This window comes from Oryctolagus cuniculus, chromosome 2 (assembly GCF_964237555.1).
Source record: "Oryctolagus cuniculus chromosome 2, mOryCun1.1, whole genome shotgun sequence".
In the NCBI taxonomy this organism is placed as follows: Eukaryota; Metazoa; Chordata; class Mammalia; order Lagomorpha; family Leporidae; genus Oryctolagus; species Oryctolagus cuniculus.
The window spans coordinates 140748847-140987231 of NC_091433.1; the positions used below are offsets into that span (position 1 = coordinate 140748847).

Genomic DNA, 238385 nt, shown 5'->3' on the forward strand with positions numbered 1-238385 from the left:
CCTGTAATGACTTTGAGGATACTTTTGATATTTGAAATTTTTTAATTTCTCAAAAAATTTTTGGTTTAGCTATAGATGTATATGCTTAATTCTGATTTACTGGGTAATTTAGCAGCAAACAATAAGAGTGAAAACTAGTGATTTTCAGTTGTCCTCCCAAAGAGAAGGACAACAAGATTTTAATGTCTACTAGCCTCCTCAAACCAGCACCCTAACAACCAAGCACACAGTTAACTTGTTAAACTTCCAGGTGCAAAACTAGGTGTGGCATTTGAGCTACAAAGAATGGCACAGGCTGTGGTTACTGTAGTAACCACTTCTCTCCCAGGACTGACTGAAGACAACAGGGACTTGCTGGGTCTTGCCCTTACAGCAACAGTTTTGTGCTGGTTGCCCAAAAGGGCTGCAAGTTAATTCTCCACGGTGAGGAGATCTCTCCAGCTCTTTGGGGACCTTCAGAACTAAATTCCCTTAGCTTTTTATTCAACTGTTCCCCTGCGAACAGAGAGAGGAAAGGGAATTGTTTATTACAACTTTTGCATTATCATCCCCACTTGCTTAAATGGTATCCATAACCACTAACAAGGAGAAAGTCAGCTTTTCTCATCCATTTCAGCATAAAGATTGGGTGGGCTTGATAACTCTCCCACCAGATGCTCCTGGTCCCAAGTCATCTGGTTATTTATTTACTTGTTAACTTCCTGATACTGTGGGGCCAAACATTTTTCTCTAAATTCTCTCAGACTGTATCGAAGTGATGGTATACTAGTCAGTAAGTAGCTGTCTCTATGGTTTAAGTGGGTTATCCATTAAATCACTTTTCTTTCAGTCAAAGTGGATCAGAGGAAAGGCACCTTCTGGGTCAATGTGATTGGCATATACCCAGAGAGTCCAGAGTCACCTCTAGCCACACCTAGGCCAGCCAATCCGGGCCAGCCCCAGGGTTCTGGAAAGAATGAAATGTTACATGGCTGGCCTGCTTTCTCATACTACTCTTAGGCTGATATGGGTTGACAGTAAATATAAACCCAATGAGCAAAGTTAGTTTTGCAGAGAGCAACAACCTTCACTCCCTTTAAGTCTTCCATAATATAATTCTGCTTTGAGGGAAAGAGCAGGAAGACATTATTATTATTTTTAAAGACACCTTATTTCCTTTGGCAATCTGCTTTAGGAACATGAACTTGAATCTCATGGGCTAACAAGAAAATGGTTCTTTTTTTCAATGTCTTTTTTTTTTTAATTTACTCCCATATACTTGAAAGGCAAGAGTGATGGGTGGAGAAAGGAGAGAGAGAAAGAGAAAGAGGGAGAGAGAGAAAGAGATGGGGGAGGGAGAGCTAGAAAGAGAGAGAGAGAGAGAGAGAGAGAGAGAGATCTTCCCTTGGCTAGTTCACTCCCTAAATGCCTGCAAACAGCAAGGGTGAACCAGGTTGAAGGCAGGAGCCAGAGAACTCCATTTGGGTCTCTCACGTGGGTGGCAGAGGCCTGAGCACTTGGGCCATCATCTGCTGCCTCCTAGGACGCATTAGCAGGAAGTTGGATAGGAAGTGGAGTTGCTGGGATACAGAAAAGGCAGTGTGATGTGGGATGCTGGTTTTGCAAGCAGCAGTTTAACTTGTTGCGCTACACCTGCCCCACATGTTTTTTAAAATAATCTCCCCACTTTCTCTTCTCTAGTGATCCCAGATCCAGGAGGCAGGTAAAAGACCCCTTAAAGAGCAAGAGACATCACCTGCCTTCCCAATCAAGCCAGAAAGGCCCCACAGCTCTGATACGGATGCTACAAAAACTGTTCCTGGCTTCAACCCCCCAGAGAGAGATGGTGAGCCTTGGGGTTTGTTCAGCTGCACAGTCCCACATCTGGTAGCAGCTTTAAGTTCTGGTGCTCTGGCTATATTTAGCTCTGATTGTCTTCCATGGGAACACAACTGCTTAGTCTTCCTTTCCTCAGCTCTCCATTTACAACAGATTGTCACCAAGAACCTGAGCTGGCTATCACTAAGGTGGGTAACTAGCCATCAAGAGAAAAAAGCCCTCTTCCATAAAACCTCTGACCTCACCTCTTCTTGGACATGTATGTGTTGCCTTCCCAGCTCCAAATCCAAATACACTGTTTTTACTTTCATTTATTTGGTTTCTCCACCCTAGGGCAGAATACTCCTCTATCCTTCTCAAAGTTGCCTGATTTTTTGCTTAAAACCTTTCATCTCCAGGTTCCTTTGACCTTTCTCTTTGCTGAAATTCTCAAAGCAACTATTGTTTACATCACTCAATTCAGCTTATCAACAGCTTCACGGTTACTGCTTTCAGCTTCCTAAGGAGACAGTTCCTGGCAGTAGTAATGATGGTGACAGTGATACCAGTGGCAAACCATGAGTATGTGCTCTGTGTCAGCTACCACTCCATGTGTGGAAACATGTTAGTTCATCTTACTCCCCTTAATATGCCTACCTTGGAAGGTACAATTGGATTATCACCACATTTTTAAAAAATATTTATTTTATTTATTTGAAAGACAGAGTTACAGAGAGAGGCAGAGACAGAGACAGAGGTCTTCCATCCACTGGTTCATTTCCCAGATGGCCGCAATGGCTGGAGCAGTGCTGATCCAAAGCCAGGAGCCAGGAGCCTCCTCCAGGTCTCCCACATGGACGCAGGGGCCCAAGGACTTGGGCCATCTTCTACTGCTATCCCAAGCGATAGCAGAGAGCCAGATCGGAAGAGGAGCAGCCAGGACTAGAACTGGCATCCATATGGGATGCCGGCATTTCAGGCCAGGGCTTTAACCCACTGCGCCACAGCACCGGCCCCTATTTTTATTTTTTTAACAAATGGAGAAAAGGAAGCATAGAAGTGGCCAAAGTTATACAACCAGTAAGTGAAAGAGCAAAGACCTGTCTCAGCTATTTAGCCCTTAGGTCTCTAAAAGATACCTTTCACACTATTTCCTAAATTCCATTTACTCCACAGTAACTAAGCCTGTGAATCAGGTTTTTCATTCCCAATTTTTTTTTTAATATTTTATTTTATTTTATTTATTTTTTTGACAGGCAGAGTGGACAGTGAGAGAGAGAGACAGAGAGAAAGGTCTTCCTTTGCCGTTGGTTCACCCTCCAATGGCCGCTGCGGCCGGCGTGCTGCGGCCGGCGCACCGCGCTGATCCGATGGCAGGAGCCAGGAGCCAGGTGCTTTTCCTGGTCTCCCATGGGGTGCAGGGCCCAAGCACCTGGGCCATCCTCCACTGCACTCCCTGGCCACAGCAGAGGGCTGGCCTGGAAGAGGGGCAACCGGGACAGAAACCGGCGCCCCGACCGGGACTAGAACCCGGTGTGCCGGCGCCGCTAGGCGGAGGATTAGCCTAGTGAGCCGCGGCGCCGGCCTTCATTCCCAATTTTTAAAAAAGAGGCCGGTGCTGTGGCTCACTAGGCTAATCCTCCGCCTGCGGTGCCGGCACCCCAGGTTCTAGTCCCGGTTGAGGCACCAGATTCTGTCCCGGTTGCTCTTCTTCTAGTCCAGCTCTCTGCTGTGGCCTGGGAAGGCAGTGGAGGATGGCCCAAGTGCTTGGGCCCTGCACCCGCATGGGAGACCGGGGGAAGCACCTGGCTCCTGCCTTCGTATTGGCACAGCGTACTGGCCACAGCGCGCCGGCCATAGCGGCCATTTGGGGGGTGAACCAATGGAAGGAAGACCTTTCTCTCTGTCTCTCTCTCTCTCACTAACTCTGTCAAAAAAAAAAAAGAAAAAGAAAAAGAAAAGATTTATTCATTTATTTAAAAGTCAGAGTTACAAAGGCAGGAGGGAGAGACAGAGAGAAAATCTTCCATCCGTTGGTTCATTCCCCAGATGGCAGCAATGGCTGGGGTGAGCCAGGCCAAAGCCAGGAACTAGGAGCTTCCTCTAGATCTCTCACGTGAGTGTAAGGGGCCCAAGCATTTGGGCCACCTTCCACTGCTTTTCCCAGGCCAATTAGCAGGGAGCTGGATTGTAAGCAGAGCAGCCAGGACACAAACCAGTGCCCATATGGATGACAGCATTGCAGGTGGCAGCTTTACCTGCCATGGCACAACACCAGCCCCTATCATCCCTATTTTCAGATGAGAAAACTAAATATGTTGAGATCAAGAACCCCATGCAGAGCTGTGATTCAAATGTAGGTCTATCTGGCTCTAACGTTTTCTTTGCCCACATTAACTGGAAACCATAGGTTCAATCAACACTCAACCAGCACCTCTCTGATAATCATTCAACTCAACGCACATTTGTAGAAAGGATTTTGTAAGTAGAGTGTGTGTGACAGGGTGGAGATACAAAGATGTGAAGATAAGGTCCTCGCCCTTAAGGAGTTGACAGAGTGGGAGAGACAAGACAGATGTGCAGATCAGGAGGTAATAATGGAGGTACTGTGATGGCAGTTCTGGAAGTTCAGCAGGCACAAAGACAGATGAAGTTCTCAATGTGCTGGGGTTCCTGGGACTGTCACATAGGGAAGCAGACCCAGAATTCTTTTCACCATTTGTAAAACTTTGTTTTCTTTTTATTTCTTTTTTTATTTTCTTTTTATTTATTTTCATTTTATTTGAAAGCTAGAGACACAGAGATCTAGGCCAGGCCAAAGCCAGGAGCATGGAACTCAACTTATGTCTCCCACATGGGCAGCAGGGACCCAAGTACTTCAGCCATCACCTGCTGACTCTCAGGGTACAAGCTGGAAGCTATGTCAAAAGTGGAAGAGTCAGGACTCCAACTGGCACTCCAGTATGGGCAGTGACTTTACCATAGCACCAAATGCTCACCTTTTAATAAGAAAAAAAGAAGAAGGAAAAAAAAAAGGCTTTGATAAAAACAGATTTTGTGATAAGCTCCACTGTCCAGAAACTAACAGCACCCTAAGTACTCTGGTTCATTAGGTTTTTGCCATAAGCCATCATCCTCTCCAAATTTATTATGAAATGCTGTTATTCTATAGGTTACCACAAAATCTGGGAAATGGGGTGAGGACAGTCACAAATTTCTTGTAGGAAACTGTTGAACTACTGACACTGAATAAAAAATTTTCTGTGTGAATGTGTGTGCATGTGTGTGTGTTTTCCCCTGGGGAGGAAAATTCATGGCTTTCCTTGATTCTTAATGATCTAAAGTGCCATGCAAAAGTTATGAATCACTAAAATGATGTTATACCTGTATATATAGCAATAGATCCTTAAATATACCTATACATAAATATATATACACGCACACAAGAACACATGTTTTTATACACACAGAAAGTATGCCTAACAACCACTTCTGGGTTGAATTTTCTTTAAGTAGAAAGAAAAGGAGATTCACTTTCTGCTCCAAACAATTCTGTGCTGACTGAAAAATTAAGTAATTAGGGGAAGGCATTTGGTATAATAGTCATGTTGCTTGGGATGTCTGCATTCCATATAGGAGTGCCTGGGTTCAAGTCCTGGCTCTGACTCTTGAATTTGGCTTCCTGCTCATGCATACCCTGCAAGGCAGCAGGTGATGGCTTAAGTAGTTGGGAACTTGCCACCCATTTGAGAGCCCAAATTGTGTTTCTACCTTCTGGCTTTGGCCTGGCCTAGCCCCAGCTCTTGTGAGCATTTGAGGGTGAACAAGCAGATGGGAGTGAGATCTCTCTCTCTGTATCTCTGCCTTTCAATAAATAACCATTTAAAAATAAATTTTAAAAGTTAATTAGTAATTTGTAATGTATATGTATTGCTTTTATAATAAAAAATGATCTCTGTTTTTATTGTACTATGTGTAGACCATGTTGAGAAGACCATCATAGTGAGGAGTAAATATTCTACAGAATTCACAACAGATATTGTTACAATTAACTAATGGCTGTGCTTAGGAAGCTTGGTTGAGGCCAATCTGGGTACTGTGGGTAGTCAGGAAGTCCTATGTGGCAACAGACTCATTCATCTAACACACTGCACCCAGAGATTGCTGGCATTGCATAGAAAGTGAGGCCAAGGTCATCACAACAGAAAGAGGTTCTACAAAGAGCAACAACAGCCCAGACCCAGAGACAGATCTAACACAGACGCAGGATGCAGGTGACCCTCTCTGTAGGAACTGTCATCATCTAAACACAATGAGCACAAAAAAAAAAAAAAAAAAAAATTATTCTTTTGAAGGACCTGGTAAGCAGAACATAGAAATGGAAGACAGCAGTCCCATTATTTCTTCTTGACCATGGCCTTGTATAAGTCATTTGGCCTGTCTGTCCAGATGTTCCTCATTTTTGAAAAGATACTAAAATAGCTTCTACCAAAACCTATATACAAATCAGCCGTTCTAAGATCTTTGCCAATTCTTAGCCATAGTTCTTAAAGCAGACAGAATATAAATCATATAAAACCCTCAAATTTATGCTTATTTCCTAATAGTATAATAACAGCAGTAAAGGAAAGTATTTATTTCAATTTTTCATCCTTGAATTCCTTTAAACTAACAATTTAATCTTACTTTACTTGATCAATCAAATCCATATTCCCCACCCCCTCCTGAATTCTGTCAACCAACAGAACTTGAAACTCTCACACCAGCAGAAAACACAAAACTAGCCAAAAGCAGTTAAGAGAGGGGTAGAAAAGGGCCTGATTACAGTCCTTGGTGAATAGTGATGTGAATATGCAAATTTTTATCTGCTGTGGTATAACTTCAGTATATTATTCTGATAACTGAAGTAAGTACTGAACTTGCAAATCATGTCAGTTGGCACTGTTATCTCACAGGAAGCAGGTCCAGGCGGGTTCCTGTGCAACAAAGGCTAGCTCAGTGTTGCATATAGTTGTGATGCTGTAAGACACAATTACAGCCATCCCACAGAACGGAAAATTGGCTGCACTTAGATAAAAATTCCTATTTTTGAAGTGTTGAGGTTAAAAACTACATAATCTACAACTAGATTTAAGTTTAAGCTATTTATATTCTATTTGGGCTCTCTGCTCTGCTGGCTAAATCTCCATCTAAAATATTTTAAAACCCTGACTATAAAGTTGGAGAGCTAAGAATTTTAAGATAGCAACTGTCCCACAAATTCTATTCTTTGTAGCACCCTGTTCTTTTAGGAAGAATTCCAGTCATTTCTGTTTGATCCTGGAAGGATTTCTTCTATTCTCCTGTCTCTCTCACTGGTCTAGAACTGTAATATGCACATCAGTAACATCTTTTCTAACATCTGTTTAACTTTCTATTTTCCTTTAATTTCTATTTCTATTGTTTTCCAAATTTTTACCCAGGTCTAAAAAGAGAACTTCAATAACGACGTGATACCATGCCAAGTATTTAAGGTTTCAGATACGCAGTGTCATCCTTTGTTTCTCACTGCTTTCTTGTATTTCGGGGAGAATGGTTACAATAAATTTTAAAAACGCTGCAAATATTTTTGAATTGTCATTAAATTAAGACTAGGGAAAGAGAGTGACAGAGGAAGAGAGTGAAATTTGACTTTTGCTGATGAAGGTGATGAGAACGAGAGCCTCCAATAAAAGTCAAACACGAAAATAAGGCCAAATCCTTTGCTCCCTATCAACATGAAACTACCCAAGTCTGGAGTTAACTTTTTAACTTTATTCTGAGAGCTAACTTTTGTTTCAGCTGCACTGATTCTAAACAGACTAAAGTTAGAATGTTATTGCTCAAGCAGTGATCACTGCTACAGGCCCAGTTCAGGCTGAGGATTATTTTTCTTTTGGCCCCTATTTCCTGAATTCAAAGTAGTTTAAACTTAGGATCACACAGACATAAAAACGAGCGGCGTCTCTGGGATCCTTGTGCTAGTTTTCTCCTCTGATCCTTTCTCCACGTTTCCATTATCACCAAGGAGATGCTCTGGTTTAATGCAAGTCTTCCTGATAAAAGTTTACCCAAACAACTCAGTCCTAGGAGATATCAAAGGGGGTGGTGGTGGTGTTAATATCCAATTGGGCAAGAAGGGGAGCGATTTACTCTCATATTTCCTCAAGGGGATACAAACTGATATAACCTTATTAGAGAACAACGTGGCAATGATTATCAAAGCCTTAAGAACACTGTATTCTACTTTCAGGAATTTATTCAAGCAAAGTCACCTTTTCTCTTAGTTCCAGCTTCTTTCTTTCATTTTATTTAAAAGGAAAAAAGAAACAGATGGAGAGAGCTCTCCCATCTACTAGTTTACTCCCTAAAAGTCTGTAACAGCCAGGGCCAGGCCAGGACAAAGTCTGGAGCCTGGAACTCAGTCCAAGTCTCTCATGTGGGTGGCAGGGACCCAAGTACTTGGACCATCAGCTGCTGCCTCCCAGAGTGCACGTTAGCAGGAAGCTGGATTGGAAGCACAGTAACCAAGGCTTAAACCATGCTCTCCAACAAGCAATACAGGTGTCCCAAGCAGCAACACATCACATGCTGCATGTAGCATGTCACATGTCGTGTGTAACACATGTCAGTCAGCCTCTAGCTTTATCGCTGGATGTTATATTGATGGCTCATTTAACGGTTCTTTCAGTATTTTTACAATGGAATATAATAAACATATTTGTGTGGTAATCAAAACTAAAAAATCTTCAGTAAACATTAAACATATCCTGTCCTAAACAACTTTCATTCAAAAGTGTTAAATGTGAGGGACCACCTTTAACAATTAGGTTTTGTTTTGTTTTATAATTATTAAAAAACTCAGTACATATTAACAGTTGTTTTTCTAACATCTAGTGTTTGGAGATAAAATAAACAAGCCCATGCCCATTTTTGTGGCTGATACTTTCATGGGATGAGACAGAGATTCAGACCACAACGATGAGTGGTCCTGGGCTGTTCCTTCATGCTTCCACAGATCTAGAAGGCATAGATGCTCCTTCCAAGGACCGCTAGAATACCATTATGTGATGAGATATTCTTTTCCTGCATGTTACAGCAAAAGACACTATCTAAATTCTCCTGAATCACTGGGAACAGAAAGCAAGTTTCAATTTATTTTATTATTATTTTTTTTTTGTCAAACCATATGCCTTTTCTGAATCTATTTACAGCACTCTTTCAAACACATCTTTCAAGATCTTCTCTAAAGGGTCCACAGGGACTACATACAAAACCTTCTGGTCATTGTTTGCTAACTGCTGGGATGGTCTTAATCGAAGAAGAGCCAATATTTTCAGCTTGGGTTTTTGGAAAAGGTACTAAAATGTCTCCAAACTGACTTAAGAGAAACTGCTTAACAGAAGAGGAATTATTTCTGCTCTGCAATAAACTCATTAGGACTGACATAAGCTGTAACCACAGACTAAGAGAACCACATATTTTGAACACATTAGATCCCAAAGGCCACTGAAGTTTTGAAATACTGTCAGTGTCAGATGACAAAACCTGTTCAACTAAGACTCCAGCCTCAATATACTGTTTGACAATCTCCTCCCCTGTGAATATTCTTAGTATTTGGTAATTTCTCTATAAGGATTTCATTTTTATTACATTAGTTTTCCTGGAAAAGTTTTATTTGATGATTCAGGTAAAATTTTCTGAGGTAAAAGACTTCCTATCACCCCAGTAGACATTTTTCCCTCTAAGCAATCCTGACATGAGGCAAGTGAGTGAAGACATCCTTCTGTTAGGAGGCCAGTTTAGTTCGAGGTGCCACAAAAGTCAAAGTGTTTCTGTAGTTCAAACCAAACCAGACTTATCTTACCTCCCCGATTCAGGCAGAACTAATCCAAATGCTCAAACCAGGTCCAGAAGCACCTTGGGTTTTACTAGGGTCAGGTAAATCTCTTCTAATTTGGGAAGGGTCCAGTAAGCCTCAACTAAGGACAAATGGCACCTTGGTGAGTCCTGTATTTGCATGACTAAAATGGGGTTTTCTTCCTTTTCCAATTCTTGATTTGTTACACATAATACTAAAATCCTTTTCGCCAACAAAGCTTGATAAAAATGGTTTCCAAAGTTGACTCCACCTGCCCTAGTCCTATTGAATCCAAGTCTTTGGGGATAGGACCCTGAAAGCCTGCTGCCTTGTTTCTTTTCTTTTTTAAATCTCAATACTTTTACAAGTGCCCCTTATGGTCTGTACACATGCTGAAGTATGAGAATTTCTGCACTAGAACAATTCAAAGAGTCAATGAGGGGCAAGGGCCAGCGCTGTGGCATAGAAGGCTAAGCCTCCACCTACAGTACCGGTGTCCTATAGGGCTGCCAGTTTGAATCCCAGCTGCTCCACTTCCGATCCAGCTCCCTGCTACTGCACCTGGGAGGGCAGTAGAAGATGGCCCAAGTTCTTAGACCCCTGCACCCACACGGGAGACCCAGAAGAAGTTCCTGGATCTTGGCTTCAGCTTGGCTCAACTCTGGCCATTGCAACCACTTGTGGAGCGAACCAGCAGATGGAAGATTCTCGTTCCTTTTCTCTCTGTATCTCTGCCTTTCAAATAAGTGAATCTTTAAGAACAACAACAAAAGAGTGAATGAAAAGGACAAAAGAAATCCCAAGAGGAAGAGACTGGCAAGATTTGAATTTGAAAATTTAATACCATTGGGGAAACAATATTTTTAAAAAAAGTCAGAGAGGAGGAATCACGAACACCTTTCCTTCAAAAACTCCAACTCCTTCCTGTGTCATCTGCAGTTACGCTGGCTGCATCAGTGCGCTGATACTTTCTTCTACCTCTGACAGCTTCTTCAGGATTTGGTTGACCTTCACCTCATCAAATTCCAAACACAGAAATTCAGATTCCTGGAAAACATAAAAGGATGTTTTAGAGGGCACCCCTGAGGCATCCTGTCATGATCAAGTTCCAAAGGCTCAGGGTCCCAACTCAGCAAGCCTAGTTCAGACCTTTAATACCTAAGTGATATTTCACCCAGCAAAGCAAATACACACAATGCCTTAAACAAAACTGCTTTTTTTTTTTTTGATAATGTTCTATAAATGGTACAAGTATACATATGTCAGGTGCTCTCACTATGAGGCATGTGAGAAGCTGTTCCTGTCTGTTGTCTCATTTGACCCTATGATGACTTTTAAGTCAAGGAGTTAAGTACTGCTGTTTTATGGATGACAACCATGGGGCCCAGAAAGATTAAACTGTATCTAAAAAATAGAAAAAAACAGAGTCAGCTTGTGTTTGGCAGACTCCAAAGTCCATATCGTCTCTACAGCATCCTGTAGTATAATAATAAAAGAAGGATTCTGATTGGCTCTGAGATAGCCTCGGCATTGAGATAACTCAGAAGCAGTGGTTATGCCAAGAAGCTGTAACAAGTTGCTTGGGAACTATCAGATAATTGAAAGATAACCAGATCTTGAAACTGCAACAAACATTTTCTGGGGTTTTTCCAGTTGCTGCCAGCCCACCCTCCTTCCAGCACCCTCAAACACATTCCCTTTATTCACTGTTAGGACTGGTCAATCAATCCTAGGTTAGGTAGATACTGAAGAATAAGGTCTTTGAAGTACAGTGGTAGAAATTTCATGTTCATTGACTAGTAGGACGTGTTTTAAGAGATAAGGGCAAATTGTATATATCCAAGAGTGACTACATTCAAGATCCATAAAAACAAAATCAAGCAATTTTTTTAAAAAGATTTATTTATTTGAAAGAGAGAGGTCTTCCATCCACTGGTTTACTCTCCAAATGACCACAATGGCCAGAGATGAGCCAATCTGAAGCCAGGAGCCAAAAATTTCTTCTAGGTCTCCCATGCAGTGCAGGGACCCCAGGGTTTGGGCCATCCTCTGCTGCTTTCCCAGGACATAGCAGAGAACTGGATCAAAAGTGGAGTACCCAGGACTCGAACCGTCACCCAAATGGGATGCTAGTGCTATAGGCTGAGGCTTTAACCTGCTGTGCTACAGTGCCAGCCCCAAAATCAAGCAATTTGAAAGCAGTGTGAATCTTGAGATCATATAACCTAGTTGTCTTTTTTTCCAGGTAATGAAATTACATATCTAGCCATGTTAAATGACATGCCTAATATCCCTCTATTGATGGCAGATTCATCAGCTGTTTTCCTCTCTAAATATTGAAGGGAATCAGACTATGTCACTCCGAAACATTCTACTTTGGCATATGGATTATTTTGAGTTGAAGGCAATTGAGAACCAACAGATGGAGAAAGAAGTCTTCTTGCAGTATCCCTTATATGACTTAGAAGCAGAAAATTCTGGTAAATAAGGACAGTTATAAATCTCTTCTCTGGGGGAGTTTTCTAGCCATGAAAAATATGAAAAGTTGGCAACAAGAGGAGCCTACACAAATAAACCTTGTTAAAATAACCCTTATTTGCCATTTGTTTCCCCATATACTTACTTCGTTTGTCCTTAGAAGCCCAACCCCTTTATACACTGACTAGTCTCTGGGCCATAATTTATCCCTCTTTGTTAAAATGGCATATAATATTCCAAGGCTAACTGCCTCTTTGGGTCTTTACTTTTTGTTGTTGTTGTTGAAACTCCTGTGCATGTAATGTTAAAGACATCAACATGAATAAAATTCATTAACTTTTTCTTGTTTGTTTACACTTAATTTATAGGCATCACAGACATAACCTAAGATGGTAAAGGAAAACTTTTTCTTGCTCAACTATACCAGGGAATTTCCCACTCTCATCCCCAAGCGACCAGTAAAGAAAGATCAATAAGCATCTTCAGAAGGAAGGAGCCATTCTGCTATCACCTAAAAGGAATTTATTTTGAAAAAGTATCTTTGTTGTTGCTAAGCTGATTTACTAAGTCTATAATGAATGCACTGGACGTCCTAGGAGAAATCGGGGCAGAGAGAAAGGGGCCTCTCAGACAAAAGGCTTCCAAATGGAGGAAGGCAGATTCTTTTGCTGCTTAAAGGAACTCTGTCCTCAAACAACTGTTTAGAAACTTAAATTTTCATTGAGCCCAAAGTGATGGCCCAAGTACTTGAGATCCTGCCATCCATATGGGAGATCTGGATGGAGTTCTGGGTCCTGATCTCAGCATGGCCCACCCCTAGCTATTGCAGGCATTCAGGGAATGAACCACTAGACCCCCCCCCCCAAAAAAAAAAAGTCTCTCGATCTCTCTCCCCTCTCTGTCACTCTGCCTATCAAATAAATTGGTTTTTTTTTTTTAAAGGACACATCTCAGATCAGAAAGTTTCTTGTTCTCCATTCCATTTTATCTAGATCTTTAGCTTGACTTTAAAATATTTTTTAATGTCCTTGAGCCTGGGCAAGTACATAGTTTTGTTTTTTTTTTTTTTTTTTTTTTTTTTAATAAAGGTTTTATTTATTTACTTAAAAGGCAGAGTTACAGAAAGAGACGCAGAGAGGGAGAGCATCCATCACCTGGGTCACTCTCCAAATGGCCACAATGCCCAGAGCTGACTAAAGCTGAAGGCAGAAGCCTGGAGCTCCATTTGGGTCTCTTAAGTGGGTGGCAGGGGCCCAGGTACTTGGGCCATCTTCTGCTGCTTTCTCAGGCATATAGGTAGGGAGCTGGATCAGAAGCAAAGCAACTGGGACTCCAAGTGGTGCTCACATGAGATGCTAGCATCACAGACTACAGTTTAACCACTGCACCACAACATCAACCCCAAGTGCACATGTCTTTTCAAAAGAAACATGGAGACTGGCACTGTGGTGCTGGCATCCCATATGGGCATCAGATTGTGCCCCAGCTGCTCCTCTTCCAATGCAACTCTCTGCTTATGGCCTGGGAAAGCAGTGGAGGATGGCCCAAATGCTTGGGCCCCTGCATCTGTGTGGGAGACCCAGAAGAAGCTCCTGGCTCCTGGCTTTGGATTGGCCCAGCTCTAGCAGTTGCGGCCATTTGGGGAGTGAACCAGCGGATGGAAGACCTTTCTCTCTATCTCTTCCTCTATTTGTAGCTCTACTTCTCAAATAAATAAAATCTTTAAAAAAATGAAATAAGGTTTACTTGCACAAGATAGAACAGTATTGAGATCATTAATGCCCTTGAAGTGGTTTTTGTAGGTGTGAAACAAATTGTGAGAATCTGAATTCGTTCCTCTTATTATAATGTTGAAATTAAGTCTATTTAATTTATTAAGTCATGTTTATTCCCTGATTTTATATACTTGTATCTATCCATAAACACTGTGATATTTGAAAAAAAATTTTTTAACAGTTGGCCTTGGAAACAATGGTCTAGAAACTAATAATTACCAACCTAAAGGGACTTTTTAAAAGTCCATGGAAGGGGCTGGCACTGTGACACAGCAGGTTAAAGCCCCAGCCTGAAGTGCCAACATCCCATATGGGCACCAGTTCAAGTCCCAGCTGTTCCACTTCTGATCCATCTCTCTGCTGTGTCCTGGGAAAGCAGCAGAAGATGGCCTAAGTCTTTGGACCCCTGCACCCACATGGGACACCTGGAAGAAGCTCCTGGTTCTGATGGATCAGCTCAGCTCCGCCGTTGCAGTCAATTGGAGAGTGAACCAGCGGATGGAAAACCTCTCTCTCTGTCTCTACCTCTCTCTGTAACTCTTTCAAATAAATAAAAATAAATTTTTTTAAAGAAAATAGAACTAAAAGATCAGTTTCTTTTGGTGCAAAAAACTGAAATGCATGTATCTGAGGAGGCTTTAAAAAGTTCATAAGAATGTATATTATGAAAAAACTACATGAATTTCAGGATTTTTTTCACTAAGATATTTATTTTGTGACTTGGCTGCTGCTCTTCCAATCCAGCTCTCTGCTATGGCCTGGGAAATAAGTAGAAGATGGCCCAAATGCTTGGGCCCCTATACTCATATGGGAGAACCGGAATATGCTCCTGGCTTCAGTCTGGCCCAGCCCTGGCTACTGCAGCCATTTGGGGAGTGAACCAGCAGACAGAAGACCTCTCTGTCTGTTCCTCTCTTTTGTCTGTAACTCTGCCTCTCAAATAAATAAATAAATCTTTAAAAAAAAAATCTGAAAACACTTGATATATTTTTTCAGTCATTTTCTTTATCTGGGCCTAACTTGTACTTTATGATCATAGGGAGTATAGCAGCATATGAAATTCAAGGGGTTAAATAACCACACCAAAATAAATAGAAAGCAAAGGCAAAATATTCAAAATTTTAACTTTTTAAGTGCAAACACTAGTCATGAAATCCTAGATAACCTTGAGAGGCTACTCTCTCCAAACCAAAAATAAACTAAGCCAGCTTTAACACTTCCAGAAGAGGCTATACTCCTAAGGAACTCCTGTATACCCCTAAGGAAGCTTCTACTTGTCAAGCCTAAATCTTTAATGCTTAAGCTCATTTTCTGGGGAGTTAGAGAGTATAACTGATTATTAGTCTATACAAAAATGAAGGCTGTTATTAAGTACTTGTTTGGTTTTTATCTATACACTAAATGACCTCTGTGTGTATCATGTCCACTAAATGACCTCCTTATCTAGGCCAATGAGCACACCCAAGTAATTTCAGTAAAATCATACTACAGTGACAAAATGCTAAAAATAGATAATAATAAAAAGATTTATGACTTATTAGACACTTAAATGAGGATGGCATTTTGTCTAGTGGTTAAGATGCCACTTGAGATGCCTGAGTCCCATATGGATGTGCCTAGCATTGAGTCCCAGCTCTGCTCCCAATTCCAGTTTCCTGCTGATGTGCATCCTGGTGAGTCAGCAGGTGACAGCTCAAGAAGTTGGCACCTGTCACCCACAAGGGAAACACAGATTGTGTTCCTGGCTCCTGGTTTCAGCCTGGCCCAGCCATGGATGTTGTGGGCATTTGGGACGTGAACCAGCATATGGGAGATCTGTCTCTCTTTCAAATAAATAAAAATCTAAAAACTTAAGTGTAAACATTTAGAGCAAATTCAACAAAAAACAAAACTCCTATAATCTATTTTCTATTCAATTAATATTTCCCATGCAAAATTTTCACAAATCTTGATCACCCAATTTACTGATTTAATATTTAGCATTATGATATAAACTCGGTAAATTCTAATGTGTTGTGGTTTCTTATTAAGTAATAAAATTGGAGGATAAAGAGAAAGAATGGCAAAGGTTGCCATACGATCCAGCTAACAAATAGATTGAAGAAGGCCACACAAAGCTAGCCAGGTTTTCCTAAGGCTTATTCCCCAATTTTTCTTTAGGTTTCATTTGTTGACACAAAGATACCTTTATGGAGCACAAACTTGGGCCATAATACTTATCTTCCATCTGGACTGTCCTTTCATAAACTCAAAAGAATTCTATAACCTGCAACTATGTATAATTCTGTGATTTCTAAGAGTATAAAGTAAAAAGTTAAAGTAAAAATTAAGAGTGGGAATAAGAGAGGGAGGAGGAGGAAGGGTAGGTGTGTGAACAAGAGGGAGGTAGAATTAGGGTGGGATGTATCACTATGTTCCCAAATCTGTACATATGAAATACATGAAACTGGTATAGTTTAAATAAAATTTAAAAAAAGTATCAAATGTTTGAGGAGATAGATATGTTTTCTCTGATTGACATTATGTAGTACACACATGTATGGAAACATCACACAGTACCCCATAAATATGTACAATTTTTATATGTCAGTTAAAATGATATAAAGCAAAAGTTCACAAAAATACATATGATGAAAAACTATGCAAGGATTTCAAAACTCTTTGCATTAAGATAAACTCATCTTTAAATTAAAAAAAAAAAAAAGGAAAGGGACAGGACATGAGGCAGAATTCAAAAACAACAATGGGTTCTTGGAACTGCAACTGTATAATAAAATATCCGAACATTGTCTGCCAGAGAAAGTCAGAACTTAAACCTGTGTTCACCACTGCCACACATCCAACGGCTTTCTCAGAACAATCACTGTTACTGCTCCCCAGCGCCTCGGAAGCCTGTGAATTCCAGAAACTGCCTCTCTGCAGCAAAGGATGCTCAAGCTCCTTCCTAGGAACTATTTATCCAAAGTTAAAATTTTACAGTTCCCTGAAAACCGTGGTGATTACTGACCGTTTGTTTTTCAGATCCATATCCTAGGAAGCTATACTCTAAGGGTTGTGTCACTCTGCTGTTCTCTGGCTTACAGCTGGGTTCAGGCAAGGGAAGAGAGAGGTAATGATGTTTATTTCCCAACTCCTCTGCTGTGGCTTCCAATATCTTTGACGTAGAAGTATCATTCATTTCCTATTTACTGACCCCAAATACTGCCTCTTCTGGTTCACATAAGCAAGAATAAAACTGAGTCTCCTCAGACTACCAAAGTATATAACAACAAAGCACAAACTTCAAAGATGAGCAAAGATTTTCATCAAGTCTAAATTGGTAAGAAGGCTGCTTCCAAGTGATAAGTAACAGAATGAGCCAGAACCAATATAGAAGTCCTCCCTCCCTTCCTTTACATATGGGGAATATGTTCCAAGACCCCTAGTGGATGACTGAGACCACAGACAGGAGAACCCTATATAGGTATACTATGCTTTTTCCTATACATACATACACAATTTAATGTTTTTTACATATTAACTAACCACTTCTCATGCAGTATGGCTACCACTTTTGCAGTCTGAGGTGAGAGAAAACTAGCACATATTTCCTTTTGCCTCTTCACAATTTCGTGGACAGAAGATTCCTTCTTATAGTAGATCTCAGATACCTCAGTACATGATTTTTTTGTATTAAGTTGAGAACTTTCACCTTTTCACTTTTTTTTTGGACAGGCAGAGTTAGTGAGAGAGAGACAGAGAGAAAGGTCCTTCCTCCTGGTCTACCACGCGGGTGCAGGACCCAAGGACTTGGACCATCCTCCACTGCACTCCTGGGCCACAGCAGAGAGCTGGAATGGAAGAGGGGCAACTGGGACAGAATCTGGCGCCCCAACCGGGACTAGAACCCGGGGTGCTGGCGCCACAGGCGGAGGATTAGCCTAGTGAGCCGCAGCTCCGGCCCACCTTTTCATTTAAAAAGAGCATTTTAGGACTTCATTTTGGCAGATCTGAATTGTCAGCACTATTATGCTGCACTTTGGGGCCATCTTTTTTAAAAGATTTTATTTATTTATTTGAAAGTCAGAGTTACACAGGTCTCCCACCTATGTGTAAGGGCCCAAGTATTTGGGCCAACCTCCACTGCTTTCCCAGACACATCAACAGAGACCTGGATCAGAAGTGGAGTATCCAGGACTAGAACCAGCGCCCATATGGGATGCCAACATCACCGGCCACAGTGCCAGCCCCTCCATTTAATACTTTCTGACTGAAGATGATAATTGGTAACTGAAACTATGGAAAGCAAGACTATGGATAAGAAGAAACAACTGCATTTGATTTTTTAAAAAATTATCATTTGATATTGAAATCTTGTAGGGTAGTACTTTGAAAAAAAAGGGAAGGAGAGAGGGAGGGAAGGAAGAAAAGGAAGAAGAGGAAGACTACCACCAATAACAACAGAATATAAGATTTCATGAGGAATTTGCATCAAAAGTCCTTGATACCAGAAACATGGCCTCATCTCTACAACCTACATGATTTATGAACTGTTTTGTTTATCTTTCAATACAGGCTTTTTGTTTTTACCAATAAATATCACTACCAATGATCCTTACTCAGGCCATTAAAGAATATGCTAAGGACATGAAAGTATGTCTATTGGTCATTTGTACATCATGCTTTGAAAAATGTTCATATCCTTTGTATATTCTTTATATAGTAGATGTGGGACTTGTTAGCAATTGTATTTGAAATGAAGATGATTCTGGATAAAAATGGCCTGGTTATGTCTTTAAAACAAATACTCCTAGCCGGCGCCGTGGCTCACTAGGCTAATCCTCTGCCTTGCGGCGCCGGCACACCGGGTGCTAGTCCCGGTCGGGGCGCCGGATTCTGTCCCGGTTGCCCCTCTTCCAGGCCAGCTCTCTGCTGTGGCCAGAGAGTGCAGTGGAGGATGGCCCAAGTGCTTGGGCCCTGCACCCCATGGGAGACCAGGATAAGTACCTGACTCCTGCCATCGGATCAGCGAGGTACACCGGCCGCAGCGCGCCAGCCACGGCAGCCATTGGAGGGTGAACCAACGGCAAAGGAAGACCTTTCTCTCTGTCTCTCTCACTGTCCACTCTGCCTGTAAAAACAAAACAAAACAAAACAAAACAACAACACAAATACTCCCAGGAGAGGTAATACCTAAGTCATTAACATCTTTCTATTACTTAAAAATTAAGAGTCTTATTTTTTCCCAAAAATATGAATCCAAGTTGTTTGCCTTAAAAGTATAGGGGTTGAGAATTAACAGAGGCCTACATTTGTGGCATAGCAGGTTAACCAGTTTCCTACAGCACTGGTATCCCGTGTAGGTGCCGGTTTGAGTCCCTGTTGCTCCTCACTAATGTGACTGGGAAAGCAGCAGAGGACGGCCCAAGTGCTTTGGGCACCTGTCACCCATGTGGGAGACTTGCTAAAGCTCCTGGATCCTAGCTTTGACCTGGCCCAGCCCAGGAGCACTGCTGCCATTTGGGGGGGAGGGGAGGGGAGGGGAGGGGAGGGGAGGGGAGGAGGAGGAGGAGGAGGAGGAGGAGGAGGAGGAGGAGGAGTAACTGGGAGTGGAGGGTGAATAAGTAGAGCACAAAACATAAAAGAACCAGGAAAGTACCAAAGGCAAATCCCTCTTCTGACTCTGCAACTCCTATCAGACACACGCACAGAAAAGCAGGCGAAACAGCTTCAGTTTCTCAGGTGCTCTCATTCATACACTCCATACCCTTTTTTTTTTTTTTTAACTAGGCAAAGAAATTTATTAACCTTTGTTTCAAATTTTATTCCCAGGCTTCTTCAGCTTAATTAGCTGCAAAGAACAAATCGTGTATAAGCAAAAACTGAAAACAGCTGCACTGTCCAAGGGGCTTGAGCTTAAAAATATTAGAGATCTAGATTTTATCAGATCATAAACAAAATAATTTTTAAAAGCAGTCATAATACAAAATAGCAGCTTCCAGTAACTTCTTCAAGTTTTATTTTCTTCAGAAGTTGACTCCATTCAGTTCACCTCATTCTTAGAATCCTTATCAAAATTCTCCATAAGATCGGAACTTCATTGTCATCGTCTTCTCCAGTAGCAAGTGGTGCTTTTGCATTCTCAGATTACTTGGGCAGAGCTTCAGCCAACCTCCTCAAACTAGTCAGGCTGTCTGCACCAAGCTGGTTCAAGATGCTGGGGAGCATTCCTGTCAGCTGCTTTGTCTCAGTGTGGTCTGCAACGGCGAAAGTGTTTGCCACCAGAGAAGCCTGAACTTTAGGGTCGTTAGAGTGGATCACTGTTCCTTGGTTTGTAAACATATTCACCTCTTCAATACCAGAGATATTGTTTGCCCCTAATTTCTTTAAGGGGAACTGAAGTTTTTTATCATCTGCTGTTGCTGTTCTATGAAGCACCTCTTTCTGCAAGCAGTTCCTTTCTCACCAGTGTGCACTTCTGTCTGCAGTTCTTCCTGGTTCATGATAGTTTCTGTCATCTTGTCCAAGTGGAAACGGGGCCGTGGGGGGGACTAGGGGTGGTGCTCGGGGGTTCCGAAATACATCTTAAAATATATGTATAAAAATGTAATTTAACAAAAAAAAAAAAAAAGGAAATTCATTTGTCACAGTTCTAGAGGCTAGAAGGCCAAGATGAAGCTGTCAGCAGGTTTCAATCCTGCAGAGCCCTCCCTTTGGCTCCATTGCCTTCTCACATAGCCTTTTCTCCATGTCCAAGTAACTATGATTCGGGCTCTAGTCTAACAGCTTCACTGTTAACTCAATCACCACTTCACTTTTTTTAAAAATCAGATTTATTTATTTACTTGAAAGGCAGTTGTAGGGGTAGGGGAAGGTTGAGATCTATCCACTGGTTCATTCCTCAAATGGCCGCTGGGACAAACTGACAGCAGGAGCCAGGAACTCCATCTGGGTCTCCCACTTGGATGGCAAGGGATCAAGCACCTGAGCTATCTTCTGCTGCTTTCCCAAGCATATTAGCAGGGAGTTGAATTGGAATTGGAGTGGCCAGATCTCCAATCAGTGCTCTTACGGGATGCCAGTATCACAGGTTGAGGCTTAACCTGCTGAGGCTTAATCTGCTGCCTCACAGAATCACTACTTTAATGACCTTATCTCAAAAAGGGTTACATCTGAGGGGACAGGTGTTGGAAACTCAATATATGAATTTTGGGGGTAAATAATTCAGTCAATAACAATCTCCAATGCTTAGAAAGCCCTAAGTTTAGCAGGCATCCAGTTTGCATGGTTGATGATGATTTCATTCTTATTAACTCTTGCTCATATTGTACAAATAAAGAATTTCTAGCAATCAATACAGAAATAAGAAAAACATACTATACACAAAAGCCATCTGCTGTCTACCAGCTCCATTTGGCAGAAGCCATATCTTGCTTTGTCTGCACTGAACTTGATTCTGAAATGTCATTTAAACTGTGGGGCTGCCAGGATAAAAATGGTCAGGCAGGGGATTAGAAATCAATCCATGCATCTACAACCAACTTATCTTTGACAAAGGAGCTAAAAATCAATCCCAAGAGCAAGGACAGTCTCTTCAACAATTGGTGCTGGGAAAACTGGATCTCCTTATGCAGCAGTGTGAAACTAGACCCCTACCTTACACCTTACACAAAAATCCACTCAAAATGGATCAAGGATCTAAATCCATGACCCAATACCACCAAATTATTAGAGAATATTGGGGAAATTCTGCAAGACGTTGGCATAGGCAAAGACTTCTTGGAAAAAACCCCCAAGTACAGGCAATCAAAGCTAAAACTGACAAATGAGATTACATAAAATTGAGAAACTTCTGCAGAGCAAAAGAAACACTCAGCAAAGTGAAGAGGAAATCAACAGAATGGTAGAAATTATTTGCAAACTATGAATTATTGCAAACTATGATAAAGGATTAATGTCCATAACTATAAGAGCTCAAGAAACTCAATGACAAAACAATCCAGTTAAGAAATGAGCAAAGGACCTGGACAGACATTTTTCAAAAGAAGAAATCCAAAAGGCCAACAGACACATGAAAAAATTCTCAGGATCACTAGCCATCAGGGAAATGAAAATCAAAACCACAATGAGGTTTCACTTTACCCCAGTTAGAAAGGCTCTTGTATAGAAATCAACGAACAATGAACACTGGCAAGGATGTGGGAGAAAAGGTACCCTAATTCACTGTTGGTGGAAATATAAACTGGTACAGCCACTGTGGAAGACAGTATGGAGATACCTCAGAAATCTGAATATAGACCCACCATATGACTCAGCCATCTCACTCCTGGGATACCCAAATGAAATAAAATCAGCATATGAAAGAGTGATCTTTCTCCCCATATTTATTGCAGCTCAATTCACAATGGCTAATGGAATCAACCCAGAGTTGTCCAACAACTGAAGACTGGATAAAAAATTACAGCATATATACACTATGGAATACTAAATAGTGGTAAAAAAATATAAATGAAATCCTGTCACTTGCAACAAAATGGATGCAACTGGAAAACATTATACTTAGTGAAATAAGCCAGTCCCCAAAAGACAAATACCATGTTTTCCCTGATCAATGGTAACTAACAGAGTACCTAAAAGGTAATCTATAGGAGTGAAATTGACATTTTGAGGGTTATTTACAGCCCTTGTCTCAACTGTTAAGGAGCAGTGTTTTTTTCCTCATACTATATATATTGAACTCTTTACTTAGTGTAGGGTTAATCCTATGAGTAAAAAATTAACTGAAAATAGATCTTTGTAAAAATTAAGAATGGGAATAAGAGAGGGAGGAGGAAGAAGGGTGGGAACATGGGTGGGAGGGAAGGCAGGGTAGAAAGCATCACTATGTCCCTGAATCTATATATAGGAAATACATGAAACTTGTATAACTTGAATAAGATTTTTAAAAATTAAAAAAGAATGTCTCTCCTAATCCTCACCTCTAAATCCTACTGAATGCCTTGCCAGCCATATTGCTTCCCAAAGCCTAACCTTGAGGACTGACTCAGGATCTGGCACACTATTCAGTGAGCCAATAATGTGGGGAAGAGGGAAGAAGAAAGATTAATAGCAGCTACATGAGGTTAGTCATCGGCCTCTCAAACAGCTTACTGCCTCATTTTGGAGGTGGTGTGTAGGAAGGCAAGAAGATAGAAAGTTACATCTTTATTATCTGTGGTTGAATTCAAACATTACTTGGGTTGTTGAGGCCTTTATTCAAATGTTAATAATCATCCCGTACATTAACATGCAGTCCTTTATAGGTTAGAAAGCCCTTTCACATGCATGATCTCATTTAATGCTTAGAATACTCTTGGGAATTAGGAAGACACCAAGTCAGAAGATAAGGTACTCTGAACTGTAAAAGTGACAGAATTTGCCCATCTGACATAAAGCGGATCTTTTTAGCCATACCCAGCAGACTTTGTCACATAATGCGATAGATCTCATGGGCTTTTGCTATACTTCTGAGCACATTTATGGATGAAAAGAAAGGGCTCATTAAACTTAAAATTGCCCACAGATCTAGAAATTAGTTTAAAAGTTCAGTGCTTAGCAGAAAACAAAGCAGACAATCAGGTCCTGACTAATGAAGAAATACTCTTTCTTGGTCATCATTCATGAAGTAGACTTTGGAAGTGGTGGAGAAAATATAAAGTGTGTGTACTGGGGACAGAAAATGCAGGGATCCTCTCTAGGTCCTCTGCAAAAATGAAATGCCTACAGAACTAAAGAACAATCAGCACAGAAGATACAAATAACAGTACTTTATACTTTGTGTCTCTGTGTGGGTGCAAACTGTTGAAATTTTTACTTAGTATACACTAAATTTATCTTCTGTATATAAAGATAATTGAAAATGAATCTTGATGAAGAATGAGATGGGTGAGGGAGTGGGAGATGGGATGGCTGCGGGTGGGAGGGAGGTTATGGGGGGAAGAGCCGCTATAATCCCAAAGTTGTACTTTGGAAATTTAAATTTATTAAATAAAAGTTTAAAGAAAAAAAAGAGAACATTGTGGGGAAGTTCTGACAAATCTGAAGATATTTTTAATTTCATGAGAGATAGAAGTAACACTTAAAATAATAAGTAATGATAACACAATGGCTAACACTGAGCACACACAAAATGCCATGCATCATACTAATCCTGTACATGTAGTATTTCATGTTGGTGAAAATAATTTTATCCAGTTTTAGAGATGAGGAAAATAAGGCAAAATGGTAAGTAACTTGTTTGAAGCAACCCAGTAGTAAGTGGCAGAGGCAGTTTCAAACCCAACGTCTCTCTGGCTTCAAAACTAAAACACTTAACCATTTCACAATCTTGACTCATATTCATAAGTAAGTACCATCAATAGTAGTCATTAAGTATCCACATGTGAAATTTATATTCTATCATTTAGTTAACTTCAAGAAAGACTCCAAGGAAGGCCAGGAGCTGCTAGCATGATACTTAAAGTCAATATAAAATTGCCTCTAAAAATCATGTCAAGGGTAGTCAATGAGTACATCCTAACTGCATTTGGAAGATTTCTGGCATGAACATAATAGTGTAATGGACAGCAGCACAGCTGGGTCAATACAAACTCCGCAGAGAAGATAATGGACAAACATCCTGGGGTGGCCTCTTTATTCCAGGAGACAGGGAGGATTCACTATATTCAGCTACTTGTTACCATCAGCAACACAGAATCTTTCTGTTTCTGTGGGGCAATGTGTGGAGCTCTGTGAATGAAATTCCTTCTCCCATCATCCTAAGTCAGAGTCAGGAAAACCAAAATATCTGCTTAAAACTGGGGTTCATGGGCCAGCATTGTGGCATAGTGGGTAAAGCTGCCACCTGCAATGCCAGCATCCCATAGGGCACCAGTTTGAGTCCTGGCTGCTCCACTTCTCATCCAGCTCTCTGCTATGGCCTGGGAAAGCAGTAGAAGATGGCCCAAGTCCTTGGGCCCCTGCACCCATGTAGGAGACCTAGAGGAAGCTCCTAGCTCCTGGCTTTGGATGGACACAGCTCCGGCCATTGTGGCCAATTGGGGAGTGAACCAGTGAATGGGGGATCTCTCTCTCTTTCTCTCTCTCTCTCTCTCTCTCTGCCTCTCCTTCCCTCTCTGTGTAAATCTTTCAAATAAGTAAGTAAATAAATAAATAAAATCCTAAAAAAAAATCTGGGGTTCTTTCCATCTACAATCAGGAGGAATTTCTAGTCCTGGCTGTTGTAGGCATTTCAGGAGTAAACCAGCAGATGTAACATCTTTCTCTGTCTCTCAAATAATGAGTGAAAAAAATGAAACAAAATTATCCAAAACAACTGGCTATTTTTGTAGAAAAATGAGATACGTCTGCAATGGAGGTATGAGAAAAAACATCTTGGGGACGGTGCCAACATCTTGGCTAATTCTCCGCCTGCGACACCGGCACCCATATGGCACAGCTCTCTGCTGTGGCCCGGGAAGGCAGTGGAGGATGGCCCAGGTCCTTGGGCCCCTGCACCTGCACGGGAGACCAGGAAGAAGCACCTGCCTCCTGACTTCGGATCGGCACAGCGCCAGCCGTAGTGGCCATTTGGGTAGTGAACCAACGGAGAGAAGACCTTTCTCTCCATCTCTCTCACTGTCTATAACTCTACCTGTCAAATAAGTTTAATAAAATAAAGAAAAAACATCTTGACTATATGATTTCTATATTCCTCTGTGAAATTACAGTCTCTAGTCACCCTGTCAATTTGGTTGGCAAGTTCTTTGACAATGGAGCAAACTTGAACACAAATATGGACTTTGGACTCCTGGCTGATATCTCAGTTGGGTTTTGCTGGTTTCTGAAGAATTTTAGCCATATTTATAAATATGAGACATTTAAAATACTTTTGTCATATATATTCATACAAAAATACAAATATGACTCTCCTAAACTCTTCACCCAGATTAACCAATTATTTCTATTTTACTACATTTGCTCTGTCATTCTCTCCCTTAAACACAAGAATAAGGACTCTATGTCATGCCCTTTATTCCTATGTACTTTACCGTATATTTCCTAAAGACAAAAATATTCTCTTACATAGACACTCCTTTTTTTTTTTTTTATTTGACAGGTAAAGTTATAGATAGTGAGAAAGACAGAGAGAAAGATCTTTCCTCCATTGGTTCACTCCCTAAATGGCCACCACGGCCAGCACTGCGCTGATCCGAAGCCAAGAGCCTGGTCTCCCACGCGGATACAGGCGCCCAAGCACTTGGGCCATCCTCCACTGCCCTCCCGGGCCACAGCAGAGAGCTGGACTGGAAGAGGAAAACCAGGACTAGAACCCGGCACCCATTTGGGATGCTGGCACCACAGGCAGAGGATTAACCAAGTGAGCGACGGCGCCAGCCAACCACTCTTAACACTTATATAAATTACTGTGTAATCCAGTCTATATCCAAATTTTATCAAATGCCCCAGTCATGTCCTGTACAACTTTTTTTTCTTCTCCAGAATCAAATCAATGATCATACATTGCACTTAGTCAGCATTACTGTTTTTTTTTTTTTTTTTTTTTTTTTTTTGTCAGGCAGAGTGGACAGTGAGAGAGAGAGACAGAGAGAGAAAGGTCTTCCTTTTGCCGTTGGTTCACCCTCCAATGGCCGCCGCTGCAGCCGGCGCACCGCGCTGATCCGATGGCAGGAGCCAGGAGCCAGGTGCTTTTCCTGGTCTCCCATGGGGTGCAGGGCCCAAGCACCTGGGCCATCCTCCACTGCACTCCCTGGCCATAGCAGAGAGCTGGCCTGGAAGAGGGGCAACCGGGACAGAATCCGGCGCCCTGACCGGGACTAGAACCCGGTGTGCCGGCGCCGCAAGGTGGAGGATTAGCCTATTGAGCCACGGCGCCGGCCCAGCATTACTGTTTTTACTCCTGTTATTATTCCCACATGGAGAGTCATCACTACTTCCAAATTTTACGTATCTTTCAAGGCCTGAAATCAGCAGCAGCATCCCACTTCCTGGGTGTTCCTAATGGCTGTTCCCAATATTCTGCTGCTGCCTGTAAGAGCCTAAGAAATACATGTCCATTAGCCAGAGGAAGAATATCAGAAGTCCACAGTCCAGTGTGTTCCTTCACCAAGGTCTGCCTGTGACATTGGCCAGTGCAGCAGAGAGAGAAGAATATAATTAGGCACTGAATGCAAACAAGACTCCAGGCTGGAGCTGCCAAGAACGTGAACCTGATTAGAGGACTACTAATGCACATTCTGACTAAAAGCAGGGGTCAAGAGCGCAGGTGTAAACTCTGTCCTTCCTATCTACTCATCTCTTAAGAAAGAAGAAGAGAATAATCAAATTAAGAAATAATTGTAATATTCAATAATAACACTGAAAATCAGGAAGTTCTACTTCATTTCCATAATTCCCTTGCCCTTAGCAAGAAGGCTGGGAGTTGGTATGAGGAGCATTTCCAATCTGTTGCTTTGATATGATAATCTCATATTCTCCAGCTCTGGAAAAAAAACATAAAACTATTTCTTTTTATGTTAAATCAATCCTTTATGTCGGATATTAGAGCAAAACAGGGGTTGGCGCTGTGGCACAGTGGGTTAAAGCCCTGGCCTCAAAACTGCATCCCATATGGGTGCTGGTTCGAGTCCTGGCTGTTCCACTTCTAATCCACCTCTCTGCTATTGCCTGGGAAAGCAGTGCAAGATAGCCCAAGTGCTTGGAACCCTGCACCCGCGTGGGACACCCAGAAGAAGCTCCTGGCTCCTGGTTTCAGATCAGCTCAGCTCCAGCCGTTGCAGCCATCTGAGGAGTCAACCAGTGGATGGAAGACCTCTCTCTCTCTGGCTATACCTCTTTCTATAACTCTGTCTTTCAAATAAATAAAATAAATCTTTAAAAAAAAAAGAACAAAACAAAGCTTAGCTGATTGCTGCTGCATCAATTCTTCCAAGTATAGAAGTACAAACCCACTTTGAGATTTGTAATAAAATTTAGTTTGGATTTTTTTATGACATTAATTCAAAAAGTCTATCATTTTTGTATTCCCCTCTGCCAATTAGGACTTCAAATGAAAGTCAAATGCGTTTTAGGGGTAAAAAATGAAACAAACAAGGAAACCCCTGATTCACTCATTTCAAGCTGTGAGGATCAGTCTCTAGCAAAGCTAGTAAAATATTATATCCTCATCACTGGGCTATAATGAGGATTTACATCTGCAATCAGAAAAGAGAAAAAATTCTAATGCAAAGCCTTTATTTTATCTTCATCAACAAAGAGTAAATTCACTGCAACATTAACATTAAAACAGAACTTCCAATAATTTTGCCACTTAGAGGGTAGGGGCACTACCCTAAACATGAATTTGCCTGAGAAATGCAGTAAAATAAACAGTTTTTAAAATGTGAATTCTTAGGGCCAAAGTTGTGATAGATCAGGTTTAGCTGCTGACTGCGACACCAGCATCCTATATGGGCACAGGTTCAAGTTCCAGTTGCTCCACTTCCAATCCAGCTCCCTGCTAATACACCTGGGAAAGCAGCAGAAGATGGCCCAAGTGCTTTATTTCATGCCACCCATGTGGGAGACCTGGCTGGTGTTCCAGGCTCCTGGATTTGACCTGGCCTACTCCTGGTAGTTGCGGCCAATTGGGGAGAGAACCAGAGGATGGAAGGTATCTAATTCTGCCTTTCAAATACATAAAACGAATCTTGAAACAGAGTGACATTCTTCTCAACTCACTCCACTGTGTTGGCTGCAGAAAATGCTAGCCCAAAGTAGGGTGCTTTGAAACGCTGGACTTAGGAAGAAGTCTCAGAATCTCTCTGACCCTCGCCTCTACTCCCCTCCTCACCAGGTCTGGATCCTCTTTCTCTCCTGAAGCATGGGAAGGGTCTGAAGTTCCTCTACTTACCCAAAGACTGGGTCCACCAGATTACCTTGTAGAAAGAAGGACACCACGTAGAGAGCCCAAGCAAGCTCTGTCCCAGGCTATTACTCTCTGTTCTTTGGGCCTATTTATTTCCCCTAAAAGTCATTTGCTCTTCATCTGAAGTTGCCTATAGCTCCCCAGTTCCTCTGTCCTATGAAGAGGGTACATAGGTGTAAACCACCTGACCCTTTCTTGAGTTTTCATAGCTGTGTGACTCCCATCAGTTTGCATGCTACTAAATCTGCTCGCCTTTTCTCCAGTTAATCTATCCACTGTTAGTTTGTCTCAGCAGACTTGATTACCAAACCTTCAGAGGATGAAGAAGTTTCCTTAGCCCCTATTACTACTATATCACTCATGAGATCTTGGAATTATATGTAAAAGTTCCTTATATTTGAAGTATTTTGAAAGTTAGGATTAGAAAAGCATTTGCATAGAAATTTTGCCACTTTATACCCAACTTCCCTTTCTTTCTACAGAAAATCAGGGAGTGAATTATCTCCATCATTATCCAGGAAACTCAAAGCAGTATTGTGGCAGGGCGGGGTGGGGTGGGGTGGGGGGGAATGGAATCATTGGTTTGAGAGTTGAAATTACTTGGATTTAGAGCTGGCTTAACTATTATTAGTTGTATTAGCTTGGGAAAAAATTTAACTTTCTTGCTTTTTAAATCTAAAAAATGAAAAAATACTGGCTATTTTATAGAACTGTTATAAAGACTAAGATAGCTGATGTATTAGCACCCAACATTGTATGCGATGTGAAACAGGCTCTCAATAAACGTAAGTCTTTCCATCCAGTCACACCTGTCTCATAATACTTTATAAGTATTTCTACTAAAAACTTAAACTACCAGGTCTCTTTTCTTTAAAACAAGCACTTGGCTTTTAATAGTAACAAACAGTCATGTGAAAGAGTCACTGGGACAGCCAACACTGTCCCAGAAAACAAAAAAGTTCTCACAATGTAGAACAGCACCAACTGCTTCAGGCTATGACAAGCCCCAGTGAATCCCTCCCTGCATGTTTTTACAGTGTTACTTTACATCCTGAGAACATAGGGCCCTTCCAAGAGTCTTTCTCCCTGCACACCATTTGCTCTTTTCCTTTCTTAATACAGATCTTTATTCAACAAGACCACCCAATGGATTCAAACATTAGGAATCAGATAAGGACAGGTTCAACTATTAAAAAAACTGGCAACATCTCAGGACTAAATAGTAAGCTCTTCTTAACCTTTAGAATAGGAATTTTTTGCATCCTGTTCTCAGAAACAGCAGATTGCCTTTGTACTGATTCAAACGTGTCTATGTATTTCCCTTACCTACATTAGCAAAGAACTCCTACGATACAGAGGACTTCTTATTTAAGTCCAAAATCTCAGAAGTTGACTACAGCTTAATCAAATAGTACTTCTCAATCTTTCCCACTTTAAAAGTACTTTCAAAAGTTTCTGGAAAATGGAATTAAAAGATAAGTTTTTGTGTAAAAAACTGAAATCTGTGAAATTTTTTTATAATATGCATTTCTCATGAACTCTATGTATGGATTTCAAAAGTTTCACACCAAAATAAATTTATCTTTTAATTCCATTTTCTAGAACTTTTAAAAATACCTTCATAGATCTTTATACAGGGCACTCTTGGAATGGTCTGAGTGAAACAGATTTAAAAACACTGATGACTGGCCGGCGCCACGGCTCACTAGGCTAATCCTCCGCCTTGCGGCACCGGCACACCGGGTTCTAGTCCTGGTCGGGGTGCCGGATTCTGTCCAGTTGCCCCTCTTCCAGTCCAGCTCTCTGCTGTGGCCAGGGAGTGCAGTGGAGGATGGCCCAAGTCCTTGGGCCCTGCACCCCATGGGAGACCAGGATAAGTACCTGGCTCCTGCCATCGGATCAGTGCGGTGCGCCAGCCGCAGTGCGCCAGCTGCAGCGGCCATTAGAGGGTGAACCAACAGCAAAGGAAGACCTTTCTCTCTGTCTCTCTCTCTCTCACTGTCCACTCTGCCTGTCAAAAAAAATAATAAAAATAAAAAAGAAAATACTGATGACTACTGATAGGGCCCAGGATATAGCACTCCAAAAAGAAGGCTGTAGGAGACCAGAATATGCTACCGTAAAATTTCCCTCTATGGCATAAGGCTCCTTCTGAGAAACTACAGACATAGAAGTCCTGAAAGGTTAATCTTCCTATGAGAAATTCACATCTTTTGGGGCCGGCCTTGTGTGTAATGGGTAAAGCCACTGCCCGTAACACTGGCATTCCCCACAGGTACCAATTTGTGTCCCAACTGCTCCACTTCCAATTCAACTCCTGCTAGTGGCCTAGGAAAAGCATGATTCAAGTCCTTGGGCCCCTGCTACCCACATGGGAGACCTGGAGGAAGCTCCTGGCTCCAGGCTTTGGCCTGGCCCAGCCCTGGCCATTGTGCCTATCTAGGAGGTGAACCAGCTGATGGAAGATCTCTTTCTGTGTCTCTCCCTCTCTCTCTGTAGCTCTGTCTTTCAAATAAATAAGTATTTAAGAGAGAGAGAAATTCACATCTATAAAGAAAATCTCCATTTATAATGGCTTCTCCTTCTCTGTACCAGGAAACGGATGATGAGCAATCATGAGCCACTCTTATTCAACAGAGGAGGCATGGACTTAAACATGCGTAATAAACCTTACCTTTGTTACACGGTGCTCTCCGTCCCCTCATCTAATCAGGGATTTTGCCCTTATCCTTCTCTGTTGCAGAGAATGATGGTATTTAAGCTAAAATTTAAACTACCCTTGAGATCTACTCTAGAGATTTAATCATCTCTCTAGGTTATCTCCCAAGTATACAGGAGGTATATGTGTAAACTTGTTTTTCTCTTTTTTGTCTTTTATTAGAAGGGTATAATAAGAATTCAAGAAGAATGGAGAAGAAAATTATTTTTCTTCCCTCTACATCACAAAGGGTTCAAGTGAAAGTGGCATTGAGAGAAAAGGTATACAAAGATAAACTTTGCCATCTAATACAGACTTTAGCATATGAACCTAAATGTTTCAATGGTAAATAGCTCAGGGTCAGTGTTCACACTGATCACTACACTCCTGTCAGACCTAAAGGAGAAACTGGACATCAGAAAAGCAGCAGATATTGTGACTTGCGCAGGTAGCTTTCAATTTAAGAATCATAAAACTTTTAAGTTAGTAAATTAGGTATAAAATACTGAATGTCTTATACTTGACAGGTACAGTTCCAGACACTGTGGATTCTGTTTTAAATAACACAGTCATTGCCCTTAAAGAGATCCCATTTTAATGGGGCAGGAGTGGGGAGACAAAACAACTCAAAGGCAGTTTTAGTAGACATGTAGACCAAAACTTGAAGTCATGAGAAAACTGTTACCTATTTCCCAATAGTTTATTCAAGAAGGTAGAGACCGAATTAATTAGACAGAGGTTGACCCAGTTACAAAATTCAATTCTCAGATTATTGTCTACTTACTACGGTTAGCGTCACTGCCTGTGTCCTGCTTGGGTCCTCTGATAATATACAAAAGCAGGATGACATCACTCATAGGGAGATAAAGAAGATCCAATCAGTATAAAATTACAGAGCATAAGATTAGAAGTCAAAAGATCTAGGCTCTACTTCCAATTCTATCACTTAATATTCGTGGGAACTTAGGTTATTCACTTGAATGCTCAGAGGCTAACTTACTCCATCAATTCAATCTCAGTTCACAGGATTTTTAGGAAGTTTTAATAAGGCAATAACATACTTGAAAATACCGGAGGGGGCCAGCACTGTGGCACGGCGGGTTAATAGCCCCAGCCTGAAGCAATGGTTCTAGTCCCAGCTGATCCAGCTCTCTGCTATTGAACTGGGAAAGCAGAAGATGGCCCAGGTTTTTGGGCCCCTGCACCCACATGGGACACCTAGAAGCAGCTCCTGGATCCTGACTTTGGATTAGCTCAGCTCCAGCTAGTGTGGCCATTTGGGAGGTGAGCCAGCAGATGGAAGACCTCTCTCTCTCTCTCTCTCTCTGTAATTCTGTATTCAAATAAAATATAAAAATTCATCTAAATAAAAAACAGAAAATACTTGAAAAATTTAAAAACACTAATCAAATACTATCTATAATTGAGTAACTATAACATTTATAGGAATACTCATATGAGAACCAAAGACAAGAGGAACTACACTGCAGACCAAACAGAAACCCTGCTTCTGTATACTGATTATTTTGAAATCTCCTCTGTTCTTATGCCCCAAAGGCTCACCCTTTGGAGGTCCCAAAAAGTGAAGTTAGAGCACAGTGAGCTCTTTTTAGCGATTAGCCTTTTCCCTGCCCCAACTGAGCTATAACCAGAAAATCACTTTCTGAAAGGTATTCCATTTTCTGGTACACTTTCCCATGATAAATGTTCTTTCTTTGTGAGTTATTCTTGTGATTACTTTCAATTAGGAGTTAGGAAGTAAGTATGAAATCACCCCTGCCCCCTTTAGCTGTTAAGAAAATGATCATCAAGCACCTTGATAATCTCTCTCCTTGGAAGACTGTACCTTGGTTTTCCTAAATATCTGTATAGCCACCATTTTAAATTCAGTTATCTACAAGAAAAGAGGGCCAACCTGACAAATAGATGGCTGGGACAACATGGGAAGTGTGAAGAATGGTGAGACCAAAGGGATGAGTACAACTACCATCTAAAGAGATATAATTGGGGCAGGTGTTTGGTGCAATAGTTAAAATGTCACTTGGATTCCTGCATCCCATATTGGAGTGCCTGGGTTTGAGTCCTGGCACTGCTCCCAGTTCTAACTTCCTGCTAATGTGCACGCTGGGAGGCAGCAGGCAATGTTTTAAGAACCTGGGTTCCTGCCATGCAGGTGGGAAAGCAGACGGAGTTCCTAACTCCCAACTCCTGCCTGGTCCAGCATCAGCTGTTGCAAGCATTTGAGGAGTGAACCAGCAATTGAAGATCTTTCTCTCTCCACTTTTAAAATGATTTTTTTAATTAGAAAAGGCACTGAATTCTCAGAGTTATGGTTTTTATTAAGTTTTAAAGTCTACAGAAAATAGAGAAGCATTATGAGGAAGTGGATGATTGTACAGTATTTCACATTTAAAGATTTATTTATTTATTTATTTGAAAGACAGAGTTATACAGCAGAGGAGAGGCAGAGAGAGAGAGAGAGAGAGAGGTCTTCCATCCGATGGCCCACTCCCCAACTAGCCGCAACGGCCAGAACTGCGCCAATACAAGCCAGGAGCCAGGAGCTTCCTTCGGGTCCCTCACATGGGTGCAGGGACCCAAGCATTTGGGCCATCCTCCACTGCCATCCCAGGCCATAGCAGAGAGCTGGATCAGAAGTAGAGTGGCCAGGTCTCGAACCAGCGACCATATGGGATGCCTACGCCTCAGGCCAGGACGTTAACCCGCTGCACCACAGCGCCGGCCCCAGTATTTCACTTTTTTTACAAGAAAGATTTATTTTATTTGAAAGGCACAGTTACAGAGAGAGAAAAAGAGACAGAAGGAGATCCTCCATCCACTGGTTCATTCTCCAGATGGCCCTAATGGCCAGAGCTGGGCTGATCTAAAGCCAGGAGCCAGGAGCTTCTTCTGGGTCTCCCACATGGTGCAGGGCCCAAGCACTTGGACCATCTTCTGCTGCTTTCCCAGGCCATTAGCAGGAATCTAGATTGGAAGTGGAGTAGCTGGGACTCAAACCGACACCCATATGGGATGCTGGTGCCACAGGCGGAGGCCTAGCCACAGCGCTGGCCCCAGTATTTCACATCTTGTCAAGGATTATATGTTAACCATTCTTTTCTTTTTTTTTTTTTTTTTTTTTTTTTTGACAGGCAGAGTGGACAGTGAGAGAGAGAGACAGAGAGACAGAGAGAACAGTCTTCCTTTGCCATTAGTTCACCCGCCAATGGCCGTTGCGGCCAGCGCGCTGCGGCTGGTGCTCCGCGCTGATCCGAAGCCAGGAGCCAGGTGCTTATCCTGGTCTCCCATGGGGTGCAGGGCCCAAGGACTTGGGCCATCCTCCACTGCACTCCCTGGCCACAGCAGAGAGCTGGCCTGGAAGAGGGGCAACTGGACAGAATCCAGCGCCCGGACCGGGACTAGAACCCGGTGTGCCGGTGCCGCAAGGCGGAGGATTAGCCTAGTGAGCCGTGGCACCGGCCTTATATGTTAACCATTCTTACCATTTTTTTCAAAGTAGAAGATAAGGCTGAATATTGACCCATGAAAATGAGTCAACTCTACTGGCAAGGTGGTGGTAAAGGCTTTCAAAGAAAAAATTAAATGATCTCTGAAGGACTATTTCTTTCTGATCAATAAAAACATTTAGAATTAAAACGTCAAGAAAAGGATTCTGATTCTGGACAGTTTGGCAGACTGTCAGGTTCATCACCAGGCAGTGCTCTCATCAAGACTTGCCTGCCAGCTGCCAAGAAACTGGATGTGGAACACTGGCTTCACAAAAATCTTCAACCAGGCACAAAAACCCCAGAACACAGCGTCATCCATATTGGCCATGTAGAGCTAGGCATACAGCAATTCATGTTTCAACCTCAGAGCCATTTTCATTTTTAAAAGATTTATTTATTTATTTGCATTTTATTTCAAAGGCAGAAAGATATCTTCAATTTGCTGGTTCACTCCCCAAATACTCCCAACAGCCAGGACTGGTCAGGCCAAAGCCAGGAGCCTGGATATTAATCTATATCTCCTATGTGGTTGCAGGGAGCCAAATACTTGCTGCTACCAGGTTACCTGATCTGTACACAGACACTCTGATATGGTTTGTGGCATCCCAACTGCTGTGCCAAACAATCACCCCCATTTTCATTTTCTTTTGCAACAAATGATTTTGTGGTTTCGGCCCAGTTGATTCTCCTAGAAGAATTCCTGAAGACAAATGGTTGGGAGAGAATAGAGCTAGTGACTTTAGCCATAAACTGCAAAATCAAAATACAAAGTTAGGTGAACTATGCTCTTCTAGAGAAAATATCCTGGAGTCAAAACAGCCCATATACACACTGCTAAAGAACATAAACTTTGGCTGGCGCCATGGCTCAATAGGCTAATCCTTCGCCTGCGACACCGGCACACCGGGTTCTAGTCCAGGTCGGGGCACCGGATTCTGTCCCGGTTGCTCCTCTTCCAGTACAGCTCTCTGCTGTGGCCCGGAAGTGCAGTGAAGGATGGCCCAAGTGCTTGGGCCCTGCACCCCATGGGAGACCAGGAGAAGCACCTACAGGGCTCCTGGCTTCAGATCAGCGCGGTGCGCCGGCTGCAGCAACCACTGAGGGGTGAACCAATGGAAAAGGAAGACCTTTCTCTCTCTCTCACTGTCCACTCTGTCAAAAAAAAAAAAAAAAAAAAATTCAATTGTAGAAAACCCAGGTAGTGTCTGGTAGGTACTAAGAGTTAAGAGAATGGGTTGGTCTGAGAAAACAAATTCCACATATTTGATATCAGAGGTGTTGTGAATAAAAATATCCCACAGGATTCATTCAAGAGTCAAGTGGTCAAGCATACACTTCAGGAAGCAGTATGAGGACTACAGAGGTAAACTATAGAAAACAGAAGATGACCTGATCTAGTGCAATAGCTGGATGGATGGGTAAACACTGTGGACATACAGCACTACAATCTCTCAACAGACTAGAGAAAACAGGCAGAAAAGTAATGAAAACCACATATTTTCTATTTGAATTATGAGCATGATGGTGATAACATTAACTGAAACAGGAAATACTGAGCCAGAAGTCCCTGCACTGAACTTATGCAGCACTGTTTACCACAGAGTTAAGAAATATGCTTCTGGGGCAGGTGCTGTGGTTTGGATGGCAACCCATAGGGGCACTGGTTTGAATCCCGGCTGCTCCACTTCCGATCCAGCTCTCCGCTAATGCACCTGGGAAAGCAGCAGAAGATGGCCCAAGTCCTTGGGCTCCTGCACCTATGTGGGAGACCCGGAAGAAGTTCCATGGATCCTGGCTTTGGCATGGCCCAGCCCCAGCCGCTGAGGCCATTTGGGGAGTGAATCAGCAGATGGAAGATCTCTCTTTCTCTCCCTCCATCTCTCTCTGTAACTCTGCCTTTGAAATAAATCGATAAATCTTTAAAAATAAAAAAAAAGAAATGTGGATCTCTGTCTATGAGGAAAAGGAGAGCTAAAGATATAGACATGGAAGCAAATCATAAGGTACTGAGAATGAAGACAGCAGTGGTAGATGGAGGAGATGATTTTCAAGTGAAAGCACAAACAGAAGGAAGCTGAGGCTCCAAGTGTACTGACAGAACAAGCAGGAAAGTCAAGAACGGCATCACGAAGGAAACAGAACACGACAAAAGAAAGCAAAAGAGTAAAGAGCAATGTCAAAGAAGTCAAGGGAGAAAAGAGGTCAGAGTACTAGATATGACAGGCAGAAAAAAAAAAAAAAAAAAACCAAGAAATAAGATGACGAAGTTGAACCTGGCCGTTAAAAAGCTATTGGTTTCTGCCAGAACAGTTTAAGAAAAAAGTGGAAGAAGTTGGTTATCATAAAGATTCAAGATCCTATTTTTATACAAGCATGCCAAGTACAGGTTTTTAGAATGGGAGCTGTTACCCGCCCTCCAATTGCATTCAGCTTTTTCTTTGATGGCTTTAGGAGTACCACAGCCCTGATAGGACTCTATTTCCAAATCATTAAACTTTGGGACACTTGAACAAAAATTAAGAAGCTTAGAAAGACTAATAACTCACATCATTCTTTGATAATTTTGTTGTTAACTTAAAAATATATTTTGCTATTTAAGGAACATTATTTAGCAATTGTTCCAAAATTTTACCTGCAGAAATGCCCTTTCATCTAGAAGTTAACAAAACAAATAATCTATATCCAACACAGGTTCTGGCTGCTAAGTATACTCTCTAGATCTGGGGAACAATTAAGAGTAAAGTGTTGGGCCTGGTGTAGTGGCACAGTGGGTTAAGCTACCACCTGTGATGCTGGCATCCCATACAGGAGCACAAAGAAGTAGGCCGGCGCCGCGGCTCACTAGGCTAATCCTCCGTCTGCGGCGCCGGCACACTGGGTTCTAGTCCCAGTTGCTCCTCTTCCAGTCCAGCTCTCTGTTGTGGCCCGGGAGTGCAGTGGAGGATGGCCCAAGTGCTTGGGTCCCTGCACCCGCATGGGAGACCAGGAAGAAGCATCTGGCCCCTGGCTTCAGATGGGTGCAGCGTGCCAGCCGTTGCGGCCATTTGGGGGGTTGAACCAACAGAAGGAAGACCTCTCTCTCTCTCTCTCTCTAACTCTGCCTGTCAAAAAAAAAAAAAAAAAAAGAAGAAGAAGAAGAAGAAGAAGTAGAACCCTGTCTGCTCTATTTCCACCCAGCTCCCTGCTAACGCACCTGGGGAAGCAATAGAAGATGGCCCAAGTTCTTGGGCCCCACCACTGACATGGGAGACCCAAATGAAGTTCCTGGTGAACCAGAGAAGATTGAGCTCTTTCTCTCTCTGTCATTCAAGCAATTTTTTTTAAACTAACAATTCTGCCTGGTAGGCAGATTGCAAAGAAATCCCCATTTAAAATATAAAAATGTCTTCAAATGGGATTTTTTAAAAAAATCTCTGATCAGTGACTTCTCAAAATAGAAAAAGAAGGACTGACTTGTTAACTAGTCATCTCTGTTTAAAATTCACTATTTGCTTCCTTTGTAATAGTCACTCTAATAAGTATACTTAATAAAGTAAATTTGAATTTAGTTTTATTACAAATTGAAATTGGGTAATGTCTTTTCACTGTCTTAAACCAGACTAAATAGCTACCACTAAGCAGCACTCAAACAACATGATACTGAATTTGCCTAATGACAATTACTCTTAACAAAAAATAAATACAAAATTACTCTTATTTTCCAAAGATACAAAGAATCTTACTTCTTTCTCTCAGTAAACAGATGTTCCTTAACTTTCTGGCTTTGGATCTGTCTCTAGGCAAAGGTAAACCAACACACTGTTATGACAAAGTAATTTACTTTCAGATTAATTAATTAGATCCTGATGTATCTACTGACCACAGTTCCTGTATTTCCAGCTATATGTCAGATATTGTCATAAGGCCATCCTCCTAGTGTTTTAAATCAAACAAGTCTAAAGAAATGGACTCTAGTACCATATACTCCTGGGTTGAGATTCTAATTCTATCACTATATTCATATTAGCTGTGACACAATGGGTTGATTACTTAAAATACTATGAACCTGTTTCCTCCCTGTAAAATATAGTTACAGTACCCTCAGCAAAGGTTTGTTAGGATGTTTAAACAAAATAATCCATATTAAGACCTCAGCACAGTGTCTGGCAATTGAGGTGTCTCAAGTGGCATCTTAACCATTGCACGACACACCTGCCACTATTTTGGGATGTTTTCTGTGTGCCAAGTACCAGGGTTGGAGTCCAGGCTCTGTTTCCAATTCAGCTCCTTGCTAATGCACACCAAAGGAGGTAGCAGGTGATGGCTCAAGCACTTGAGACTGTTCCAGACATGTAAGATCTGGATGGAGTTCTGGGCCCCTTGGGCCTGGTCGAGCCCTAGCTGTTGTGGGTATTTGGGGATGGAATCAGTAGATGAAGATCTTTCTCTGCTTTTGTTTCTCTCTCACTCTGCCTCTCCAATAAATAAAAAGGCACTGTGCAACAGTGGATTAAGTTGCCAGTTGAGAAGCCAGTATCCCATATCAGAGTGCCTGGGATTGAGTTCTACTTCTTCTGATCCTGCTTCCTGCTAATGCACCTGGCAGACAGCAAATGATGGTACAAGTACTTGAATCCCTACCACCTATGAAGGAGATCTGGATGAAGTTCCAGGCTCGTGACTTGGGTCTGGCCCAGCCCTGGTCGTTGTGCTTATATGAGGAGTGAACCATCAGACCAAAGGTATCTCCCTCATACACACACATACACATACACACACACACACACACACACAGAGATTTCATACCCCCATATATATACATATTTATATATCTGCCTTTAAATAAATAAAAATATAGAACTTAAAAAAACAAGGGCCGGCGGCTGTGATGTAGTGGGTAAAGCCACTGCCTACAGTGACAGCATCCCATATGGGCGCTGGTTCGAGTCCTGGCTGTTCTACTTCCGATCCAGCTCTCTGCTATGGCTTGGGAAAGCAGAAGATGGCACATGTCCTTGGGACCCTGCACCCACGTGGGAGACCTGGAAGAAGCTCTTGGCTCCTGACTCCTGGCTTCGGATCAGCGCAGCTCCCGCCATTGCGGCCTTTTGGTGAGTGAACCAGCAGATGGAAGATCTCTCTCTCACTTTCTGTCTCTCCTTCTCTCTCTGTGTAACTCTTTCAAATTAATAAATAAATCTTTAAAAAAATACTAGTTATCTTTTTTCCCAAACTAGCTTGCTACCCATGTCCCCTATGTCTCCAACAAACTTCATCTTTCCAGTCATCAATAAATGCCCTTGGCTCCCTCTGACATGTTCCTTTTCTTTGTGACTAACATCCAGTAAGTTGTTACATCTTTCAGTTCTACCCAGAGAAATCCAACTGAATGCAATGAATACTTGAGGAGCACCCACTCTGTTCAACAGGCACTGTGCTCAAGTAGATAAGGGATAGAAAGAAAGAATAAGACATACAGTTCGTCTTTAAGAAGGCCACAGTGTATTATCCCCAAATGCTAAAATCATTACAAATAGTCTGTTGTTTTCTCTCCAAAGCCATAACCACATCTTACTTTAGGTCTTTACCTTCCACCAGTTGGATCACTGCATTCATCTCCTACAGGGGCTACCACTGGTAGTTTCTTTTAACTCCAATATATACAAATTACTCACTGTAAAGAGATAAGCTCTCCAAAACATAGCTAAATTATCTCTCTTTTTCACTTAATAATCTTTTTTTAAAAGATTTATTTTATTTATTTGAAAGTCAGAGTTACGGAGAGGTAGAGACAGAGAGAAAGGTCTTCTATCTGCTGGTTCACTCCCCAGATGGCTGGAGCTGCGCTGATCTGAAGCCAGGATCCAGGAGCTTCTTCCGGGTCTCCCACATGGGTGCAGGAGACCAATGACTTGGGCCGTCTTCTACTGCTTTCCCAGACCATAGCAGAGAGCTGGATCAGAAGTGGAGCAGCTGGGACTAGAACCAGCGCCCACATGGGATGCCGGCGCTTCTGGCCAGGGCTTTAACCTGCTGCACCACAGCGCCAGCCCCCACTTAATAATCTTTTATATTGCCTTTTTGATCGAGTCCAACTGAAGTTTTAAGTAAAAAGTCTTAAGTATTTTTTTGAAAGGCAGATAGACAGAGACAGACAGATATCATCTGTTCGCTGATCACTCCACAAATGCCTGCAGCAGCCAGACCTGGACCAAGCTGAAGCCAGAAGCCCAGAATCTAATCCTAGTTTTCCAGGTGGGTGGCAGGGACCCAATAACTTGAGCCATCACCTGCTGTCTCCCGGGGTGTATATTAACAGGATGCTGGAATCAGGAGCAGAGCCAGGACTCAAGCCTAGACATTTGGATTTGGGATGTGGTCACCCCAAGCAGCATCCTAACTGCTGTACTAAAAGCTCACCCTCCAACCAGCTTCTTAAAATTTTTTTAATCTAGTTATTTGAAAGACAGAGTTAGAAAGAGAGTCAGAGAGACCTTCCATCTGCTGGTTCACTTCCCAAATGGCTGAAGCCAGGACCTAGGAACTCCATTTGGGTCTCCCACATGGGTGGCAGAGGCCCAAGCAATTGGGCCATCTTCTGCTGCCTTCCCAGGTACATCAGCAGGGAGCTGGATCAAAAGTGGAACAGCCAGGACTCAAACTGGTGCTCATATGGGTAGTAGGTGTCACAAATGGCAGCTTAACCCACTGGGTCATAAAGCTAGCCCCCACCACCTAACCTCTGAACTTAAAATATCTAGCCTTTCCACCTGACTCTGCCAAATTACCTCACTCTTATTCCCTTCAAATACCCTTGAACTAGTCAACAAACTACTTGCTTCTCTTGATAAGCACCCCTATGTTCTATTTCCTCTCCCAGCTTTCAATAACCTTTCAGCTTGAAATGGCCTCTCTTCTATCACTGTTATCTTGGATCTACCCATCCTTGAAAAAGATACTTGAAAGGATACCTTGAAAGGCTTGAGCCAAAGACATTCTCTTCTACGTTCCTCTCTCGGATGTCAACCCCACCCTCTCTTGCCTCATTTTGGTCCCTTCTCAGTACTTTATCTGTCCACACTCCTGGCAATTATCCTTTCCTAAACAAAGACTATAGTTTGAAACAACACAGCTCTTTTCCTCCATAAGTGTCTGATTCACAATAATCTATACAGTATTTTGAATACAGTAAGTATTCACTGATCAGTTGATGAAAGGATAAGAGCTTGTACCGCAGTCAGGCAGAGTCAGGGAGAATGTGAAAAGTCAAACTCATTGTATAGTTTCCAGAGGGAAAAGGATATTACAACTGCAGGCCCTTTTCCTTTCCTTTTGTTGTGGTCTCTCCCCATAGAATTCAGAGGAAATGTCCTAGGGAACTTAGAGTTAGAAAGCTCTCATACTGGGGTAGTCCAGCAACTCAGCTGGAAAATATCTTTCTCTAGAGCTTCTAAATCATTATAATTCCATGAGACAACATATGGGCCATACAATCAGCTATCAATAAATGTATCACTTAATTTTGATTTCAATTCACATTTGTGCTACTACACTTAGCAAAAAGTTGTGCTAGACACTTAAGCACATGTTGTTAGTTTCTTATTCTTAGAATGAGCTGAGAGCCAGAAGTCTGGGGCCAGCTAAGCAAAAGAATGAGATTGGGGCCAGTGTTATGACATAGTGGGTTTAAGCTTCCATGGTTGATGCTGGTATCCCATATGAGTGCAGGCTCAAGTACCAGCTGCTCCACTTCTGATCCAGCTCTCTGCTAATATGCCTGGGAATGCAGCAGAGGATGGCCCAAGTCTTTGGACCCTTGCCACCCAGGTGAGAGACCCGGATGGAGTTCCAGGTTCCTGGCTTCAATCTGGCCTATTGTTAACCATTGAGAACATTTGGGGGAGTGAACCAGTGAATGGGAGGGATCTCTTTCTCTGACTCTTTCTCTCTGTGTAACTCTCTGACTTACAAATAAATAAATCTTTTTTAAAAATTAAAAGAATGAATTCTGCATTTTAGTTCTTCCATGTATTATGAGTCCTTAGGAAATTCACTCACCCAGTTTCATAAGGACAAAACGGAAACTCCAATGTTTGTCTCATAATTATACCCAGAATTAAATAAGAGAACATAAGTAACTCTAGCCAGAGATGGACACACTATAGATGAGCAGTTTTGTTTTGTTTTGCTCAAACATTCCTTAAAGATCAAGCTATGGGATGGGAGTGAGAAAGAGTAAAGATTCTGATAAATCAGAGTAACTTCTATTCCACTTCAGCCAAGTACTGCTACACAGGAACACAGACTTATAGATATTTTTTTTTTTAAATTTTTAAGAGAAGTCTAAAAGTTAGCATTGAACCAGTTCATTTTTAAAAAACACTGACAGGTAAATCAACTGTTTTAAAAGTGTAAGCACCAAATAAAACATCTGCTAGCTAAAACCTGTTGTCATCAGTTTGCAGTTTTGGTGGTCTTTTTTTTTTTTTTTTAAAGATTTATTTATTTGAAAGGTAGAATTAGAGAAAGAGACAGAGAGATCCTCCCTCTGCTGGTTCAGTCCCTAAATAACTAAAACGGCGGGAGTTGTGTCAGACCAAAGCCAGGAGTCAGGTGCTTCATCCAAGTCTCCAAAGTGGGTGGCAGGGGCCCAGATACTTGGGCCATCTTTCACTGCTTTTCCAGGTATATTAGCAGGGAACTGGATCTGAAGTGGAGGCGCCAACACTCAAACCTGCACTCATCCAGGATCCCAGCACTGCAGGCAGTGGCTTACCCCACTGAGCCACAACACCAGCCCTGTAATTTGTCTTAATGACCATGAGAGAAGGGAGAAGCAACAAATATAATTCCTTTGCTGGAAGCTTCAAAGATGTGGTAAGAGTAGAAAGTAATGTTTAGTTATGGTTTCAATGCTGGGTTCTTAATTTCCCCTGCATGGAAAAAGTGATGACAAGGTAAATTAGATACCATTCTTCAGAGAAAATAACAAATACAAAAACAAAGGCCTTGAATACTGGTTAAACTTCTGAATTCAGGGTATTAGATGATATAGACCTTGATTGGTCTTCCCCAATTTCCTGGTTGGGAAAAATTTAAACCTTTGGATTTTCCCAAGTGACAGGAGTGTCTTTATTATTCATGCTGGGCTCTGATAGTTTACACCAAGAAGTAACTCATTGTGAGTCCCTAGAGAGCCTATGTTAATGATATGGGAACAGGCCAAACTAGAAAGACCAACTGTGTGATTGAAAGACTGGAGCTCTGAACCACTTAGTATCAGCTTAATATCTGCAGACAGAAGGAATGATGGAGACTGAGTTTAATCATGTGGCTAGTGATTCCATCAATCATGTCTATGTTCTGATTCTAATGAAAACTCTGGACCCAGTGATTCAATGGAGCATCTGGCTGGAGAATACACAGATGTGGTGGGAAGGTGATGTGCCCTGATTCAAAGGGGAGAAGGAATGCATGCTCTGATTTAGGAACTCTCCTAGAATTAGCCCTATGTGCTTCACTTGGCTGATCCTAGTTTATATACTTTATAACCAAATGTTCATTCATCTCTTTGAAAGGCAGGGTGAAAGAGAGAGAGTGAAAGAGAGTGTGAGCGAGCAATTGTTCTTCCATCCAGTGGTTCACTCTTCAAATGTCCGCAATAGCAGCTAGGACTGAGCCAGGTTGAAGCCAGGATCCCAGAATTCCATCTGTGCCTTCCACTTGAGTGGCAGAACCCAAGTACTTGAACTGTTATCTGCTGCCTTCCAGGATGCATTAGCAGGAAGCTGGATAAGAAGTGGAAGAGCTGCACTGGCTTAACTTTCTGTGCTGCATTACCCACCACTGTCTATAATTAAACTGTAATTCTAAGTGTAAGTGCTTCCCTGAGTTTTCTGAGTTATTTTAGCTAATTATCAAACTTAAGGGCAGTTGTGGAAATTCTTTAGATTCATAGCCAGTTGAATTTTTATTATAATTGCCAGTGGCCCAGACTCTAAAATTTTTAGCAGATGTCTGATGTGATGACCGTCTAGTTGAAAACAGTGCCTTTAACTTGTGGCGTCTGCACCACCTTAGAATGGTTAGCATCAGCACTGAAATACTGCAGTACTGCAAGAGCATTTCCTCTAAGTGTAAGATTTAACACTATTAACACATTTTGATAGATCTAAATCGTTGATGCCAGAAAGAATTCCAGTCTCAGGAACAACCCAGAGCCAACAATTTAGCTTACAGGCAAAATTCAACAGCTTGTATCTCAGCCACAAGTGATTATGTTAGCAAAGCAAGTGCCAAATGTTACACTGAAAAGACAAAGTCAACTTGGTAATTATCTCTTTCTTAAAGCAAAAAAACAGAAAACTAACATTTATTCCCCTGAAAACTTCTTGTCACAAGCCTGCCAACCAGAAATACAACCAGTGAAAGTTTGTTCTTCAGTACCCAGCTTTATGTATTCTTACTTATTTTCACTCAACTTTAAGTGTGTGCCCTCCACAACATCCCTATCAACTCCTTCCCCTTCAACTGGCCTCGGACCTTGAGTTTCTATTTATAACATTATCTTAGTTGTTTTCTCAAGCCAAATAAAGTACCTAGCCTTAAGCAATGAGAATTTCTCCTTCTGTTGCATTGTTTCCTATCAGATTGTTAACTTATTTTTGGCTGTCTCACTGAGGATCTTCATATCTCCCATATCTGCTTCTGTTATAGTTTTATGGAGTCCTAAAACACACAGAGTTAATTCCATATTAAAACTTGATGTGGGGCCGTCGCTGTGGTGCAGTAGGTTAATTCTCTGCCTGTGGTGCTGGCATCCCATATGGATGCCGGTTCTAGTCCCGGCTGCTCCTCTTCCAATCCACAGCTCTCTGCTATGGCCTGGGAAAGCAATGGAAGATGGTCCAAGTCCTTGGGCCCCTGCACTCGTGTGGAAGACCCAGAAGAAGCTCCTGGCTCCTGGCTTCAGATTGGCACAGCTTTGGCCGTTGGGGCCATCTGGGGAGTGAACCAGCAGATGGAAGACCTCTCTCTCTGTCTCTTACCTCTCTCTGTAACTCTTTCAAATAAATAAAATAAATCTTAAAAAAAAAAAAACTTGATGTCAGCTCCAGAAAAAGTACAAAAGTCGGAATATAAAATAGCTACCTTTTGTTACATAAACCAGTTTTCCTAAATCCTAACTATTATTTATGATTCTAGACAAAACTACATGAAACTGTATTTGACTGCAGTATTCCTATTCTCCAAAAAGGTCTTCAGTATCTTTTCACTAAGCTTAAGAATACAACACCACTGTCTTTGAAGTCTCTGCATCCTCTTTTCCAACTGCTTTTTCCAATATTACCTTTTGAGGTAACCACTATCTTTGAAGTAACATTGGCAGGCACTTTCATTTATTTATTTGAGGCAGAGGAGAGAAAGAGAGGGAAAGGAGAAGAGAGAGAGAACGCGAGAACTATTATCCACTGATTGACACCTCAATGCCCCAAACAGCCAGGGCCAGCCTGGGTTGAAGTGGAAGTCAGGTACACAATTCATTTCCCTCAAGGATGGCAGCTGCTGCCTCTCGTTGTCTACATTCGCAGGAACCTGAAGTCAGAAGCCAAAGCTGGAGCCAGAAGTCGGAGCTGTGAATCTTTGCATTTTATTACCACTGAGTCAAATTCTCTTTTTGTTCAATCATACTTCTACATAACTGTTCATGTTTCACTAATCTAAGCACAAAAATACTGTTTTCCTGGGTCATTGGGTCTTCATTTCTTTCTTTTTTTTTTTTTAAGGTTTATTTATTATCAACAACAGGAGTCACTGTGCACATGCTCCACATGCAGGATTCTGTCCTTAATGAGCTGTATTATGAGAATTAACAGTAAAACTTGTCCTCAAACAGTACTTTATACTTTGTGTGTGGCAGTGGGTGCAAACTGTTGAAATCTTTACTTAGTATAGAGTTGATCTTCTGTATACGAAGATAATTAAAAATGAATCTTAATGAAGAATAGGATAGGAGAGGGAGTAGGAGGTGGGATGGGAGTGGGAGTGGGAGGGTGGGTACGGGGAAGAAGTGCTATATTCCAAAAGCTGTACCTATGAAATTTATATTTATTAAATAAAAGCTTTCTTTAAAAAAAAAAAAAAGATGTATTTGTTTATTTGAAAGGCAGACTTACAGACAGACGGGGAGAGACAGAAGTTTTCCCTCTGCTGGTTCACTCCCCAGACTGCTGCAACAACCGGGGCTTGGCCAGACCAAAGCCAGGATCCTGAAATTCCATCCAGGTCTCCCACATAAGTGCAGGGGCACAAAGACTTAGGTCGTCTGCTGTCATTAGCAGGGAGCTAGATGAGAAGTGGAGCAGCCTCAAACTGGCACCCCAGTGAGATGGCAGCATCACAGGCAGTGGCTTAATCCACTGTACCACAAAGCCAGCCTGGGCTATTCTGTTCTGAAGGCTTCCATGCCATATAAAATTTGTATTTAATAAATTTGTGTGATTTTTCTCTTGTTAATCTGTCTTTTGTTTTATTGGGGTGTTAGCGCTGAAATTTGCAATCACATTTTCTCCCCTACAATCCTAATCAGACAATTTCCATAGGTCTTGAGAAAAATAATACTTAACAATAAAGGAACATGAAAGTCAAGTGACAGAACAGACAAGAAAATGCTACAAATGAGTTACACAAATACAAAGCTTATTCTGATTTTTCACTTAAGAAACTAATTTTAAGAACTCACGACAACTAGGTTCCAACCTTTTCTCCACATGTGATATTCAAACTTGAACTTGGGATTTTGGCAATAACTCACTAAATCTGTAGATTTGATCTTGATTTGCATCCCTGATCAGTCATTATAGAAGTGAAGCAGCTGTAGTCAAATTTCCCCTCACTGTCACCTGGGAGTTGAGTATTTTCATAATCACTTTCAGGCAGATATCCTGCCCTCTTCTCCTCAATCTACAGTATGGGTATTTTAAGTGCTAAAAAGAACACCTTATGACTTACAGCACAGTAATGATAAAAAGGAGGTGGGTATCTACAGGTCATTTCAGGAAATAACTGTGAGATTAGAAATGATAAATAATTCAAGAATACAATTGTCCTCTCCAATTTTACTGTTCAAAAGAAACAAAGATGAATACTCTTAGTCAATTCAAATTAAGGCTAAGTAACAGCAGTTTCATTGCCTATACTGCCAACTGGGTGGGAAATTCTGATATACTACCAGGGTTGCAAATGGAAAGACCCAACCACCACATCTGGGTCTGTCACACACTCCTTCCATTGTGACTATTTCTCATTCTTATTTTGCTCCTTTCACTTTCTTTCATGGCTTTTAAAATTCTAGTTTAATAATTAAACTGCACAACAGAATTCAAGTCATCATAAAGAACCTTCCAGTTGAATGGTTCTTTCTCTTCTAAATTACACAGAAACATGTAGGTTAATTTTTCCCTTAAGGCACAACCTATCAAAAGTTTCACCAAAATGCTTTCAATAAAAACAAATGAATAATTATAATAAACAATATATTGTTTTCACGTAAATAATACTCCCAAAAAAAGCATTTGAAATAAAAATCAAATTCCCAGTTTAAAGTCGGTCACAAAATTTCACTACTGTGCTTTTCTGGGTCACAATGGCCTGGAGTTATAATTAGTTTTGATTCACTCATTTTGAATCTCTGCATCCAATTGACAGAATGTCAAACTTCATTATACAGTTGCCAGGTAAAAACAGCATACATATTTACAATGAAAAACACAGCCACAAAAGAGTGACTGTGTTCCTTTGGATTACACATTTACATCTACTCATGCAGAATAATTTTAGTCATATCATCTGAGTACAAGTAGCTGGAGTCTGATTTCTGAGAAAATGGTAGACAAGATATCCTTAAAAAAATACCTCTTAAAAGACATTGAGAAATATGGGACAAATATAACATCCTTTTAAATACATGACTAGGCTCAAAAAAAGCATGGATGGGGTTGGCACTGTGGCATAGCGGTGAAGACGCCGCCTGCAGAGCCAGCATCCCATATGGGTGCCGGTTCATGTCCTGGCTGCTCCACTTCTGATCCAACTCTCTGCTGTGGCCTGGGAAAGCAGTAGAAGATGGCCAAGTCCCAAGCCTGGAGGAAGCTCCTGGCTTTGGATTGGTGCAGCTCTGGCTGTTGCGGCCTTCAGGAGAATGAATCAGAGAATGGAGGATCTCTCTCTCTCTCTCTCTCTCTCTGCCTCTCCTCTCTCTGTGTAACTCTTTGAAGTAAATAAACAAATCTTTATTTAAAAAAAAAGCATGGATGGGATAACCAAAAGCAAAGGAGGAGCTGAAAAGTCAGTGGATTTTTTTTTTAAGATTTATTTATTTTATTTGAAAGAGTTACAGAGAGAGAGAGAGAGAGAGAGAGAGGTCTTCCATCCGATGGTTCACTTCCCAAATGGCTGCAAAGGCCGGAGCTGCGCTGATCCGAAGCCAGGAGCCAGGAGCTTCCTCTGAGTCTCCCACGTGGGTGCAGGGGCCCAAGGACTTGGGCCATCTTCCACTGCTTTCCCGGGCCATAGCAGAGAGCTGGACAGGAAGTGAAGCAGCCATGTCTCGAACTGGTGCCCATATGGGATGCCGGCGCTTCAGGCCAGGGCGTTAACCTACTGCAACACAGCGCCGGCCCCAGTGGATTTTATTTTTAAATTTAAAATATGGGGGCCGGCGCCATGGTACAGTAGGTTAATCCTCCACCTGCGGCGCCGGCATCCCATATGGGCGCCAGTTTGAGTCCCGGCTGCTCCACTTCCAATCAGCTCTTTGCTATGGCCTGGGAAAGCAGTGGAAGATGGCCCAAGTCCTTGAGTCCCTGTACCCATGTGGGAGACCCGGAAGAAGTACCTGGCTCCTGGCTTCAGATTGGCACAGCTCCAGCTGTTGCAGCCATGAACCAGTGGATGGAAGACCCCTCTCCCTGTTTCTCCCTCTCATTGTCTGTAACTCTACCTCTCAAATAAATAAAACTCTAAAAAAATTTTTAAATATGTATTTGAGAGGCAGACACACACACACACACACACACGTACACCCAGGTACACCCAAAGAGAAAGTGCTTCTATTCACTAGTTCACCTCACAGTTGTCCACAATAGCTGGCCCTGAGCCATGTGGAAGCCAGAAGCTGAGAACTCACACAGGTTTCTCATGATCCACGTAACATTGTGCTTTAAATCTTAAAAGACAGCACTGAGAAACAAATCTCCATAAGTCTAACACATTTCTGCCAATTTTTTGGGAAGCACTGACTGCCTTTTTTTTCTAAAACACCTTTTCAATAATCTTAGTATGGTGAACAGCTTCAGAAGGCAGAGAAAGTGTCACCACCTGGAGCAGAGGTCAGGCCTGTTACTATCAGTATAAATAATGTCTGCCCAGGGCTCAGAGTTCCTCTCTTGTAATAGACCCAACTGCATGTGCAGATGTCACCAGGACCTCTTGTATCACCCGGTAGAAATGAGTCTCAGGCAAATGGCACTAATGCTAATACTCTGGCTATTGCTACAGCCATCAATTAAATCCAGGAATCTCACTATTTCTACCAGTGTTCATAAAACCACAGGACGGGGCCAGCACTGTGGTGTAGTAGGTTAATCCTCCACCTGCAGTGCCAGCATCCCATATGGGCACCAGTTCAAGTCCCAGCTGCTCCACTTCCAATCCAGCTCTCTTCTATGGCCTGGGAAAGCAGCAGAAGATGGCCCAACTCCTTGGGCCCCTGCACCCACATGGGAGACTGGGAAGAAGAACCTGGCACAGCTCTGGCTGTTGTGGCCATCTGGGGAGTGAATCAACGTAAGGAAGACCTTTCTCTCTCTCTCCCTCTCACTGTTTGAAACTCTCTCAAAATAAATAAATAAAAATCTTTTTAAAAAAATAAAACCACAGGAGATTAACTTGCCAGCTTGTAAGTAGGATAAAATCTCAGACCCTTCAAAGTTCTTGAAAGATAAGAACCGCAACAATCCATTTTCATTTGTAATTGGCATGGCACTGCAAATGTATCAGGAAACACTGTTTTGAGGGCACTAACTTTTCACAACCCAATGTTGTCACCACAGTAAACAATTTATTCAAAGGTCTGTGCTTTTCTGCTTTAAGAGAGTCTTCAGTGGTCTTCCAACTCATTATGAATCACCAGAGCTCTTCAGCAGGGCCTACTCTACAACCATCAATTCATCACAAAAATTTCTAGGACTTAAACTCCTCAACCTTTATTTTCTTTGACTCTTTTGAAGCCAATGTTTCTACAATGTTAGATGCAACATACCTCCATATTTGAAACATCCTTTTGAGTGGAAAAAAAATACAATGAAAGCAAAGTGTAAAGAATCACATAAATGGGGGCCGCCACTATGGCACGGCGGGTTAATGCCCTGGCCTGAAGGCCACCTAGCACCGCCGGCACACTGGGTTCTAGTCCCGGTCGAGGTGCCGGATTCTGTCCCGGTTGCCCCTCTTCCAGGCCAGCTCTCTGCTGTGGCTCAGGAGTGCAGTGGAGGATGGCCCAAGTGCTTGGGCCCTGCACCCGCATGGGAGACCAGGAAAAGCACCTGGCTCCTGGCTCCTGCACCGGCTGCGGCGGCCACTGGAGGGTGAACCAACAGCAAAAGGAAGACCTTTCTCTCTGTCTCTCTCACTGTCCACTCTGCCTGTCAAAATAATAATAATAATAATAAAAGAACTCGCTCGTGCTCACTCTTTCTCTGCCTTTGCCTCTTTGTAATCCTGTCTTTCAAATAAATAAATACATTTAAAGAAAAAAAAGTAGATCAGCACAAGTGCATGCTTGCTGCTGGGAAGACAACTGGAAGTGCAGATTCCAATTAGAGTAAATTTATTATCCAGGGATGGTCCAGGTGTGATGTGTTTAAGGGCTTCATCTTGACTCAACAGCAGCTGGTTAAACAGGTGTGCCTTTATGGTTTGTTGCTGTCTTAGAAGCTGAGTACAGTTGGTGGACAATACATTATTTTACTAGTAGGTGGTGCTGAGATGACAGTACAAGTAGCAGATGTGTTACAAGTTACCCTGCTGGAACAATGCTGGAAGACCTTAACAAGTCTCATAAATTCATAGTCTTCACTGGACAAAAAAATTTAAAAACTGCAATACTTTTTCTGCTAATCTTAAATGAGAATCAAGTAATTTAGTTCTAAAAACTGAATTATATAAATTTTACTGATATTAATAGTACCCAAATGTGTTGGAAAGATGAGAATAAGTACCTAACACACTGTTCTACTTAAATTCTTTTGAATTTCATATACAAGTTCTTGTTGTTGTTAGAGAGCTAGAAAGAGAGAGACAGTATGCCTATCCACTGGGTCATGTCCCAAATGACCACAATAGCTGAGGACAGCCAGGTGGAAGCTGGGAGCTAAGAATTCAATCCAGGTCTTGCACATGGGTGGCAAGAACCCAATTATTTGAGCCATCATCTGCTATTTCCTAGGGTCTGCACTGGTAGCAATCAGGAACTCGAATCAAGAATTGAACCAAGCACTTTGGTGTCAGACACGGGTATCTTAACTGGCAGGCCAAACGCTTGCCTCTACAAGTTACTTTTATAGTGCTGAAATTGCACAAAAGTGTTCCACAGATATGAAATATATCCTTCAATTTGGCTTTAATTATTTATTTTTTTCTTTAAAGATTTATTTACCTATGTGAAAGTCAGAGTTACACAAACAGAGGAGAGGCAGAGAGAGAGAGGTCTTCCATCCGCTGGTTCACTCCCTCATTGGCTACAATGGTTGGAGCTGCACCAATTCAAAGCCACGAGCCAGGAGCTTCTTCCAGGTCTCCCATGCGGGTGCAGGAACCCAAGGACTTGGGCCATCTTCTACTGCTTTCCCAGGCCAAAGCAGAGAGCTGGATCGGAGGTGGGTCTCGAACTGGCACTCTTTTGGGATGCTGGCACTTCAGCCAAAGTGCCAGCCCCCACCTTTAATTATTTCTAAAAGAGCTGCAATTTAATAAAAGACACTAAATTCTTGTATTAAAAGGCCTTAAGTGGATAAAAATTAAAATGAGGGATAGGGAGGGGCTGGCATTGTGGCGTAACAGGTTAAGCTGCAATTTGAGGCACCCACATGTCCTGGTTACTCCACTTCCAAACCAGTTTCCAACTAATGTGCCTGGGAAGCAGCAGAATGATGGCTCAAGAAGTTGGGCCCTGCCACCCATGTAGAAGACCTAGTGGAGTTTCGGGCTCCTGCAGCCATTTGGGGAGTCAATCTCTGTCACTCTGTCCTTCAAATAAATAAAACTTATTTTTTAAAGTAAAAGTGAAACATTTAGCCTTATGGAAATGCATATGCAAAAATATGCCAACTGTAACACTTCATGCACAAAAAAGCCCTCTTCACTGGAGTAAAGTGTGTTGACATCAGTTTGATGTCCTTGGACACATCCACTATTTCTTGGGATTTGGTCAAATGTGTTTTCAGATGTCCAGTTGAACTGCATTATGGTCAATTCAACTATTTCAGTATCTGAAATCCTACTGCTGAGATTGGTCAATTCCACAGGAACTCAATGAGGCCATCTGGACAATTCAGAAAAAGGAATTGGCCCTCTTTATTCCTTCTTCTCAGTCTCAACTTTAGACTTAGCTCGTTGGCCTCAAAAATTCACACTGTGTGCCGGCGCTGTGGTGTAATGGGTTAAGACTCCGCCTGCGGCACCAGCATCCCATAGGCGCTGGTTCCAGTCCCAGCTGCTCCCCTTCTGATCCAGCTCTCTGCTAATGGCCTGGGAAAGCAGTAGAAGATGGCCCAAGTCCTTGGGCCCCTGCACCCATATGGGAGACCCGGAAGAAGCTCCTGGATCCTGGCTTCGGATCGGTGCAGCCGTTGCAGCCATTTGGCGAGAGAACCAGCAGATGGAAGACCTTTCTCTCTGTCTCCACCTCTGCCTCTGCCTTGCTCTCTCTGTAACTATTCCATCAAATAAATAAAAATTTTTAAAAAAGCATGCTAACTAAAAGTTGAGAATTAATATTGTTTTCTATAATTCACCAGGAAAGCAAGAGAGAAGCATCACCTCATTTTTTTCATCACACAAAATTCTATTAATAAAAATTTGATAATGGAGGGGGATTTGGCAAATTAACCACTGAGGATGTTCACATCCCATATTGGGAAGGCCTGACTTGAGTTCCAGGTCCTCTACTTTCAATCCAGCTTCCTGTTAATGTGTTCTGGGAGGCAGAGGCAATGGCTCGAATATGTGGGTCCCTAACACCCATGTGGGAGACCCAGATTGAGTTCCAGACTCATGGCTTCAGCCTGGCCCAAGCTGGACTGTTATGGGCATTTGGAGGGTGAACCAGTGGATGGAAGATCTCTGTCTCTCTGCTTTTGATTAAAATGAAAATAAATAGCACTTAAAAATTTGATACCAATAATTAATAAAGACAAATACCTCCTGAAATGTGGCAGTACATTATTTTTTATTAGCTGATCTAGGTCTTCATTTCCTTTCCAATGACCATAACTTTTTAAGGTTCTATATTCTATTTCTATGAGTAGTAGCCTGCCTTAAATGTCCTGCGTTATTCAGGACACTTTAAATAACATTTTATTTCTCTCATTATTCTCCCTGTAACTTCTTCCATATCCATCTTCTTTACATGATTTTGTGACTCACATTTTAATACTCTGCTATATTCAAAGGTGAGAAAGGCATTCTAAGGATGTGAAGTAGGCACCAGAATCATGAAAGGTATTGAAAATGGTTCTTTTTTATCAGCCTAGGTTTTATACCCAAAACTATTTGATGACAGGAAGGATCTTCCATAAGCATAACTAACAATTAGCTATCCTTTCTACCCAAATGATAAAGAAACTGCAGTGACTAGTAAGAAAATAAACTCTAGAGTGATATATGGAAATTCAAGAGAAGAGAAAATACGCAGACACATTGCTCATGTCAGTTCTATTTTTCCTCCTAATCTTAATCTACAAGTACCTTCATCAAAGTTCATGAACAGGGGCCGGTGCTATGGCGCAGTAAGTTAATCCTCCGCCTGTGGCGCTGGCATCCCATATGGGCGCCGGTTCTAGTCCCGGCTGCTCCTCTTCCAATGCAGCTCTCTGCTGTGCCCTGGGAAAGCAGTAGAAGATGGCCCAAGTCCTTGGGCCCCTGCACACATACGGGAGACCAGGAAGAAGCACCTGGCTCCTGGCTTCAGATTGGCGCAGCTCTGGCCACTGCAGCCATCTGGGGAGTGAACCAACGGAAGGAAGACCTTTCTCTCTGTCTCTCCCTCTCACTGTCTGTAACTTACCTGTCAAATAAAATAAACAAAATATTTTTTTAAAAAAGTTCATGAGCAGGCAGACAGAGTTAAACCATTTGGGGGGCCAGTGTCATGGTGTAGCGAGTAAAGCTGCTACCTATGATGCCAGCATCCAAAATGGGTGCCAGTTCAAGACCTGGCTGCTCCACTTCCTATTCAGCTCCCTGATAATGGCCTGAGAAAGCAGCAGAAGATGGCCCAAGTCCTTGGTCCCTGGCACCCACGTAGGAGACCTGGACGAAGTTCCTGGCTCCTGGGTTTGGCCTGGCTGAACCTGGTCATTGCCGCCATCTGAGGAGTGAACCAGCGGATGGAAGATCTCTTTCTCTCTCTTTCTGTAACTCTGCCTTGCAGGTCAGGTCAGGTCAGGGGAGGGGAGAAGAAGGGAGGAAGGAAAACAAAGAAGGAAGGAAGAAGGGAAGAAAGGGAGAGAAACCATTTGGGATATCTGTAACCCATGTTGGAGTGCCTAGGTTCAAGTTCTGGTTCTGTTCTTGGTTTCAACTTCCTGCTAATGTATACCTGGGAGGCAGGAGCTAATGGCTCAAGGACCTGGATCCCTACCAGCCATAAGTGAGATCCAGTCTGAGTTCCCAGCTCCCATTTTCAGCCTGGGCAGCCTCAACTGTTGCATCTGGGGAATGAACAGTAGATGAGAGACCTCTGGCTCTGCCTTTCAAATGAATACATTTTTCTTAAAAAGTTCTTATCAATAATATCCTAAAGACACTATGCTAAAATTGACATAAAATTGTGTTTGTTTTTTTGCTCAATTATAGTGGATGGAATAGCAACATGGCAAGTATTTTTGGGCCACCATTTGTTCCTCAATATCCTTTTTTCTGCAGTAATAAACTGGACATGCAGCCACTCAAAATAAAAAATGTTCCTCCCTCCCCTACAGCTAGATACAGCCATGTGACTAAGTTGGAATCAATAGGTTGTAATTCGAAGAATTATTTTGTTAGCTTCAAGGGATCCTCTTTAACAGATAGCAGATATGTACTTTACGCTTGTCTCTTTTTTGACCCTTCCTGTAACCCAGTGCCTGAAATGTGGATATAATAACCCCTTGGGCCTTGTGGACAAGGATCATATCCAAAGGGCAATGGAGAGATCTGACAGAAAAGTCTGGGACTCTGAAGACTATGTGGAACCAAGCCTATCTTGGGACTTTGATGTAAGACAAACTTCTTTTTAAAAATTCATTTATTTATTTGAAAGGCAGAGAGACAATCACACACAGAAAGAGATCTTCCATCTGCTAGTTTACTCACCAAATGCATGCATCAGTTGGGGCTGGACCAGGCCAGAGCCAGAAGCCTGGAACTCAATTTGGGTCTCTCACATGGGTGGCAGGGACCCAAGTACTTAAGCCTACCTTCTATATTTTTGAGGTTTTAATTTAGACCTCTACTATTTGCAGCTAAAGTTAATCCCAACTGATATAACAGATAAATGAAAACAAAATAATTTAGACTCCTTTTGAGTTGTAGAGTCATTGTACTGAAGCTGACTGAATGAAAGATGATACATCCCCCCTTGAGAAAGGAGATCAGGAACTGCTTGACACTATTCCACCATTATAACATAGTAGATCTGCAGAATTGTTTGTATAAAAAGTGAACTCATCTGAATGAATGAGCTAAGTCTTTGGCATATTCACAGAATATTATCAGTTGCTATAAAGCCTAATCACCTTGATAGCTTGACAGAGTACGTGAGCTTACTAAACCATTAGTAAGCTTCACTGAACATAAGGTTCTTAAAACCTTTGGACCATTTATAGTGTGGCTTTCAATCAACTTCAGGAAGCCCAAATGGAACCAATTACCATACAACCACAGGAGATTTAAAAATCCATTCCCTGAAAGAGTCACACCTAAGAAAATCCATAAAAAAATAATTCACAACAGCGTTAACAGGGCTGACTATCCAAGGAGATAGATTATGAAACCACATTTGAAATTTGTCAATTTAAAGAAACTATCAAAAGTCTTGAAAGATTAAAAAGTTGTAAAAAATGAAGACCAAAGATGAGCAGACAAAAGTTTAAGTCACTGACTTTTTAGATTGACAATTAAGATGCACATATTAAAAATAAACCAGAGGCCAGCGCTGTGGTGTAGCGGGTAAAGCCGCTGCCTGCAGTGCCAGCATCCCATATGGCCGCCGGTTCAAGTCCCTGCTGTTCCACTTTCTATCCAGTTCTCTGCTATGGCCTGGGAAAGCAGTATAGGATGGCCCAAGTCCTTGGGCCCCTGCACCCACATGGGAGACCTGGAAGAAGCTCCTGGCTCCTGGCTTCTGGCTTTGGATCGGCACAGCTCTGGCTGCTGAGGTCAATTGGGGAGTGAACCAGCAGATGGAAGACCTCTCTCTCTCTCTCTCTCTCTCTCTCTCTCTCTCTGCCTCTCCTTCTCTCTGTGTGTAACTCTGACTTTCAAATAACTAAATAAATAAATATCCAAACAAACAAACCAAAAAAACCCACCATAATGTAATTGTTTGCCAGTCTAGAAGCCTATCATGAAAGATAGTGAGCCTATCTAAAGTAAACAAATACTAGGATAATGAGCTACACCAAAAGCATAGAGCAAAGAGTAATTACTTCTAAAAATCTGTAAATTTCTTTACAATCATCTCATTAGAGGGTATTTATGAACTATTCATATGAGTAAAAGAAAATTAAGATTCTTGATAACACATATTTAACCCATACACAAACTTGGAGCAACTGCACATATCAAGGTGTACTTGCATATTTGTCCCACATTTGTCATTGAGCTGCTGATTATGAGGAAGAAAAGGGATTTCTTTAAAAAAAAATCAATTTCAATAGAATTGCCATATTCCTGACTAGAACAAATTTCAGAACATCAACCGTGCATCTTTAAGGAGAACCAAAATCAAATTTAATCATTTTAGTTTTTTCTCAGTAATGAGAAGTATATATATATATATATAAACATATATATATATATATATATATATATATATATATATTGACAGGCAGAGTGGACAGTGAGAGAGAGAGAGAGAGAGAGAAAGGTCTTCCTTTTGTCGTTGGTTCACCCTCCAATGGCCGTCACGGCTGGCGCGCTGTGGCCGGTGCACTGCGCTGATCCGAAGGCAGGAGCCAGGTGCTTCTCCTGGTCTCCCATGCGGGTGCAGGGCCCAAGCACTTGGGCCATCCTCCACCGCCTTCCCGGGCCACAGAAGAGAGCTGGCCTGGAAGAGGGGCAACCGGGAAAGAATCCGGCGCCCCGACTGGGACCAGAACCTGGTGTGCCGGCGCTGCTAGGTGGAGGATTAGCCTATTGAACCATGGCGCCGGCCTGAGAAGTATATTTTTAATTGCTATATGACATAAGCCAGCTTACAAAATGAAATCTCTAGCGCAAACCATGTGTTCCTTGATCGCCTTTAGCACGTCTTTTCCTAAGTGACAAATTCTCTCCTGAAATGAACCACTCAAGGCGAAACAACCAGACATACTAGCAGAGCAGACAAACAAGGGGAAACAAAAAGGGCAGTTTTTCCTTCTGTTTTTTTTTTTTTTCCCAACAAAAGCAACTACAAAATTGCATAATGTAGGGCCAGCACTGTGGTGTAGGAGGTAAAGCTGCAGCCTACAGTGCCAGCATCCTATATGGGCACCAGTTTGAGCCCCAGCTGCCTCACTTCTGATCCAGCTCTCTGCTAATGGCCTGGGAAAGCAGTGGGAGATTTCTGGATGGCTCAAGTATTAAGGCCCCTGTGACCCATGTGGGAGACACAGAGTTCTGAGCTCCTGGCTTCAGCCTGGCACAGCCCTGGCTATTGTGGGAATTTAGGATGTGAACCAGCAGATGCAAGATCTGCACTCCGTCCCTCCATCCCTCCCTCCTTCCTTGTCATTCTGCCTTCATGTAGATGAAAATAAACAAATAATCATTAACAATAAAAAAAAACCATACCACAATATTTTGGAAAAAAAAAAACAGCAGAGTTCTAAACTTCAAACTCTGGCCACCACCCTCTATTACATTAACCATATCCACTGAAATGGACCAAAAGCAGATTATAGGTATGGCAGAGAAACTTTTATAAGTCTGAAATCCACTAATGAGGAAACACTAGAACCACAAAGTGGTATGATATTGAAGTAATGCAATACCAAATAAGCCCTGCCTCTACCTTGCCAAGGCCTATTCAACAACTTTGGCTTTTCAGTTACTTTAAAATACTATCCTAGGCAGGGTTTCTTCTCACTATCACTACTGATATTTTCAGTTGGATGGTTTGTTTTTGTTGTGAAACTGTCTTGTCTGTTATGCGATATTTAGCAGCATCCCTAGATTCCAGGTACTAAATACCAGTTGCATATACCCAACTGAAACAACCAAAGATGTTTCCAGACAATGCTGAATTTCCTATGAGGGCAACTGCTACCAAGGCTCCATGAAAACACACATTTAAAAGGAAAACAATCAACAGAAAGGGATCCTGGAGGAGGGCATTTGGTACACTGGTTAAGACTCTACTTCGGATACCCACATCCCATATTGGAGTGCCTAGTTTGGTTCCATCTGCTATTGCGAAGGCAGCAGATCATGCCTCAGGTACATGCCACCCATATGGGAGACGGAGATTGAGTTCCTGGCTTCAGCCTAGCCCAGCCCCAGCTGTTGCAAGCATCTGGGGAGTAAACTTGCAAATGGAAGATATCTCTGTCTCTGCCTTTCAAATAACATGAAAGAAAGAGAGCACTTTGGCCTCACAGTCAGCCCTTGGGGCATTCAGATCTGGCTAAAAAGCCCATGAGAGTTTCACAGGCATGGAAGGCCAAGACACTGTGGCAAAAACAAACAAACAAACAAAAAAAAAAAAAAAAAAAAAAAAACACCAACCACCTAAATGGAAGATCTCTGTGAGTGAGATTCCAGTGGAAAGAAAGGGCCATCAAGGAGGTACCTTTCTCTGAAGGGAGGAGAGAACTTCCACTTTGACTAGGGCCTTGTCTAAATAAGATCTGAGTTGGCGAGCTCAGGAGGCTTCCATAACCTTGGCAGCTCATGACAGGAGCCTCGGATGATTACTGAAGTCTTAGATAAGAGTGTCAGTTGTTAGATCAACAATGGGAGTCACTGTGCACCTGCTCCCCATGTAGGACCTCTGTCTTTAATCTTTTGTACTATGCAAATTAACAGTAAAACTACTACTCAAACAGTGCTCTATACTTTGTGTTTCTGTGTGGGTGCAGTCTGTTGAGATCTTTACTTGGTATGTACTGGGTTGATCTTCTGTATATATAGATAATTAAAAGTGAATCATGATGAGGAATGGGATGGGAGAGGGAGTGGGAGATGGGATGGTTGTGGGTGGGAGGGAGGTTATGGGGGGAAAAGTCACTATGGTTCAAAAGTTGTACTTTGGAAATTTATATTTATTAAATAAAAGTTTAAAAAAAAGAAAGAAAAAAAGGGAAGAAAGTGGATGGGGGAAGGATAGAAAAGAAAAAGTCCTGCCAATATAGGTCAATGATCTCAGTATTTTCCAAAAACACATATCGTTAAGTATAAATGAATTTACAAATTACACACACACATCTGTGGGATTTCTTTTGAATGTTTCATGGCAGCTATGTGTTTTTTTTTCTGGTAACTGTATGCTCAGAAGTTTCTGGTATATATTAAGTATTTGGCAAATTTTCAGATTAGTTAAATTAAGTAAAACATACAGATATCACAGTTATTATTGAACAGTTAATGATTATTCAATTTTCCTGCTAAAACAACATTTCTACATGTGTTCATGTCTTAAAGATATTCTTCTCACAGGAAGGAAGGAAGGAAGATAGATCCTACTAATTAAATCATACCTAAAAATTATTAGGAATAAGGCCAGCACTGCAGCATAGAGTTAAGCTGCCACCTGCAACACCGGCATCCCATATGGGTGCTGGTTCAAGTTCTAACTATTCCACTTTCTTTCTAGCTCCCTGTTAAAACACCTGAGAAAGCAGCAGAAAATGGCCCAAGTACTTGGTCCCTGCCACCCATTTGGGAGACCAGGATGAAGCTTCCAGCTTCTGATTCCAGGTTTTGACCTGGCCCAGCCTCAGGCTGTTGTGGCCTTTGGGGAGTGAACCAGAAGATGGAAGATAAACTCCACCCTTTCAACTCCATTCCAGAACTCTGCTCTTCAAATAAAATAAATCTTTTTAAAAATTTATTGGGAAGACATTTTATGTGACCAGTAACAACTCTATCCAAACCAATTATGACTCTTGGAACATCAGTATAGTAAAAGAGAGAAAGAACAACGCCATGAAAATTCACATAAGCAAGCAAGCAAACCCCAATAGGAATCTGATGAGGACCTAGCAGCTCAGGAGACTATTCAGAGAAGAAACAAGAAATGTTAGGCGTAGGCTTCTCTCTATCTGGTTTCTCTCTCTTCACTTGGCTTACTCTTTAGAATTCACCTCAAGGCCTCACGCTTTAAGAAGTATTGTCCAGGGGCCTGCACTGCGGCACAGCAGGTTAAGTTACCATCTGCAACCAGCATTCCATATGGGCACCAGTACCCCGAATCCTGGCTGCTTCACTTTCCAATCCACTTCCCCACTAAAGCACCTAGGTAAACAGCAGAGGATGGCCCAACTCCTTGGGCCCTTGCCATCCACATAGGAAACCTGGATAGAATTCCTACTTTGTAAATCATGAATTGGAGACAAAGAAAAAAAGAAATCCATCACTTCTTTTATCAAGACTTCTATCTTCTAAATTTGAATTGAATAAGTTATCAAGATTCATTGCAAGGGGGCTGACATTATGGTATAGCAGGTAAAGTCACTGCCTGTGACACCAGCATCCCTTATGGGTTCCGGTTCCTATCCTGGCTGCTCCACTTCCATTTCAGTTCCCTAATGGCCTGGGAAAAGCAGTGGAAGATGTCCTGAGTGTTTAGGCCCCTGCCATCTATGTGGGAGACTTGGATGAAGCCCCTCATTCCTGGCTTCGACCTGGCTCAGCCCTGGTCATTGCAGCCACCTGTAAATAAATCAGTGGATGGAAGATCCCCCCCCACCCCGTGTGTGTGTGTGTGTGTGTGTGTGTGTGTGTGTCAACTCTTTCAAATAAATAAATTTTTTTAAAAAGGAAATTAAAAGATATATTGTAAGGAAAATCAAGTACATTCAAAGGATTGAGACAACATTAGTAGGTATAAGGATTCATAAGCTGTTCTCTTTAACTTTTTTTTTAAGATTTATTTATTTATTTATTTGAAAGATAAAGTTCCAGAGTTCCAGAGTTCCAGAGAGAGAGAGAGAGAGATCGCCCATCTGCTAGTACACTCCCCAGATGGCTGCAATGGCCAGAGCCGGCCTAATATGAAACCAGGAATCAGAAGATCCTTCCAGGTCTCCCATGTAGGTGCAGGGGCCCAAGCACTTGGGCCATCTTTCTCTGCTTTCCCATGCACATTAACAGGGAGCTGGATTGGAAGTGGAGCAGCTGGGACTTGAACAAGCACCCAAATGGGATGCTGGCACTGCAGACAATGGCTTTAACCAGTATGCCACAGAGCCGGCCCTTTGTTCAACTTCTTAACTGAATGTGTCATGGTGAATTATACCTTACTCTTAATTCTCAGGCAGAAAGAGGTAGCATATAATGAATACAACAAAGGACAACAGATCACATATCTGTTATGTTGCTCCAGATAAATTCTACCCTATTTTTCCGTCCAAGTTAAGTCACCATTTTATGAACACTGTTTCTGATTAGCCTGATTTCCCCTGACTTTGAGTTGCCTATTGCTTCTGTCCACAGTCCTTCTGACTGTGGGTAAAGTCACTGCCTGTGACACCAGCACAGGAAGTCCACTTCCAATCCAGCTCCCTGTTAATGTGCATGGGAAAGCAGAGAAAGATGGCCCAAGTGCTTGGGCCCCTGCACCTACATGGGAGACCTGGAAGGATCTTCTGATTCCTGGTTTCATATTAGGCCGGCTCTGGCCATTGCAGCCATCTGGGGAGTGAACTAGCAGATGGGAGATATCTCTCTCTCTCTCTCCCTCTCTCTGGAACTCTAGAACTTTGTCTTTCAAATAAATAAATAAATAAATCTTAAAAAAAAAGTTAAAGAGAAGAGCTTATGAATCCTTATACCTAATATTGTTGTCTCAAAATTTATAAAATTTATTAATTTATTAATCAAAAACTGCAGATATAAGTACCTATCTTATCTTCGGCCAGCCCAAGTTCTTTACATTCTATATTATTTATTGTATAAAGCTAGTCACATTTTTAATATAAATTTTATATATTTATTTTTATTTATTATTTGAAAGAAAGATATACATACTCACAGAAATCTTCCATTTACTGTTTCATTCCTCCAAATGCCCACAACAGCCAGGGGGTGGACCAGGACAGTCAAAGGCCCAAGACTCAATCTGAGTTTCCCACATAGGTGGCAGGAACCTAAGTCCTCAATATATCCATCACCTATTGCCTTCCAGGGTACATATGAGCAGGAAGCTAGAAATGGGAATGGAGACAGTTCTTGAACTCCAATATGGGATGTGGGTATCACAAGCAGCATCTTAACTGCTGCACCAAACATCTTGCCCCCAGACACATTTTCTAACAATTGTTGAAGTAAAGCTAAAATAGAATGGAGTTACACAGCAGCAGCCAATGTGACACTCACATTCCATATCAGAGTGTCTGGGTTTGAGTTCCAGCTCCACTTTCAATTTCAGCTTCCTGGTAATGTGCAGCCTGGGGATGGCAGGTGACAACTCAAGTACTGGGATTCCTGCCACCCAAATGGGAGACTTGAATTGAGTTCACAGCTCCTACCTTCGGCCTACCCCATCCCTGGCAGTTTTAGGTATTTGAAGAGTGAGCCAGTGAATGGAAGAATTTGTCTTTGTCTCTCTGCCTTTCAAATAAAAGAAAATAAATTAAAAGTAAATAAATAGGAACCGGCGCTGTGGCGCAGCAAGTTAAAGCCCTGGCCTGAAGCACTGGCATCCCATATGGGAACTGGTTCTAGTTCCGGCTGCTCCTCTTCTGATTCAGCTCTCTGCTACGGCCTGGGAAAGCAGTAGAAGACGGCCCAAGTCCTTGGGCCCCTGCACCCACGTGGGAGACCCGGAAGAAGCTCCTGGCTCCTAGCTTCGGATCTGCGCAGCTCCAGCCGTTGCGGCCATCTGGGGAGTGAGCCAGAGATGGAAGACCTCTCTCTGTTTCTACCTCTCTCTGTAATTCTGTCTTTCAAATAAACAAAATAAATATTTTTTAAAAAGTAAACAAATAAATAAAAGTTGTCTTCAAAACTTTTTTTAAATTAAGTTGGTGCTGGCACTGTGACACAATGTGTTAAGCTACCACTTGCAATGCCAGCAATGTATATCAAAGTGCCAGTTGGGGTCTGGCTACTCCACTTCCCATCCAGCTCTCTGTAACATTCCTACAAACACGCGGAAGATGGCCCAAGTACTTGGACCCCTGCCACCCACACGGTGAGACCTGGATGGAATTCCAGGTTCCTAGCTTTGGCCTTGCTCAGCCCTGGCTGTTGTGGCTATTTAGGGAGTTAACCAGGGGATAGAAGATCTCCGTGTCTGCCTTTTCCTCTCTCTCTGTCACCCTGTCTTTAAAATAAATAACTGAATAGCTAAATCTTTTAAAAAAATGAAGTTATATGACTTACCAAGGACTCAATTTCTTGGTAAGTTATTAATAAAAATGGTACTAATAATCTCATTTTCCGATGTCTTTATCACAATCAAATTAACATGAACATGATGACAGAAATCCTCTAATGATTTATACAGAAGAAAATAGGCGATTCTTATGGTTAGGAGCCTGCACCTTAGAGATCTTATGTATAAATGATCAGAAACTCATTCTCACCTATTTCATTGGTAGGTGATAGAAGAAGGAATGGAACCTCGGTTTCTATATCCTGCTGTGCTACTTCCTTTTAGTTCTGACACTGCTAGTTCACAGTGTTTGGTTTCTCTTTCACAGGGGAAAAAAAAGTAAAAACGAAACAGAATAATCTCCATCTTTAAATCTATTTTTGCAATAACGCCAGAAAGACAAATAAAACACTTATAAAATCAGAAAGCACTATGGAGGAAAAGCACTATGCAAGCAAACATGCTAAAGAGCTAGTTTTACATTTATAAATTCTGTGCCTAATTTCCAATTTAAAATTGTAGTTTAAAAAAACAGAGGTTAACACAAAAATCAGTAACGAGGTTTAACGCAACAAAGAGAAATAAACAAAAAACAAAAGAAAGAGATTAATCAGGAAGTAGTTCAGAAGGTTATTGAATGTAAGATAAAGACCTCTCATTCAAAATGTAACCTAATGTTACAAAGACTAGCTGAACAAAATGAAGGTTTGTTACAAAAACCACAAATTCAAGTCAATCTTCAAGTTAACTAATTTTGGTTACTCATAATGAAGGAAAATAATAACCAAATGGATTAAAATTTGCTGCCAAAGTTCGTAAAGGTGCTGGAACTTAATTAGTAGTATATTTAACATAAATAAGAGGAAAGCCAAAGGGCAAAACCAACACCTGGTGAGTATCAGTAGGGAGACCATAAAAGCAGCAAAGAACAAAACTTAATTAGATCAGGATCATGATTTTTCTTTAAGTAAAATGGTTGAATTCCACTCCCTGCTGAGAAACAAAAATATACTACAAATGACATAACAAATATTCCTCAGTGCCACAAAGAGCGGCACATTATTATCATGAACAATAACACTAACTATAAAGCAACTATTTGTAGGGGCATAAAGGTGTGAGAACTTTCCTCACTCATCCTAAGGGTAAAGGCTGACATTCTTAACAGGCAGATTAACAAGAAATTAGTAACACAAACTAATCGAAGTTTTACACAACAAAGTTTCACATGACATACATCCCCGGAGATGCAGGGGAAACTGTTTTTATGATCAGGTTAGTTGAAGAATGGATGGTCATGTAAAAATGTGATTGGACAAAAGGGTATAATCTAATGTAACAGACTGGGGAGAAGCCAAATAGGCCTGTTCATTCAGACTCTTCTAGGCCTCTGTAGCATTCCTTCCACAAGGCACAGTGCAGGACCTCTCTTCAAAGAGGGTCTTCAAAGGAAAAACAAAAAGGAAGTGACCTTTCTATGTTTTATGACTTGCTTTGGGAGCAAGGTCTTCAAGTTTCTATGACCCACCTTGGGTAAAAGGAATTACGGTTTCTACGATTTGCTTCAGGGAAAGAAAGCAGGCAAGAAACAGGAGGACTGGAGACAGTGTGCAAGACATTTGTTGTGAGGCCTTCCCAATTTTCTTCAAAGTACTTGGCAACCCCATTGCCATACTTTGAGGTATCATGTTCTGAGTTCTGACAGACAATTCATGTAATTTTTGTACTCCTTCTCATCTCTCAGGTTCTATCCACACAAAAAAGAACATATACTCTGTGCTAGTTACTATGGTGAAAACCTATATGTCCACAATCCCTTTTATAGATAAAACAAATGCTCTGACAAAGCCCCTAAATTGACATGAGCATCAAAAAACAAAAACGAAAGTCAACAAAAAAAAGCTCCTGACAATCTAATCAAAAATAAGAAGAAAAATAAAATACAAAAAGAAAAAAAAATTCAGAAACAAATGGCTTAATGCTCTCATGGCTATCAAAAAAACAAAAAACAAATTACCATCCATCTTGTACATTTATATAGGATCCTCAGAATACCTGTCATCATATTCATGATTAATGTCCTTCCTCCATCTACTCAAAGTAGTTATCAAAAATTTAGAGAAGACTGATTTGTTTAGGGGACTAACAATAAATTAGGCAAATCTTTATCAAGAATTTCTAGCCTCTCAAATTGTACGACCATTCATTTGCCCATTAATGCAATAAGCTTCCATTTGGTATAACCGTGATTCCAAAAGAATAAGAGCCGGCACCGCGGCTCACTAGGCTAATCCTCCGCCTTGCGGCGCCGGCACACCGGGTTCCAGTCCTGGTCGGGGCGCCAGATTCTGTCCCAGTTGCCCCTCTTCCAGGCCAGCTCTCTGCTGTGGCCTGGGAGTGCAGTGGAGGATGGCCCAAGTGCTTGGGCCCTGCACCCCATGGGAGACCAGGAGAAAGCACCTGGCCCCTGCCTTCGGATCAGCGCGGTGCGCTGGCCGCAGCGCCCTGGCCACAGCGGCCATTGGAGGGTGAACCAATGGCAAAGGAAGACCTTTCTCTCTCTCTCTCTCACTCTCACTGTCTACTCTGCCTGGCAAAAAAAAAAAAAAAAAAAAAGTATGTGTAATACTTATATATCTGTATGAAAAGCTTTTTCTAAATAAGTTTTATTATGTTTTTCAGACTGGTTGATTGATTTGAAAGGCATAGAGATCCTTTATCTGCTGATTCCCTCCCCAAATGGCCAAGCTGAAGCCATCCAGGTTTCCAATATGGGTGGCAGGAACTCAAGTACTCAAGCCATCATCTACTGCTTCCCAGGAGTATTAGTAGGAAACTGGAGCAAAAATAAGGTAGCTGGGATTCCAACAGGTACTCCAAAATGAGAAACAGGCATCCCATATGGCAGCACAATGCCCACCCCACTGCCAAATTTTTTTAATGATATAAAATTTTTAAAAGATTTTTATTTCTTTGAGAGGTAGAGTTACAGACACAGAGACAGAAAGACATAGAGAAAGGTCTTCCATTCACTGGTTTACTTCCCAAACGGCTGCAACAGCCAGAGCTGGGCTGATCTGAAGCCAGGAGCCAGGAGCTTCTTCCAGGTTTTTCATGTGGTGTAAGGGGGCCCCAAGCCCTTAGGCCACCTTCCACTGCTTTCCCAGGCCATAATCAGACAGCTGGATTGGAAGTGGAGCAGCCAGGACTCAAACCAGCGCCCATATGGGATGCCGGCACTGCAGGCAGAAGCTTAGCCTACTATGCAACAGTGCCAGCCCCAGTGGCATACTTTTTTTTTTTTTTTTTACAAAGGAATACGGAGAGCATTATTCCTACTTTCATGGCCCTTAAATTCTGATGAGATGATACTAAATAATTAACTACAAATGTAACAAGCATTACAAAAAGTAAAAAAGTCAAGAAAAAAAATCTCCATAATCAAAGGACATTTGAGGGTGATGAAGGATAAAAATGAACTTGTTATGTTTCCCAGGAAAAGCACTTAACGTTTCCTCCTTTGCTGTTCACATCAAGAATAAATAAATAGTACTTTCACCTTCTTACATTGTTTGCCATACTCATTTCAAGTATTTCAAACCTTAAAACACCTTGAATTTAATAGCTATGTATGTGCAGGCAAGAAAACTATGTAAGTATGGATCTCTGTTGCCAAGCACTTGGCTAGTAGATTTAATTAGATCTAACATACAAAAATAAAGTTCAAGTTAATTCACATTAGAAACTAGGATGGAGCAAATAGGGACACATTTTCTGCATGTGGGATACTATTAAATGAAAATAAAAAAAATTAAAACCTTCCTTCCTCCTTCATGAGATGAAAAAATTCCAAACAGACTGGGTTCTAAACACACACACACAAAACATGTGTGTACACATATACATGTATATATGTATGTATGCATATAAAAAACTAAAGGGAGGGTAGCTAACAAAGAAATATGAAATAAGGCAGTGAACTCAAGTCTGATATTTTATTTTAAAAGATTTGCTTATTTGAAAGAGTTACTGGGGCCGGCACTATGGCGTAGCATGCAGTGCTGGCATGCCATATAGGAGGAGCCAGTTCGAGTCCTGGCTGCTCCACTTCCAATCCAGCTCTCTGCTAATGGCCTGGGAAAGCAGTAGAAGATGGTCTAAGCCCTTGGGCCCCTGCACCTGCGTGGGAGACCTGGAAAGAAGCTCCTGGCTCCTGGCTTCAGATTAGTGTAGTTCCGGCCATTGCAGCCAATTGGGGAGTGAACCAGTGGATAGAAGACCTCTCTCTTTCTCTCTCTGTGTGGAAGGAAGAAAGGAAGGAAGGAAGGAAGGAAGGAAGGAAGGAAGGAAGGAAGGAAGGAAGGAAGGAAGGAAGGAAGGAAGGAAGGAAGGAAGGAAGGGAGGGGAGGGGAGGGGAGGGGAGGGGAGGGGAGGGGAGGGGAGGAGAGGAGAGGAGAGGAGAGGAGAGAAGAGAAAAGAAAAGAAAAGAAAAGAAAAGAAAAGAAAAGAAAAGAAAAGAAAAGAAAAGAAAAGAAAAGAAAAGAAAAGAAAAGAAAAGAAAAGAAAAGAAAAGAAAAGGAAGGGTGGGTGGGTTACAGACAGAGAGAAAGAGAGAAACAGAGAGAGGTCTTCCATCTGCTGGTTCACTCCCCAAATGGTCCCAACAGCCGGAGCTGGGTCTACCTGAATACAGGAGCCAGGAGCTTTTTCCAGGTCTCCCATGTGGGTGCAGGGGCCCAAGCACCTGTGCCATCCTCCACTGCTTTTCCAAGCTACTAGCAGGAAGCTTGATTGGAAGTGGAGCAGCCAGGATTCCTACTAGCAGCCATATGGCATGCTGGCATTGCAGGCAGGGCTTTACCTTCTGGTATTCTAATACCACCCAGCCATTAGTAAACAGAGGCATACTCAGTGAACAGTAACTGCTATCCTTGTTTAATCTCCAATGGGCCAAGAAACAAACTGTTCCCTTTGCCAGAAGCTATACAGAGTATCACCAGCTTAGCTGGTATTTCCAAAGGTTCTGACTCACAATCTCAAAACGATGACAGGGCTTGACATCTTTGAATAAAACAAGGTGTGGTTAGTGGATGAAAAGATTATACACTCAGTGTTCCTTAGTCCTAAGTAAGAGGATACTTGACAGTCTTCTGAATGCCTAATTTTCACAGAAAACAGCATTGTTTGGCCTTAAAGACAAAACGGTTATTTCAATTTCTTCGAAGTATCTTTGGAAAGGCTTTTTTTTTGCCTGATAAACAGTGACACCATTATCTCAGTGTCAGCATACAAAATGCATAAAAACAGCTCTGTAATTACTCAACCTCTTTTATTAATAAAATTGGCAAAAGAAAGCACAAATCAACTTTATAAATGTAATCTATCAAAGAAAACTATAAGTATTTTTCACTATAAACAAATTAGAGATCCAGAATTTTTAATCTAGAGACTAGAAAGAGATTCATTTAAAATAAACTAAAGCCATGAATAAACACAGCTTCAGGCTGAAGCACAGCCTATGTTAGATGATGGCTCCTGATGACTAAATGTAATACTGTTTCTCTACGTGAGTAATGGATATCTGGAGAAAAAACAAAGTTTCTTGTGTCATGGACCAAAAATATCTTCATAATATCTTGGAAGTAGGGAATACAGCAGAGTGAAGAGGAAATGGTGATCAGTAGTTGAGGAAAATTCTTGCCCTAAAGAAAAAACACAAGGGGCCAGCGCTATGGCCTAGTGGGTGGGGCTGCTGCCTGCAGCACCGGCATCCCAGATGGGTGCTGGTTGGAGTCTCAGCTGCTCCACTTTAGATCCAGCTCTCTGCTATGGGAAAGTAGTAAAAGATGGTCCAAGTGCTTGGGCCCCTGCACTCATGTGGGAGAAATGGAAGAAGCTCCTAGCTTCAGATCGGCCCAGCTCCAGACATTGGAGTCATTTGGAGAGTGAACTAGCGCATGGAAGATTCTCTCTCTCTCTCTCTCTCTCTCTGCCTCTCTGTAATTCTGCCTTTCAAATAAACTTAAAAAAAAAAAAAAAAGAGAGATTTGAAGTGCTAAATATATGCACATTGTGTTAAACCAAAACTTTTAAGACCAAAAGACTCTGGGCCGGCGCCGCGGCTCACTAGGCTAATCCTCCTCCTTTCGGCGCCGGCACACCGGGTTCTAGTCCCGGTCAGGGCAACGGATTCTGTCCTGGTTGCCCCTCTTCCAGGCCAGCTCTCTGCTGTGGCCAGGGAGTGCAGTGGAGGATTGCCCAAGTCCTTGGGCCCTGCACCCCATGGGAGATCAGGATAAGTACCTGGCTCCTGCCATCGGATCAGCATGGTGCGCCGGCTCCAGCACGCCGGCTGCGGCAGCCATTGGAGGGTGAACCAACGGCAAAAGGAAGACCTTTCTCAATGTCTCTCTCTCTCACTGTCCACTCTGCCTGTCAAAAAAAGAAAAAAAAAAAAACACAAAAGACTCTGAAATAAAAGATTTAATGAATCACTACAAATGTTAACCATAAAGTACTGGTATTGGGACAAATTTCCACAGCCCCAAGCAGCAGAGTTAGGTAACAGTTGGAAACATAAGCCTAAGTATTTTATAATGAAAATCTGGGGAAGGCAAGCACAAGCTGTTTATACTGAACCTACAATGGCTACTGATAAGAGTTGCAGGATACCTGACAGGAAAGGCAGGCTTTGAGATAGGGAGGCAATCCACAAGAAGCAAGTGTGGACTCTGGATTGGTTGGGGTTGGAAGCAGGATGCAACGGCACCCAGGGGGCCTGGGATAAGATCTGAGTCAATGTTTTAACACACATCTAAGACATGAAATAAGGACAAGCACTGTGGCACAGCAGGCTAAGTTGCTGCCTACACCACCAGCATACTCTCTGAGTACCGATCAAGTCCCTTCTGCTCCACTTCCAATCCAGTTCCCTACTAGTGAGTCTGAGAAAGCAATGGATGATGACCCAAGTACCTGGGCACCTGCCACTCCTGGGAGACCAGGATGGAGTTCTAGCCTCCTGGCTTCGGCCTGGCCTGTCACAGCCATTGGGGGAGTGAAGCAGTGGATAGAGGATCTCTCTTTCTCTCTCTGTAACTCTCAAATAGATAAAATAAACTCAAATAAATAAAATAAACCTTTAAAAGAATGTAAAACAGTCATTTATTCTTTTCTGCTGGTAGCTTTTTAATAATTAAACTCCCTCTATCTTTCCTCATTTCCATCCCCTAGCCTATTACAATTAAATGTAGGATATCTCAGAATTTTTTTCTTATCAACTGTAAAAGACATCCATTTTACCAACTAATCATAGCAAATAAAGTCTCAATTTATCTTTTTTAAACTCAACATGAAAAGATTCCATATTAATTTACCACTGTTAACTGAATAAGAAAAAGCCCTATCATCTATACTAAGCAACCATCCTATCTTGATAATTACAGATGATATACATGCTCTGGCTCTCTCTCAACATTAGAGAGAGAGAAGTGAGACCTCCTCATCCACCAGATGTCAATGTCAGTAACAACTTAATTGCCTGAGTTTTTCAGTTGAGTTTTCAATTTTAACCTAATAAATAACTTTTTTTTTTTTTTTTTTTTGACAGCCAGAGTGGACAGTGAGAGAGAGAGAAACAGAGAGAAAGGTCTTCCTTTTGCCGTTGGTTTACCATCCAATGGCCGCTGCGGCCGGTGCACTGCGGCCGGCGCATCGCGCTGATCCGAAGCCAGGAGCCAGGTGCTTATCCTGGTCTCCCATGCGGGTACAGGGCCCAAGCACTTGGGCAATCCTCCACTACCTTCCCAGGCCATAGCAGAGGGCTGGCCTGGAAGAGGGGCAACTGGGACAGAATCCGGCGCCCCAACCAGGACTAGAACCTGGTGTGCTGGCACTGCAGGCGGAGGATTAGCCTAGTGAGCCGGGGTGCCGGCTAATAACATATTAAAATAAGAGTGGAGGGCATGCTGTGAAGACTCCTAGAGAAAGCATTAAACGAGAGGTGCCATATTTTACTTGAAAAACACATCGGTATACAAAATGACAATTCGTTTAGGCATACAGTGAATGCCTACTCCACTGTGCCCCAGACCCCGTGCTGCAGAGGTCTGTAGGTAGTAGCTATGGCCACCAAGCAGTCCAACAGAAATTTCTGTCTAAACCAAAGACTGAAATCATATCCCAAGCTTCCTGCAAGTGTCAACGGAGGAGTCAAGGGCATTAAATATGTGGAACAACATCTGACACCGAAGAAGTACTCAGTAACGGTTTGGATGTTTTGAAAAAAAAAAAAAAAAAAGATGACGAGCATGAAGCACGTCATTTGGGCCTCGTGCTAACAGCCTCACGTATCACTTGGTTTTCTTGTGTAGTATATGTCTAAACTAAAGCTTTTAACAGTCTAGCATTCAAAAACACAGGATGCACTTTTTACAAGACTGTTTCTGCTTACAAAGAGCAAAGGTGCTCCTGGTATGTATTACATTCACTGAGAAAACTTGATTGGTGATCCATGAAACACATGCATGTAGACTAGCTATCATAATGCAACGGCTATGTATTTTATACTCCAACAACTTCCTGGTCAAGTGGACATGACCTGATTATAAAATGATAAGTTCAGTCCTGGTCATCTGAAAATATTCAGAAAATACTGGAGAATTTGTTAGCTATTACTGACAAGTTACACCAAAAGGTTGTAATGTAGAGAAGAGTTGGAAAATGTGAGAATTTTACATATGGTAGCTTGATGGAGTGAGCAAAAGTAGCCAGTCCAAAGAAGGAGGACAGTGGAGCAAGTGTACAGAGAGAAACTGCAAGTGACCTTCTAAAAGGGAAGGAATGGAGGAGACAGAAAAACAGAGGACCAAAGAGTCTGAGTCCAGAAGCAATCCTGGGGCTACCCAGGCTTAGACCCAGTCCACATGCTCCTCTTATTATCCTCTATTCTTTGACGTAATTTGAGTGTGACAATTAATAGAAACCAAATCAAAACACAGTCTCCTACCTGAAATTTCCACACCAACAGGCTGAATTTCTAAATTCAGTCTCTTCTGATACACTATCTACCTTTGGTTTTCATCACAAATGCAGAGAACAAAGCAGGCAGTCACACTCCTTTATGGGTTTCACCTCCCATAATGTGTTGTGTAATACATCCACCAGCTAAAGCCTAGGATGCAAACTTATTTGTAGTAATGTGACAGTAAAGCAATTCAAACAATACTTCAATTCTTACTGCTAAGGCATTTCTGTTGTAAAACTCCAAATAAAACCTGGACTTGCTTTCCTGAAGTGCAGCAAGCCAATCACTGACACCAGGGTAGTGAAGAAAGCAGACTCCTACTTTGTAATGAGCAGAGCAAGGAGTCAGGCAGCTGCTGCTCAATTCCCAGACTCCCTAAGAGACTGAGGGTGGCGAATCTTGTTAACACTGGGGTTGAGCAGTATGTGAACGGCTCGTACACAGGTCTTTGGTTGGTCCACTGTAGTCCTGGCCTTCCTCTGATATGTCAGTGATAGCAGATCTGTGTGTTCTTCTGAAAATGCTGTGATGGCAAAGCGAGCTTTGGTCTGTCTGGCATCTACAGGTACTTTCATCAGGGCCTGCGGTTCCTGTCAAGTGTCTCAAAATGGAGTCTAGTGCTAGGATGTTCACAACAGAGGTGGTCACTGAATTCTGAGTCTTGTGATCTGGTGTCTCGTGGGGCTGGCCTGACCCATATACCACTCCCTTAATTTAGTGAGTTCATCTTTAATAAGGAGTTTTCTCATAATCATCAGAGTTGTGACAGAGGAAATTAAACCTAAGAGAGAGATGCTAAGGGCCAGAAAAAGGTATTGAGGAAAAGGACTTGGTTTCCTTTTTTTTTTTTTTTTTTGGAAAAGCGGAGAGAAAGAGAGACAGAAACAGAGAAAACTCAGCTGCTGATTCACTCCCCAAATGTCAAAGCCAGGAGCCAGGAACTCAATCTAGGTTCCTCACATGGGTAGAAGGAACCAATTACTTGATCCCTCACTGCTGCCTCCCAGGGTGCATATTAGCAGAAGATGGAGTCAGGAGCTGGAGCCAGTGTCAATCCACACATTCTAAGGTAGGATGTGGACAACTTAAGTGCCTGTCTTCCCTCCTTTTTAAGAAATAGCTTTGGGGCGTCATGGTGTAGTAGGTAAGGCCACAGCCTGCAGTGCTGGCATCCCATATGGGAGCAGGTTCAAGATCCGGCTACTCCACTTCCAGTCCAGCTCTCTGATATGGCCTAGGAAAGTAGTGGAAGATGGCCCAAGTGATTGGGCCCCTGCAGTCACCTGAGAGACCCCGAAGAAGTTCCTGGCTCCTGGCTTGGGCCTGGCCCAGCCCCAGCCTTTGCAGCTATTTGGGAAGTGAACCAGTGGGCAGGTGATCTGTGTGTGTGTGCATGTGCGTATGTGTGTGTGTCTCCCTCTCCATGCCTGTCTTTTAAATGCATAAAACAAAATTCTTTAAAAAAAAAAGTACTTATGCATTTATGCCCTGTCTTTTTTTTTTTTTTAAGATTTGTTTATTTATTTGAAAGAGTTACACAGAGAAAGAAGGAAAGACAGAGAAACAGAGAGAGAGAGAGAGAGGTCTTCCATCCACTGCTTCACTCCCCAATTAGCCCCAACAGCCGGAGCTGTGCCGACCCAAAGCCAAGAGCCAAGAGCTTCTTCTGGGTCTCCCCAACTGCAGGGGCCCAAGGACTTGGGCCATCTTCTACTGCTTTCCCAGGCCATTGCAGAGAGCTGGATGGGAAGTGGAGCAGCCAGGACTCAAACCGGTGCCCATATGAGATGTCAGCACTGCAGGTGGCGGCTTTACCCACCACATCACAGCACTGGCCCTGATGCCCTGACTTACAGAAAGTAACCCAATAGAAAGCAGGGGCCAGCGCTGAGGCATAGCAGGTAAAGCCACTGCCTGCAGTGCCAGCATCCCATATGAGATTAACATTAATAACTAAAAACCAAACACAATAATTATAACAATATGTGAAAACAGTAAAACTTATTTAAAGTTTATGCATGTCTACTTCTGGAATTTTCCATTTAATACTTTCAGACCTCAGTTGATCAAAGGAAACTGAAACAGCAGAAAGTGAAACCTTGGATGGAGGGCTAAGGTGGCTACTGTAATACTGCTTTTGAATTATAAAAGATACAAAATTTGTTTAGATAAAGTATTAAAAATAAATTTTGGCAAGTAATTTTTGCTAAATGATTACAAAATATTAAAGTATATTAAGACAGGAAATTAAGCTCTTCCTCCTTCGTTCACCCCGCAAAAGTTCAGAAAACTTGCCACCTCTTTTCTCTCAGAAAACCACTTACTTTCCTTTTACACTGGAAAAAATAAGGCTGTACTATAGACCTACACAGAACCTTAAAGACAGAGTGATCATGCTGAAAACCGTTCCTGTGAGAAACTACCACACAAAACCACAATCACTGGAGTCATCTTGGCAGCAGCACTCCCCAGGTTGGTGGTTAGTTCCTGAATATTCTTAAAAAAAAAAAAAAAAAAAAAAGAGAGACAGAGAAAGATTTATTTTACTTATTTGGAAGGCAGAGAGAGAGAGAAAGGTTTTCCATCCACTGCTTCATTCTCCAAATGGCTGCAACAGCTGGGATGAACCAGGCCAAAGCCAGGAGCCAGGAGCTTCTTCTAAGTTTCCCACACAGGTACAGGGGCCCAACCACTTGGGCCATCTTCTGTTGCTTTCCCAGGCACATTAGCATGGAGCTGGATGGGAGATGGAGCATCGGGGATTTAAACAGGTGCCCATATAGGATGTTGTAGCTACAGGTGGTGGCTTAACCTGCTATGTCACAGTGCCGGCCCTGTAGCTCCTGAACATTCTAAAGGGTCATTGAGCCTCTATTCTAGAGTGAAGAGGATTATATACTGTTTAATGCCTAAAACAGGGTGACATGGACTACCAAATTAGGAACTTGTTTGCTGTTACTCCCTATTTTTAGATTAAGGCTTAGGAACTCAAAGACACTGTTGCCCTTTTCTGTCATAAGCTTGTGCTAATGATTTAAAAGTCTCTAAAATATACACTCAAAGCCCAAATTCAACATAGTTTTAAAGGAGGTGTTCCGTGTTGCCTTTAACCTCACATGAAATGTATGACAAAAAATTCAAGTGCAAATAGAAATTCTGTGTAGAATATGATACTAAAAATAACAGTCATTCTTAGTGGAATAATTATCCATGCTCTTCTAAAGATTTGCAATAATAGTTAACTCTTTAAATTATATAGCAATGGTAAACACTAGAACTATGGCCTTATTAAATCTTATAGCTCTTGATTTTTATGGTAGACAGAAAAGAGTCATGTTAAGAAAGAAAGTTGCAGTACAGAAGGTTAAGCCACCACTTGCAGTGCCTGCATCCCTTATCAGAGTGCTGGTTCAAGTCCCAGATACTCCACTTTGGATTCAGCTTCCTGCTAATGAGCCTGGGAGGCAGAAGAAGATGGTCCAAGTAGTTGATTCCTTGCCTCCCACATGGGATTTCTTGATGGAGTTCCCAGCTCCTGGCTTTGACCTGACTGTTGTGGGCATTTGGAATGAATCAGTGGATGAGAGATCTCTGTCTATTTCAAATGTAATTAAACAGAGATTTTTGAAAAGTTTTTTTTAATCATAGGTTTCTGTTTCAAGATAATCTTTGGAAATAATGAATTTTTAAAAACCATTATCATATGTTAAATATGACAGGCATCATGATACATTTATATATATCTTCTATATACATTTATATATATAACATACATCATCTTTCATCTTTAGCACAGTCCTTCAAAGGCTAATTATGTAGTAACTTGGCCAATAATTCATTACATCTTTTGTGTATTTTATTTTGGCATTTTCTCTATATAATCGCAAGTATATTTAAAAATTTTGGATTATCATTGTGAATGAACTAAAATGTCATTCATGGTTTTATGTTATGTGTATTTTACCAAAACAGTTTACAGTATAATACATATGCAAATCTGTATCTTATTTATCCTTCACAAATATTATTTAATGGGACCAGTGCTGTGGCATAATAAGCTAAGCCTCCACCTGTGGCACCAGCATCCCACATGGGCACCAGTTCAAGTCCCAGCTGTTCCTCTTCTGATTCAACTCTCTGCTGTGGCCTGGGAAAGCAGTAGAAGATGGCCCAGTGCTTGGGCCCCTGAACCCATGTGGGAGACTCGGAAGAAGCTCCTGGCTCCGGAACAGCCCAACTCCAGCCATTGTGGCCATTTGGAGAGTGAGCCAGCTGATGAACGACCTTTCTCTCTGTCTGTCTGTCTGTCTCTCTAAACTACCTCTCAAATGAATAATGTGGGGGGGGAGGGGGAGAGAAAGGCACTGCCATCTGCTGGTTCACTTCTCAAACAGCTACAAAGGTGGCGGATTGGGTAGAGGCTAAAGTTGGGAACTCAGAACAGCAGCCTGAATTTAGGTAGCCCATGGGAGCAGCAGGAACTCAGTTACTTGAATCATCATTGCTGGCTTTCTATCAGCAGGAAACCTGAGTCTGGAGTCAAATCTGGGTATATAACCCAGGAACTCCAATATGGGACACAGGCATCTTAACTGCTAGGCTAAATGCCTTTCCCTCAAAGAGATTTTCAGTAGCTTCTGTCTAATTACATAAGCTCAAATAAGATTTACAGGACACTCATAGGCTTTTATTATTTATTGGAGAGGCTGAGAGGGGGAAAGGGGACATGGACACAGAGAAAGAGAAAGAGAGAGAGAGGGCCGGCGCGGAGGCTCACTAGGTTAATCCTCCGCCTGCGACATCGGCACTCCGGGTTCTAGTCCCAGTAGGGGTGCTGGTTCTGTCCCGGTTGCTCCTCTTCCAGGCCAGCTCTCTGCTGTGGCCAGGGAGTGCAGTGGAGGATGGACCAAGTGCTTGGGCCCTGCACCCCATGGGAGACCAGGAGAAGCACCTGGCTGCTGGATTCGGATCAGCGCGGTGCACTGGCCACAGCGCACTGGCTGCAGCAGCCATTGGGGGGTGAACCAATGGAAAAGGAAGACCTTTCTCTCTGTCTCTCTCTCATTGTCCACTCTGCCTGTCAAAAGAAAAAAAAAGAGAGAGAGAGAGAGAGAGAGGGAGGAGAGGGGGAGGAGAAGGAGGAGGAGGAGAGAGAGGGGGGAGGGAACAGAGTTCTCCCTATCTGCTGGTTTACTTCCCAAACACCCACAACAGGCAGGGCTGGGCAAGAGCTGGAGCCAGGCAGGAGCTGGGAACACAATACAGCAGGGTGGCATGAACCCAATTACTTGATTCATCATTGCTGCCTCCCAAGGTCTACACTGGCAGAAAACTGGAATCAGAGGCCAGAGCTGAGAAACAAACCAGACACTCAGATATGGGTGCCTTAACTGTTTGGCTAAACACCTGGTACCAGAGACTCACTGTTTGAAAAAAATTACATTGGTAGAAATACCATTTGGACTGAAATGAACAGAAAAATACAAAATTAAAAGAGGTCCCTGGACTCCCAAACTTGTGTAGGCATGAACCAGGTAAAGCAAACTACACAGCTGGGAACATAGCCTACTTTTTATAGAAAAGGAAGTGTGACTCAGAATGCAAAACCAAAAGCTCTAATAGCAGAATAAAAAGCCATATAGAATTATTACCAGGCCTTGAGTTCTAATTAAGGAACTACTAACCACTACCCAGAAGAATTTCATAACTGATATGAAGTAAAGACACCTTTATGCCAACACTTTGCCTCTTTTTGAATAAGGATGCCGAAAGTGGTTATCTCATGCCTACCCACCCACTGTATTTTAAATGGGGGGGGGGGGCAGATTCTTCATTTTCACAAGTCTTCAGATAAAAGGTAAGGCAGTTAAAGCAATTAAGAAACTACATCTAAGGAGCCTCATCTACAGCTGGACCTGATTCAGATGACAACATCCTGGAATGAAAGGTGATTCTGTAAGGGAAAGGCTCTTAGAGATGCTGAGTGTAATTTGTATGTGAAATAAATGTAAATAATTTTTGCCTACAGAGCATACTGTGGTGGCTGAAAATATGTTCACAAATTCTCTGACATTTCCTTCCAAAGGGACAGCCTAACTCCCCTTCTCCTAAGTGAAAGCTGGATTTGGTGATTTGTTTCTACAATCAAAAAGCAACTTCCACAGAACAGAGTAGGAAGAGGGGAAACAATAACTTTACAGTGGAGGAATCAAGTAAATAGTACCTTAATCAAATGATACAAGTTAACGTCAACGGTGAACTTGTGTGGACTGCATCTATCCCCTAACATGGTGGGACAGAAAGGGCACTTCATCACTGTTGTATTATTTCCCCAAGCCTATGACTAGATCTGAATGCACTCCCCCAAATCCATGTGCTGGAAACCTGAACTTTAGTGTAACAGCATTGGAAAGTGGAGCCTTTTGGGAGGGTTTAGGTCATGAGGGCTCTACCCTCATGAATGGATTAATGCTGTTTATAAAAAGGGCTTCTGGGGGCAGGTGCTGTGGCGTAGCAGGTAAAGCTGCCACTTGCAGTGCCAGTATTCCATATAGGCTCTGGTTCGAGTCCCAGCTGCTCCACTTCCGATCCAACTCTCTGATATGGCCTGGGAAAGCAGTAGAAGATGGCCCAAATCCTTGGGCCCCTGCACCCATGTGGGAGACCTGGAAGAAGCTCCTAGCTCCTGGCTTAGGATTGGTGAAGCTCTGGCCATTGCAGCCAAATGGGGAGTGAAGCAGTGGATGGAAGACATCTCTCTCTCTCTCTCTCTCTCTCTCTCTCTCTCTCTTTCTCTCTCTCTCTCTTCCTCTCTTTCTCTCTGTGTGTAACTCTGACTTTGAAATAAATAAATAAATCTTTAACCAAAAAAAAAAGGGGGGGGGGCTTCCGGGAATGGGCTTACTCTCTTCTGCCCTTCTACCGTGTAAGGACAGTCCCTTTTTACTTGTCTACTTTCTGCCATGTGAAGATACAGTATTCCCACCCTCTGGGTGACACAGCATTCAAGGAGGCAAAGACTGGAGCTTTACTAGACACCAAACCTACTGGTATCTTGATCTTGGACTTAAAATTTCTAGAACTGTGAGAAAATAAATTTCTGTTGTTTATAGATTACCTAGTCTCAGTTATGATGTTACAGCAGCACAAAACAGATTAAGCCACACAAAAGCTAGGCTAATCACAACAAAAACAGTAAACAGTTATTACAGGATATCTGGCTAGTACTCTTTAACTGTCAAGATCATTTCACAATGCTGTAAACCAAAACATCAAGTTGAACATCTCCTATATATATGTAATTTTTATTTGTTGAATAAAGCTAAAAAAACAAACCACTGTCAATTGCATAACAAAACATGGAAAGACTGAGATCAGAGAACATAAGGGAAACATGACAAATAAATACAAATAACATCATTTAGTTAATGCAATTAATTTAGTTTACTTAGCAACTTAATAGTTCTTCAGATTGGATCCTAAAATAGAGAATATATATGGAAAAAACCAAGAAGTATAAATAAAATCTGGAATTTAGTTAGTAAAAATAGTACCAATGTTCATTTCTTTTTAAAAAGTTATGTATGCATGTATGTATTTTAAAGGCACATTGGAAGAGGGAGAGAGAAAGAGAAAATGTGATCATCCAACTGTTGGTTCACTTCCCAAATGGCTTCGACAGCCTGGGCTAGACCAGGCCAAAACCAGGAGCCAGAAACCCCATCCAGGTCTCCCATGTGGGTGGCAGGGGCCTGAGCACTTGGATTGTCATCCACTGACTTCCCAAGTACATTAAGAAGTTGGCTTGGAAGCAGAGAAACCAGGACTTGAACCAGCACCTTGAGATGGGATGCTGTTGACACAAGTAGCAACTTAACTGGCTGTGCCCCAATGCTGCCCCTCTCTCTTTCATTTTTAGGATTTATTTATTTACAATGTTAGTTTTTTTATTTTGACAGATGTTTCTTGGTAATTTTAAGATGGGAAAATTGGATAAGAAACTCATTGTACTATCCTTGCAACTTCTATGTAAATCTAAAATGTTTAAAAATTCCAAGGGCCTCATCTATTCCACATGGTATCAGTTGCAATCTGAGATACTTAACTTATCCTTGGTCAAAAGGCAGAGCAAATACTAAATATGTAAATTACACTGATTCCTGTAAACAGTGACTTTTCCACTAGTAGCCATGTGAAATAAGAATTCACCCCTTGTCTATACACATATGTTGGAAAGACAGAGCAAGCACCTGAAAAGATGAGCCTGGGCCTGCTAGCCATTATCTGATCTCCATATAAAGTCAACTCATTTAAAGAATGAACAGTTGGCCAGCGCCGCAGCTCACTTGGCTAATCCACTGCCCGCGGCGCCAGCACCCTGGGTTCTTGTCCCAGTTGCTCCTCTTCCAGTCCAGCTCTCTGCTGTGGCCCAGGAGTGCAGTGGAGGATGGCCCAGGTCCTTGGGCCCTGCACCCACATGGGAGACCAGGAGGAAGCACCTGGCTCCTGGCTTCAGATCAGCGCAGCACAACAGCCGTAGCAGCCACTTGGGGGTTGAACCAATAGAAAAGGAAGACCTTTTTCTCTGTCTCTCTCTCTCTCTCTCTGTCTAACTTTGCCCTCAAAAAAAAAAAAAAAAAAAAAAAGAAAAAGAAAAAGAATGAACAGTGCCAGACACACAAACAGGTATCTGAAGCCAGGAACTACATTTGGGCTTCCTCAATGTGTAACCCACTGATTTCTTTTTTTGCTTAATTAAGTGAGTCTGACACTAATGTAAGTGTTTTTGTCATTTGCTTTTTAAATCTAAGGTGTATTAAATGTTAAAGGAAGTTTCAAAATATCATAGGAACTCAAGTTATCAGATTCAACTGACATACTGGACAGGAATTCATAGCAAAGGTATTCAGTAATACAGGTATCAAAGAAGGGAGAGAATCTTAGCAAGCAGAACTGGGGATGGACAAAGAATATCCTAAGTAGGGGGCCAGCATTCTGACATAGTGGGTAAAGCCACTGATTGAGATGCCAGCAACCCATATGGGCTCTGGTTCGTGGCCCAGCTGCTCCACTTCCAACCCAGCTCCCTGCTAATGGCCTAGGAAAGTAGCAGAAGATGGCCCAAGTGCTTGGGTCCCTGCTACCCCTGTGGTAGACCTGGAAGGAGCTCCTTGCTTCAGCCTAGCCCCAGTGCTGGCTGCTGTGGTCATCCAGGGAGTGAACCAACCAATAGAAGAACTCTTTCACTCTTTCTGCCTCTCCCTCTAACTCTGATTTTTCAAATAAATAAATAACTATTGAAAAAAAAATCCTAAGTAGCAATAAGAAAGAATATGTAGGGAAAATACAATCTAACATCGTTAAATAGTACAATATAAACTGATAATGGATCTCAAAAGCCCTAAATGTTACTGTTACAAGACTAGACTGATTCCTCTAGGCTAAGGGGGAAGAACATCTTGTCCCCAAAAGGCCCACAAAGTCATCTGCTCTTGCCCTGCCAAGGCAATGACAGGCATGACTCAAAACTCATTAAATCTGGAGCTGACACTGTGATATAGAGTAAAGCTGCTGCCTGCAACGCCAGCATCCCACATAGGTGCCGGTTTGTCTTCCAGCTGCTCTACTCCCTGCTCATAGCCTGGGAAAAGCAGCAAAGATGGCCCAAGTGCTTGGGCCCCTGCCACTCATGTGGGAGACCTGGAAGAAGCTCTTGGCTCTGGCCTTTCCCAGCCCTAGCCATTGCGACTATCTGGGGAATGAACCACTAGATGGAAGATCTCTCTAATTCTGACTTTCAAATAAATAAGTAGTTTTTAAAAAATCTCAATAAATCTATAGCAGATACTTTTCAAGCTGATAATTCTGAATGGCTTTGCGAATGATGTTATAAATATCCAAATGGTTCTTGACTAATAATAAAAAAAAAAGTTCCCACCTCTGCTCTAGACTAAGGAAGGGTATGGGCAGTATTATAGAAAAGACAGATAAAACACATTTTTGTGATCAATATTGTATGTCACCACTTAACTATGCAGTCATTAATTTTATCATCATAATGCAGTTCAGGCTTTTTCTTATATATACAAGACTACCACTAGTAAACGACATTAGAATTCAGATGTACTTCTTCTATTACTGATTTCTAATCTACTAAGATTAATAACCCAGGCAACAAAAAGCAAATTTAGGAGTGGGTATTTAGCCTAGTAATTAAGATACCAGTTAAGACACTGGCATCCCATATGAGAGTACCTGAGTTCCATACCTGGCTCTAGGTCCAGATCCCAACTTTCTATTAATGCAGATCTTGAAGGCAGAAGTGACAGCTCAAGTATCACTGGGTTCCTACAGTCCATGTGGAAGAACTGGCTACAGTCTCTGGATACTGACTTCAATCCAACCCAATTCCAGACGTTGCTGGTATCTGAAGAGTGAACAAATGGATGGGATCTCTCTCTCTCTCTCTCTCTCTCTCTCTCTCTCTCTCACACACACACACACACACACACACACAAAAATCTTAAGCAAGTTTAGGAGTGAGAGTTTGATAAAACAGTTAAGCTACACTTGAGATGCCTTCATCCCATGCGTTCAAGTCCTGGCTCCATTCTCCATTCCAGCTTCCTGCTAATGCATGCCCTGGGAGGCAGCAGGTGATAGCTCAAGCACTTGGGACCCTGCCACCCATGTGGACTGAGGTCCAGCTACAGTTGTTGCAGACATTTGGAGAGTGAGCTAGCAGATGAGAGATCTCTCTAAATAAAAAAATTTAAAAATAAATAAATGAAAGACATGAAAAAACTTTTTTTCAAACCACAGTTAGTTTATCTGGCAGTTAATCTGAGCTGGTTCCTAGTAACTCTGCCTTTCAAATCAATCTTCCATCAACTGGTTCAAGCTCCAGATGGTTGCAATGGCCAGAGCTGGGCAAGTCTGAAGCCAAGAACCAGGAGCCAGGAGCTTCATCTGGGTCTCCCAGTGGGTACAGGAGCTCAAGCATTTGGGCCATTTTCCATTGCCTTCCCAGGTGCATCAGCAGAGAGCTGGATTGGAAGTAGAGCAGCTGGAATTGGAACTGACACCCATGTGGGATGCCAGCACTACAGGTGGTAGCTTACCCACTAGGCCACAGTGCAGGAGAATATTTTTCCTGAAAGAGAGAGAGAGAAAGAAGGAGGGACAGAGAGAGGGGGGGCGGGATGTGCACGTGAGAGAACACCCATCACTGGATCATTCCCCAGATACCCACAACAGTCAGGCCTAGGCCAGACTGAAGCCAGGGGCCTGGAACTCCATCCAGATCTCCCATGGGGGTGGCAGGGACCCAATCCCAGGGTTCACATTAGCAGGAAGCTGGCTTTGGGAAAAGAGCTGGGATTTAGACACAGGCACTCTGATATGAGATGTGCGCACCCCAAGTGCAGCTTTACTGCTACCCTAAAAGACTGCCTCTGAGTTCTTTTAATCAACTACACAGAGAACTATCTACTAAGTTCAGAAATATGGGGGTGGGCATTACAATGCAGCAAGTTAAGCCACCACCTGGGACACCACATCCCATATTGGAGTGCCTGGTTTGAATCCCAGCTGCTCTGTGCTTTCAACCCAGCTTCCTGCTAATGCTCCCAGCTCCTGACTTCAGGTGAGGTCTAGCCTTGCTGATAGAGGAATTTGTACAGTAAACTAGTGGATGTAAGATCAATCTCAATTTATCTCTCTCCTCTCTCCCTCCCTCCCTCTCTGAAACTCTGCCTTTCAAAGAAATAAATTTTTTTTTAAAGTTCAGAAACATGGGGCCAGCGCTGTGGCACAGTGGGTTAAAGCCCCAGCTGGCAGTGCTGGCATCCCATATGGGCACTAGTTCAAGTCCTGGCTGTTCCACTTCTGATCCAGCTTCCTGCTAATGTGCTTGGGAAAGCAATGGAGGATGACCCAAGTCCTTAGGCCCCTCACCCACGTGGAAGACCCAGAAGAAGCTCCTGGATCCTGGCTTTGGATAGGCTCAGCTCTGGCCATTGCGACCATTTGGGGAGTGAACCAGCAGACAGAAAACCAACCAACCAACCTTCCTCCCTCCCTCCCTCCCTCTAATTCTTTCAAATAAATAAAATAAATCTTTAAAAAAAAGAAAAGTTCAGAAACAGGAAAAAGCCTAAAACTTGTCAGCTTTTAAGTTTAAAAGTTCTGCATGTATCATTTTTTTAAATTCATGCAAAAGTTTTTAAGTTTATTTTTTATTTATTTGAAAGGCAGAGTTTCAGAGAGAGAAATCTTGCTTAAGTTTTTTTTTTCTTTGTTCAAACTTTATTTATTTACTTGAAAGGTAGAGTTACAGAGAAAGAGAGACAGACAGAGATAGTCCATCCACTGGTTCAGTCTGCCAACTGGTAGCAAAGCCAGGAGCAAGGAGCTTCTTCAGGTCTCCCATGTGGAGACAGGTGCCCAAGGATTTTGGCCATTCTCAGCTGCTTTCCCATGCACATTAGCAAGGAACTGGCTGGGAAGTAGAGTAGCCAGGTCTTGAGCTGGCACCCATGTGGGATGCCTGCACCATTGGCAGAAGCTTAACCTGCTGTGCCTTAATGCTGGTACTCATACAAATGTTTTAAGAATGATCTGACACCATGCAGAAAACTAACTCAAAACAGATCAAAGACTTAAACCTAAGAGCTAAAACTAAAAATTCCTGGGTGAAAACATAGAGGAAAAGTTTTATGATGCTGTATTTGGCAATTATTTCTTGGATATGAGAGCAAATGGGAAGGCAGTAAAAGGAAACACAGATAAAATGAATGACATCAAAATTTAAAAATTTTGCACATCAAAGAATATTACCTAGAGTGTTAAAAGGCAAGTCACAGGATGAAAAAAAAAATCTGCATGTCTGATACAAATTATAATCCGATAAAAGATTGAGATCCAGAGTAAACAAAGAACTTTTACAACTCCAAAACAATTCTAACAGAAAACAAACTGATTTCCAAATGGGGGACCTGGCATTGTAGTAAGGTCAAGCAAGTTAGTTACCACCTGTAACACCAGCATCCTATATGAGCATCAGTTTGCTTCCCAGTTGTTCTGCTTCTGATCCAGCTTCCTGCTAATGCCCCTGAGAAGGCAGAGAAAGATGGCCTAAGTGCTTGGGATTCTGCCACCCCATAGGGGACTTGCATGGAATTCTAGGCTCCTGGCATTGGCCTGGTCTAGGCCTCACCATTACGGCCATTTCAGGGGAGTAAACCAGCAGATGAATGACCTTTCTCTTTCTCTCCTTTCTTTGCCACTCTGCCTTTCAAATAAATATATAAATCTTAAAATCAATAAGTAAATAAAAATGGGGAAGACATTGAATACACATTTCTCTAAAGAAGATACATAAATAGTCAATAAGCACATTAAAAGCTGTTCAATATCCCTAATTACTAAGGAAGTTAACTCAGAACTACAATTAGAAACCACTTTACATCCATTAGGATGGCAGCTACCAAAAATAAAAATACAAAAATAAGTATTAGTGAGTATCTGCAGGAATTGGAACCCCCATGCACTGTTGCAGAGAACATAAAATGGTGTTAACTTGTTACAGCTACTGTGGAAAGCAGTTTGGCAACTCTTCAAAAAGTTCAAAAGCATTACCATATGATCTATCAAGTCTACTCCTAGGCATACACCCCAAAGAATTAAAAGCCTTCAAATAGATATCTGTGAACATTCATGTTCACAGCAGCATTATTCACAACAGTTAAAAGGTGGAAACACCCAAATGTGCACCAACAGATGAAGAGCTAAACAAAATGTCTGAGGACACAATGGAATGCTATTCAGCCATTAAATGAATGAAATTCTGACACATGCTATAATAAGAATAAACTGTAAAGACACTCTGCTAAGTAAAATAAGCCAGACAAAAAGAACAAGTATTGTATGGCTCTATTTATATTTATATGATGTACCTAGAATATGCATGTGCATAGAGACAGAAAGTAAAATACAGACTACCAAAAGCTCAAGAGAAGTAAAATAAAGTTATTAATGAAAAGGTACTGGATTACTTTGGGATAACAAAAAGTTGTGGAAATGGACAGGCAGTGATGGTTATACAACATTGTGAATATACATACTACTATTGGATTGTACATTTTTAAATGGCTAACACAGTATAATTTATGTTATGTATATTTTGCCACAGTTTTTAAAAATGTGCTAAAAATAGACATGGATCAGAGACCTTCTACATTTATCTTAGCAGTGGAGCAGCAGCACACATGGAATAATGCCCATACTCAACCACCCAGTACACAAAAACTAGACGAATACAAGCAGTTTCAACATTCCTGGGCAGGATACACTGTAACCCTGACTTTGGGACAAAAGAACTTCATTCAAAAACTGACTCCAAGTCTTCTTCAGGCTTAGCTTCCTGGCTTCCTCTCAAGCGCATCTGTCCACAAGAACAGCAACAGACTGGCTGACTGGCAACAGTATGAAAGAAGCCCCACACCACGGGCTGCAGCTAACAGGCTAGCAGAGGCTGAGGTTTCAGCAGTGCCAAAGTTCTGTTCTCACAGGGTCAGTGAGTCTGCTAAAGCATGCATCTCTCGTCCTCATCTTCTTTGAATCATTTTATTGAAGTTTAATATACATACAGAAAAGGGTACATCAAATGAAACAAAGAAATTTTAAAGCCTGTTAGGTAAAATTTAAGTCCAGTATACTCAAATTCATCTCTTCATAAATTGGGAATTTAAAAATAAAAATATTTCCACACAAACAACATTCTTAGCTGCCAAATGTTAATTTCTTTTCCCCAAGTGGAAGAAGTGATTATAGCTATCAAAAAACATAAGTTGGGGTTGACGTTTGGCACAGTGGTTAAGACACCACTTGAGAACCTAGCTGGGAACTAACAGGTGATGACTACAATAGTTTGGTTCCTGCCACTCTTGTGAGAGTCCTGAATTAAGTTTTCAGTTCTTGGCTTCAGCTGGGCCCAGCTATGGCTGTTTACTGGCATTTGTAGAAGTGAACCAGCAGATGGGAGATCTCTCTTGCCAGTCTGCATCTTTCTCTTTCAAATAAGATAAATAATTGTTTTAAATTTTAAGTTGTAAATTAAATGGTCAATTTATCAAGAACACTGTCAAACAATGACCAACTTTTACTTACAAATTCATGCAAGAAAAAACTTGGAGCTATTTACCATTCATCACTTTCCTTCATCCCTACATCCCATCCAAGTCATCTGAAAGCAGCCCATCTACATTCAAAACATCTTCTATCTGCTCACTTCTTTCCATTTTCATTGCTAAATTATCTCCATCTACCTTGTTAATATTATCTCACCCAGACCAATGCAGCAGCCTCCTCCTGGCTCTATGTTTTTCCCAAAACAGTGACTTTTTTATTAGTTATAATACTAAGTTAAAAAAAAAAAAAAAAAAAAAAAACCTCCTGGGGGCCGGCACCATGGCTCACTTGGTTAATCCTCCACCTGTGGTGCCAGCATCCCATATGGGCGCCGGTTCAAGTCCCGGTTGCTCCTCTTCCAGTCCAGCTCTCTGCTGTGGCCCAGGAAGGCAGTGGAGGAGGCCCAAGTGCTTGGGCGCCGGCACCTGCGTGGGAGACCAGGAAGAAGCACCTGGCTCCTGGCTTCGGATCCGCGTAGCTCTGGCCATAGCGGCCATTTTGGGTGGGTGAACCAACAGAAGGAAGACCTTTCTCTCTGTCTCTGTCTCTCTCACTGTCTAACTCTGTCAAATAAATAAAAACAAAACAAAAACTCCTGACATTTTGGAAAATATTACAATTTAAGAAAAAATAATAGAATTGTCATGAATGAGGAACACAAACGGAAATGTCAGAAATCCATGTAACCCCATTTCTACTCTTTCTTGAAGTAAAACATTAATACTGGCTCCATTAACTTCTGAAAACCTAATCTTGCTAAAAGAATGAAGTAGGAAGTTTTTTTCATTTAAACCTTGAGATCTTATTTTACCTCATTACTTTAGATGCTTGGAATCAAGAGATCTGGTTTTGTTTTTTTTTTTTTTCTTTTTTTGGACAGGCAGAGTTAGACAGTGAGAGAGTGAGAGTGAGAGAGAGAGAGAGAGGGAGAGGTCTTCCTTTTTCTGTTGGTTCACCCCTCAAGTGACTGCTACGGCCGGCGTGCTGTGCTGATTCGAAGCCAGGAGCCAGGTGCTTCCTCCTGGAAGAGATCTGTTTTTAAAGAAGTAATTCCAGAGGTAGGCACTGTGGTGTAGCAAGTCAAGTGGCTGCCTGTAACACCAGCATCCCATAAAAGCACAGGTTCAAGTCCCATCTGCTCCATTTTCAGTCCTGCTCCCTGCTTACGCACCTGAGAAAGCAACAGAAGATGATCCAAGCACTTGGGTCCCTGCCACCCACAAAGGAGACCTGGATGGAGTTCCAGGCTCCTAACTTTGACCTGGCCGAGCCCTGGACATTATGATCATTTGGGTAGTGAACCAGCAGAAGGACGATCTCTCTCTGTAACTCAGCGTTTCCAAAAACTAAATCTCTAAAAAAGTATAATAATTCCAACATTAATGATTCCCTCCCACCCCTGGAACTCAATATCTTAGATTCCCTCTTGACTATATTAAGGTTCTTCAAAAAGTTTATGGAAAAATAGAATTAAAACTATAAGGTTATTTTGATGCAAAAAGAAAAATCTGAGGGTAGATGTCTGACACAGCAGTTAAGATGCTGCTTAGGATGCCTACATTCCATGTAGGAGTGCCTAGGTTCAAGCCCCAACTCCATTCCCAATCCCAGCTTCCTGCTAATGTACACCCTGGGAGGCAGCAGATGATTGCTCAGGTACTTGGGTCCCTGCTACCCATGTGGGAGACCATATGGACTTGGCTCCTGGCTTCAGCTTGGTCCAGCCCTGGCTGTTATAGGCATCTGGGGAGACCAGGGGGAGGCACCTGGCTCCTGGCTTCAGATTGGTGCAGCACGCCAGCCGTAGCAGCCATTTAGGGGGTGAACCAATGGAAGGAAGACCTTTCTTGTCTCTAACTCTGCCTGTCAAAAAAAAAAAAAAAAAAAGAGTAGATGGAAGATCTCTCTGTCATTGTCTTTCTCTCTGCCTGCCTTTCAAATAAAATGAAAAATAAATAATTATAAAAGTTTTTAAATGCATGCATAGTTTTTCCATACCATGTATTTTCTACATAGTATGGAAAAAAAATCTTCAGACCAAAAAAAAATTTTATACAAAATTAAAGCATATTTTAAAAAAAATTTACTTCTTTATTTGAAAGGCCTTCCACCCACTGGTTCACTCCAAAATGTCCACAACAGATGTGGCTGGACCATGTTGAAGCCAGCAAGGGAACTCCATCTGGGTCACCCACGTGGATGGCAGAGTCCCAACTACTTGAATTATCATGACTGCCTCCCATGGTGCACATCAGTAGGAAACTGGGATGCAGAGTTGAATGAGGACATAACCCAAGCACTCGATGTGGGCATCCCAAGTGGTGCCTAAATCAATGAGTCAAAAGCCCACATCAAAGAGGGTGATTTTTAAAAACAGAATTCAAGGAAGTAAAGAAGCTAACTATGAAGTTTTCTGGGAGAAGACCAATCCAGAAAAAGGGAACAGTAGATACACACAGGTCCTGAAGGAAACAGCATTCCTGGTATATTCTTGTAGTCAGCAAGGAAGGCAGTGGGTGTAGACAGAGGAGAAAAAGGGAGAGAGCTAGTACTCTGATGGCAGTAGCAAGTTATGGGATCAAGACAGGAAGCCATGAATACCTTATCTGATATATGTTAACAGCATCAATCTGAAGGCTGTGTTGAGAACAAGTTAAAGAGCAAAAACAGATCAGCTAGGAGGATGTTGTCATACTCTAGGAGAGAATTGATGGCTCTCTCTACAGACTAGACTAGTGGGTGGTGGTGAAAAGTGGTGAGATTTTAGATATACTTTAAAAGAGACCCAGCAAGGTTTGATGATGGACAGGATGTGGGTGTTAGAAAGAGAAAGAGGATGTAAACAAGAAGAATAGAGTTGCCACTAATTGAGATGAGGAAAAAAAAAATCCAGGAGGAACAGGTTTGGGAGATAAATGAAGAACTCAGTCTGGGACATATTAAAATTTTGAGACCTTTTACACATTTAAATGAATTCTGAAGTATGTCATAAATATATATATATCTGTAATTTAGGGGTGATATCCAGTTTGGAGATATAAATTTGGGAGTCATTAGCATATGTATAGTATTTAAATCCATGGAACATGATGAGATCACCTAGGAAGTGAGAAGCAGAAAAGGAAAAGAAACCAAGGACTGAGCCCAGAAGCAATCCAACATTTAGAGTGAGGAAATGAGAAGAAACCAATGAGATTTTAAAAGAAGAAAAAGAAAGGATGGGCCTAAAGCTAGGATGAAAATCAGGCAATGATGTGTCCTTAAAAACAAGTATTTCAAAGAGAATTCACCAGCACTGTGGCGTAACAGGTAAAGCCGCCGCCTGCAATGCCAGCATCCCCGATGGACACCACTTCGTGTCCTGGCTCTCCACTTCTAATCCAGCTCTCTGCCATGGCCTGGGAAAGCAGTAGAAGATGGCCCAAGTCCTTGGGTCCCTGCACCCACGTGGGAGACCTGGAAGAATCTCCTGGCTCCTGGCTTCATATCAGCGCAGCTCTGGCTGTTGCAGCCATTTGGGGAGTGAACCAGGGGACTGATGGAAGACCTCTCTCTCTGCCTCTCCTTCTCTCTCTCTGTAACTCTTTCAAATAAATAGATATATCTTAAAAAAAAAAAAAAGAATTCAATGTCAAATGTTCTGAATCAAGTAACTGAAATCTTAAAGGCTATTTTTAAGATCAAAAATAGACATACGGACTTTATGTAAATTTCTATTTTTAATCGTTTTTAAAATATTTTCTATATTTGAGAAGCAGACAGTATGCACCCTCATCTGTTGGTTCACTTCCCAAATGCCTGCAATGGCAAAGGCTAGACTGGGGCCACAGCCTGGAATGTAATGCAGGTGCCCTATGTGGGTGACAGGAAACCAATTATTTAAACCATCTTCACTGCTCCCTGGGTCTCCATTAGCAGATCACTAGAGTAAGGAGCCAGAGCTGAAAACTGAAACCATACACTGCAATGTGGGATGCAGGCATGTTATCTACTAAACCAAATGTCTACTATCTAGACAAATTTTTAAACAAAGACTTGACTAAGAAAAACAAGCATTATATTAATAGAACAGTCTAATCCTCAACACATTCGAAACATTAAATGCCACCTATTATTACACAATTCTTACATAAACCATACCCCCCAAAAAAAGTCTACTGTCCAATTGGCAAGCTATCAACTACTGAATAATTCTGATTTTGTTTCAATTCTTTCAAAACCAGATGATGACTCAAAATTTACATTTTTCTTTAGCTAGCTATTAACTGTTCTCTAACATATAACCACTCACTGTAATGAGTAAAATTAACATTTTCCTCTAGCATTTTTTTGTAAAATACTCCCTTCTGTACAAGGTATTTTTGGTAATAACTAATTCAGAAGTAATTATAATTTAAATAAGTTCTATATGAACACAATAAAATTACAATGGCTTTCTAAGGAATGAAATTTCCCATGCTTTTCCTTTTCATTGTTGTTACAGACTTCAAGCAATGTCTGCTTTAATTTATACCTTGAACTGTAAGTTTAGAATCACAACTTTAGAACATAAACTATTAAGAAACACTTCATAAGAGCTACAGCAGAGTCGACTCATTTGCAATGTAAGTTTAAATGAATCCCATGTTCTAAGCCTGACATGAAACATAACATGGAAAAAAAAACATGGAAAATCCCTTTATATACTATTTTTTAAGATTTATTTATTTATTGGAAAGGCAAAGAGAGTGAGCAAAAGAAACAGAGAGAAAAAGAGACCTTCTATGTGTTGGTTCACTCCTCAAATAGCCACAACATTCAGGGCTGGGTGAGGCCAAAGACAGAAGCCAGGAACTCCATCTTCCTTCCTCTTTCATCCAGGATCAGAAGAGGGACAGCCACGTCTCAAACCAGCGCCCATATGGGATGCCGGCACTTCAGGCCAGGGCTTTAACCCACTGCACAACAGCGCTGGCCTCCCCTCCATCCCTGTTTTTAAAAATACATTCTAAACTGACTTAAGTATCCTCAGCTGTTAAATTTCATCAATTCCTACTGACAAAGGGAGGCCAAATGTCTATTAGAAGATTAGTTTCATACATTTCTTTGGAAGCTTTCCTCTATTAATTATGTCACTAGAAATAAAAATCAATCTTAAATATATGAATAATCATGGACCAACTTGTATTGCTTGTACTGAAGCTTATATAACCAAGGCAGACATCTAAGTCACCCTCAGTAGCTACACGAAGTAAGGCAACAAGATCTCAAAATGGTGACTGAGTGTTGATAAAAATAAGATGGCATTTTATTTACTCTACTTCCAACCCTTACAAATCTCTCCATATATTCATACATGCACACATACACAAATATAAATGTGTGTATATGTGTATGTATGGGTGTACGTGCACTCTTGTCTTTGCACAGGGTTGTATCACTTTTCAGACTTGTGAAACTACAGTGGTACATAACCGAAATCATATAAACTGATGATTTTCCCTTTTTTATTTTTGTTTTTGTTTTTGTTTTTGTTTTTGTTTTTGACAGGCAGAGTGGACAGTGAGAGAGAAAGAGAGAGAGAGAAAGGTCTTCCTCTTCCATTGGTTCACCCCCCAATGGCCGCTGTGGCCAGTACGCTGCAGCAGGCGCACCATGCTGATCCGAAGGCAGGAGCCAGGTACTTATCCTGGTCTCCCATGGGGTGCAGGGCCCAAGCACTTGGGCCATCTTCCACTGCCTTCCAGGGCCACAGCAGAGAGCTGGACTGGAAGAGGAGCAACCGGGACAGGATCTGGCGCCCCAACCGGGACTAGAACCCAGGGTGCCGGCGCCGCAGGAGGAGGACTGGCCTATTGAGCTGCAGCACTGTATAAACTGATGATTTTGTTAAAAATTTATTTATTTATGGGGCTGGCACTGTGGCACAGCAGGTAAAGCCGCCGCCTACAGTACCGGCATCCCATATGGGCACCAGTTCCAGTCCCAGATGCTCCACTCGATCCAGCAGCAGAGAAAGGGACCTTCTATGTGTTGGTTCACTCCGCAAATGGCCACAACATTCAGGGCTGGGCAAGGTCAAAGCCAAAAGCCAGGAACTCCATACAAAGCTCCTACATGGGGGTAAGGCACCCAATTACTTGGACCATCATCTGCTGCTTTCCCAAGCAGATTAGCAAGAAGCTTGATTAGAAGCAGAGAAACAGAGACTCAAACCAGTGCTTTGATATTGAAGCTGTGGCTTAATCCCACTGTACCACAATGCCAGCCCGTTCCTTATTTTTTTTTTTTTTTTTAAGATTTATTTATTTGAGCCGGCGCCGCGGCTCACTAGGCTAATCCTCCGCCTAGCGGCGCCGGCACACCGGGTTCTAGTCCTGGTCGGGGCGCCAGATTCTGTCCCGGTTGCCCCTCTTCCAGGCCAGCCCTCTGCTGTGGCCAGGGAGTGCAGTGGAGGATGGCCCAGGTGCTTGGGCCCTGCACCCCATGGGAGACCAGGAAAAGCACCTGGCTCCTAGCTCCTGCCATCGGATCAGCACGGTGCGCCGGCCGCAGCGTGCCGGCCGCAGCGGCCATTGGAGGGTGAACCAACGGCAAAGGAAGACCTTTCTCTCTGTTTCTCTCTCTCACTGTCCACTCTGCCTGTCCAAAAAAAAAAAAAAAAAAGATTTATTTATTTGAAAGACAGAGTTACAGAGACATTACAGAGTTACAGGTTTCTTTTTCTCTCTGCTAATGACCTAGGACAGCAGTAGAAGACAGCCAAAGTCCTTGGGCCCCTGCACCCGCATGGGAGACCAGGAAGAAGCTCCAGGCTCCTGGCTTCAGATTGGCACAGCTCTGGCTGTTGTGGCCAACTGGGGGAGTGAACCAGAGGATGGAAGACCTCTCTCTCTTTCTCTCTCTGTCTCTCCTCTCTCTGTGTAACTCTTTCAAGAAAGTAAATAAATCTTAAAAAAAAAAAAAATTATTTGAAAGGCAGAGCTACAGAGAGGCAGAGGCAGAAAGAGACATCTTTCATCCACTGATTCATTCCTCAAATGGCTTCAACGGCTGAAGTTGGGCTAATCCGAAGCCAGGAGCCAGGAGCTTCAGCAGGTCTCCCACATGGGTACAGGGACCCAAGCACTTGGGCCATCTTCTACTGCTTTCCCAGGCCACAGCAGAGAGCTGAATTGGAAGTGGAGCAGCCAGAACTCAAACTACCCACTAAGCCAAAGGGCCAGCCCCAAACTGATGATTTTTAATCATGGGTTTTTAGCAGTTTCATACTCCTTACTTATGAATCAGAATTTCACAAGGTAAGTGTACTTTCTTTCAGAAATAATTTTGGAAATTAAGAATAAATTAATACTCCCCCTCTAAGATTAGATGTTTATCTATGCTTCCAATAAACTGCTGGGGCTTTTCATGCAGAGCCCAACCTGTCCTGATTCTATGAAACAGAGACTACGTTTAGTACATATCCCTCTCACTTAACTGCTTCCAAATGACAGATTGAGCTGGTCGGAGTGAAAAAAATCAGATCAGAACAGGTAAATCTAGCTTCCTCTCTAGGTCTGCTGAAAACCCAGCCCAAAATTACAAGAGTGCCCGTTACACTCAAAGTCAGTCTAGAAAAAAACATTAATATGCCACTTTTTTAAAAGGAAATTAAAAAGAGAGCTGTATATTTCAGAATCTCTACAAGAAGTGCATCTCAAAATGTATAAGCAAGAACAATTCAGGCTGGCGCCGCAGCTCAATAGGCTAATCCTCCGCCTGTGGTGCCAGCACCCCGGGTTCTAGTCCCGGTCAGGTTGCCGGATTCTGTCCCGGTCGCCCCTCTTCTAGGCCAGCTCTCTGCTATGGCCCAGGAGTGCAGTGGAGGATGGCCCAAGTCCTTGGGCCCTGCACCTGCATGGGAGACCAGGAGAAGCACCTGGCTCCTGGCTTTGGATCAGTGCAATGCGCCGGCCGCAGAGGCCATTGGAGGGTGAATCAACAGCAAAGGAAGATCCTTTCTCTCTGTCTCTCTCTCTCTCTCTCACTGTCCACTCTGCCTGTCCAAAAAAAAAAAAAAAAATTGAGAGGAAGAAATGAGGAGTAACATTACAAAAATGGCTTAGCTCTGTAGTTGAAACTAAACGTTTCCTCAAAAAATGTCCTTTCAGTTTCAGAGAAATAGATATTAAACCCCACCATCATCAAAAGAAATAGACAAACCATCAACCACCCAATACATTTATAAAGTAGCATAACTTAGCGTTAAGGGGCCAGCATCATGGAATAGCACGTAAAGGTACCACATGTGACACTGGCATTCCATATGGGTACCACTTCATATCCCGGTTGCTCCATTTCCAGTCTAGCTCCCTGCTACTGTCCTGAGAAAGCAGCGGAAGATGGTCCAATTGTTTGGGCAACTGCCACCCATGTGGGAGAGCCAGATGAAGCTCATGATTCCTGGCTTCAGCCTGGCTCAGTCCTGGATATTGCAGCCACTTGGGGAGTGAACCAGCAGATGAAAGCACATGCGTGCTTGCTTTCTTTCTGTTAATGCTGACTTTCAAATAAATAAATAAATCTCTTAAGAAATTTAAGCTTAAAAACAAAGGTAACCGGGGCACAGTAGGTTAATCTTCCACCTGAAGTACTGTCATCCCATATGGGCACCAGTTCTAGTTCCGGGTGCTCCTCTTCCCATCCAGCTCTCTGCTATGGCCTGGGAAAGTAGTAGAAGATGCTCCAAGTGCTTGAGCCCCTGCACCCACCTGGAAGACCTGCAAGAAGCTCCTGGCTCCTGGCTTTGGAATGGCTCAACTCCGGCCGTCGGGGCCATTTGGGGAGTGAACCAGTGGAAGAAAGACTTTTCTCTTAGTCTCTCCTTCTCACTATCTGTAACTCTACCTCTCAAGTAAATAAATAAAATATTTTTATTAAAAAAAAAAAAGTAACCATAAACAGGGGCAAGCGCTGGGTTGGGCCTCCACCTACAGTCCCACATGGGCACTAGTTAGTGTCCTGGCTGCTCCTCTTCCAATCCAGCTCTCTCTCTGCTTGAGGCCTGGTAGAGAGGTAGAAGATGGCCCAAGTGCTTGGGCCCCTGTATCCGTGTGGGAGACTTGGAAGAGGCTCTTGGCTCCTGGCTTTGTATTGCCTCAGCTCTGGACATTGCAGGAATTGGGGAGTAAACCAGAGGATGGGAGACCCCTCTGTCTCTGTCTCCGTCTGTCTGTAACTCTGCCTCTCAAAGAAATAAAAAGAAAAAAAAAGTAACCATAAAGAAATTCCAGAAAAGATATAAATTAGCCATCCCTGGGGCCAACACTGTGGCACAGCGGGTAAGGCCATTACTGCCTGCAGTGTCGGCATCCCATATGAGTGCCAGTTCAAGTCCAGGTTGCTTCATTTCCGATCTAGTCTCTGCTGTGGCCTGGGAAAGCAGTGGAAGATGGCCCAAGTCCTTGGGCCCCTGCACCCATGTGGGAAGACCCAGAGGAAGCTCCTAGTTCGTGGCTTCAGATCAGCACAGCCCCAGCCATTGCAGCCAACTGGGGAGTGAACAAGCGAATGGAAGACCTCTCTCTCTCTCTCTCTGCCTCTCTTCTCTCTCTCTGGGTAACTCTTTCAAATAAATAAATAAGTATTTTTTTTTAAATTAGCATCCCTCCCACACCCCATTAGTATTTAAGAAAATACTCTTGGGGCTGGCACTGTGGCGCAGTAGGTTAATCCTCCGCCTGTAGCACCAGCATCCCATATGGGCACCGGTTCTAGTCCTGGCTGCTCCTCTTCCAATCCAGCTCTCTGCTGTGGCCTGGGAAAGCAGTAGAGAATGGTCCAAGTCCCTGGGGCCCTGCACCCACATGGGAGACCAGGAAGAAGCACCTGGCTCCTGACTTCGGATCAGCGCAACTCCAACCATAGCAGCCATTATGGGAGTGAACCAATGGAAGAAAGACCTTTCTCTCTGTCTCTCTCTCTCACTGTCTTTAATTCTACCTGTCAAATAAATAAATAAAATCTTTTAAAAAATATTCTTGTGATAATCTCTACAGAAGTTCCTGAAAAGGAAAACACAACAATGGTAAGAAATAAGCAAAACATCAAATTTTTCTAAAAACATGCCAGACTCCAATAGTCCTCAGGACTTCAGTCCCTCACTCAGTGATTTACAGACAAATGTGACAAGATCTCAGTCACACAAGTAAAGCACTTGATGCTCATCTTTTGGACATGAAATATCCACTTTGGGGCTGGTGCTGTGGCATAGTGGGTAAGGCTGCTGCCTGCAGTGCCGATGCCCCATATGGGCGCTGGTTTGAGTCCCAGCTGCTTCACAGCTCTCTGCTATGGCCTGGGAAAGCAGTGGAGGATGGCCCAAGTCCTTGGGCCCCTGTACCCGCATGGGAGACCCGGAAGAAGCTCCTGGCTCCTGGTTTCACAAAGGCGGAGCTCTGGTCATTGTGGCCTTCTGGGGAGTGAACCAGCAGATGAAGGATCTCTCTCTCTCTTTCTCTGCCTCTCTGTAACTCTGCCCTTCAAATAAATCAAGAAAGAAAGAAGGAAAGAAAGGAAACGAAACAAAACATTCACTTCAAGGCTTTCTGGATACTTTTACAACTGAATCATGTTTTATTCTTGGAAAAATTTTATTTCTGTTGAAGAAAAATACTCACTACAAGTAAAGTAATTGGGTTTGGTAGTGCATACTCATTTTTCTCTAGCTCTATGGTTTTCCATAAACATAATACTTTAGTTACTTATCTATTGTCTCCCTCATATCTCAGAAAGTTATCATATATTAAAAACTCAGAATGAAAAAAAAAAGTATGCACCTGGCCACTGATTTTAAAATGCACTTTTTAGACCAAATAAGAATAACAAGTTGAGCAAGAGAAAGAAATTCAAAGAAGGAGAAGGGGGGGCCAGCGCTGTGGCGTAGCGGGTAAAGCTGCCACCTGCAGTACCAGCATCCCATACAGGCGCCGGTTCAAATCCCAGCTGCTCCACTTCAAATCCAGCTCTCTGCTATGGCCTGGGAAAGCGGTAGAAGATGGCCCAAGTCCTTGGGCCCCTGCACCTGTGTGGGAGATCTGGCAGAAACTCCTGGCTCCTGGCTTCGGACAGGCACAGCTCTGGCCGTTGCAGCCAATTGCGGAGTGAGCCAGTGGATGGAAGACCTCTCTCTCTGTGTAACTCTGACTTTCAAATAAATAAATAAATCTTAAAAAAAAAAAAAAAATAGGGAGAAGGGAAAAACAAAAATACCACCACTAGTTCCTAGGTAAATAATGCCCAAATTCCTCACAAATTATGCTAAGTAGAATATGCCTACATATACAGACAGGATTCTCACCGTAAAAATCTGATAACAAGCACTATTAAAACATCAAATCAGATTATTTTGCTTACTCTTAATGTGGCAGTTTTCAAATGTGGATGAATACTGTGGTCATCCGTAATAGCCTTAAAAAATAGTGATGTCTATGTCCCATCCCCACAGATTCTTATGTAATTGGGGTGTGGCCTGAATATCAAAAATAGTTCCACAAGTAATTCTAATGTATGACCATGGCTAAAAACCACTACTTTAAAATGACATATATTGAAGACATTAACCTAGCTACTTTGGAGTATATACACAGACATTTACAAATATAACATACACAGGGGCCGGCACTGTGGCACAGCAGGTTAACCCTCTGCCAGTGGTGCCGGTATCCTATATGGGTGCCAGTTTGAGTCCCAGCTGCTCCTCTGCTGATCCAGCTCTCTGCTATGGCCTTGGAAAAGCAGTAGATGACCCAAGTACTAGGGCACCTGTACCCATATGGGAGACCTGGAAGAAGCTCCTGGCTCCTGGATTTGGATCAGCCCAGCTCTGGTCATTGTGGCCATTTGGGGAGTGAACCAGTGGATGGAAGACCTTTCTCTTTGTCTCTCCCTATGTCTGTAATTCTACTTCTCAAATAAATAAATAAAATTAAAAATATATATATAAAACACACACACACAGAGACTAGTTTTTTTTTTTTTTTTTTTTTAAATCTGACCATTCCTCGTGTATACAACTTCTTGATATCCCAGGATCATAAATTTTCCCACACACTCATCCAATGTCAGCAGTTTGAAAGTAACTTTGACTTCAATGCCTTCAGGTACTCTAAAAGTTGGCAACTTGGTGTTGTATTTCATAAATAACACTCAAAAGCTGACAGAAGTACTAAGGATCCATATCTCACAAAAACATGTCCTATAGATTTGGACTTTATATTTTGCTGTCAGTCTAGGTATTATTATTATTATGTTTACCTTTTTCTTTGCAGCTTTGTTTGGTTTAACAATGTTTGTATTATAAAAGATTTTGCAGGTTAAAGTGAAATTTCAATGTTCAATTGTCACTGACCCATTTTTTTTTTACTAGTTTTAAGTTCAAGTAATATACAGTAAGTTGCACACACTTAGAGTACAATTCTGTTAAGTTTTAATGTATTTATCACCACAATTAACACAAACATTTTTATCAACCTTAAAGAGTAAGTGTTGTGGTGCAGCACATTAGGCCACTGCTTGTGACACCCACATCCCATACTGGAATGACAGTTTGAGTTCTGGCTACTCTGTGATTCTGATCCAGCTTCCTGGTAATGTGCCTAGAAGGCAGTGGATGATGGCCCAAGTACTTGGGTTCCTGCCACCAATATGGGAGACCCAACCTGAGTTCTTGGCTCCTGACTTTGGCCTGGCCTAGCCCTGGTTGTTGCAGGCATTTGGGGCAGATGGAATATACTCTCTCTCTTTCTCCAAACCCTCCCACCCCACCCACACTCTCTGTCACTCTACCTTTCAAATAAAATAAGTAAATCTAAAAACAAAGTCTTCATGCATTTCTCATAATCTAATCCATCCCTCCTCCAATTCTTATTCCCAGGCAATCACTGATCTGCCTTCTGTCACTACAGATTAGCTTGAATTTCCTAGAATTTTGTATGAATAAAATAATATATTATATATTTTTGGTATGGCTTATTTAATTCAGCACATTATTTTGATTTCCAAACATATGGTCATATGTAAAAGTTGTTTTCTTTCCATTGTTGAGTGGTACAGGGTGAACAGTCTCAATCGGAAAATTAAAACTCTGAAATGCTCCCAAATCCCATTCTGATGCTCAACCAGCAAAGTCTATACAAATATTTCAAAGTCTGAAAAACTCTGAAATCTGAACATTTTTGGTTCCAAGCACTTTGAATAAAGGATATTCAACCTGAACTCTTATCCTTTTGATTACCATACTGTATAACCAGCATGTTTTTGTGGCACAGAATTTTTTTTTTTTTTTTTTTTTGAAAAATCAGTTTGGTGATTCCCATTTTAGTTCTCACTTCACTTAGCTACATATGAAGTAGGTCACTTACATATCTCTGATACCCTCTCTAGAAACTGAAGATACAACATCTCCCCTATGTAATTTACCTATGTAAAAAAAAGACAATTGCTTAAGGACTCTGTCTTCTAAGACCTATTGATTCTACTGAGATAGGTAAACCTTCCAGGAACACAGATAGGCCCATCTGTTTACATACTGCCTGCAGCTGCTCTTGCACTACAACAGGCCTCTGAGCACACAGACTGGGTGAGTGTCAGGGGCCAGCGTTGTGGTGCAGTGGGTTAAGCTGCTGCCTGCCACTTCAGTAGCCCTTACTGGAGTGCAGGTTCAGGTTCCAGCTATTCCATTTCCAATTCAGCTTCCTGCTAATGCACTTGGGAAGACAGTAGAAGGTGGCTCAACTACTTGGGCCCCTGTCGTCCATATGGGAGACTAGGTTTCAGTTCCTGACTCATAGTTTCAGCCTGGCCCAGAACTTGATGTTGCAGCCATTTGGGGAGTAAACCAACGGATGGAAGATTTCTCTCTCTACTGTGTCTTTCAAATTAATAAATAAATTCTTAAAAAAAAAAAAAAGGATCAAACTGAGAAGTAGTTGTGAACTCTAGGGAAAAGATGGCATACTGAGTCTTTAGGAATATTACATTAATTAAGATATACTGCCTCCTATTCCTGACTATGAAGACAACTAGAAAAGATCATTTCATTCTGTGTTGTTTTATCTGAATTCATAGTCCATATTACTATTATAGCATTGCAGATTTTAACCAAATGTCAAGGATTCTGAGATCTAACCAAAACACAGTAGTGGCTAACTTCTGTGCAACCCCCTTATTGAACCACAGGTGCCAGGGTCCTGAGGCTAGTTTTTAGGCTCTGTCCACAACTGGGAATATCCATATTTTCAGGTCATTCTACCTGTGAAAAGGAATTCTAGAATAGAAGGTCTTTTCCTATGATTCTTATGATACAAAGACTGCCACATAAAATTCATCTATATGAGCCAATATGTAAGGGAAAATAAGTTTACAGACAGAACTTAAAGTTGAAATTACCTGTCCACTTTTTCCTAATTCCAGCTCTATTATAGCAACAGGAGCATGTATTTGAGTTGAGTGCCTTGACTGAGACTTGCCATCAACTCTCCAGCTCAGGCCCCGAAGCCCATTGTCCCAGCGGCTCTGGTTCACGAGGCTCTCGCGGATTTTTGTCTTGTGGCTCTTCCAGAACTTGGAAATGACAGCAGCTTGCTCAGAAGTGATCCCACCTTGCTTTTTGGTTTGAGCAGTCAAGAATGCCTCCAGCTGGTTGAAATCCATGTCTGCAGATGCAATAGACTACAAAGACAATAGAAAAAGCATTACTTTTATTTTGATAAATGATACCTTCATACCCACAGATCACATTTTCAGTGATTCTTAACCACTGAATATACTTTTTTATATACTTTCTTTTTCTAAAGATTTGTTTATTTATTTGAAAGGCAGAGCTACAGAGAGGCAGAAGCAGAGAGAGAAAGAAAGAGAGATCTTCCATCTGCTGGTTTATTCTCCCCATGGTCGCAATAGCCAGAGGTGGGCCAAGCCAGGAGCTTCTCCCAGGTCTCCCACATGGGATCAGGGGCCCAAGCACTTGGGCCATCTTATACTGCCTTCTCAGGCCATAGCAGAGAGCCAGATCAAAAGTGGAGCAGCCAGGACTCAAACCGGCGTCCACATGAGATGCTGGCACTCCAGGAGGTGGCTCTACCCACTAAGCCACAGTGCCAGCCCACTGAATATACTTTTAAAAAGGATCATCAAGCAACAGTAGTAAGTACAAAAACTCTCTCTACAAATACTAAAAACCAGAAAAGCTACTGTAAAAACTCCATGTCAGGGCCGGCACCATGGCTCACTAGGCTAATCCTCCGCCTTGCGGCGCCGGCACACCGGGTTCTAGTCCTGGTCGGGCGCTGGATTCTGTCCCGGTTGTGCCTCTTCCAGGCCAGCTCTCTGCTGTGGCCCAGGAGTGCAGTGGAGGATGGCCCAAGTACTTGGGAGACCAGGAGAAGCACCTGGCTCCTGCCTTCGGATCAGCACAGTGTGCCGGCCCCAGTGTGCCGGCCGCGGCGGCCATTGAGGGGTGAACCAATGGAAAAGGAAGACCTTTCTCTCTCTCTCTCTCTCACTGTCCACTCTGCCTGTCAAAAAAAAAAAAACCACCTCCATGTCAAGAGCAGGCACTTAGCCCAATAGTTAAAAAGCCTACATCTCACATCAGAGTGCCTGGGTTTTATTACCAGCTCTGGGTCCTAAATCCAGCCTCCTACTAACACAGATCACAGGAAGCAGCAGTCATGTTTCAAGTAATTGGGTTCCTGCTGCCTACATGGGAGGTCAAGATTGCATTCCTGGGTCCTTGCTCCAGATCAACTATTAAGGACAAGTGGGAAGTGAACTAGCAGATGGGAATGCGCTCTCTCTCAAATGAATTTACATTGCTTGAATTCTATATCAACAACTAAATGGGGCCAGCACTGTGGCATACCAGGTAAAAATGTTGCCTGCATTGCCAGCATCCCATATGGGCACCAGTTCAAGTCCCAGCTGCTCCACTTCCAGTCCAGCTCTCTATTGTGCCCTGGGAAAGCAGTGGAAGATGGCCCAAATTCTTGGGCCCCTGCACCCTCATGGGAGACCTGCAAGAATCTCCTGGCTCCTGGCTTCAGATCGGCGCAATCCGGCCATTGCGGCCATCTGGGGAGTGAACCAGCAGATGGAAGACCTCTCTCTGCCTCTCCTTCTGTTTCTGTGCAACTCTTTCAATTAAATAAATAAATAAATCTTTAAAACAAGCAAACAAACAAAAACAACTAAATGTACTCACTTCCACTGTGGAGAAATAAAATGAAAATTTTTAAAATAAGACAAAAGAATAAAATTAATTGGTCATCTAAGGAAATCTTACATAATTTCATAATGCCTCTGATTAGTTGTCATGAATACATAAAGCTGACTTTTAAAAAAATATCTTCTCAGAGCTGGCATTATGATGTAGTGGGTAAAGCCTCCACATGCAATGCCAGCAGGATCCCAAATGGGTACCAGTTCAACACCTGGCTGCTCCACTCCAGATCAAGTTCCCAGCTAATGTGTCTGGGAAAGCAGTGGAAGATGGTTCAAGTACTTGGGCCCCTGCACACATGTAGAAGACATGGAAGAAGTTCTGGCCCAGCCTAGTATTCATAGCCATTTGGAAGTGAACCAGCAGATCTCTCTCTGACTTTCCAGTAAGCTAATAAATCTTTAAAACTAAGTAAAAATTTTAAAATCTTCTCACTAGTTTTATTTTTTTTTAAGGTTTACTTATTTATTTGAAAGAGTTACAGAGACAGAGACCTTCTATCTGCTGGTTCACTCACTAAAGCCTGCAACAACCAGGGCTGGGCTAGGACAAAGCCAGGAGCCTGGAACTAAATCCAGTCTCCCATGTAGAAGGCAGGGGCCCAAGCACTCAGGCTGACTTCTGCTGCTTTCCCAGACATATTAGCAGGGAGATGGAACAAAGTGGAGCACCTAGGATTCAAACCAGTTCCCATATGAACCACAGTGCTGGCCCTGAGAAGTAGACTCTTTATCACTACCCCCAAAAAAATCTCAACTGGTACACTGTGCCAACAGTGAATACAGAGATGCCATCACCTAAAGATCAGCTACAATGCTTTCATCGTTGACCTGCAGAGACTGGTGAGACATCAAACAAGGATATGAAAAGTATCAACACAAACGTGTCTTTAACTCTACCTTTCAAATAAATAAAAATCAATGTTTAAAAACAAAATTAAAAAGGAAAATGTCTTCATTTAAAAAAATAGAAGAGCCGGCGCCACGGCTCACTAGGCTAATCCTCTGCCTTGCGGTGCCAGCACACCGGGTTCTAGTCCCAGTCGGGGCGCCAGATTCTATCCCGGTTGTCCCTCTTCCAGGCCAGCTCTCTGCTGTGGCCCGGGAGTGCAGTGGAGGATGGCCCAAGTGCTTGGGCCCTGCACCCCATGGGAGACCAGGATAAGTACCTGGCTCCTGCCATCGGATCAGCACGGTGCGCCGGCCGCAGCGGGCCACCTGCAGTGGCCATTGGAGGGTGAACCAACAGCAAAGGAAGACCTTTCTCTCTGTCTCTCTCTCTCTCTCACTGTCCACTCTGCCTGTCAAAAAAGAAAGAAAGAAAGAAAGAAAGAAAGAAAGAAAGAGAGAGAGAGAGAGAGAGAGAGAGAGAGAGAGAGAAAGAAAGAAAGAAAGAAAGAAAGAAAGAAAGAAAGAAAGAAAGAAAGAAAGAAAGAAAGAAAGAAAACTGTCATTAAAGTATCCTTATTAAATGGGAGCTCAGCCAGAATAGTCTAGTTTATAGCCATATACGCAGAAAGCCCAAAGATAGGCAACTCTTACATACCAAACACAAATGTCAATCATCACCATCATGGACACAAATCCAGTAAATACTCCCAAGCTTTAGGGATAAAAATCCTAAACCAGGAAGAAAGGGTGCACAAGCCTTGACTGGCCCATCTCCCCTGGTCTAAGAACATGTATTGATAAATTTTCTTTTCATAGTCAATCATTATTTTTTTACCCCAAAAGAAACCTCTTATTTTAATACAAATTTCGTAAGTACAACTTTAGGAATATAGTGATTCTTTCCACCATAAGCCCCCACCCATCCTTACTCCTAACCCATCTCCTCCTCCCTCACCCATTCCCAATCCCATTCTCCATTAAGATTAATTTTCAATTAACTTTATACACAGAAGACCAACTCTATACTAAGTAAAGATTAAACAATCGCATACACACACACACACACACACAACTGCTTGAGAGGCTGGCGCTGTGGCATAACAGGTAAAGTTGCCACCTGCAGTCCCAGCATCCCATATGGGCGCCCATTAGAGTCCCGGCTGCTCCACTTCCTTCCAGCTCTCTGCTATGGCCAGGGAAAGCAGTACAAGATAGCCCAAGTCCTTGGGCCTTTGGGCCCCTGATCCCCTGACCCCCATGGGAGACCCGGAAGAAGGTCCTGGCTCCTGGCTTCGGATAGGCTCAACTCTGGCAGTTGCAGTCAATTGGGGAGTGAACCAGTGGATGGAATACCTCTCATTCTCTGCCTCTCCTTCTCTCTGTGTGTGTTAACTTTGATTTTCAAATAAATAAATAAATCTTAAAAAAAAAAAACAAAAACTGGAGCCAGCACTGTGGCGTAGCGGGTGAAGCGGCCACCGCCTGCAGTGCTGGCATCCCATATGGGCATCGGTTCGCATCCCAGATGCTTCAGTTTTGATCCAGCTCTCTGCTATGGCTTGGGAAAGCAGTAGAAAATGGCCCGAGTCCTTGGGCCTTGAGCCCATGTGGGAAGACCCAGAGGAAGCTCCTGGCTCCTGGCTTCAGATAGGCACAGCTCTGGCCATTGCGGCCAATTGGAGAGTGAACCAGCAGATGGAGGACCTCTCTCTCTCTCTCTCTCTGTCTCTCTCTCTCCCTCCCTCCCTCCCCTTCTCTTTCTGTGTAACTCTTTCAAATAAATAAATAAATCTTTTTTAAAAAAAAACTGTTTGAGAACAAGTTTTACAGTTAATTCTCATAATAGAACTCATTGACAGAGGTCCTGCATGGGAAGTAAGTGCACAGTGATTCCTGTTGTTAATTTAACAATTAACACTCATATATGATGTCAGTGATCACCTGAGGATCTTGACATGCACAGCCTAGGCTATGGAAGCCACTTGGATCCAGAAACTCCGTCACTATTTAGACAAGGCCATAAGGAAAGTGGAAGTTCTCTCCTTCCTCCAGAGAAAAGTACCTCCTTCTTTGACCACTTCTTTGCACTGGGGTCTCACCCACTGAGGTCCACCATGTAGGACATTTTTTGCCACAATGTCTTGGCTTTCCATGCCTGAAATGCTCTTGTGGGCTTTTCAGCCAGACCAGAATGCTTTAAGGGCTGAATCTGAGGTCAAAGTGATATTTAAAGCGACTGTCATTCTGTGAGTCTGCTGTATGGACTGTTCCAATGTTGGAACATTCTCTCCTTTTTTTTTTTTTTTAAGATTTATTTATTTATTTGAAAGTCAGAGTTACACAAAGAGAGGAGAGGCAGAGAGGGAGGGAGAGGTCTTGCATCCGAGGTTCACTCCCCAATTGGCTGCAGCAGCCAGAGCTGCGCCTATCTGAAGCCAGGAGACAGGAGCTTCCTCTGGGTCTCCCACACAGGTGCAGGGGCCCAAGGACTTGGGCCATCTTCTACTGCTTTCCCAGGCCATAACAGAGAGCTGGATCAGAAGTGGAGCAACTGGGACTAGAATTGGCGCCCATATGGGCCGGCGCTTCAGGCCAGAGCGTTAACCCACTGTACCACAGCACCAGCCCCCATTCTCTCCTTTTCAATTCTATCTATTATTGTTGCCAGACACTTAATATTATTCATATGATCCTTCTAACACATAGCCCAATCAGTATGATCATTTTAACACTTAATATAATCACTTTAACACTTAAGATGGCATTCTTACCAGCCAGCTTAATAGGATTTGGAGTGCCATGGCACCCTTAGAAGTCCATAGGAATATATGTAGAACTATACAAATTTCCTCCTCCCTCCCTCTCTTATTCCCACTCTTTATTTTTTACTTAGATCATACACATATGATTAATTCTTTTTTTCTTTTTTTTTTTTTTTTGGTGACAGGCAGAGTGGACAGTGAGAGAGAGAGAGACAGAGAGAAAGGTCTTCCTTTTGCCGTTGGTTCACCCTCCAATGGCCGCCGCGGCTGGCGCGCTGCGGCCGGCGCACCGCGCTGATCCGATGGCAGGAGCCAGGAGCCAGGTGCTTTTCCTGGTCTCCCATGGGGTGAAGGGCCCAAGCACCTGGGCCATCCTCCACTGCACTCCCGGGCCACAGCAGAGGGCTGGCCTGGAAGAGGGGCAACCGGGACAGGATCCGGCGCCCCGACCGGGACTAGAACCCGGTGTGCCGGCGCCGCTAGGCGGAGGATTAGCCTAGTGAGCCGCGGCACCGGCCATGATTAATTCTAAGTTAAGTAAAGTGTTCAACAAATAGTAAGAAGAAGAAAAACAAACAAAAAAACTGTTCCTCAACAGTGAAGACCAGGACTGTTCAAGGCATTGCTTCTCAAAATGTCAATTTCACTTCTACAGATTTCCTTTTAGGTCAAATATCAGGGAGAACATAGGTATTAGTCTGTTAGGGACTGACTTCACTAAGTATGATGTTTTCCAGATTCATCCATTTTGTTGTAAATGATCGGATTTCATTTTTTTTTACTGCTGTGTAGTATTCCACAGTGTACATATCCCATTGTTACTTTATCCACTCTTTAGTTGATGGGCATTTGGGTGTTTCTGTGGGGAGCAACTGAGACTAGACTAAGTTACTGGAATTAAGACTTATTCTATGCATCTGCTCTCCCACAATATGGCGCTGGGGAGGAGTAAACTTCTACGCAGCTGCCTCTCGCCAATTTGACTGATGAGCTGCAGGAGCTGATCCTGCTCCTGATTGGAGGAGAGCAGCGTGCTCGGTGTGTGGGCAGCAGAGTTGGGATTGGTGGAAGAGGACTATAAAGGAGGAGAGAGACAACATGCACCAGGGAACATCCGGATAACATCTGAGCAGCCCCCCGAGAGAGCCGGCCGGCGGTGTGCCGCTCCCCCGCGGAAGTGGGGAAAGTGGCAGGGGGAGCCGCCCTTCCATGGAGGTGGAAGGGTTGGCAGCCAACCCGGGAAGAACCAGCAGCAAACCCGGGAAGGGCCGAGCAGACAAAAGAACAGCGCAGGGTCTGGTGTCGTTCCTCCACGAAGAGGGGGAGCGACAGTTTCCATGTCTTAGCTATTATAAATTGAGCTGCAATAAACATGGGGGTGCAGATAACTCTTTCATATTCTGATTTCATTCCCTTGGGTAAATTCCCAGGAGTGGGATGGCTAGGTCGTATGGTAGGTCTATATTCAGACTTCTGAGGTATATCCATATGGTCTTCCATAGTGATTTTACCAGTTGACGTTCCTACCAACAGTGCATTAGAGTACCTTTTCCCCCATATCTTCGCCAGCATTTGTTGTTTGTTGATTTCTGTGTGAAATCCATTCTAATGGGGGTAAGATGAAACCTCACTGTGGTTTTGGTTTGCATTTCCCTGATGGCTAGTGATTCTGAACATTTTTTCTGTGTCTGTTGGCCATTTGGATTTCCTCTTTTGAAAAATATCTGCTTGAGTCTTTTGCCCATTTTGTTACTGGGTTGTTTGTTTTGTTATTGTGGAGATTCTTGATCTCTTTACATATTCTTGTTATTAATTCTTTATCAGTTGCATAGGTTGAAAATAATTTCTCCCACTCTGTCCGTTGCTCTTAGCTTTCCTGAGTGTTTCTTATGCAGTAAAAAAGCTTCTCAATTTGATGTAATTCTATTTGTTAATTTTTGTTTTGATTTCCTGTGCCTCTGGGGTCTTTTCCAAGAACTCTTTGCCTGTGCCAATATCTTGCAGGGTTTCCCCAATGTTTTCTAATAATTTGATGGTTATCAGGTTGTAGATTTAGGTCTTTAATCCATTTTTAATGGATTTTTGTTGAGGTGTAAGGTAGGAGTCCTGCTTCATACTTCTGCATCTGGGAATCCAGTTTTCCCAGCATCATTTGTTGAAGAGACTGTGCTTGCTCCAGGGATTTGCTTTAGCTCCTTTGTCAAATATAAGTTGGTTGGAGAAGCTTAGATTCATTTTTGGTGTTTCTATTCTGTTCCATTTGTCTATCCATCTGTTTTTGTACTAGTACCAGGCTGTTTTGAACACAACTGCCTTGTAGGATTTCTTGAAATCTGGTATTGAGATGCCTCCAGCTTTGCGTTTGTTGTATGAGATTGCTTTATCAATCGAGGTCTCCTATGTTTCCATATGAATTTCAGCATCATTTTTTCAAGATCTGAGAAGAATGTCTTTGGTATTTTGATTGGTATCACATTGAATCTGTAAATTGCTTTCGGAAGTATGGACATTTTGATGATATTGATTCTTCCAATCCATGAACATGGAAGATTTTACATTTTTGGGTATCTTCTTCTATTTCTTTCTTTAATGTTTTATAATTCTCATCGTAGAGATCTTTGACATCCTTGATGAAATTTATTCATGTTTTTTGTAGCTACTGTGAATGAGATTGATCTTAGAAGTTCTTTCTCAGCCATGTGTATGCAAAGGCTTTGATTTTTGTATATTGATTTTCTATCCTGCAACTTTACTGAACTCTTCTATGAGTTCCAATAGTCTCTTAGTGGAGTCTTTGGGATCCCCCACATATAGAATCATGTCATCTGCAAATAGGAATAGTTTGACATCCTCTTTCCCAATTTGTACCCCTTTGATTTCTTTTTCTTGCCTAATGGTTCTGGCTAAAACTTCTAGGACTATAGTGAACAGCAATGGGGAAAATGGTCATCCTTGTCTGGTTCCGGATGTCAGTGGGAATACTTACTTTCTCCATTCAGTAGGGCACTGGTCATGGGATTCTCATAAATTGCTTTGATTGGGTTGAGGACTGTTCCTTCTATACCCAATTTGCTTAAAGTTCTCATCATGAAAGGGTGTTGTATTTTATCAAATGCTTTCTCTGCATCTATTGAGATAATCGTATGGTTTTTGTTCTTGTTTGTTAATGTGATATATCACATTGATTGATTTGTGAATGTTGAACCATCACTGCATACCAGGGATAAATATCACTTTGTCTGGGTAAATGATCTTTCTTATGTGTTGTTGGATTCAAATGGCTAGAATTTTGTTGAGGATTTTTGTGTCTATATTCATCAGGGAAATTGGTCTGTAGTTCTCTTTCTCTGTGTGTAGTTTTTGGGTTTAGGAATTAAGGTGATGCTGGCTTCATAGGAGGAGTTGGGAGGTTCCCTCCCTTTCAATTGTTTGATTAACTTGAGAAGAAATGTAGTTAGTTCTACTTTATATGTTTGGTAGAATTCAGCAGTAAAGCCAACTGGTCCTGGGCTTTTCTTTGTTGGAAGAGTCTTTATTACTGATTCAATTTCCATCTTGGTAATTGTTCTGTTTAGGTTTTCTATGTCTTTATGGCTCAATTTAAGTACATTGTATGTGTCCAGGAATCCATCAATTCCTTCTAGGTTTCCCAGTTTGTTGACCTACAGCTCTTTGTAGTAAATTCTGATAATTCTTTTTATTTCTGTGGTGTTTGTTTTCACATTTCCTTTGTCATCTCTAATTTAATTGATTTGGGTGTTTTCTCTCCATTTTTTTTTTTTTGGTTAGTTGGGCCAATGGTGTGTCAACTTTATTTTTTCTAAAAACCAGCTCTTCATTTTGCTTATCTTTTGTATTTTTTGTTTCAATTTTGTTTATTCTCTCATTTTAATTATTTCATTGCTCCTACATAGTGCCTTTGTCTCTTTTAACAGATTTTGTGTTAAAGTCTACTTTGATATCAGAATGGCTACAACAGCTCTTTTTTGGTTTCTGTTAGCATGGAATATCTTTCCATCCTTTCACTTTGAGTCTGCGTCCATCTTTGTTGGTGAGATGTTTTTCTTGTAGGCAGCAAATAGAAGGGTTTTGTTTTTAAATCCATTCAAACAGTCTGTGTTTTTTAATTGGAGAGTTAAGACTATTTACATTCAAAGTGACTACTGATCAGTAACAACTTTGCCCTGCCATTTTTCCATAAATATTCCTATTTTTTTTATTTGCTTTGTACTTTTATGGGAAGATATCCTTCCTTTACCTTCTTTCATAGTGATGACCATGTTTCTATGTTTCTGTGTGCAGCACATCCTTAGGCATCTTTTGCAGGGCTGGATGGGTGGTGACAAATTCTTGCAATTTCTGTTTGTCATGGAAAGTCTTTACCTTCATTCAGAAATGAGAGTTTTTAAGGGTATAGTATTCTGGGTTGAAAGTTCTTTTCTCTTAAGATTTGGAATCTATTTCACCATTCTCTCCTAGCCTGTATGGTTTCTGATGAGAAGTCTGCTGTGAGTTTAACTGGAGATCTTCTGAAAGTAATCTGGTGTTTCTCTTGTGTACATTTTAGAGCCTTTCTTTATGCTTTACTGTGGAGAGTTTGATTACAATGTGTCGTGGTGAAGATCTTTTCTGATCATGTCTATTAGGAGTTCTATGTGCTTCCTGTACTTGGATATCCCTTTCTTTCTCTAAATTGGGGAAATTTTCTGTTATTATTTCATTAAACAGGCCTTCTAATCCTTTCTCTCTTTCCACACTTTCAGAAACTCCTGGAATCCATATGTTGGGTCATTTGATACTGCTCTTTAGATTATCAACAGTGTTTTTTAGTTCTCTAATTTCTTCTTCTTGTGTTTGGTCTGATTGTATAATTTCCTGTACTTTGTCTTCTAAGTTGGATATTCTTTCTTCTGCTTCACCGATTCTGTTGTTAAGGCTTTCTAGTGCATTTTTTATTTGTTCTATTGAATTCTTTGTTTCCATGATTCCATTTTTATTTCTCTTTAAGATCTCAATTTTGTGGGAGAAATTTTCTTTGATGTCATGTACAGATTTTATTAGTTCCTGCATTTGCTTCTGATTACTTCTAAGTAATCCTATGGTCAATTTTTTGAATTCTATTTCTGACATTTCTTCAATCTCATCATCTTCATAATCTAGTACTGAATTCTTATGTTCTTACGGGGGTGTCATGTTATCTTCCTTATTCTTGTTTCTTGAATTGGTGCATTTGTTATTTGGCATTTGTGGAGGTGCTCATTGGTTTGTTTGTTTTTTCGCAGTGGCATCTTTTATCTTTGTACTATGCCTCTGCAGATTAGTGGAGTGTCTGCTTTCAGTGAATACCTAGAGGTATCTAGTGGATGTGGCCAGGGAGTTCTGTTCAGTGCTCCAGGGTAGACTATTTCTGAGGTGACACACCCAGGTTTGGCATGGTAAACCTTTTTTTTTTTAATCACGGGAGGAGTTTGTTCTTATCTGCAGGCATAGACTGAGCTGAGCTCCTCTCCTCAAAGGAGACCAGAGCCTGGGCGCTAGCCCTAGTAGGTGTATTATTCGTCTGTTCTGCCACAAGGATCACACAAAGGATCTGTGCAGTCCTCAGGATAGGCTCAGATTATCCAACAATGTCTCTCACCAGGTAACCAGGGAGCCCTGATCATGTGGTGCCTCCCACAGTGACTGCCCAAAGTCCCAGCCACACCATGAGTCCTCCCATGCAGCCTCAGTATTTTCACAGTCCTGGCACACAAGCCTCCACAGTCATGAGCACCTAGCCCACCTCTCTGTTCTTCCCAGCAGACTTAGGAGTCTCCGCTTGGCTGGTTGCTGAGTGCAGACATGAGCTGGCACAGCTGTTACATATGTCCAAAATGGCACCTGCTCTCTATCAGCTTGTTACTGGACACCGTTGCAGGGTGATCAGGGCAAGAGAAACGTTCCCCACCACTTTGTTTTTACTCCTCTAGTATGGCAGGTACACTATCCTCCACGAGACTCCAAGCCAGATTCCCTCTAGAGTCTTCCTGCAGCTTTTCTGCCAGTGGCTTGGGCTACTGCAGTTTAGTCTCACCTCACTCTCCAACACTGGTGCAGGGGCTCTCAGCTGCTGGGGTCCTGAGTTGTGCGGGTCCATGACCTCCACGTAGAGATTCCTCTGCAGTTTTCTCCATAACTCTTCCCTGAGACTGTACTCTTTCCACTTTTTTTTTTTTAACTATCTTCCCCTAGACTAAAGCAATAAGCTCCTTCCCTACTCTACCATCTTAATCTACCTCCTGATAAACATTGTTTTACTATCCCAATACGTATTTCTCCAGACTGGAACACTGCAACCTTGGTAAGTATTTTAATAAACTTTGCTTTACTATCCCTACTTGTGTTTCTCTGAATTATAATTAATTACTCCATTAGTGAAAAATAATCCAGGCAAGCCAGCCACCTGTTGTTGACACCCCTATTGACATTGCTTCCAGTACAGCTCACTGTTAGAGTGCCTTCGAAGGCAGTGGATGATGGCCCAGGTACTTAGTTCCCTGCCACCCACATGAGAGACCAAATGGAGTTCCAGGCTCCTGACTTCTGGCCATCTGGGAAATGAACCACAAGAGGAAAATCTGTCATTCTATTTTTCAAATAAATTAATTAATCTTCAAAATAAATAAAGATATTTAAAATGATTAGGCTTATTAATGTTTTTTAAATACTTATTTATTCATTTGAAAGTCAGAGTTACATGGAGAGAAGGAGAGGCAGAGAGAGAGAGAGAGAGAGAGAGAGAGAGAGGTAGGTTTCTATCTGCTGGTTCACACCCCTGTGGGCTGCAGCAGCCAGAGCTGCATTGCTCCGAAGCCAGGAGCCAGGAGCTTCCTCCAGGTCTCCCACATGGGTCCAGGGGACAAAGGACTTGGGCCATCTTCTACTGCTTTCCCAGGCCATAGCAGAGAGCTGGATAGGAAGTGGAGCAGCTAGAACTTGAACCGGTACCCATATGGGATGCCAGCACTGCAGGCGGCAGCTTTTACCCACTACGCCACAGCACCAGCCCCAGTCTTATTAATGATAAACTACATGGGAAACATTGTCAAATAAGAAGTGATGGTTAATCATCTCTAGGTTATACCTTATACGTAAATGTTATTAATATAAGTACTTGGGAAATTGTATGATGTTCAAGAAATTTGAGAGTACCTGAGTTGTCCATGATATGTTCCAATATAATGTTATCATTATTAATTCCAGTTATCTTAAACTGTTCTATGTTGGGGCCAGCAACATGGCATAACAGGTAAAGCCAATGCCTGTGATACCGGCATCCCATATGGGTGCCAGTTCATGTCCCAGCCGCTCCAGTTCTGATCCAGCTCCCTACTAATGCACCTGGGAAAGCAGCGGAAGATGGCCCAACTGCTTAGGCCTCTGAACCCACAAGACAGATACAGAAGAAGCTCCTGGCCCCTGGCTTTAGTCCTACCTCTCTCTCCCACCCCTCTCTCTTTCTTTCTCCTTCTCTGTAACTTTTCCTTTCAAATGACTAATCTTTAAAAACAATTTAAAAAATTTTTTTAAGTTGGATGTCACAGCAAATCAAATTTCCTTGTCAAATGATTTTTTAAATGTTTTTACTTATTGATTTAGAAGGCAGACTGATAGACGAGGATAGATGTCTTCTATAAGCAGGGTCACTCACTCCCCAAATGCAAAATGCCTCCACAGCCAGGGCTGGGCAAGGCAGAACCTGGGAACTCCATCTCCTATTGAGTGGCAGGAACCCAAGCACTTACACCATCATCCAGTACCTCCCAGAAGCATTAGTAAAAAGCAGGATCAGAAGCAGAGGTAGGACTCAGTTTCAACCATTCTGACATAAAATGTGGGTATCCCAAGAAGTAGATTAACCCACCACATCACAAAGTCCATCCCCAACTTACATTATTTCTATAATGAATTCTCAGTACATCCTCAACCACAGCCATTTTAAGACTGTCTTCATTCATATATAGTTTTACCACAATGCTTCCCTGAAAATTCTTGCAAACACCTACATATCAAAAGGATTCATGTTCACCTTAAGAGACAGCATTAGAGACCCATAGAATATACTCTGGGGTACACATTTCTGATGGCACTTCTTATATAGCCATATGGTAACACTGACTAAGAATTTCATAACTCTAGCAAGGCTGCTAGGTTCATAAAACTGGTAACTCAAGATCAAGCAGAACAAGAATAAATTATATGGAACAGAATAAACTAAAGAATGAAAGTAATTTTTAGGGTTGGTTTGTTTGCTTGTCTGGAACATTGTTAGCTCTATAAATCTTCTGTTTTTCTAGACTTAGGAACACCTTTGTTTTTTTCTCTTTATAATTCACAACAATTTAAATTATACTTTTGTAAACAAAAATGAAACACTTTTCTTTTTCTCCCTAACTGAACTCTCCAGAACTCTAAAACTCTTATGGAATGCTTTCACTTTAATGACAGCATAGTTATTAGTATAAGTTCAATGAGAATTTGTTCTCCTTTTAAGAGGATATAATTGGGAAAACTGGTTACTACAGCAAAGCTTTGACTGAAATGTTACATTGGAGAATGTCATGCATATAATCAAATACAAACACACAACTTTAAGGAATCAGGGTTGACTTAAGGGAGTCAGTACTTTCAAAGACCTCTTAGAAGTGGCCATCAGGCCAGTGCCATGGCTCAATAGGCTAATCCTCTGCCTGCAGTGCCAGCACCCCCAGGGTTCTAGTCCCAGTCGGGGCGCCAGTTCTGTCCTGGTTGCTCCTCTTCCTGTCCAGCTCTCTGCTGTGGCCCGGGAAAGCAATGGAGGATGGCCCAGGTCCTTGGGCCCTACACCTGCATGGGAGACTAGGAGAAGCACCTGGCTCCTGCCTTCGGATCAGCGCAGCTCGCCAGCCACACACGCCGGCCTCAGCGGCCACTGGGGAGTGAACAAACAGAAAAAGGAAGACCTTTCTCTCTGTCTCTCTCTCTCGCTCACTGTCCACTCTGCCTGTCCAAAAAAAAAAAAAAAGAAGAAGAAGAAGTGGCCATCAAAGAAGGAGGTATTTTTCTTTTAAGGGAGGAGAGAGCTTCCACTTTGCTTATGGTCTTATCTAAATACTAATGGAGTTTGTGGATTCAAAAGGCTTCCATAGCATTGGCAGCTCATGTTAGGAGCCTCAGATGATCACTGGCATCATACATCAAAGTGTTGTTAAATTAACAACAGTAGTCACTGTGCACTTATCTCCCATGCATAACCTCTGTCAATGAGCTGTATTACGAGAATTAACTGTAAAATTTATTCTCAGCTTTTGTTGTGTATGTGTGTGTGTGTGTGCGCGTGCACACACAGATTGTTAAAATCTTTACTTAGTATAGAGTTAGTCTTCTGTATATAAAGTTAATTGAAAATGAATCTTAATGGAGAATGAGACTGGGAATGGGAAATGGAGAAGAAGGTGGTGTGGGAGTCGGGGTGGGAAGGCAAATATGGTGGGAAGAATCACTATATTCCTAAAGTTGTATTTATGAAATTTGTACTTGTTAAATAAAAGTTTTCTTTGGTGGGAGGGGTTTAGAAAAACCATTCTGGAAGTGGTGCTGTGGCACAGTGGGTTAAGCTACTGCCACTAACTGCAACACCAGTATCCCATATTGGAGTATGGGTTCAAGTACTGGCTGCTCCATTTTGGCTCAAGTACTTGGGTTCTTGCCATCCACATGGAAGACCCTGGCCCAGCCTCGGCCAATGCAACCATTTGGAGAACGAATCAGCAGTTCAAAGATCTCTGTGTGGGGTGTGTGTGTCTGTGTGTCTGTGAGTGTATGTGTGTGTCAATCAGCTTTTCAAATAAATAAAATAAATCTTAAAAAAAAAAATGAAAAGAAAAACCAACCTAACTTACAGAGTTCCCAAACTTAGAGCTTAGTAAGGTAAGGAACTTACAGATAAGTTCCTCATGGGCCTAGGAACCATACAACATTTTGGGGACATTAAAAAGAAAAGAATTCACCCACATCTATAAGCACTGCGGATGAAATCTGGTGACAAATTCTTGGTTTGGCTTCTTAGCTTTAAAAATTCAGACAACATCATGCTGAGTAAAATAAACCAGACACAGAAAGACAAATACTGTATCTTCTCCCTTATATGTGGGAACTAAAGTTTAAAAAAATCAAAGAACAGTTCTCTTTGCCATCTTGCAAGGTGGCGGGTGAAAAAGCTCCAGCTCCAAAGCCGGACACGAAAAAGAATCCTCCAGCCAAGAAGGCAGGTAATGCCAGCGGCAAAGCTAGAAAGAAGAACCTCAAGGATGAGAGGCCCTGGAAGGGGAGGCCCCACCGCAGCCGAAGCCCTGCCCTGCTGAAGGGACTAGCAGACACTCCCAGACTGCCAGGTATTCCGGGAAAGCCCTGCACAAGAGGAAGCACGTGGCTCCCAAATCCAGGATTGAAGAGAAGAGAAGGTTCTTGTTTCTGTCACAAAATCAGTTGGTGGTGACAAGAATGGTGGCACCAGGGTGGTTAAGCTTCACAAAATGCCCGATACTGTCCCACCAAAGACGTCCCTCGGAAGCTGTTGAGCCATGGCAAAAAGCCCGTCAGTCAGCATGTGAGGAAGCTGCGGGCCAGCATCACCCCAGGACCATCCTCGTCATCCTCACAGGGCGCCACAGGGGCAAGAGGCTGGTTTTCCTGAAGCAGCTGAGCAGTGGTTTGCTACTTGTGACTGGACCTCTTTCCCTCAATCAGTTCCTCTGTGTAGAACACACCAAAAATTTGTTATCACCACCTCCACGAAAATTGACATCAGTGGTGTGAAATCCCAATGCACCTCACTGATGCTTATCTCAAGAAGCAGCAGCTGTGGAAGCCCAGACACCAGGAAGGTGAGATCTTCGACATGGAGAAAGAGAAATACGAGATAACAGAGCAGCACAAGGTTGATCAGAAAGCTGTGGATTCGCAAATATTGCCTAAAATCAAGGCTGCGCCTCAGCTCCAGGGCTACCTGCGATCTCTTTTTGCTCTAACGAACAGAATTTACCCTCACAAACTGGTGTTCTGAATTTCCTAAGAGAAGCTCATTAAATAACTAATAACAAAAAAATACATAAAACAAAAGAAAGAAATGCCTGTGTGTAACAGTTTTGCTGCAAATGGTGTTTTGTCAAACTTTGCTTTAAATCTTTGTCAAACAAATTGTTAAGAAAAACATATTATTATGTGGCTATCTTAAAATTTACTATATCTGAGGGAAGGTGACATCTTTTCATCTGATTATTGTTTCAGTCCTTGCCTATATCCCTGCTGAACTATGGTGTTTTTACTTTTCACTTGTTTAAATCTATTTAGTGGAGCATTGAGCCTTTGACTAGAACATAACTTGAAAATATATAATCTCAAAAATAAAAAAATTAAAATTAAAAAAAAATCCCCCCTCAAAAAGGGGAGGGGGTACTTTAAAAAATCAATCTGAGGAGTGAGAGTTTAGCCTAGCAGGTAAGTGCTCATATTGTACACTATGGTACCTGTGTTTGGTTCCCACCAATGCAGACCCTGGGTCAGCTGGTTTCTTGCCACTGATGTGATAGACCTGGATTGTGTTCCTGGCTCTTGGCTCTGGCCTCAGCCCAGCTCTAGATATTATGAACATTTGAGGAGTGAACCAGACAGAAAACCTGCTGTTCTTCTGTCTCTGCTTTTCAAATAAATACATACACAAAACAAATACATATAGTTATTGATGTTTAAACTAGATCTAGGTATTTTGGATTACACTAATAAAAAAAAAGTTCCTTGTTCACTTTTTCATTCTTCTTAGACTTGGTGTCAACCTCTGCTTTGTCTATTATAAACCAAGAACTAGAGCAAAGAACATAAAGCTAAAAGTTCTCTTATTTTCCTGTCACATTTTAGCCCCATGCACAGAATACAGCTTCCTGTTTTACTACTGAGGCACCTGGAAAACAGGGTGGTATTGGAATCTCTTAGCAAATGAGACAACTGAAATAACAGCAAAAAATTTCACGAATGAGAGTAATGTTTTCTATTAATCTATGTTAGTATAGATTTTATCCAAAAAACTTTGCATATTTAGACATTACTGAATGTAGGCAGAGAAGGAAGAAAAAATTTGTAGTCAATTTGGAAAAGGAGATATGGCTTCTTTAATTGGTAGAGTTTCATTCCCATCAATATCATATTCTCAGGCAAAATTAAATGGTAAGAAAAAGACAGGTTCAGTCTGCAATGCAGTCTGGAACTGCCATATATATGATGGATAAATGGGAAAAGAAAGTGCTTTCAAGTAAAGAGATTTTTTAAATAATCTATCAAACTTTAACTTAAAAATAACAACATAATAAAATATGATTGCACAAACCAAGATCTAAAGCTTTATTCCCAAAAATTGGAGAGGCTGATTCTGGGCATCCAGAGACATATGTTTGCCTCCAGAACTCCACCAATATATCAGAGGTACTGACACAAAGAAGAAACAATGGAAGCTGGACCAAGATAAAAAGCAGGGTATCTCACAGCAAGAAAGACCATAAAGCTGTAACTATTTCACTATCTACATTTCAAATATCAACATTTATTTAGTTAGTTAGCAAATGCTTGAGTACTCATTATTCAAGCCAGTCAGCTTCATGATAAAGATCATGGAGTCTGAAAGATCTTACAGACACAGACCAAATTGGGATAGAAATCCTGCAGTGTTCAGTTACATTCCCAAATGCCAATTTATTTTGGCATATGCCTTCTCAAAATTCTAATTTCCCAGGGAAACATACTAGTCAGCTTTTTGTTATTCTAACAAAAGATGTGGGAAAACTAACTTTACAAATTAATTTTATTTGAAAGGCACAGAGACAGAAATCTACTTGCTGGTTCATTCCACAAATGCCCACAACAGCTGAAGACTGGGCCAGTCTGAAGACAGGAGCCGGAAACTCAAACCAGGCCTCTCATATAGGTGGCAAGAATCCAAACAACAGAGCCACTCAGTCATGGACTATGAGCCTCCAGAATCATGAGCCAAAATAAATATTTTCTCTCTATAAAGTTGGTTATCTCAGGTATTTCACTGTAATTAAAAAAAAAAAAAAAGCTAACAGAAAACTGGTACCAAGGAATAGGAGTATTTCTATTCTATTTATGTTTATATAATCTATACCTAAAATGTAGAGGCAGCTTTGGAATTCGTTAACTAATAGATGTTGGAAGAAACCTATCCAAGATCTAGTGGTCTCACTAATCGGGCATCTAGTGAGGCCAGAGGATGGCAACAGCAGAGTACATACAGAGGAAGGATCACATGATGAGCCAGGAAGCAGAGAGACTGGCTAGGCCCAACTCAGACTTTTATAACCAACCCAATCACAAGAATTACCTCCAAGGCACATCCCCAATGACCTAAGGAACTACCATATGCCTACTTTTAAAAGCTATAACTGGATTAAGTTTCTACCCTCTACAACCATTAACTAATGACTTTGGAATTTAAAATCCAGCATGGGGGCAGGTATCCAGCTCAGTAGTTAACATATTACTTGGGATACTATATCCTATAACAGAGTCCCTAGTCCAAATTCTAGCTGCTGCACTTCCAATCTAACTTCCTATTAATGTTAACCCTGGGAAGGCAGCAGATGACAGCTCAAATACTTGGTTTCTGCAGTCCACACTAGAGATCCAGAGGATTCCTGGCTCCTGGTTTTGGTCTGGCTCTGGTTGTTACAGGCCTTTGGGGAGTGAATGAGCAGATGGTAGATCAATCTCTCTACCTTTGAAATAAAATGAAAATAAGATTTTTTAAATGTTAAATAAAAATAAAATCCATCATTAGCTCAGGAATCAAATCCTATTTAAACTACAGCATTATTCTCCTGGCTTCCCAAAACTCATGTCTTTCTCCTGGGTTCTAGTCCTGGTCAGGGCGCCAGATTCTGCCCCAGTTGCTCCTCTTCCAGTTGCTCTGCTCTGGCCCGGGAAGGCAGTGGAGGACAGCCCAAGTGCCTGGGGCCTGCACCCACATGGGAGACCAGAAGGAAGCACCTGGCTCCTGGCTTCAGATCAGCGCGGTGCGCCGGCCACAGCGGCCATTGGGGGGTGAACCAATGGGAAAAGGAAGACCTTTCTCTCTGTCTCTCTCTCTCTCACTGTCCACTCTGCCTGAAGAAAGAAAGAAAGAAAGAAAGAAAGAAAGAAAGGAAGGAAGGAAGGAAGGAAGGAAGGAAGGAAGGAAGGAAGGAAGGAAGGAAGGAAGGAAGGAAGACAGACAAAAGATAATCATTTTAACTCCAGTAATTCCAAAGTCTAAGCTCAGACCACCAATAATTCAAAACTCCCAACTCAGGGCCAGTATTGTGGCATACTAGGTAAAGCCATCACCTGCAGTGCCAGCATCCCACAGGGGTGCTGGTTCGAGTCCCAGATGCTCCACTTCCAATCCAGCTCCCTGCTAACACACCTGGGAAAGCAGAAGAAGAGACCCAAGTTCTTGGGCCCTTGCACCAATATGGGAGACCCAGAAGAAGTTCCTGGCTTTTTTTTAAAGATTTACTTATTTATTTATTTATTTGAGAGGTAGAGTTACTGAGGTGACCCAGAAGAAGTTCCTGGCTTTTTTTTTTCTTAAGATTTATTTATTTATTTATTTGAGAGGTAGAGTTACAGACAGTGAGAGGGAGAAACACAGAGAAAGATCTTCCGTCCGCTGGTTCACTCCCCAAATGGCCACAACAGCCGGAGCTGTGCTGATCCGAAGCCAGGAGTCAGGAGCTTCTTCAGGTCTCTTATGTGAGTGCAGGGGCCCAAGGACTTGGCATCTTCTACTGCTTTCCCAGGCCATAGCAGAGAACTGGATTGGAAGAGGAGCAGCCGGGACTAGAACCGGCGCCCATTATGGGATGCTGGCGCCGCAGGCGGAGCATTAACCTACTGCACCATGGCACTGGTCCCCGAAGTTCCTGGCTTTGGATCAGCCTACCTCTGGCCATTGCAGCCATTTGGGGAGTGAACCAGTGTATGGAAGATATCTATCTCTATCTCTCTCTGCCTCTGCTTCTCTGTAACTCTGCCTTTCAAATAAATAAATAAAGCTTTAAAAAAAGTCAAAACCTCTATCTGATACTCAAAGCAAACCCCTCCAGCTGTAAACCCCTATACAATCAAAATCAAGGGACATACTTCCAAGACACAAGGGCTGGACAAGCACAAAGTATGCATTTTCATTCAAAAAGATTAATAGTCAAGTAGAAAAGATTAATCAGACTAAAGCAAAACCAAACACCAGCAGGCAAACATTGAATTCTAAAATTCCATGTCCAGCAGCATCCTGGGCAAACTGTGGCAGGAGCAGCCTTGCTCCTATGGCCTCATGCTTCAGTTCCCACAAGTCAAAGTCTTGTCTCTTCAATCCCATTGGTGGAAGCTCTCTGTGGCTCCAACCCCCTATTACTGCTCAGCTATGTCTAGTGGGAGCTCTCTGCAGTGGTTCCATCCCTGCAACCAGTCTCTGCCTGAGCCCCCAGTTTGTGCAGAGTCTGAGTGGAGGCCTCATATCTCTGGTGGCTTCTGCTCACGTGGCTTCCCAGATTGCATGCTGATGTCCACAGCTCTCCTGAAGTACACACATGTTGCCAATTGATTTCTTTCCCATGTCTCCACACTGGCTTCAGTTCCACAGTCTCACCAGGCACTGCCTTATCAAGGGTTCCATGATGGGGTACAACCCTATGAAGCAATGCCGTCTAGCCTGCTAGGTTTTACTTTAAAATCTTGCTGGGAGGCCGGCGCCGCGGCTCACTAGGCTAATCCTCCGCCTTGCGGCGCCGGCACACTGGGTTCTAGTCCCGGTCGGGGCACCGGATTCTGTCCCGGTTGCCCCTCTTCCAGGCCAGCTCTCTGCTGTGGCCCGGGAGTGCAGTGGAGGATAGCCCAGGTCCTTGGGCCCTGCACCCCATGGGAGACCAGGAGAAGTACCTGGCTCCTGCCATCGGATCAGCGCGGTGCGCCAGCCGCACTGCGCCAGCCGCGGCAGCCATTGGAGGGTGAACCAACGGCAAAGGAAGACCTTTCTCTCTGTCTCTCTCTCTCACTATCCACTCTGCCTGTCAAAAAAAAAAAAAAAAAATCTTGCTGGGAATGCCATGACCCATCACCTCTTGCCTTCTGAGCATATGTAAAACCACCATCAAGTGGACAACACCATGGTCTGCCACCAGAACAAACTGCATCTGGGCCCGTCTGAACCATGCCTTCAGTTGAATATTGGCAAATGAATCCTGTGGCAGTCTTGGGTAAAATCAGAAAAGTGTCCTGGGCTTCCAAGAAACAACTGATTTCTTAAGTGTTTTCAGGCTCTTTGTCCTTATTAGCACATGGCTCCCTTTTATATGTGTCTCTGTCTGTCTGTCTGTCTCTCTCTCTCTCTCTAAGATTTATTTATTTCAAAGGCAAAGTTTAGAAAGGGAGATACAGAGGCAGAGAGAAGTCCTGCATTCACTGGTTCACTCCCTAAATGTCCACAACAGCCAGGGCTGAGCCAAGCTCAAGCCAGGAGCCAGGAACTCCATCCAGATCTCCCACACAGGTCCAGAGGCCCATGGACTTGGGCCATCTTCCAATGCCTTCCCAGGCGCATTAGCAGGGAGCTAGATCACAAGTAGAGCAGTTGGGACTTGGTTTAACCTGCTATGCCACAGCACCAGCCCTGTGCTAATCTCTTTAGCAAGCAGTTTTCCACCTAAATCACCTCGCTCCAATTTGCTTTTCTGTGATTCTACTCTGGGCAGGCTGTAAATTTTCCAAATCCTTCTGATTGCCTTTTTGCTCCTGATTTTCATTTTAAAACTGACTAAAAGCACCCAATATCACCCATGCCACAGACTGTGTGCTTTACTGTTTTGAAATCTTGTCTGCCAAATCAACCAGTCCACCATCTTTAAGTCTGACCTTCCACAATGTCTCAGGACAGCAACACATACAGCCAGGTTCTCTGCCAGTGTAACAAGGGTGGCTTTTAGCCTAATTTCCAACAGAATCCTCAATTCCACTGAAACCTCATTTCAACTTTCATCATCCACATTTCAATCAGCATTCTGGTCATAATACTTAGTCAATCTTTAATATGTTTAAACTCTTTCCCAGTTTCTCTGTCATCTGAGCCTTCACCAGAATAGCTCATAATGTTGCCAATAAACCAATTCCAAAGCTGCCTCTGCACTTTAAATTTATTTATAATAACAATCCCATTCTTCAGTATCAATTGTCTGTATTAGCTTTTCATTACTACAATTAAATACCTGAGAAAACACATGGTTCTGGAGGTTCACAGTTCAAGATCAAGTGGCCCAACTGGTTGGGAATATAGTAAAGCCAAGCACGGTAATGACATGATATCCTGAAGGATGGTTACCATGGCAAGTCAGGAAGCAGAAAATAATTTGACTTGAGTCAGATTTTACAGTCAATGCTCTTGTGAGAACTACCTTTGAAAACCACATCCCCTGTGGCCAGCATTCTGGAGAAACCAGGATCCCATGTGGGCACTGGTTTAAGTCCTGACTGCTCCACTTCCCATCCAGCTCCCTGCTAATGCACCTGGGAAATCAGTGGAAGACAGCCCAAGTCCTGGGGCCCCTGCATCCACATGGGAGACCCAAATGAAGCTTCTGGCTCCTGGCTTTGGCCTGGCTAGCCCTGGCTGTTGCTGCAATCTGGGGAGACAATCAGTGGATTGAAGATCTCTCTCTAACTCTTTCAAATAAATAAATCTTAGAGAGAGAGAGAGAGAGAAAAGAAGAGAATGCCCCCCCAATGACCTATGGACCATCATTCACTATGTCCACCTTCTAAACTTCATAATTAAGTTTTCATCCTCTTGGTACCATTAACTTAAGACTTCAGGGTTTTAAAATCCAGCACAAGTTCAAGAAACCAATCCTATTCAAATAGCAGCACAACATTTTTCATTAGGCCTTCTGGAATTTTCTTTTGTCAACCAAGTATCCCAGATCTTTAGCATATCTGAAACTTGGATCTTCCTCCCCAAACCCCAAAGACATTCTGCTCCAATTCCATGCCTATCCACAGATCTTCCCATTTAATAACCTCAGCCTTCTGTGTAATTTGATGTTAAAAGAGTTATTTTGAAAGATACAAACCTTCTGGTAAATGTATAGGTAAGCTCAACCATACAGTGGCCCAAAAACCCTTCTGGTTTACAGAAGTCTACTTGGATCATTCTCTGAAAGACTAATTTGCTCTGGACATCAGGGTAAAAGATGCGTATAAACCATCAATGTTATATCCTAGTTACTCTTTTTTTCTCCTTTTTTAAAGATTTATTTATTTGAAAGTCAGAATTACAAACAGAGGGAAAGACATAAAAAGAGATCTTCCATCAGCTGGTTTAATCCCCAGATGGTCACAAAGGCTGGGCTGGCCATGCTGAAGCCACTAGCAATAAGTTTCTTCTAAGTCTTCTACATGGATAGCAGTGGCCCAAGCAATTTTTTTTTTTCAATGCATTAGCAGGGAGCTGGATCAGAAGTGGAGCAGCCAGGACTGGAACCAACACTCATATGGGATGCCAGCATTGTAGGTAACAACTTTACCTGCTATGCCACAACGCTGGTCTCAATCCTAGTCACTCTCTAAGTTCTGCCATCCAGACATGAATGTCCAAATGTCCTGGCAGTTGGATGGCTTCCCTCTATGAGAGAACTCCTATTTTTCTTTTTAATATTTTTTTTATTTATTTGAGAGGGTAGAGTGACAGTGGGAGGGAGAGACAGAGACAAAGCTCTTCCTTCTGTTGGTTCACTCCCCAAATGGCCGCAATGGCTGGAGCTAAGCCAGTCTGAAGCCAGGAGACAGATGCTTCCTCCCTGTCTCCCATGTGGCTACAGGGACTCAAGCATTTGAGCCATCTTCTACTGCTTTCCCAGGCCATAGCAGAAACTGGATTGGAAGAGGAGCAGCAGGGACTAGATACTAGACGCCAGTACCACATGCAGAGGATTAACCTACTGCGCCATGACACCAGCCCCCTATTTTTCTTAAAATTAAGTAGCAGTCACCTGGACTTCTAACAACATGTTGTCACAATGACATAAAAATAACAATATGTGGTAGGAAAAGGAAAATGCCTTGCCTTTCACCCATCTTAGAGTTCATAGCCGAGGAACTTAGGATAAGGGACAGGTTAACGAGAAAATCATACAAATTTATTTATTTAACAAGAGTTTTACGGGCTGGCGCCGCGGCTCAATAGGCTAATCCTCCACCTAGCGGCGCCGGCACACCGGGTTCTAGTCCCGGTCAGGGTGCCGGATTCTGTCCCGGTTGCCCCCCTTCCAGGCCAGCTCTCTGCTATGGCCTGGGAGTGCAGTGGAGGATGGCCCAAGTCCTTGGGCCCTGCATCCCATGGGAGACCAGGAAAAGCACCTGGCTCCTGCCTTCGGATCAGCGCGATGCACCGGCCGCAGCACACCGGCCGTGGTGGCCATTGGAGGGTGAACCAACAGCAAAAGGAAGACCTTTCTCTGTCTCTCTCTCTCACTGTCCACTCTGCCTATTAAAAAAAAAAAAAAAAAAAAAAAGTTTTACATGACACATGACACAGAAGCTTTTCATAAGGAACTATAGACCTAAAGAAATAGTTAAACCTGAGTAACCAAGTAACCACCCTTGGCTTTATGATATGCTTCAAGGGACAAAGGGAAATCTTCCTGCTTTTGCTATTTTCTCAAATTCCTTCAGCTTAAAAAACATCGGCAGCAGCAGGGGTCGGGGGGATCAGCACAGTGGCGTAGTGGGTAAAGCCACCACATACAGTGGCAGCATGCCATACGGGTGCTGGTTTTGCTGTTTCACTTCTGATCTAGCTCTCTGCTATGCCCTGGGAGAGCAGCAGAAGATGGCCCAAGTGCACCGGCCCCTGCATCCATGTGGGAGATCCAGAAGCAGCTCCTGTCTTCGGATCAGCCCAGCTCCAGTGTTACGGCCATATGGGGAGTAAGCTAGCAGATGGAAGATCTCTCTCTTTCTCTCTCTGCCTCTGTCTCTCTGTAACTCTGCCTTTCAAATAAATAAATAAAGCTTAAAAAAAAATTCAGGGGCCAGTGCTGTGTAGTAGTAAGTTAACCCTCCACATGCGGCATTGGCATCCCGTATGGGTGCCAGTTCATGTCCCGGCTACTCCTCTTCTGATCCAGCTCTCTGCCTATGGCCTGGGAAAGCAGTGAAAGATGGCCCAGTGCTTGGGCACCTGTACTCGCACGGGAGACCTGGAAGAAGCTCTGGGCTTCAAAATCAGCTCAGCTCCTGCCATTGAGGCCATTTGGGGAGTGAACCAGCAGATGGAAGACCTTTCTCTCTTTCTCTTCCTCTTTCTGTCTGTAGCTCTACTTCTCAAATAAACAAATAAAATCTTAAAAAAAAAAAAAGATGCAATATGCTAATACCATAGTTTGGAATATATGACCTGAACTTCATGAAGGTAGTACTCCTGAAAAAGCCTATACACGACAATTCCCTTTCCAAAATTGAAAACTTTATAGCTATCTCTTTGAGATATTAAAAAAAAAAAAAAGATACTGGGGGATAGGTATAGTGGCCCAGAGTTTAATCATCTCGTGAGATGCCCACATCCCAGGTTCCAGCTTCAGTCCCAGCTCCTCCAATTCTGATCCAGCCTCCTGCTAATGCATTCTGGGAGGCAACAGACAATGGCTTAAGTACTTGGACCAACATGAGAGACCTGAATGAGTTGCAGGCTCCTGGCTTTGGCCTGATCAAATTCAGGTCGTTGTAGGCATTTGGGTAGTGAACCAACAAATTGAAAGTATCTCTTTCTCTCCTGTCTACCACTTTGCCTTTCAAGTAGCTGAAAGCAAACTTTAAAAAAAATGAAAAACATGTTGGGGGAAGCATTTGGCCTACCAGTTAGGATGCCCAGATCCCTCCCAAGTCAAAGTGCCTGATTCTACTCCCAGCTCTGCTCCCAGATTCCTGTAAATGTGCACTCAGGGAGGCAACAGTGATGGCTCAAGAACTTGGGTCCCTACTACCCATGTGGAAGACCCACACCAAGTTCCTAGCTACTGGCTTTTGCCTGGCACAACTCTGACCATTGCAGGAATATGGGGAATGAACCAAGCAGAAAAAGAGATTTCTCTCTCTCAGTAAGTAAACTGGGGCTGGTATTGTGGTGCAGTGGGTTAAGATACCACTTGTGATGCCCGAAGTATCAGTTTGAGTCCCAGTCACTCTATATCTGATCCAACTTCCTGCTAGTGCACATAGGAAGACATTAGAAGATGGTCCAAGTACTTGAACTCTTGCCACCATATGGTGGACAGGATGGAGTTCCTAGCTCTTGGCTCTGGCCTAGCCTAGACCTGGCTGTTGTGGCCATTTAGGCATTCGCCTGCTCACTGGCTTCCTCTTGATGTGGGATAGGCAGGCATCTAGACAGTTCTGTTGACCTAGAAGTCACAAGCCTCCAGGTAATTCTATTCTCCTACTTGTCAATCAAAACACCCCTTTTCCAAGAATGCATCTGCTTCATTTGGGACTTAAAAAGGAACACCATGAAAATACGGGTATTAAGTTCCAGTTGTGGGGCCGGCACTGTGGTGTAGCAGGTTAAAACCCTGGCCTGAGGCACTGGCATCCCATATGGGCGCCGGTTCTGGTCCCGGCTGCTCCTCTTCTGATCCAGCTCTCTGCTGTGGCCTGAGATAGCAGTGGAGGATGGCCCAAGTCCTTGGGCTCCTGCATCCACATGAGAGACCTGGAAGAGGCTTCTGGCTCCTGGTTTTGGATTGGCGCAGCTCCAGCCATTGCGGCCATCTGGGGAGTGAACCAGCAGATGGAAGACCTCTCTCTCTGTATCTAACTCTCTGTAACTCTGTCTTTCAAAGAAATTAAAAAAAAAAAAAAAAAGCCGGCGCCGTGGCTCAATAGGCTAATCCTCCACCTTGCGGCGCCGGCACACCGGGTTCTAGTCCCGGTTGGGGCGCCGGATTCTGTCCCGGTTGCCCCTCTTCCAGGCCAGCTCTCTGCTATGGCCAGGGAGTGCAGTGGAGGATGGCCCAGGTGCTTGGGCCCTGCACCCCATGGGAGACCAGGAAAAGCACCTGGCTCCTGGCTCCTGCCAGGATCAGCGCGGTGCGCCGGCTGCAGCGGCGGCCATTGGAGGGTGAACCAACGGCAAAAGGAAGACCTTTCTCTCTCTGTGTCTCTCTCTCACTGTCCACTCTGCCTGTCAAAAAACAAAAAAAAAAAAAAAAAAAAAAAAAAAAAAAAGTTCCAGTTGTAACCTTTGGAGGTAACATATAATTCCCAGATGGGTTCACAAGCAGAACTGGTAGGGGCTCTTACTTTCTTCTGCAGAAGACCGCAGGTGGAGGTGCTGCCAAGGGCCCTTCTTTGTCTATTGTGAATAATCAAGACTATAAATTATGGGGCCAGAGCCGTGGCTCACTTGGTTAATCCTCCACCTGCAGTGCCGGCATCCCATATGGACGCTGGGTTCTAGTCCCGGTTGCTCCTTTTCCAGTCCAGCTCTCTGCTGTGGCCTGGGAGTGCAGTGGAGGATGGCCCAAGTGCTTGAGCCCCTGCACCCTATGGGAGACCAGGAAGAAGCATCTGGCTCCTGGCTTCGGATCGGCGCGGTGCCAGCCATAGTGGCTGTTTGGGGAGTAAACCAACAAAAGGAAGACCTTTCTCTATGTCTCTCTGTCTATAACTCTACCTGTCAAATTAAAAAAAAGAAAAAAGTAAAAAAAAAAAAAGACTATAAATCAAACAGTCAAAATCACCTGTTTTTGTTACTGAGCATTCCATCCCCGTCCCTGTCCCTGGTGCCAAATCAAAATAACAAGGACAAGAGTTGAAGGTAGAGGAAAGAGAAAATGTAATCTATTGACAGACAAGGAGGGAGCGGACCTCCAAGTCTAGAGAACTTCTACCCTCAAGAATGAGGGTGCTTTGGGGTTTTTAAAGAGGCTACAGGTGGGGAAGGGGGATAGAGGCTATAGGAAGAGAGAGCTGGTCTGGCAATAGTGCAAAGGAGCCACAAGTCTCTGGCATCAGGCTTGAAGATTTATCCCTAGACTGACAGCAGTGCATTCCTTCTCTGTTTCAACATGGAGGTCTTGCAGGTTCACAGATGTTGAAGTCACACTTAGCCTGACCAGGCTATCTTGCTCTGGTTGTCTGGTATGATGGCCAAGTGAGCATCAGTCAGCCTGGTGGCTATATGGAGGGGGTAGTACTGTCTGCCCTGGACCTGGAATTCTCCTTAACAAAAGATCTCCTAATAACAATGCCCAATAATGTTTTGTCTATGTGAGAATGAATTTTTTTGTTTTTGTATTTTTTTTAAGATTTATGCATTTATTTGAGAGGCAGTTACAGAGAGGGAGAGACAGAAAGAGAGGTATTCCATCTGCTGGTTCACAACAGCTGGAGCTGGGCCAATTCGAAGTCAGGAGCCAGGAGCCAGGAGCCAGAGGCTGCTTCTGGGACTCCCACAGGAGTGCAGGGGCCCAAGGACTAGGGCCATCTTCTACTGCTTTCCCAGACGACAGCAGAGAGCTGGATCAGAAGTGAAGCAGCTGAAGGGCTGGCACTGTGGCGTAGCGAGTAAAGCTGCCACCTGCAGTGCCGGCATCCCATATGGGCGCCGGATCTAGTCCCGGCTGCTCCACTTCCGATCAGCTCTCTGCTATGCCTTGGGAAAGCAGTAGAAGATGGCAGTCCTTGGGCCCCTGCACCCACGTGGGAGACCAGGAAAAAGCTCCTGACTCCTGACTTCAGATCAGTGCAGCTCCGGCAGTTGCGGCCAATTAAGGAGTGAACCAATAGATGGAAGACTTCTCTATTTCTCTCTCTCTCTCTCTCCCTCTCCCTCTCCCTGCCTCTCCTCTGTGTAACTGTGACTTTCAAGTAAAATAAATAAATCTTGAAAGAAGAAGAAAGAAGAAGAAAGAAGAAGAAAGAAGAAAGAAGAAAGAAGGAAGAAGAAGAAGAAGAAGAGGAGGAGCAGCTGGGACTCGAATCAGCACCCTATGGGATGCCAGCACCACAGGCAGAGTCCAGTGATTTGAATCTTGCAGAACCTGCTGTACCACTCCCTCAATTCAGTGAATTAAGTCCAGGGGAGTGGCTAGGAGACTATGGCCTGATGGCACCAAGCACCTGCATTCAAGGTTAACATCTGAGGGCCAGCTTCATTTTCATATGCTAACTCTTTCTACATTTTAAGATCTTGGGCAAATTATTTATCCATTCTAAGCTTCCATTTGTCATTTCTTATGTAAATGTAAGAACAAGCCCCTCACTGGGCTGTGGTCAGGATCAAATGAAAAGAACACTAATATGCTGTACAGCCTCTCTAGCACACCCTTCCAAGCTATCAAGTCCCTTTATTTATCTTTGAATTATTCAGCAATATTCTGCAAGTTTTAAATAGCTGATAGATATGTAAATCCTGCTCAGTCAGGTAATAACTTAATCGACAGCCCCTCCTCCCTCAGGGAAGGAGAAACCAATCTTGTCTTATTTTAATTTGCAGTTCACCTCTATTCCTTTATTTCATATAAATTTGTGCTATTTTGAACTTTCCTTTGAAAAGGTTATATCTGTCTGGATGTGTCATATAATATGAATAAACTCCCAACTCCTTATATTTGTAAAAAACCAAAGTATGCTACCCCAAAATATGACTAATGGAGACCAGAATATCCACCCCAAAATACGCATCTTTGGTATTAAGATTATTTTAAACCAGCGTTTGAAGAAACTGCAGACCCAGGAGAAGCTCTGAAAATCAAAGCAGCTACCTTTTTGTCAAGAAATTTACATCTATAAAAGGAATCTTATTTTGTGAAGGTATCTCCTCTCTGTACCAATTAGAGAAAAATGACTCTAAATCACCAAAAACTCTTATCCAGAGAGAAGGCCGTGACTTAAATTTGCACACCAGACCTTATCCTTGCTTCCTGTGCTTTTTCTGGGCCTCTCCCCATTACTGGCACTCGCCATGTCTCAGCTGAGGATGGTATTTGATCCTGAACCAAAAGCCACTTCTATGATATTTACTCACTTTTCCTTGGGTATCTCCCATATGTGAGATGTATGTAATTTACATGTAATTAATGTCAGTTTGTTTTTCTCATTCATCTGTCCTTTGATAGATGAGTCTATTTCAACTAAGAACTATGGAGGATACAGAGAAAATTACTTTTCCAAATTTTTTCTAGTCTATATACTCAAACCCAATAGAACTTTCACTTTGATGTTGCACAAAAATAGTTTTTTCCCTTAGAAAACCTTTCTAGCCAGTCTCCAAGAGACACTCAATGATCCAGTCCTCTCCTAACTTTCAAAGAGTCTGTTAGTTGTTTTCCAGAATTGCTCCTCATCAGAGTCAGTTTATTGTTCTCGGCACAAACAGCATATAGAGCATGCTTTGTTCCTGTTCAATGTGTAAAATAAGGAGACACAGATATCAATTAGACAAATTGACATATGTGTCTTTTATCACTTTTTTTCAAACTAGAATCTACTCATAGACCACATAAGACATTGAGTTTGAGTTTAACCATTTGAATAAAGTGATATCCACTGTTGGACTCCCTCTGCTCCTGTTGCTCGGCTTTCTTTTCCATTCAAAATACCTATATGGAGGCAGCACTGTGGCATAGTAGGTTAAGCCTCTGCCCACAGCGCCAGCATTCCCATATGGGCGCCAATTCATGTCCCTGATGCTCTTCTTCTGATCCAGCTCTCTGCTAATGGCCTGAGAAAGCAGTGGAAGATGGCCCAAGTGCTTGGGCCCCTGTACCCACATGAGGGACCCAGAAGCTCTGGCTTCAGATCAACCCAGCTCTGGCTGTTGGGGCCATTTGAGAAGTGAACCAGGGGATGAGAGACCTCTTTCTATCTCTCTCTTTGTCTGTAACTCTGCCTCTCAAATAAAATAAATAATCTTTAAAAACTACCTAGCGGCCAGCGCCGCAGCTCACTTGGCTAATCCTCCGCCTGAGGCACCAGCACCTGGGTTCTAATCCCCATTGGGGCGCTGGATTCTGTCCCGGTTGCTCCTCTTCCAGTCCAGCTCTCTGCTGTGGCCCGGGAAGGCAGTGGAGGATGGCCCAAGTGCTTGGGTCCTGCACCCGCATGGGAGACCAGGAAGAAGCACCTGGCTCCTGGCTTTGGATTGGCATGGCGCGCCGGCCGCAGCGTGCCAGCTGTAGCGCCCATTTGGGGGTGAACCAAGGAAGATCTTTCTGTCTGTCTCCCTCTCTTTCATTGTCCACTCTGCCTGTCAAAACAACAACAAAAAAAGACTACCTAGCATATATTTATCCACCTCTATCTATTTTCATTACTGATCTCTTCTAGTCTCTTGAAACTCCGAATTCCCCTTCGAACCTCTCAGTCTCTGTACGGAATCCATGTCTGACTTCATCATAAAGTTCCTCAACCTCATCTCTACTTCTAAATTTCTCTCTAGATACGACAATCAAATGCAAAATGTGGTCTATGAGTAGATTCTAGTTTGAAAAAAAAAAAAAAAAAACAATAAGAGACACTTCTGAAGATGATTATAAGTCAGGGCCGGTGCCATGGCGTAGCAGGTAAAGCCTCTGCCTGCACTGCCAGCATCCCATATGGGCGCCGGTTTGATTCCCGGCTGCTCCACTTCCAATCCAGCTCTCTGCTGTGGCCTGGGAAAGCAGTAGAAGATGGCCCAAGTCCTTGGGCCCCTGCACCTGTGTGGGAGACCCGGAAGAAGCTCCTAGCTCCAATGGATAGAAGACCTCTCTCTCTGTCTCTCTCTCTCTCTCTGCCTCTCCTTCTCTATGTTAACTCTGACTTTCAAATAAATAAATAAAATATTTTTAAAAAGATTATAAGTTTGAATTTTAAGGAATTATTAATTTTATCTTAATTCTATTTAGTTATGTGGCTTAGAAATGCTCACAAAATTTCAAGAAAAATTCAAGAGAAATGACATAGACTTTAAAATGCTAACCTTCATTAAATCAACTAATGGATTTTTTTTCTCTATTTTTCTTGTTTAAATATTTTGATAACTCTATCCTGAGAAAACAGAAGCACAGAGAAAATTAAGTGACTTTTTGAAGATAACAAATTGTGAGTGGCATGGCTGGGATTCAAATCCAATCGGCCTGGTTCCAAATCTGGGCTCTCAGCTTCTACACTACACTGGCTCTTATTCCATGGATCACAGTCTGTGAGATACAGGCTCATGGTGGAAGAAAAGACAGGTGGCTTAAGAAAAGGGATTAACAAACTAATAGACATAAAGCACTTAAAACAGTACATGAACTATATTAAGAATAAGTGTTCATTATTACAGATCATCCATTGCACAGAATATTATGGGTGATGTGGGAAGAAAAGATTTCTTATATTGAGTAAATTGTAGAAACTCTGAGTCAAAGAAAGTCAAACAGGCCTCTTGAATGAAAGATCTCTTTATGTCTTTAATGTGTTAATGCCCCTCTCCAAGAAAGTAGATAATATGCAAAATTTTCCATTATAAATATGACTAAATATTTTTTCTAAACAAAAAATAAATTTCACAGACTGATATTCAATGGAACAAACTTTAGAATGCCCTGATTGATATGAGGAAATTAGGCCTTCCTAATAAGGTTTTATTTTAGTGGTTGGAGAATAAATGCTAATTCTGTAATATTTTACTGGGCAAATAAAATATTGCATTTCAAATGTTTCTTATCAAGGGCCTAATGAACAACCCTTTTGAAATCTGCTAAAATATAACTACTGGCTCCACTCGGCCCCTTTCTCCCAGGCTGTTTCATGGTGTCTCCAGTGAGTCTAGAAATCTCTTTCCTCCCAAGTACCATGAGAAGCTCCTTTCTGCTGATAAAGAAGCAATTCCACCAGCAACCCCTCCTACACAAAAGTTCCCCTATAAAAAATAAAGTTACAGGGACCAGTGTTGTGGCGCAGCAAGTTAAGCTACCACCTCTGACACCAGCATCCCACCTGGGTACCAACTTGAATCCCAGCTACTCCACTTCTGATGCAGCTCCCTCCTGATATACCTGGGAAGGCAGTGGAGGATGGTCCAAATATCTGGGCTGCTGCCACCTACATGGAAGTCTGAGATAAAATTTCTGGCTCCTGGCTCTGGTCTGGCCCAGCTCCAGCCATTGCAGTCATTTGGGGGAGTGAACCAGCAGTTGGAAGCTCACATGCTCCCTCTGCATGTGTGTTTGTGTGTGTATGTCCCTTTCTCTCCATCATTGTGCCTTTCAAATAAATAAATAAATCTTTTAAATAAAAAAAAAAAAGCTACAATTTTAATGTGCTAAGGAAATGGAGTAGTCCTCACCCTTTATCTTGTGAGCACTCCCCTCCTTCCTTCCTGCAATGTAGTTTTTTTTGTTTGTTTGTTTGTTTGTTTTCTGACAGACAGAATTAGACAGTGAGAGAGAGAGAAGGAGAGAAAGGTCTTCATTCCATTGGTTCACCCCCAAATGGCCGCTACCGCCGGCACTGCGCCAATCCGAAGCCAGGAGCCGGATGCTTCCTCCTGGTCTCCCATGGGGTGCAGGGCCCAAGCACTTGGGCCATCCTCCACTGCACTCCCGGGCCACAGCAGAGAGCTGGACTGGAAGAGGAGCAACCAGAACAGAACCGGCGACCCGACCAGGACTAGAACCCGGAGTGTTGGCACCGCAGGCAGAGGATTAGCCTAGTGAGCCACAGCGCCGGCCATGTAGTTCTCACAATAGCAATATATTCATTTTTAAATTCTGAATCTGTGGTCTTTTTCTCTTGCAACATTACTTAGTACACTGCTGACATAATGAGAAAGATCTGTTCTCAAGTTCTTTTTTTTTTTTTTTTAAGATTTATTTATTTATTTGAAAGGCAGAGTTACACAGAGAGAGAAGGAGAGGCAGAGAGAGAGAGGTTTTCCATCTGCTGGTTCACTCCCCAATTGGCCACAACAGTCAAAGCTGCACTGATCTGAAGTCAGGAGCCAGGAGTTTCTTCTGGGTCTCCCACATGGAGACAGGGGCCCAACCACTTGGGCCTTCTTCTACTGCTTTCCTAGGCCATAGCAGAGAGCTGGATGGGAAGTGGAGCAGCCAGGACTAGAACCAGCGCCCATATGGGATGCCGGCACTGCTAGGCAGTGGCTTTACCCGCTATACCACAATGCTAGCCCCTAAAAAAATAAATCTTAAAAAAAAAGCCCACTTCATACCACTATTTAAATTAAAAAGACTTCATACTTATTTTATCAGCTAATTAAAAGGAAGATGCCAATTCTGTATCATTCATCATTCAGTTTATCCACCTCAAAAGAAAATTAATGACTGTGCCTAACATATTGGAGTATTAAAACTGTACAGTGTGCCGGCGCTGCGGCTCACTAGGCTAATCCTCCACCTTGCGGCGCCGGCACACTAGGTTCTAGTCCCGGTTGGGGCACCGGATTCTGTCCTGGTTGCCCCTCTTCCAGGCCAGCTCTCTGCTGTGGCCAGGGAGTGCAGTGGAGGATGGCCCAGGTGCTTGGGCCCTGCACCCCATGGGAGACCAGGAGAAGCACCTGCTCCTGCCATCGGATCAGCGCGGTGCGCCGGCCGCAGCGCGCCGACCACGGCGGCCATTGGAGGGTGAACCAACGGCAACGGAAGACTTTTCTCTCTCTCTCTCTCACTGTCCACTCTGCCTGTCAAAAAAAAATTTAATTAAAAAAATAAAATAAAAGTTTACAGTGTAATAATGAAAACTTTTATTCTATAAAAAGGGCTATCTTCTGTTTTCAAGTCAACTTTGAAATCTTAATACTCTGAATGCCTAAAAGAATAGCTTACTATCTGTATTAGCAAAACCTCCTGAGGCTAAATATCTTGAAAGTAATTTGCTGCCTTCCACATTACCCAAGTCTAATTACGGAACACTACATTAGGATTATATTAAATTACACTATTATTCAACAGAAAGATCTATAATTTTGGTCATTTTGAAACTAATTTATGTGCTAACCCAGAAATCATGCAAAGTCAATGGTGATTCCATGAATTTATTACTTTTTTTTTTTTTTTGAAAGGCAGAATGACAGAGTCAATGAAAGGAATGAAAATGAAAGGGAGAAATGGAGAGAGAGAGACCTTCCTTCTGCTGGTTCACTCCCCAAATGGGCACAATGGCCTGCACTGGGCCAGGCTGAAGCTAGGAGCCCACAACTCCAGTCGTGTCTCATGCATGAGTGGCATGAGCCCAAGTAGCTGGGCCATTCTCCACTGCTTTCCCAGAGACATAAGCAGGGAGCTCAATCAGAAGCAGAGCAGCCAGGATTCAAACTGGAGCTTCAATATGGCATGTCTTTTTTTTTTAATATTTTATTTATTTGAAAGGCAGAATTACAGAGAGGCAGACAGAAAGAGGAGAGAGAGAGAGAGGTCTTCCATCCACTGGTCCACTCCTCAGATACCCGCAAAGGCCAGAGCTGCACCAATCCGAAGCCAGGAGCTTCCTCGGGTCTCCCATGCAGGTGCAGGGGCCCGAGGACTTGGGCCATCTTCTGCTGTTTCCCAGCCAGAGCAGAGAGCTGGACTGAAAATGGAGCAGCCAGGACTCAAACCTGCACTACAGGCAGCAGCTTTACCTGCTATGCCACAGCACCAGCCCCAATATGGGATGTTTTAACCCACTGCACACATTGGCCCCATGAATTTGATTCTTAATCATACTCCTCCACATAGATGTTTATCCTCATCTTATCCGTCTTTTACATAGGTAATATATAATCTCTGGCCAGAAGCCTACATGTGGTTCATTCAAGTAACTGCAATTAATAGCAACTCTGGAATTAATCCTCATTTATTTATTTTAATCAATTTCAAGTTGAATAAAGTTACAAAAGGGGCAAAAAACTAAACTCACAAACTTTTATAAGATAATAGAATGACCACAAAAAGTAAGATGGACACAGAATCTTCAAAATCAGACTAAGAATTTAAGATTCTATCTTTAAGGGAAATCTTTAGAATGCTTTCTGCCTTGACCTAGATTCCTCCAAAAAATAATCCCATAAAACAATTAAATGCCAAAACCATCAATTTTTTAGTGTAATAACATAAAACATTATGACACCAAGACCTGGTCATTTGCCATATTAAAAGGATTATAAAACTAATTATCTGGGGCCGGCGCTGTGGTGCAGCGGGTTAAAGTCCTGGCCTGAAGCACCAGCATCCTATATGGGCACTGGTTCTAGTCCTGGCTGCTCCTCTTCTGATCCAGCTCTCTGCTGTGGCCTGGGATAGCAATAGAAGATGGCCCAAGTCCTTGGGCCCCTACACTCACGTGGGAGACCCGGAAGAAGCTCCTGGCTCCTGGCTTTGGATCGGCACAGCTCCAGCCATTGCGGCCATTTGGGGAGTGAACCAACGGACAGAAGATCTTTCTCTCTGTCTCTCCCTCTCACTGTCTATAACTCTATCTCTCAAATAAAATCTTTTTAAAAAATTAAAAAATAAATCGTAAAAGAAATTAAATATAAAAATAAATTTTAAAAAATTAGGGCTCTTCAGGTAGGCACTGTGGCACAACAGGTTACTCAATGCTTGGGATGCCTACATCCCATATGAGTGCCTGGAGTCAAGTTCCATCTCTGCTTCTGATCTAACTTACCGCTAATGCACCTGGGAGCAAATGATGGCCCACACACTTGGGTCTCTGTCTCCTACGTGGGAGACCAGGATGGAGTTCCTGGCTCCTGACTTCAGACTGGCCTGCCCCCATCTGTTGTGAACATTTGCAGAGTGAACCAGCAGAAGGAAGGGCTCTTTCTATTTCTACCTATAATTCTACCTTTTTTTTTTTTTAAGGGAAAGAGTTGATTGGGGGACAGACTGGAGGGAAGGGACAAAGAAGGAAAAGAGGGAGGAGGAGGTCGTAAGAGAGAGAGAGAGACAGAGGTCAGGAGACAGAAAGGAAGAGAGAGAGAGGAGAGTCACTCTACCTTTCAATAAGAATAATATAAATGGGACCCTTGTTCATAACAGGCAAAAACTGGAAACTTCCCAAATGCCCATCAACAGACTATGCATGATATACTCAAATATTAGAATACAAAGGAAAAGTTGGAAAAAAATTTTTTTGTGAAGGGCCAGAGCAATTATTTTAGGCTTTGCTGGCCATCCAATCTATGTTGCAACTATTCAACTCTGGCCTTTCAAAGTAAAAACAACTTCACATTTTATTATGGACACTGAAACTTGGATTTCATGTAACTTTGATGTGTCACAAAATATCTTCACTTTTTATTTAGTTAACTATGTTTTAATAATTTTTATTTAATTTATTTGAAAGGCAAAGAGACAAAGAGATGGATATAGACAGAATTCTCCTATCTGTTGGTTTACTCTCCAAATGCCTGCAACAGTTGGACTGGGCCAAGTTGAAGCCAAAAAAGACCTCAGTGTGGGTCTCCTATGTGGGTGGCAAGGACTCAACCACTGGAGCCATCACCTGCTGCCTCCCTAGTTGCACATTAGCAAGAAGCTAGAATCAGGAGCAGAGCCAGGACTTGAATCTAGGAACTCCAAAATGAGATGTGGGCATCTCAAATTGCCCACCCTTTTTTAACCATTTAAAAATGTAAAAATCTGGGCTTCAGTTCTTCTCAGCTGCTCCACTTCCAATCCAGCTCCCTGTTATTGTCCTGGGAAAGCAGGGGACCATGGTCCAAGGGTTTGGGCCCCTGCCACTCATGTGGGAGACCTGGATGGAATTCCAGGCTCCTGGCTTTGGCCTGGCCCAGCCCTGGCTGTCACAGCCATTTGGGAAGTAAACCAAAAAGATGGAAGATCTCTCTGTCTCTTCCTCTCTCTCTCCGTATGTAACTGCCTTTCAAACAAATTTTAAAAATAAAAAAAAAAAAAAAAACATTTTTTATATGTAAAAAGTCTTATGAGCTCACTAGCTATACAAAAACAACCAAGGGGCCAAATATAGCTGTGGGCTGTAGTTTGCTGACCTTTGCTCTACAGCAATGAGAATAAATGATTATATGCAGTAATGCTTAATCTCATAAACATAATGTTGAGTAAAAGAAGCCAGACACAAAAGAGTACTATAGGATTCCATTAATACAAAATTTACAAACAGGTGAAACTAAACCATGCATTAGACATTAAAGGGGTGACATAAGACATTAAGCATCCTATAGGGGTGCCAGTTTAAGTCTCAGCTGTTCCACTTCCCACCCTGCTTCCTGCTAATGGCCTAGAAAAGCAGTGGAAGATGGTCCAAATGCTAGGACCTCTGCACTCACAAGGGAGACTGGGATGAAGCTCCTGGCTTCAGCCTGGCCCAGCTCGCTCGCTTTCTCTTTCTCTCTCTACCTTTCTGTAACTCTGCCTTTCAAATACATAAATAAATCTTTAAAATGGGGTGGGGGAGTTAGAAAGTGATTCCCCCGGGTGTGGGGCCCTAGTAACTGGGGGCTGGAAGTGTTCGGTTCCTTGTTCCGGGTGCTAGTTACATGGGTACATTCAGTTTGTGAAGATTCATTAAGCTGGCACATCTAAGACATGTCTGCTTTTCTGTATGTTTGCTAAATCCGGTAAATTATTAGAAATCTAATTAAAGTGTCCTTTTTTGTTGTTGTTGTTGTTTACATTTTAAGCTTTTATTCAGTGCAAAAGGTGCATAGGAGAGAGGTAAATCTCTCCTATTTATAGGAAAGAGGTAAATCTGGGTTCATACTGAGTACCAGGAACCAGCCATATGGAGGAGCATCTAGGCCAGGAAGCATGGGGCGACGTGCCCTGGAGGCACAGGGCTGCAGCAAGCCCTGTGCTGGTAAGAGGCCAAGGAAAGGAAGGTGTGTCCTTTCTTTTGTTTTTTATTTGTCTGTTTGTTTAAACATTTATTTGAAAGGTAGAATTACAGAGAGAGACAGAGAGAGATCGATCTTCCATCAGCTGGTTCACTTTCCAGATGGCCACAACGGTGGGGCAGGGCCAGGACAAAGCTAGTAGTTTCTTCTTCTGTATCCATCCCCACATGGATACAGGAGCCTAAGCACTTGGGCCATCCTCTACTGCTTTCTCAGGCACATGGGCAGGAAGTAGGATCGAATCAGAGCAGCAGGAAATCAAACAGGTACCCATATGCCAGCATTGCAGGCAGCAGCTTAATGAGCTATGCCACAGAACCAGCCACAAAGCATCCTTTCAAGAGAGCTACCTAAAAAGCCAAGAAGGATGTAAAGACCTACTGGCTTTAAGGATAATTAAAGAGAATCTAAGGAAAAGTAAATAAGATATATCATAGTTATGAGAGTAGGACACCTAGTGTGGAACTCTCAATTTTAAAAAAAGGCCATATCGGGCCAGCGCCGTGGCTCACTAAGCTCCTCTTCCAGTCCAGCTCTCTGCTGTGGCCCGGGAGTGCAGTGGAGGATGGCCCAGGTGCTTGGGTCCCTGCACCTGCATGGGAGACCGGGAAGAAGCACCTGGCTCCTGGTTTCGGATTGGTGCAGCGCCGACCATAGCGGCCACTTGGGGAGTGAACCAACGGAGGGAAGACCTTTCTCTCTCTCTCTCTCTCTCACTGTATATAACTCTACCTGTCAAATAAAAAAAAAAAAAAGCCATATCAAAAGACTTACTATACATTGCTGAGGAAGGTTCACGGGTATTTCCTGTCCATATCTTCCTCGAAGCCTCCTGCCCACAAAGCCTCTAGGCAGGACATCAGTCCCCTCTGCTCCACAGATGAGCAGCATATACTGTGATGGGAGTTGAGGGAGGGTGGTGGCAGCTTCCTGGCCCTGCCTGTGATGGGTGAGCACTTCCCAGAGCTTAGGAAAGAATACCAAGGTCTAGTCTGGGTTGGGCAGGGGGGCCAGTCATCGTGCCCTACTGTGGGGGTTGTAATAACCCAAAAGGTGTTTTCCGGGGTCTTGGGAAGGTGGCTCAGTAACACTGCTTTGGACATTAAGTTCCCAGCAATCCTAGAGCTAAGCCCAAACAGATGGCTCTGTTTAGAATCCAGAAGCTTGGGCCCGATGCTGGGTTGGTGGAAGTAGGAGGCGGGTATCAAACCCAGCCAATCTCTCTGGAAGTGGAACTTCCTCAATGGAATGAATTGATTTCTATTTTTTTTAATTCTTAACATTTTTATTTTGAACAAATATAAAATTCAAAAGTGGGTATTACAGTGCAAACCAACTTGCATAACAACAGAGATACTGACCCCACACCCACCTTTCTCTTGGCTCCCTGGTCAAGGTCATCACTTGCTTCTTAGGAGAAAGTGAAGACTTATATAGGTTCCCCTGTATTAGTCAGCTCCCTATCACTGCAACTAAATACCTAAGAAAAGCTATTCACAGAAGAAGGAGATTTACTTTGGCTCACAGCTGTGGAGGTTCATGGTCCAAGCTGAAGGGACTCCATCATTTCTGCCATCTGGTTAGGACAGAAGATGGCAATGGTGGAGCATGTGTAGAGGAAGCATCACCCATCCAGCCAGGAACACAGAGATCGGGCAGGCTCTACTCTACCTTATCTAACCAACTCTCTTCCAAGAACTTCCTTCCAAGGGTATGCACCAAAGGACCTCCCATAGGCCCACTTTCTGAACACCATCATTGGATCAAGTCTTCACCTTCCTAGTTCCATTTACTTGTGCCCTTAGAGATTAAACATTGGTATGAGTTGTGGAACCTAATCACGTTTACACTATAGCATTCTGCCCTGGGCTTCCCAAAACTTACGTCTTTCACCCATACAGTATATATTCATTTCAACCCCAATAGTTCCAAAGTCTCTAGGCAGGACTCTTAACTCAGTCCACCATTAACTCGACAGTATAAAGCCTAGTCTGAAACTCAAAGCAGACTCTAGCTGTGAGCCTTAAAATTCCAAATTACATACTTCCAAGATAAAATGGTGGGACAAGCACAGGGTATACAATTCCAATCCAAAAGGAGGAGACAGGCACAGAAAATGGAAACAAAGCAAGACTGAAAGCCAGCTTGGCAAGTGTTAAATCCCAGAGCTCCTTGTCCAGCCTCAGGAAAACATTTGGTGGAGGAAAAGTTCCCAGTGGCTTGTGCAGTCCTCTCCCTATGGCTTTGAAATGTGGGGGTTGATCTTTAAGTGCGGCTGATTTGCAGCCAGAGGGGGCACAGGAACCACAAGCTAAGGGTGGAAGCCACTGGTGTAGGCCTTCCTTGTTCAAGTCCCTGCTTAGTTCTAAGTTCCAGCCTCCTGCAAATGCTGCCCCACCCCCAGGCCCTGCCCATGCAGGAGGTGATGGCCCCTACCACTCACCTGGGAGTCCAAGATTTCCCTCCTGCCTCCTGGCTTTGGCCTTCTGGCCATTATGGGCCTTTGGGGGCTGTACCAGCAGATAGGGGGAGAGGGTTTCTCTTTAAATAAAAGTTTTAAAAGAAAAAAACCACTATATGTTACTAAGGAAATCTGGATAACAAAATAAGTCACTGAAAATATTCTGTTCTAAACATCAAATGTGTAGAAAACTAATACTAACATTTACTACTTTGACTATAAAAATCTACTGGTTTTCTCATAAGAAGCCAAAGATACTGATGATACAGGATTCATTATTAGAAGGGAGAGGGGCTGGATTACAGCACAGCAAATAAAACTGCCACCTGCGACACAGATGCTTATGTGAGTGCTGGTTTGAGTCCCGGCTGCTCCACTGTCGATCCAGCTCCCTGCTAATGGCCTGGGAAAAGCAGCAGCAGATGGCCCATGTGCTTGGGCCCCTGCCACTCATGTGGCAGACCAGGAAAAAGCTCCTGGCTCCTGGCTTTGGCTGACACAACCATGGCTACTGTGGCCATTTAGGGAGTGAACCAACAGATTGAAGACCTCTCTCTGTCTCTCCTCATCTGCACAGCTCTGATTTTCAAATAAATAAATGTTTTTAAAAAAGATTCATTTTCCCAGGTAAATTCTGTCAATACTTTTAAGCGATCAAAGATTAGAGGTGAAGAGGAGGAAGGAAGCATGTAAAAAATGGATACATTTGGGGGCTGGCGCTGTGGTATAGTAGGTAAAGCTGCCGTCTTTGGTGCCAGCATCCCATATGGGCACTGGTTTGCGTCCCGGCTGCTCCACTTCAGATCCAGCTCTCTGCTATGCCCTGGGAAAGCAGTAGAAGATGGCCCAAGTCCTTGGTCCCCTGCACCCTCATGGGAGACCCGAAAGAGGCTCCTGGCTCCTGCCTCCGGAATGGCGCATCTCCAGCCCTTGCGGCCAAATGAGGAGAGAACAGCAGATGGAAAACTTCTCTTTCTTCTCTGCCTCTGCCTCTCTTTAACTTTGCCTTTCAAATAAATAAAATAAATCCTAAAAAAAAAAAAAAAGATACATTTCCTGCATTCTATTCCCTTATATGCATATTCTTATTTATGTCAGGAAACTCTCATTCTCATCCCTTCCTTGAAGTAGGTCTAGAAGATAGGAAAATTGTGTTTTATACACTGATGCTTCCAGTATTAGACACGGGGCCTGAAAACATATTAACTAGATTATAAACGAGTTTATTATTTCTTGAAAGTAACAAATGCTCTGAATAAACATAATGGAAATCTAAGGATTCCATAAATGGTAGCTTTCTTGTTTAGATATAGGTCTACAGAAAACTGGGGATAGGACCAGCATCGTGGTGCAGCAGGTAAAACCACCACATCTGAAGCCAGCATCCAATATGAGCAAAACAGTTTGAATCTCAGCTGCTCCACTACAGATCCAGCTCTCTGCTAAAGTGCCTGAGAAGGGAGTAGAAGATGGTACCCTTACCTCCCACATTGACAACTCAGAATTCCAGTCTTCTGGCTGTGGCCTGGCCCAGCCCTGCCTGATGGGACCACTTAGGGAGTGAGCCAAAAAATGAAAAGATCTCTCTGTGTCTCTCCCTCTCTCTACCTCTGCCTTTCAAATAAAATGAAATAAATCTAAGAAAGAAAATAAATAAGGGAAGAGAGCTGTACTACCATCATATGTCATGACAGGGAATAATCTCCAAGAAAGTATCTTTCAGAGGTAATTCCATGCAGCCATATAAACACAAGATTAAAAGCTAATCTTACACAGGCTGAGCATCCCTCCATATGCAAATCCCAAACACTTCAAATCCCAAACTTCTAGAAGGCCATGATGCCACAAGTGGAAAACTGCATGCCTGACTTAATGCATACAACAGGAAATAGTCAAAAAATAAGCACACTAAAAATACTGTATTCTATGCATAAATTATGTAACGAACAAAAGTCAGTTTTGTGTTTAGACCTAGGTCCCATCCTCAAGAAATTTCATCAAATATATGCATTAAAAATTCAAATCATTTCTAGTCCCAGGCATTTTAGATAAAGGATACTCAACTTGCATAAAAACCATACATAATAGCATCCCATATGGGTGCCAGTTCAAGTCCCAGCTGTTCCACCTCCAATCCAGTTCCCTGCTAATGCGCCTGGGAAACTAGCCAAGGTTGGCAAGTCCTTGGACCCCTATACCAACATGGCAGACCTGGAAGAAGCTCCTGGCTCCTGGCTCAACCCCAGCCATTGTGGCCATTAGGGGAACAAACCAGTGGATGGAAAAATATCTCTCTCTCTCTCTCTCTCTCTCTCTTTCTCTCTCCTCTCTCTGGTTTTCAAATAACTAAATAAATAAACTTTAAAAAAAAAAAAAAGGAAGGAAGGGAGGGAGAGAGAGGGGAGGAAGGGCGTTGGGGCTGTGGTGTAGTGAGTAAAACCACCACCTGTGGTGCCAGATCCCATATGGGCACCAGTTTAAGTCCTGGCTGCTCCAATTCCAATCCAGCTCTCTGCTATGCCTGGGAAAACAATAGAAGCTGGCCCAAGTCCTTGGGCCCCTGCACCCATGTGGGAAACATATAAGAAGCCCCAGGCTCCTGGCTTCAGATCGGCCCAGCTCCAGCTGTGATGGTCATTTGGGGAATGAGCCAGCAGAGGGAAAACCTCTCTCACTCGCTCTCTCTCGCTGCCTCTCTGTAACTCTGCCCTTCAAATAATAAATAAATACATATTTTTAAAAATAAAAATAAAAGAGAATAATGATTACTCGAGGCTGGAAAGGGGAGGGGCGAGGAGGGAATGCAGAGAGAATCATTAATGGGTACAGGAGTGTATTTGGATAGGAGAAACAACTTCTAATCTTCTCAGCATAGCAGATTAACTGAAAACAATTGCATATCTCAAAATAATTAATAGGGAAGATTCTGATTGTTCCCAATACAATGAAATGACAAAAGTTTGAGGTGATGGATATGCTAATTACTCTAATCTGATAATTGCATGCAAATCATACTGTACTCTGTCAATATATACAATTATGTCAATTATGAATAAAAATATACATATTAAATTCAATTTGGTGCCAGCATTGTGACTCAGCAGGTTAAGCCACCAGCTAGGACGCCAGCATACCATAGGAACATGTGCTTCAGTCCCAGCTGCTCTACTTCCAATCCAGAACCCTGCTAATGTGCCTGGGAAAGCAGCAGAAAAAGGCCCAAGTACTTAGGCCCCTGACACATATGTAGGAGATTGGGATGGAGTTCCAGATTCCTGGCTTTGCCCTGGCCCAGCCCCAGCCATTGCAGCCATCTAGGGAGTAAACCAGTAGATGGAAGGTGTTGCTCTCTCTTTAAATCTGGCTTTCAAAATTTTTTTAAATCTATTTTAAAATTATTTTTGAGCACCAGGAAAAAACAAACAAAAAAAAAAAAAAAAAGAAAAGAAAGAAAGCCTACAGAATACCTTACAGTGTTCTAGTAAAATGTAATTCTGGTAAAATGTTCTGCAAACCCCAGCTGGGTTATCTGCAATCACTGCTTTATCATGTGATATTCTATAATATAACAATCACTGGTCAATCCTTCAGAGAATTAAAAATATATCTCACGCATTATCATCTAAATTCTCAAAAATGCTCAAATTAGCAACTCAGTTACATAAAAACCATAAAGGAGCTTGGCATTGCGGCACAGCAGGTTAAGCCACCACTTGCATCACGGACATCATCCCATATCAGAATGCCAGTTTGAGTCCTGGAGGCTCCACTTGTGATCTAGCTTCTTGCTAATGCACCTAGAAAGACAGCAGATGATGGCTCAAGTGCTTGGGCCCCTGCCACCCACATGGGAGGCCATGATGAAGTTCTTGGCTGCTGGCTGTTGTGGCCATTTGGGGAATGAACAAACAGATGGAAGATTCTCTCTGTTTCTGTGTCTGTCTCTTTCCTTCTGTTGCTTTGCCTTTCAAATAAATAAATATTAAAAAAAACTATAGCAAAACTAATCTATTTACAGAGCTTTAAATTTTCTAAATAATGATATATCTAAATTCAAAATATGAGCCAAATATTTAGATTTCTTTTGGGGTAAGAAGTTCTTATTGTTGAGTAGCCAATTTTTGAGCATTTTCACAACTAGAACATTCCAGAGAAAGAACATTCAAACATTATGTTGATTCTAGCATATTTTATCTGTACACTACCAAATATTCTACTGCCACCTACAGTGGAAAGAGAGAATTACTTTTGTGATTCAGACATAAAGTATGACCTCATTAGTCAAATGCTATCAACCTCTTCAATTTACATCCCCTGTCTAACATTTTAAGACCATATGTTTTATATCTATTATTCTTAATTGGTTAACTTCTTACTAAATTTACAAGTTATTCAAAATATGCAAGAATAAAGTTCATTCTTAAATTGACTCTAAATTATTAAAGGTGGTACACTACATTTTTCATTTTAAAGAGATTATATTTAAAAATCTTTTAAAAATATTTTAATACATGAAAAATTATCTTACATGAGAAAGCTTTTCTACAACACACAATAAATGTAAAACTTCTTGCAAAAACAAAACATGTTCAATATTGAAAACATTCTGGCTTTTTCATAAGGCACTCAAATAAAAAAAAAGATTAAGTGGCATATTCTTTTCCAGATACTTAAACTCTTGCATTTACAGCATACCCAAAAACATCTTAGCAATTTAATGTTTGTCAAAAGCCTCTGTTAAAAGCTTTCATCAGTGCCGGATACAAACAGATTAAATTGCTAACACTGAAGAACAACATTTTAAAAAAACAGTGTCTGGATTGGTGTTTGACACCATAGTTAAGATGCCACTTGGGATGCCCACATCCCATTTAAGAGTGCCTGGGTTCAAGTCCCAGGTTCACTTTCAATTCTAGATTCCTGCTAATGAGCACCCTAGGAAGCAGCAGGTGATGATTCAAGTACTCCGGTCCCTGCCATCCATTTGGGATGCCTGGAATGAATTACCTGATCTTGGCTTTGGTGTAGCACAGGCTGGGCTGTTAGGGAAATGAACCAGCATATGGGAAACATTTGTCTTTTTCTCTGCCTTTCAAATAAATAAATAAATGAACATTTTTTAAATTAATAAAGGATAGGCACAGAGGTTGCTGGACAGTTTTTTTTTTTTTAATTAAATACAACATCCTTCAAATGATATTGTAAGATATACAAAGCTGAATTACCATGAGTCTTTCCTTCCCAGTGTATCTAATTCTCAAATTACCAAATTTCATGACTTCAACAGAAGAAACAGAATCAGGTGTTTCAATATTTCTTACAGTCTCTTACCATAATCTTTCTTTTTTAAGATTTATTTATTTATTTGAGAGGTAGAGTTTATTTGAGAGGTAGAGTTACAGACAGTAAGAGGGGGAGACAGAGAGAAAGGTCTGTTGGTTCACTCCCCAAATGGCCACAACGGCCAGAGCTGGGCCAATCCGAAGCCAGGAGCCAGGAGCCAGGAGCTTCTTCCAGGTCTCCCACATGGGTGCAGGGGCCCAAAGACTTGAGCCATCTTCTACTGCTTTCCCAAGTCAGAGCAGAGAGCTGGATTGGAAAAGGAGCAGCCCGGTGCTCATATGGGATGCCGGCGCCACAGGCAGAGGACTAACCTACTGTGCCACAGCACCATCCCCACCATAATCTTTTTTAAAAAAAATTTTTTTATTTATTTGAGAGGCAGAGTTACAGAGGGAGGGAGGGAGGGAGGGAGGGAGAGGCAGAGAGAGGTCTTCCAGCCACTGGTTCACTCCCCAAAGGCCCACACAGCCAGGGAACCAGAATCAGGAGCCCAGAACTCAATCCAATTCTCCCATGTGAATGGCAGAGACCCAAGTACTTGAGATATCACTGCTGCCTCAGCAGGGTCCTCATTAGCAGGAAGCTACAATCAGGAGCAGAAGCCAGGACTCCAAACTAGGCCCTCCAATGGGACGTGGACATCCTAACTGCTAGGCCAAACTACCTTACCGTTTTAGTAGCAATACCCACATTTAAACACCATGCATTCATTTACTTATTTTATAAATTTGTATCACTGTTTTTACTATTACTACATGCTAGAAATATAATTAGGTAACAGAATAAAGAAAAACAATGTTTTAAAGGAGAGGGTCTTAAGTTTTAACTTATTTGACAAGGTGCCAGAGAGAGAAAGAGACACACACACACAGAGTGAGACCTTCCATCTACTGGTTCACTCTCCAAATGTCTGCAACAGCCAGGTCTGAGCCAGCCTGAAGCCAGGAGCCTGGAACTCAACCAGGTCTCCCACATGTGTGGCAGGAATCCAAGTATTTGGGCCATTATCTGCTGCCTCCCAGAGTGTACATTAGCAGGCATGCTAGATGAGAAGCAGGGAAGCCTGGTGCTGACCCCGGGAGACAGCAGCGATGACTCAAGTAGTTTGGTTTCACCACCCTCATGGGAAACCTGGATTGAGTTCCTGGGTCCTGGTTTCTGTGCTAGCCATTGTGGGCATTTGAGGAGTGAACCAGTAGATGATAGGTTGCTTTCTCTCTCTCTGCTTCTTGAATTTAAAATGTTTTTTTAAATTTTTAAAAATTAGGCAAATCTCACTAAGGTCCAAGTTTTTAATTCTGTGAATATTTCAATGACATAATATTTATTTCAAAATTACTGTAAGTGGCATATGTACTGCTTAAGTTTTTATAGATTCCCTATATACAGGACAATATATAAAGGGTTAAAACAGCAGCATATAGCAGAGAGTAAAATTTTTTTTAAGATGTCGTATCTCTAAACACACGAGGCAGCAGAAGACAGCTGAAGTACTTGGGCCACTCCCACTCATGGGGGAGATCTAAATGGAGTTCCTGGTGCCTGGATCAGCCCAGCCATTGCATCCATCTGAGGAGTGAACCAGCAGCAGGAAGCTTGCTCGCTCTCACCCTCTCTGCTCTGCCATTCAAATAAATAAATCTAGGGGCTGATGCTATGATGTAGTGGGCTAAGACTCCACCTGCGGCGACATCCCTTATAGGCACCAATTCGAGTCCCAGTTGCCTGTCTTCCAATCTGGCTCTCTGTTATGGCCTGGGAAAGCAGTGGAAGACGGCACAAAAGCTTGGGCCCCTGCATCCACGTGGGAGACCCGCAAGAAGCTCCTGGTTCCTGGCTCCTGGCTTCAGATTGGCCCAGCTCCAGCCATTGCAGCCATTTGGGAAATGAGCCAGTGGATCAAAGACCTTTCTCTCTTTCTCTCCATCTCTCAGTAACTCTCACTCTCAGATAAGTAAATAAAATCTTAGAAATAAATAAATATATTCTAAAAAACTAGTAAAAGACAAGTTTGCTTTTTAATGTTTCCATAAGAATTAAACATTTAACCATAAGTGTTACATAAGGTAAATGAAGATTAGAAACTGCTGTCAAGGCCATCATAGTTGGTTAAGCTGCCATCTGCAAAGCCAGTATCCCATATGGACACCAGTTCAAGTCCCTGCTGCTCCACTTTACATCCAGCTCTTTGCTAATGTGCCTGGGAAAGCAACTGAAGATGACCCAAGTGCTTGGCCCCTGCTATCTACGTGGGAGTCCTGTATGTTCCAAACTCCCAGGCTGGCACAGCCTCAGCTGTTGTGGGCATTTGGGGGAATGAACCAGACTCTACCTTTCAAATAAACAAAATAAATCTTTAAAAAAAAAAAAAAAACTATAGTGCAGTGGCTTCAGCCTCTGCCTGAGATGCCAGTATCAGATATGAGCACCAGTTGGTGTCCTGGCAGCTCCACTTTCAATCCATTTCCCTGCTAATGGGCCTGGGAAGGCAGCAGAAAATGGTTCAAAAGTACTTGGGCCCCTGCCACCTACATGGGAGACCTGGATGAAGCTCCTGACTTATGGCTTTGGCCTGGCCCAGGCCATGGCATACATTACAATGATTTGGGGAGTGAATCAGAGAATGGAAGGTGTCTCTCTCCTCTTTAACTCTGCCTTTGAAATAAACAAATCTGAAAGAAAGAAAGAAAAGAGAGAGAGAGAGAGAGAGAGAGAGAGAGAGAGAGGAAGGAGGGGAGGGAGGGAGGGAATAAGCAGATGTCATCCTAGGCCCACGTTTTCAACCCTAGATCAATCTAAGGCTTTCTCCCATAGTTCCTCAGACCAATCACCTGAGCACAGGTAAATCTTCTGTAGCCTACTTCCAATTTCAAGAGAGCCATCCAGCTCAACAACCCAGAACCACTCAGAAAATTTAAGTATCCTGGATATTGCTCAAGAATGTACTTAAAGTAAGAGGGCAGTTTGCAGGCAATCTCTTCTCTAGGTATCCCACAATTTTCATCTCAAAACAAAACCACCAAAATGTAACCAATAGCCCCCAATATTTGGAAATCCTAAGACATTGCCATTAACTACACATACGCTATTTTCAGTCTGCAATTTCCTGCCTTCATCCCCCACACAAACACCTCAAAAATCCAGATATATCAAATTTTCTAGAAAACCCTCCATGATTACTTGAAGAGTAAGATCTGATAGAAAGAGGCATTCACTAGTGGTTTATATCAAGTTAAATTACTTAGGATGTCTAGGATCATATCTGAACTATTTTCCTTTACAATTCACTTTTTCTTTTCAGATTTATTTTATTTATTCAAAAGGCAGAGTTACAGGGAGGGAGGGAGGGAGAGATATGAAGATAGAGATCTTCCATCTGCTAGTTCACTCCCATAACGGCCGCAAAGGCCAGGGATGGACCAGGCAGAAGCCAGGAGCCAGGAGCTTCCTCCAGGTCTCCCATGTAGGTGCAGGGACTCAAGCACTTGGACCATCCTCCACTGCTTCCCCAGGCACATTACCAGGGAGTTAGATCAGAAGTGGCGCAATCAGGACTTGAATAGACGCCCTTAGGGGATGCCAGCATTGGCATCCTAGGCAGCGGCCTTATCCACAATGCCAGTGTTGCAAAAATAGTTTGTTTTTTTTTTTTTTTTTTTTTTTTTTTGACAGGCAGAGTGGACAGTGAGAGAGAGAGACAGAGAGAGAAAGGTCTTCCTTTGCCGTTGGTTCACCCTCCAATGGCCGCCGCTGCAGCCGGCGCACCGCGCTGATCCTGGCAGGAGCCAGGAGCCAGGTGCTTTTTTTTCCTGGTCTCCCATGGGGTGCAGGGCCCAAGCACCTGGGCCATCCTCCACTGCACTCCCTGGCCATAGCAGAGGGCTGGCCTGGAAGAGGGGCAACCGGGACAGAATCCGGCGCCCCAACCGGGACTAGAACCCGGTGTGCCGGCGCCGCAAGGTGGAGGATTAGCCTATTGAGCCACGGCGCCGGCCTGCAAAAATAGTTTTTAAAAAATATAGAACTTGGCCAGTGCCACGGCTCACTAGACTAATCCTCCACCTGCGGCGCCGGCACCCCAGGTTCTAGTCCCAGTTGGGGTGCCGGATTCTGTCCCAGTTGCTCCTCTTCCAGTCCAGCTCTCTGCTGTAGCCCGGGAAGACAGTGGAGGATGGCCCAAGTGCTTGGGTCCTGCACCCGCATGGGAGACCAGGAGGAAGCACCTGGCTCCTGGCTTCGGATCAGTGCAGCACTACAGCTGTAGTGGCCACTTGGAGGGTGAACCAACGGAAGGAAGACCTTTCTCTCTGTCTCTCTCTCTCTCTCACTCTGCCTGTCAAAAAATAAATAAATATATATATATACACACACACACATATATCTATAACTAGGCCAACCTTGTGAGTACCAGGTAGAGCCGCCTATGATGCCGCCATCCCTATGGGCGCAGTTCAAGTCCTGACTGCTCCACTTCTGATCCGGCTCCCTGCTAATACACCTGGGAAAGCAGCAGGGGATGGCCCAAGTGCTAGGGCCTCCAGCACCTACTTGGGAGACCTGGAAGAAGCTCCTGGCTTTGGCCTGGCTCAGCCCTGGTCGATGCAGCCATTTAGGGAGTGAACTAGCGGATAAAGTCCTCTCTGTCTCCCCCTTTCTCTCTAACTCTGCCTTTCAAATAAATCAATCTCAAACAAAACAAACAAAAACTAAATTGCCTTGAAAAGCTTAAGCAGTTTCGAAAAAAAAAATCAAACAAAATTGCAGTAGATGAAATTTCAACGCTGACTTTAACAGAATGTGATTTCAGGCTGTTTGGCTTTCTTAGCCTGTTTCCTAAATTTTTTTTTTTGAACAAATACAATGCAATTTATTACTTAGAAATGAGAACAAATTAACAATGATCAATATTTCAGAGGCTGAAAGATGTGACACTGACAGCACTGAGTACGCAGCCTTTATTTATTTTCTTCATATTCCGAGGTGTTTTTGGGTGAGTGTGTGTGTGTGTGTGTGTGTGTGTAAGTATATAAAGATGAGGAGTCAGTTTTGCAACCTACAAATATTTACTTATTAAAACTATATTAATACTTTAATAAACTATACAAAAAGATGAGACAAACATACGCATTTGTAGAACTGCATCTCAATCAGGCCAGATCCCTGTGGAGGGAATTCCCAGCCTGACATCATTCATCTGTGGGGACACAGAGCAATCCTGGTGCGGGCGCACACATGCTTCGCGTCGGCCAGCACGGTCGGCCCCAGTTCCAGATGGTTTCCTTCTGCTACGAATGTGCGCGCCCAGCTGTCTGCTCCTTAGAGCAGACGTTTACCTTCCTAAATTTTAAAAATTTTAAAAAAGGTGTCCACCATGTAATGCTTTTGCAAGAAACAAATAACAATGTAAAATGTCTAACACAGTTCCTAACACACAGGAGGCCCACAAAAATCAGTAATTATTTTTTACAGTCTGTTTCTTCAGTACAACTTGGCACTAGATTCATTTCTATGACTAGTTCTTGGTCTACCCCAGAGCTGTTCATTAGCCACATGTAACTGAACACTCACAACGTAATTAGTCCAAACTGATATACATATGTGCTTTAAGTGTAAAAAACAAACCATATTTCTAAGACTTAATGTAAAAAATAAAAAATCAGGGCCAGCACTGTGGCATGGTAGGCTAAGCATCTACCTGCAGTGCCAGCACTGTGGCATGGTAGGCTAAGCCTCTACCTGCAGTGCCAGCAACCCATATAGGTGCCAGTTCAGGTCCCAGCTACTCCTCTTCCTATCCAGCTCTGTTAATGGCCTGGGAAAGCAATGGAACATGGTCCAAGTGCTTGGGCCCCTGCACCCGTGTTGGAGACCAGGAGGAAGCTCCTGGCTCCTTGGCCTTGTATCAGCCCAGCTCCGGCCACTGCAGGCATTTGGGGAGTGAACAGGTGGACCTTTCTCTCCATAACTCTGCCTCTCAAATAAATAAACAAAATCTTTTTTTTTTAATTTTTTTTTGACAGGCAGAGTGGACAGTGAGAGAGAGAGACAGAGAGAAAGGTCTTCCTTTTCCATTGGTTCACCGCTCAATGGCCGTTGTGGCCAGCGTGCTGCGACCGGCGCACCGCGCTGATCTGAAGCCAGGAGCCAGGTACTTATCCTGGTCTCCCATGGGGTGCAGGGCCCAAGCACCTGGGCCATCCTCCACTGCACTCCCGGGCCACAGCAGAGAGCTGGCCTGGAAGAGGGGCAACCGGGACAGAATCCGGCTCCCCGACCGGGACTAGAACCCGGTGTGCCAGCGCCGCAGGCGGAGGATTACCCTAGTGAGCCGCAGCGCCGGCCACAAAATCTTTAAAACAATAAAAAAAATCGTATTAATATTCTGTATACTGAGTACGTGTGAAGTGGTGGTACTCTGAATATATGGTACGAAGTAAAATATAATTACTAAAATTAATTTCACCTGTTATGTTTGGCTGTCCTTGACTTCTAGCCGGTAAATACGCTCTCTTAACCAAGCCATGGTCTGCTTGACAAGTGTTCTGGCTAACCCATCCCTTACCCTGGCAGACACGGACTCACAACCCAAGAAAACTGGACATCTATCGTTCTTTAAGTCCAGAGCTCAAAGAACCGCCGAGGAAACTTCCTAACTGTTGACTACCCAGCATCAGAGATGTCTTGAGGAAAAAACCCAGAGTCTTCAGCCGCAGGTGTCAGTGAGCCTGAATAGAAAAGGGTCACCCTTAGGACGGTGAGAAGGGGCGACGAAGTGAGCACCCCAGATGTGAAGGAGCGTAACGTACAGCTAATGGAGTAGAGGCCTGAGGCAGAAAGCTTTTAGCGCTGGGTGCGGGTACGGGTGCGGGCTGAAGGGAAGGGTCTGGGCTCCGCGGCGCAAACTACACAAGGAAGCTCAGTACCTTAAGAATTCCCCTCATCTTCGCCAGAAACGGGCGAAATTCCTCGGGCTGCACCTCCGGATAGAGCTGGCTCCGCAGCAGCTCCTCTGTGATGCCCGGGTGCCCGTGGAACGCGTCCTGGGCCAAGCCGTTCAGTAACCCACTCAAGGGCTTGCAGCTCTCAAGCTCACCCGCCATGGTCGGCCGACGCCCCGCCCCCTAACAGCTGAGCGCAGTTTCCCCCAACGGCGGCCGAGGCGGGTCCAAATAGTGTGGGCAAAGGCTCGCAGGAAACGTGGCAGCGGGGTTCCTCCAGGGGTCAGTATTGGCAATTCCCAGCTTTGTTCTGCAAAACCCATCTTATTTGAGAGCCAGAACGGAAATGCTCATTCACTTACTTCCGCTGATTTGCTTCAGCACTCCAATGCCTACTGAAAGAGATGGCTTGGTGGGGAGCACTTAGCATTCCATAGGGGGCCAGTTTAACTTTGGGAGGCTGTATCTCATTCCAGGACTTGACAACCCATTAACTGAATAGATTCTACACTCAGATCTAATCTCTGTCTAACTCTTCCTTTGTAGACACTTTGTCCAAGAAAATGTAACCATCTCCTGACAACTTGGGTTGTTAATTGCCATTTTACAAACCCATGTCTTGACTTTTCAATTAGATCTGTGGCCTTGATCATGCTCCTTTCTGTAGCAAATATTTTGCTAAAGCTTTCTTTATTATCCTGAAAGGAAATACATGGATAACATGAGTATATAACTTCCTATAAAAAGGAATAAGGTACTAATACATACCATAACATGAATGAACTTTAAAACAATCTAAAGTGAGAAAAGCCAGACACAAAAGGCCAGACAGTAGACAATCCCATTAATATGAAATGTCCAGAATAGGCAAATACATAGAGACAGAAAATAAATTAATAGTTAGGGGGAGGGCCAGCATTGTGGCACAGAAGTTTAAACCACAGCTTGCAACACTGGCATCCCATATTGGAGTGCCACTTGGAGTTCCAGCTATACTGCTTCTGATCCAACTTCTTGCTAATGCACCTGGGAAGGAAGTTCCTGGCTCCTGGCTTCCTGCCCTTGGCTGTTGCAGCCATTTGGGGAGTGAATCAATAGACAGAAGATTTTCTCTCTGTGTCTCTCTCTTTCTCTCTCTCTCTCTCTCGTCTCTATCAATCTGTTTTGTGAATAAATACATACATAAATACATATTTTTTAAAAAATAATAATTTCCTAAAAGGCAATTTTAGAGATGTGTTCATGGCTCCAAAAAAAAAAAAGCAAGCTAGAGACAAACTATACACTGTGTTAAGTGTGCCTGCAAAAGTTGCAAAAAATGGTTTACTGGGGGAAAAAAGTAATGAAATGGTGACAGGTGGGAAAAAAAAAAAACAGCACTATTAAAAACACAGCTTCCAAATTACCCACCAGAAAGACTGTATCCATTTATTTCTATGAAACCCTACTATAACCTTATTATTACTATACCTTATTTTTACTTACCCCTTACTATAACTTGATTACTCTTTATAATCTTTGCCATTTATTATGTAAAAATATTATGTTTAATTTGCATTTCTTGAATTTCAGAGTGAATACTTTATTTATTTATTTATTTATTGGAAGCTTGTATTTCTTCCGATTTCTTTGTCCATTTCCCTACAGGGGTTTCTGACACTTCAATGATTTCTAAGAACTCCTTATATATTCAGAATATTAAAGCTTGTCACCTATATTTAAATATTTGTCTCGAGTTTATATAGTTGAATCTATCTACATGCATAGAAAGGTCTGGAAGATTATTCACCAACATTATAGTGTACATCACTCACTAAATAAGGGTGTTCCTTATTTTCTCTTTCTAATTCCCTGATTTATCTAAACGTTGCAATAAGACAGTTATTTAATTAGAGGCCAGCGCTGTGGCACAGCAGGTTAAGCCACTGTCTGCAGTGCTGGCATTCTATATGGGTGCTGGCTCCAGTCCGGGCTGCTCCACTTCAAACCCAGCTCCCTGATGATGCACCTGGGAAAGCATCAGAAGATGGCCCAAGTACTTGGGCCCCTGTACTCACATGGGAAATCTGGATGAAGCTCCTGACTTCTGGCTTCTGACTTCAACCTGGCCCACCTCCAGCTGTTGTGGCCATTTGGGGAGTGAACCAACAGATGGAAGATATCTCTGTAACTCTGCCTTTCAAATAAATAAATAAATCCTTTTTTAAAATAGGTATTTAATTAAATTATTAAATAAGTAATATGTCTTAAAGTAAAAAAATTTTTTTGAAGATTTATTTATTTGTTTGAAAGGTAGAGTTACAGAAAGGGAAAGGCAGAGAGAAAGAAGTCTTCCATCTGCTGGTTTGCTCCCCAAATGGCTGCAATGGCCAGAACTGGATCAGACCGAAGCCAAGAGTCAGGAGCTTCTTCCAGATCTCCCACGTGGGTGTAGGGGCCCAAGTACCTGGGCCATCTTCTACTGCTTTCCCAGGTGCATTAGCAAGGAGCTGGATCGGAAGTGAAGCAGCTAGGAATCGAACCAGTGCCCATATGGGATGCCAGCACTGCAGGCAGCAGCTTTACCTGCTACATCACACTGCTTGCCCCTAAGTTTTTTTGTTTTTTTGTTTAATATTTATTTTATTTGAAGTGAGAAGAGACAAGAAATCTTCCATCTGCTGGTCCACTCCCCAAATGGCTGCACTGGCCATGGCCAGGCCAGGCAGAAGCAAGGAATCTATAGCTTCTTCCAGGTCTCCCTTGAAGGTGGCAGGGGCCTAAACACTCAGGCCTTCTTCTGCTGTTTTCCCAGGCACATTAGCTGGATCAGAAGTGGAGCAGCCTGGACTCAAACTGGCGCCCATATGAAATGCTGGCATTATAGGCAGTGGCTTTACCTGCTATGCCACAGCACTGGCCCCTATATTAAGTTTTAAAAAGAGAGATGCAATGTAAGCATCTCATATGGATGCTAGTTCATGTCCCAGCTGCTTCACTTCCAGTCCAGCTCCCTGTTAATATACCTGGGAGGCCGGCCCGCAGCTCAGTAGGTTAATCCTTTGCCTGCGGCACCAGCACACCAGGTTCTAGTCCCGGTCGGGGAGCCGGATTCTGTCCCGGTTGCCCCTCTTCCAGGCCAGCTCTCTGCTATGGCCCGGGAGTGCAGTGGAGAATGGCCCAAGTCCTTGGGCTCTGCACCCGCATGGGAGACCAGGAGAAGCACCTGGCTCCTAGCTTCAGATCAGCGCAATGCGCCAGCCGCAGTACGCTGGCCACGGCGGCCATTGGAGGGTGAACCAATGGCAAAAGGAAGACCTTTCTCTCTGTCTCTCTCTCTCTTACTGTCCACTCTGCCTTTCAAAAAAAAAAAAAAAAAAAAAAAGAATACACCTGGGAAAGCAGTGGAGGATGGCCCAAGCACTTGGGCCCTTGCTACTCACATGAGAGACCCAGAAGAAGCTCCTGGCTCCTGGATCATGGCTCCTGGCTCTAGGCTCCCACTTGTCCCAGCTCCAGCCGTCATGGCCATATGGGCAGTGAACCAGCAAAGATCTCTCTCCCTCCCTTTCTCTCTCCCTCTCTCCCTCTCTCCCTCTTTCCCTCTCTGTCTGTAACTGTGTCTTTCAAATAAATAAATAAATCTTTAAAGAGAGAGAGAGAGAGGTAATTGTGAAAAAATAACTAAACCATGAGGGGAGGCTAAAGGAAGATATTTTTTTTTTTGACAGGCAGAGTGGACAGTGAGAGAGAGAAACAGAGAGAAAGGTCTTCCTTTGCCGTTGATTCACCCTCCAATGGCCGCCGCGGCCGGCGCGCTGCGGCCGGCGCACCGCGCTGATCCGATGGCAGGAGTCAGGAGCCAGGTGCTTTCCTGGTCTCCCATGGGGTGCAGGGCCCAAGCACTTGGGCCATCCTCCACTGCACTCCCTGGCCACAGCAGAGAGCTGGCCTGGAAGAGGGGCAACCGGGACAGAATCCGGCGCCCCGACCGGGACTAGAACCCGGTGTGCCGGCGCCGCTAGGCGGAGGATTAGCCTAGTGAGCCGCAGCGCCGGCCAGATAATTATTTTTACAAGGTTTGTTTGTACAGAACTTTCTCAGACACACTTGCTACCCCTGTTACTTTTCTTCTGGTACACAGAGGACGGACACCTTCCATATGAGACTCTTAACCCCTGCTTTAAGGAAGAAAAAAGAGAAGGATCAGAGTACACTTGTTGCACCTGCTGATTTTTAAGTGTTTTAGCTTGAATTATTTTACCAAAGGATCATGTCCTATGTATCACCATACATAACCCTGCCTCCCTGAACCTACAGCAAGTTCCAGAATACCCGGGTGACCAATAAAAGAAATTCACTCTTGTGCCACTAGGGGCTGCTATTGCCAATGCTGCTGTTAAAAGTTGGTAGCAGCTGCATTTTTAGATTGCCTTTTTTTTTTTTTTACTTTTATTTAATGAATATAAATTTCCAAAGTACAGCTTATGGATTACAATGTCTTCCCCCCCCCCATATCTTCCCTCCCACCTAGATTGCCTTTCAAACAAGAAAAAAAGTACAAAGCTTTACTTTGCTAAATCTCAAAACACAACCTGTTTTGTAGATAACAAACGTGGGTACAGATCTATTAAAAGAATTGTTTAAGGCAAGGCAATAACAAAACAAAGACCCTGAAACCTTGACTCAGAGGGAAAACTATAAATACCTAAATAGCAGCTCTCCTTATAAGGTTTCCTTCTCATGTAGCCAAATGGGTTTCCATTCTAAGTTCTATTAAATAACTGGTCCCAGGCAGGCAATAGGTATTTTTATAAGATCTTCTATCTCTGAAAACATTAAGATACTGAAATAGTATGCAAATACAAGGGTCCCAAAATTTTGCAGCACTCTCTGCTCCCATCTCTACTCTCCTGTTTGCAATTCTGCCTTTATTACCATTCATTCCACAGTCAACCAACACTAAACAGATATTAGCTCAGAGCTTTGTACCAGCCATTTTACTAGGCTCCAGGGGATACAGAAATAAATGGCAGTCTCTGCCTTAAAATCTTAAATTCTGGCAAAGGAAAATTATGTAAACAAATTATTAAAATACAGTGAAGGGCCAGCGCTGTGGTATAGCGGGTAAAGCTGCCACCTGCAATCCTGGCTGCTCCACTTCTGATCCAGCTCTCTGCTGTGGCCTGGGAAAGTAGAAGACAGCCCAAGTCCTTGGGCCCACATGAGACCCAGAAAAAACTCCTGGCTTCTGGCTTCAGATCGGTCAGCTCCAGCAGTTGTGTCCAGTTGGGGAGTGAACCAGCAGAGGGAAGACCTCTCTGCCTCTGCCTCTCTGTAATTCTGCCTTTCAAATAAATAAATAAATCATTAAAAAATAAAATACAGTGAACCAAGGAATGTTATGATTTAGTACCAAAAAGTAGCTGTCAGGTTGCTGGCAGGATAATGAAGGCATTAACTCAGCTTGAATAGGTCAAGGAGAGGCTTAATGATGAATAGCTGACCATGTTGTAGGTAAAACAACATGTTCCATGTAACCAGATATAAAATAACATAAACTAATAATTTTAACTACTTATAGTAAATGTGAAGCCAGACAGTTGATGCATCAAGGCTGGATGGCTGGTTTCCCACTCACCCATGTCTTAAGGCACATACTGCCTTGTTCTTTATCTCAACTTCTTTTGCAGATAAAGAAAACAGGATGACCTGGTCAAGCCAGGTCTAATCGCAACACCTGAGGCTTTTTTTTTTTTTTTTTTTTTTTTGGACAGGCAGAGTGGACAGTGAGAGAGAGACAGAGAGAAAGGTCTTCCTTTTTCCATTGGTTCACCCCCCAGTGGCTGCTGGGGCCGGAGCTATGCTGGTCCGAAGCCAGGAGCCAGGTGCTTCTCCTGGTCTATGCAGGTGCAGGGCCCAAGGACTTGGGCCATCCTCCACTGCACTCCCGGGCCACAGCAGAGAGCTGGACAGGAAGAGGGGCAACCGGGACAGAATCTGGCACCCTGACCGGGACTAGAACCTGGTGTGCCGGTGCCGCAGGCAAAGGATTAGCTTAGTGAGCCGCGGCGCCAGCCAACATCTGTGTGTCTCTAGTACCACCATGACAAACAGAGAAGAAATGTATTGCCATCTGTCTGGTGACGAGCCTGGGCACCTGACACCAGAGACGTGTAGCTCCTTTGTAATTTCACCCTACCGGTTCCCCTTTCTTTGTAGCCTCTTTAAAAAAAAATACCCTCTTGGCAGCGTCATAGTTTTTGAGACCTGGTGATTTGCTACCCTCCCATCTATCAACTGACTAAATGTTCTACTTCTTCACCCCCAAACCTTGTCCTCCTTATTTTGACTTGACACTAAAGATGGGGACTGAGCTTTCAGTTACACCCATACTCCTACTTGGAGGCATGGAACAGAATGTTGTGCTGAAGGACCTGTGAACAGTGTAGCAAGAGTGAAGCCAGGAATCTAGGGTAATAAGGTTGAAAAGAGACAGGATCTAGGACACAGAGATGGAGAGTTCACATGTAATGACAACAGTTACACTTGGTCATTGTGGAGTATACAAGAGAAAGAATCTACTTTCTACCCATCTTTGGTTCTTGGCTAGCATTCTCTTAAAAAAAAAAAAAGATTTATTTATTTACTTGAAAGGCACAGTTACAGAGAGGCAGAGGCAGAATGAGCGAGAGAGGTCTTCCATCCATTGGTTCACTCCCCAGATGGCCGCAACGACTGGAACTACGTCAATCCAAAGCCAGGAGCCAGGAGCTTCTTCCAGATCTCCCACATGGGTGCAGGGGCCCAAGGACTTGGGCCATCTTCTACTGCTTTCCCAAGCCAGAGCAGAGAGCTGGATTGGAAGTGGAACAGCCGGCACCCATATGGGATGTTGGCACTGCAGGCAGCGGCTTTATCCACTATGCCATAGCGCCGGCCCCTTGGCTAGCATTCTAACAAAAGATAGATTAACAAAAGAAAAACACACAAATGTATTTTTAATAAGATTTTTAAAATTTACTTGGCATAGTGACATGCACAGAAAGATATACATATACATACACATACACATACACATAGACAGAGACATCTTTCATCTCCTGGTTGACTCAACAAATGCCTGCAATGGCTTAGGCTGAACCAGGAGCCAGGTACTCCATTCTGATCTCCTACATGGGGACAGGTACCCAAATACTTAAGCCATCTTCAGGGAATTGTTTTGGAAGCAGAGCAGCCAGGACTCAAACATGTGCTCTGATAGGGGATGCTTACTGAACTGGAAGTGGTGGCTTAGCCTGCTGTGCCACAACACCAGCCCCTATACAAATTAATTAATGTAAGGGCTTTTTTTTAAGATTTATTTTATTTATTTGAAAGGCAAAGTTTACAGAAAGACAGAAAGAGAGAGCTATCTTCCTTCTGTTGGTTCACTCCCCAGTAGCCTTAATGGCCAGAGATGTGCCAGTCCAAAGCCAGGAACCAGGAGCTTCTTCCAGGTCTCCCACATGGGTTGTAGGGCCCAAGCACTTGGGCCACATTTTGCTGCTTTTCCAGGCACATTAGCAGGGAGCTGGATCAGAAGGGGAGCAGACAGGACTGGAACTGGCACCATATGGGATGCTGGAATCACAGGCCGTAACTTTATCCACTGTGCCACAATGCTGGTCCCTTTTTAATGTAAGTCTTACATGACACAGGAGACTTCATAAAGAAATGAAGACACAAAGAAGCAGTTTGAGTCTCTTGATTATAGGCTAAGTTGGACAAAGAATAGTAAATCATGAAAACATGGAGATTTGGGCTAGTGCAATTGATCAAGGAGAAGTAATTGGGAAAATAGAGGCTAGTGTGACAAAAAAAATTGTTTTTCAATATTTATTTATTTAATTGAAATGTAGAGCTACAGAGGCAGAGAAAGGGAGAGGGAGACACACAGAGAAAGGGAGACGGAGAATGAGAGAGAGGTCTTCCATCTGCTGGTTTACTACCCAAATGGCCACAACAGCCAGAGCTGGGTCAGGCTAAAGCCAGGAGCCAGGAACCAGAAGCTTCCTCCAGGTCTCTCACGTGGGTGCAGGGGCCTAAGCACTTGGGACATCCTCTGCTGCTTTCAGATGCATTAGCAGGGAGCTGGATTGGAAGTGGAGCAGCTGGAACTCAAACTGGTGCTCATATGGGATGTCGGAGCTGCAGGCTATGCCTTTACCTGCTATACCACAGCGCCGGCCCTCCAGGATTTTTTTTTTTTTTTTACATTTATTTCTTGTCCTCAATTCCAGGACTCCTCCTCTTTGGTAATAAAAATATCCTCTTTCTGGTACAGGTAAGACAGGGAGGCAGCAGTGGTTGAGCCATACAGGGGTATTTCTATTATCTCAAGGCCTACATGATATGGGTTTGGTTCCTCTTGCTCCAAAGATAAATAGATTCCCTGCCTGAAGCAGGTTCATACCAGTTAAGGGAGCTAAAGCTGACCTAGAGTGACCTACAACTCATCCTCTGGTTCACTCCCCAGATGGTCAGAACAGTTGGAGCTGTGCCAATCTGAAGCAAGGAACTTCTTCCCGGACTCCCACACAGGAGCAGGAGCCAAGGACCTGGACCATCTTCCACTGCTTTCCCATCCATAGCAGAGAGCTGGGTTGGAAGTGGAGCAGCTGGGACTCACTGGAACCAGCATCTGTAAGGGATGCTGGCAGTGCAGACAGCAGCTTTACCTGCTATGCACAGCACTGGCCCCAACTCAAACGTTTTTTAGTCTCTGTCTTTACTGGGCTCAGACTAGGAGTACCTGAGTCTTGCAGACCTCTTTGAATTTTTTTCTTTTCCATGTTCTTTTTGGCCTATTTCTGTATCATCATTTGCTGTTTTTCCATCCTCTTCTACCAGACAACCCCATGAGCCAGATGCCACAGAGAGGCAAACTTTCTTGTAGGTTTTTGGTGTTTTTAGATTTATTTATTTATTTGAAAGTCAGTGTTACACAGAGAGAAAGAGGCAGAGAGAGAGAGAGAGAGAGAGAGAGAGAGAGAGGTCTTCCATCTGCTGGTTCACTCCTCAAATAGCCACAACAGCCGGAGCTAAGCCGATCCAAAGCCAGGACCAGGAGCTTCTTCCACATCTCCCATACAGGTGCAGGGCCCAAGGACTTGGGCCATCTTCCACTGCTTTCCCAGGCCATGGCAGAGAGCTGGATTGGAAGTGGAGCAGCCAGGACTTGAAGCGGTGCCCATATGGGATGCCTGCACTGCAGGCAGTGGCTTTACCCACTACACCACAGCACCAGCCGCATCTTGTAGGTTTTAATCACATAACCTTGAGGGCTATAGTAACCACCATCTGCTTTTTCTTTTCATGGGGCAGTGGGATTCCATCAAATACCTTGAGAAGGTCCAGAAAAGCTTAACCCCTCTTAGCCTTGGTGGGCAACATTCCTTGCACAGTTCACCAAAATATATGGCTAGGGACTCTGAAGTGTTACGGGCCATAGGATGGTTTGGTGTCCATCCAATTCCAGAGGAGGGCCAGTTTCTTTAACTTCTTTCTGTAGAAACTGCCAGAAATATTGATGTCCTCACAGTGTGCAACTACTACTTTCCAATCCAACAGTATTGCTTGGCCACAATGGCTGACAGACTGCTCAGATGGCTTTGGCCATCTATCACCAGGACCTGCCCCCCACTATCTTAGTAAGCTGCCTACAAAAGAAGCTCATAAACATATTTTTAATTGTCTGAGAATTTAAATAATTGTTAATCAGCCAAGTCCAATTAGCAATGTATCTATTGAGTTTTTCTGTTCTATCATTATATCCTTTAGCTCAAGGATTTCTGTTTGGTTCTTTTTTAATGCTTTCTATTTCTTTACTAAACTTCTCATTTTGTTTATGCATTGTTTTTCTAATTTCATTTAGATGTCTATTTGTTGTTTTTTTCATATCTCACTGAGCTTCTTTAAGATGATTACAATACATGTCACTTTAATGGCAAGGATATGTTCTGAGAATCGCATCCTTAGGTGATTTCATCATTGTGTAGACATCATAGAGTACACTTATACATACCTACACGACTTTGGTCAGTTACTCAAGATATCCTCTTTTTTAAAAAATATTTTATTTATGGCCGGCGACGTGGCTCAATAGGCTAATCCTCCACCTTGCGGCGCCGGCACACCGGGTTCTAGTCCCGGTTAGGGCGCCGGATTCTGTCCCGGTTGCCCCTCTTCCAGGCCAGCTCTCTGCTATGGCCAGGGAGTGCAGTGGAGGATGGCCCAGGTGCTTGGGCCCTGCACCCCATGGGAGACCAGGAAAAGCACCTGGCTCCTGGCTCCTGCCATCGGATCAGCGCGGTGCGCCGGCTGCAGCGGCGGCCATTGGAGGGTGAACCAACGGCAAAAGGAAGACCTTTCTCTGTCTCTCTCTCTCACTGTCCACTCTGCCTGTCAAAAAAAAAATATATATATTTTATTTATTTATTTGAGAGGTAGAGTTACAGAGAAAGGCAGAGAGAGAGAGAGAAAGGTATTCCATCCTCTGGTTCACTCCCCAAATGGCTGCGACAGTCAGAGCTAGGCCAATCTGAAGCCAGGAACTAGGAGCTTCTGGGTCTCCCACACAGGTGTAGGGGTTCAATCACTTGGGCCATCTTCCACTGCTTTCCCAAGCCATAAGCAGAGAGCTGGATGGGAAAAGGAGCAGCCGGGACTTGAACGGACACCCATATGTGATGCTGGTGCCACAGGTGGAGGCTTAGCATACTATGCCACCGGGCCAGTCCCTCAATATATCCTCTCGATATAATCATGAGAAGGTCAAAGGTGAGATGTATGAGGCTGCTGCTAGCATAACATAGAATTTTATTTTAAGATTTATTTAAATTTTTGGAAGTCAGAGTTACAGAAAGAGGGAGAGACAGAGAGAGAGTAATCTTCCATCCTCTGGTTCCCTCCCCAGCTGCAATGAATGGCCAGGGCTGGGCCAGGCTGAAGCAAGGAGCCAAGAGCTTCTTCTAGGTCTCCCACATGGGTGGCTAGGGCCCAAGCACAAGGGCCATCTTCCACTGCTTTTCCCAGGCCATTAGCAGAAAGCCTAGTCAGATTTGAAACAGCAGGGTTAAATAATGTTTGCTTCTTTTGCTTTGCTTTTCATGTTTTTGCCCTACCTCATCCTGAATCCCTAAAATAACAATCACTTATTTTGTCAAAAAATTAATAACTTTTCTAGCTCTCGATAGAACCACAGTAATTGCAGAATAGTTCATTTCTGTTTTTAAATAGAAAAACCTATTACTTACCTACTTACACATCACAAAACTTCTGAGCTTCCCAGCATCCTTTGACTTTTCTTTTTCCAATTTTTCAAACAAATATTTTTTGCTGGGAGGCTTAGAGAGTGATCAAAAAAACTGTGTACTAGAAACCTTTCAAGGAAAATCCAAATATATTTAACAAAAATAGGCTTCTCTTTCATGTTGATTTTGCAAACTTAAGTTAAAAAAAGAATGATGCAAACAGGATGGCTTAGAAAATAGGGCTTAATGGTGATCTCAACAACATAAACTAACATAAAAGAGAAGAAACAGAGGTAATACATAACGCTAAAAATTGTCTTTGAAATGGAAGAAAAACCTATGAGAGATAAAATATACACATTATACATCTCTCCTTTTCCAACCCTAACCAGTGCCTGACCCTATCTTATGACTGAGGATCTAGGACACAGTGGGCCATACAACTCTGAGTCTTCATTTAAATAGTTGGCCAGATATTATTTTTTTGTAAAGCTTTAAAGAAATTGTATTTTTAAAGTTTTACCTATTTATTTTTATTTGAAAAACACTGTGATAGACACACACACACACACAGCTTCCACCTGCTGATTCAGTCCACAAATGTCTGCAAACAGCCAGGGATGCCAGGCTGCAGTCAGATGCATGGAACTCCATCCAAATCTCCCATGGAGTGGCAGGGGCCAGTTATTTAAGCCATCACTTGCTGCTTCCCAAGGTGCACATTAGTAGGAAGCTGGACCAGAAGCAGGGCAGGGACTCAAACCCAAGCACTCTGATATGGGATGCAGGTGTCCTAAGGAGTGTTTTAACCACTGCACCACACACCCTTTAAGAAATTCCATAAAGCTAGTGTTAGTGCCAACATCCCCACATATGCCTTATGTCTGCTTATATCTGATAGGATTTAACACATATTTCTGTTCTTCATTAGCAACAGTGCTTTGTTTACATAAAGCATCCTACAAAAGTTTTTAGTACTTGTTGAAATCCCATTCCAATGGAGAATTAACATACACCAACATTTTAATATAAGCAAAATTTTAACATTTATTGCTGAATCCAAGGAACAAAAATAATTCCAATTTAAGTTAGCATAAAAATATTGTAAACATGTTTATAACTTGAAACATTTCAAATAATTAAAGCAATTGTCATACCTACAGAGAGCACTCCAACAAGCCAACAAAGGCCTCTTCCAAATTTGGCCCTGTCCTCTGTGGTTGGCAGTTCTAATCCTTACACTGACAGAATGAGGAGAGTTTAATAAACCTTCAGATATCATTTAGTTCAATCCTCCTAGTCTAAAGATAAGGAAAATGAGACCAGAAAACTTAAATGGCTTTCCCAAGATCAGGGCAGTAAGTAGCTCAGGATTTCAGATTCCCAGATTAATGCTATTTCCATTGTGACACACTTCTTTCCATTATATTGATCAGTTGTCTAAAAAAAACCAGCATGGGATCTGTACGCAGTACATGGGAGTAGGAGTAACCCAGTTCTACGAAGAGAAGTCAGCCGGGGTCACGGAGCACCTAGCAAGCTCCTAGTGCTAATCTCCTGAATGCAGTAAACCATCTCATGATCGCAGAATTCAGAGCTTTGAGCAATTCCCCTTGAATCTATGCAAGCATTCATCCTTTTATGGCCACCTAATGATTACCTGTGGATGCATATTGAATGAACCTGACCTGCATAAACTTCTCTGCTCAAACATAGTCCTAATTGGAGCTTTACAGTTTAGCTCATGACTTCCGAGTCCCTGTGCTGTACCGGAATATTTACCTTGGGCTTCCTTCCCTCATCCACTAAATAAAGAGCACCTATTTCGCAGGATTATTGTGAAGATTACGTAGAACAAAACATGTGAAGGTTTACCATTGTGCTTAGCAAATAACAATCACTATAACGTTTAGGATCCCTAAGACTCAGAAGCTACGTTATGTAAGAGAAGCTAGTGAAAAAGAGCAGACTGTAGTAACGAGACAGGCAATCCTGACTGGCAGGTAGTCCCAGCTCTTCAGCTTCAAGATTCTCCATAATTTAAACCTGTATCTACCACCCAACATCAATCAGTATAAAACAACCAACCTCAACACTCAAAATACGAAAGCTTCCAACAACCCAAATCTCCCTCTGCTGCATCCTTTCCAAAAGGATTAAAACTATCTATAAAATTCAGGTCAACGCCACTAGAACACCGGCTGAGCCACACCCACCCAGGAGTACTCGGAGAGTCGGCACCGCCAGGCAGCACGCCGAGGGGACCTTACAGTCCGGGAGGGGGAATGGGGAGATAAGGGTGCCCCCAACAGCCGCCTATAAAACTGCGCGTCGTCGTTGACGCCTCGAGTGAATGCACCCCACCCGACTGCACGGCGCTCCCTACCCGAAGCACCCGGGGCCGACAAACCCCTAAGCGCGGAGCTTCCCACTCACAGCCACTTTCAGCCGGCGCGCGGCGGACAGCCTCCTACGTCACAGCAGCGCCGCGCTGGCAGCCAGGCCCCCTTCCCCGCCCCCGTCTCTTGCCGGCGCCGGTGCCGCTTTCTGGAAGGTTCGTGCAGGCGGGTGGCGCGTACCGTTACTCCGCCGCTGTTCGGAATCCGCGTCCATCCGTCCTTCCCGGTCTCGCACAGACCCAGCCGAGTGTGCCATGCCTGAGAACGTGGCACCCCGAAGCGGGGGGCCCGCTGGGGCCGCTGGCGGCCGCGGGAAAGGCGCCTATCAGGATCGCGACAAGCCGGCCCAGATTCGCTTCAGCAACATCTCCGCCGCCAAAGGTATCGCTCCCTGGGCTTGACCCCGCACTGCTGAGGGGTGGACCTCTCCACTTTTACCCTGCGTGGATGTGGCCCATTCCCAGTTCTTTGAGATGATTCTTTATTGTTCCCTGTGGACGCTGGCGGAGGGGAATCCGTTCTGTTCTCTGCTGATGATTCCCGAGTGTGGAGTCCCTTGGACCGGCCCCATTTTGTATCTTAGTCACCCATAATTCCTCCTCCTGGGTTGTGAGTTGTTGACCACATTGGAGCTGAAAGCAGTTCAGACTGAAATGCGGAGGCCTGCGTTCCGCAGTCCCTTGGGATGCGACATTGAAGAGCTGAACCCCAGTAGTGGAACGTTGTTTGTACATTAGGTTTCAGTTTTTTTAATTCTTAGAAAAGCGCTCAAATGGGTTTCCCTCGACAGAACCATTGAGCTGAACTGTGTAAATGCGTCAAAATTGGGAAGGGGTGCCCATTGTACCGGGTTGTGGGGAATTGACCTAACCCATCTTAACCCGTCTTGTTGGGCAATAGTTATGAAAAAGTAAACTGTGCTTTTTAGTCGTCTCTGCACATGCAAATACAAGAAGTTTAAGAAACACAGGGTTCTGGTTTTTGTAGAACAGTGTGGCAACCTGGTAGAAATCAAGACCACTTTGCACAGCTTCAGTTTCTTCGTGGCTTTGTGACTTTTCAGCCAAAGTTTCCTTATCTGTAAAATTGAGAGAAATATTTATTTTTTAGAGTTGTGAGAATTAAGAGAAGTCGATTTGAGATGGGCAGTCTTGAAAGGACAAGTGACAAGGTTAAGGGATGTTGCACAAGTGTGTAGTGTTTTGTTTGGGCTGGAGAATAAAATACCTGGAGAGAAGGGTGTGGAAGGGTAGGATATATAAAGTCCGCCTTATAAGTATTTGCATTCATCAGCTCAGTGATCAATAAAAGATGATGGTTTCCAATTTGGGCCTTATGAGTTGGAGAAATCAGAATGATGGGATGGGTGGGTGGATTTAGGAGTCACTTGAAGTTTAGGAGAATATATACCTGGAAGTCAGATTTGGCACATAGTTGCCCAGGGGGCATAATTAGAGCATAAATTCTGTCTGAATGACCAAGAGAGTATATATCAGTAATTGATTTTTAACAAAGACGAGACAAAATTGGACATTGACTTGAGTAACCTTGAAGCAGTAATGTAAGAGAATTGAAACAGAAAAGGATAGCTACCTACATAGGAAGGAAAAGCTGTGTAAATTATCTATTAACGTAACCTCTTACATGTTTTTATTTTATATGCAAGACAGAAAGACATCCATCTTTATCTGCTGATTCTCTCCCCAAATGCCCACAGACAGCTGAGGGTGGGCCAGGTGGAAACCAGAAACTCAGTCTGGGTCTCCCACGTGCATGGCGGGGACCCCGGTATTCCCGTTGTAACTCGGCTGCCTCCTGGGATGTTTTGGCAAGAAGGCGGAATTGTAAGCAGCCTGGACTCAAACCCAGGCGCTGTGATTGGGATGTGGGCATCCCAAGCAGTGGTCTTAGACACGGGGCAACTCAAAAGTGTTGACTTAGCCCAGTGCTGGCCCCTAACTTTTGTAATTTTAAGAACATAACTTTGGAGTAATAGATTGTATATCCAGAGATAGATTGTATATCCAGAGATATTTCAGGCTATAGTGACAGTGACTAGAAGCTAGGATTTGAAGGGCTGATTTGGGATGGCAGGATTTCATACCGGAATGCCAGTTTGAGAGATCACTTGGTTTCCAGTCCCACTCCCTGCTAATCTACCTGGGAAGGCAGCAGAAGGTAGCTCAAGTATGTGGGCCCCTGCCACCCATGTGATGGAGACCAGGGTAGAGTTCCTGGTTCCTGGCCCACTTCTAGCTGTTGTCATTTGGGGAGTGACCCATCAGATGGAAGATCTCTGTCACTGTCCTTCAACTATATGGATAAATAAATGTCTTTTCTTTAAGAGCTATGATTTGAGGGTTTTGGCATTTGCTTGGTTTTGTTCATTGGTTTTCTCAGAGGACATGTTGTTCTACAGCATTTTCAGGGGTCAAACCACTGGTTTGTTCTGTTGACAGTGGGTGCCATCTGTATTCACATTAGTGAACAAAGTCTACTCTCTGAGATTGTAAGTGGTGGGAGGACAGACAAAAAAATGTATAATGTATGTTACAAGATATAGCCTGTCCTGTTTTAAGGAATGAAGGAAATACTGCAGTCCTCAATCAGAGCTTATCAGTACATTGTACCACTTTTATATTTACAGAACGATTAGGTAAATTCTCAATGTATTCTGCCGTAAGCAGAGCACAAATACTATATATAGCAACTTCAACAAAAAAGGTGAACCTTCAGGAATGTAAAGAATAAGTTACTAGGGCCAGAACTGTGGAGTAATGGGTAAAGCCACCACTTGCAGTGCTGGCATCCCATATGGGCACTGGTTCCAGTCCCAGCTGCTCCACTTCCAATCTAGCCCTCTACTATTGCCTGGGAAAGCAGTAGATGATGGCCCAAGTCCTTGGTCCCCTGCACCCACGTGGGAGACCTGGAAGAAGCTCCTGGCTTTGGATCGGTGCAGCTCTGACCATTGCAGCCATCTGGGGAGTGAACCAGTGGGTGGAAGACCTCTCTCTCTCTGCCTCTGCTGCTAACTCTGCCTTTCAAATAAATCTTTTTAAAAAAAAAAAGAATTACTATTTCAAGTAGGTTATTATTAGTTTTCTTTGTAGGTACAGTGAACTGCTGTATACTGCTATACCCTAGTAAGGACAAAATGATCGTTTTAGAGGAAAAATACTTTTTAAAGGAGATCTGACTTTTTTTTTTTTTCTCTCTTCTGTTTATAGCGGTTGCTGATGCTATTAGAACAAGCCTTGGACCAAAAGGAATGGATAAAATGGTAAAATGATAAGTCTTTCAGTATTAGTGAATGCTACTATTTACACTGCGAGGTCTTGATAGAGGGTTAAGATGTGCTGTTTCAGAATTAAATGTTAAAGTGTTTCTTTCAGAGTTTGGAGGAGAGATTTTGGATAGGGACCTATAATTTATGTTTTGTTTAATGCCTTTTAAAGGAGAGTGCAAAATAGAAGTAGTTCTTGTGTAGCTTGATGGAAAGTATAATTCAATGTTATTTAATACTGAAAAGAAAAAGCGATTTAAAGGGTTGTCTGGGTAATATACAGGTCATTATTATTTCTGAATGTTATAAGATCTGTTCTTCCTAGTGATGTTATTGCCGTTCTTTGAGGCGACCATGAAACAAATTACTGCGTTAACTAAAAGAATTCATATTGTATAGTTGAGTCTTCTCGCGTATCTATGGTAGAAATTGTGTTTCTTATTAATATGAAGATATAAATGATAGTGTGTTTGTGTATCTAGATTGATTCATTTCTAAAATATTCTGATCAAAGCCAGTTATTTCGTAAAGTTTGTGTGTTCTTAATTATGACAGAAGGGGAGAGAATTTGAAATGAAGCACTACACAGATCTCTACTGTGGAGTGTTAAAATTCAGTAGTGCTTTTCGAGTCACAATGAAATGCAATTTTGTCCCCAAAAAACCACCTTTTTTTCCAGATTCAAGATGGAAAAGGTGATGTGACAATTACAAATGATGGTGCCACCATTCTAAAACAAATGCAAGTATTACATCCAGCAGCCAGAATGGTAAGTATCATTATTTTAAGTGTATTGTTTGATATGCAGATTTGTTTATTTGATGACATAGTATCATGTAAGCATGGTAAAGATTTTTTCTCTTTATGTGTAACAGTGCTGTTTTTAGGATACGTTGTATGCTTAGCCTTGTCCTAGTCAGTACAAGATGATAATAAAATGTAATCACCTTATTTTCATCCATAGGAACATGCCATACAGTTGAGGAAGGAGAAGATAAAAACAAAGTAGTACTTAAAATGATTTATGTGTTTATTTTGAAGGACAGAGAGACAGATCTTCCATCTGCTAATTAACTCTCCCAGATGATTACAGTGGTCAGGGCGTGGCCAGAAGCCTGGAACTTCATCTGGGTCTTTCATGGGGGTAGCAGGAGCCCAAGTACTTGGGCCATCTTCTGTTTTCTAGGCATATTAACAGGGAGCAGGATTGGAAGTGGAGCAGCCAGGACTGAAACTGGCACTGCAAACAACAGCTTAACCTACTGGGCCCCAACACTGGCCCCCAAAGTAGTATTTTTAAAGTACAAATTATTGTTGGATGTTTGATAGAACAAAATAATTTTAATTGTATGCAGAGTAAGTCATGTTTAAACTTGCACTGACATTTATTAAAAATAACCAGAGATCATGAAGATTCCAGTGGCAAGAAATCACCGTATCGGCAAAAACAGTCACCTTAGAAATTCATGTCTAGGCCCCAGTGTTGTGGCATAGTGGGTATAGCCACCACCTGCAGCACTGGCATTTCACTCTCCATATAGGCGCTGGTTTGTGTCCTGGCTGCTCTACTTCAATCCAGCTTCTTGCTAATGGCCTGCCAGAGGATGGCTCAAGTGTTTGGGACCCTATCACCCATGTAGGAGACCCAGATGAAGCTGCTGCTTTCAGCCTGGCTCAGTCCTGGCTGTTGTAGCCTTCTAGGGAGGGAACCAGGTGCTGGAATATCTTTAGTCCACTCTGCCTGTCAAAAAAAATTTAAAAAAGAAAGAAAGAAAAAAAAAACAGGTCTATTGAAATAAATCTCTTGGTTATGTAGAGATGACTTTGAAATGATGGAGTCAGTTCTTAAACTGGTAATGTTTGCTCAGTTGGAGTAACTTCTTGGGTTCCCAATCTTTTTTTTTTTTAATGGTATAATAGTAATTTTATTTATTTATTTAATATTTATTTAAAAGGCACAGAGAGAGAGAGAGGTCTTCCATCTGCTGATTCACTCACTCCATAGATGGCTGTAATGGTTGGAGTTGAGTCAGTCAGGAGCCTGGAGCTTCTTCCAGGTCTTCCACGTGGGTGCAGGGGCCCAGGGACTTGGGCCATCTTCTACTGTTTTCCCTGGCCCTAGCAGAGAGCTGGATTGGAAGTGGAGCAGCCAAGACTTGAACCAGCACGCACATGGGATGCCGGTGCTGCAGGCCGTGGCTTTAAAAACCCGCCATGCCACAGGGCCAGCCCCAGCATCACCTCTTACAGAGAAAATTTCTAAGTAGAATTATGTGTCCTACAAATATATTGGTTTTCATTTTTGAGTGAAACTCAAGTTGGCCAAGAAGTCAGAGGTCAGGAATTATAGTGAATCTTCAAGGTCTGTTTGTGACTCTGATGTGATTATTTGAAATAATTATTATTTAATTCTCACATTACTCGTTGAGCACATTTATGCGCTTTGTTCATATAGCTGGTGGAGCTGTCTAAGGCCCAAGATATAGAAGCAGGAGATGGCACCACATCAGTGGTCATCATTGCTGGCTCTCTATTAGATTCCTGTACCAAGCTTCTTCAGAAAGGTAAGTAGAACATTTTTTATTACTGACCAAAGGTATAATTTTTTGTAAAAAGCAAACTTTATGAAAGGCTAAGTTATTCTTAAGTTATATTATAGATTAATTTAAGACAATCTTTTCACTAGAAGTTTTTAGGTTTTTCTGTAATATAAATTCAAAAAAATTTTTCCTTTGGCTTCTGATTTTTGCCAGGCAGCTTTGAATGGAATTGACTAGAATTTTGCTTTTCAAAAATAAATGATATTTTTACTAATTTTAGATTATAAATGAGAAAGATGAATTGCCAGAGAAAGAAAGGATACTTGCTCTGGTAAATAATATTTAATCACAATAGTGATTCTCAGTCACTATTCTCCTTAATATGTGATGTTTTAAAAAAGTTAAAATTTGGTTTTTTTATTACATGAGTTTGTAATTGGTGTTTCAAATTAAGTAGAAGTAAATTATTAACCATTATCAGCAGTTAAGCTTATTTATGCCACTATATTTACAACTAAAACATCAGTTAGTTTGCAATTAATAAATTTGTTGGAAGGCTGCAGAAGATGACCCAAGTGCTTGGGTCTCCATCTGTGTTGGAGTCCTGCATGGAGATAGTGACTCTTCGCTTTGGTCTGAGCCAGCCCTGGTTATTGCAGCCATTGAGAGAGTGAACTAGCAGATGGAAGATCTTTTTCTTCTTCTCCCTCTTTGTCCTACCTTTCAAATAAATAAATCTTAAAAAAAAAATTTTTAAAGAATTAATTTGTAATTTGTAATTTTTGACATTTTAAATGAGTACAAAGATTTTAGATTGTGCCAGAAATGCAATATAGCTGTTATAATTAAATAACTGTGCTTTTACAATGACAGGGATTCATCCAACCATCATTTCTGAGTCATTCCAAAAGGCTTTGGAAAAGGGTCTTGAAGTCTTGACTGACATGTCTCGACCTGTGGAACTGAGTGACAGAGAAACTTTGTTAAATAGTGCAACTACTTCACTGAATTCAAAGGTGAGACAAACATTAAGGGATAGTTGCCAAATAATAATTTAAGGTGCTTTGCTCTTATATTGTGATTCTTATTGCTATACAATATGTAAAATCTTGAGTGACTAATTTGTATAACTGAATTGATTTAAGTAAGATTATGAGATGAAATGGGCCATAAATCCTAATTTATTTTTGCCGCTTGAATGTGCCAAGCATTGAAAGATTTTTTTTTATATTTTCAAGAGTTTCAAATAAATAATTATCCCCATTTTACAGATGGGAAAATAATAGATCTAGAAAAGTTGAGTAAACTTATTCAAGTCCCACTACTAAGAGGTGTAACTAAAATTCAAACCCACAGCAAGCTTCTTCATCCACAGTCCATCCCATCTGTTAGCTGATAACCTGTGGCGCTTTTTTTTTTTTTTGGACAGGCAGAGTGGACAGTGAGAGAGAGAGAGAGAAAGGTCTTCCTTTGCCGTCGGTTCACCCTCCAATGGCTGCCGCGGCCGGCGCACCGTGCTGATCCGATGGCAGGAGCCAGGTACTTATCCTGGTCTCCCATGGGGTGCAGGGCCCAAGCACTTGGGCCATCCTCCACTGCACTCCCAGGCCATAGCAGAGAGCTGGCCTGGAAGAAGGGCAACCAGGATAGAATCCGGCGCCCCAACCGGGACTAGAACCCGGTGTGCCAGCGCCACAAGGTGGAAGATTAGCCTAGTGAACCGCAGTGCCGGCCAACCTGTGGTGCTTTACTTAGTTATGAAACTAAAAGCAAAAAGTGGTGTACTTTTAAATTTCTTGTGAGATATAAAATAGTAAGTACTTTCAGCAAGTTTTAAGTAAATTAATAAGAAAATGTTTCATGTAGGGGCAGGTGTCTGATAAAGCAGTTAAAACACAACCTGGGACTCAGTCCCATATTGGAGTGCCTCAGTTAAAGTCCTGTCTCCACTTCTGACTCCAGCTTTCTGCTTATGTGCACCGTGGGGGGCTGCAGGTGATGGCACAAGTAGTTAGGTCCTTGCCAAGTACTTAGGAGATCTGGATCAAGTTCCAGGATCCTAGCTTCAGCCCGGTCAAGACTTGGCTATTGCAGGCATTTGGGAAGGCAATGATTGGATAGGAAATCTCCATTTCTTCTGATCTGCCTGTCTGTATGCCTTTCAAATAATTTTTTTTTTTTTAAATATGATTTCACTTTCCATCATGTGGTATGTCACCACCACCACCCCAGTTTTCCTGTCATCAGTGTTAAATCCGGATGTGCATTATCTTTGTCAAATAGGAAGCTGGCTGGCTGGTTTTTTGTGTGTTTTTTTGCTTGTTAAGATTTGTTTGTTGGAAAAGCAGAGTTACATAGAGGGAGTGCGAGAAGTCTTCCATCCGCTGATTAGTGAATCAAATATTTGCAACAACCACGGCTGAGCCAGGCCAATGCCAGGAGCCTGGAACTCTATTTGGGTTTCCCATGTGGGTACATGGGCCTAAGCACTCCGGCCATCCTTCCCTGGCTCTTTAGGGAATTGAATTGGAAGTGGAGCAGCTAGGACTCGAAGCAGTGCTCATATGGGATGCCAGTGTCTTAGCAGCCTAACCTGATGCCTCAATCAACACTGGCCTCAATTAAATGTGTTTGTTTAAAATCTATTTAGATTTTCAAATAAATGAAAGGCAGAGATATCTTCCATCTACTGATTCACTCCCCACATGGCCTCAACAGCGGGGGCTGGATCAGGCCAGAGCCAGGAGTCAGGAGCCTCGACGGCTTCTCACATGTGGGTGACGGGCCCATGTACTTGAGCCATCTTCCACTGCTTTTCCCAGGTGCATAGGCAGGGAGCTGGATTGGAAGTAGAGAAGCCAGAACTTGAACCATTGCCTATTTAGGATGCCAGCGCTCTAAGTGGTGGCTTAACCCGCTGAGCCACAAGCGCCAGCCTGTGTTTGATCGTTTAAATGGCATTTGGTGTTAAACTAATAATATAGCAAAAAGGTTGCAAGTACTAGTAGCAGAGTCTGGACTGTTTGTGTTTTATACCGGTTCCAGCATTTAAGCATGGGACTTTGGCAGATAATTTAATCCTCCCGTTTTGTGTTTTTTTTTTTTTTTTTAGTTTCCCCCAGTTGAAGATTGAATGAGTTAAATGTCTAAGTGCTAAATTAACTGCCTGGCTTATAGCAAGTGGTTGATAATATTGGCAGTTGGCTGCTTCTGTCAGCCTTTCCAGTATTATGGGTGGGCATGCATAACTCTGATACCTGATTACTCATTCATTGATTCATTGTAGATAGGAAACCTCCAGATAAAATTAATTTGATGCTTTTTTTACATTTCTTATAAAACTTGGTTATCTAGGTAGTCTCAGCTACTACATTAGTAAAAAAAAAAAAAGGGGGAGCATGCATATTCTTTGCAACTGGTGACTGATAACCTGAGTAGAAAAAAGTAGTTGGTGTGGAATTATTCCCCCTCTTTCTACTGTATCCCAAACAGTGATTGAAGAATCAGTTGGTTTTTGTTTTGTTTTACTGTGAAGGTAACTTCAGTTTTTAATTGTAGGTTGTGTCTCAGTATTCAAGTCTGCTTTCTCCAATGAGTGTAAATGCGGTGATGAAAGTGATTGACCCAGCCACAGCTACTAGTGTGGATCTTAGAGATATTAAGATAGTTAAGAAGCTTGGGTAAGTATCTCTAATAAAATTTCAATAAAAATACAATAGCATAAGCTGCTTTTAAACAGGTTAAAATGAAAAATACCTAGAGAACAATCATATACCTTTGTTTTTCTCCTTTTGGTTTTGTATTTATAGGAAATTTGTGTTAGTATAGGAATCACAATATACTGTGTTAATATCTTTGGGTGGGGCAGTAGTGAATCAGAGAGGTTCAGAAATGGGGCCACAACTACATTTGATTCACACATTTTTTGGACTGATGATTTTTACACTTTTTTAACCTATTAAACTTGCAGATTTCTACTCCCTAATTATCTCCTCCTTTTCTTTTTTGAGTGGGACAATTGATGACTGTGAGTTGGTGGAAGGACTGGTTCTCACCCAAAAAGTGGCAAATACTGGCATAACCAGAGTTGAAAAGGCTAAGATCGGGCTTATTCAGTTTTGCTTATCTGCTCCCAAAACAGATGTAAGTAGAATCCAAGTGAACTTGGTTCCTCTAAATGGGTCATTTGTTCATTAAAATGAAAACAGAAAATGCTGTAATTAAAAAGCAAAGATTTCAAAAGAATTAATAAAATAGAGACATAGAAATTGTTGATGACACATGTAACAAATATATCGCCTCAACTGAATATTCACTGAAATTGAATTCTGACTTGAAGACAAATAACAGGGATATAAAAATGTATTGTAAGTTATATGTGGAATTTGCAGATTGTTTCTACCTTTCTGAGAATGGAAACTTTCACCAGTCCACTAACTTGGGTATCTCTTGTTCTACATTTGTACAAATGGAACTTTAGTTCAATACCTGTACTCTGAAGAAATTGCTTTTTACTTAAGGTATTTCCCTTTTAGTCATGAATGCCATTCTCTGAAGGGGGGGAGGGTTGTCACCTTATGTAAGTTTGCTCTCCTGTTTTACGTGTTGATATAGATAAGATTTCTGCTATTTTCTCAGTGTAGTATTTTTATTACAAGCAATAAAATTAAAAGGATTGAACTAAAATTTCTATAATACAATTTTCTTGATGTGGAAAAAATGACATTCAAGAAATAGAATATTTATTTTACTTTTTTTAATATGAAAAGTATAAATAAGGCAACAGTTGAAAACACTCGAGTTTGGAATACATATCTCCAGGCCTTTTTCTTTGCCGATCTATTTTTGACTATGATTTAGGTGAATTTAGTTGGAACAGCGTGAGAGTCTTAACTTCACTTAAAATTTCTTTACCAATGCAAATCATTGATTCTTTTGTAAACAGATGGATAATCAAATAGTCGTTTCTGACTATGCCCAGATGGACCGAGTGCTACGAGAAGAGCGAGCCTATATTTTAAACTTAGTGAAGCAAATTAAGAAAACAGGCTGTAATGTCCTTCTCATACAGAAGTCCATCCTAAGGTAGGAGGCTGTTTGCTTTGTTCATTCTTTAATAGCATTTATTTTGAAAGATTTATTTATTTATGTGAAAGTCAAAGAGAAGAAGAGGCAGAGAGAAGTCTTCCATCTGCTGGTTCACTCTCCAGTTGGCCACAACGGCCAGAGCTGGGCCGATCCAGAGCCAGGAGCTTCTTCCAGGTCTCCCACACGGGTGCAAGGCCCCAGGGACTTGGGCCATCTTCTACTGCTTTCCCAGGCCATAGCAGAGAGCTGGATTGGAAGTGGAGCAGCTGGGACTCGAACCGGCGCCCTTATGGGATGCTGGCACTGCAGGGGACAGCTTTACTGGCTACACCACAGCGCCGGCCCCAATAGCGTTTTTTGTTTTTTTTTTTTAGATTACTTACGGGCCACCTGCAACACCAGCATCACATATTGTGCTGGTTTGAGTCTTGGCTGCTCCACTTCTCCAGGGAACAGTTTGGGAAAAGCAGAGGAAGATGGCCCAAGTACTAGGGCTCCTGGCTTTGGCTTGGCCTAGCCCATGTTGTCACAGTCATCTGGGGAGTAAGCCAGCAGATGGAAGATGTGCCCCCCGCCCCTGTGTAACTCTTAACCTGAAATAAAGAAATCTTCAAAAAAAAAAAAAAATGTTACTTGAAAAGCAAAGTTAGAAGGAGAGACAGAAATCTTCTATCTGTAATGATCAGGGTTGGGCCAGGCCAAAGCTTGGGTCTTCATCTTGTTCTCCTATGTGGGTGGGAGAGGTCAAGTACTCAGGCCATTCTCCATTGCTTTCTCGGGTACATTAGCAGGCAATTGAATGGGCAGTGGAACAGCCAGAACTTAACTGGCACTCATGGGTAGCGACTTAACCTGCTGCACCACAATGCCAGCCCTGCCTTAATTATTGATTTTGGATCGCTGCTAGCAATTTTTTATGGGTAAACCACTAAAAATCTAGAATGAATCTGCATTTGGGGTGTCAAACAAATGAATAAATCTAAAAGAAACCTTTATTTAGGTATCTGTACAATTACTGGCCTTGAAATTTGAAGTTCCTTTGAGGAGAGTGCTTTGCATAGTCCAGATACTAAAGAATTGAAGTTGGTGTTGTGGCACATCCCACAATGAAGGGTCAGCTCAAGTCCCAGCTGTTCCACTCCCATCCAGCTTCTCGCTAATGTTCCTGGAAAGGTAGCAGCTGATGTAATTGGGACCCTGCCATCCATGTGGGAGACTGAATGGAGTTTCTGGCTGTTGGCGGCCATTTGGGGAATGAGCCAATAGATGGAAAATTCTGTCAGTCTGCCTTTTGAAAAAAATGGATAAATAAAAACCTTTCTACTCTGAAAAAATAGAAAAAATGAACTATCCAGTTTCACTTAATCTGTTTTTTCCTAATAGGTATGCATATTCTCATTTATTGATGAATAGGCCAGAAAGACTGTGGGTGCTCATCTTTAATAGATCATGTGAAGGCTTGGAAGACTTGTTTTTAATAAATAATTAATGTTAAAGCAAATGTAAACTGAGTAAATTGCTCATCTTTCCAAAAGGTATAAATTTATGGAGTCCAGGCTATAGTCATACTACTTTTTAAAAATAAAATTAAGGGCCGGCGCCGTGGCTCAATAGGCTAATCCTCCACCTTGCGGCGCCGGCACACCGGGTTCTAGTCCCGGTTAGGGCGCCGGATTCTGTCCCGGTTGCCCCTCTTCCAGGCCAGCTCTCTGCTATGGCCAGGGAGTGCAGTGGAGGATGGCCCAGGAGCTTGGGCCCTGCACCCCATGGGAGACCAGGAAAAGCACCTGGATCCTGGCTCCTGCCATCGGATCAGCACGGTGCGCCGGCTGCAGCGGCGGCCATTGGAGGGTGATCCAACGGCAAAGGAAGACCTTTCTCTCTCTGTCTCTCTCTCTCACTGTCCACTCTGCCTGTCAAAAAAAAAAAAAAAAAAAAAAAAAAATTAAGAAAGATTCATTCATATGAAAGAGTTACAGAGGAAGAAATAGAAGGAGATCTGTTCCATCAGCCTGTTCACACCCCAAACAGCCACAATGGCCATGGTGGGGCCTACTTGAAGCCAGGAGCCTGGCCCTCCATCCAGATCTCCCACATGAGTGGCAGAAACCCAAGTGTTTGGGCCACCACCTACAACTTTGCAGATGCATTAGCAGGAAGCTGGATTGGAAATGTGGATAAGCTAGGACTCAACACTAGGCACTCAGATATGGGGTGCAAGGACCCAAAGCTTGCTGCACCATAAGGCCTGCAAAAGGGGAATATATTTTAGTGTTAGAATTTCAGTGAAATTTCCAGTATAATTGGAAATTGTTTTAAGACTTTTGAGCTTATAACTGATATTTAGAGCATTTTTCTTCAGAAATAATATTGACCATTTTAACAGTAAAATAATTAAAAGAAGTTGAACAGCAAAATGGGGGATTTTGTTTTTGTTTTACCTAGCATTAGCTTAATCACTGATTTGTATTTTAGAGATGCTCTTAGTGATCTTGCATTACATTTCCTGAACAAAATGAAGATTATGGTGATTAAGGATATTGAGAGAGAAGACATTGAATTCATTTGTAAGGTAAAATGTTAACACCTCTCTCTATGTATATAAAATTCCCAGTATTAAAATACATGTCTTAATTTTTGGATTGTACTGTTTTTCCAGACAATTGGAACCAAGCCAGTTGCTCATATTGACCAGTTCACTGCTGATATGCTGGGTTCTGCTGAGTTAGCAGAGGAGGTCAATTTAAACGGCTCTGGCAAACTGCTCAAGGTAACAGTATCATAATGAAGCTTTTATTTGGTGAGGGCCTTTTTTTTTTTTTTTTTTTTTTAATTTTCACTTCAGATGCCTAATTTAGTTTGTTTACTAAAGATTACAGGCTGTGCAAGCCCTGGGAAAACAGTTACAATTGTTGTTCGTGGTTCTAACAAACTGGTGATTGAAGAAGCGGAGAGATCCATTCATGATGCTCTGTGTGTTATTCGTTGTTTAGTGAAAAAGAGGTAATGTGAATGTTATTACTAAGTAACATTTTGAACACTAAAACTTCTGTATTTTGACTTTTTAAGTTATAATTAGTAAATTATTAAAAGTAGCTTTCTGTTGGACAAAATAAACTAAAAATATTTGTGAATTGCAGAGCTCTTATTGCAGGAGGTGGTGCTCCAGAAATAGAGTTGGCTCTGCGGTTGACTGAATATTCACGAACATTGAGTGGTATGGAATCCTACTGCGTGCGTGCTTTTGCAGATGCTATGGAGGTCATTCCATCTACACTGGCTGAAAATGCTGGCCTGAATCCCATTTCTACAGTAACAGAACTAAGAAACCGGCATGCCCAGGGCGAGAAAACTACAGGCATTAATGTCCGAAAGGTAATCACTTAACTCTTTAGTCATTGTAGAAAATAGTAGTATGAAATTTTCTAAGCTTTGTAATCATTTATTGAGTGGGTAATTTAGTTTTAGGAACTCAATCTAAGTCTTCCACCTCAGTGACAAGAGCCAAACTTTATGACCCTGCTACTTTCCAGGATCCACATTAATAGAATGCTGAAAGTGAGAGCAGAGCTGGCGTTCAAACTTAAGCAATCCTATATAGGTTTCAGGAATCCCAAGTGTTGTCGTAACTGCTATACCAATGCCCATCTCTCTGGTACTTAGTATGTTATTTGATTTCTCAGCTGTAAAAAAAAAAAAAAAAAAAAAAATTGAGAGGTAAGAATTACAGATAGGGAGAGAGAGAAAGGTCTTCCATCTGCTGGTTCACTCCCCAAATGGCTGTGACAGCGGGAGCTGAGCCTTCTGGGTCTCCTACATGGGTGCAGGGGCCCAAGCACTTGGGCCATTTCCACTGCTTTCCTTGGCCATAACCAGAGAGCTGGATCAGAAAAGGAGTAGCCAGGACCTGAACCTGTGCCCATAGAGGATGCAACCGCCAAGGGCTCCACCACCACCGTGCTGACCCCAGTTGTAAAAATTACTAGTACTTTCATAGGTCTGTTGTGAGGATTAAATGCATTACTAATTAACACTGTAAATATTAGCCATTGTTCCTGTTACTGGAATCAGCTGTTGTAATCATAGAAGGTAAACATAGAATAGTAAGAAAGTTCCCTTTTTTATTAATGTAGGAGACAATTTTGGCATGTAAGGAATCAGAAAATTTCAGATGGGACAGTTTGGTGACAGGATGCAACCTGCAGCATGGATTTTTTTGGGCAGGCAGAGTAGACAGAGAGAAAGGTCTTCCTTTGCCGTTGGTTCACCCTCCAATGGCCGCTGCGGCCGGCGCACTGCCCTGATCCACAGCCAGGAGCCAGGTGCTTCTCCTGGTCTCCCATGGGGTGCAGGGCCCAAGGACTTGGGCCATCCTCCACTGCACTCCCTGGCCACAGCAGAGAGCTGGCCTGGAAGAGGGGCAACCGGGACAGAATCCGGCGCCCCAACCGGGACTAGAACCCGGTGTTCCGGCGCCGCAAGGCGGAGGATTAGCCTAGTGAGCCGCGGTGCCGGCCAAGCATGGATTATATGTTGGTGAGGTAGCCAACTTCAGGGTTAAAAATTTTGTACTAGATAGAATGAGGAGCCCCTTTTCCTTCCAATAGTTGGGATTCACCAAAGTTGGTTTTTAAGCAAGAACCCATGATGAAAGTTTTTTTTGGATAGGCAGAGTTAGACAGAGACAGAGAGAAAGGTCTCCCATGCGGTTGCAGGACCCAAGCACTTGGGCCATCCACTGCCTTCCTGGGCCACAGCAGAGAGCCGGACTGGAAGAGGAGCAACCGGGACTAGAACCTGGGATGCCAGCACCGCAGGTGGAGGATTAGCCTAGTGAGCCACTGCACCGGCTGGTGAAAGTATTTTTAAAGGAGAGAAGACTGGAGGCATGGATGTTATGTCCGTCAGCAGTGAATCCTGGGTTAAAAGGGATTAGGATAGTACAATGGGGTGAAATGTAGAGCGTGCTTGGCTCTGTTTAGAAATAAGATTCAGGTGTGATCTAAGTCTTAAAGGGTCTACTTAATTTTTTAAGGTTATTTTAAAATAAATGATACTTAAAAGTTGTTTTGGAGTAGGATTGGGAGAATCCAGCATTAATTTGCATTTTCCACACAATCACTGAAAGCAACTTGTGCTTTTGCAGGGTGGTATTTCCAACATTTTGGAGGAACTGGTGGTCCAGCCTCTATTGGTTTCAGTCAGTGCTCTGACCCTAGCAACTGAAACTGTCCGGAGCATTCTGAAAATTGATGACGTGGTAAGTCTATGCAGGTTGCAAGTTTCCCTACTAGGTCAAAAAGGCATATTTTTTGAAGGTTTTTATTTTTAATGTTTGCTAATCAACAAGATGATATCAGTTCACATTTAACTAATTTTTTTCTCACCTGTAAACATGGGGGAAATTTGGATGCCTTAAACATTACCAGTCTTAAAATTCTATCATTGTAGACTGAGTTTTTCTCTTTCCAGGTAAATACTCGATAATCTGGGTAACACTGACTGACTGACATCAATGTGGCCAGAGTGGAAGATGATCTCCTTGGTGTTCCTTGTTTGGAAGATTTTCCTCTAAAAATTACTGGGCTTGGTCTTCCAGTTGGCATTTGTTTAAAGTTGTATTAAAAGTTTAATTAAAATATTAAATATTTGGTTTCAAAAGGCAGCTTAATATATTCCCTTCAAACATTCTATTATTTCTGAAAGGCAGAAAGAGTACATCTTTACATGTTGGCTTTATTATGGTTTACTCCTGGGTACTTATAAGTCTAGCAGAAAAAATGGCCCAATTTGTTCATCATTGAAAAATACCCTTTGGCATTAAAAAAAAAATCAAAATATAAGTGCTGTTAGAAAAGTGACTGATAGAAACAAGTGAAAGCCTCCTTTTTCTTTTTCCTTCTAATCCCTTTCCCTAAGGGTAACCACTACTTTGTTAATTGGCAGTGCTTCTACAAATGAGTATGTGCTTATATGTAGCAAATCTTACACTAAAGGGATTTTTAATCAATATGTCTTGTGTTTTCTTAAAACATTTTTTTTCTTAAAGACTTTATTTATTTAATGGGCAGACTTAGAGTGGGAGAGAGAGATTCCATCTGCTAGTTCACTCCCCAAATGGCCGCAACTGCCAGGACTGGGCCAGGCTATAGCCGGGAGCTTCATTCTGGTCTTCCACATGGTTGTAGAGGCCCAAAGACTTGGGCCATCTTTGCTGCTTTCCCAGGAGCATTAGCTGGGAGATGGATAGGAAATGGAACACCCAGAACTAGCACCAGTGCCCACGTGGGATGCCAGAGTTGCAGGCAGCACTCAGCCTATTACTGTAATGCCAGCTCCTTTTTAAACACCTTGATTGCCACTGCTCTGATCCCAGGCAGCATTGGATCTCAAGTGAATAGTTCATCATCTCCTAGTTAGTCTATCTCGCTTTAGTCACTTTCACATTTTATCTGCACGTTTTAGCTAGTGATTTTTTTAGAAGAGATATTTATGTATTTATTCAAAAGGCAGAGTTACAGAGAGGCAGAGAGAGAGGTCTTCCGTCTGCTGGTTCACTCCCCACGTGGCCATAGTGGCCGGAGCTACGTCGACCTGGAACCGGGAGTCAGGAGCTTCTTCCAGTTCTCCTATGCGGGTGCAGGGGCCCAAGGAATTGGGCCGTCTTTTGCCTTTCTAGGCCACAGCAGAGAGCTGGATTGGGAGTGGAGCGGCCACTCGAACCAGCACCCATACAGGATGCCTGCACTGTAGGCAGTGGCTTTACCAGCTATACCACAGCACCAGCCCCACTAGTGATCCTTTTGAACTTGTCAGGCACAAATGTGGCTTTGGGGGGGGTGGTGTTTTATGTTTTATTTATTCATTTTAAATGTTAGAGAAAGATCTATGTACTAGTTCACGCCCCAGATGGCTACAATAGGTGGGGGTGGGCCAGGCCAAAGCCAAGAGCTTCAATTAGCTCTCCTTTGTGGGTGACGTGGGTCCAGACACTGGATCTTCTTGCTGCTTTTTCCAGATTACCGTGGACCTAGATTAGAAGTGGGACAGCCATGACACAAACTGGTGCCCATATGGAATGCTGACATGGCAGACAATGGCTTTATTGCTATGCCACAATGCCCAGGCACTCTTTTTAAAAGCTTTGGATACACAAGGGTGTATGTTTTCATACAGCAGACACCAGTTAGGAACACCATTCTGTATTGTAGTATCTGGGTTTGAGTCCCAGATCTCCCAATTCTGGCTTTTGCTATTATACACCCTGGAAGTTAACAGGTGAGGGCTGGGAATGAGTTTCAGGCTCCTAGCCCAACCCAGGCTGTTGTAAAGCGGTGGAATGCCAGCTATGGGGGATGTTTTTATGGCAGTGGATTGATAAACACCTGTTAAGTAGTATGTGGTTTGCTTTTTGTGTTTTTGGCAGCTCAGTTCAACCTGGTATATCATTGACGGATTTCTTCCTGAGGAAATCACACAAGCAAATGTGAAATTAGTATTTTACTCAACTTCACCAATAGCGAATTCATGATTTTCAAAATAAGCGTTACTTAACTATTCACTTTTAAATAATTTGAAAGATGTGGACTTAAGTGCTCAGATTTATTTTTTCTAAGAATGGGGTCATTTTCATGCAGTACAGTGTCATTTGAAAGGGAAGCCGGCACCACGGCTCACTAGGCTAATCCTCCACCTGCGGCACCGGCACCCCCGGGTTCTAGTCCCTGTCGGGGCGCTGGATTCTGTCCCGGTTGTTCCTCTTCCAGTCCAGCTATCTTCTGTGGCCCGAGAGTGCAGTAGATGCACCCGCCTGGGAGACCAGGAAGAAGCACCTGGCTCCTGGCTTCGGATCAGCGCAACGTGCCGGCTGTAGCGGCCACTTGGGGTGAACCAATGGAAAAAGGAAGATCTTTCTGTCTGTCTCTCACTGCCTGCCTGTGAAAAAAAATTATTTTTTAATTTTTAAAAAAAGGTCAGGGAGAGAGATCTTCCATCCACTGGTTCACTCCCCAAATTGGCCACAATGGCCAGAGTTGGGCTGATTGAAAGCCAGGAGCTTGGAGCTCCTTCTGGATTTCCCATGTGGGTGCAGGAGCCCAAGGTCTTGGGCCATCTTTAGCTGCTTTCCTAGGCACACTAGGGAGCTGAGACATGGAGCACAGGACTTAAACTGGCACACACCTGGGATGTTGGTGTTGCAGGTGGCTTTCCTGGCTATGCCAGAGTGCTGGCCCCCCTTTCTGGTACTTTCTTGGTGATGGAAAGGCACTCTGGGAAATCCTGTCTTGTCTTCATTTTCACATAGAACCCTTCAGTCATTTCCCATCATCACTTAAGAACAAGGAGCAAGCTAGGTTTTGCATTTGCTTTTTTTTAAGACTATCTGAAAGGTAGAGCATCAGAGAAAGATCTTCCATCATCTGCTTCTCTCTGCAGATGGCTGGTTTTCCACAGGATGGCAAGGGCCAATTGTTCTCTACTGCCTTCCCATGAGTGTTCCCAGGGAGCTAGGTTGGAAGTGGAGCAACTGGGACTTAAACCAGCACTCTTGATAGGGGTGGCCAGTGTTGGCAAGTGGCAGTTTAACCTGCACCACAACATAGGTTGGCCATGTTGTGCCACACACAAACTAGTGCTGCCAGTGTGTCACTTTCTACCTGCTTTTGATTGAGGTAACTTGCATTTGGGTGCTGGTGCAGAGGACTGTTTTCTCAGCTTTTTATTTTTGTCACTATGTGAAGTTTTCCCTGGAGAGGCAAAAAACAACTTTCTTGTGTGATTGGCTGCTAGGGTGTTGGGGAGTGGTTAAATTTTGCTTGTGGAAATTGCTGGATGTTATGGTTGATGTGTTTTAATTATTTATTTATTTATTTGAAAGGCAGAGTTACAGCGAAACAGAGGCAGAGTGAACGCTGGTTCATTCCCCAGATGTCCAGAACCACCAGAGCTGGGCCAACCAGGTGCCAGGAGCTGCTTCTTGGTCTCCCACGTAGGTGCAGGGGCCAAGCACTTGGGCCATCTTCCACTGCTTTCTCAGGCCATAGCAGAGAGCTGGATTGGAAGTTAAGCAACCAGGACATGGACTGGAACCCATATGAGATGCCAGCACTGCAGGCGGTGGTTTTACCTGTTTTGCCACAGCATTGGCCCCTACCTTAGAGAATTTTTAAAAAACATTTGTGTATTTATTTATTTGTAAGGCAGAGTGACGAGAGGAGAACAGAGGGAGGAAGGGAGAGAAAAGCAGATTTGTCCATTGGTTCACTCACCAAGTGGCCACAACAGCCAAGGCTGGGCCAAAGTGAAGTCAGAGGGCTGGTGCCGTGGCTCACTAGGCTAATCCTCTGCCTTGTGGCGCCAGCATACTGGGTTCTAGTCCCAGTCGGCACGCCGGATTCTGTCCTGGTTGCCCCTCTTCCCGGCCAGCTCTCTGCTATGGCCTGGGAGTGCAGTGGAGGATGGCCCAAGTCCTTGGGCCCTGCACCCCATGGGAGACCAGGAGAAGTACCTGGCTCCTGCCATCGGATCAGCACAGTGCGCTGGCCGCAGCGCGCTGGCCGCAGCGGCCATTGGAGGATGAACCAATGGCAAAGGAAGACCTTTCTCTCTGTCTCTCTCTGTCCACGCTGCTTGTCAAAAAATTTAAAAAAAAAAAAAAAAAATGAAGTCAGGAGCTAGGAACCCAGTCTTGTCTTCGTGGGTTCGAAGGGAGTGCAAGCACTTGGGCCATTATCCCAGGCACATTAGCAGAGAGCTGAATAGTAAGCAGAGTGACAGAGATTAAAATAGGCACTCCAATATGGGATGCCGGCCTCACAAACAGTAGCTTAACCCCCTATGCCACGCCTTAGAGGATCTGTTGAAGGAGATAACCTGAGTTTCTCAAGAGATCTGGATGTCCTCTAGGGAGGCTGCTTTGGTGGCAGTTGGTCACAAGTGATGTGGGAAAGGAGTGTTAATTTCACTCAGGTTCTTGTCATGTACAGAGATTCTAAGTGTTGACACATAAAAGTTATGCAGTGTTAAGTATTTAAAAGGTAAAGAAGGCACACTCATGAGCATAGGTTGCTCCACACAGCACACAGAAATATCTATAAACAGTGAGCAGTGGGCCAGAGGATAGCCTGAAAGGAGAAGGGGTGGGGGAGGGAAAACAGCACCAGGCAGCCCCTCAGTTGTAGTCTACAGTGGAGTAGGGAGAATTCCTTCCCTATGTTGGTCTCTTGTGAGATTGGGGGTGGTGTCTCCAGGCATGAAGCCATCTACAAGCTCCACAGAGAGCTCAGTATCCAGTTCCACAGAACTCCCTTAGTCCTGGATGAAACAGATGCATCCTGGGAAGCGGGGCATTTTGATTGATAAGTAGGACCAGAAAGAATTATACGGGAACTTGATTGCCAGCTTAGCCAGCTCTAGCTGTCTGCATATCCTGTATCAAGACAATGAACGGGCCGGCACTGTGACATAGGTTAAGTCTCTGCCTGTGGCACTAGCACCCCATATGGGTGCCGATTAGTGTCCCAGCTGCTCCACTTCCACTCCACCTGGGAAAGCAGCTGGCCTACGTGGGAGACCCAGAAGAGGCTCCTGGCTTTGGTCTTACCTTGGCGGTTATGGCCATTTGGGGTGTAAACTAGCAGATGGAAGATCAATCTCTCCTTCTCTAACTGCCTTTCAAATAAATACATGAATCCTAAAAAACAACAGGGGAGACGGAGATGGCATTCCAGATTGCTGGTTTAGGCGTGGTGCAGCCCTAGCCAATGTGGCCATTTGGGCCATTGAACCTGCGGACGAAGATCTGTCTTTGTCTTCCTCTCTCTAACTTTGGCTTTCAAATAAATTTTTAAAAAACTTTTAAAAAGTAAATAAAAACTTCCCCTCTTAAATAATCATTTCCCCCTAAATAAAAGTTACCTGCTTGTGGAGTTAGACTTTGGAAATGATTCTTCGTGGTTTCCTCATTTGCTGCAGGTAAGTTACTTTGTTTTGTTTAAGATTTTATTCATTTATTTGAGAGGTAGAGTTAGAGTAGAGACAGAAAGGTCTTCCATCTGTTGGTTCACCCCCCAAATGGCCGCAGTGGCCGGAGCCGCGCCCATCCGAAGCCAGGAGCCTCTTCCGGGTCTCTCTTGCGGCTGCAGGGACGCACGCACCTGGGCCATCCTCCACTGCCTTCCCAGGCCACAGCAGAGAGCTGGACTGGAAGAGCAGCAGCTGGAACTAGAACCGGCGCCCCTGGCCGCAGGCGGAGGATTAACATATTGAGCCTCGGAGAAGGCCCCCAGATAAGTTGCTTTGTGTGACAGCTCCTCCCGGTGTTTCTTAGAACTCGCCAGAAAGCGGGACCACACTTTGGAGTGACAAAGGCCCTTAACAGAACGGGAAATAGTGCAGACTTGGCCAGGGGCGAAGGAATCCAAATGATAGGGCGAGGAAAGGGGCGGCGGCCTTGGTCTCACCAAGGAGGGGCTGAGGCAGCATGTGACACTCTGGCTTGGCCTCTTGCAGCCACGTGGTGAAGGGAAGGAGCCAGTGGAGGCGCCCCAGTGCCCAGTGGGAAGGTGGCGGGGGTGAGGTGGAATGAAGGTGTGTCTATGGCGCGTCGGACACTGGCGCCCTCAGTCCCCGCCACTCATAGGCCTGCGACTCCAAAGCGAGCATCGCGTTCTGTACGGGTATCGTCATTGGTGGGCGGGCCAGGCGCCACCCTACCCTGGGCTTTTTATTGGTCAGGTCAAAAAAATCGCGCGAGAGTCACCTAGCAGCCTCCTTCTGATTGGCTGATTCCTGCTCAGGTCAATCCTTCCCCTTCTCTTGCTCTGAGGCAGCCATGTTTGGTATTGGGATACAAATCTTGACATTCTTCTGAGGTCACTTCACAATAAGATGCTACTCTCCTCCGCCATCATCCCCTCCCAACCTGGTATTCCAGTTAATAAAAATGCGCTCTTGTCTTCACAAAACGGGTGTGTTATGATAGTGTCAGAAGTCTGCGTTTAGGTGACCGGAGGGGAAGAGGTGCCCTTTTCCGTCCGCAATCTTCTAATCCAGCAAACAGATTTAGTTCTGACTCCCATTCTCCAGTTGAGTGACGGACTCGGGTCCCAGGCAGCCCGAGAAGCTTTTTAGTCTTTTGATCCCTCGCAGCCCCTGTAGCGTCCCTAGTTACCGCGCCCCTAGTAACCGCCGGCTGTAAGCGAGGAGCCGCCGGGTCTCCCGGGCCGCGCCAGCTTACCCGCCCCGGGCCAGCGCTGGCGCTCCGGCCTCGGAGGCGGGTGATGGCCGCCTCACACCGAGAGGCCAGGCTGGCGGCCGCCAGTCTCCAACTCCCGGTAAATCCCAACACCGGAGCGCGGGTCGCCCAGTACGAACGCGAAGACCCCTTCACTTCCCTGACGGCAGCGGCGGCGGCCTCGGAGGATGAAGACGACTACAAAGTTGTGCGGCCTGAGCGAGTGGCGGTACAGCGGGGGCACGACCGGGGATGGGACTGGGCGCGGGCTAAGGGCTGGTCCCGGTCCCCGCCAGGCTGATTTCCGGCTGGGAGACGCGGTGCCGCGTGCAGATCCTCCCGACCCGGTCCCCGGCCCACCTCTTTCTCTGCCCCCACAGAAAATACTCGACACGGAGGCGTGGGAAGGCCTTTTAATTTTCACCGAAGAGATTACTATAAAAATTTCTTGGAGGGCATTCATGTCACTCCATTTTCTAGACAGTTCAAAGTACAGAATTTTATTCCCTACTCTTTAAGTATCTGTTGGGAATGAACAGCCAGTATTCGCGTTTTTTTGTTTACTTAACGAGGAAAATTAATCTATCCCTTGGTGGATAATCCCTGAAGAAACAGGTGCATCAGCTGTGCTATCAATTGTACTTTAGTGTTACCTGACGGGTGTTTAAAACATCAAGATGGTGGGTAAATCGACACACGTACAGATAAATAGCCAGAGAAGCAAATTACTGAGATTCCAGTGCTTCCCAAATGACTCCTCAGGGTGGGAGGAAACAGCCTATTCGTTGATCAGTTTTCAGAGCCACATGTGTCCTGCTCGCAAGTCCACCAGGTTCAGCGTTCTTTAATTTGTCCAAAGCGTCTCATAAGCTAACTGTCATGGCCTGGGTCTAGTAGAAATAAATAACTGCATGTTTTGGAATTGTTATCTGTACTCTAAAGCTATTAATGAAAAATTTTGTAGCAGCATTTTGTATGGCCAATATCTCTCCAACAGGGTAACAACTCATGGTTATCCCTAAGTAAGGCAGCTGGAGACCCTGAACATGAACCAGGGGAAGCATCCGAGGACCAGCTTTGCTGTAATAAAGCTCCCCCCACCCCCACCCCTCACACAATTTTCAGTGGGCAACAAAGGAGGCACAGTGATGGAGGAAAAAAATCTTTGAATGGAGGAAAAGAATTTGGAATCCTGAAGTCGAATCCATTCTCTGCCATGTGCTGGGTGATGTTAGCACATAACTTCCTTAAAATCTCAGTTTCTTTCTCTGAACAAAAAGAATAATTGTCTCTCTTTCCCAGCTGACCTAGCTAATATAAGATCCAAATAAGATAATGTATGTTTTATTGAAAGCACAATTTATATAAATAATAGTTATTTAATTTTTTCAATTTATTTATTTAAAAGGCAGAGAGCTAGAGACAGAGACAAAGAGGGATCCTTCGTATGTTGGTCCCCCAAAAGCCTGCAGTAGATATGGCTGGGCCAGGTTGATACTGGTAATTGGGAACTCCATTTGGATCTCTCACGTGGATAGCAGGTACATAAGTACTATCAGAACCATCACCTGCTGCCTCTCAGGTCATGTATTAGCAGGGAGCTAGAATTGGAAGCGGAGTCAGGACTTGAACCTAGGCACTCTGATACAGGATGCAAGCAGTATCTTAACCACTGTGCCAAGCACCCACCCCAAATTAAAACAACTGCCCATGGGACTGCCATTTGAACAACTTGCCCTAAGATGACAGTGTGATTTGGCTGCTGTGGTAGGGGAGTCAGTCATTTATCTGTAGTGGTAATTACACTTCCAGAGGGCCTGTTAAGCTAAAATGTATACTACAAACTAATATTACCTTAGGAGAGATTAGTTTGTACAATGAGCTAGTTTCAAAAGGATGGGGACCTACCCAAAAAAGAAAACTAAGTCTTATGAGTTTGACACTGTTCTGAGGCCATCGTACCTGACAGATCCCAGAAGTAAACCTTGATAAGCTACCACAGAAAGTCCCACAGGGCAGAAAGTTCTGGGGCTGGAGGAAAAAGTGCTGAAAAGACAGGGAAGAGAGTGTAGGAGTCAGATATTTGCCTTCAGATTGGTTAGAGTCTCTATCTCAAATTTTCAGGGTTAATTTGTTTCAGTTTTGTCAAATATAACATGTAAATGCAGATACCATACCCACCAGAACTATCACAATAAGCTTCTGTTAGTCCTTTTGTTTTGCCAAAGCCAGTCTACCCCATCACTTCCATGCACCATAACCCCCTCCTGTATACATATACCCTTACGTGATTCTTTGACCTTGTTTGGGCACTTAGGTATGGTGCTTGAATCTAGTTTGGAGATATCAGTTTATAGGTCCTGCTATGTGGGTAATGATGACATGGGCAAAGCAATATTTTGTATTTCATGGTTAAAATTTTACAAAATTTCCTAATGGAGCAACTTTGGAAAATACCGAGTATTTGTTAAGTGCTAGTCATTGACTTCAGTAGTGAGTGAAACAGCTCAGATCCCCACCAGCTTTCAGTCTGGTGGGGAAATTAGACAATAAAATATGATTGTGAAGTGGTTGTAAGATTGGAAATGTTTATGCTTATAAAAAGAAATAGGAAGGAGCCCACTTAGATGAGTTGTTGACTTTTATACTCATGCCTGATGGGTGAGAAGGAGCAGCCATTTGAAGAGTGGGAGTGGGAATAGCATTCCAGGCAGAGAGAACAGCATATGCAGAGGTCCTAAAGCAGGAAGACAAAGCTTTGTGTGGGTAAGGGTCTAAAAGAAAGCCAGCAGGGCTGGGAAAGGTAGAGAGAGGACAGTGGAAGGAGACTGGGTTGCAGAGGTGAGTGAGGCCTGATCAATCAGGGCGTGTGGACAAAAGTAAGGAGTTTGGGATTTAGTGTAGGTACAGAGGGAGGTCATGGAAGGCTTTTAAGAGGTATAATGTGTTCCTCTTTACATTTTTAAAAAGATTTATTTATTTGAAAGGCAGGTAGAGGAAGAAAGGGCAAAGAGAATGGTAGGAGGAGTATCACCAGAGTGCAGAGGCCCCACAGTGGTTGTCTTTAATGGCAGGCAGGGGAAAGTAGGGAATGCTGCTGGGTGATGCGAGGCTTCTTCCCTGAGACAGGAGGGAAGAAGGGTGGTCTTCTAGAGGGAAAGCTGAGGAACTTCCTTCTGATGGCTTTTGTTTTCTTTATTTCTGTTTTTTTTTTTTTTTTTTAAGATTTATTTGAAAGGCAGAGTCGCAGGGAGAGGCAGAGAGAGAGCTCTTCCACCTGCTGGTTCATTCCCCAGATGGCTGTGAAACCAGGAGCCAGGAGCCCCCTGTGGGTCTCCTGTGTGAGTGTAGGAGCCCAAGTACTTGGGCCATCTTCCTCTGCTTTCCCAGGCAGCTAGCAGGGAGCTGCATCAGAAGTGGAGCAGCCAGGACTCGAACCAGTGCCCAAATAGAATCCCAGCACTGCAGGCAGCAGATTAACCCACTGCACCAAAACGCCTGCTTGATTTCTGTTTTCTTAAAGAAATCAAATTCATGGTTATCAGGGCAGTTGAAGTGGGGAAAGGAGCAGGCAGAGAAGCAGGGAAAGGTAAGTGGTATTGTTGGAGTGCAGTGCCATTTTCCAGAAGGAAACCAGGAGAGCCAGGCTGCTTAAGGGTCCGCTAGGCATTGTTACTTTACTAAAAATATTAACAAAGTATTCTTTTCTTTTTAAGGATTTATTTATTTATTTGAAAGTCAAAGTCACAGAGAGAGAGAGAGACAGAGACAGAGATCTTCCATCCTCTGGTTCATTCCCCAGATGACCACACAGAGCTTCTTCCGAGTTCTCCCATGTGGGTGCAGAGGCCCAAGCACTTGGTCTGGCTTCCCTAGGTGCATTAGCAGAGAGCTGGATTGGAAGTAGAGCACCTGGGGCTTGAACTGGCATCCTTATGGGATGCTGGTGCTGCAGGTGGCGGTTTTACCCACTAAGCCATAGGGCCAGCCCCCTCTTTTTCTTTTATAAAAGTCACATTTCATTTATGGCAGTAATACATGAAAATCTTGTCCTTTTAAGATATCAGATGTTACGGATGTATGAGTCTTAGGCTATCTTAACACCTTTCCCTCCAGACAGAAAATCAGGGTACCCAGTTTTCCCCAGAGGCAGCAACTATTTTGAAATTGATATGTATGCCATTCATCAGGGCGTTTTTCTGTCTCCTGTGAATGTAATACTTTAATATATGGTAGCTTATTATGCAATGTAGATAGATAGTTCTTCAGCTAACTTTATTCTCTTCATTTTGCGGGAGTTTAACCATTAGTCCTTGTGGATCTGCCTCATTTCTTTCTTTTTCTTTTTTTTTTTTTTTTTGGACAGGCAGAGTGGACAGTGAGAGAGGCAGAGAGAAAGGTCTTCCTTTGCCATTGGTTCACCCTCCAATGGCCGCCGTGGCCAGCGCGCTGCAGCCGGTGCACCACACCGCACTGATCCTATGGCAGGAGCCAGGTACTTATCCTGGTCTCCCATGGGGTGCAGGGCCCAAGTACTTGGGCCATCCTCCACTGCACTCCCTGGCCACAGCAGAGAGCTGGCCTGGAAGAGGGGCAACCGGGACAGAATCTGGCGCCCCGACCGGGACTAGAACCTGGTGTGCCGGCGCCGCAGGCGGAGGATTAGCCTAGTGAGCCGCAGCGCCGGCCTGCCTCATTTCTTATAAATCCTTCCCAATGAAAAATAACTTTTCAAATAAAAGTTGCCGAATTGCCGATGAAACTAAGCACACTACACCACAAATCATTCCTTATGGGGGCTTATCACTGGTGACGCAGCAGGTACTATGAGGATTCGTTATCCAAATGGGTCAAGCCAGTCTATGGAAGATTATCCTCTAATCTTGTGGCTGCATTTGCAGTGTTCCAAAAAAGCCAGACAATTAAAGGGAAAGAGTACTATTTAAGGCTCCTGGGCAAATAATGCTCATGCCTAAATTATTTGATGGACTAAGTGTTTTCTTAGTGGAAACAATCAAAGAGGAAATTAGAATTGGAAGTCACTTGTTAGCCATTCTTGTATTTTAGGTAAAACACTGTGAGATCAGTTGATCTGAAAAGTTCAAGCGAGTGTTAGCAGTGCTGTGCTGATGGTGGAGTGGATGCTGTGCAGAAGTCAGTACATAAGTTGAATTTCCCGGACCCGCCAGTGTGTTCTGAAGTTACTCACCCCTCTGTGTCTTTTTCAAACAGTTCTTTCAAGTCCAGATAAATTTGATCCTTTTTGTGTAAAAATTATTACTATAAGATCTTCTTTCAAAAATTATTCTAAAAGAATGATTGAGGTCCTGGTGTTTGGCCTAGCAGTGAAAGTATCACTTGGGGTACCCATATCCTGTATCAGAGTGCCCCAGTCTGAGTCCTGTGATTCCACCTTCCTGCTGATGTGTACCCGGGGTGGCAGAAGGTGAGGGTTCAAACAGTTGAGTCTCTGCCACCCAAGTAGGAGACCCAGATTGAGTTCCTGGCCTAACCCATACTGTTGCAGCCATTTGGGAAGTGAACTAGCAGATGGGAGATTTCTCTCTCTCTCTCTATGCCTCTCAAAAAAAAAAAAAAAAAAAAAAGAATGAAAGCACATGGATGTTTTTGTCTAAAAACAGTTCTTTGGAATACCTTTCCTGTTATTGTTATAAGTTTTATTTATTTATTTGAAAGGCAGAATGACAGAAAGAGATCTTTTATCAGCTGATTCACTCACCAAATGCCTGCAACAGCCAGGGCTGGGCCAGACTGAAGTCAGGAGCCAGGAACTCCATCCACCCAGGTCTTCTAGGTGGGTGGCAGGGGCCCAACTTGCACCCAGGTCTCCTAGGTGGGTGGCAGGGGCCCAATTACTTGCTTGGCCTATCATCTGCTGCCTCCCAGAGTGCATATTATTGGGATCCTGGAGTTAGGTACAGAGCTGAGACTTGAACCCAGGCACTTTGATATGGGACGAGGATGTCTTTTTTTTTTTTTTTTTTTTTTAAGATTTATTTATTTATTTGAAAGAGTTACAGAGAGGCAGAGGGAGAGAGAATGAGATAGGTCTTCCATCCAATGGTTCACTCCCCAGATGGCTGCAACAGCCAGAGCTGTGCCAATCCAAAGCCAGGAGCTTCCTCTGGGTCTCCCACACAGGCAGGGGCCCAAGGACTTGAGTCATTTTCTACTGCTTTCCCATGCCATAGCAGAGAGTTGGATTGTAAGTGGAGCAGCTGAGATAGGCGCCCACATGGGCTGCCAGCACTGCAGGTGGCGGCTTTACCCGCTACACCACAGTGCCGGCCCCATGGATGTCTTAACCACTAGGCTACACACTAGCTCCCCAAATTCTCAGTGAACCAGGAGATTAACAAAGTACTCATCCTGAGAGAGAGCCTCCATCTGCTGATTCACCAGCGAGAGCTGGGCTGATCCAAAGCCAGGAGCTTGGAGCTTCTTCCACGTCTCCCACTTGGGTGCAGGGGCCCAAGCACTTGGGCCATGTTTTGCTGCTTTCTCAGGTGCATTAGCAGGGAGCTGGGCTGGAGGTGGAGCAGTCGGGACTTGAACTGGTGTCCATATGGAATTCAGGCACTGCAAGCAGCGGCTTCTACTCTGCTATGCCACAGTGCCAGCCCCAATCCTCTCCTCCAGTTCTTTACTTTTACCTAATATGGTGCGATGTAGTCATCAATCTGTATTATTGAACAACAGAAGTTACTTGTGTCTCACTGTATTTTGGGACCTGTTATCCAATTCTCCTCTATCCCTAGCCTCTAACTCTTCTCAGCCTCTAATAATCACAATTCTATGTTCAGATAACATTTTTTTCACTTCCGTAGATGATAAGGAACATGTCACATTTGTGTTTCTGTGTCTGGCTTCTTTCAATTAATTTAGTAATCTCTTTCGATACACTTTGCATATAACAATATTTTATTTTTGTGTGTGTGTCTATATGATGTTCCCTTGTCCACTTTTTTTTCTTTTTGTTTTTAAAGATTTTATTTATTTATCCACTTTTTTCATTGATGGACAGCTAGTTGGTTCCAAATCATGGCTGCTGTGAATTGTGTTTGTTAGAGTTACTATGGGAGAATTGTTCTCTCTCTGATATGCTGATTTCATTTTTTTCTGATACATAGCCAGGAATAAGATAACTATGTCATATGTTAGATCAATTTTTATCTTTTCTGAGGAATGACCATAGTGTTTTCCATAACGCCTGTACTTATTTGTGTTTTCACCCATAGTGTATGTGGGTTTTCTTTTCCCACATCCTCTCTAGCATTTTTTTCTTTTTTATCATTACGGGATAAGATGATATAATATTGGGGGGTATTTTTTTCTTCATATCAGTTTTTTTTGTTTTTATTTTTGTTTTTGTTTTTACAGGCAGAGTGGACAGTGAGAGAGAGAGACAGAGAGAAAGGTCTTCCCTTGCTGTTGGTTCACCCTCCAATGGCCACCGCGGCTGGCGCGCTGCAGCCAGCGCACCGCGCTGATCCGATGGCAGGAGCCAGGTACTTCTCCTGGTCTCCCATGGGGTGCAGGGCCCAAGGACTTGGGCCATCCTCCACTGCACTCCCTGGCCACAGCAGAGAGCTGGCCTGGAAGAGGGGCAACCGGGATAGAATCCGGCGCCCCAATCGGGACTAGAACCCGGTGTGCCGGCGCCGCAAGGCAGAGGATTAGCCTAGTGAGCTGCGGCGCCAGCTCCTTCATATCAGTTTATCAATTTGTTTTTAAAAGGTATATGTGTTTATTTGAAAGGCATAAAAAGAGAGAGGGAAAGACAGAGATCTTTCATCTGTTGGCTCACTCCCCAAAGAATTGCAGTGGCTGGGGCTGGGCTGGGCTGGGCTGGGCTGGGCTGGAGTCAGGAGCTTCATCCAGGTTTCCCACAGGAGGGGCCCAAGTCCTTGGGCCATCTTCAGCTGCTTTCCCAAATGCATTAAGAGGGAGCTGAATTAGAAATGGAGAAGCCTGGACTCGAACTGGCATTCACATGGGATGCTGGCATCGCAGGTAGCAGCTTAACACACTGCCACAACACTAGTCTCTTTATTTAAAGTTTAAATTCTTCAAAAAAAGATCTTTAATGTTAGCATCCACTCTATTTCCTTTCCTCCATTATTATTCGATTTATTGAGTCTTATTTTTATTCCCACCATTCCTCTCAAATTGCTCTTCCCAAGGTCATTAGTGATTGCTGTGTTCATTAAATGTGATTTATGCTTTAAATTCCTCATTTGCTTGGTGCATTTCGTTCACAAACACTTCAGTAAGGTTCTATGTGCCAAACCCTCTTCCAGGCACAGAATACAGGCCCTTTTTCTCTTAGGGATTAATATGACAGCATGCTAATAAGAAAATATAAAATACAGTTTCATTAAGAATTAATTGTATTATGAAAGTGCAGAGAGTGGAGAACTAATGAGAACAAAGTAGGGCATTAAAAGGCAGCATCTGACACGTTTCCTAGTTCCCTACTCAGACATTGCCTTCTTCACCATACATTGTACCTCATCTCCCTGGCTTTCCTCTATGCTTGTGATTACTCCTTTTCAGTACTCATCCCACAGTAAAGGAGGTAATGATAATGAGCACATATAGAAACATCAGAAGATTTAGGGCTGGTGCTGTGGCACTGTGGCTTAGCGGAGAAAGCCAGTTCAAGTGCTGGCTGCTCCACTTCCCATCCAGCTCCCTGCTAATGTGCCCGGGAAAGCAGCAGAAGATGGCCCAAGTGTTTGGGCCCCACACCCACATGGGAGACCTGGAAGAAGCTCCTGACTCCTGGCTTCAGTTTGGTCTGGCCCAGCCCTTGCGCTTGCAGCTATTTGGGGAGTGAACCAGCGGACAGAAGATGCTTCTTTGTCTCTCCTCTCTCTCTGTCTCTACCTCTCTGTAACTCTGCCTTTCAAATAAATTTTAAAAAAAAGGAAAAGAAACATCAGAAGATTGCAGAGCAGTAGCTCCTGGTGTAGTGGTTAGGATGCCTGTGCCCTTGTCCCATCTCAGGGGGCAGCAGCAGATAGAGCACTCATGGTCACTCGCTTTGTCTCTGCCTCTCAAATTAAAAAATAAATAAATAAGAAGATAGCAGAGAATTCTGTTGTTTTGGCATGCATAAAGCAGTTCTCTGATCCATAGGTTTATTGGTAGCAAGTTTCTACATATCTGTTCTAATTTGAAAAACTTGCTTTCTTTCATTTGTTTTCTTTGTTACCCTAAGTGGTATAACACAAGCTACTTTACACTATTTTTGCCCATTAAAAACATACCATTCCTATACCCATTATTTATAATTCAATCTTGCATTGTATTGTTTGGAAAAGCTGAATAGATTGATTTTCTATTCTTGTCTATTTTCTATTTTTAAAAAAGATTTATTTTTTTTTGAAAGTCAGAGTTACAGAGAGAGGGATAAAGATCTTCCATCTGTTGGTTCACTCCACAAGTGGCTGCAATGGCCAGGGTTGACGCAGGCCAAAGTTAAGAGCAAAGAGCTTCTTCCTTCCCATGTAGATGCAGGGGCCCAAGCACTTTGGCCATCTTCCACTGCTTTCCCAGGAAACAAGCAGAGAGCTGGATCAGAAGTGGAGCAGCCAGGACTCGAATCAGCACCCAAATGGGATGCCAGCATTGCAGGTGGCAGTTTTATCCATTACGCCACAGCACCAGCCCTAAGGATCCATAATTCTCTTTAGCAAATAGGCTTTTTTTGTTCTGAGTCTGTTCCAGGCAGTAGGCTAAATTTAAAACCAGGGTTGGCAGCCTTTTATGCATAGTATCATAAATAATTTCAACTGTTTCTCAACTGAGAACATGTTAACAATTTTTATATCCATGGAGAAAATGGTGTTTTATCTCCTTAGTTGCTTCAATTGAAAGCATGGAAAGGAGTGAGGGAAAGGTTCCAGGCAGACCCTTCCAGGCATGACTTGTATATTAAGTACAACCATGTGTTGCCCTTGTCTGTTCTCTCTCTCCAGTCCTTGTCATGCCTGCTGGAGTGGCTTGGTGAAAATCCCTCCTGTGCCTCCCCATGACCCCTGACTCTGGTCTGAAGTCTCACCCCACTGCTGGCTTCTCGATACACCACTGAGAACTATGTCTGCCCCATTCCCTTGCCTTCTCCACGGGGGCACCCTTTAAGCCACATGGCAGGAGCCTGGCTCCGGGGAAGGCACTGAGCTGTGGTGGCTTGGTTTACAGCAGGTGGACCTGTGTTCCCTTGTCATCTCGCTTGAAACTCGCAGCCCAGAAGGAGGCTCCTTAAGAAGCTCTTTGTGAAGGGTGGTTTGGTTCTATCCTATGATTAAATGAACATAATGGATTAAATAGCTTTTTTTTTTGATTGATCTGGGAATCTAACCATTCTTTATAAAATGGATTAAGTAATATTATTTCCTGGCAGTTCAGTCTCACTGCCTCTTGTTCTTAAAATATCACTAAGGGTAAATTTACATATCCCACAAGTAACTGATAGCCTAACTAGTTGGACCCTTTAAGAAGCAGTGTTTGGGGGCCAGCATTGTAGTAGTGTGTTAAGCTGCCACTTGCAACACTGGCATCCCATGTGATCACTGGTTTGAGTCCCAGGTACTCCACTTATGATACAGCTGCCTGCTAATGCACCCGGGAAAGCAGCAGCAGATGGCCCAAGTAGCTGGGCCCCTGCCACACATGCTGGAGACCTGGATGGAGTTCCAGGCTCCTGGTTTCAGCCATCTGGGGAGTGAACCAGCAGATGGAAGATTTCTTTCTCTCTCTGTCTCTCCCTCTCTCTGTAACTCTGATTTCAAATAAAGAAATAGATCTTAACAACAACAACAACAACAACATGGGAGCAGAATTTGGATCAGTGTTAACTGAATTTGTCTTTCACACACAAACATTATATCATGAGTGTTTTCTCCCACAGGTTGATTTTAACACCAACTTCTCTGGGGTGGATAGTGGTATGAGCTATGAGGACTTTGTAAACTTTTCTGACATTTACCACTCCAATGACGAGTATTTCAGGAAACTAGATGAGCTGAAGGCTGCCCACATGGAAACTATGGCAAAATTAGAGAAACTGTACCACAATAAATTAAATTTAAAGGATGTTCAGCCAGTGATCGTCAGGGAAGATGTTCCCAGTGTCTCTTCGAGGTAAGTGTGGACTCAGTGTTATTTGTGGACTGTAAAATACAATATATACTTACAAGTGAGAGACACAATTATTTCACAGTATTTTCTCAACTATTCTTTTGTATTCTTAATGAGATACAGAGGTGGGATTTATGTATAATATTTAACAGTTTACCAGCTTATGAGATAACCTCTTGCTTTGAGGGCCTTGTAGCAGCTGTTTGGTTATTTTCTCTCTGACTCACCACTCATCGACCTGTGGGCATACATATCAAAATGTTTAGACTGGGCCATTTTAAATGATGAATATTAAAGTTTTTTTTTTTTTCTTGAGATTTATTTATTTGAAAGTCAGAGTTACTGAGCATGTGAGAGAGAAACAGAGAGAGAATCTTCTATCCGTTGATTTACTTTCTAAGTAGCCTCAATGGCCAAGGGTGGGCCAGATCTGAGCCAGGAGCTTCATCTGGTCTCCCACATGAGTAGCAGGGGCCCAAGAACCTGAGCCATCTTCTTCTGCTTTCCCAGGCCATTAGCAGAGTTGGATGAGAAGTGGAGCAGCTAGGACTTGAACCAGTGTCCATATGGTATGTAGGCACTATAGGCAATGTTTTCACCCACTACGCCACAGCGCGGGCCCCCAGTGGTTTAATTGTAAAAGACTTTAATAGGGGCCAACGTCGTGGCATAGCAGGTAAAGCCCCAACTTGCAACGCTGGCATCCTACATGGGCACTTGTTCGAGTCCCGGCTACTCTACTTCCTATCCAGCTCTCTGCTAATGGCCTGGGAAAATAGCAGAGGAGGGCCCCAGGGCATGGGTCCCTGTACCCGCATGGGAGACCTGGAGGAAGCTCCTGGCTCCTGGCTTTGGAGAGGCCCAGCTCCAGCCGTTGTGGCCATTTGGAAAATAAAACAGCAGATGGAAGATCTCTCTCTCTCCCTCTCCCTCTCTCTGGCTTTCAAATAAATAAATAATTTCCTTTTAAAAAATAGTCTTTTGTAATATTTGAATTAACACGAGCTCATTAAAGATATGTACAAAGAGTTCAGCCTTGGACGCATGAGTCTGATTTCCATTTTCAAGATAGTCTGTAATTTCAAGCCCCATTTCTGCTGTGAACCTCTCACTTTGAAACTTAACACACAAGTCCCTTAACTCATCCAGTCCAATGTGCAGCTTTGTGCACCAGACCTTACCTGGGTATTGAAGAGTCAAAGAAAAATGCCCTCAAGGAGCTCAAAGATAGGCTGAGGACCTGACATTGCTTTGCACATGATGTAACTCAGTGTTCCAGAAACAGAGGAGAGTAGGCAGCCGAAACCGTGTATGCAAAGGCGCAGTGGCGTGAGAAATCAGGGTGTTTGTGAGGATTTCACGGAACTGGGTATGACTGAAGAACGGTGACTGGGGCTTTAGGGAGTAGTAAGAGGTAAGACTGGACAGGTAGGCAGGGCTAGTCTCTTTTCTTCCAAAGATTGATTGATTTGAAAGGCAGAGTTAGAAGGAGAGAGGGACTTGAACCAGTACACATATGGAGTGCCTGCATAGCAGTCAGTGGCTTAACCTGCTGCACCATAACACCAGCTCCAGGGCTTTATAGTCTAGACTGTTTTTGTTTTTTAAATTTTTATTGATTAGAGAGGTAGACAGAGTAAGAGCCTCTGTCTTTTGGTTGAATTCCAAAAGCTTGAGGCAGTATGGTTGGCTTGAAACTCAAGCCGGGTCTCCCACGTGGATAGCAAGAACCCAAGTAGCCATTACTGCTGCCATCCAGGTCTGCATTAGTAGGAAGCTGGATTCAAGAGCTGGAGCCAGGAAGTGAAGCTAGAAAATCCTCTCTGGGACATTTTTACAGCATTTTGTGGGTGTCTCAGTTGGCATCTTAACTGGTAGGCCAAAACCCTGCTTCCACACTTTCTTATTGCAATAATGAGGACTCATTAAAAAGTTCAAAGCAAGGGATTGATGTGATCAGAAATATATTTCAGGATGGTGGTTCTCAACATGGAGAAGTTAACAGAAGGTAGGTGAAAGGAGCCTCTATTGTCTCAAGTGCCTCTCCTGGGAAATGAGGGAGTTGAGTTAGATAGTTTACAGCCATCTCCCAGTGCTCTTCCAAATAAAAGTGGTAATTTTTACAAGCCTTGGTTAGCTCCATTCTCCTGATGATGCCTTGATCTTAGAATATATATACCTTGGAGCCAGGTGTGGTAGGTTAAGCCTCCACCTGCGGTACCAGCATCCTATACGGGGGCCGGTTCGTGTTCCGGCTGCTCCACTTCTGATCCAGCTCCCTGCTAATGGCCTGGGAAAGCAGTGGAGGATGGATCAAGTGCTTGGGCTCCTGCACCCATGTGGGAGACCCAGAAACTCCTGACTCCTAGCTTCTGATTGGCCCAGCTCTGGCCATTGCAGCCATTTAGGGAGTGAACCAGCAGATGGAAGACCTCTTTCTGTGTCTCTCCCTCTCTCTGTAACTCTGCCTCTCAAATCAATAAATAAATATTTAATATATATATATACACATATGCACCTCTATCTTAGCTTTATATATATATACACCTCTATCGTAGTTTTTTTATGTGGTCACATACAACTGAAAGTGTAACCTAAGTATTCTCCTCTCTTAGCTCTGTCTCAGAAAAGAACTACTATCACCCTATCTCCTTAATGACATCACTTTCAGAGCCTGATTTAGGCCGTTCTTCTTCGTACACGTCTTCTGAAGAGGAGTTGCCCAACCTAGAAAAAGACTCTCCCAGGAAAACCAGAGTGATGTCCTATGCCAAGGAGCTCATCAACAACATGTGGACAAACTTTCAGGTTAAAGATTATATTCAAGGTGAAGATGCTCACTTTCAAGCAGTTGGAAAACCAAGGAGGAGACCAAAAGAATGGGTGCCAAGGATCACAGTACCTCAGCCTTTTCAAATGATGATCAGAGAACAGAAGAAAAAAGAGACCATGAAATCTAAATCAGATATTGAAGTTGTACATAAACTGCTCAAAAAACAGGAAGAAGAGAAGGAGTTTAAGAAGTTCCGGGCCAACCCAGTCCCTGAATATGTCTTTCTCCCCCTTTATCGTGACATCGTCAAGCAGAATGAAGAACGGAGGAGGAGCACGAAGGAGAAAAACAAAGAAGCTCTGTTGGCTTCACAAAAGCCATTTAAGTTTATTGCAAGAGAGGAACAGAAGCAGGCGGCCCGGGAAAAGCAACTGAGAGACTTTTTTAAGTCTAAAAAGAAAACACATAGATTTAAAGCCAGACCAGTACCTCGATCTATTTACAGTTCAATTGCTAGTGACAAGTTAAAAGAGGAAGATCAGCATAGGAACTTCAGGGCTCCGACGAGAGCCCAGGAGCTTGTACAGAACTCCTCCCCGCTGTCTCTGAAGCCAGCTTACAGACGCTTCAGGAGCCCTGGGCATCCTGCCCAGGCTGTGCTGCTGAAGCACAAGGCGAGGAGCCAGCCTCCTGACTACGAAGACTCGCCCAAGACGTATCTGAAACTGCCCTCGGAGTACCAGGGCTCGAAACTCCTGACAGACTACGGACCATTTGATGTTCAGCCGTCCTCCAGTGCCATTAAAAGAGAGACAGTCTTGGCAGACATTAAAGCAGATGAAGAAAACTTAAAAGAAACACGTTGGCCTTACATGTCCCCAAGAAGGAAGTCACCAGTGAAGAGTGCAGGTTCAAAGCGCATGCCCTGTAACTGCAACCCTCCGATGCCCACGGCCTCTTCCAGAGCCCGAGGAGAAGCCATCAGGTAAACAGCCAGGATCCGAGCAGTGCGTGCAGCTCTGTAAAAAATCCTTCCGTGTGGAATTTGAAAATGTTAACTCCTGTTGTTTCTGTGAGATATTTTACTATGTAATGTATAACATTTTGTCAGAAGGTTTGTTCTAAGAAATGAATAGATTTTCCATTTTATGAATTTCCGGGGATAGGTTGCAGTCAGCCTTGATTGGATTTCCTGTTTCACAAGTCAGATCTTCTCCAAAGGTTGCCTTATTTTCCAACCTCAAAATTACCCCATGTTAAATCTTTGTTAAACAGCATTTTCCTTGGCTTAAAAGGAATTAAGCCTTAGTTTGTTGCCCTCAGGAGATCACTTGAGGAAAAGAAAATGTTGGAAGAAGAGAGAAATCGGCTCCTAACTAAGCAGAAGCAAAGAATGAAAGAAATGCAGAAACTCCTGACAACCCGGGCTAAGGCTTATGACTCACATCAAAGTTTAGCTCAGATGTCTAAATCCAGAGTTAAATATCTCAGGTATCATGAAAGAATCTTAAACTTCCAGAACACTGGTTTTCAAACTTTTTTTTCTATAATTAGGGTTAGGGTTAGGATACTAAGATATAAACAGATTGAGAATGGTTTCAGTGTTTTAGTTTATGGATTCAAGTTTTTATCATTTATACCACACACACACACACACACACACACACACACTTCATGGTGAGAACCAGCATGTATAAGGGGTCATCAAAAAGTTTATGGAACATGTGTATGCTCAAAAAAATCTTTGTACGGATTTCAATTTTTATTTTGTACCAAAATAAGCTTATCTTTTAATTTCATTTTTCCACAAACTTTTTGATGTGCCTTTGTATGCTCATCTCTTTGGTGAGAACCATGAAGCTATGTTAATGAACAGAAACATCTTGTGGCCATCGTTAGTAGCTGTAATCTTATGATGTCAGCATCTTATCTTTTTGTATGTTATTTTTGGTTGTACAATTCAGTGTTGAGAAAAATCCTGATTCACACAGATAAAACCCTTTTCTAATTACTTGTCCTGTAATCTCAGGATATTTTTCAATAAATGTACATTACAGAGCTTTGTTCTAAGGTATGCACAAAATCTGATAGCACTAATTGACACATTGAGATTAATTAACATCAGTTATGTGATGAACTAATACACATGTGTTAATGTTTAGTAGTATGTGTTGCATTTTTATTAGTTTCAATATAAAAAAATTCACAGAACCCCTAGAATCCCTTCACAGAGCACTAGAATTCAGTAGTACAAAGTTTGAAAACCAGTGTTCCAGATGTTACACATTAACATGTTCATGTTTAAGTAGGAAAATATCTCCCTCAAAGCCAGGTAAGTAATCTAATTTATTTCTAATCTGATTTATGAAAACATATATATGTGTGTGTGTATATATATATATACTTTATGTAAATTGTTTTAATTATAGAGTATTCATTTGTAATATAGCATTAATATTTTTTATCATGAATACTCCTTTATAATGTAGCATTAATCCATTGATAGAGAGAGGTTAATTTGGTGAACTTAGGCAAGAAATTAATTGACAATATACTATTTTTTTTTAAATTTATTTGACAGGTAGAGTTATAGACAGTGAGAGAGAGAGACAGAGAGAAAGGTCTTCCTTTTTCCATTGGTTCACTCCCCAAATGGCTGCTATGGCCAGCGTGCTGCGCCAATCCAAAGCCAGGAGCCAGGGGCTTCCTCCTGGTCTCCCATGGGGTGCAGGGCCTAAGGACTTGGGCCATCCTCCACTGCCCTCCTGGGCCACAGCAGAGAGCTGGATTGGAAGAGGAACAGCCGGGACTAGAACCCGGTGCCCATATGGGATGCCGGCACCGCAGGCGGAGGATTAACCAAGTGAGCCGCGGCGCCAGCCCTGACAATATACTAATTACTCTTCGGTAGTAAACTAGCTTTTTTGTAATACCAACTTGTATATAATTAAGCATCATTTTAAAATATAATTTTTTCTCTAATCCATGAAATCTCATTATCTTGATAGTGTTAATATATCTTACATAGACAAAATAGCATAGTTAATAGGATCTTGTCCAAAGATTAAGTATACTTAGGGTAAATCTGTATTTTAGTTCCTTTTCCTCTGTGTATTCTATTCTTAGAATCTTCTTCCCTGATCTGTTCCCATTTAATTAACTTTGGCAATAACCTTTAGGAGATCTCATTAAGGGTAAAAAGTCAGAGTAGGTCTTGTTTTCAGAAGAAATCCCTTAAAGAGAAGGTATCTAATTTGGACTGAGTTTCTTGGTTTTATATACTTAGAAACTAGAGAAGAGAACATTCATTTATCTCTTCAACCTAGTTTAAAACTCTTCAGTGTGTTATGCCTTGAAGATTTCAGAAGTCAATGTACCCACTCTGTTCCTAGGGCATAAAATGTGTGTTCTCAGAACCTGAAATGTTTACTCTGCCTTCTATGGGAATTTACCAGTCTAGAAAAAAGAAGTGAGGTAAACTGTAAACTATGCTCATGAATTTAGATTTGTCCTCTAAGCTAGGTGTTTTGTATGCTTGTAGATGACTTTTTTTATAATTCCATTCCTTTTATTTGATTTTAGAAAGAGTGAAAAGGAAAGAATGAGACAATACCGACAAGAACTAGAAGAAAGAGAAGAAAAATTAAAAATGAGGCCACTACTCTTTGAAAGAGTTGCTCAGGTTGTGTTTGTTGGAATTTAAGAGCTACTGTCAGCAAACCCCCCTCTCCTTTTTTTTTAATTAACATCTCTAGCTCCTAAACTTACAGTCCGTTTTTCCTATGTGTTAAAGAGGTACATTATTCATCAAATCAGCCAAATAATTTTGCTTAATATCTGAGCACTGAATCTTGTTGTTGATGAGGCACATAAGCTTGATAAAGAACATACTGCTAACCCAATTATTCCCACAATACTAGTTTCACAACCTGTTTTTAGTGGCTGGTCTTTTTCAGTACCAACTTGGTCTAATATTCAAGTGAGGCTTTATAATAAGATTTGGAGTTCACTGAAGAATTAAAAAATGAAACAAAATTGCTGATTGAATCAGATTCATTTCTTTTTTTTTTTTTAAGTGAGTCTGTAATTCATTTTTCTGTGAACTAAACTACTAAAAGGACTTCCTTTCTACAGGAAAAATAAACTGTGATCTTATAGACAGAGGACCCTCATGCTACTAAATTTATACTCAGTTTTTCAGTCTTTATCAATTTTAGGTCATCTTCTCCTTTGTCCCCATAAGGGAGGGGTTTGTAAGGGTGACATGGCTTAACAACAACAGACAAAATCCCTTGAGGCTCAAGCTGTTACAGTTGGACAATCGACAGCACTGGCCTGTGGCAGATGAGCATAGTTGCAGGACTGTGCTTGTACCTGTCAGGGACTCACTGAGGATTATGGGCATGTGTTGTGGGTGAATCTGCACATTACAGTCTTTCAGAGTTAAAGTTATCTTTTAACTTGCTGAATTGGATATAAATTTAGGCAGTGCATCTCATTTCATGGAGTGGATTTTTATTTTTTTAAACATCTCAGTTTCAACTTTAGGGAAAAAAACCATTTTAAGCTGTTCTGTATTATATACCATAGAGTGACTTTTGGCTCAAAGAAACCCTGAACTGCAAGTTTTTATATCTCGTTCTCTGGTAACCTCTACTCATTTTTCCCATCTGCATCTCAACATTCTTTTTCCCGCAGCTGAATCCTACTCTTGATTCCCTGCTTTGGTTGGGGGTATAATTTATATGAATGGGTCCTTTTCTTCCTAAATAATCCTTGGATCTGCCCTCCACCATCTCTGCTGGTGAAATGCTGGGTGAAACTGTTACTTCCTGTATGAATTACTACAATAATTTGATGAGTCCTGCTGCCTTGCCCTTTGCAAAGCCATCTATGGTATCTTCATTTTGCCATTCCTGTTCTGCTGCCAGCATGTTGGCCCTGGGTAGGCAGTTAATTCTTGATAACAGTGCCAGTCATCCATTCTCACTGATTACCATTTTCAGTGAATGGTATCAGGGAGTCTTGTCTTTAATTTCTCTAAACAATGCCATAAAGTACATCTCCCATATTATAGATGAAGAAACTGAAGTTCAAGGAAGGTAAGTAACTTTAAAATTCTATAGTTAGTAAATGGTAGAACTGGGATTGAAACCCAGATTGGCTTGTCTCAAACACTTAACTGTAAACTGTCCTGCTCCCTCCCAGAAGGTAAATCCGTGAGTCTTAGCCTGGAATGCAGACTTGTCCTTGATCCCTGTTCCCCTCTTTGTCTGTTGCTGCCGTCTTCCTGTTCCTATCTCCTGTCCTGTCACCCTTTACTCTTACATCATACCAAACTCTTAGTGGACTGCTGGTTCCAAACTTGAAGTCTTTATTTGTGCTGTGTCAGAACGTTCTGAGAAGTCTTTTTCTGTCCTAGTCTTCTTGTACAGTCACGTCTTGGACCATTTCTCCAGGTTTGGTCGGGTGCCCTTCTCTGTTCTCTGACCAGCCTGTACACATGTCTGTCTTCTGCCACTGCTACAGAGCGAGGAAATTATCTGCATAATGGTCTCTATTCCCTTCTAGGTAGGTAATTTTAAGGGGAGGTGTGGAATCATTTTACCTAGCACCTAAGATGACGTCTGACACAGGGGCAACATCAATAAGCATTTGTTGAACCTATACTGAACAATTATGATCAATCAGCCAGATAATGACCTTCCATTTTCTTTGTGAGTTTAGGCCAGGCAGAGAGCACTACTCTGACATATTAATGATGAGGTTTTGCTTTATTAAGCAATTTTGTCATGCTGTGAATTGGAAAATATGACAAAATAAATAATACATATGATATTGAACCCATACTGGTGTCAGGCTGTTAGCCTGGCAGTTGAGGCACCAATGCAGACACTCATGTCCTACATCAAAATACCTGGGTTTGATTCCTGGTTCTGGCTCCTGATACAGCTTCCTGCTGCTGCAGGTCCAAGGAAGCAGCATGGGAGACCTGGATTAAGTTGTGGGTTATGTGCTTTGCCCTGGCCCAGCCCCAGATGTTGAGGCATTTGGGGAATAAACTAGAGGGTGAGAACACTCTATCTCACCATCTCTCTCAAATAAATTTTAAAAAGAAATTAAACTCATAAGGAAATTTTATATATTGAAAACATTAATTTGTTCAGAGTTTATCATATTTTTATATAGAAAACTGCAACAAACAAAAGTATATCCCTTAAAGAAGCACATAACTTTAATGAGTTGAGTCCCTTGTTAAGTGACTAATCCTATTTCTCTCTGTCTCTCTCTCTCTCACTGTCTAACTGCCTGTCAAAAAAAAAAAAAGTGACTAATCCTGGAGTTGAATGGAACTTCAATATTATTTGTTATACACACAAGGCATAGAAAATTAATTTGCTACATAGATGATGCTTGAAACAGAAACTTCAGCTTTACATGAACAATCAGAATGGAGAAGCTTGTGCAGTGCTGGCCATAGCGGCCCTTTGGGGGGGGGGGGTAACCAATGGAAGGAAGACCTTTCTCTCCTCTGTCTCTCTCTCTCTCTCACTGTCTAACTCTGCCTGTCAAAAAAAAAAAAAAAAAAAGAATAAGAATAAGAATGGAGAAGCTTGTAAAATCTAAAACAGTGGACCTCATAAAAGTTGAGGGTAGAGGCTGGGGAAGAGTAGGGGACCTAGGTTAGTTTTATAGCTAATATTTCTTCTCCCACTTTTGGTCCTCACATATGCTCTTCCCTTCACCTAAAAAACTTTTCTTTCCTCCCGCACTTCCTGCCTCCAAAGACAGCTTGTCACAAAATAAGTTTTCAGTAATTATTAAATAAATGAAAGAGTTACTACAAATTAAACTTTCGGTTGCAAAAAAAATTTTTTTTCCTTCAAACTAGGGCATTGATTTTAGACAAATTTTTGTCATCAATTGTTTATTTCTAGAGAAACAAAGCTAATTTTTTTTCAGAGCCTTTGTTAGTAAAATAATGCTGTTTGTTAACCTGGGTGATAGCCATATAAGTATTGATCTGTAATTATTCTTTATAGCCTACCTAGATTTTATATTCTTTTATGATTGTGTAAAGATACCTGGAAAAAGCAGTAAGAAAATTTCATAGGAATATTGTTAAGAGAGTTCTTTTATTTTATGTGCCTACTACAAAAAATTTCTCTTTACCATATTCCTTGATCCATCAATATTGAGAAAAAAAATCATCAGTATTGTTATTTTTATGATGTAGAAGAAGCAAGGGATATAGCAAGTTGTCTTAGCTGTTTTTTGAAATTCATGCTTTACAGTTGTTTTTTAATGTATAAACAATTTATCTAACTATTTGTTTGTAAGGCAGAGAGACAGAGATATAGATAGAGGATGAGAGCTTACAGTTACTGGTTCACTCATATGCCCGCAGCAGCCAGAGCCAGGAACCATGAATTCAATCTAGGTCTCCTGTATAGGTGGCAGTAACCCCAGTACTTGGGTTACCTGCTGCCTCCAAATGTATACATTGGAGGAAAGCTGGAATAGGGAGCATGAGGCAGTAATAGAAACTAGGCACACCTATATGGGAAATGGACACCTTAACAAGGAGATCAAATACCCAGCTCCAGATAGTTCTGTTGTTAACCTTTACTTTTTACTAATATTGTCTTTGAAATGTTTAATCTAATGTTAATTATATTTACTTTTTTTTTTTTTTTTGACAGGCAGAGTGGACAGTGAGAGAGAGACAGAAAGGTCTTCCTTTTGCTGTTGGTTCACCCTCCAGTGGCCGCCACGGCTGGCCTACCGCGCTGATCCGAAAGCAGGAGCCAGGTGCTTCTCCTGGTCTCCCATGGGGTGCAGGGCCCAAGCACCTGGGCCATCCTCCACTGCACTCGCAGGCCACAGCAGAGAGCTGGCCTGGAAGAGGGGCAACCGGGACAGAATCCAGCACCCCGACTGGGACTAGAACCCGGAGTGCTGGCGCCGAAAGGCGGAGGATTAGCCTGTTGAGCCGCGGCGCCGGCCAATTATATTTACTTTCATTTGACTTTTTAAATTTTTTTTTTTGACAGGCAGAGTTAGACAGAGAGACAGAGAGAGAGAGAGTCTTCCTTTGCCGTTGGTTCACCCTCCAATGGCCGCTGCGGCCAGCACACCGCACTGATCAGAAGGCAGGAGCCAGGAGCCAGGTACTTATCCTGGTCTCCCATGGGGTGCAGGGCCCAAGCACTTGGGCCATCCTCCACTGCACTCCTGGGCCACAGCAGAGAGCTGGCCTGGAAGAGGGGCAACCGGGACAGAATCTGGCGCCCCGACCGGGACTAGAACTGGTGTGCCGGCGCTGCAAGGCGGAGGATTAGCCTAGTGAGCCACGGCGCCGGCCGTCATTTGACTTTTAAATATGAAAGTTTATATCTGTAGAAGCTTGTCTTCTTTATATCTTTAGTTGAAACACTGAGTATATTTTGTCTTTTGTGTAGCTTTTTAATGATATGTGGTATAATTATAGTTACTGTTTTGTGTTCCTTGCTAATTTTAGCATCTGTGTTATCTCAGTATTACTTTTTTAATTTATTTATTTGACAGGTAGAGTTATAGACAGAGAGAGAGAGAGAGAGAGAGAGAGAGAGACAGAAAGAAAGGTCTTCCCTCCGTTGGTTCACTCCCCAAATGGCCGCTGTGGTCGGCGCTGTGCTGATCCGAAGCCAGGAGCCAGGTGCTTCCTCATGGTCTCCCATAGGGTGCAGGGGCCCAAGAACTTGGGCCATCCTCCACTGCCCTCCTGGGCCACAGCTGAGAGCTGGACTGGAAGAGGAGCAACTGGGACTAGAACTGGTGCCCATATAGGATGCCGGCGCCACAGGCAGAGGATTAACCTACTGTGCCACAGTGCCGGCCTCTTGCTTCATGTTTTTAAAAACATGTTAAGTGGAATGAAAGCAGTGTTTGGGGATAATTTTCTCTCACTATTGAGGCAAAATTCTACATACTGTACCCACCGTCCTGAGATTTATCAATTGTTCCAGCTGGATAGTGAGGGCAGTCCTCCTCTCAGCTCTCTGTAAGCCTTGTTGTTATTTTCTCTAGTCCCAGTCCTAGCAGTGTCTTCACCTGCACACCCTGAGTAGTACCCTGCAGGATGAGCATCCTCTGCAGAGCTCCACAACTGTCAGCAGCTTTGCTCTCTCCAATACTGTGCCCTCTAAACTCCTGCCTTCTGGTCCTCCCATATTGGTGGTTCATACTCTCAGCTAGGGCATCATCAAGCTTTGCCTGGTTTTCCCTTTTCTGAACCCTGGTTTGGACACTGTCCCAAGGAAATAACCTGAACAACTGCACAGCTCACGTCATATCCTCCCAGTCTCAGGGGTATTTTCCTTTGTTTCGTGATATTCAGTATCTTGAAACTCATTGTTTCTGATAATCGTTCCAATTCTTTTGTTTGTTCCACAAAGGAGTGTAAATACTTTTTGTTTAGAAGTAAAAATCACTGTTCTTTTTTTTAAAAGACCAAAGTGTGGGGGCGGGGGAGAAAGATAAGAATCTTCCACCCCCTTGTACATTCCCCAAATGGCCGCAGTGGCAGGGACTGGGCCAGGCCAAAGTCAAGAGCCAAGAGCTTCCTTGGGGTCTCCCGTGTAAGTGGCAGGGGCCCAAATAGTTGGTTCATCTGCTGCTGCTTTCCCAGGCCATTAGCATGGGGCTGGATTGACTGGAGCAGCCTGGATACAAACCATCGCCAATATCTGATGCCAGCTTTGCAGTTAGTGACTTAAACTTGTGCCACATCAAGCAGCCCCTGAAGTTCACTTTTTAACCATGCGTTAATCCCAGACACAGTACTGCACTCCTAGGAGGACCTTTAAAAGAGAGCTCACTTTCTTCTCCCAACTTCCCCACGTGTACAAGCTGAATTAATATAGAGTGTCTTGAAGCACATCATTCTTATTAGAAGTGTTGCAAAAGTAGCACCTTCCATGAATCTCTTCCAGTCACTCTGTTGAGTGACAGAATCCTCTGAGGCCAGGACCCTCCAGGACATCAGGACAGAGGTTTTTGTTAAAGAATATGGTTTTACTCCTGTGACACTGGCATCCCATATCAGAGCTCTGGTTTGAGTCACAGCTGCTCCACTTCCAATTCTACTCCCGCTAATGCTCCAGTTGCCTCTCCACGAAACTGAATTTCCTCCTCCCGGTCGTCTCCCTACGGTTCTTTTTTATGGTGAAATATTTGTTCCAATTAGGAGCAGTTACACATTATTCACCTTGATGTAAAATATTAGAAAAGATTATTCTGTGTACAGAGTGGCTGTGACAGTGACTCATCATGTTTGGTTAACATAAATTAGTGCTTTTTTTTCCAGCCTGTTTTGCTGTGACTGTTGCTGCTAATTAACAGTTGTTTGATAGATTCACTTGCAGCTCTATGCATTGCCCATTTAGAAGAGTTAATTGTGGTCTCGTGGCTGTTGAGTTATCCCCCAGCAGAATATGCTGAGGATCTATTGCAAAACAAACCATATTGTCCTGTTTCTTAGAAATCCCAGGACTTATTAACTGAACAAATGTTAAATTGAATTTTAAACCAAATTCAGATGCAGGCTTGCTAGCATTACCTTTGATTAGTGTTTTTTTAATCTCTCTTATATTTAACTTGCTTAAATCAGAGTATACTGTTAATGCATACAGAGTTAGGTTTGGGTTTTTTTTTTTATTCCTCTGTGCAGCCTTTGGCGCATGGTTCTCATTTCTTTGTCCTGTCTTTCAGTTTACCAAGCTTGTCTGTTGGTATTCACAACCTGTGGATGCATTTTTAATTTTCTGAAAATTGTTACTCATAGTGGATCCTTTGAGAAGTAGTTTGAGTGCTTCTTTTTCTGTTTCCCACAGTACCAGAAAATGCACGGATGATAGCTTTATCGATTGCAATCTGTCTTTGCTATTTGGTTTCTCGTGTGGAGCACCAAACCCCGTGGTCCCTCATTCTGCTGGCATCCCTGGGTTAAGCGGATAGCTGATAACTGCATTGCTGAAGTCAGGTGGAGGCCACCTTCAGACTCCCACACGACCACTGCTGCTTAGAGCAGCAGGATGGGGTGGGAGGAACCAGGAAATAGACGAGAGATTTGGCTCCACAGTCACTAGCCTTGTGACCCTAAGTGAACCATTTAACCTCTGAAGGAGGGTCATTGTTTCCTTATGCCCACGTAGAATGTGTTCTCATCGGTGTGTTGGAACCTGGTCAGTCTCTCCCTTTGCTTTGGTTGAAGACCCAGAGAGCAGTTCTTAGCCCTGTGCCCGTTCAGATCCACTAACAGGGGCTAGAGTGGACTAGACCTGAGCCACCCAGTCATCTTACGGCTCGTGACACCTGTGGCCTCAGGAGCTATAATGCCTTCGATTTGCTCCAGGTGTGTAAGAGTCATCCTAACTCAACAGATCCCAAAGCCAGAGGTTTGAATCCAGCTCTGAATCTGTGTTTTTTCTGCCGTATGCCCTCTGCCACAGAGCAAAGATAACAATGCTGAAGATTTTATCGTCTTTGACAGATTACAGTAGGCATATAAATTGAAGAACCTTCTGACAACTATCACATGAATTTATTCTCCCATTTATCTATTTAAGAGGCAAAAAAAGACCTCCTATCCTATGGTTCATTCCCTAAAAGCCCACTATGGCTGGGACCAGGCCTGGCCAAAGCTGGAAGCTGGGGACTTCATCCAGTTCTTCCACGTGGATGGCAGAAATCGAAATCAATTACTTGAGCCATCACCAGTGCCTCCCAGGTCTGCACGTGCAGGAAGCTGGAATTAGAAGAAAAGCCAGGTATCAAGCCCAGGTACTCTGATACGAGATAAGAATATCTTAACCATTAGGCCAAATGCCAGTGCTGAAATTACCTTCTTACTGATTTTTCCAGGTATCTTTATACAGTCATAAAAGTATATGAAACGTAGGTAGTGTGTAAAAAATAATTACAGGCCAAAACTCATGTGTTACCACCCAGGTTAACAAATAGATTGCCAGCATGGCAGTAACCCTGTGCCCCTTCCAGATCTCAGCCTCCTACCTTTCCCACAGAGGTTCCACCATTCTAACTTTTGTGATAGGCATTTCCTGTTTTTCTTCTCAGTTTTACTACCTGCATAACTGCAAACAATATGGTTTAGTTTCGACTGTTCTTGAACTTTATGTGAATGAATCATACTATATTTGTTTGGGATTTGCTTCTTTTACTTAGTATTATGTTTTAGATTGATTTTTATTTTTCATTTTATTTGAAAGGCAGGGAGAGAGGGACAGACAGATCTTCCATCTACTGGTTTGCTTCCCAAATGCCTCCCAACAACCAGATCTGGGCCAAGCCAAAGCCAGGAGCTTAGAACTCCTTCTAGGTCTCCCACATGGGTAGCAGGAGCCCAAGCACTTGAGCCATCTTCTGCTGTCTCTTAGGAGCAGAGCTGGATTGGAAGCAAAGTAGCCAGGACTCTAACTGGCTCTTTGACATGGGATACAGGCTCCTCTAGCAGTGGCTTTACTGGCGGCTCCACAATGCCTGCCCCCAGTTAATTCATTTTCATTTCTTTATTAACTATCCATGTGGGCAGTAAATAACAACATTTACTGTGTTGTTATTTATTCATCTACCTGTTGATAGGTATCTGGACTGTTTACAGTCTTAGGATCCCACAGTTTATCCTAAGCAGTCTGCTACACATCTCCTAGGTCTCACATGTACTTTGTGTGGGTATATATCTACTAATGCAGTTGTTAATCATACAGCATGCATATTTCCTTTTTTTAAAATTATTTTATTTATTTGAATGACAGAGTTACAAAGAGAGGTAGAGACAGAGAGAAAGGTCTTCTATCCACTGGTTCACTCTCCAGATGGCCGCAATGGCCAGAGCTGTGCCGATCTGAAGCCAGGAGCCAGGAGCTTCCTCCGGGTCTCCCACACGGGTGCAGGGGCCCAAGCACTTGGGCCATATTCTACTGCTTTCCCAGGCCATAGCAGAGACCTGGATTGGAAGAGGAGCAATTGGGACTAGAACTGGCACCCATTTGGGATGCAGGCACTTCAGGCCAGGGCTTTAACCCACTGCACCACAGTGCCAGCCCCAGCATGCATATTTTCAACCAGCTGTGATTGTTAAACTTAATTTTCACTGGCGCTTTTAACCCATATATTTTAATGGAAATATAAAGTCTTTATTCTCATCTAAAAGGTTTGTCTTTCCTATAGAAAAATGCAAGGATGGCAGCAGAAAAGCATTATTCTAACACCCTAAAAGCACTAGGAATATCTGATGAGTTTGTTTCAAGGAAAGGCCAAAGTGGAAAAGTACTTGAGTGCTTCGCCAATGAAGAATCGCAAAGTTTCAGTGAAGATAAAGAAAGGTAACATATGTAAAATGAATGGTTTACCTTTGAAAAAATCTTACCTGCAAGAAAGAATAAAATTCTGTCCTATATCATTTTAAAAAGGGTTTTTTTCCTGAAAGAATACATATGAATGGTTGTAAAACATACACTGATATTTTAACGTTTGACATTCAAAATGTTAACATGGTGATGGAGTATTTTGCAGACTATGATTTCTATCTGATATAGATAACAAAAATAATAGCATTCTTTCATATGAGGTTTAAAGAGTCAGTCGCTCAAATTTGAAATAAATTAGTTTCCAGAGGAATATTTAATTTCCCAGTTGGCACTTTATAGAGCTGGTTCTCAATAAATTGGAGCTCAGACACTTGAGGAAGACTGGCTCCACGATGGCATTCATTGCAGAGTCTGTTTACCTTTAAGCTAGCTCATTTTTCCTTTCAAAGATTGATAAATTTCTTCCTCTAGCCTTCATGAAGAAGAAAAAATAGAAGAAAGAGAGAATGGGGAAGAAAGTTATTTTGTTGATGCCAACAGTCAGGATTCTTGCAAGGAAGAAGCTGAAGCTGAAGAAGAAAGTGAAGAGAAACCTGCTGAGGAATAAAACTGAGGAATCATGCAGCGAGCTCTCTGCATACTGTTTGCAGCATCAGGGCTGTCGCAGCCACATTTGTGACGTTGAGAACATCCATGGAGACAACTCAGATATGTGCGGAGCTGTTGAGCAAAGACATCTGTAGCCTAGGAGTGCTGCATCTGGCTGATTGGTCATTTGGTCACTTAGAGTAAGGCTTGGCCCATTCATTTTTTACAGTTGCTACATTTGGTCTGTTTGCAACTCTGATCTTGTATTTAAAAACAGAGACTCACAGCTGTCACCAACTGATTAGCTGTCAAAATACACATTACTTCGTTATTGTCAGTGGAAAAACATGGCTTAGTATTGAGAGCAGAAAAACGTGTTGGCCTTTGGTGACTGACCTTTTAAAAAATTCTGGAAGGCATGAATCAATAAATATTTTAAATTATAAATGTTGCCCATTCTTTTTCTCTACACTGCATTTCACAAAATGAGCTCTCAAGCTTGTGTTGCTACATATTTTAAGTTTTTTATCTGAGCCATTTTTAAAAAGGAATAAAAGGGGAAAATAGACATGCAAATTTACATTCATTTCTGCACTGAGAGTTTACTCCATACCATTATGATTTTCTCTTTTTTTAGCTCTAGTTTTTGTCTAAATTATTTTAATATGTAAGTTATTAATAGGAAAGTTTTTGTGCTAGTTTTTAAACCTTGCATAGTATTACAGATGGAAAAAAATGTGGACTCTATGAGTTATAATCCTAACTAGAGGTAAATATCCCTCTTATAAATGGTGAATTCGTACATAGTGACTTGTCCAAGGCAAATCTCCAAAGTAATTCAGGTTTAATACTTTGATGCTAGACCTAGTTGTGCTCAACTTTTTACCTATTATTGCAGACACACTTTGTCTATGCATGAAGTTAATTTGATTTTGTGAATTTACAAGTTTAAAATTTTTGTATATTGTTTACGTATTTGAAAAGCAGAGAGACAGAGGTCTCCCATCTGCTGGATCACTCCCAAATGGCCCCAGCAGCAGGGGCTACACAAGGCTGAAACTGGGGGCCGAGAACTCAATCTGGGTCTCAGTGTGGCTGGTGGGGACCCAACTCCTGGAACCATCAGCTGCCTCCTAACCTGTGCTTCAGCAGGAAGCTGAAGCTGAGAGTGCATTCAGACACAGCCATTCCAGTGTGGGTTCGGTTGTCACACGTGGCATCTTAACAGCTGTGCCAAATGCCTCCCCCGAGAATCTAAATTTTTCCTCTTTAAACAAAAAAAAAGTTTTTAATCAAATTAATTGTAAAGATGTTACAGGGTAAGACATTTTCTTTTCCAGAAACAACCAATATCCTTTAAGAAGAATGAACTAATAAAAATATGTATAATAGCAGTGTTTCCCAACAGGCAATTTATGCTTTAAATTGAAAAATAAGGTAATTTTCTCAGGGGTAAATGTTTACTGGTATTCCCCTCCTACAGTGTATGTTAAACTACTTATCATTCGATTGTAAACTCCTTGAGAGTTGGCACCATTTAAAATTTTGTCTTTGTTTCCCCTTAGTATTTAGCAATATTGTACATATGGTAAATAATAAAGATTTTAATGAGTGGAAAATATGGTCTTTAATTATACTTAAAACTATTTCAAAGTGAGTACCTATGGGATTATAATATTTCCCTTCCAGCTTATTGAGAACCTGTGAAACACAACCCACACAGTTTTTTGTGTTTTTAAGATTTATTTATTTGTGAGAGAGAGAGAGAGAGAGAGGTCTTCCATCCACTGATTCACTCCCCAAATGGCCAGAGTCGGGCCAGTCTGAAGCCAGGAGCTTCAGGATCTCCCACATGGGTGCAGAGGCTCAAGCACTTGGGCTGTCTTCCACTGCCTTTCCAGCCCATAAGCAGAGGAGCAGCTGGGACTCAAACCAGTGCCCATATAGGATGCCAGAGCCACAGGGTGAGGCTTAGCCTATTATGCTATAGCGCCGGCCCTGCCTTCTCAATTTCATAGGGAGAGTATTGGCTTTGGTCAGGGAACACATGGCTTCAGGATCAATCTTCAGTTTCCTTGTCTTAAAAAAAAAAAAAAAACGGGGCGTGGCCAGCGCCGTGGCTTACTAGGCTAATCCTCCGCCTTGCGGCGCCGGCACACCGGGTTCTAGTCCCGGTCGGGGCGCCAGATTCTGTCCCGGTTGCCCCTCTTCCAGGCCAGCTCTCTGCTGTGGCCAGGGAGTGCAGTGGAGGATGGCCCAAGTGCTTGGGCCCTGCACCCCATGGGAGACCAGGAAAAGCACCTGGCTCCTGGCTCCTGCCATCGGATCAGCGCAGTGCTGCGCCGGCTGCAGCACACCGGCCGCGGCGGTCATTGGAGGGTGAACCAACGGCAAAGGAAGACCTTTCTCTCTGTCTCTCTCTCTCTCTCACTGTCCACTCTGCCTGTCCAAAAAATAAATAAATAAATAAATAAATAAATAAATAAATAAAAACGGGGCTAATAGCTATTTTGGGTATATAAAGGATCATATGAAATATGTGCAAAATGTTTTACTTATGTGAGATACAAAATAATTAAAATATTCATTAGTTAGAAAAGAATTTTTTAAATATTTATTTATTTGAAAGAGAGATCTTCCATCGGCTTGTTCACTCCCCAAGTGGCCTCAATGGCCAGGGCAGAGCCAGGCCGAAGGCAGGAGCTTCATCCTGGTCTCCGAAATGGGTGGCAGGGGTCTAAGCACTTGGACCATCAGAAAGGACTTGGATCAGAAGTGGAGCAGCCGGGACTTGAACCAGTGTCCATATGGGATGCCAGCATGACAGGTGGCAGTTTCACTTGCTACACCACAACACCAGCCCTTGTTAGAAAAAAATTTTAAATTTATTTCAAAGGCAGAGAGAGAGATCTTCCACCCACTGATTTAATTCCCCAGATGCCCATAATACTCGAGAAAGGGACAGACTGAAAACAGGAGCTAGGAACTCAATCTAGGTCTCCCATGCTGATGGGAGAGACCCAAATACTTTAGACATCGTTACCTGCTGCCTCCCAGGGTGCACCTTAGCAGGAAGCTAAATTGAAAGTGGAAGTGAAACTGGAACCCGGGCACTCTAATATGGGAGGTGAGCTTCCCAAACAGTGACTTAAGTGCTACATTCAATGCCTGTCCTGAAGCCACTTTATTTTATTTTACTTTTTAAATTTTATTTATTTGAAAGAGTTACAGAGAGAGGGGTAGAGACAGAGAGATCTTCATCCGCTGGTTCACTCCCCAGTTGGCCACAACGGCCGAAGCTGCGCCGATCCGAAGCCAGGAGCTTCTTCCGGGTCTCCTGCATGGTGCAGGGGCCCAAGGACTTGGGCCATCTTCTGCTGCTTTCCCAGGCCATAGCAGAGACCTGGATTGGAAGTGGCACAGCCAGTACTTGAACAGCACCCATATGGGATGCTGGCACTTAGGCCAGGAGCTCGGGGAAATCACCACTTGCACAATGTGTGGAACCAACCCTGCAGTTTGGGGTTGCAGGAGGAGATGTGTCTCTCTTCAAGGATGCTTGCTACCAACAAAACCATGAGCAAATGGCTCAGATGGTCAGGGCTTTTTGGTTTTATTCCATATAGAAAAAGAATTTTTCAGGGCCAGCTCTGTGGTGCAGCAGGTTAATACCCTGGCCTGAAGTGCCAGCATCCCATATGGGCACAGGTTCTAGTCCTGGCTGCTCCACTTCCAATCCAGCTTTCTGCTGTGGCCTGGGAAAGCAGTAGAAGATGGCCCAAGTCTTTGGGCCCCTGCACCCACGTGAGAGACCTGGAGGAGGCTTCTGGCTCCTGGCTTCGGATCAGCACAGCTCTGGCCATTGCGGCCATCTGGGGAATGAACCAGCGGATGGAAGACCCCTCTTTCTGTCTCTCTCTCTGCCTCTGCCTCTCTGTAATTCTGCCTTTCAAATAAATAAATAAATCTTAGAAAAAAAATGAAGATAGAGTCAGAAAGACAAAAAGGGACAGAGAAGGAGGGAATCTTGGAGGTCATTGTAAAAACTTAGGGTTTTGTTTCTTTTTTTTTTTTTTTTTTTTTTTTTTTTTTAGTAAGATGGGGAGCCACTGGCTCTTTCTGAGTAGGGTGGCATGATCTGATAACTGAGGGTATTGTGCTGCTAGGTGAGAATGGCCTGTGGCATGGACAAAAGCAGAAGAGTCATTTCAGAGGCTTTTTAAATTACCTACATTGCAAATCTGAGATGTGTCCGATTTTAAGACACTAGCAGCTTCTACTCTCTTTACCCTCTGAACACTCCTCATGCCTCCATGCCTAATCTCCTTTTCCCTCCGTAGGTAATGTCACCCTTTCCCAACAACATCTGCAGATGAAAATTCCCAACTGCATAACTCAACCTTAGCATACTCCTTAGAGCTTCACCTTTTAATGATGAATACAACTCCAGGGCAACACGCCCAAAGCCAATCTTCCATTTCCTTGCTTTCCCATTGAGTAGCACTGCCATCCCTCAGTTGCTCAAGTCAGAAACTTTGGAGAGGCCAGTGTTGTCACACAGCGAGTTAAGCTGCCACCTGCAACACTGGCATCCCATGTTAGAGCTCCAGTTTGACTTCTGATCCAACTCCCTGCTAATGCACCTGGGAAAGCAATGAAGATGGCCCAAGTGCTTGGCTCCTGCCCCCACATGGGAGACCTGGATGGAGTTTTAGGTTTCTGGCTTCAGCCTGGCCTAGCCCTGGGTATGCATCCATTTAGGAAGTGAACCAGCAGATGGATGATTTCTCTCTCTCTCTCTCTCTCTCTCTCTCTCTCTCTCTCTCTCATCTTGCCTTTGAGAGAGAGAGAGAGAGAAACTGACTTATTATGACTTATTGAAAAAAAGAAACCTGGGAGTTGCCATCCTTGTTGACTGCTTCATTTTCCTCTTGTACCCCAGTTGTCAATGAGTCCTGTTGTAAATCCTGCTGCAGTGTTTCTATAATCAGACCACTTCTTTCTGAGTCCACTGCCCTATTCTAGTCTAAATCATTGACACCTCTCACTTTGATCAGTGGAATCCAGCCTTTTACGAGTGTGTACCCTTTGAGGAAAAGAAATTTGAGCATGCGCCTCCAATTTTTAAAATTTTTATATCATTTGGGGCCGGCGCCGCGGCTCACTAGGCTAATCCTCCGCCTTGCGGCGCCGGCACACCGGGTTCTAGTCCCGGTCGGGGCGCCAGATTCTGTCCCAGTTGCCCCTCTTCCAGGCCAGCTCTCTGCTGTGGCCAGGGAGTGCAGTGGAGAGTGGCCCAAGTACTTGGGCCCTGCACCCCATGGGAGACCAGGAGAAGCACCTGGCTCCTGGCTCCTGCCATCGGATCAGCGCGGTGCGCCGCACTAGCTGCGGTGGCCATTGGAGGGTGAACCAACGGCAAAGGAAGACCTTTCTCTCTGTCTCTCTCTCTCTCTCACTGTCCACTCTGCCTGTCAAAAAATAAAAAATAAAATAAAAAGATAAAAAAAAATTTTATATCATTTGAATGTAAATATGTTTTATATTTTATATCATTTATTTTGTATTCTCATATAAATGTATATTTATGATATATGTCTGCTGCTGTGGTAACATGATGTGCATTATAAAGCATGTACAAAAATATTTATAAGGATATTAGCATAGTAACATTATCTTATAAGTAATCTTAAAAATAGAATAATCATATAAAAGCTCCTGCTGCATCAGAAGGGGAGTGACTGTGCTTCTCTGGAAATGTTGGTCTAATGCTTTGTGGTGAAGCAGTTTGAAGGATTTGCTCTGAGTTGAGTGTGTCTCCACGACGGGCTTGAATGTCTGTCATGCTGAGAAGATACCCCACGGGGTCAGTGTTCAAGATCCAATATTCACATATGAAGAGCTTAGTGTTCATTGCGGTGGATGCAAACCCTGATTTCAATATTCTTCTTATAATTTTGAATACTTTTTGACTTGGTTCAAAGTAAGACTTGATCAGATCGCTGCTGTTTTTGTCTCCTGATGTGGCTGATTAAGAGCTCATACCGGCTATGAAATACTTGCTCGTTGCCTAGTGCTTGTGTTAATAGTATTATCCTCAAACTGAGGTTTCTTTGCAGGATTTTCTTTTTAAGCCACTTGTACATTTTGTGAGGACTGGTTTTGGAAAGCTGCTGATATAATCTGTGAAGTTTACTGACACGCACAACCTGAGGCGCATGGCAAAGTTCCACACAAACGAACCTGAAGGACCCTGTCCCAGTGTGACACCTGGCTGTCTGCAGAGTGGATCACGTGAGCAGCCAGTGACGATCCACATAGTAAAATGGCAGAACCTTTTCAGACTTCTCTTTTAGATGAGATTGTTAGGAACTTTCTGGAAAGAGTTTCTTACTCCCTTCGCACTTGTCTTTGGAAATGACTGGTCAGGGCCCCTGCAGCTGATTCCCACCTGCTTTCCCTGCTTCCCCTGTGGCCCAGGCAGGCAGTATGGACAGAGGGAAGTGCAACTGCAGGAATGTGGCTGCCAACGCAAGAGAATGAAGGGCCCGCGCTCCACGTCAGGAAGTGCACGCATATCATCAAACTTGCCAACGAGCTCAGTTCACAGGAGGACTGGGTGGAGGCAGGGTGAACCAGAATTCCCCACTCCATCGCCAACCCCAGTATCGGATGATCTTTGTGGATTTGGGCAAGGGAAAAAAGGATGCTTTTGCTGTCATTCAAGGTCACAGATGTTTTGGGATGTGACCCAGGCAGTGGGGAGAATGAAAGCAAAACAACAAGATGAGAAAATGTGTGAAAGGGAACAAGATTTCTTTGTGCAGATCAAATACAGGGCTTCAGAGGAACACAGCACTCATGCTTGGGTTGGAGGTGTGTCTGGTTCCTGCTCTGGGAGAAAGCCAGAGTGGAATGGAAGTCTCGCTGCCATCCAAGGATCCAGAGCTTGCCCTGCCTAAAGGGATGGGGCTGGGGGCAGGGAACAAGCAACCCTTGAGCTCTATGCCTCTGCAGAGCCTGCAGCTATGGGCTCCAGGGCTCAAGAAAAGAACTGCTTTTCCTGAGAATTTGGAGGATGCAAAATTTACAAGACACAAGGAAGAAGGGGAGAAGGGGTGTGTTATTTTTGTTAGGAGGATTGATTTTCCTTGGGTCAAAGGAGATATAGTGGGCAAGGGAGACAGAAAATAGGGAGAGGCTGAAGAGGGGTCTTTGGGAAACAGAGTTCAGGACGAACAGCCTCCATGTCCTTGCCTTAAGGCATCCGAGAGCAGGGCTCAGGGCCTGATTTTCCAGTCTGTGCTCTCCTCAGAAAAAAACTCTCAAAACCTTCCCAGGGCTCTTTCGTGTTTTGTTCTCTGTAATCTGTAATCTGTAGACACTTGCCAGAGTTCCTGAGTTGCCTAATTTAGTTCTTCCTCTTTTTAATTTACTCAAGAGAGAGAGAACCCCCATCTGCTGGTTTACTCTCCAAATGCCCACAACAGCCAGGGGCTGGAGCCAGGAGCAGGAATACAATCCAGATCTCCCATATGGCTGGCAGGAACTCAATTACTTGAGCCATGACTGCTGCCTTCCAGGGTCTATGTTAGAGGACAGTTGGAGCCAAGGGCCAGAGGCTGGTACTGAACTGAGATACTCGGACCCTGGATGCAGGTATCTCCACTACTCAGCTAAATGACTCTCTCTGTCTCTCTCTCTGTCTCTCTCTTTGTCTCTCTCTCTCCTCTCTCTTCTCTCTCAAGTGACATGATGGAATTTTCAGGAAAGCATGACACCTAGAGATCAAAGACATTCCGTTGCCCTATCTTCTCTACATATAATTTACTAGTCAATGTTCAGATGTCACCACCTGGCAGTAGTATCCTTTGTCTCTGACTGTGTGAGCAGACCCAGCTCCTCAGCTCCCACAAGCACACCTTTCAGGGTGGGCACAGCAGATCCTGCCAGTCTACAGCACGCTCAGCTGCAAGGCCCTGCCAAAGATTGCCAGGGATGGTCGCCCCAATCCCTCCCTTCCCTCCAGGCCGAGTCAACGGCAGGGTCCCCTCTGGAAGCAGCATGCCAGCAGGGTTTTCGGACAAAGCTTTCCCACCTATCTTTGTAATTACACCTATCTTTGTAATTCCTCTCTGAGGAAGGTCCTCCCAGATCCCAGTGTGACTTCCTAAAGAACAACCACAGCTTAATTTGTGAATCTCTTTTACATCCCTAGAGGAGGGAAGATTCCTGATCTTACGGAAGGCATAGCGACGTCAGCAAAGAGGGAGAACAGACCCAGGGTTGCAGGTTCTACTGCAGCTCCCTCTTTGTGGATCCCTGGACATCCATAAACAGCTTACAAGTGGAGATGGTGGCCGATGTGAACAAACAGGGAGCTGATCCCTCACTCTTCAGAGTGGCTAGGGACAAACCAAAGTTCAGAAGAGGGAGGAACTTGCTGGGTTCCATAAGAGCGAGACATGACGGCCACGGCATCTCAGGTGCACAGGAAGACAATCAGAGATCTAGACTGTAATTGTTCTAACCAGGAAGACAATCAGAGATCTAGACTGTAATTGTTCTGTAAAGTATTATAATCTGAAAGCTGTAAAGTATCCCCAACCCAGGTGACAGCGTTTACTCACACAGAAAGTATTTTTCAGAATAGAGGATGGTTTTAACCACATATTGGGAACTGACAGTGCAACTCTCTAGAAGAATCCAAGTCTTACAAAAGAGCGAGGGAAATGGTAAGAGAGGAGGGGAGGGCACACCACCTGGGACCAAGGCATTCAGTAGCTCAAGAGTAAGTGGGTGTCAGTCAAAAATCTGCTAAGGGGCCGGCACTGCAGAGTAGCAGGTAAAGCCACCACCTGAGGCGCCAGCATCCTGTATGGGCGTTGGTTGATTCCTGGCTGCTCCATTTCTGATCCAGCTCCCTGCTAACATGCCTGGGAAAGCAGTGGAGGATGGCCCAAGTGCTTGGGCCCCTGCACTCATGTGGGAGACCCTAAGAGAGCTCCTGGTTCCTGCCTTCAGCCTGTCCCATCTGGGGAGTGAACTAGCAGATAGAAGCTCTCTCACTCTCTGTCTCTCCCTCTCTTTCTATAACTCTGACTTTTAAATATATAAATAAATCTTAAAAAAAAAAAAAAACCTGGTCAAACTGATAAAGGGCAGAAGAGTTCAAAGTGCAAACTGTCAGGAGCCTAGGAACCCAGGGAAGATGGGTTAAGTTCTGGATGAACTCCAGGTGATTTCCAGCAGAGAAACCAGTTCCCAAAGCCTTCATCGTCAAACATTGGGTGCCAGGGATCAGTGACATCAGGAAAGAAAGAGGAAAGTTCTGGGGCAGGCGCTGTGGCATAGTGGGTAAAGCTGCTGCCTGCACTGCCGGCATCCCATATGGGCGCCGGTTTGAGACTCGGCTGCTACACTTCAGATCCAGCTCTCTGCTGTGGCCTGGGAAAGCAGTAGAAGATGGCCCAAGTGCTTGGGTCCCTGCACCCATGTGGGAGACCCGGAAGAAGCTCCTGGCTCCTGGTTTCAGATCGGCACAGCTCCGGCCGTTGCAGCCAGTTGGGGAGTGAACCAAGCAGATGGAAGACCTCGCTCTCTCGCGCTCTCTCTCTCTCTCTGTGTAACTCCAACTTTCAAATAAATAAAATAAATCTTTAAAAACAAAAAGAAAGAGGAAAGTTCTCAGGCAGTCGTCTCACTTCTCTGCCTCTCCTGTAGCAGAGTCTGAAAAGCAGCGGTTCAAGGCTGGGGCCGCGGTCCAACCTGTTTCTCAGGCAGCAGGTGCCTCTCTGGCAGGAGACACCAAAGCCATCCCACACACCCTGTGCCCCTTGTCCCTCGGGAGTGCCCCATTTCCCCCCCACACACTGGCTTTGAGGGGTCTTCCCACGGCCCCCAGAGCTCCCTCAGAGTCCTGGCAGCCCTCCCACACTTGTTCTTCAGTAGCTGCTGAGAGGCTGTGCCCTGGACAGCAGGACCTGACCCTTCAACTTTCCATCCCCAGGGCTGGCCCAGAGCCCAGCACACAGGAAGGCCTTAGTCTGTGTTTTTGAGTGAGGAATGAACCAATCTATAATAAGCACAATATGTTTCAGTAAGCACCTTAGTAATACCAATCTCTAAGAATAACTTTTTCCTAGTATTGTTACTTTAATCTCCATGGGAACATAACATAAGACTATTCACTACACAATTTACAATGTGAGCACTCTGTCGTAAAGGATGCAATGTTTTACCTGAGGCTTTTATTTCAACCAGAGAACCCATCTATAAATAATCCATCCAAAATAATCAGAATGTCTCATAATACAAACTAATTCGATCAGTCAATAAAATTTAACCTAGGGGCCAGCATTGTGGCATAACAGGTAAAGCTGTTTTCTGTGATATTGGCATTCTATATGGGCACCGATTCAGGTCCTGGCTGCTCCACCATCTATCCAGCTACCTGCTGATGCACCTGCGAAAGCAGCGGAAGATGGCCCAAGTGCTTGGGCCCCTGCACTCACATGGGAGACCGGGATGAAGCTCCTGGCTTCAGCCTGGCACGGCCCTGGCCATTGCAGCCATTTGAGGAATGAAACAGTGGGTGGCAGATCTCTCTCTCTCTCTCTCTCTCTCTCTGTGTCTTTCCTTTTCTTTCTAAATATATACCTTTCAAATAAATCAATCTTTAAAAAATTTAATCTAGGTGCTGAGAGTACATCAACAAACAAAAAAGATGGAGTCCCTAAGTGTTATGGAATTTATATTCCAGTGTTGAGGAGAGATAAGCCACATAAAAGTAACTGGCTGAATAATAAAGGAAAAGCAAGGTAAGGGGAGAAAGAGAGACGGGAGAAGAGGTCTCCTGGTTAGCCGGGGAGGGCCTTTCTGATAGGACATTTGAGCCAAGGTGTGCAGGAAGTTAAGGCTGTGGGTGTGTGGGAAAATCATCTCCCTTAGAGGAGCAAGGAAGCGCAATGGCCCTGTGGTGGGAAGGAGCGTGGGTTTCTGAGGCATTACATGGAAACTAGTAAGGCAAAGCACTGTGAAGTTAGAAAACTGGCATGGGTGGAGCCGGCATTGCGGCACAGCTCCCTCCTAGTGTACTTGGTCTGCATGTGTGGCAGGGGCCCAAGCATTTGAGCCATCTTCCGCTGCTTTCCCAGGCACATTAGTAGGGAGCTGGATCAGAACTGGAGCAGTTGGGACTCCAACAGGCTGCCCATGGGCAGCAGTTTTACCCAGTAAGCCACATCACAGGCCACCCAAGTGGCATCTTAACTGCCACACCAAATGCTCACCCTAGGCTGTCTAAATGGTCACTCTGGCTGCTGCATAGGAGAGCAGTGAGGAGGAAATTACCATAATCCAACAATCCAGGAGGCTTCATAGTGGATGACCCATCTACTCCCTGTGCCTGCTCCTCCAAGACTAGGCTAGACAGGCATTCTTTTTTTTTTTTTTTTAATTTATTTCATTGATTTGAAAGAGTTACACAGAAAGAGAGAGGGAGAGAGAGAGAGAGAGAGAGAGAGAGAGAGAGGTCTTTCATCCACTGGTTCACTCCCCAAATGGCTGTAATAACCAGAGCTGGGCTGATCTGAAGCCAGGAGCCTGGAGCTTCTTCCAGGTCTCCCAAGCAGGTGCAGGGACCCAAGCACTTGGGCCATTTTCCACTGCTTTCCCAAGACATCAGCAGGGAGCTGGATTGGAAGTATAGCAGGTAGGACTCAAACCAGCACCCATATGGGATGCGGGCGCTGCAGGCCAGGGCTTTAACCCAGTGCGGCACAGCACCGGCCTAGATGGGGGTTCCTTACATGGCTGTCTCAGGGCAGCATTCCAAGGGGCCAAAAGTGGAAGCTACAGAGCTTCTTGAAACGGGTTCACGGGTCTGGCTCTGTGGCACAGCGGGTTAAAGCCCTGGCCTGGAGCACTGGTTCAAGTCCCGGCTGCTCCACTTCCTTTTTTTTTTTTTTTTGACAGGCAGAGTGGACAGTGAGAGAGAGAGACAGAGAGAAAGGTCTTCCTTTGCCATTGGCTCACCCTCCAATGGCCACCACGGCTAGCGCGCTGCGGCCGGCGCACCGTGCTGATCCGATGGCAAGAGCCAGGTACTAGGTACTATCTTGGTCTCCCATGGGGTGCAGGGCCCAAGTACTTGGGCCATCCTCCACTGCACTCCCTGGCCACAGCAGAGAGCTGGCCTGGAAGAGGGGCAACCGGGACAGAATCCGGCGCCCCGACTGGGACTAGAACCCAGTGTGCCGGCGCCGCAAGGCGGAGGATTAGCCTAGTGAGCCACGGCGCCGGCCATCGGCTGCTCCACTTGCAATCCAGCTCCCTGCTAATGACCTGGGAAAGCAGTGGAAGATGACCCTTGTGCTTGGGCCCCTGTACCCACAATGGAGACCCAGAAGAAGCTCCTGGTTCCTAGCTTGGGTGAGCTCAGCTCCAGCCATAGCAGCAGGTAGAAGACCTCTCTTTCTGTAACTCTTTCAAATAAATAAAAAATAAATCTTAAAACCAACCAAACAAAAAAACCTTGGGTTCAGAAGTCTCAGTGTGGCTTCTGTATTCTTTTGGTTAAAGCAAATCACTGACAGACCAGATTCAAAGGATAAAGAGAGAAATCCCACTTCTTAAAGATTTGTTTATTTGAAAGAGCAACAGAGAGAGGGAGGGAGGGAGGGAGAGAGAGAGAGAGTGAGAGAGAGAGAGAAAGAGAGAATCTTCTATTCACTGGTTCACTCCCCAAACAGGTACAACAGCCAGATCTGGTCCAGGTGGAAGCTGCAGACAGGAACTCCATCTGGTCTCCCACATGGATGGCAGGAACCCAAGTACTTGGGCCATCTTCTGCTGCCTTCCCAGGCACATTACCAGAAAGTGGGTAGGGGATGCTAGTATTACAGACAGTGGCTTAACCTGCTCCTCCACAGTGTCAGTCCCCAAAACCTAATTCTTTTAGGGAGGAATGTCAAAGTTACATTGCAAAGAAGCAGGGATGTAGGCAGGAAGGATGTTGAGGCCGTCTTTGCAAATCTACCCATATCCCCTGGTCCCAAACAGCTACTGCGCTCAACGTCTCTGAGTCTGCTTTGCGGGAATATAGACTAAGCTCAGGGTGGGCGGGACTCAAAGCTCCAGTATGGGCGCACTAAATGAGATACTGATGGCAGAAATCCAAGTGGAGATTTTGAATTTGAAGTCAGGTATATGAGTCTGGAAATCAGAACAGAGATTTGGGCTACAGATACACAATGTGGGAATTGTTGAAATGCAGGTAAAGGATTTCAAGTCACGGGTCTGGATGACAGTGTAGAAGGAATGTGTGCAGAGATACAGAGGAGGTCAGAAGACTGAGTCTGGGTCATTCCATATTGAGAGGCTGGCAAAGGACCCTAAGAAGGAACATCCGGCAAGGTCCTAGGGTGACAGTGGTGTCCTGGAAGCCAAGGACTTCAGTGTCTCTAAGAACACTGGTCAACTGTGACAAGGAAGAGAGTTCTGTATGTTCTCCATGTAAAGATACTTAAGGTCCCTGTTTCATGTGTGTTGGCATTTCAAATCCATCTTCATTATCTTCTCATCGATTCATGCATAGGAGTTATTTTAGGTGCAGCGTTTGGCACACAGTTTAGACACCAGTTGGGATGCCCACACCGTGTGCTGGAGCGCCTGGTTGCAGTTCTGGATCCTCAGCTTTCCATTCTAGCTTCCTGGCAACCCCTCTTGTGGATTTCCTGTCCCCAGCTTTGGCCAGGAGCAACTTCTGCTGTTGCAGGCATTTGGGAAGTGAACCAGTGTTTTAGAGATCTCTGTCTCTCTGCCTTTCAAATACATTAAATATGTACATATACTAAAATTTAAAAAGAATTATTTTGCAATTCAAATCAGAGGTAAGTAAAACAGTTCACTTTTCCGTGTAAACATGGAAGGATTTCGGAAGGAAGTCAAAGAGAGACAGCAGCCTTGAGAGCCAGTGCAGTGACCATTTTCATCAGCCTCTGTGGTTCTGGGATGTTTTTCATGATTTGTGTAGAGCTGAAGACAGGGGTTACCTTAAAAATGAACTATGGGGGCTGGTGCTGTGGTGTAGCAGGTTAAGCTACCCAGTGCCAGCATCCCATATGGGCACCCATTTCTGATCCAGCTCTCTGTTGTGGCCTGGGAAAGCAATAGAAGATGGCCCAAGTCCTTGGGTCCCTGAACCCGCATGGGAGACCAGAAAGAAGCTCCTGGCTCCTGCCTTCGGATTGGCGCAGTCCCAACTGTTGTGGCCAATTGGGGAGTGAACCAGGGGATGGAAGACCTCTCTCTCTCTCTCTCTTTCTCTCTCTCTCTGCCTCTCTGTAATTCTGCCTTTCAAATAAATAAATAAATCTTTAAAAAAATAAACTAGGAAAAACCCACACAGGTGAACTAGGAGGTTTAAACCATTTTTAAAAAAGGTTTGTTGGGGCCGGTGCTGTGGCATAGCAGGTAGTCACTGCCTGCAATGCCGGCTCCCATTTGGGCGCTGGTTCAAGTCCTGGCTGCTCCACTTATGATCCAGCTTTCTACTATGGCCCAGGAAAGTAGTAGAAGATGGCCCAAGTCCTTGGGCCACTGCACCCGTGAGAGACCTTGGAAGACACTCCTGGCTCCTAGCTTCCGATTGATATAGTTCTGGGCGTTTCGGCCATCTGAGGAGTGAGCCACTGGGATGGAAGACCTATCTCTCTCTCTCTCTCTCTCTCTCTCTCTGCATCTCTGTCATTCTGCATCTCTGTCACTCTACCTTTCAAATAAATAAATAAATTTATCTTAAAAATGTTTATTTATTTGAAAGGTAGAGTAACAGAGAGAAAGGGGGAGAGAGAGAGAGAGAGAGAATTTTCAATCTCCTGGTTCACTCTCCAAATGGCCACAACAGCCAGGACTGGGCCAGGCTGAAACCAGGAACCAGGAGCCAGGAACTTCTTCTGGGTCTCCCACATGGGTGGCAGGAGCTCAACTACGTGGGCCACCCTCCACTGCTTTCCCAGGAAATCCAGCATTAGCAGGAAGCTGGACTGGGGAGCAGAGTAGCCAGGACTTGAACAGGCAGTTGGATATAGTATGTGGACATCCCAAGCAGCAGCTTAGTCACAATGCCCACCCTGAATTCAGCCATTTAAAAATTATATTTATGAGGCAGTCATTTAGTCTTGTGGTTAAGGCATCTGCATTCTGTATTCGAGGCTGGGGTCTGATACTTGGCTCTGCTCCTGATTCACCTGCCTACTAGTGCAGACTCTGGGAGGCGCGGGTGCTGCCTTGAGTAGTTGGTTTTCTGCCATCCTCCTGGGAGATCTGGATTGAGTTTGGCCTCAACTTCCAGCCAGAAGCTGTTATAGGCATTTGGGGAGTGAAGAAGTGGACAGGAGTGCTCTTTCTTTCTCTGTGTCTCCGTCTCTCTGTGTGGCTCTTTGCCTTTCAAACAAATATTTAAAAAGAACTAGGGTGGGAGGGCAGCGGGGGTGTGTGTGGGGGGAGAACTGCTATATTCCAAAAGCTGCACCTATGAAATTTATATTTATTAAATAAAAGCTTTCTTTAAAAAAAAGTACTAGGAGGGCCCAGCACTGTGGTGCAGCGGGTTAAAGCCCTGGCCTGAAGTGCCGGCATCCCATATGGGCACCAGTTCGAGTCCCCACTGCTCTTCTTCCAATCCAGCTCTCTGCTATGGCCTGAGAAAGCAGTAGAAGATGGCCCAAGTCCTTGGGTCCCTGCATCCACATGGGAGACCCG

General features: G+C 43.2%; 3 protein-coding genes and 2 pseudogenes across 9 annotated transcripts; 3 read left to right on the forward strand and 2 right to left on the reverse strand.

Annotated features, from left to right (window-relative positions):
* Positions 1-10498: 10498 nt before the first annotated feature.
* COMMD1 (copper metabolism domain containing 1) lies at positions 10499-171644 on the reverse strand. Of its 2 annotated transcripts, none has more exons than XM_070069076.1 (3): positions 171562-171644; positions 103720-104001; positions 10499-10723 (listed from the first exon to the last, which is right to left on the reverse strand). In XM_070069076.1, the coding sequence occupies exons 2-3, from the start codon at positions 103981-103983 to the stop codon at positions 10616-10618; spliced, it is 372 nt and encodes a 123-aa protein (XP_069925177.1). In that variant the 5' UTR covers positions 103984-104001; positions 171562-171644; the 3' UTR covers positions 10499-10615. The 2 variants fall into 2 exon arrangements, with proteins under 2 accessions (XP_069925177.1, XP_002709897.1); XM_002709851.5 differs by lacking the exon at positions 171562-171644 and adding an exon at positions 157888-158156.
* LOC138848608 (transcription factor BTF3 pseudogene) lies at positions 19845-20568 on the reverse strand (annotated as a pseudogene).
* LOC108176352 (large ribosomal subunit protein eL6-like) lies at positions 119368-120285 on the forward strand (annotated as a pseudogene).
* Positions 171645-171654: 10 nt separating the features above from the next.
* CCT4 (chaperonin containing TCP1 subunit 4) lies at positions 171655-188149 on the forward strand. The gene is made up of 14 exons (XM_008254357.4): positions 171655-171955; positions 174805-174857; positions 175540-175629; positions 177316-177424; positions 178274-178416; positions 180959-181080; positions 181411-181543; positions 182346-182485; positions 184964-185060; positions 185148-185258; positions 185361-185491; positions 185629-185863; positions 187635-187748; positions 187961-188149. The coding sequence occupies exons 1-14, from the start codon at positions 171829-171831 to the stop codon at positions 187973-187975; spliced, it is 1620 nt and encodes a 539-aa protein (XP_008252579.1). The 5' UTR covers positions 171655-171828; the 3' UTR covers positions 187976-188149.
* Positions 188150-194296: 6147 nt separating this feature from the next.
* Positions 194297-223067, forward strand: FAM161A (FAM161 centrosomal protein A). 6 transcript variants are annotated; one of them, XR_011386620.1, is made up of 8 exons: positions 194297-194952; positions 205660-205892; positions 208505-209647; positions 209986-210153; positions 210894-210994; positions 212245-212344; positions 221893-222047; positions 222504-223067. XR_011386620.1 is itself a non-coding variant. In XM_008254359.4 (7 exons), the coding sequence occupies exons 1-7, from the start codon at positions 194770-194772 to the stop codon at positions 222637-222639; spliced, it is 2118 nt and encodes a 705-aa protein (XP_008252581.3). In that variant the 5' UTR covers positions 194297-194769; the 3' UTR covers positions 222640-223067. The 6 variants fall into 6 exon arrangements, 4 of the variants coding, with proteins under 4 accessions (XP_008252581.3, XP_051694164.1, XP_017196232.1 ...); XM_008254359.4 differs by lacking the exon at positions 210894-210994; XM_051838198.2 differs by lacking the exon at positions 210894-210994 and having other exon boundaries at positions 194646-194823.
* The last annotated feature ends 15318 nt before the right edge of the window (positions 223068-238385 follow it).

What these genes read in the sequence shown, in the direction of transcription:
- CCT4 (XM_008254357.4), top strand. Translation starts at nt 171,829, where the DNA reads ATGCCTGAGAACGTGGCACCCCGAAGCGGGGGGCCCGCTGGGGCCGCT. An exon ending in CAACATCTCCGCCGCCAAAG is followed by an intron (nt 171,956 to 174,804) that starts GTATCGCTCCCT and finishes TTCTGTTTATAG; the next exon opens with CGGTTGCTGATGCTATTAGA. An exon ending in TACATCCAGCAGCCAGAATG is followed by an intron (nt 175,630 to 177,315) that starts GTAAGTATCATT and finishes TTGTTCATATAG; the next exon opens with CTGGTGGAGCTGTCTAAGGC.
- FAM161A (XM_008254359.4), top strand. Translation starts at nt 194,770, where the DNA reads ATGGCCGCCTCACACCGAGAGGCCAGGCTGGCGGCCGCCAGTCTCCAA. An exon ending in GTTCCCAGTGTCTCTTCGAG is followed by an intron (nt 205,893 to 208,504) that starts GTAAGTGTGGAC and finishes CTCCTCTCTTAG; the next exon opens with CTCTGTCTCAGAAAAGAACT. An exon ending in TCTTTGAAAGAGTTGCTCAG is followed by an intron (nt 212,345 to 221,892) that starts GTTGTGTTTGTT and finishes TCTTTCCTATAG; the next exon opens with AAAAATGCAAGGATGGCAGC.
- COMMD1 (XM_002709851.5), bottom strand. Translation starts at nt 158,064, where the DNA reads ATGGCGGGTGAGCTTGAGAGCTGCAAGCCCTTGAGTGGGTTACTGAAC. An exon ending in AGATGAGGGGAATTCTTAAG is followed by an intron (nt 104,002 to 157,887) that starts GTACTGAGCTTC and finishes TTGTCTTTGTAG; the next exon opens with TCTATTGCATCTGCAGACAT. An exon ending in AATTAGGAAAAAGTGGACAG is followed by an intron (nt 10,724 to 103,719) that starts GTAATTTCAACT and finishes TATGTTTTCCAG; the next exon opens with GAATCTGAATTTCTGTGTTT.